Below are 226,955 nucleotides of genomic sequence, written 5' to 3'. Positions count from 1 at the left end.
ACCAGACATTTTGATGCTGGGAAACCGTTTTGATAAACTTTCTGAGTTGTCAACACGTTAGAACCACTGGGGAACAACAACACTTCCGTTGCCAAAATGCGTACGCAGGCTATTTGATCACGTGGGCTGTAAAAGGGTCTATAGCACCTATATAACAACTTAGCACCACTTATGGCTCTACATAGGTGCTATAGACGGTTTCATTGGAAACTTGCCTGTTGTCACAGTTCTGCACTTGGCTAGTGGCTAAATTGATCTCTGAAACAAAAACCTTAGCGGAAATAAAATGTTTGGCTTTCTAAAGACGATGTGAGATGACGAGCATGGATCACTGATGTGCAGAGAGGTGTGGCAGCCAGACAAGAGTTTAAGGATCTGTAGCTAACATTATATACATTCATTTTACTCAGTAATGTTAGCTCAGTGTAATAGTTAAAATGCGTTAGATACAGTGGCGGCTCGTGACTGCTCTTCTGAGGGGCGCGAATTTAAAATATGTGTAAAGAGTGTCATGTGTGTTGCTCGTGTTTTCAAAATATGTGTTTGTTGCGTCATGTGAACCGCGTGTTTTGTCTCTGATTACACATGAGATTATGCGAGTATCTGGTAAACGCAAGCATCTTTTTTTATCAGAAACCCTTTAGACGTGTCTGCAGCAGGCACTTATTTTGACAAGACACTAATGCACATAGTTCACTCGACGCGCAGAACATATATTTTGAAATTATGAACCACAAACATGACAGGCTACATACATGTTGTGACAAACTTCGCATCGAGCGCCCTCGAAAAAGAAGTCACCGGCCGCTGTCATGAGCAATTCATTCCCCCCTGGCAATTCGGTCTCCCCTAGGACCCCGATTGGTACCTAGCACTAATGCCTGGTCAAAAAGATTTCATTGCGATATCTCGGCTGCGTCCGAAAACTCAAGGCAGTAACTCGTTGCCTCGCTGCCTCATGAGGAAATGACTTCGGAGGCATGAAGGCAGCTCAGAGAAAGACTTTCGGACACACTTCAAAGGCAGCGTGTTTGAAATATAAACAGAGCGCCTTTGTGATAACTAATCACTTATTTGAAAACTACAATACTAATTTCTCACTAGAAATGCAATTAAAAGGTGTAAAAAGTGAAAATATACCTTTATTTATACTAAATTTGTGCTCCAGTCGCTTCCTTGGCCGCCATTTTATTTTTCAAACTCGACCAGGCTCAACCAATCACATTCTTATTGTACGCCCACGCATGGGTATCTCAGGAGACAGGAAGTAAACCTAACATTGAATTCGGACATGTCTTGATGCCTTCCTGCTTTGGAAAGCTGGCTTAGAAGGCAGCAATTTAGAGTTTTCGCACACAGCCCTCGTCTGCGTTAGCGGTCTAGCAAGCTAATTACGTTGTACAAAATAGAAGCATACAATTTAAAAAAATAAATAAATAAAAGTTAACAAAAAAATATAATAAAAACTAATATTCATGTTGCAGACACGTCAGTACTTTTGTGTCATCATCTGCTTTACAAAAACAATACTTTTATTTTCGTAAATTATTAACATACCTTACGGAATGTATTTTTTTATAGTAAAAGTGTAGTAATCATGGCTTATAAATTATGATTTTAATGTGTGATTCAACTATGTAGTAATCATGTTTTGTATAAGTAATTTATTAACTTTTAACACAGTAAAAAAGTGGAAAGGGTACAGTATATAATATCTAAATAATAAAATGACACAAGCAATGTGTAAATCTCCCACCTATAGCCTCATTTATGTACTACTATATGAAACATACCATTTAAAAGATATCAATTGTAATTTTAACAACGTTCTAACTACATAAATCAAAGAAATGGCAATAAGGTGCTAAGAAAACTACCCATGAGGAGTTTTTCAGCCAATGGAATTACGCGGGGGTCTTAAGGGGGCAAAATTGCCAGGGGGGACCGAATTGCTCATGACACCACCACTTGTTAGTTATGATATATGAACGAAAGTAATTTACTTGTCATTTATTTTCCTTGTTATCAGAAATAAACTTAAAAAAATTTAAGTACGTCATGTCGTCATCAGTTATGCCACACAAACACAAATTCACTCGAAATAAACAGTTCACATGATTAATTTTTTTTTTAATGCACGATAAAGCGGGATCTCTCAACACTCAACTGTCAAAATATGCGATTAAAATAAATACTGTTGATTTGTCACCTGTAGTGGTTTCACTTTGCTACGGGCAATAAAATTCTTATTTACAAAGATCACAAGGCATACAAAAGTCCAGAAAAATGTCTTCTGTTAGTCAATTTCACGTTGCTCCTGTCCCCGAAAGATTATTGTGGCAGGCATGAGACAGAATGTCTGAGAACAAATGTTTATTTATACTATATTTGAATATAGTATGACTACAGTACACAATAACACAGGACAAACATTCACATCCCTTCTGCAGATCTTCTTCAAACAGAAGCTTTGGAGCACATGAGCGTGAGTACAAGACAACATCTTCCTGTTTTTTGTCAACTGTTCCATGAATAAACCCCACTGAAGTGCTTCCGTGTCTGAAACCCAGCGTCTTATAGTTTGTAGTTTCCTAAAATTGAAATGGTAGTCGCGTCTGCGTGATCCCTGAGTCAGACGAGCATCATCTCCTCGCTCATCATCACTCCAGAGTCTTTCTCCATCTCGCCATCTTCAAGCTCCTGTTCGTCTGAGTTGATATGTGCCACTCCCAGCCTGTAGAGGGCGTCTCTGATCATCACCACCTCGCCCGGCTGACAGGCGGTCAGGACCTCTGCGATCTGCTGGTTTACAATGTCTCTGCTGCTCAGGAAGTCCACCAGCCTGTTGTAGAGGTAATAATACGCAGCGTTATCAAACACTAGCGCTTTACGGCGGATGGCAGACACGCCGTCGTTTTCGCTAGTTTCGTTGTCAGATTCGTGGCATATCTCGCTTGCTACGTCAACGTAAGGTTCGAGTTCTCTGCACAGCGTCATGGCGTGGTGAGCATCACCGTGCAGATGGTTCGACCTGTCAAGCCGCACAATCCAGCGGGAGGCGGATTTGGTGATGGGGTGCAGCTGTGGGTTTGACTCAGTAACGGACAGATCCAAAGTGTACTGCTGGTCCTGTAGTTCTGAGCATGAGACGTACTGAAAGAGGACAGAGAGGTTAGCAAAACCAGACCAAAGAGGACGTCAACACACAGCACAAGCAACTTACCTGTGGTGCTGTTGCAGGGTCAGAAAAACAGCCCTGGTTTTTCCCCCACATCTGAGAGGTCAGTTCAGGGTATAACAAATCAGCACACAGCGCCACCTTCTGAGCACAATCCGTCACATAGACAGGCGGCCAGAACCGCGTCGACAACAGCAGGTCCACGTGATCTCGAGCGCTTTCTCGACGAACAATGTACTTAGAGCTGCACACCACCTATCCGGAAACATCAACAAACAGTCTGAACGAACCACGTTCAATCCTTCATAATCCATAATGATGTGTGACGTACCTGATGTGGACACACTCGGCTGATTCTGCCCGCCGTCACGTGAGTTTTTGGTTCAGGGGCCGTCCAAAGGCCGTTTCTTATTTGTGAGTACAACAGGGAAACAGACGCCAGCAGCTGCTCCTGTCAGGACAAATGACAATCGAGTGATGAACTTTAACTTGAATTAAATACATTGAGGTGAGATCTCCAAAGAGTTTTGTGTACCTTTGAAGTGTCTGTTGCAGCTGGGCTTCCACATTTTTCCAGCACGTCCCTGAGCTCCTGCTCACTGTGTTGTTCAATCTGATCCGATCTAAGCAGACCCTCGTGGATTAGACGCACCAGGACTGCAGGGTCTCCTGAAATACAGACACATGCTGCAACTTCAGGGCTGCGACGCCACCGCGTTTCAACATTACATTTCATGCATCTTAAAGGGACACTCCACTTTTTTTTGAAAATATGCTCATTTTCCAGCTCCCCTAGAGTGAAACATTTGATTTTTACCGTTTTGGAATCTATTCAGCTGATCTTCAGGTCTGGGGGTACCACTTTTAGCATAGCTTAGCATAATCTATTGAATCTGATTAGACCGTTAGCATCATGCTCAAAATGACCAAAGAGTTTGGATATTTTACCTATTTAAAACTTTTGTAGTTATATTGGGTATTAAGACTTACAGAAAATTTAAAGTTGCGATTTTCTAGGCCGTTATGTCAAATTAAGTGCTGCGGGTGTGCATTTTTTCAAATAATTCAAAGTCATATTCCGCTTATACCACCGTTACCACAAACATTGCTCTGGTGCATATTTTTAAGACATTTGACAGTTTAGGTGTGCGTTTATTGAAAAATAATCAACCCCCATGGAACATTTCTCAGCCAATCAGAATACAGCATTCAACAGACCCGTGGTATAATAAAAACTAAGACCTAGTCCTGGATTTATGTAAACCCTGTCTGGGAAACCCTTCGAATTATGTGTCTGGTAGTGATGGCGAAGTGAAGCTTTCTTGAAAAGGTTCATTACTCAAAGCTTTTCAAATCAGAGCTCGATGAGGACCTCTGCTGGTGAAAGTGCTGTATCACTGAATGTTTCACAACCAAACAACGTATTAATTATAGAAGCAAGAATTAATGGTTTGACAAATTAAGGATAGAATAATAAATAAATGTAACAATATACAAAATACATGACCAAAGCATGTTCCATTTCATACGAATGGTAACTCCAAACAAAAACAACAAATTAAGGATAAAGCTTGGTCTTAAAAGTATAAAGTGTGAACCATTTAAAAAAAATCATGGTATTAAGTGGTGCAGAAAAGACTTTTTACTACTATCCAATATATATATTTTATATTATAAACTCACTATACAGCAATCGATTTCGTGTAACGCAATACTTCAATACAACCCATGAGGGCGCGCCATGTATCGCACAATTTAAAACCTTTTAATCAGATAACGAAGCAGTCACGTGGGTGTGAGTGAAACGAAAGGCTTGTTTGACTTCATGCGGCTCCACAAGAACCGACAGCCGGATGACGTCAAAGTACCGCGAGAAATTTGACTTTTTTTTTCTTTTCTTTTTTTTTTTATTGAGAAACAACAACAAGTACAAAGTACAAAAGTCACATTATAAACATTATACAAATTGTATAAATATAAATTTTGTATAAACTGTGACATAAACATTTATAACGAAATTTGACTTCTCTAATCGGTCTCGCGGTACTTTGACGTCATCCGGCTGTCGGTTCTTGCGGCGCCGCATAAAGTCGAACAAGCCTGAAGCTTCGGACGTCATTGGTCACGTGATTTTGCCAGAATGAATCAAGCTTCGATACAAAGCTTCGATACAAAGCTTCAATGAAAATCGGTTCATTTTTTTTTTGACACACACCTCGGAGCTTCGGTGTTACTGGTTACATCACTAGTGTCTGGCTTAGCTTTTTGAAGCCCATCCATCATCAGAAAAGGAATATACATGATGTCACATGGTGGCAATAAAACCTTTTCTATTCACTCTACAGCGAGGTAAATGTGATAAACAAGTCTTGAATCACTAGATTATAAAAAGATGTATAACAGAAGATGAGAGCTATACACGCACACAGACAGCAGGTGGCGGTATTTGGTTCATATTTCATTAAAAATACAGCATCAGGTCTTCTGTAACTTAAGTGAAGAATACAGAAAACATACTAATGAAAGAAGATCAAAATTAAGGTCATCTAAAAAAAAAAATGTGGGAGTGGGAAATAAAGAAATATCACATGAAATACTATAGAAGATACCATAGTATTTACTATAGTAAACTATAGTTATATTTCACAAGAACCATTACACATCATCAATTTCAGATCGCGAAACATAATGACGGCCTCCATAGGTTAAAAAGTAATGAAAAAAATTTATGTGTTTCTATCAATAAAGTTTAGTAGTTGAAGGCAAATATAAAGTATTAAAGTCGGGGTACCTTTTAATACTTTAAAGGGATAGTTCACCCAAAAATGAACATTCTGTCATCATTTACTCAATCTTATGTTGTTACAAGCCTGCATAAATTTCTTTGTTCTGATGAACACAAAGGAACATATTTTGAGAAATGTTTGTAAGCAAACCATTCGTGGACCCCATTCACTTCCATAGTGGGAAAAAGCATACTATGGAAGTAAATGGGGTCCACCAATGATTTGATTAGAAACATTTCTCAAAATATCCACCTTTGTTTTCATCAGAACAAAGAAATGTATACAGGTTTGTAACATGAGGGTGAGTAAATGACAGAATTTTCATTTTTCAGTGAACTACCCCTTTAAGGGGTGGTTTCCCGGACGGGGATTAGCTTAAACCAGGACTAGGCCTTAGTTAAACAGGATATTTAAGTCAATTTTAAAAGCATAATTTATAAATAAACACTACTGGTGTGCATCGTAAGACACAACACTCATACTGATATATTTTAAGATATGTCAGAGCAAGTTGTTTTCTATCAAGACAACGTTAACATTTAAGTTAGTCTAGGACTTACTAGGCTTAAACCCTGTCTGGGAAACCGCCCCTAAAATTTGACATACTGCCAGTTCAAATAATAATGTACAGAGGTGAATAAGTGGTGTGCATACCTGTGAGTGCTGTATCTGTGGTGATCTTATCCTTTTCTGTGTTAATGACACCTGCGCTCCTCATGAGAGGAGGAATAAACGGAGCGATGATGGACGCATCGAAGCGCGTGATGGGGATGCTGCAGGGAAACGCTGCCTGTTCTAATGCCTCATTCTCCATCGTCAGCCAAAACTCATCGACCTGCACCTCATCCGTCACTTGGACCTCAGGCCACGTGAACTATAGAAAGAGAAAGGTGAATGAGACCTATCTGTTTTTTAGTTGAAAATTATTTAAAAAAAAAAGAATAATATCTTTACATAACACTGTGTCACTCGACTCGAGAAGAATCTAATTGAAACATGACTAATGTGAATCTATACATCTCTTTACCTCCACATTCTTCAGCAGTAAAACATTGTTGGTGTTGCGTTGTGCGACCTCAAGTTTAGGAGCGATGCCACACACTCCACAGATCATATCGTTATAATCTCGGACCGTCAGACACTCAAACGCCCAATAACCACTGCAGAAGAGCTCCTGAACAAGAGATAAATCCTCAGAGCTCAACACGCAGTCTGAAAAAAAAGAGAAACTGGTTAGGTTTGATTCCCAGATCATTATTCCAGTAAATACAACACACATCCAGTATATGACAAACACCTGTTTGTATTTGTGTGTTTTTGATAATACTGAAAGCAGCGTGTGCAGGATCATCTCCTTGTCTGATCTGATGTCTCATCTTGAAGAATAAATCCAGCGTCACCAGCAGTTTATTTCCGATGTTAAACAAACCTGAGACAAAACAAACACAGCGTCAGAGTTTGCATACGTTGTCAAATCTATGTTTGATTTTTAGTGCTTTCATGGAGGACAGCACACATTAATGTAAATGTTTATTAGTCACAATGAAGCAAGGCCGGGCATGGAGACATCACAGTTTCCAATTAGATTTCAGCCTTGTTGGAAAAGGGGTATGTATCGCCCCCTTGAGTCCTGAACATGCGAGTAACACACTGTGCAGACATTTGTGTTTCTATACAGCGTGTGTTCTTCCACTTTTTGTGTTTACCTGGATGCAGGTCTGTGAAACTGTGAAGTGCCAGACACTGCAGATTCGAGCAGATTTTCACCTGTAGGGTGACCATTCGTATCGCAACGTCAGTCAATAACCAGCATTCCTCTAAACCTGCAGCCGAACTACACAACAAGACAACACACATTTAACGGAAGCACAAAACTCATTTAAAGGCGGGGTGCATGATTTTGAAAAACACTTTGGAAAAGGGAGTCGGACCAAGTAACAAAACACACTTGTAGCCAATCAGCAGTAACGGTACTTTCACACGGGGCGTAAGCGGTAACACTTCCCATTCACTTTCAATGGGTGACATCATGCGTTGCCGAACTAAATTGTGGACCCTTTGGCACCGTGTCACTTCTGCGGCACTCGCTTGAACATTTCTCAACTTCTCAAGCGGCAACGCGTGCGTCAGCCAGCCAATCAGATCACCTTATGTAAATAACCTAGGCAGAGTCAGCCAATTACCGGTATGTTTATGGAAGACCGGGGCATGTGTTGCAGCCATTGTGATTGGCTGTTGGCTACGTTAAGCGTTAACGCTTCTGTCCCGTGTGAATGTCCTGTATGGGGCATGTCTACTAACCGACACCATTGCCTGGGTTGCCTATGTGTGAGGCGGGTCTATCAAAAGAAGGTCCATATTCTATTGGGGTTGGGGCGTGTTTGTTTAGGTGATTTCAAATGTCGACATTGGCGTTCAGAGATCATGTACCCCGCCTTTAAACACAACATGATGCAGGAGGATTTAAGATGATTCGAATTATTGGGATTAACTGCATTGTGGACGCAAATTCGTGATGGTAAGCACACAGTTGACAGTGCATTGACTTCCATAGTATTTGTTTATCCTACTATGGAAGTCAATGGATAGTGTCAACTGTGTGTTTACCATCATTCATCAAAATATCTTCTTTTGTATTCAACAGAAGAAAGAAACTCATACAGGTTTTGTACAACATGACGCAAGTAAATGATCACATATTTTTTGGGATGAACTATGTCTTTAATTATTACAGGAATTTCTTTTTGTTTAGGATAAAGCCTATAACCTTTTGGTTCAAGTGCACATTAGTTGGGGTTAATGGGGTTTGAACCAATAATATTTTACCCTGTGGTAAGTGGTCCGTCTCACCTCAGCTCCCCTTTAATCAGCGGGCATTGACACAGACTGCAGTGTGTGGCCGCTGGTTCATAAAAAGACGGCCATCCGTTTCTCTCTTTCGTTGCGTTGTCCATCTCATCGCTTATTACAGAAGCATTGAGCTCACGTATGAGGCTGAAGACGTCCTGCAGTTCTGCTTCACTCTCTGGAAACTGCAGACAGCATCTGAGGACGCTCACTGTTGACTGACGCTGCACTTCCTTCTGAGCTGCGCTCAGGGGCTGAGACGGGTCCATCAGAACCGGTAAACCTGCCTCAACCTCAGCAGAGATCTGAAGATCATGAACGCATTCAGAAACTATACAACATGTGGTATGTGGTGGGTGGTGAGTGCTTGCACTAACCGTTAGTTTCGTTTTCTTGCCGAGTTCCCATCCGCAGGTCGGACAGTGTTGAGGTTTGTGTCTGTTCTTATACACATAATCACATGCAGGGTTCTTACAATGACCTCTTCCTCTCGCCGTAGACAAACCCAGAGCCTGATCAACGTACACAAAACAGTTAAAATATAGCAACACAAAAACTGAGATGCAACAGTAAAGGACAGCAGTGTTGGCACACTAACAAGGGATGATCCAGATGTTTTTTTAAAGGGCACCATGGAGAGAATCTTCACGCCATTGTCAGTAATGATGTATTGGTTACTGTTGACTGTCGTGGGTTTCTGAAATACAAAAAGATTTTGCAGTTTACAGATAAGAACCGTAAATTAGGGTTGCTGTCCCGTAAAATATGATATATAGAATTAAAGGATTAGTCTATTTTCTTAAAAGAAAAATCCAGATAATTTACTCACCACCATGTCATCCAGGATGTTGATGTCTTTCTTTGTTCAGTCGAGAAGAAGTTGTGTTTTTTGGGGAAAACATTGCAGGATTTTTCTAGTTTTGATGGACTTTGATGGAGCCCAACATTTAATACTTAACTCAACACTTGGCAGTTTTTTTCAACGGAGTTTAAAAGGACTATAAACAATCCCAAACGAGGCATAAGGGTCTTGTCTAGCGGAACGATTGTCATTTTTGACAAGAAAAGTAAAGAATGTGTACTTTTAAACCACAACTTTTTGTCTAGGTCCGGTCCAGCGCGACCTAACGTAAATGCGTAGTGATGTAGGGAGGTCACGTGTTACATATATAAAATGCACATTTGCGGACCATTGTAAACAATAAACTGACACAAAGACATTAATTAGTATCAGTTGACATACAACAACGTAGGAACGGTCCTCTTTCAACACACTTGTAAACACTGGGGCGGACTTTCGCGTTCGTCCTTTGTGACCTCTTGACGTATTGCGTGGGGTCAGCTGGCGCACACAACCGTTTCTAGACGAGAAGTTGTGCTTGAAAAATGTATATTTGTTATTTTTATTGTCAAAAATGACAATCGTTTCGCTAGATAAGACCCTTATGCCTCGTTTGGGATCGTTTGTGGTCCTTTGAAACTCTGTTCCTATTAAAGTCCATTAAAATTAGAAAAATCCTGCAATGTTTTCCTCAAAAAACATAATTTCTTCTCGACTGAACAAAGAAAGACATCAACATTTTGGATGACATGGTGGTGAGTAAATTATCTGGATTTTTCTTTTAAGAAAATGGACTAATTCTTTAAAGGGATAGTTCACCCAAAAATGAAAATTCTGTCATAATTTACTCATTCTCATGTTGTTACAAACCTCTATAAATTTCTTTGTACTTATGAACACAAAGGAAGATATTTTGAGAAATGTTTGTAACCAAACCGCTCGTGAGCCCCATTCACTTCCATAGTAGGAAAAAATAATACTATGGAAGTGAATGGGGCTCACAAACAGGCTGATTACGAAATAATGACAGAAGTTTCATTTTTGTGAACTATCACTTTAATAACTAATAAAAATTCATGTAATGAATTAATATATTGACATTGTTATTATTTATTAAATGTTAGCATGATAAATCTCCATAATCTTTCCAATGACATTTATAAAGTTTTAGAGAACAATTATGGTCCAATAAACAAATGCTTGATATTTTATAATGCTGTCATATGTTAAATAAATTGCCTTGGCGTGAATGTATAAGGGTGTGCCTTATTTTGCAACACTGCAAGTGGCAACCCTACCGGAGACAGCAATCTCACCTGTTCTGAGGCAGTGGGTGTGATTAAGTGGCCCAACTGTTTAAGGGTGCTGGGCTTCAGACCCACGATGTGCTCACTGGCTGATGGTTTCACTGAGAACAGCACAAGCTGGATGTTATCAGAGATGTAAGATACAGATTAGAAACACAGATCATCAGAATCTGAGCTCACTGTTCTGATAATACCAGCATCTGTGCCGACCTCATCAGGACGAACAGCGATCCACTGTACAAGTGCAGACTGGGCGGCTGTATCTGTGGAGAAAAACCTGGATTTCACATGTTTCATTTATTTCACTTTCTGCAATCAGTGTTTGAATTATTAAAAAAATTATGGGGTCCCCTAGCTAACCTGATCCTGAATTAGGGCTGTCACAATGATTAAATAATCGTCTCATCACGATTGTTTGACCTCATCACAATGATTTCAGATCACCGCAATGATTGCATATCTCTCTAAAAAACACAAGGGGGAGCTGCAGCACCTGTATAAATGAGACATTATCAAATGGCACTCCTTAACTGACAGTGTAACGCGATACATTGCAAATCCATTCAATACAGTGGGAAAAAAACGGCATTTAAAGAAATGCTGCAAAACTTGTATTAGTGTATTAGAATCAAAAGTTAAAGCCCTAAAACAGGCAATTAATCGCCATAATTTATTAGATAATTAACCGTCAGCCAAATGTCATAATCGTGACAGCCCTATCCTGAATCAAAATTTTTGTTGGTCATGGAACAACTTTTTAATAAAAAAAAATAAACAAATTACCCTTCACTCAAACCCTAACCATTTTTTACTTCTCATATTAGTGTGAAATAGTAGCTTGAGAATAATTTTTTAAAAGCCCTAACCCAATCTTAAAGGGGTCATATTGTGAAAATCTGACTTTTTCCATGTTTAAGTGCTACAATTGGGTCCCCAGAGCTTCTTTCAATCTAGAAAACGTGAAAAAGAACAACCCAGTAACTTTGTTTTGGTCAACCATTCTCTGCAAGCATATAAAATAATAGGTCATTGAAATCTGGCTCCCCTTGTGATGTCAGTAGGGGATAATACCGCCCCTTAATCTGGACTATACAACCACGGCACTGTCATTTAGTGTAGAGATCAGCTCATTTGTATATAAAAGGACACACCCAAAACGGCACAGTTTGCTCACACCTACAAAGTGGCAATTTTAACATGCTATAATAAATGATCTGTGGGGTATTTTGAGCTAAAACTTCACATACGTACTCTGGGGACACCAAATACTTATTTTACATCTTTAAAAACTTGATAATATGACCCCTTTAAATCTAACAACCTGTCAATTCCTCCAGAAAACAGCACGAGGCACACTTGAGAGTTTGAATTTATTTCAGACAGAAATCTTTTGAATACATTTATTGCAAAATTGGGACAAATAACAGACAATATTTCTTTTTGACAGCGCAGCATAAGAAATTATTAATTCATGAAGTATTTTAATAAAAAACAGGGGACCCCCCAATTTATATTGTTGTGCTTTATAAGGGGTCCCTCAATGCTTATAGGAGGTCCGGGACCACCCCAGTCGCCCCCTTCAATTCAAATAATTTTAGTAAAAAAAAATCTAAGACTCACTGGTCTGAGCAGGTGCTGGAAGAATCGCTCTTATACGACGTTTTTGTGCTCCACTGCTGTTTATTTCTCTCGAGACGACTTGAATTTGACCATTACTCAATGATCTGAAAGCACATACGACACACAGAATATTAGAGAATTAGAAAAGGTACACAATATTTACCAAAACAACCCTGAGAGAATCTACTTAACTTCTGCATAGTACAATTTCACTGCATATTAGGTGCTGGATGGATGCTACTGACCAAAATTCACATCTTTGTAATTTTGTATGTATGGCAGTATGTGATAAATGCCTCGGCATTTTATACAAAGTGGAATTAATGTTTACATGCAAAGTCAAAACCTCATGTGAAATGTTATGATCACTATTAATAAAACAGTGTGTGATTAAAAGACTTTGGAAATACACAGCTGCACTACACGAGAGCTGGTTGGAAAGCTTACGTCTGACCTCAGTGTACATTTCTGGCAGAGCTTTTGTTGGTTATATCAGATATAAAAATGATAAAGACAGTATTGGGAAGGATACCGATATATTACCAAAACTCAATATACCGCCCAGCTCTACTGCAAATATTTAATGTAAACAGAATGCATTGTGTGATGCATATCTTACAGCAAAGACTTTGATTCAGCATCAGACGTTGATGCTTGTTGAGCATTTTTTTTCTCTCTCTTCCTGCAGCCGGCCCTGCGAGAGGATGTAGAGCCTCGGTCCTGAGGTTTATCTTCAGAGGATTTCTGGGTAATTATGGAAGAGCCTATCTGGTCCGTGTTCTGCATCAGTTCTTTTTCCATGTTTATCGTCGCGTCATTCGGATCTGTCAGACCACCTGGATGAGCAACAGGAAGCTTAAAGTCGTCGCACTGTTGCCCTGGAGGCACTGCTTTTCTTGATGCTCTTTTTGCCTGTAATTGAGAAAAATTAATTATTCTGTGAGATATGATGAAAAGCATTTCTGCCCTTTCAGTCCAACACACGTCTGCCTCTGTCTGCACACAGATCACATATATAAATGACTGTAACCCAGATCAGGTTTTAGAACTTACAGTGGCAACCCACTTCCCCCCGAGATGCTGGCCACAGTCAGGACACTGGGGCGGTTTGTGACGGGTGACGTATGAAAACAGACAGCCAGGTGTGGTGCAGTAACCCCGCCCTCGCCGTGTATATCTGATGGGCTGAAAGCAAAATAGACTTCTGATGTTTGAAATATATTCTCATTTAATGCAGTGAATAGATGTGCAAACGTTACATAATTTTTAGGAAAAAATGGACAACTCACTTTTTACTTTGTGATTCAATTAATTCATTAAAGCTTTTTCAAACAGACACACACAAGTAAATGTACATGCATTACTGACTGTAAAACTATTTCACTGACCAGTTTAAATGAGGGTTTGGTTTCTGCTTTCGCAGTGTTCATAACTGGAAACATCATTACTGGACCTGCAGTGGTAATTATTTTATTTTCCACCACACCCTGAAAAACAAAATACATAACAATGATTCAAACAGAATAAAATCATTTATTAAACACCTTATTAATAAATTAAAAATTCATTATTTTCTTTCAAACTAAACAGATACTGCAGCCAATATAGTGAAGCCCACCTGATTAGGTATTATCGCGACAAGACGTGTGGCATCCGGTTTGATCTGAGGCATTAGAGCTCCGCCCTCCATTACGTTCTCTACCACCATGCCAGCATCACCATAGGCCCCGCCCACTACTTTACACTCCTCTCCCTTCACAAGAACAGCAGCAGGTTTAAGAGCATCCCGCCCGAGACCCAGTGATCCTTCATTGGCACAGGAATTCTGGGAGAGGACTGCCGTTCCACCTACAGACGCTGAGGTGTGTTCGCCGAGCGCCTCGATGGCAATGCACTGCTCCGACAGCTCCACCTCACTGCCCAGGGTCATGGGAGACACCAGAGTCTCCTGTGTGGGGGTCCGAGTGGCTCTATCCAGGGTCCCCTCTGCTTCTCCGTCCACACAAACCTCTACCTGTCCACTTTCCCCTTCCACTGAACTCTTGGAAAGCAGCAAATAATTCGCCCTTGGGAGGATCTTGCGGAACCCTGGGACATCCTGAGAAGACGCAGCTGATTGGTTGCTCTGGGAAAAAATTGGGAAATTTTAATATCCGATCACTGCGTTTCAATTAAATGTGGCTATGACATTTGTGTTTTAAGAAAATGATTCTCATAAGTCTGTGAGATGAATATTTACAGTATACATACAGTATGTGAATAATATACACAGGTTTTCTCGGAATAATTACATTTAGACTCACGGGGTCGACGCCATCTTTCTCCATGCGAGCTCTCTCCAGGTAATAACCTCGATCGGCCACATTCAGTCTCTTCCAACTGTCGCTGATGCATTTGTTGATCTCAGACTGAGGCAGCTCTGGGTTTTCCTGCTGCATGTTCTGACGCACGTCGAAGTAGTAGAGCAGATACGCTGACCTGCGCCGGAGGTCAAGGGTTAATGCAGCTGAAACCTTGTATTACTGCATTAGTGCACTCATACTCTGACCAATCAAGGCCGATTAGTATTACAGTTCAGATTGTGCAGTTTGCTAAAAATGAATCTGGCCTGAGAAGATTTATGTTTGAGTTTCTTTAGCTCTACCTGGGCTTCTTGGGTTTGTCTGAGTTCCCTGTGCCACCTTTGCTCCTCCGTTTCTTTTTGGGTGATGGAAGTTGCAGCAGTGTGTAGCAGCTCTCCACCTCCATCTCTCCATAGATGGCCTCCATCTCTGAGAGATAACATAGAAAGAAAAGTATTCACTCAAAATTATAAGTGGTTTAACACTGCTTTAGTGAAAGTGCTTTTGTAATAAGACACATCCATCAAGTAAAAAATGTATTACCCTAAAATATACACCCTACCGAAAAACCAGCTTAAGCTGGTTGGTTTGTTTATGCTGATGTAGAAGGCTGGTTTTAGAGGGGTTTTGGACACTTTTTTACTTGGTCAGGCTGGTCTTGTCTGGTCAAACTGGAAAACCACCTAAAACAAGGCTGGAAGCTTGGCTAAGCTGGTTGGCTGGTCTTAGCTGGTTTAAGATAGAAGTAGCTGGTTTCAGTTGGTCCTCAAAGCCTGGAAAAGCTGGTCTTCCAGACTGGTAGAGCTGGTCTAAGATGAAAGTAGCTAGCTTACTGGTGGGTTAGCAGGTCTTTCAGTCTGACCAGCTAAGACCAGCCTGCTTCACCACCTTAGACAGCTTAGCTTAGGCTGGTTTTAGCTGTTTTTTCTACAGGGTAAATAAGTAATTCCTCAGTAATTCATATTTACTATATTTTCCTGTAGTTCATATTAAAATGTAATCGATAGGGAATGAGATAAAACATATTTGGTGTGCTGTCCGAGGGAAGGGCTCCAAGTTCGGAATTTTAGCCCCAACCTAGAATACTCCCACTATTTAACTGGGATTGATGAAACTAGCTGCAGGGTTCCCACACCCTAGTTAACTTCAAATTCAAGGACCTTTCAAGGACTTTCCAGGTCCAGTACCCTCAAATTCAAGGACTAAATGTGGGGATACATTTCAAGTGAGAGCAAGGTTACATCGTGTTACCTTTTAAGATACATTGTTACAGTTCCCTTTCGAGGGAACTCGCGCTGCATCACTGCGGTGACACTTTGGGGACGCCTCCAGGTGCGTCTAAATGTTTATATCAAATTCAACCAATGGTGAGGTTTAACGACAAAGACAGGGTGACGCAGGAGCCAGGAAGTATATTGCTATCTGAAATATTGCCAAAGACGGCGTTACAGGGACGCAGGAAGTATGGCAAGGGAGACGCAGTGTCTCGTTCCCTTCTCAGGGAACAACAGTTACATACGTAACCCGAGACGTTTTCATGTGTCAAACACAACTATGCAAAAAAGCATTCTGGTAAGAATCAACATTCGCATACAGAAGATATAAGCATTTAAAGCGACCAGTTTAGCACGTGCTTGAAACGTCTAGAATTTTTATGATATTATCCTACAAAACACAGGGCATATGGATATTTTATCGAGAAAACTTCTTGCATAAAATAGATTCAAGCACTTTTAATGATCTGTATATATGTATATTTTCAAAAACTTCCCTGGGCCTTAAATTTCTCCCCCAGATTCACAAAAAGGGAACCCTGTAGCTGAGAGTGAGGTGATGGGGTGAAGGAGGGATGCTGCAAAACAATAGTTGGGACAACTATTAATAGGCACCTTTTTGGACTAATTGGTTGGATCACATGACCATGCTCCTCCCGAACTTAGTTAAATAAACTTCATATTGTAAAACTGGATTATTTAAATCCGCAACATGACAGCCAGTACCACACATATTTCAGGGATGCATATTTTACAATAGTAATAATGTGTTAATAAAGTGAACACTTTTACATTCTCCTGTATTGAGGATTCAAGGGCATGTACTTAATTTGCCCTTAAGATTAATTTCTAAATTATGTAAATTATCTATTTATTCCGATTTGCGGAAATATAACTTCACAGGTTTCGTTACATTTAAGCCTTTTACATGGTCTCTTTAGTAGGCTACATAACATATGAAACATGTTATTACTATGATACTTGACTTTCGGTAATATTAAATAACATTACTGACAGTGTTCTGCAGAAACCCAATTCCGCAGCTGTTGCAAAATATCAAATATGATTCAAAGTATCCAGTCTAACCATGTCACGTGACATGCTGATTCACACATAAAAACATACACAAATATATATACATACATACATAGCAGTACACACATAACACATACAGACAGATAGATGCACACGGGTGAAGTGTGTTTGAGTGTGTGTGTCTGTATGTGTGTCTGTATGTGTGTGTTTAATTTCCTCCAGTCTGTCAGTTATTGTTGAGTCCTGATACTGGCTGTGCGTGGCCAATGAGCGCGTGTCTTATTGAACCCTTACCTTAATCGGCGCGCGATCGGTCCAAATTCAGCCGAACCTCTCAGCCGGCGTCACTTGTCGGGACCGGGACACGGATCTTGTTTTTGTGTGGAGCGTGAGAGTGTGTGAGTGTGTGTTTCAGCGCGTGTGTTTCTGCAGTATGCTGCAATAAGATGGCGGATCAGATGAGCCGGTGGAGGCCCGATATGAGAGTCAAAATTCATCTGAATCTTTTTTATCCTCAGATTCCAAAGACAAACACACTAGTGTTTAAGCGGGACTATTTTATAGACTGTTGTACTGTTTTAGCAAACGCATCTAAACATCTGGCTTTCCTTAACATTTAAATAAAAAAAAAATACTTATTTGACACAAAGTGTTTTTACCCTCCAGGGGGCGCGCGGTGGCCCAAAGGAGATACATTCAGGTCTCACTACGGTGTTTGTAATGATAATAAGAAATATGTGCATTACAAGATCGTTTATTTATTTTAATTTCAAGGATTATAGTTACATTATATGCAAATGGAACATCACAGCAAACTATATAGAATACATTTTAAAAATATATAATCGGTGATTGTATTTGATTTAGCGCTGAGTAAAGTGACAGGTACCACGTGGCAGTCCGTTTCTAAGTCTTTAGACCCTTTTAAAACTTTCAGTACTTTTTGTTTTGCAAAGTAATTTATGCCACAGAATACACTGATGGTTATGAGACACTGAATATTTAAAATATGAAATTATTACACTCATAGTTTCTTATAAACACGACTTTTATTCTGTTTCTACGTGAGTGGTGCACTGTATTTATGTGTAAAATTATTACATTTCAAATTCGTCAGCCGTGCGTAACGTTAGTCGCTTATTAAAAGAGTTTTTGATTAAATATTTTTATTTTCTTTATTTATTCAATATTTCTCTATTTATATGTTAAAAATGGATACTGTCATGTTATTGGTGGTAATGTGACTGCATTAAAATAAACAAACAAAAAAAAAACAGTCAGACATGAGTAGTCGCATCATCGAGCGCAGAGCGATTCGATCGGGATTCCTGCAGCATGGCGGGGGACAAGGTGAGTCTGAAAACATAGCTGTTTTACACTGAATTAAAACACACACTGAGCTGTCATGTAGCATAAACGATAGTGCTTTACACAAATAATAACTATCGTGTTCATTTTAACTGCTTGGATTAAAATAAAGTCTCTGAACGCCGACATTTGATCTCACAGACCATTGAAAAACAGAGAAGAGTGAAACTTAAAGGTGACTCAGTCAGTAAAGCTCACTAATAATAATAATGCCTTCACAAGTGTTATGTAATTGTACATGTTGTGTTTTTATCATATTAAGTTACAGAGACTGCTCTTATCAGAAATACAAATAACTTGGTCCCATTGTGGCTATATTCCTCGAGATGTTAACGTTACTTGTTAACGTTACTTGACCTCAGTGCCACTTTCTATAGCATCGACCGAAGCATTCCCTTTAATATGCTTAAAAAATACTTTAGCATTAGTGGAAATGATCTGGTTTAAGTCGAATGTATCTGACTGATTTCAATTTGTAGCTGTAAATAAAGAGGTGTTAAACCCATCACAAGTAAGTTCAGTAACTGTGCGGAGTGACGCAGAGCTCGGGGCTCTGCCTTTGCACCTACCTCTGGAAGCTACTGCATTATTAAAAAAACATTGAGTATTCTTTATTATGTCGAGTGTAGCTGGTTTAAAACAATGTAACATTGCTATAAAAATACATTTAATTTGTGTGTGTGGTTCTGTTTCAGGATCCAGTAACCCGGCTGAAGGACCTGGCACAGCTCAAGGATCAGCTGGAGGAAATCCAGAAGAAGGTGGAGAGTGAAGTTCAGGCAGGAATCCCACAGGTACTGCATTCATCCAGTAATCACTTCAATCTACACTAACATATTGATATACTCATAATCCATAATTGATAAGATGTATCAAAATTATAAACTAGTACACTTAAGCTTGTTTAAACAAACAAAAGACCTGCTTAGTTTCACCCAAAAATGAAAATTCTGTCTCTCATGTTGATACAAACCTGTAAAAATGTCTGTTCGGATGAACACGAGTAAAGATATTTTGAGGAATGTTTGTAACCAAACCGTTCATGAGCCCCATTGACTTCCATGGTAGGAGAAAAGAATACTATTGAAGTGAATGGGGCTCATGAACGGTCAAACATTCCTTAAAATTATCTTCCTTTGTGTTCATCAGAACAAAAAAATGTATACAGGTTTCAAACAACATTTAAAGTGAGTAAATTATGTCAAAATTTTAATCTCCCAGGTATCAAAACAATATAATGTATGTACCATACAAAATGTTTGAAACGTGGCATAGAAAAGAAATACTTATGTTTAAGTTGTGAAATTGTTTAAATAGGAAAAATAATCATTTGCTGATAAATGCATATGTTGCCTCCCTGTACATGTGTAAAACGTGTTAATGTTGTATTTTGGAGCTTGTAAACTCATAATACAAGATGGTTAAATAGGTACAAATGTCTTCATCAATTCTGCACCTGGGACTGCATCTAGTTAAATTCTGTCCTATTTATCTTTTCAGGGTGGGTCATTATTAGCATCGCCATTTCTGAAAGGATTCCTTGCAGGGTATGTGGTTTCCAGAATGCGTTCTTCTGCCATCTTGGGAGTCGCTTTAGGAACCCTGACAGGAATCTATGCTGCCCAGAGCTATCAGGTGCCCAACATTGAGGAGAGCATACGAGACTTTCTGAGCTCTCTGAAGAAAGGACCCGGGAATTAGCAGAGGACTACATGAACAAAGTCAGAAGAAGAACAGATGCATCTGCTTGTCTGAGCTGCTCGTCTTAAATATGTGTTGAGTATGTGAGAGAACTTTTATGATGAAGATTACCGATCACAGACATTGAAATATTTCACATGCCTAGTTTGATTCAGATCAATGTTCTCACTGGTACTTTGGTTGTTTTGCTTTTGCATTTGGTGTTTTTGTTTTAGTCCTCTGTTCTCTTAAGTATAATATGTTGCAGACAGACCGGGTAAGAATTGTGATAGATAATGTGGATCCTATTCAGCCAGAACTCCACCGCACCAGGCGATGGTCTCGTGGGGCTCCCTGGGCAATACTACTAGTTCTTCTGGTTTTTATTTATGGTTCCCACGCTCCTCTCATCTCCCTCACTAAGGTTGATGGTCACGTTCCCTTCAGCTCATCTTCTTGCGTGGTTCTGATCGAATTTGCCAAGCTCATGGTCTCTTTTGCTACCCTGGTGGTGACCGGGAATCTGTCCAGCCTCAAAGCGTCCGTGTCTATTGTTGCCGTGTTGCCCTACGCCATTCCTGCTCTTCTGTACGCTTTTAACAACAACCTTGTGGTCATCATGCAGGTGTATATGGATCCCAGCTCCTTCCAGCTTTTTAGCAACCTGAAAATCGGCTCTACCGCGCTCCTCTACACCTTTTGTTTAGGAAAGAAGTTGAGGCGTGGCCAGTGGTTTGCCGTGGGGCTTCTCGTGGCTGCTGGCGTCTGCCATAGCTACACCAGCCTCGATTGGGAACAGCAGAACGAGGATATATCAAACCCGGGGCTTTACATCACATCCTGGGGGCTTTTGCTGGTGCTTGTGTATTGCTTTGTGTCTGGATTGGCTGCGGTCTACACCGAGCGCACGCTGAAATCTCAGCATCTACCTCTGAGCCTCCAAAATCTTTTCTTGTACGCTTTTGGGGTGGCGATCAATCTTATGTCTCATGTGACTGGCGGCAGTGGACAGCAGGGCTTTCTGTATGGATTCTCTGGGCTGGTTTGGGTTATTATTGCAGGACAGGTCACTAATGGTCTCCTCATGTCTGTCATCATGAAACACGGAACAGGAATCATGAGACTTTTTGTCATCTCTTCTGGAATGCTGGTCAATGGTGTCCTCTCCTGGTGGCTTCTGGGAATACAGCTTACTCATCACTTCCTGTTTCCTGTGGTTTTGATTGGGTGGGCAGTGTACCTGTATTACAGGTAGAGCTGATGGGACAGAGACTATCATGCAATTGCACATATTCTTATTTTTTTCAAGTCTGTTTTATATTTAAACCATTTTAAATCTCTGACTGAATTTCTTCTGTCTAGTGTGTTCTTCAGGTTGTGTCCACTATTATCCTTTCTGCCTTTATTATAAAAAGTGCATCTTACTGAATCAACATCATCTCGTACAAACTGAATGTCGTTGTTTGAAGATTTACTGTTGTTTTTCTTCTCCTATGCAGCTGGTTTTATTTTATTGAAATGTTGAAACATATGTAATGGTACAGTGCCTGTACAGTATTTAAGAGTGAATTATGCCAATAAATATTTTGAATGACTTTTATGTGTTTTGAAGTTTAGGCAGACATCAGTTTAATAGTTTTAATAAGTTCTTTATCTTATATTTAGTATTTATTACATACACGATCATATGGTTCTTACAGTATTTAGTAGTGTTTTCTTCAGGGTGATTGTGACTCCTCTGTTTTGCATAATGTAGATGTTATATACACACAGCAAGCATTCAGTTCTGCATCGGTGTCTGGTTTGAGAAAAATGCTCGCTGATCTGTCAAAGCCAAAGAGAGAGATAGAAAACAAAGCAAACACAACTCAAAAAGTGCTTGGTTTTGTTATGTGTAATACAAATCGTCATAGTAGTTTCATTTTCAAGTTAAATTAAAATCTTTTATCTGCTACTCAAAGTTGTATCTCATGTATGTCTTACTGTTTTTCAGCTGCTGAATTTCTTCTTGTAGTTGTAGGTTTTGAGTCGATAGGTGAACTGCATCCTGAATAGCGTCTATGAGCAGACGTCTGTACCGCCCTTCTGATGTTCTCTTCTGTTCCTCTAGAACCTCACGAAACACTCTGAAGACCTGCAAACACAAGGAGACGGAGCATTAGTTTAAAGAAACACTCCACTCCACAAAAAATGCTCTTTTCCAGCTTCCCTAGAGTTAAACATTTGATTTATACCATTTTGGAATCCATTCAGCCGATCTCTGCGTCTGGCAAGTACCTCTTTTAGGATAGCTTAGCATAATCAATTGAATCTGATTAGACCATTAGCATTGTGCTCCAACATATCCAAAGAATTCAAAACTTGACTCTTCTGTAGTTACATCGTGTACTGAGGCCGACGGAAAATTTAAAGTTGTTATGTTCTAGGCCGATATGGCCTGATAAATAGTCCACTGCTATTGAAAGTATTGAAAGGGAGTACATTTACCAGCCATATCGGCCTAGAAAATCGCAACTTTTAATTTTGCGTCGGTCCTTGTACACAATGTAACCACGAAAGAGTTTTAAATAGGAAAAATATTGAAACTCTTTGGTCATTTTTGAGCTTGATGCTAATGGACTAACCAGATTCAATACAATATGCTAAGCTATACTGAATGGATTCCAAAACGGTAAAAATCAAACTCAAGAGGAGCTGGAAAATGGGCCTATTTTAAAAAAAAAGGGGTGTCCCTTTAAAATAACATATCACTGGATATGTTCAAACTAGCATACTAACAAAATTTGTTTTTACACAGTATGCATGCTGCATACTACGGTAGAAGTTTAGTATGGAGAGTTTCTTTATGCATGGAATATCCAGGTGACCTGCTTACTACATTTGCCAAAATATTTAGTAGGCAACTACGAAACACTAATATTCCACTATATAAAAGGGATAGTTCACCCAAAAATTAAAATTCTTTCATCATTTACCCACACGTTGTTACAAATCCTAAAGTGTCGTTGGTTAAAAACGTGTTCATAAGAACAATATGATCAGAGGTCCCATTGACTTCAATAGTAGGAAAAACAGAATACAATACCTGTAAGCTTTCTTCTCTGAGTGTGTTTAGTTCTTGTTGGTGTTGTGTGTACTGCGTCTCCAGATCTGCGTGTGCCTGCTGATTCTCTCTGCGCAGCGCCTCGATCTGCAGAACCAGAATGTGTCTTTCTCTGCGCATGTACAACATCTCACCCTCCATACCGGCCACCTGCAGCCAGAATCAGTCATGTGATCAGATTAGCTTAAAGGTGCAGTGTGTAAATTTTAGCGGCATCTAGTGGTAAGGTTGTGTATTGCAACCAACGGCTCAGTCCACTGCTCACCCCTCGCTTTTAAAACGCATAGAGAAGCTACAGTAGCCGCCACCGGACAAACATCATCGTCGGGGACAACTTAGTAAAAAAAGTTTGTCCATTTAAGGGCTTCTGTAGAAACATGGCGGCCCAAAATGGCAACTTCCATGTAAGGGGACCCTGGGTGTATATAGATAAAAACGTCTCTTTCTAAGGTAATAAAAACATAACGGTTCATACAACCCTGATAATTTAGTTCTGTATATTATTTTGAATTTCTGTCAAGAGATCCTTCTAAAAATTACACACTGCACCTTTAAGCATACCTTCTTTTTGAGTTCTGCTTAAACGACCACTGTGTAGATTGTTGGCGCCATCTGGTGGTGAGATCGTGAATTGATGAATTGATAACAATGGCACAGTCCACAGCTATATAGGGATGTAAAATCTACACACAACACCTTTAAAGAGCACCTATGGTCCGATTCACGATTTTTCCTTTGGTGTGTAAGTATGTATTAGTATAGGTTAACGAAATGCAGAAGGTACAAACCCCAAAGTAAACGATGACGCAAGTTATTGTCACCAATTCAAATCTCTTTTCTTGGACTACAACAAACAAACAGATTGTAGGCAACAGTTTACTTCCTGGGATTGGGGTGTAATCAGGGACACAGCGCTTTACAGATTGATGAGTTTTGTACAAAATCAGTGCATTTAAAGAAGGCAGGATATCTAGAGCTACAAAAATGTACGGTATGTGGAAATAATGTGTTTTTAGCCATAAACCACACAAATACATTGTATTATACCAAATACACCAAATAACTTTGTTTTTAGCAATGAAATAGGTGCACTTTAAAGTCACAATGAAATGGAAGTAACGATTTTCTTATTTTCCCCATTGTGACGTATTTCGGAGTAATATGGCTTCTGAAATGAGAAAATTGGAAGGCGGGACTTGAATTTGTCCATTGAGAGTTGACTGGATTATTGGAAGTTGGGTCATGTATTTGCTAATCGCTGCAATCTTTTCCCGGGCCCCTGCCATTCCTCATGGCCGAAAGTAAAGCGAGATCGTTTCGAGGAGGAGATTATAAGGGCACATTAATTTTTTTTAATAATGAAGCTCACAGATAAGTAATTTGTAAAAAAGATCAGTTTAATTAAAAATTGTTGCATTTTTATTGTGACCACTTATGTAAATCTGGCCCCTGGTGTTGTTCTCACCTGCTGCTTCTCTAGCTCTCGCTCCATCTTTATTAATTCATCTTCAATCACTTTCTCATGAGTCTCTCTCATTCTCATCCTGCGCTCCAAGAGTTTCTCATGCTCTATCTGAGAGACATCCAAACACCATTACATCATCTCAGATCAACATTTTTTACAGTATGTCATTAACGTTTAATGTTACATATCAGTGGTTTAGATGTACTTTTTCAATATAATCAGTTGTTAAAAAATGAGCTGCTTTAAAAAACTACATGCTTATGTTTATAAACTTATCAGGAATTGTTCATCTGAATGCTGAAAAATATGTTGTTATTACTGAATACCTCTCTTCTGATTGGTCACTCACTGTGTTAGTGCCGTCACTGCCGTGTCCTGATTGGTCCGATTCCTCCTCCTTGTCTTTCTGAAGTTGTTCTTTCAGCTGTCTGATTCGATTCACCCGCTCCTGATTTTTCTGCACACTGACCCTGCCCTCTGATATCAGCAGCAGGTTAGATTAGATGGTTAGCAGGACTAGTACTATACAGCACAAATAACAGACTGATGTATCTCAGCTTTCATTCACACACACACAGACCAGTAATGTGCAGTTCTGTTTCCTGTCTGAGGAGATTTTGTATCTCTGATGACTCGTTCACCTCTTCATCTCTCTCTCCAACAGCTATCTACAGCAAACACACACACACACAGGTTTAGTTAGACACAAGCCTTGCTGGGTATTAGTGTTACACCAACTCATATTTTTGATAAATCATGTGAATATAATTTATATGTTTGTATGTTATACTCACAGATGTGTCCATTCTTTCTGTGTCGAGCAGGTCTGTGATCTGAACTGAAGACAGCAGTGTGTTTTGTGTGTGTTTGGCTCTGTTACACTCGTGAAATATTTATTGTGTACTGCTCACTTTCACCTGTCTGTCTGTGTGTATATGGTACGTGATCATGGGGTTGTTTCCCGGACAGGGATTAGACTAGTCCTAGACCAAATATAAGAGCTGTCCAAAATTTAGCCTTAAAATGCACACAAGTAATGTTTTTAACTAATGTGTTTAATAAACTAAGACCTAGTCCTGGTTTAACATAATCCCTGTCCGGGAACCACCCCCAAAGGCACAAAATGTTACACTTTTGTATCCAAAAACTACTAGCAAAGTGTTATATTTTGTGTAGGCTACTTACATTATCTCACATCTTTTAAACTATGTTTGAATCCAGAGAATTTATTGTTTTTTTATCCAGTCCTCTGCCACTTGTCAATGTCCAGGTATTTTCGATTTCAAATTTTGCTACAGAATAGAAACCATGTGTTTTTGACTTTGTGACACTGTGCACACTATATAACATCAAACGTATAGTGAAAGCAATTTGAAACCAGTACACACTGTGGGGCTTACAGTATAATGTGACGGTTGTTTTACTTTATTTCAATGCCATCATCCATTAAAGGGGACATTTCACAAGACTTTTTTTAAGATGTCAAGTACATACGTGACATTTTAGCTCAAAATACCATATATATAATTTATTATAGCATTCTAAAATTGCCACTTTGTAGGTGTGATCATAAATGTGTCCTTTAAAATGCAAAAATGGCAGTGCCATGGATGGATAGTGCAGATTAAGGGGCTGTAATATCCCCTTCTGACATCACAAGGGGAGCCTAATTTCAATTACCTATTTTAGTTTCCCAAAACTAAGTTACTGAGTTGCTTTTTTATATTTGATAAAAGCAGTGGGGAACCCAATTATAGCACTTAAACATGAAAAAAGTCATATTTTCATGATGTGTCCCTTTTAACATGAGTTCTGTAGCGATTCCTATCAACAGTGAAGTTGAAGACTACAACTCCCATCATTTTATGCTCTTCCAAGGTACATTGTGTAACTTTTAGAAGGAACTCTTAACAGAAATGCAATATAATATACAAAACTATATTATCAGTGGTGTATAAAGACCTTACATAATGAACTGTATGGTTTTTATTACTTTAGAATGAACCATTTTTATCCACATACACACTGGGTCCCCTTATACAGAAGTCACGCCATTTCACGCCACCATTTTTAACAATAAGCTTAAACTGGCACTACATTCTCTCAGATTACATGTTTGTCGTATGGTGGCTACCGTAGCTTTTCTATGCATTTCGAAAGGGAGAGGTAAGCTGTGGACTGAACTGTTGGTTGCAGTTCACAATCTCACCTCTAGATGCCGCTAAAAATCTACACAGTGGACCTTTAACGGTGTCACCAAACTGTGGCCGTGGTTGTTTAGTGATCTCTAGTGCCGGAAATTGCATATTATGACTCTAAGATGATAAAATATATCTTTGTTCATTTTAACACGTGTATAAACTGTATGAGAACTCCCAAATACATCCACTGAAATCACTTGACATCAGCTAATTACAATTTTTTTTCAAAGAAAACTTTTAGAAACTTTTTAGATGTTTTTACCCAAGGGGGTAATGTGGCATGATGCGAGGGGTGTGCATTATTTTCAAACAATTCATAGGACTGGAGTCAATTATTCCTCTTATACCAAGGTTACCACAAACATTGCTCTGGTGCCTATTTTTAAGACATTTAACATGTTAGGTGTGCGGTTTACAGAAAAAATAATTAACACGCATGGAACATTTCTCAGCCAATCAGAGTAAAGCATTCAACAGCCCGTGGTATAATGTATAATAATTCATGTTATTTATTGCAAAACTTAATTTACTGTTTTGTTCTTGTAAATCTTTAGTCAGTTATCTGTACACATTGTCTGAATATTTATTTAAACTCACACATTTACAGTTAAAGACAGCATGTTTTATTGCAATCATCATATTTACAGTCTCTCAGATATATAATCATTATATGATACTCATGCCCTACAAACATGTCTTGTGTTAAAACATACAGAATTACACCACAGAACTGATATTTTCAGAACATGGGGTTAGACATCTCTTAGAAATATTATATATATGTGTATTTATTTCAGATCCTAGAGATCTTGGGTAGAAAAGTTACATTCAGAGGTTCCTAATCTAATGATATCTATGAGAAGCAAGTAATCATTAGGACAGAGCTGTAAGTTATGAACTAATGAAAGTAAATGAAGAGAACTTTAACAGGAGGATGATCTTCACTTAATTGTTGAATACCTCACATAGATGTTGATGGAGAAGATGATGCTTATTTACTCTGTAGAGAGAAAGAGAGAGCGATTAACACAGATAATCCTCCTGGATATGTTTAATCTATCAGTTCATGAGTTTGTGTCGTGTGTGTGACTTTTACTACATGAGTGGAGTCTCACCAAGAATATCAGGGTGTACGATCAGATCATCTTTTAAATATAAAGCAAATAAATATATGTTTGTATTTACATTACAACTGATTGATTTATGATTTTCCGCAAATTAAACGTATCAAAACAAACCTGTGCTGCAGATGGGTTTTCCGCGGATGCGAGTGCCCTTGATCTCATTGCCGTTCTTGTCCACGCACCAGCAGTATCCGGTACTGTGCCAGCACTGCATGGGCAGGTAGTTGCCCTCTTCATCACACTGTGGCCGGAAGAACCCGGGTTTCACCTCCTTGACGGACTCCAGCTTACATTTGGTCTCCACCTCAATAGCTGCACAGATACACATAGATATCATATAGAGCTCTGAATGGTTATAGGATTAGGTGTATTTGTGTGTGTATCTCACCTGCAACAGGTGTGCTATTCACTTCAGTGTCTGGGTCCATCAGTAGTGGCATGGTCTTCATGGGTAGACGCATTCGCTTTGGCATCAGCCGGGAAGCCTCTGTGAGAACGTGCAGGTTTCGTCAGAAATCTATACGTTACTGTATCATTTATAAATCTGCCAAAAATGCTCATCAGTGTTAAATAAAGAAGAAATGAAAGGCCACGTACCATCCATTATTCCACTGCCCTCTTTCTGGCTCAGGAAACTTGGCTGCAGTTTCTATAACAAGAAGAAACAGACATTTAGCTGATCCAGCATTTTTTTCTCAAATGTGTTTGTGTCAACAGGATGGTGTCTGACCGTGAGTGGGACGGTCTGTTTCTGATCGGAGGTCTCATCGGAGAAGTCTTTCAGCAGGGGCATGCTGTTCATTGGCAGGCGCATCACCTTTGGTGCTCCAGCTATCAGACAAAGACAACATGCACTTAATATTAAAGCTATTTCAAAGGTTTTTCACTTCTGCTTTTCGTTTAATTTTGTTTCCTCTCACTTTCCCAGAAGCATAGCAAACATTGTAATAAACCAATATAAAAATTTGTTTAAGATTCTGATCCCCAGGGTGCGATTTGCTGGGGGTCTTTATAACTCTGCTTCTGATTAATTGTTTTTATACCGGTGGTAAGTAAAATCCCCGTAAGTAAAAACGCTGCCAAGCAATAGCGCAAACAACAGAAAAATCAAAAACTGACTATTACTGTCAGCTCTTCCGCTTCTGTGACAATAGGTGACACTGCGTCTAGGTTATGTCATGAAAAATTTAAGCAGCATATCATCGTATTTTACAGGACCGTCACAAAACAAATACAAGAAATATTACCATTAAGAATGAGAGAGCAGAAACTACCATCTGAGTCTGACGTCTTGTCTAGGCATTATAGCCTATTTATTGTTTTATTTATTGTTATTATTTATTTATTTATTTTCATTTTAGTAAGACACGTTTCTTAAATATATATATGTAATTAAACTAAGGCCAAGTCCTGGCTTAAGCTAATCCCTGTCCAGAAAACCACCCCATTATCATTAAAAACTTTTAATGCAAACTTTTTGCAAAAAAAAGGTGTTTTGCATGTCTTGAGCCAGGCATAATAATTTCTATACATGTTTTATTTAATCAGTTATAAGAAATACCTTAATACACTGAATAATCAATGCAAAATAAAAATAATTGAAACCCCCCCCCTAAGATTTTTTGACAAATCACACCCTGCTTATCACAATCCCCATCATTTAAAGGCTTAGAATTTCACAACCTATTTTTTCCAAAATAAAAGTTTAAACTTTAAATGAAAGTGAAGGTACGCTCATGTAAAATCAATTGTACCTGATGACTTGCGGGTCAGTTCATTCTTCAGTAGCTCCTGGCCTTGCGTCAGAGAGTCAATGTGCTGTTTCTGGCCCCAGACGAAGTAAGCGGTCAGAGCCTGACCTGCCAACAGCAGACAGGCAAGAACCGTGAACCCGGCCACCTTCAGTGCTTTGCCATTAGAGCTCCTGCTGGGGAAACAAACCTCTGTCACATATCTCAGGAAAAAATAGTCCCTATTCATATTAGTATTTCAGAGGTACATAATAGTACCAAATGCATACATATCTGTACCTAAACTGTACATATTAGGACCTTTATAAAGGGTACTGCCCCTGTGACAGCTTGGGAATATTTTTTGGACAGTGTAGGTGCCTGGGTTTGTAGGAGGGGCTGTTTTTTGTAATAATTATATGCTTGAAATACACACATGACTGTATTGGGGGGTTTCGTGACCAAACAGACAAACTGCTTTTGTCTTATATCTAAAGACACAATTATTCCAGATTTGGTTAAAATAACTGCACTGAATTGTTAAATCTGTTGAATTATAAAGGTTATTCTTGCTGGTTGGGTTTTGCAGATAGATGTCTGTCAGACTCGATCTAATCTATGACTGTTGTAAACCATATATTTATACATACATTATTAAACATGCATAACGTATGGCTTTTATATGAAATGGGAGATTTATTGTAACTCTAAAAACTGTTATTGTTGTTTGGTGTTATTGATATTTATAATGGGTAAAATAAATATAGATTTTATATAATTCTACCATATTTTCCCAAATTGTAATAAACGACGATGCCTTAATATAAGATGCTGCATTTTAGTTTCATTTTGAAAGGTATTTATAAACAACCAATCATTAACGGGAATGACAAATGACGTCACTTGTAAATAGGTAGGGTTTGATTTCTCTTTCAGATGTTCCAACTTTTTGAAATTTAGTTTATTCATTATTATTATTGGTCAATAGTAAAAGTAGTTAAGTTATTATAACATTTATTTAAGTTTGTATAAGTTGTTATATGTCCGATACTGAAGCCTCAAGTGTCTTCATGCAAAGTTTAAAAGAGCATAAACATGCAAAATAATTACCTTGACGAATAAAACATTATATTATAATGTCATTTTTTTTAAATATTATTTAGGCTATTAGATTCAACATAAACTACTCTTTGCAATAACAATGCAAAATAATAATATAAAAAACATGCTCTTTATACATTAATAATGATGATAATTTACCTTGTCTGTCTCGAGCCCAAGATGAGGTTCTCCTCGCTAGGCACGCGCTCAATAAGCGCATCGTTCTGTTGTTCTGCCATCGCAGGTGTGTATTTGTGTGTTTGTTTGTGCGCCTTGACTAAATGAAAACTAATCTGAACTTCAGCAGGGTTTTAAACAGCACCACAACTCACTTTTCAGGATCTTTGTAGTCCTGTGTGGAAAGTCCCTATGTCTAGAGGTATGAAGATGTAGATTCGGTTCTCTAATCTGGCACCTACAGATGTGAAATGTGATTGGCTGATGTGAAGAGCGTCATTAGTTGATGGAGAGACAGAAACTTCAATGAATCTGACCATGAGGGGAAAATCACAAAACATCAAAATAAAAACATTTTTGATCCTCGTGTGAAAATGTTGTAATAAATATGTTTACTAAATAGATAAATATAATCCGCAAAATGTGTTGAATACTAAGCTATATACTGTAAGGATGTAATGTGACATGGGTAAAAAGTTAACAACCTGCACAAACAGTACATAATGCAAATATAAATAATATATAAACATACATAACTCAAAGTATTATGACACATCTCTTTCTATATTATATTATTGTTTTAATGTTAAGGGGTACAATAGTCACAAAATGTTTTTTATGTTGTTTAAATTGCTTATGTTGAGAAAAAAAAACATAAAGGATGAGTAGGTAACTCAACTTTTGAAGGGAAGTAAATCTTTTATTTAAATAAATTTACATTAAAGATGTGTTAAACATTGTAGGCCTGTAATGCCATTTGTAATTTGTCTAATCATTAATTGCTTAAATGTGTTTCTTAAATCAACTACTTTGCAGTGTGGATTGCATAATGATAATATGTTGATGAAATGCAGTATTGTAAACTAATTTGAATGTATTATTTCACACTTTACCAAGATACACATGATTTACACCTTCAGTTCCTCTGATTGGACACCAAATAAACAACAGTTGACGTAGAATATTCCAGAGAAGAACAAGAATGTTTTGCTTTTCCTAAAACAAGGAACCGAGTAATAAATGACCCCATTAAACCCATAAAATTCCGATGTGACACACAATCTTTTACAGATATCATGTAAAGTGAAAAGTAGGTTGGAAATATGTGACCTTCAGAAAGTAAAAGTATGGTTGGTTAAAGCTAGTTGTTTATTAAAAAAATAAAACATAAATAAGGAAATAGCATGAGGTAGTGTTTTTGGGCCATTTGCAGACAGTCAAATTAAAAAAATCCCAAATTTTATCCAACGCTAAATAGTGTGTCTAGTATAACACTTTACTATTACTATTAAAAGGTTTTAAATATTGCAAGGGCTTTTTAAATGCAGGATTCTCATTCTAATTGTAAATCAGGTTTGTATTAATTTATGTTTACTAGATAAGTGCTTTAGTGACTCCCTCTTTGAATCTATTCAAAAGGGAATAGTCTTTATACTTTAGCTTTTATACAGAATAATTATAATAAATTTAGTAATATAGTAAATTTATACTATTATCAGTTTTGCAATCACATCTTTTCTTAATAGCTGAGTAACATAAAATCGCTTATTGAGGTGTCAAGGAATCAAGATGCAAATAAGGAGGAAGAGATCAAAAGACCAAAAATGTCATTTCAAATGTCTAGCCTGTAAAAAGGTTTTGCTTTCAGTAACGCTTCTATAAACAAACATTCATTTTATTAATTGCTACCATTTTATTCTTTGAAAAATACCAAAACAATGCCATTCACACTATATGCGTTATGTTGTCCGAAGTTACACACAAGATTTTGCAAAAATGCAAACAAAAACAAATTTGAAGAAATACTTAATAAAAAGATAATAAGCAGGAACTTGACATCAAAACAAATTGACCATATTTGATAACATCCCTGACAGCATATTGTAAAGCAAGGTAAAAATTCAAAGATCACTTTGATGATAACAGACCCAGTGTCCTGTATGTGTCTGGGGACAAAGGATATTTGTACAGCATGTGTGTCTACATTCTGCTTTATTACCTTATTAAAATAACCCAAAGTAAGTTGTGATCTGAAGCTCACACACAGGCCTGGTTTTTGCCAGCTAGGTGGGCAGTTGAGGTGTTTCCAGGGTATAGAGACAGATAGGCTTATATGATTATTAAATGCATTAAATGTATTTACACAACAACTGCATAATGCTTTAAACTTTTTAAAACCAGGTTTCCAGAGTCTGTGAGGTGCCCGCCAAAGCACATTCTATTAGTCTAAATTGTAATATTTATTTATTACATATTTTTTTATATAAGATTGGCTTCTTTTATGTATGTTAACATTTTATACATAAAACATATCAACAAGTAAAATAAAATAAGTAAAACAAAAATCTTTTGAGTAGACTACCAAAAAGTAACCCTCCAGATTGCTTTATCCATAGTGGTAGCCCTTGCTCACAAAAAGGTTGGAGACCCCTGGTCTACAGTATGTGCTGCTCCACTAGAGGGCACTCCCTTCCCTTCACTCCTGACATTTCTATACTAAATACATCCGTTTCTCAATCGGAAGGCTGGAGCCTCCGAAGGTCGCTTTTGCAGGCTTATTTCAAAATATTAACAATTATAAAGTTGATTATTATTCTTAGTTAATCGTAAATTGTTGTAATATGCTTATATCTTGTGAATGTAATGCTCAATTAACTTAAATACACCATGCTTGATGACATATGCAGCCTGCGTATGCGACCTCCGGAGGCTGCAGCCTTCCGATTGAGACACACTCTTAAGAAAAAAGGTTCTTCAAAGGTTCTGAAACGATGGTAAAGGTTCTATATAGAACCATAGCTTACTGAAGAACCATTTTTTGCTGAAATGGTTCTTTGTCTTGGCAAAAGGGTTCTTTATTTCCCTCCTTTTTTGATTTTAAATTTAGTCAGTTATTTTCAAGCTGCCTCTTGATTATTTTCACCTGTAAAAGCCCTGAATCATCAGTCCTGCTGAACCGCCAGCAGATTAACATCACAAGCAGGTAAGAGAGTAAAATAATCATCATTTACTGTTAAAAACATTTAGAAAATTGAAGTTTTGTGTGTTCTTATTGTAATTTATTTATTTTATAACAGGTAAACGTTATACTGTAAGCTTCATTCACTTTAAAGCAGGTAAGCTTCATACTGTTTTAAATGATAGGAGACTCTACTTTAACAATGACTTAGGATAATGATTTGTTAAAGTGTTATAAAGCATATATTGTACATATATATTGTACATTAAGTTTATTAAACTAATTATCGGAAGTATGTGGTACATCATGTGTTTCGTTTTTTTATTGATATTTCAGAGTTTTTGTATGTGAGGTAATCTTACTGGGAATGAAGGCAGTGCGTATGACCACTTGATATAGACACATTCTATTTTTAAAGGTGATGTATGCATGTTACTTTCAATCCTGGCATTAAAATAATAATATTTACTGTTTAAACATTTTGCAAAATTGAGGTTTTGCGTGTTTTTGATGTACTTTATTTATTTTATAACAGGTCAACATACTGTAAGCTTCATTCCCTTTAAAGCAGGTAATCTTCATATTGTTTTAAATGATATATTTCAGGGACTCTGCTTTAACAATGACTTAGGATAATGATTTGTTATAGTGTTTGTTATAAAGCATATACATGTATATTTTATATTATTATTAAACTAATTATGAAAAGAATGTGGTACAACATGTGTTTAGTTTTTTTTATTGATATTTCAGAGTTTTCGTGAGGTAATCTTTCTTATGCTGGGAGTGAAGGCAGTGCGTATGATGACCGCTTGATATGAAAGACACATCCTGTTTTTAAAGGTGATGTATGCATGTTACTTTCAATGCTGGCATTAAAATAATAGTTATTTACTGTTTAAACATTTTGGAGATTATGTGTGTGATCTTGTGGCACATTTACTTGTGATAACAGAATTATTTTTGTCTATCTGTTAGGTGGATCATGAGTGAAGCTCCATTGGCTTGATAACAGTGGTTTATGTGAATTGAGTGAATTCAATTTATAAATAAATCTTTCACCAAGCATTCACCTATTTACTGACAAAACAGGTATCTTGAGCAGAATCATATTAAAAATTCTGTCAAATCATGTTTTACATACAGTATGTAAGCAAACTCCAGTCTAATATTAACTTGTTTTGTCTCCATGTCTTATCCTTTCTCCCATCTCCAACAGATCCAAATCTTGTTCAGCCTGATGCTCAACCTTGTATGATGATGACAACAGCCAGGTGATGGAGACACCCTGCGTCTCAAGATCATGGGTTTTGTAGCACTGTTCATTATACACAAATGTATTTAGTTACATTAACACATACACATTTATTTTTAAGACAAAATACTGTAATGTGTTATGCTAAATCAATTGGTTATTCACTCTGGTTTACCTAACTACCTATCTTTAAACTAAAGTAATTGGTTTACTTTTGCGATTCAAATACCGGATGTGACGTCATTTAACGACTTCCACGCACGAAGACGGCGCGCAGGTGATGGTGTTTCGGGTAAGTAAACAAAATACGTTTTTTCTTCAATCTATCTTAAAACATTATTGTGGCTACTTTATTTTATGTTGAAGTCGATGGTGTTTGTGTTTGATGGTGACGATTTCACGTCATTTGTGCAGCGGTGAGGTAAAGTGTGAGATTTGTGCGTTTCAAATGTAATGGAGTGCTTCACGCGATCTGTCGTGTGACGTGTTTAAACCGTATTAAACATGATGTACTCGTGTTTAAACAGTATTAAACGTGTTGTTCAATTTCGGGACCTTTGTAGTGTTTTATGATAGCAGCAGTGTTGTAAACTGTGTGATTTGTGCGTTTCAAAATGAATGGATTGCTTCACGTGTTCGTGGTGAGTTGAACTTCGATTTTCCGTCGTGTTCCGGTGATAACTTTAGCCATTGAACTTGTTTTACTGGTGAAAATAGTGCTTTTGAAACGTATTTTCCTGTGTTTAGTTAGAGCATTTTCTCAAGGGTTTCTTAAAGTTTATTTTTTGTTGTTACTCTGAAATGAATATTTACTTAAAGTAAGTTATGTTGAAATGTAAACTTTGTGATCTAAATTACTAAAACATTAAAGACTGCTGCACGTGCGTTGTGGGGGTTATCATCATAGATATCATTGTACATATTCTAATTGATATATTCAAGACATGGTATGCTCTACTTGTTCATTTAAGTAGGAATTATGCTACAGATGCAGTGCACTGTCTATCAGAAAAATAATACTTTGCTCACATAAACAGTCCCTTAAAGAAGAGTAAAACGGTATTTTGCATGTTATCAGGTTGTGATTTCCAATCAAATGTCAATGGGACTTCTATATCACACAAAAACAGAAAACACAACCAGCCTTCACTGACTGATTTTAAGCCTGGTGTAGTTTCCATTGCTGAAATATTATGAGAGGTCAAAAGTTTTTATGGTGATGAGGCAAGTGATGCTTTTGTTCATGACTGAAGCCAGATGTGTTTTATTAAAACAGATTATTTAAACTAGAGCATATCACACTTTTTTTGGGTAAACTGCATTGTATGTTAAAGTCTGTCAGTGCCTATTTTAGTTAGCTGATGATTATCCATTGCTTGAGTTATATTGGTTGGTGCTTTGTTTGATGGTGACTTTGAAAAAACAAGTCCACGGATATGTTGTAAAATATGCTTTTATTTTGTTAAATGGACAATTATAAGTTAATTTTTCTTAACCATACTTACAAGTGATTTAAAAAAAAAAATTAACTAAATTTTACTTGTTTTCCACAGTCATACCACAATGACTTCTCCAGTCTGGCTAAAAGTTACAAAAGGTGATCCTTCAGTATGCCATTCCTTCTTCAGTGAGTGACCTGTCAAAGGAAATAGAAAAACAATGTAATCTACAAGGACATTTAAGGATGCAGTTCATGGATTCTGACTTGGGCAATTAGTTTTTAAGTGAAATTAAATTTACTCAAGCCCAAACCAGCTGGAATTTCCAGTGCTGCTTACCATATAAAAAAAAACATGCAACGCTGAGGTCAACTACTGCACTTACCATCCACAAACGGAGACATCCAAAACACTGGAAGTAGTCAGTGTAATACTTCTGTCTGAAATTAAAAAGAACAATGAGAAAACATTATGAATGCTGATGGACATTTTTTCTATCAGGAGACATGAGGTTGTCAAGGAATCGCCTTCAATAGCAGATTTCAAAACTAGATGGCCTGCTCTTTTCAGAAGGGAAGAGGTGAGTGAAAAGTTTTTGAGTCATTTATGTTTAACTTTGTTGGCTTTGTGGTAACAATAATTTATTGTGTTTTGTAGATTTATGCAGAGTTTAAAATAATCGCAACAGCCCCATTGGTGTCTACATACTTGGCGAAGATGGATCAATATTCTGCAAAGCTTATAATGATCTATGCAAAACGAGGAGTCATCAATTGACCGAGAATTAAAAACCTGCTGGTTTCCACAACACGGGTATGAAGAACTGCACTCATTAAAACCTTATAATAAAACTTCTTTTTGCACTGGTGAAATTGGAATTAGAAAGTTTCTGGAACTTGTAAAAAAGAAACAAAGGTACAGTTTAAGGCAGGGGTGGGCATCGAGGGCCACAGTCCTGCAGAGTTTAGCTTCAACCTTAATCAAACACACCTGAATGTAATTTCCAAACAGTTCTGAAGACTTCAATTAGATTTTTCAGCTGTGTTTGATTAGGGTTGGAGCGAAACTCTGCAGGGCTGTGGCCCTCGGGACCAGGAATTGCCCACCCCTGGTTTAAGGTGTCCCTTTTTGTTGTTGTTTTCCACTTACATGCTGTATTTTGCATAATAATCTAAAAATAAAGGTAAATGTTTACCTGATATTGTGAATGCTACAATTAATACAATTTTGATATTTACATATTTAGACTGACAACATTGATCAGGCTCTGATCTTTCTTTGTCTACCTGAATGAAGACCTGACCAGTCTAATTAAAGAGTATTTGGTAAGTATATGTGCATACATATACTTTGCTGTATTATCAAGGAATTGAAATGTTGTGGTATCCCAGGTGAAAAAGTAGTACACTTCCATAGTAGTGTACTTACAGTGCTCTATTTTTAAACTAATTTATACTTGATATACTAAAAATTATTCTTTAGTACTTTTTAAGATGTTCTTAAGATTATCTAAGTGTACTTATGTGTTCTGTTTTGAGACATGATTATTAACTAAAATGTGCTTTGAATATACTATCTCTGTTTTAAAAATGTATTAGTTAAAACTTGTAAACTTGAACCCAACTTTCAAAGATGGGTTCAAGTTTACTACGAGTGGTACCTAAATACATTTTTAAAATACATTTTTAGAACATTTTAATTCATATTCATGGTGTCTCAAAAATAGAACAGGGAAGTACAATTATACCTTGTTCACACTGTCAGTCTAAATCTGATTTTGGTGGATATTTGAATCCAGTCACATTTAGAAAGGCTGAACTGCCAAAAACCACATGAAATCAGTGTTTTTTCAAATCTGTTTTGGGCTACATCCATGGGTGGTTTAAAATCCTTTTCAAATCGCATTTCTGGAAATCCAAGTCAGTCTGACCGCTCTGATCGCATTTGTGTAGCTTTTCGGTTATGTCATGCTGTTGCGTCACGTAAAACATAAACACGTCAGATGTTGAGGCAGATTGTCGTGCCAGCGCAACGTCATTGCCATAGAAACATTGTAGATAATCCAGAAAACGGCAGAACGCTACAGGACGCACAGAACAATTGTGATCCACAATATGGACAATGAGTTTGTCAAATCGGATATGCCCTGAAATCTAATTTAGACTGACATTGTGAACAATGTACAAGATGTTCTTAAGGTTGTCCCAAGAAGTACAAAAGAAGAATTTTCTAGTATATCATGTACAAAATTAGTGCATGAAAATAGAGCACTTTAAGTACATTATGGACGCGTACTTTTTCACCTGGGATAACTTTTTATTTTATCTCATCTCCATGGTATTTCAAACCTTCTTTCTAATGCAGAAAACAAGGTATGTTGGTAAGCAAACAATACTTGCCCTCTTTGACTTTTTGGCTGTTGTACATTATGGAATGAGAACGTTCTTAAAATACTTCAGTTTTACAGAATCAAGTGATGTGGTTTTGAATAACATTAAATGGTAAATAAGAGATTTTTCTGAACTTATTAATAAACATAAAATAATTGTATCATTGTCATGCTCACCTGCAGGATACAGATGCACCCAGTACCCAGGAGGTGATCCAGAAGATGGTGATGTGAGTCCTTGTTGCAAAAATGTATGGTTCAGACATCGAAGACAGCCCAGCAGATGTTGGAGTGTTATTGAAGGGATTAAGAGTTCTTGGACCTCAACAACATTGTGTATGCGACAACCATGCTGATGGGACTGATATATGCACTGAACTTGAGCTACTTTCCTGAAGTCAGGTACACTTTTGAAGTATTGCAGTTGTTGTTTCTGGAGCTAGATGGGAAGTAACTATCTCATTAAGTTCAGACGCTGAAGACCAAGCCTTTTGCAGATGTTTTGAGAAAGGAATGTTTTAATATTTCATATGTAAATGCCATGTTTTTGAAATGGAGTTTTCGTGCATTTCATTTGTCATTAACTGTAAAAAAATTGTAATGTTGTTATAAGGTTACATTGTAATATCCAAAGTCCTTAAAAACTTTGCAAGCTTTTCAAGTTGATGAGTGCATCTCATTTGTTGGTATATCCTTTACGGTATCTGTAGTTTAAGTGCAATAAACATGGCTTGAAGAACTGGTGTATGAGATTTCTTTTTTGAATAAAATGAATGCTATATAGAGTTTATTACAAAAGGTATATTTTTGTGTGTGATGTACTTGAAATAGACATTGTTGTGTTAAAGTAACTAAAAGTAATTGGATGGAACCACTGTCCACAATGTAATTGAGTTGTATGAATAAACTACTCTTGAGTTGGACAAGCAAAAAATATTTGATTCGTTTGAACAAGTTAAACACATGTTCAGAAAACGTAACAATCTTAAGTTGTGGATAAGTAACTAAGATAATTTTGTTGAACATTACCACTTTACATTAGTTATTTATTATTCAATTGTGTTGCTGCAAATAAAGAATTTGGCATTGACTGAAAACAACCCTTAAATGTTAAAATAAATTAACTGGGTTGTGTGGAACCACTGTCCACAATAAAATTGTGTTCGTTTAAAGTATCATTTTTTTGAGTGCATTTCTTATCTTACTCTTATCTGACTAAATGTTCAGCATCATTGCAACAAAACAAAGAACATTGGATGGAGTATTGGATGATCCCGTAAAGAAAATAATATGGACTTTTTTGGTGAGATTCTACAAAGATTGACACAATCCTATTGAATTTTATTTTTACAGTTAATAATGCATTATAAACATCCCATTCATTTGTATTCTATGTCATCGAGCTGTTTGTGCTAAAGTGTTTACATCTGAATGTAATGTCAATAATATGTTAATATTCAGGATTTATTATAATTTGCATGTTTTGATGTTGATGTCATGATTTTATTGATTTCATGTAATTGTTGTCTATTTAAAATGATTTTAATTGCCAAATTTTATTGTTAATTTATTTAGTATTGATCTGTTATTTAACATCCATATCTTATTTGAGTAGTGATTTGTTATATTTGCATAATAATTAATATATTTATTCTGATTGTGATTTTAATGCACATATTTATTATTGTATGACACCTCATGTAATGAAAAAGTGAAAATAAAAGTATGTTCTGATGTCTTGCAATTCTGTTTTTAAACTTTTAAATCTTATAAAGTGCTATAAATAAGAAAAAACAAATAAAAAAATAATCCTCCTGACTGCTGATAAATGAAAGGGTTCTTTATAGCACCACTGAGGTTCTATTTAGCACTTTTTCAAGGCAAGGTTCTATATAGAACCATGTTAAAAAGGGTTCTATATAGTACCAGAAAGGGTGCTGCTATTGTTACAAGCTGAAGAACCCTTATTTGGTACTATATAGAACCATTTTTCTTAAGAGTGCACGACCTACACTTCTTAACCCATTGCTGGACTCATGCTTGATCAGATTCAGCTGTGTGTCAAAACTTTTTGCTTATATAGCTCCTGCTTGTTTGTTTGTTTATTCAGTCACTCATTGTGCAGTCTTGTCTTGCAGTTGTGAGAGTTCTTTTTTGGTCCTTGGTCTCATTGGCCGGTTATGGGGTGTGAGGTTGGTTTGGATTGTCTGATCCTGTATTTTGATTCTGTGTATTATGATATCTGGATAATGGATAATAAAGTGTTTGATGACTTTCAGCATGTTGTTTATGACAAATACACTTATATACACTCTAAGAAAGGATGTGTTCATTTTTAACACATTGTTTTGTGTTATCCTATTCAACACATTGTGTTATTTTAACACGTCATTTCATGTTGATTTTGTGTTCAAATAAATAGGATAACACAAGATGTGTTAACAATACAAAGTATGTTGTTCCAATAATAACACATTAAACAACATAAAATGTGTTGTCCTTAACTAGACACAATATGTGTTGTTTTAACACATTTGTTATAAGAGTGTATCCATTGTTTGCTGCATACTATTTCTTAAAATAGTAAGTGGAGCAAGCATTATCCCACAAACACTTATCTAATGTTATGGGTCTGTTTTCGTCTTAAGTTTTTAAATTCATGTTAATGTTTTATTTTTTGACAATCTGATCAAATAAACACCTACAAAAGGTATTATAACAAAACTGCAGAATAAAACTGTTTGCCGAAACCTAATAAAGAGGCCAGAATAGCAGCTGAATACGGTCATTGAAGGGCCAATATATGATATTGGAAATGGTTTGAGAAGGTTTTTTCCCATTATTAGCTAAGATTGAGAACTGATACAGACAGGGATCACATTTAAACCTTTTAGCCTCAGGATTACTACGTTAGTAGTTATCGACTGTCTGAATCTTTGGCGATTCTTGCTAAGAGGATTTGAGCTTTATAGTTTTATAATATAAATATAAAGTTACAAGCTCCTGACTATATCCTGCACCTACAGTATGAAACACAAATGACATGTAAAAAGAAAAACATTTGTTTTTTATGACATACACTTTCCTGAAGATGGAGTGAGCATTAATTTACATGTGTGCATCTGGCAGATGCTTACATCCAATGCAACTTAGTATATTACAAGCTTTACATTTTATCGTTATGTGTCTTTCCTGGGATAAAACCCATGACCCTTTGAGCTACTAATACTAATGTTTGACTAAAAAAATGAATAAAAAAATTTATGGGACTTAAAAAATGTAATGATAATATATGCAGCATTTTTGTGAGAATAAAAATTAATGCTTTATACTGTGTTTGTAACCTTTAAGGTAAACCAAACTAAATACAGGGATATTATTATTAAGGATATTAATAGGGATTTATAATAAAGCTGACACAATGTTATTTAGATAACTAGCCATTTAATGATCACAAAGCAACAGTAAGTGAGATTTTTTTCATGTCATGACATTTTTCAAATTCAACCCATTCTGTATTGGGGAAGTAATCTCTCCTTTTTAAGTTTCCTCAGTATGCACTGACAGTCTCTGCAGCAGAAGAGAAAAATTAAAGAATGTTAAGTAAAATAAAATAAAAATAAGATTATATAAAATAAATTAAGGAGATTTTTTAAAATATAAGACTGGACATTTTATAAAGAGCATTCCTGTCCTCTCATAGCGCTTCACTAACATTGCATTAGTCCACATTAATTGGAGATATACACCTTAAAACCTTTAAGTTGGATTAAAACAAATAGCTGTGAGTTTATATAAATGCTGAGAGTATACCTCTTGTTTATTTATCTCTGGGAACTGTTTATCATTGACCTCGCTGTATGTATCATTTGTGTTGTGGTTCCTTGGAAGCCTGTCGCAGGGCAGTTGCTTGTCCCAAAACCCGGGTGTAGTATGCCTGTGTGCAAGTGTTGAATTATTGATAGCAATTTTCTGCCAGAGAAATCCATCACCATCAAGAGTAATAGGGAGAGCTGGAGGTAATCCAACCCTATAGCTTCAGTGGTTACTCTTTTCTTTTTTTTAGCTTACCACTGGCTGTGAGTCACACCATCTGAATGAAATCTGCCTTGCTGAAAGATACAAAAAAAATAAAGAAATTGCAATTAATAGATTGTATACAATTGTGTTCCTGTAGCTCAACTGAGCATTGCATTTGTAGCATAAAGTTTGTGGGTTTGCATAGTGATAAAATGTATACTGTAGCTTAAATGCACTGTAAATTGCTTTGGATAAAACCATCTGCCAAATGTGTAAATTTAAGGTAATGTAAATGATTTATCCAAGACGCGTGTGACAACTTGCCCCAACCTGACGTGTAAAAAAGCTTATTTTGAAACACAATTCAACCTTATATATCTTCATTATATAGTTGACCCATGCCTTATTGTACCCCACTAAGTTTTTAGTGTTCATCAGATTACCAAAAAATCTATTACCAAAATATTATATGGAGTTTAGGTTTGTATTAAAAGATCCCAAAAAGAATACAAAACCACTGACTAATACTTATACAAATTTATAATATATGCCCAACCTCATTTTGTCTGGTACTGATAAGGGTCCGCCTGTTTAGTTCTCTGGAGTACTGAAGACCCCAGCCCACCTCCCCGGTGTAGCAGTTCTTAGGTACCGGAGGTCTAGACTGTGGAGCAGCCCGGAAAAGGTACTCGAGATCACTCGTGGCATCTGGAGGTAAAGGGCCAATTCCAATGCTGCGGGGGTAATAGTCCAACCTGGGACGAAAATCTCCAACGCCGTCTGGTCCTTGATTGGAACAAAACGGATCTTAGTGACTTTTTGTCATTCCTAATAGGCTATGTCAGTGAAAATAACAATAACATTAATTAGACTATATAAAAGATTAATTGTCCTTTACCTGTGAATAGTACTCTTTGTCCAGTGTCCTGTTGAGCCCGTTTCATTACGCTAACTTCACCTAACTGGTGCTAGATCAGTAAAATATTTAATAAGGGGGCATCCGTTATCCCTGTGGGACTGTGTAAAACAACCCCTGGACAGCAGGTTACCTGCTCGCTGTTGCCATGGTGAGGTTGTTTCCACAGAGCTCGCGCTGTAAATGGTATACATTCAGATTATAGGGATTATTTATTAAAAAGTTGTCCACTGCTAACGTAAGTCCACGGAAATTTCTATTGGTGCCTTTAGTAACAAACAAATTGTTACCAACATTAAATGTAAACATAAAAACGATTAAACAAATATTCTTCAATATGTACTAACTGTAGCATGTACTGTAGTAGGCTATATTTAATATGGTTCAAAAACACTCAAGTATATTAATTTACTGCAGTTTACTATAATATAGTATGTTTATGTACTACACTAAAATCTTAAAAAATAATAAAAATCCCTACTGAAAAAAATTGCTAAAACCAAAAGATGCTTGACTGGTTTTAGGATGTATTAGTCTGGTTTTAGATGTGTTTGGGACAAATTTTTGGCTGGTCAAGCTGGTCGTAAATAAAGTACACTAAAGTGGCTTGATAAATTTAAACTTAATGTGGTGGTAACCCAGGTGAAAAATAATTATATTAAAAATATACTTTAAAAAAGTGTAGGCTACTAAGTATATTTTCTACATTTTGTACTATTTTCGTCAAATCCAAGTATAGTTAAGTGTATTCAATTATGTAGGCTATTAAATTAAACTTAACATCTATTTGACTACACCTCAAGTGTAAACAGTAGGCTATACTTAAATGCAACAACTTTTTTTAAACTTCACGTGCACTAAAATACACTAGGCTACCTTTACTGTTCAATTGCATTATATCGCCATTCTAATGGAAATACACTTAAAAAGGCATTGCAGCGCAAATTATAGTTGTGTTTAAGTACATTTTGTTAATACACTAAAAGTATAGGCTACTTTTAAAAAGTACATATTAAATACTCTTTAAATAAAGCACAACAAGTAGAAGCATACTTGTTTTATACTTCATGTACTTCAATTATATTTCTAATACACTAAAGTATACTACTTTTTTACCTGGGAAGATAAAACACTAAGTAGATTATATATTTTAGTGCAGTTTACTACAGTAAATTATTTATTTTCACGTGGGCAAAATACATTTAAAATTTGCATAAAAAAAATGAAGGCCACTGTTATACGCATGACGTAAGGAGCCTCTGATTTACATTTTTGTTACGTTTGCGTTTACAGATGCGACGATCCCTGCATTCATTTATTCGGGGAATTCGTGTTCTTCAGATGTGATTATCTATTTTTTGTTCGTTTTGGTTTGTTGCATTGTACTGTATGCCTACTCTGGGAATATTTTTTTATTCACGCTGTTCTTTTGTTCCACCCAAACCGCTATGAAATACCGTGCCTCTCTGTGAACACGTGTAATTCAGGATTCGCGCAGTAGATGGCGACACGGCACCGTGTGTTATGTGTCACAGCTCAGTGGGCGCAACGTTGTGCTGAATAGACTCGCCCATGAATCCTCTTGAGGCTGTCGGTCACCATGGTGGTGGCACACAACAGCGAGTCCAGACAGTGCACCATCCGTCGCGTTTAGGAGCAAACGCACCGGTTATAAATGCCGCCTTTGACACTCCGTTGGTTTGCAAATGGATTAAAATGGACAATCGCCCGACGCGTGGATCGCATATTCCTTTAAACTGGGAATCTGAAGATGGAATAGCGAACAGCGGACACACGGAATGCTGAAAAATGCACTCGTCTGCATAAAATTTAAAGCAACGGCGTCTCTCGTAAAACATTTTGTCGATACAAAAATCGCCTGTCAACTCAAAGCGACGCTTCAGCGGCTGGGACTGCATCAGCAGACTCCCTGCTCTTGTAGGATTTGGACTAAGGACAACAAGAAAGCTCCGGGCTTGGGCTGTGGCCTGGGGACTGGATCTTCATTCTGAGGCTACTCTTATAATCAATTATAGCGTTTAAAACCACTTCTGAGGTTCGGGCTGGATTACTACACTCCATTTAGTGTTTTCAAAACCATGGCGTCCTATGTGGATAACAGTTTTCGGCAAGCGGTGATGGTGAACCCGTCTGAGAGGACGCAACAGGTCAGAAGATAGTCTTTTAAATCATTTATTATGTTTGCTGATGACTGTTAAACGTTTACGAGTCATGTGGTCGCATCTCTGCTGGTCTTGCATTATGTGCATGAAACACGTTTATCTTGGGTACATTGTTGCACAATGTTGACACTTTATGTCAGCATTGTGCTATGAGTAGTCATGCATTTAGTTTGTGCACAATTGCATGACGTATAATTGAATTCAGATATAATGTAAAGACGTTTTGTATCGCATTGCATTTTACTATGCTTTCCTTTAGTTTTTGCTTTGCATAAACATTAACCAAGCCAACTTAATCTTTCACAGTTAGACAAGTCGCAGCTTTGTATCGGAAACTATTTAACAGGACAGCTATATTTTCACGCGATTTACTTAGGATATAAAACAAAAGTCTATTGGACGTTTATCCGTAAAAGTGCTGCATAAGGACCCGCTGAAAGATGATGCGATGACATTTTATTGCTTGCATACAGTCTCCACCCATTTACGTGGCTATAGCCGGCGAAAAATTTATTTTTTGTTTATCATTCTTTTTTTGCAGGGCGATATATGCAAAAGTCACAATACATTCACAATGTAATTCATTTGTTTGTAGGCTATTGTCTGTAATCGTGGAAGCTAAGAGAGAAAAATCGATAGTAATGAAATAATGTGTCGTGCACTTGAGGTGACCGGCTGCTTTGTCAGACATAAAGGAAACGACACATTTCCACATCTCATGGTTTGTTTTTGTCCACATTTCTATTGTTTTAATAGGCTATGACGATTTTCACGTTGTGTGTGTTTTGACATTTTATTTATCATTGTTTTTTTTTTACCAAACAATCCCATTGAGAGATACATCTTTTCTACTCCTGGCCAATGTTAGTGTGTGGATCTGTATGGACACTTAAAATAATATAGGTTCCTAAAAGGTTCTTTGTCTGGCTGTAGGGTTCCTTAAAGAACCTTCAATGTCACAAGAACCTTTTGTTGAGGTTCTCTCAGTTTATGTCTTAGGACTCGATCTGATCTTCTGATGTAAAAACAGAAACACAGAATTCCTTAACATTATGATATGATGATCCATGATTACATGATTTACATCTACCTGGGTTGGACTCAGAGTTGGCCACTACTAGTATTCCGCAATCCCTAATCAAGTCAATAGCAAGTATTTTAGTTAAGGGGAACCTTCTGAAATCAAAATAAACCACACCTATGACATGCAATTGATAGTTGGAAATTTAAAACACTGCATGCCAAGCTAGTTTTACGACAGCGTTAATTATTTAACCTGCCTCTATAGAGAATGAAGCAGGCCGTTCTAATGAAGCTTGAAGCTCATTATGGCTAAACAGCAACAGCCCCTCCATTTAACATGCTGATGGAGGCTGACGAAATTAAATGAGCAAAACGTGCACCCGTTGGAATAGGTGATTTTTGGGAAATGGTGGAGGGTGTGCATTCTGCATCATTTGGGATATTATTTCTGTCAGAGGATGGGTCAAGAAGGTTATAAACAGGCTGATGGTACCTTGTGCTTTGACCTCTATCGGTCAGTAGATCAAAGAGCTGGAGGGCACTTATCTTATTGTTCTGAAAGGCTGGATCTTGTACATTCGGTAAATGAGAAAGCTAAATATATCTCGAGACAGTTATTTTCGATGCCCACAAACATGCTGTGAGAAGCTGGTCATCCCGGACCGATGGTTTCCTTCCGACAGCTTCCTTCCTTTCTTTCAAACAAAGAGGACGTGCATCACTAGACTGTCAGCGCTTGAGAAAGCTAAAAGCTTGATTGTAAACAAAAATCTTCCTGTACCCGGTTTCTTTGTTCTTCAGCTTTGTTTGGACACACATGCCAGTCAGTGAGCTGCAGGTGTCTTCTGATTTTTTTTAGGTGCACCCATCTGTCATATAACGAATGGGTGTCATATTGCAACCCAGAATCAAAAGACTCTGTAGGAAATCATATTTAGTACTTGGGTGATTCTCACGAAAACTTGGTTTTAAAAATGTCAAGCATGAAAATGTAAAAATTGCTTAAATTTACTTTTTTTCCCACTAGACATTGAAAAACAAAGTCTGGAGTAAATGGGAACATTAAAAACTTTTACTTATCATTTAACACTTTTTGTAACATAATTAAAAAAATTAGTCCTAAAAAATCTCATTACCGCAACAGTCAGAAAACATCAACACTGACATATTTTCAAAATGACATGACAAACCTGAAAGAACATAATTTGGAGATTCTGCACATGCATTTCAAATCAAAGTATTATGCTTCTATTAATTAAATTAACATTTAATAAGCATCTGTTGCGGCAATGATAATCAAAATGTCGTGTAAGCATTCTGACAAGACAATATTTCAAATTAACTGTAAAAAAATGATCTTACCTGGTAGCCATCTTGAAGTAACTGGTCCATGTGCTTGGTCACTCAAAATCAAACTTTATTAAAATTCTGTATGTGTGCTTAAACTGTTCTTAAAAAGTGTTGCGGAGGATGAGAACATCAGGCATGGACACATCATTTTCCTAATTTTTCTTCATTATTATTATACATGAATATTCAGTAAATATTTTTTCTGTCATCTAAAGTAGTCTAGCAAAACATCAATTTTTTGTGTTAATTTGATTAAATTACAACATAACGCATGTTCAAACACAGTCGGACACATTGCGGTAATGAGAATTTCAGCAGAAAATGAGATAAAATTTCCAATTATAAATTCTTATGTTGAAATCACACATTGTGCAAGGTAGACTAGAACACAGTATTGTGTTAATTCTGATGCTTTTTAATGTTACTATATTACACATTTTAAAGCTAAAATCATTAGTGCCGTGGTGTTTCAATGGTTTCGTGAGAATCACCCACTTATTGTACTGCTGATTAAAAAAAACACATTGTGTTTTTACTGTATGGCAGGTAATGAGGATCATTATTAAGAATACTCACAATGGCAGTGAACATTTGGGTGCATTTTGGTAAAAATAATTTGAAAGTAATTGTCATGAAAAAAAAGTCATAAAGCAGAACCAACTGATGCAGTTGATGGAGAAATGGCAAAAAAGCTCTTGTTGTGTATACAGGTTCGGCAGACATTAGAAAAGAGAGAACGGTATAACTTTTGGCATATTTTCTGGCAGCATTTTGAATAAATAGGCGGCCTGTACATGGTGATGTCACTGCGTGTGACGGACCTGTCAAATAAAAAAACTCCATGTAAACATGTTTATGGATTTGCATGTAAACAGGTTTCTATAATAAGATGATTTTTAATATCATTATTATTTTGTCCATAAACACACTCATTGCTGCATTTGTTGCAACCATGTCCTCAAAACACGCGTTTCCTATATTTCCCCATAGCAGTTTTCCTTTTCCAGCTGAGTGAAGTCACATGTTATCAATGGGAGTCATTGCCTTGACAGAAGCGGTTGGACACATACTGTACAAACACAGGCCTGAGCGAACAAAGACTGGTTTGAGTGACATTTCCCATCTCAGTTTACACAGAAAGAATAGACGGATTGACTAGAGTACATAAACAAATAATGACAACTGGCATGTTAATACCAGAACAAGTGTCAGAGCATTATTTTTGTTTGTCGTTGGCCTGAGAAATGTAAACTCGCTCTGCATGATAGCTGTAGAAATGTAAATTGTTGACTTAATTATAGTATGGCATTGGTATCTTGAGGTCTTTATCATTTGTAAACTTGTTAGTTTATTTTCATTGTAGCAAGGTCATTGAAGTTTATCGGGTGCCAAAGGTTTGTTAGCAGGCTACTGGGTTTATTTATTCAGACAAAAAAGATGAAGGATGCCTACTGGCTGAGGTTGGAATTTCACTAAGATTTGGAAGGCAAATTAAATGGTTTTTGGCCATTCCATTACAGTTATTGCTGGACCAACAGTTTATGACTGTGCATCCATTTGCCTTTTAGTCTGACAATCTAATACATGTCCAATAAAGTGGAGTGCAATATGGAAATGAACCAGTGGAAGTTTAGATGCACATCACACGCTTACAGTATTTTACTAACAACTTTCTCACAAGCTACAGTTAGTCGCATTGCTATGGTATGACTGTGTTTAGTCTTGGGGTAAAATAAGTGATTTAAATACAAAAGTAATGATTGCCTGCCCATGTCTCGTCAGTTTTTTTTATCTTGTGTCAGAGGAGAGCTCATCTTCATCCTCGTTTTCAACAGATCACTTTGATCTGCTGTTTCTGTTCTCTGAACCATTTGTTAGCATCTCTCCCTGTGATCTTCAATAGATGAAACCGCTCGCTCTGAAGCTACATCCGAAGTGCACAGGGATTTCTGAAGCATGATCTCTTTTTCGTAATTCATGATGCTGTTCACGCTTTAATTAGCGAGGCTTGCTAAGGGGCCGATCACACCAAACGCGTTTATGGCAGTTGCAGGCGCTTTTTTTGAATGATTTTCTATGGGCAGTGAGCATTATGCATTCCTTTTTTTGCCGCCTGCCGCAGCACGAACGGTAAGAGTGGAAAAGCTCCCGACGTCATTTGCGTCTTTTCATTGTCTAATCGAATGAGGGAATAGGCGGGCCTAATGTTGTGGTGACAGAAGTTTACAGTTGTTTGGAACAACCAGAATGCACTCACTTACTCTCTTACTGTGGGTTCACACCAGACGCGAGTTCATCGATTTGCACGAGTAAACTACATACAAAGTCAATGCAAAGACGCGATCAGACGCAATGCGAATGACGTGATATGGGCGGCGCGTTTCCTGCGAAAACATGCGCTATTCGCCCAAGTTGAAATCTTCACCTCGAGCGAAAAATTCACATGACACGAAGTTAATTCCTGTGAGTAATCTAGAGCGAGTAACGTGATGCGCCGCGTTTGGTGTGTACGTAGCATCATCATTCTGCATGTTTATGCACATCTAACCATTGAGCAAGCGCCCTTTTTAAAGTTTCTGCTAATATGAACGTTAACAGAAACAGCGCGCTAATGCTTCAATATTTGATTGACAGGACAGCTGCCTAGCAATATAAAAAGGCGCGCTGAACCTGCTTACGTCACAAGTTATTTTTTGGACCCAACATCCAATAGGAAAATTCAACTGCAGTAGCCATCGTTCAACCTGAAGAGGGCAGCACTCAGACGTTTTTACAACATATATTGTAGTATTGAAACACTTTTTATCCAAATGTCAAAAAACGTACTAAAATCGATGAACGGCACTAATAAATCATCATTCTTACAGATCATTAACTAAAAAAAGTTGGTTTAGGGTTTAGTTACTCTTTAATTGATAATCTTTATTATTTGAAGGTTGTTGGTTTTGTTGGGTAAAACAAAGCAGTAGGGCTGTCAATTGTGCTCTATTATCCCATTCGAATTTTATTCATTATTTTTTTTTTATATTCGATTTATAATCGATTATTTAATGCTCAAGTTTGACTTATTAATATTTACTATGTATCTATCTTCACACATTGTAAAAACGGGCTTATGCATTGCCAATGCCACTATGAGCTCGTATAGTTGACTTGTTTTAAATTATGTTCACTAGAAGACTTTGCAGTATTATTAATAAACATGTAATTATTTAATAACAGGTGATAGCTTTCTTGCTAATTAATGATTAAGCTTAGACACAAAATTAACAAAGTTGTCAACTTTAATGAACAATTTCATTGTCAACGCAGTTCTCTTTGTTCTCGTATGAGGGCTGCGTAGATCGCATCATTAGTTATACAATACACACAGCACACACATCCCCTTGCCTCCAATTTCACTATTCTTTTTTCATTAAAACACACCTTAGAAGTGCGATCTTGAACAAGTATTTTGTCACTGGTCGAAAAGACAAATTTATCCAAACAAATTAGCATTAAAGACATTCCTAGAACTCCGTTCTCGTCTTCCTCATAACCTTACTCCGCAATCGCTATCAGCTCCGCTTTCCCTTTCTCACGTACCTCCTGCTGCTGGTTTCGTTTCAAATGAATTAGCCGATGGAAACGCGGGTCGAGGTAGTTAGCGGTATTTTACAGCGCAAATGTGTTGGATAGTGAACACATAAAAAAATATATTTTTAAATAAAAAATTTTTTTAAATCCCATTCGAATAGCAGTTTAAACATTCGATTAGTATTCCTTTTTTTAATATTCGAATTATATTCGATTACTGAAATTCGTTTCAACAGCCCTACAAAGCAGTGTCATTTGAGAAGGGTCAGGACTGTCAGGTCAGTGTGTGCTACCTTTTACAGACATGTAAGAGCAATCTGTGGGCTCTGATGGTCATGCATGGCATTGTTTTATGGGTTGTACAATCTTATAAATAAAGGTGCTTCATGATGCCATAGAAGAATCATTTTTGAATGTATTGCTCCATAAAGGACATTCAACATCTGAAACACCTTTCTGTTTCACAAAGTAGTGAAAAAAGGTTATTCAGATTATAAAAAGTATGAAAGACAACCATAGCGGTCTGATGAACAAAGAGTTCAGACAGTGCAAAATTCAGAAGCAGTAGAGAAATGTCAAGGCTGAAATGTTAGCGCATGTGAATACCTTTCTCCAACAAAGAAGAACAAATATATGATTTCTAATAGTAAAAACGGTCAGATTTAAATGTTTGTTTTTATCCAAGGCAAGTAAATTGAAATCTAGTTTTATGATTTTGTTAAATTCATTTAGCTTTATTCTTAACAATTTAACCTGGCTCTCCCCATAAACATAGCCCAGGGTTTCCCACAGGTCCTTGAAATCCTTAAAAGTTTGTGAACCTGGGCGAAAAAATTCAAGGCCCTGAGAAGTTTTTGAAAATATACATACAAAGATACAGGTCATTGAAAGTGCTTTAATCTCTTTTATGCAAAAGTTTTCTGGAAAAAAAATCCATATTATTCCCTGTGTAGTGTAAGATAATACATACAATTCTAGACTTTTTAAGCACACGTGCTACTTTACACGTTTACTTTAAATGCTTATAGCTTCTGTATGCGAATGTTGATTCATACCAAAATGCTTTTTTGCATAGTTTTGTTTGACAGATTAAAACGTCTCTGGTTACGTATGTAACTGTTGTTCCCTGAAAAGGGAACGAGACGCTGCGTCTCCCTTGCCACACTTCCTGCGTCCCTGTTAAGTCGTCTTTGGCAATATTTCAGATAGCAATATACTTCCTGGCTCCTGCGTCATCCTGTCTTTGTCGTTAAGCCTCACCATTGGTTGAATTTGATATAAACATTCAGACACACTTACCCCTGAAGGCGTCCCCAAAGTGTCACTGCAGTGACGCAACATGAGTTCCCTCGAAAAGGGAACTGTAACAATGTATCTTAAAAGCTGAAATGATGTAACCTTGCTCTTTCTTGAAATGTGTCCCCATTTAGTCCTTGAATTGGAGGTATTGGACCTGAAAAGTTCTCGAAAAGTCCTTGAATTTGAAGTTAACTAAGGTGTGGGAACCCTGATAGCCATAAAAACCGGCTTGGCGTTTAAAAGAAAACGGAAAGCATAAAGATACATAATCTGTTTATTGAAACATAGGCTCTCTGTTGTGGGTAGAAGTGGCCTGAAAGCATGTGATTTTAGGCTTGCTCCTTTGAATTAAATCCTGATGTTAAGTATTAGGGTGGAAACTACAAAACTGGTCTGAGATCAGTGATTAGAGTTTCCACAGATACTGTAGTAATCCACTCTGCTCTTTACCATTTAGCATCTGTAAATGTAGAACAGAGCATTAACTGATTAATTACCTGCGGTGGGTTAAGGATTGTTTACAAAAGCTTCTTTCATTCAGTATGTAGGCCAGTGTCCACAAACACCGTATTCAGTCCGGGGAACTTTTCCAAGTTGTTGTTCATGTGATTGATTCTTTTTATACAACTATAAGATGTTGTTTAAGTGAGCCTATGGTGAGCCTTTATCCAGGCGGTATTTTGCCGAGTCTACTTGGCTATGAGAAGGAGCAGATCAGACACATGAGCCCAGTATTGTATTTCTCCTCTATCATGAACAATGGCACATCGCCAGTAAGAAAGCGCTACTGGTGAGGTCATATTCCCATAATTCTTTATGGCTCCATAGACTTGTTTATTGCTTCAGCAGTGATTTTACGATGGCACGGATTTAGGCTAGGTGATGCCCTGGCTGACTGCTCATAAATATGCAAAAATTTCAGTTTCTTTGCTCTTAACTGCTTTATAAAGGCATGTTCAGACTAAAAACGATAGTTAACAAGATTTTGAGCATTATATTAGCAATAGCTTTGCACAGTAGCTTTCTGTTTTAAAACATAAGGCATACAATTTCGAAGATTTTCATTGACTGTCAGTTTTTATTATATTGGGATTTTCCAATCATTTTTAAAAGCATATTGCAGATTGCTGTTTGTGGATGTAAAAACTGTAATGCAATTCAAATGCAAGTGCAAACCGTTTGTCTTTTTTTAAATGTACTAAGCAAAAATTCAAATGAAAAGCAAAGTCCATTTACAGTTGTATTTCCCATGTCTTACGGGTTATGACCCTTTTGAGAAACGCTTTGGGAAACGTCGGGCCGAGTACCAAAACATGCTTGTAGACAATGCGCACAACCGGCGCAACGTCATGGAATGTCTCTGAACGGGTTCACGCCCACTTTTGGGGGAAAACAAACTAGACCTTCCATTGACTTCCATTCAAAATAGCGGAACAAAGCAACGTTTCGTACACAGCTGACAGGCGTAAATAACTTAAGAAATCCCTCAGATTAAACATGTTGAGTAATTATCATGCCACCATGGCTGCCATAGAGCGCGAAAGAAACATCAACACATTCAACTTGATCAACATAAAAACATGTCCCCCTCATTCCCCCAGCGCCAAACCTGTATGACAACGCTGCCTATTGGCCAGAAGTGTCTTACCCGGACATTTACTCGTACCTCATCGAGTCAACAGGGAAGCAAGTGAATGATTTTACTTCGTATTTGAAAGTTACTTTGTATTTATATATTATGTCTTTATATTTAGAGTTCTGAGTGCACTTTTCCGTCCAGCCATACAACTAGCCTAAGTGATTTTCCAGCAATCACTGGATAGCGTTGTTACACAAATTTGAAGCCGGGAAAATGAAAGGGACACGCTTTTATATTGACCAATTTAAATGTGTCAATGTATCTTTCATGCTCTATGGCAGGCAGGGTGGACAGAATTACTCAACATGTCTAATCCGAGTGATTTCATAAGTTATTTACGCCTACCGGCTGTGTACAAACGTTGCTTTGTTCCGCTTTTTTTATGGAAGTCTATGAGAAGTCTAGTTTGTTTTCCCCCAAAAAGGGGCAGTGACAATTTACAGTCAAGTTCCCGGATGTGCCGGTAGTCCGTATCAGCAGTAAGGGGCGTGTCTACTAACTGACACCTTTGCCTGGGTTGCGTTTTTGTGGGGCGGGTCTATCAAAAGATGGTCCAGATTCTTTTGGGGTAGGGACGTGTTTGTTTAGGTGAATTCAAATGTCAACATTGTCTTTTAGAGATTGTGCTCGCCTTTTAATATTATTGTATGAATATATGCAATGATTCGTTTTCCTTCCGAACTGATATTAGTATTGAAGATGCTGGGGAACCCTTTTAATCTTTCTCAATTTTTTTTCTTTTGACTGAATTGATTTCCTTCACTATGAATTTGACTGATATCAGACTAGTCAACTTTCATGTGTTGAGAGTCCCAGCACAACAGTGGCAAAGCGGTGATGCTTACTAATCCAAACTAATGTAATTCCTGCTGAAATCCATTGACAGTTTGACTTTTGTTTCACACCGATGGATGAGCTTTGTTGTCCCTTGGGTGAGCGTTGACCCGGGTTGAACTTCTGCATGGATTCCCTTTGCCCGTCTGCCAGTATCAAGATTAAAACAGCCATTCTTCCCAAGTGATTTTTTTTAAATCAGTGAGATTACACCTCATTCCAGCTCAGTCTCTCTCAACCCCACTTTGTCTCTATCAGTTGAGGTAATGTTGACTTTAGTTCACCTTATGGATGCTGATAGCAGAATGTGATTTTTAACTTTTAAAAAGCCAGCAAAATGTTAACCTTAAAGCGATGAGGTGATTGTCAGCAAATGAGAGCATAGTTGTTTGCGTCATACGCTTGACATGAAGATCATGTATTATATGTGATTTTCTGTAATGCTCTTTGACCTCTGTTAAAAGCTTTGTCTCTAATGGGAATCAACCCACCCAATCATCTCATCCTAAGGGGTTAAGTGTTCGGCACCATATTATCATGACGCTATCATTACAGCTCATGCAATGAGATCCCGAGTAACGTTTTATCCGAAATAAAATGAAGATATGAAGCGGGCAAACGATTGGATTAAGTAGTCCAGTTCCGATTAGATTTCAGAATTTTATACATTATTTATTGAATGCATTGTAGTCCTATAATTAACACCAGACCAGTCTCATAGAGAATGACACGTGGTCTGGGAACCACATGCTCATTTTCTCGTATTTGAGGCGTGGTTACGAATGCCCAGAGCCATTTATGTCTATCAAATGCGTCTGTATGTAGCTCATAGCCAATCGTTTCAATTATACCAGATGACGTATGTAGAGCGACATAAATTCAAGTGTCAACAACTTTTATCGGTACGTGTGCACACAGCTGAGAGCTATGCAACTAAACCGGTAGCTGTATATTGTTTAATAAAAACCACTTCCCATTTATAAGTTAAATAAACTTTGTCGACGACGATGCCTAGCAGGTTGGTCTTATAAAACTCTGTGGCTATTATGTCTTGCCATATCCAAACATCCTTCTTCGATATGAAATTGTTTAACACGAAAGTTGCTCTTTTTTTAAATAAACTTGCGTTCAACACTACTTCGAAGAACACTATCTAAGGCTGCATCGAAAAATAACTTTGTGTCTGCTGCTGTGCTGTATAAATAAAACTGCTTCGGTGTGTCGCATAGACGTCGTCATCACCTTAACCGTCATGCCCCCTCCCCGTTCTGTGATTGATTACCTATTTCATGGGAAAAATGGTCCATACTTTTCATGCTAGACTTGCGGCGTGAATAAATTTGCGCGCAAGGCAGCATGGGGAAACCCAGGCTAGGAGTTGCAGACTTCGCCTAACAAATTATTCACAACACAGCAGGGCCATCGTACGTCATTGTGAACTTTTTGGCCAAATTGTGCAGCACAAATTTTACATAATTCTTTTTTGTGTGATGGGTTTTATTTTCGTCCTTTTATTACACAGCTGATTGGGACTGTTAAAGGATTAGTCCATTTTCTTAAAAGAAAAATCCAGATAATTTTCTCACCACCATGTCATCCAAAATGTTGATGTCTTTCTTTGTTCAGTCGAGAAGAAATTATTGTGTTTTTTGAGGAAAACATTGCAGAATTTTTCTAATTTTAATGGACTTTAATAGAACCCAACATTTAATACTTAACTCAACACTTAACAGTTTTTTTCAACGGAGTTTCAAAGGACTATAAACAATCCCAAACGAGGCATAAGGGTCTTATCTAGCGAAACGATTGTCATTTTTGACAATAAAAATAACAAATATACACTTTTAAAGCACAACTTCTCGTCGTGTAGATCCGGTCGTGATGCGCCAGCTGACCCCACTACGTCACCACAATACGTCATGACGTCAAGAGGTCACAGAGGACGAACGCGAAACTCCGCCCCAGTGTTTACAAGCGTCTTGAAAGAGGACCGTTCCTACGTTGTTGTATGTCAACTGATACTAATTAATGTCTTTGTGTCAGTTTATTGTTTAAAATGGTCCGCAAATGTGCGTTTTATAAATGTAACACGTGACCTCCCTACGTCACTACGCATTTACGTTAGGTCGTGCTGGACCGGACCTTGACGAAAAGTTGTGGTTTAAAAGTATATATTTTTTATTTTGACAATCGTTTCGCTAGATAAGACCCTTATGCCTCGTTTGGGATCGTTTATAGTCATTTGAAACTCCGTTGAAAAAAACTGTTAAGTGTTGAGTTAAGTATTAAATGTTGGGTTCTATTAAAGTCCATTAAAATTAGAAAAATTCTGCAATGTTTTCTTCAAAAAACATAATTTCTTCTGGACTGAACAAAGAAAGACATCAACATTTTGGATGACATGGTGGTGAGTAAATTATCTGGATTTTTCTTTTAAGAAAATGGAATATTCCTTTAAAAATGTATAGTCATGTCTTATCTTTTAATATGTTTATGATGCTGAAAGTGTTGTACACCAGATCAAACGGCTTATTTATTTCACTGCCAGCAATGCAGCTTATTAGAAAATGTGACTTTTTAAAATGAGACTTTCAAATCAGACTCACTTCAGTCTCTATTCCTGTGTTTTCCATCGTTCCAACAAATCCATCTTAATATGAGAACAGACAGTTGAGTGTCTCAGATGATGAATTAATCTCGTTTTTTGGCTTGCGGCAGCACCCTACTTGGACAGATTCATCTTTGCATCTTTATTTCTATGTACTAAATTTGTTCTCTCAGATCTTGTTTGTTCAGCTTTGCCCTGTCAAACTAAGCACTATTGTGTGACTATTCTGGTCCTAATCCCTTGTGTCTAATAAAACCAATTAGCTTAAGCTCGTCTTCACTGATCGGTAGAAAGCTTTGAACTATAAAAGAACAGGAAAGCACCTATGTTGCCCCCATTACAGACCTCCGCTGTGTAGAGGTAACCCAGATTGTCTTGACAATAGCAGCTCACAATTGGCCATAAAGTGGCAAGGTCCACTGCGAACAATTCAGACTCATTCTTTTTTATTTGCCTGCAAAGCTCTTTTAATCCCAAGTCCGTCTTTTTTATAGCAAGAGATATAAATCCCTAAATGGGTTTATGATGTGATTAGGTCATTTTATTTAAAGCAGTAGCATCAGCTGTTTAAAGTTGATGTTATTATGTCACTTTACTGTATCATGTAACACATTTGATTACCAGCTTCTGCACCTGGCCGTGATACGTGGGTGTCCAAACGCAGTTGTTAATTCGTACGCCTTTGTGTTGAGAGCATATTGTGTATTGGCATAATCACCAGTGATGTTTAATGGATTGCTGTTATAATGTGCATCAGTGTCAGTTTAGCATTATGCTGATGAGAGCGGCGTTTGATTGTAGTAGAAGGGAAAAATGACAGTCATTCATCAAGACACGGACCCCATACGGACCTTTGTGCGGTCTCAGTACAGTAGATCCCTGTTGAAATCTGCTCTAGTCTGTCACAAGCGATCAGCATTACTGTAATTATTTACTTCACTAGGGTTTGTTCAGTAGGAAGTATAAAATGAGGCTAGTTTAAGTAGTGTGACTTCATTCAAGGCAGTCACATTATTAATGAAGTCCCATTGATTCATGGCTCACTGCAGGGACTTGTCACAATCAGGCATGAATACTGAACTGAAAAGAAAGTATGGTTGAAGAAAACTTGATGGGGGGGGGGGGGGCGTGATGAAGCACCAGAATACTAAAAGTAAATTAAAGACAACTGTTCAGCCATATCAAATGTTCTCATCATTTGCTTATTAGCATGTTGTTGCAAACCCATATGACTGACTTTCTTTTACTGGAGTACAAAAGCTGAAGCACAATGTTTTTACTTTTCATTCCCATACAATAGATCCATTATGCTTTTTTAGTTCTTTCATCCTTTTGGAACTTGACAGCTCCTGTTCACACCATATGTGAAAAATAGGAGCTTGAGCATGCTTCACAATTCTTGTGTTTGTACTGAAGTCAGTCATATGAGCTTGGAATGATAATAAAGGGGCTGGCCCAAATGACAGAATTTTATAATTTATATTATACCACAAGCCTGTTGAATTCTTTATTCTGATTGGTTGACATCCATGGGTGTTGATTATTAATCTGTAAAACACACACCTGACCTGTCAAATGTCTTAAAATAACCACCAGAGCGATGTTTGTGGTAAACATGGTATAAGCGGAATAATTAGAATGGGATTGGAATGAATCCATTGGAATGAAATCATTCTGATTGATAAATCCTACCACATATACCACCTATTGATAAACCCCACCACAGGTTTATCAATGCCATTAAAGTATTATTTTGTTTTTGTTTGTTTGTTAATCACGAAATACAAAGTAGATGTCCTGAGTCCAAACACAGCGAGGCCAGTTCTAAGTCATTGCATATGCCCCACACTCCAGTCCAGTAGGTGGCAGTAATGCACCTTTAAGTGGGTTTGCCAACCACCATTATAAAAGAGAAGAAGATGCCCAGAGCGTCCCAGTTTTAGTTATCAACTCGATCACAATACATGTCCTTTTGAGCCGATTACAAAAGGTATAAACCACCTCTTTCAACCAATTCAATTTTTTATGGGTTTGGCTCTTTTTATTTCGTTTGAACATTTAAACCAATTACAATTGTCCATGTTAACGCAGCTATTGACTCCGGTCCTTTGAATTATGTAAGGAATAATTGACGACGGGCCGTTGAATTATAAGAAAAGAATGCACACCCAAGGTGGTTATTACACCTTGCAGTATAGGTGGTGCATTATTTTCGATTAATTCAAAAGACCAAAATCAATTATTCCGCAGTTTACAGAAAAATAATCAGCACCCACGGAACGTTTCTCAGCCAATCAGAATAAAGCATTCAACACCCCCAAGGTATAATTAAAAATAACGCACACCTGCCGTGTAACTCCATTTTGGGCCACATTACCACCTTGGGTGTGCATTATTTTCTAATAATTTAATGGCCCGTCTTCAATTATTCCTTGCATATAATATTATAATATTATTAATAGGTTGGTTTCACGTGACGTCACATTGCTGCTTCGCGAAAGCGCAAAACTCAGATGGAGGGCAGGAAGTGAAGTAGCTTCATCTGCCGTATGTTAAAATGCCTATGTTTTGTGTAATTTACGGCTGTTCCAATCGTTCTAACCGAGAAAAGGGAAAGGGGGTTTATAGAGTTCCAAAGATTGTCGTTCATAAAGGTGAAAAATGTAAAAATCTCACAAAACAACGACGGAAAAAGTGGATTTTAAGCGTACGTCTGCCGCCGGGAGGAGCAAACTCTGCTAATGCCCGCAGCGATCACTTGGTCGGAGGTATGTTGATATATAACTTGGTTTTTGTTGCTGTGTTTATATAACATTAGGTTGACGTTAAATGCTCATTTACGTAGTAATGATTATTAAGTAACCGGTAGTCTAATGGACCTCATTTCTACATTTTAAGCTGCCCTAGTGCTTTGTGTGACGCTAATGGGCTCCGACATTCAACCTCGTTTAACTTACCAAAAACTAAACTCAAATCATAGGCATGTCTGCCACGAGAGCAGATGAAGATGTTTAAGAAATACCAACAAACACGGTCGGAATGTACAGAGGCTATTGGATCTCCAATAGACAGCTGAGAGCCCGGATCTGACGCAGACAGCCGAGAGCTCCGAACCGAAGCAGCCAGCTGACAACTACTCACAATCAGAGGGCATCAGTGGGAATGGGACATTAAATGATCAAGGTAAATTATTGTACTAAGATGTGTAACTAGCATTATTATTCAATGTTACAAATGTGATTGTCAGAAAATCACCCTGTGTAATTGGACCAGAGAACTTGAATGTTTGTAAAAAGGTTGTCAACCAACTCCACAAAAATTCACATAATTCATTCATGAATTTCAGGTGATACTCGAAAAATTAAAATATTGTAAAAAGGTTTCACCTATAAGTTGAATTACTGAAATAAGTGAACTTTTGCACAATATTCTAATTTCTCAAGTTTCACCTGTAACTAATTATGCTCCCCACTGCTATATTGCAGGCTATGCAGATGCCGGATGCCAGACTGAGCTGATGATGGATGACATTGAGAAGATGAAGCATGTTCTGAGACATAACACAACAGAACTGAGAGATCTTTGGACCAAACCACTAAGATGACAAAGTTCTAGACAGGGCTCCCCAACTTCTTAGTTTTAATTCAGATTTTTTAGCTGTGCAAACCCTACATCACATGTGGTCCTATGTCTGTGCTGTCTAAATTTGAATAGTTCATTTTAGTTTGCTAAATAAATGTAAGAGCTGTCCAAATTGAAAACGACCTTCACTGACATCTTAAAACACATCAGTGCCCTTTGTTTTGCTTCAAAATGCACACAAGTAATGTTTTTAGTAAGGCATGTTTGTTAAAACTAGTTATATTTCATAATTAAACTAAGGCCTAGTCCTGGCTGAAAGATTTAGCTTGAAGATTTATAAATGCCTGTTATTTGCTGTGTCTTGTATAATCTTTTGGAGTCTGTCATCACACTATAGAGTAATGAGGAGGGAGGGTCATCAGTCACATCATGTGTTTTCAAATGTAATATTTTTATCCCCTAATCTAATTGTACTGGCAATATGTATTATATGAAATGAAATGGATGCCTATGTATTATTGCACACCATGTTCTTGTAGTTAGTATAACAATTGTTTAAAAAATTTGTAAATAAACCAATGGCATTTAATCACAACAATATTCAAAATGTCATCTTGTCTCATACGACACTATTGATATAACAGAAATATATTACACAGCCTACTTTAAAGAGTGCTTGGAGTTCATATCCTTTCATCACATTAGACATGTAAGTTTGTAACTTGCTGTCGCGGTATTTCTGGAAGTATACAGTTTCTAAAAAAACATTCAACATTAGGAACCACACACCATCCCAAAGTTTAATATCTGGCAAAAAAATACTTTCAACAAAAATTCCATTACAGTAGTAGTCAAGACTTGGTGACATTATCCCCATCGATAAGATTTAGTTGATAATCGGTGATGTCAACAGCCTTGACTGTCGGTAAATCTTTCAGTTCTACCGAAAACTCACTCATCTTCATGAGGTAAGGGTCACGTCTAACATATGTTAATAAACTCCTTGTATCTATGTCTTGAAACTGGATCTAATTCTGTACAATACGGACTCTCTGCAACGGTTCCCTCCATTAGACGTATTCAGATTTTTACTTCCTGCCCTCCATCTGCCCTTAGACCCGCCCTCGCGCGTCATCAAAATCACGTGACTGAAACCCTGCCATTGAATAATTTAATCACAAACTTAAAAAAAACTATACCATAGACTTCCTAGACGTCAAATTCTTAAAAAAAAGAGAAACTTTGACATCAGCTTTCCTTTTTAATTCAATTGTGAAAAAACATCCTGAGGATGCATCTTGAAATAGCTTGATCTAATCTTCCGATGCCTTCAAGAGCTTCCAGGTATCACACAAATTCTCTGTAAACAGGAAAGGAGTACTGAACTGACCAATCAGATGAACAATTGAATAAAGTTGCACTCAATCTAAACAGCACAAAATATAGACGAGCCAAAAATACTCTATTGTGTATTGATTTTGCTTAGTTCTTTGAAATTTTTTATTCATTCATTTTAGTGAAATTGCTATAAACATAAGGCAGTGAAATGATAGTTCTGGTCATAATAATTCAGAGAAATCTGAAGTTTCAGCGAATCTGTTTGTTTTAACAAACTAGGTAATACAGCTAATAGTCTGTTTACAGAAATCATGTGACAGTAAAGAGGCCAATTGTAAAATACTCCCTCATTTGTAAGTCGTTTTTAGTGAAAGCATCTGCCAAATGATCTAATCCAAATATCAAGTTTCTGTCTGTATTAAAACATGTAGCTATATAGTATAGCTCAAAGGTGTTTTTTGGGCAAAAGGAGTGCCCACAACCTCTTCAGCTCTCTCTTATTCATGATACAGCACTAGCCTCAAGTATCATATTGCTTTTGTAAAACAATTACCACACAATACAATATCAAAGCAAAAAATATGTATCAACACAACTTTCATGAATCACCCTGCTGGAAAAAAAGTCCCTGACCGACTGCAGCAACATTATGTTCACACATGTTTATAGCTGTTATTGTAAATAAAACACAGCTATTGACCAATCAGAATCAAGGATTGGAACTAACCGTTCCATAACTTGCATTAAACAATGTTATTCATGACAGAAAATCCACACCAGAGATACAGTCCATGGTCTATATGCAGTGTTTTTAATGATACATCGCCAGATAAGCATTCTAGTCAGCATGTTCAGAGTTTGCTTTTGAATGTTTTTTACTCCCAATTTATATTCTGTGCTTCGCATTGTTTTCAAAGCAGAAAGACTGTGTACCCCACAGGCCTAAAATATGCAGCCAAATACTCTGAATGCTCAAAAAAGGAGCTCTTTGTCCCAGAGTCTCCTAGCAACCGAGTGGACCAGAATGGTGGAAATAGAATCGCACTACAGAGAGACAGACTTCAATTGATCCGCTATTGTCACCCACCGAAACACCAGCCAATAGCGGTGCAGCTGGGTTTTTTATAGGGTTGGATGAGCAAAAAACTTTAGCTTGGTACTGGGCTTCGAACACAACACTGTACGAAGCATTCGGCTTTTAACTAAGACTCGACTCTCCCTTTGCAGAGTTTTGATGATGTAGCACATCCCGGGCCACAGAATAACGTTGTTTTGCCTACATCAGCATATGCGATTGTTCATATAATAGACACGGGAGAGAAAGAACAGCATGCCCTTCCATAGCTCAAGCTCTTTTTGAATCCAATTAGCTCGTCTGTTGTTTGTTGATGAAGTTATGAGTCGTAGAGCTGGACCTTACGCAGACCTTTCTCCCCAGATCAGTTTAAATTTTTTCTTTACTAGGATTATGTCAGTTTAAGTTTGCCGATATCACAGCGTGACCTATTTGCCAGTGAAAACTAGGACCTATAGTAGATTCCTGCAGGTATAGTTAAACCAAAATTGAAAGTTTTGTGAATTTATTTGTGCGCAGTTTGGTTTTAACCCTGCTTTGGTGACCCATCCTTGATACAAATAAGATGTTAGAAAAAACAGTGCTTTTGTTTTTACTTTTTTTCTCAAAACTTTGCCCACCATTCACTTTGGTTTAATGGAAATGGGAAGCTCTGATAACATCTTTATGTACATTTTTAAAGATGGAAGACGTCACAATACGAGGTTTGATGTTGAAGTTATTCAGTGATGACAAATTCCTTTAGTTGCCAAACTCTTAAGTAATTTCATTTGGCTCAAAACACAATACTGGTCAGCTGAGATGTATGCATGTTAAGATGTCGGGCCCTCATAACATAAGGAGAGGAACCAAGAAGATATTAACACCCATTTATGATGCCAATTACACCATGGTGAAAACAACACAACAGTATGCACCAAATTTAACCTTATATGCTACGTTTACACCAACCGCGTTTCAGGTGTCAAAATCGCGTCTACTGCGCCTAGTTTGCCGCTTGAACAGTTTGAATGCATTCGCTCGTGTCGAGCGAAGTAGACGTGCGGAAAAAGCAAGCATTTGACATGCGTCAGAGGTCAACTCTGCTTCTTGTGGGAGGGGCAAGTGCTATGCGGTTCTCTGTTTGCAAGATGGCTGATGCTGATTGTGCATTTGTCGAGAGAGTTACCAGTTTGTACTTAGTAATCTTACTATAGGGGGAAAATAAACGGTGTGGGTCGATAAACATCACGTGACTCAAAAGTGAAATGTGTATTACAACTTGAACTTACCAGGTTGCCCAATGTCCTCACTGACACTCTTCCAAGCGAGGTCCTTTTTATTCCTGTCTCTATAGAAATAAGAACTTGTGTCGTATAGCTCCAGGTGACTGCTCACAGACAATATCAAGCCAAGCGTTCCTTCATGTTGAATGAGTGACTCTGGGCGGGGCTACACAGCAGCAAGCAGGCTCCTGATTGGTTAACGAGGCTCGAAATTCCGCCAAAGTTAAAATTTTTCAACTCGGGCGTTAGCCGGCAAATCGCGTCAAACACAAAATGCACAAAAAGCACTATTTGCGTTGCGCCAAACCCCTCATCCGCGCAGCGAGACCTCCAGACCCGCTTCAAGGCGTCTTCACATTGACTTAACATTGAAATTACTCACGGCTCTACCCCGGCTGGTGTAAACGCAGCATAAGGGTGCTCTGTTCAGGATTTTAGACACCGATCACCGATCACTGGAAGCACTAGTGAAATTTTTTTTCTCACAAAAGTTAAATGCCTTCCAGAAAATGTTCTTCTTTAAATGTATAAACACATACAATATATCAAATGAAACAACAGACCCTCTGCTTTTACACAAACATTTTCATCCTACCGTCTCTTTTTATCCCCTCTCAAATATGGGTAGGTTTCTTTAAAAAAAAAAAAAAATTGAGCAAAAAGCTGAGATTAGCCTTAGCAGTTGCTTCTGGGTAAGAGCACCACCTGGTGGATAATAGCGGAAATACAGACTGCCAGAAAAACTCGTCATTGCAGGGAAGTGTTTCTCTTTATTGTCGAGTTGACTCGATGTAACTACAGAAGAGTCAAGTTTTAAATAGGAAAAATTTTGAAATGCTTTGGTTATTTTTGAGCATGATGCTAAATGGTCTAATCAGATTCAATGGATTGTGCTAAGCTATGCTAAAAGTGGTACCGCCAGACCCGGATATTAGCTGAATGGATTCAAAAATGGTAAAAATCAAATGTTTAACTCTAGAGGTGCTGGAAAATTAGCATATTTTAAGTGAAGTGTCTCGTTAACTAACAGTTAACAGGCGCAGACCAGAATGTTTTCAACCCATTAACATTTATGCATTTGGCAGATGCTTTTATCCAATTCAATCCATACAGATATAAACATATACATTTTGCCTACTGTGATGTGGTTGAGTGGTGTTGTTTAAAGTTATCATTAAAACAGTCTCAATTGACTATTATGTCAGTGTGGTTTTAAGATGATTAGTGGTATTAAACCGTAAGGAAACATTTTCTGTACTGTCACAATTAACAGTGTTCATTTCTTAACACAATTGTAGGGGTATTATAAAAACCAAATACCCAATTACACCTGCTATTCTGGTAATCTTATCGCATATAGAAAGCAAAGCAATCATTTTGATTCTATTAAATTGCACTAGATAGATGTTAATTGAAACATCTGTTTTTTTCGTTGGTATTATATTTTAAAGGATTTTTCTTGTAAAAACATATAACTTTTCACTTTCTATGCCTCAGTTTTGCTGGGTTAACTCAGTTCCTGCGCTATATAACATTTATTCAGATCTCGCCCTGAGAGTTATTCTATTCATCTTTTTCTTTTCTGTCAAAGTGAAGTAATAATGATGGGAATTATTGATGTAGTTCAAAAGAAAGCAGAAAGCAGAAGGTCTTGTTTTGGCAAGTTTTGTTTTAACTTCACATTTTTCTGCTCTTCTGGCAATGAAGGCTTCTGAGCGACATTCTCCCCGCTTGTTCTGCATTATTTAACGCGTATGTTCTGCTTTGCAATGACTGTGATGTTCACAGATGTCGTGTCAGTTGATGTGATGCTTTCTGCTATTTGGTTTTCAGAATTTTTACGTGGGATTTTGGGAACTTTTCATTTTTGGCCTATTGCTACTTTTGTAAAATTTGAGATGCATATTATAAAACGGATAGGAGGCGGACAGTAAATAAATGGGCAGTTTATATTCACCAAGGTACTTTGAGTTAAACTAATATATGACCCTGAGCACATTTAAATGGAGCTGCTTCAGGTCGGCTCTGACACGACAGCAGCAAAGTGGACCGTCGCTGTTAATTATTCACATTTATTTGCCGCATGAATAATGCAGGCGCTGGCAGGAGCGCCGGCTCCAGTCGCTAGCGCTGCACTAACTCGGCTCTCATGAAAGGTGTTGACTCGACAGCAGGAGGTGTCGGAGCAGAACCGAGACCCACAATCATCTGCCCTGTCATCACTTCCTGTTGTTGTCTTTCTAATGAGCCATTCGCAAGTGATGTCAATTTGTTTTAACTTTCTTTGCAATCATCAGGCCATGCTTTAAAAACATGCCCTTCATTCTTCCAAATAGCTCTGGTGTTTGTTGGGTACATAGATTAGCATTTTTGTGAAACAGGTAAATTTGTGGTTAGTGTGGTTTTACTACAAAAGCCATAGCTGATAGGGATACGGCTCATTTTCATAAAGGCTAGCAGTATGTGTCACTGTTTACACAGGATCTGCTCTCTGGAGTCTCATCTACGAGGACTCACGTCACCCGGCTCAGTTTCAGCATTTGAGGCGTCACATGCTTGCAGCTGCTCGAGTGTCAGAATGAAATCCTGCAGGCTGTTGCAGAAGCACCTGCAGTTTAATCACACATGCAGAACAGCACTGCAGGGAAATCTGCTCTGTCGTCGCCATCCCTGCTGGCTTACTTTTAAAGACTGATGAGATACTCTCGATCCCCTGAGAATTACATAGCGTTACAGACATATGGACTGTGATGTGTGCAGCCGAATACTAACACTGTGTAGGATTATGGGTAATCAACACTTATGAAGTGAATACAGTGCGAAGGAAATGTTCTGGGTTGTTTTTAGTCTGAAATGCTCCTGAGTGCAAATCTTGGTCAAAAAGCCTATTTGGTGAGGTTATACTTTGTTATATATATTTACAAAGTGAAATAAAAGCTCAAAATCAGGGGTTTTCAGACTTCATGATACAATATAATATTGTTCCTTTCAGCCAGTGATATATTTACCGATACCTTAAAAAATCTTGTGGTTCGATTCAGGGGTATATCGATTGATATTTAGATATGCATCATCGATATCAATATGTAAAGAGTGTCCAGCAGCAGACACAACATTTTCTGGGTTTGTCTTTTTTGGTGTTAACCCCACTTTGTTGTCGCATCTCAATCAGACACAAGACAGTACATGTGGAAAGTGTCAAAATAAAGGTACCATATATCAATATTTCCGTGTGGCATCGATGCATTATTGTTAGACATTTGGTCGATGTATTGATTCTTATCGATGTATTGTTATACCCCTAGCAGGGACCTTCACATATGATGAACATTAACAAGGGACCTCTTTCTAAAATATATATACATTCATATTTTGTATAAAGAAACATTTAGACCTGGTTTCATAAAGCCAGGACTAAGCGTTAAAGGATTAGTCCATTTTCTAAAAAAAATCCAGATTTTTTACCACCATGTCATCCAAAATGTGATTGATGTCTTTCTTTGTTCAGTCGAGAAGAAATTATGCTTTTTGAGGAAAACATTCCAGGATTTTTCTAATTTTAATGGACTTTAATGGACCCCAACACTTAACAGTTTTAATGCAGTTTAAAATTGCAGTTTCAAAAGGACTCTACTCAATCACAAACAAGGCATAAGGGTCTTATCTAGCGAAACGATTGTCATTTTTGGAAAGAAAAATAAAAAATAGGCACTTTTAAACCACAATTTCTTGTCTTCCTCCAGTCGTATGACGAGTCAGTGCGACCTCACGTAATTGCGTAATGGCGTCGAAAGGTCACGTGTTGCATATATGAAACGCACATTTGCGGACCATTTTAAACAATAAACTGAGACTAAAAGACATTAATAAGTATAATTCGACATACAACAATGTCAGAACGGCCCTCTTTCTCCACACTTGTGAACACTGGGGCGTAGTTTCGCATACGTCATCAGTGACCTCTTGACGTGATGATGTATTGCGTGAGGTCGCTCTGGCTCGTCACACAGCCGGAGGTAGAAGAGAAGTTGTGGTTTAAAAGTGCATATTTTTTCGTTTGCATAAAAGTGCATAATAGTTTTCGCTAGATAAGACCCTTATGCCTCATTTGGGATCGTTTAGAGTCCTTTGAAACTGCAATTTTAAACTGCATTAAAACTGTTAAGTGTTGGGGTCCATTAAAATGACAAAAACCCTGGAATGCTTTCCTCAAAAAGCATAATTTCTACTCGACTGAACAAAGAAAGACATCAACATTTTGGGTGACATGGTGGTGAGTAAATTATCTGGATTTTTTTTAAGAAAATGGACTAATCCTTTAAATAAATTTAAGATGTTTAATTTTTTTAAATGTGTTACTGCTGTATCTTAAAGTAGCATTTCACCCGTAGAAACATTAATCTTTATTGAAAGTGTGTCATATTTGTAGTCAAAATGTAACATACATTTAGAATTTGGTGCCTATTTGACAGAGAAAAGGGGTGTTTGTAGTCTCACCCCCTCAACAAAGACATTGCACTTCCTTCTTTCTATGATGCAAAATTATGATTTTTACATCATTGAAAGAAGGAAGTGCAACGCTGTGAAATCTGTATTTCTCCTGTCTCAGCGGCAACTGAGGAAATTATGCACGACCATTCAAAAACATGACTGGGGTTCTAACTATACAAAGCTTAATGCAAATGGGTGAAGTGTCCCTTTAAGACAAATCAATGGAACTGGCATATTTTAAGATATGTATGTGCAAGTTATTTTCAGTTGAGACAGCTGTTCGGAAAAACCTTAAGCCTTGTCTGTGAAACCGGGGGTTAAACTGTTAGATAAATAGTAATTGTGATGGACATAAAGCAATTTTTATTTCCAAACTTAAATAATTGACAACACAGTTAACAATTTTTGCTTTCTTTTGCTTCTTTTTTCTATTGACCCTCTTCTAGGGGACCATTGGGGGTCCCTAGACCCTAGCTTAAAAACACCTCTAAAAACAGATCTATGCATTGATACACTATATATAATATTAAGTGATGGCTTTCTCTGTTTTATAGACCTCCTCCTTTATATAGGCACCTCTGAAGTGAGACGTGCAACAGACTTTTGGCGTTACAGTTTTACTAAACACTATTAAAGTTCAGGTCATTCATTAAAACCTGCCTGTAGGACAACAATGGAGTCAGACCAGAGGCGCATAGAGCATCTGTTTGTTGCACATCTCGTGCGACTGTGCTTTTCTTCTTATAGGATTAAAGCTGCCAGTTAATGACACGCTAATCTCGTTCACGTGGGTTATTACAATAGCAGTCTAAGCTGTTTTGCATCGGTTACGCACGCTGGGGACTTCACTGAGGAAATATTAAATGTCATTGGATCAATAACAGCTTTAGATGTGTGCCGGCTCAAGCTATTGTGGATTTGTTGACGCTCGTAAATGTTGAAGGGCTAGACGTAATCGCTAAAAACAATTGTTTCAATATGTTACTGTTTTTCAAGCTTAGTCATTGTAATGCATTGTTGCTTCTTAATTTAAATCAGAGGCATTATTAAAATATCACTCCTGTTGTTTGAATACAAGTCTAGAGGTAAGGGAACTTAATAGCTATATAAAAGGCCCATTAAACTAAATATTCATTATTGCTTTATATGTGTTGTGAACATTTGATATATTGCCCAGCTCTAGTGATTAACTAAATCGTAGTCTTTACATTTTTAAATATATTACAATCCATATGACAGTGGGCTGAAACTGTATCCAGTACAGTTGGCGAATACATATTCAGTCACTAAGCCGGTGACCTTGTTTTGGTTTGCAAAGACTCCACCTGGTGCCATGTGCTATGGATAAAAATACCTTAAGGGCCGCACTGTCAATAGGGTCTCAAGGACAGTGCAGTGAGAATAAACACCCAAACCAGCACAGTTGGCGCAGGAAACACATAGACACACGCTCATAATGGCAATGCCACAGTGATCTGTAGGTTGGCATGTGCGCTTGTGGTGCACATGCTGCTGAGCCCGAAAACTTTACGTTAACATAACTGTCTGATTGTAAATCTCCAGACGTGCCCAAATATCCCTTTGTTCATTTTTTTCGTAGTTGTTCCCCATGCAAACAAATGATTTCAGTTTTGGACACGGTACAGGAAATGTTGCCATGTTTCTTTAGACGAAGCGATTGCGCTTACTAATAGCTGCAGCACCCGCTTTCGAGAGTCACGCTTGACCTCGTGGGTCACTTTGGCTGTCTCGTTGACAAATCACTTGGGGCTAATTAAAATGTGCAAGCAACTTTCTGTTGTTAGTCTGGATCTGTTTGCCTCCCTTGCTAATTGTTGGCAGGTTTTTCATACTGCGCTTGTACTATATGCATTCATTATTATTGATACTGTATTTTAATATATATATATATGAAGAGTTTGGTTCCAAAACGCGATAAACGCCATTTTTGAAAAAAATGAGTTACTGCCAAAATCAGTATTATATCAGGTCAGTAGTTAAAAGTAAATTCTTAATTTTACGCAAAATCCAATATCCGCCGTGTTATTCTGTCATCTTTTCTCCCTTTTTTCCTCATCTACTTTGTACTACGTGATCAACAAACAAAACAAAATAATACTTTAATTGCATCGCTAAACCTGTGATGGTTTTCTGTGATGGGAAAGAAACTTAAGCCATCAGCATCTAACAATTTCCCTGAGAGGCACTCGGGAGACGGGTGCTTGTTCTCCCGACAGCATCAAGCTTCTCATGCTAACACATTGACCCCAGAGGATCTTATGAAAAACTTTCCATAATTTTACTCAAAGTCAACGAAAATCGAGCAGGACCAAAAACATTTTACAGATGATCGCTGTGAAAGACGTTAAGCGAAGACGTCAAGTAACCGCAATGACAGTGATCTTAATATGACAAAGTAAGTGTTTTGATTAATGCCATTAATGTTTATATTTTTAATTAGTGTGTACAACTAGTCAACTAAATGAATATAACATGGCAAAGATGAATGAACATTTATATAGGCTATTGATTCAATAGATTTATAGCATTTTAAATAAAAACTTGTCATGGATTTATTGCATTTTGTGGAAAAAATAATCCGTTTTTATAGTAAATCTTTGAAAATCAACTTATGGATTTGAATTTTTTATGTTTTTATAACCTAAAGATGCTATGTGAAAGTTTGTAACAGAAAATTGTTGTTTTCATCTTGTCACTTTTTTGGTATAGAAAACACGTTTTTACCAAAATTTGTCAAAATGGATTTATTGCGTTTTGGAACCAAACTCTTCATATATATATATATATAATTTTGGAATATATATTTTAGGCTGTCATGATTATAAGATTTATTTGATGATGCACTATCCAATAAATAAGGGCATTTTCAGGGCGTTGGCATTTATGATGATGAATATGATAATGGTGCAGATATGCACGTTACAATAATGATGCTGAAACAATATTGTGCAGCCTTAAAGGGATAGTTTACATTTACTAACTCTCATGTTGTTTCAAACCCGCATAAATTTCTTTGTTCTGATGAACACGAAGGATGGTATTTTGAGGAATGTCTGTAACCAAACCATTCATGTTCCCCATTTACTCCCATAGTATTCTGTGAATGAGGATCATGATCGACATTTTTCAAAATATCTTCCTTCATGTTTATCAGAACAATGAAATTCATACAGGTTTATAATAACATGAGAGTGAAAAATGATGACAGAATTTTAATTTAATAACTTTAGTTATCTGAAATAATCACGGTTAGGTCAAATAACTCTGATCCGATTATAATTTAATAATCGTGACAGCCCTACTTTTAGTAATATAAATATGTGTGATTGGTTTGAATACAGAAAGGGTCTGTTGTTAGAGCCGTGTGCAGTGACCTCATAATACACAAGGAGGTATTGTGCTCACAAGCACGCAGGTTTGAATCCTGCTTGCGTCATGCCCTGATACTATTCCACCCACTAACTTCCAGTCTCCTCTTATCTTGTATGATCAAAGCCAAAAGCTGTTAGTTGAGCTCTTGTGTTTTTTTATGCATTAAAGATTTTTGGCTGGTGATGAAATGGGTGAGGGAAAAATCCCATAGACTTATATTGGAAGATATAGGCCTAAGGATATACCACTCAAATCACCATGGCAACTATGTTTCAACATCCTGGCAACCATCACAACACCATAGCAACATAGCATCTTGTGCAAGTCCAAGCACAGAAATACTTTTTGTTTTTTAACATTTTATAATTATATGTTAATGCACATTTACTAAATGAAAATAATAAATTATCCAAATATTTTATTTTTATTCGTAATATAAATGACAAACTTCGTTTTTGTCAGTCTGTGTGTCTTTCATGAAGCATTTTGGATGCTAAAAGGTATTTCTAGTCTACCCCTCACAGTGTCATCATGCACCCTCCATCCCAACATCACTTTCAAGCTGCACATCTGTGTCCTATGCAAATACATAGGTGCCTTTCAAGGCTTTGAACCGGTTCACGGAACGAAAACAAAAACTAGAAACTTTTGATGTTTTGCAAGGAACTGAAACGAAACCAGAAACTTTATAAAAAATAGCTGTTCCGGACAGAACCGTTTATTTAAAATAATGGTAACTGGTTAATACCTTTTTTTTCGTTCTTTGACAAAATTTCTGTGCAATATGACTCTGTGAAGTTTACTTCCGGTCATCGTTGACTCATTGGAGAAATGTGAAGCTTGCCACCAGCAAATAGCCTACTCAAGCCCAAGTCTCTAATGTTCAATCATAAGTGGTGAATATAGGCTACCAAGTATCTCAAGATGTTTGTTTTTTAATACTAATTAGTGGTGTAACGGATCGCAGTTGATCCGTGATCCGTACAGATCACGACCCACAGTTCGGCCCCCATACGATTCGTGGATTAATACGCAAATTTAAATAGGGTGAAAGTTGATCATTTGCACATGTTTCAAAGGCTTGCAAATGTTAACACTTAAAGGCGGAGTCCACGATGTTTGAAAAACGCGTTGGAAAAGGAGACGGGCCGACTACCAAAACACACTTATAGCCAATCAAATCAAATGCCGGTTTGCGTATGTGTGGGGCGGGTCTATCAACAGAAGGTCCAGATTCTATTGGGGGTAGGGGCGTGTTTGTTTAGGTGATTTCAAATATCAACATTGGCTTTCAAACATCATGGACTCCGCCTTTAAGTGATTTTAAACAATTTAACCACAGAAAAGGCGCTAAAGTGAGCCGTTGAATGTGTCCGGTCCAACTCCAATCAAACGTGATTATCCCTTTGCTCTTCAAAGATCAGAACTCTTGATGTATAAACTTGAAAGAAAGTTGCGCTACTGTGTCTCATACTGTAGTCCATTAAAATACATTTGGGTAATAAAGCACTGAAAAATAACATAATTTTCACTGCTGCCTCTTCTTCCCAAAGTGCCCTTTGGAATTTGTCCTCCGTCTCTGTGTGTGCGCGCGTGTTTAAGTGCACTCAACAAATGTAGGCATGTCAGAATTACAGTTATGCCGCTTGCATAATGTTCAATGACAAGATAGAGACTTAAGGAAAATGATGTACTAATAATTTAAGTTTAATGTCCTAATGATCAGCCTACTTATTTGTATGTCCCACAGCTGACATGGAACGTTATTAACCGGTTCGGGAACTTTATTTTTTTGTTCTAACCGGTTCAGGAACGTCAATTTTAGGGTTGAACTGAAAACCGGAAACGTTAAAATACTGTTTTTTGTTCGAAACGAACCAATTGGGAAAAATTTCTGGTTTAAAGCTCTGAAACAAAGACATGTATACAGGTTTGTAACAACATGAAAGTGAGTAAATGATGACATAATTTTCATTTTGGGTGAACTATCCCTTTAAATCTATTCAAAAATATCATCTGAGTTGTCACATTGTATATGGAGCATGTAACTTGGAAACCTACCATCAAACACTGGCATTCTGTTCATTCCTTTGAAATATGAAAGTTGCATTGTGTTGCTTTAACAGTCTGCCCAAAAAAGCTGCTGTGTCATTTAGTGCATTCTGTCTTCCTCATGCGCTTACATATTTTACATTTTTGAGGAAACAAACAAACATGTAGGCTGTGCGAATACCAGTGAGCATTTTAAGATATTGTAGGAGTGCTACTGACATGAAGGCTGTTACAAAAGGAATTCAGAAGTACTGCTACTTTTTGTTAAAACATAAGGCATGTGTTTTTTGTGGATGCATGCATTGTGATCCAAGGTTATGGATTCAAACTGTAGCAGTGCTTCTGTACAACGACAAGAGGATATGTTTTATAAGTGGCTCAATCGGGCACCTTTTAAAATCTTATTTGTTCACAGCAGTGCTCTAATGGACCATGATATCAAACAGCCGTCTGTTAAAGTGTCCATATTAATGCGGATTATGCAGCACATAAAAAACATTACATTAACAAGATGTCCGTCTAGAGTACTCAGACCTGGCATCTTGATTTTGATTAAACAGTGCAGATGCACACCAGACCCAATTTTATGCCAGCTATCCTGCCAGCATACCAATTCAAATGCAATGATTGGTCTCATCGGACTGTCAGTTCTAGACATTTTGCACGCCACCTGCTCAGACAACTGATTGCAGCGGTTTATTGTTATAGGGGGAAATTATAGTCAATGATGATGTAGATGCTCGGAGCGCAGGTTGCCATGGATACACTGATGCTTCGAGTGAAATGTGAAGAGGCTCTTGACCCACTCAAGATGCACCGTACTGAGCTGCATTCACAATGTTGGGATACACAGTAGTTTTAAGTAGTGAAAACGGCCAAACAGGGAATAATAACTTTTTTTGACAGAATGGCTAATGATACTTGCATTGTATGCATTGTGCAGACTAATGAAAACAGGCCATTCTAATTTTACATAAGCTGCTATTTGCCCACATGAAAAAACACTGTAGTGTACTTCAGCATTTATTTACTGTAGTAAACCATAGTAAAAATCCTAGATACTATAAGGTTTTTTAACCTTGCCATTGTAAGCATACTACAGTGTTTACTAGTTTATCAATTCCCTATATAATATTAGGGATGCACCGATATATTATGGCTTAAAGTCGGTATTAGGGATGCAGCAATTAACTGGCGCTTTAAAATGTCACGGTTAAGTAATCGTAAAGGTTCTGCTACACCGTGTGTTTTTGTATCACGCACGCACACCCAAACCAGATCCACGAACCACCAAGAGGCACGTGTTTTTTGCAGACTGGTTGGGACACTTTAAAAGAATATGCATGTGTGATGCATTTTTGGTTGTTCGTGGATCTGGTTTGTATGTGCGGCACACTCCAATCGGTCCGTGCAGCATTAAAAACCTCTTGCCTACGGCTCGCGGATAAAACCTGGGAATGGTGCTGGTGGTCTGACTGACTGCAATTAATTGTGTTTAATAATTTTAAGGGTTAATGATTAATGAATTAAAAGCATGAGTTTACACGTTAACACTGCCAACCCTAATATTTATATTTGATTTTTGTGTAATATTAAGCTACACCTGTCAAAATGACTCGCACTACCTGATCCAGGATGACCCTGTGTTATTATTCGTTTTGAGGTTCCTCTCATTTTTACAAATACTTTAAACAAACCAAAATAATATACTTTTTTTTTCAGTCTACGTGTAAAATTACATTTATTAAAACAAATCATTAAAATAAATAGAGGTTTCCAAAGGCATACTGTTTATGTCAGAAGCCAGCTAGGATATTTTTTAAAGGCTATAATCAGGTCCCCATTGCTTGTATCGACCTAGAAAATGTGAGCAAGAACAACCCAGTAACTTAGTTTTGGTAAACCATTTTCTGTAAGCATGTGAAAGAATAGCTCATTTGGCTCCCCTTGTGATGTCAGAAGGGAAAAATACTGTCCGTTAATCTGCACTATCCAACCACGGCATTGCCATTTAGTGCAGAGATCAGCTCATTTGCATTTTTTAAAGCAACACTAAAGAGTTTTAAAATAACGTTTCCAAAAAAGTTTTAGTCGTTCATCCACTCGAAACAGGGTGAACGGCACTTTCAGATTAGCTTTCAAACCGCACTAAAAAAGTTTCTAACTGTTGGGTCGCGGTCCTGTAGTTCGAATGAAAACTACAAAAACTTGCTTTACGGCAGACCTACAATCCAATCAGAGCTTTGCTGCAGTAGGCTAAATTATTTACGACAGTGGTAATGGACAATTCTGCTTCCAATCTGTAGGGGGAGCAAAGAGCAAAAACTCTTTAGTGTTGCTTTAAAGGACACACCCAAAAATGGCAAATTTTTGCTCACACCTACAAAGTGGCAAATAAAAGCACTTTTTCCCAGGAAAACATCGGGAAAACATACAACATACCGTATTTTCCGGACTATAATTTGCTCCGGAGTATAAGTCGCATCAATCAAAAATGCGTCATGAATACGAAAAAGCATTTATAAGTCCCAGTGGACTATACGTCGGATTTATTTAGAAAATAATTTTACAAAATCCAAGCCGAAGAAGAGACATTTAATCTGGAAAGGCAAGTTATTTAACTAAACAATAGCAGACAGAACAGCAGGCTGAATAGGTATCCGTACATCAACGTAATACAAACAGTTATTTACATGATACACAATAACATACCTGGAAGGCTGAATAGGCTCACAAAACAAGCCAACGCGCATCAAGTTTGCAGGTTCGTCATTCTATATCACTGAATTTATTGAATTACATAAATACAGAAGCAGCATATAGCGAACTCTCGCAGCTGTAAACGGTCTCTTGGTTCATATGTCAAAATTAATTCATACTGACTTACAAGACGCACCTGACTTTAAGTCTCAGGACCAGCCAAACTATGAAAAAAAGTGTGACTTTTTAGTCCGGAAAATACGGTACAAAAAATGTATTTGAAATATAATGTGCGTTCACTACAAATCGTATATAAGCCAGGTGACCAACAAAATCTCCAGTACCCTGGCTGATCCTTTTTTTATAAAAAACATGTGTGCGGCATGCCAGATTTTGCATTTGCTTATATTTGGGGCCATTATGGCTAAAGCTTTCTTCCTTAAAATTACATTTATGCATGATAGAAGCTTTCATGCAAAGTGACTTACGGTGCATTCAAGCAATTTTTTCAGCATTTCCTTGAATTCAAACCCACAACCATTGCACTGCTAACACATTGCTCTACCAGTTAAGCTACAGGAACATGATGTGTGCAGAACACATACAGATAGGCTTGATTCTGTACAGTATCATGGTTTGCTTATTGACTTTTACAAAGGCTTATCAAGGCCACAGTTAAACAACTACAGTACTATTGTTTGCATAACCCAGTGATTTCATCATTCCTACTGTACGCACTACCTGGTTTCAGTGGGGTTTCACCCGCAGCTTGTTACCACAATATCCACTGATTCCCATGAGAGTTGCATAACCACTGTGGGCTGAGTGCCATGGGTTTCAAATATTGTGTTTGACCAATCACAAAACACAGTAGTCCCTTTGTTAGAAAGCACTTTAGGAGGAAGCAGTCACTCACAATGGCGAGAGAAAGCGAGTGTTGCCTTTCGTAAAATGTAGGAAAAAGTGAACAGTGGTTTTCGTGGTGGTGATTCTTCACAGATTCGCCCTTTGTATTGTATGTAAACAATGCATTGTAAACTGTACCCACTACATAATGTGCAAATGATTCAGACCTGTCATGCAAGTTGCTGGCTGTGATGTGCCGAAACAGATGATCTTGCTTTCCTGAAATGCAGCATGTGGTTTCACGTCAGTGCTGCTTGTTATGGTTTGATATATGGCACTTGTGTGAAGTATGCTTTATAGTAGGAGTGCATTACAGTAGATTGCTTTATAATGCATGTGCTTTATAGACAAAGATGAATGTCAAATAGTGTTTACAAAAATTTGCCCTGTATGTTAAATAATAGAATACTTTTTTGTTAAATATTATTATTACAGTATATTTCTGTAGCCACATTTTTAAGGTTGCATGTTTACCTTTGTTTAAAATCTCGGTAACAGATGTAATCTTGTGGGTTATTTTCTTATTTATCCTCACTGTGAGATATTAAGACAACCCTGATAACTTTAAAACAATTTAGCTGTCGCACTTTTGAACTCTAGCGTAAAGAAAGGGAATGGAGTAAAATCTCATGGGAATGAAAAAATGGGGTTCTGCACATTCTTTCCATGTTGAAATTTGAAAATAATATTGAAGGGGGAATAAAGAAAGCCACAGTGTTTTGGTAAAGCTTCATTCCACCCAGTAGAGGTGCAGTTTCTGACTGTGTATAGAGCTGGATCTGAATCAATGAAATCCTGCACCGGTCTGACATCTAGTGGTGGATTTGGGCAGTGTCTAAACATGCAAGCCAGAAGATCTTTTCTCAGTTACAGCCAGTGGTGCTCGTAGTAGTAACCACCCAGAACATCCTAACAATTGCATAGCAATGTGCTAAAATCCACTCAAAACTCCCGAGTAACCATTACATGCCAGCATCACGATAGAGACAAACAAACACCACTTATGTTTTCTTTAATAAATGTTAAATCTTAATTTGGATTTTTGATATCTTCCATAAAGTGATGTTCACTTTCCTGGACGTCATATGTGAATGTAAACTAATGGAGTGTAACATAAACAAAATAAAATTAACAATGTTTAATAAACAACGTAAAATTCAAAGTGTCGTGAAATCTACATTTAAGTACCTCACTATATTTATGCAAGGAACTTAGTTGACACCGTTTTACAGATTTTTGATTTTCCAGGTAATCAATATTAACGTTTTAGTGTAAAATTACATATTTTACACTATGCACTATGTACTCATTTGTAGGGCTGTCACGATTATGAAATTTGGCTGACGGTTATTTGTCTAATAAATTGTGCCGGTTATGACGATTAATTGTCTGTTTTATTCCTTTGAAATTTAATTCTCATACATTTTTTTGTTTGTTCAAGAAATATTTTTTTACACAAATATGTCTTTCAAAAATGGAAAATTCTTCATAAGAAATAAACACAATAAAGTGTCTGAAAAGTAAAATGACTGAAAATAAAAATGCATTCAAAATAAACTGACTATAACAGAACAGGCTTTAAATAGTAGCCAATCTGATAGGAGACATCTGATACTGTTTCGTTTATACAGGCTCTGCAGCTCCCCCTTGTGTTTTTAAAGAGATGTGCAATCATTGCGGTGATCTGAAATCATCACAATGAGGTCAAACAATTGCGATGAGATCATTATTTCACCATTGTGACAGTCCTAGTCATCCGTCTAATGCAGCGTTTCTCAAAGTGTGGGGTGGCCCATAGACTGTAAAAAAAAGGACGACGCCCGTTCGCTCTCTTCCATTGGTAAAAAGTTAAGCCGTCAGTGTCTCGATACGGTGCTGACATCTTGGGTCTTGAGTCTGTGCAGTAGCGATTTCGGGACCAGTCCTGCGCAGTAGTGAGCAGGAAGTAAAGCCGCGAAAGCAAGGCCTCGCTCTCGCAGAATGCACGTGTCACATCTGTCAATCATGACGTGACACCACTGTTTTTATAACTAACTAAAAAACAAACACTTGAATTTACTTCAGCGTAATAAAAAATACAGTAATGATAGAAACCAGCTTCGGACAAAAGACAGTTGAAGTGTAATTAAATTGTTTAGTTGGTATCAAGTCCCATTGAATAACATGGGGAGGCGGGGTTTATGACCTATACTGGAACCAGTCACTAGGGGGCGATCGAGACAATTTGGCTTCACTTTTCAGGGCTTGTGCGGCACGCTTGGGTGGGCCCCACTGGTGGGGAATAGGAACATTACAAGTGGGGCGTGACAAACGGGAGGAAATTTGCAAAGAGACAAAATGCAAACACAGTTACATTATTATTATTTACTTTTGAACAGTCTTATTTCATGCAAAGTGATAATACATTTGCACGTATATTTTTTCTATTAAAAGTACTTAATGCTATTATGTTTTAAAATATGATGTGATTAAATACATTTCAACATGTAAACTTAAAGCCCAGTGTTGGGGCGATTGGGGACAGGTGGGGCTTGGAACCCTTCCCTACCTCCAAAGTGGGAAAAGGCAGAAAAAGTTACATTCATTACAGTGCATTTCAATTAAAACCAGTTTGTACATTGTTCTTGTTATTTAACCTCAGTCACCATTATACTGAAGTGTTATCGTCTTCACAGGTGAACTTTTTTTTCACTGCATCTTCTCTTTTCTGATACGTGGGCAAAACTGTCACTTTTAATGGCATGAAGTTTCTAGCCTTAAACACTTAATTTATTTGGTTGAATATGAGTGCATTATCCGGGTGCATACTCATAGTGCACTTAAAATAAGAATAGTGCAAAAGTATGCAATTTGGGATGCACCTATTCAAAACTCAGTGTCTCACTTTAACCAAATGGATCAGTGATTTTTATGACATCATTCTGCACATCCGCTTCTCTTCAGTTTCCAGACGGTGAGACTAAATGCTATCATAAAGGGAGAGATGCCACTAAATGTGTCTCACCATAGTTTCTAGTTTTTACTGGGACTTTAGATATCCTCAGTTGTGCAGAAGTGTACATAAAAAACATTGCTAGTTCTTCATCTTAACCCGCATCCCCTGCAGTGTGCTGTGAGTAACAGCAGGGGGGGACAAAGCATAAATAATTCTCAGTTCACACCCTCATTTGACACAGCAAAAGATGGAGGTCACCATTGGTTTCCAATACCATACATTCAGTATGACCTTGTCCTCTGTAACCTTTTGTAGGGGGCCAATAAAACTGCATGTATCTATGATATCTGAGAGTAAACGCTGGATCCCCAGCCCCTCATTGCTTAGCATGCCTTCAGACCAAATTTTTTAGAAATATCACATGATGTCCTATTTGGCTTCAGCCTGTCCTGATCTATATACTGTATAGTCAAGTCTGAGGTTTAACTCTTTGATTCCTGTTGTTGTTGTTAAGTAATCTGATAGTTTCAACAGAGGAGCCGGAGGTCATTTGTGCTTTATCAGAAGGCAAATGTTTAGTGAGCAGTATGTTTGCATTTGTGTTGTGCGTTCCCCGCCACACACAGAGTCTTTTGGTTCATAATCAAGTGAGCCTGTGTCCCAACATAGAACCCCTTTTGTTCTCTTTGCTATCCAAGCATGGCTTTGTGAGTACAAAGGCGGCCCAGTTCTGGCGTCAATGATCCTGTGCACACGGAAGGGGACAGGGTGGCGTTGTGTGCTCGGGTACATAGATCCACTGTAGTCTGTTTGTCTGGAGAACCACTTGTAGTTCAAGCGTTCTGTCTCTGATGATGAAAAGGCTTGTTTGGAGACGTCAGGCTGTGTGTTTAGTTCTATGTTGGAAAGCTTGTTTGAATTGTATAAATGAAACTAACCAGGGATTTGTTAAAAGCTTGTGTTTCAAGACATCCCAAGAATGCACAGATATTAGAAGATGCACATATTTTTTTTTTAAATACAGAGGAATTTTCCTTTTTTCTTTTAACCAGATTTGCTTCTTACCTTGACATAAATCTCTTCTCATCCTTCAATGATATTTTTCAGAGTGTGTTTGCTATTAAAGATGAATAGACCTTGACCTTTTCTTTTTTATTACTTGCAGGACTTGGAGATCGTATATTCCTACTTGCATGGCATGGAGGCGCTGTCCAATCTTCGGGAACATCAGCTGAGGTAAAACTAAGGAATGGATTTGATAAATGGCTGAATAAATGAATGCATGAGTTTTTTTTTGGCCTAAGATATGATAGCTGATATATCTTGTGTACATTTATGGCGCTTTTCCATTTGATAGTACTGTTCGGTACAGCTCACTTTTGGGGAATTTCTCTATTGTGTACACTGCCTAGTACCCAATAATTTTTACTCGGTTGAGGTTCCAAGCGAGCTGTACTTATGCTAAAACGTGATGTGTAACACTGTAGATCAATGATTGGTCAGAGAGAATCGACACTACCAGCGTCACTGCTAAATGCAAGATTAGCTTGCCATCGTGTGCCGTCAAACAAGTGATGCCGTCATCTGTGTTTTATTGTTCATGTTCCCAAATTCCCTTTAAGCGGTTAAAAACATTGACATGCCAAATATCAAGAACACCTTTCCATTAATATGCTCTTTTCTGAGTATTTGTTTTTATTGCGTTTTTACTAAGGATGGGCACAATTAATCGATTGTTCGAGTATTTGAATGTGGCATTGGCGATTAATCACGGAAACAATGAACCTGTCGGTTTATTTATTTATTTTTTGTGGTTATGCGGCATTTGGATATCTGGTAAGCATTACAAGAGCCTGTGGTAGTAAAGACTGGGTGCGTGTTTGACCTCGATGTGAGCTGCGCGTTCACACTGGATGCGTTGGCAAAAACACGCTATTTGCGTGTGGTTGGACGCTTAAAGATTTTGGGGTGGTTTCCCGGACAGGGATTAGACTAGTCCTAGACTAAAATAAATGTAAGAGCTGTCCAAACTGCAAACATCTTGTACTGAAATATCTTAAAATACACCAGTGCCATTTGTTTCGATTCAAAATGCACACAAGTAATGTTTTTAGTAAGGTATGTTTGTTAAAACGAGTTATATTTCCTAATTGAACTAAGGCCTAGTCCTGGTTTAAGCTAATCTCTGTCCAGGAAACCACCCCTTTGAGTGTAATCGCTTTAATACTAGTAATTCGAGACATTCACATGGAAATTCGCGTCATGGGAGGGGCTTATGTAGCTCAAATTGAGTAAACTTACCAGATTGTTCGACCACTCACTTTCTTACAAACAAGATCCTTTTAATTCCTGTAATAGTTTTAAGATGTCTCATATAGCGAAGATCATTTGTCCTTCATTGTTGTTTTGTTTTTCTGCCTCCGCTCGCTTCCTGTAATCACGTCACTGTTAAAGCAAGCTCCTGATTGGTTAACGCGGCGCGAAAATTCGCCAAAGATTTTTCAGCTCGCTTAATTAGCGCGGAACGCAGCATTTGCCTTTACCGCGCCTCAGGAGGCCTATTCGGGCTTTGCATTGACTTAACATGTAAATCACTCACGCTTGACGCCTCTTCCACGTCTGGTGTAAACGCACCATTATGCGCACTTGCGCCGCGGCAACCCCCCCGGTCCATGCAACGCTGTTAAGCCAAACACACCTCACATCACTGCGGCACTATGGATGCAGTAATTTTCGGATTCACTTTACTAAGACGAAAATACAGTCAGTCCAGTGCAAAATGTACAGAGCTGTCACAAGTTCCCTCATATAATCTCATATTTAAAAGTCAAAAGATACCAGAGAGCCATACAAGCATTACATCTTGACTGAGAACAGGTGAGAGGATGACACAACACAGCTAATCGCTAAAATGATAGCAAAAGACTTAAAGCTGCTTAATGTTATGAAGCTTGTACTTTGACTGGATGTGTTTAAAAGCGTGCAGTTATGGTGCACATACACAACGTGATTTAAACTTTCTCTCCAGTACATAACTTAGTTTAAGTCTTGCATTTTGTGCAGATACATGCACGTTGTATAGTACATTTATGTTGTATCAAGCCTTAAAGGGACACTCCACTTTTTAAAAATATTTTCATTTTCCAGCTCCCCTAGATTTAAACATATAACTTTTACCTTTTTGGAACCCATTCAGCCGATTTCCGGGTCTGGCGGTACCACTTTTAGCATAGCTTAGCATAATCCATCGAATCTGATTAGACCATTAGCATCACGCTAAAAATAACCAAAGAGTTTTGATATTTTTCCTATTTAAAACTTGACTCTTCTGTAGTTACATCGTGTACTGAGACCAAACGGAAAATTTAATGTTGCGATTTTTCTAGGCAGATATGGCTGGGAACTATACTCTCATTCTGGTGTAATAATCAAGGACTTTGCTGCCGTAACATGGCTGCAGCAGGCGCAATCATATTACACACTGCCCGAAAATAGTTCCCTTGGTAACTTTCAATAGCAGGGGACTATTTTATTTAGAGTGCGTCATTTAAAAACCGCTTCAGTTTGTGTTTATTAACCATTTAGTTTCACTTCATCACGCAGCTATTCCTGTTAGAGGTTTCTGTTAGAGAACATTTAATTAATTAATAATCTAGTTTGTGTTCATTTTTCTGTCATAGTTTTTTATGAAAAATATTTTATTACCATGACTCGTATGCCCCGCCCCTTTGATTGCTCTGCCCCCAGTTAATTGAGTACTCGTTTTTCAGATCTATGGACTATAAGCGCCACTAAACTCCAATGGAAAAGCAAACTGAGCCAAAGTAAAGTGAGCTGAGCCCAGCTACATGGTACTGTACCCGAAAAGCGCCATTATAATGTACATTGTCAATTACTATTGGTTTAAGCTTTTGATTTTTAATTTTCAGTATAATTCCCAAAACCATGACCATATTACAAAGCAAGGATTGTTTTTCTTTGCTTTGTTAGAAAAGATCTAAGTTATGAAGATTTATTATGTGTATTAGTATAAGTTTTGCCAAACCACTTTTGGCTCAAGGCGGTAAATCTCTTAAAATCTCTCTCAATCCTGTATATACATGTGGATGTGTGTAAATGGGGATAAAAAGTCTTTGCTTCCTGATATTGGGTTCTAGAACTTTTTAAACCTTTCCTGACCCCCTCCAATACGCCTTCCGTGGTCCATACACATCTTTAGGAATGCTGGTGTCGGATGGATTTGTTGACCTTCTGCACTCCTACAGAGATGAATGTTTTTGAGGAATGTCTTTTGAAGAATGTTTTTGTACCTCAAAATGTTTTGTTCTGTGGCGATACACCCAAGTTTGCTTAAAGGAAAACACCACAGTTTTTCGATATTTTAATATGTTCTTACCTCAACTTGGATGAATTAATACATACCTATCTTTTTTCAATGCTTGCACTTTTAATCTTTGTACAGCACCTCATGAATGTGTTAGCATTTAGCTTAGCCCCATTCATTCCTATGGCTCCAAACAGAGATGAATTTAGAAGCCACCAAACACTTCCATGTTTTCCCCATTTAAAGACTGTTACATGAGTAGTTACATGAGTAAGAATGGTGGCACAAAATAAAACTTTTGTTTGGAGCCATAGGAATGAATGGATCTAGGCTAAATGCTAACACATTCAAGAAGCGCTGCACAAAGATTAAAAGTGCATGCATTGAAAAAAGATAGGTATGTATTAATTCATCTAAGTTGAGGTAAGAACTTAGTAAAATATAAAAAAAATGGTGGTGTTTTCCTTTAAACCACAGTTGCTAGTGTAAAACAACATCAAACTAGGACAATTTATGTACAGAGCTTGTTTTTCAAGTTCTGTACCTGTATGCAATTTTCCCTGAAATCATTTTTCAATTTAGGTTTTTATATTTGTTTCACACAGTATTTCATACTGTGTAAATAAGATACGATTTTCATTTGTGGTTTTCCAGCCATTTACTGTATTACGTTTGGATATGTCACTGACATTTTGTCTTTCTATCTTTCTATGTCCTCATCTTTATGTTTTTGTTTTATAATATGTTTCAGGATAATGTGCGAAACAGTTCGCTACGAAAGACACGAGGCCAACGAAGTGCTCTATTAGTGAGTAGAAACAATACTTTCAATCAAATTTCCCTTTCTTGTATCTTTTTGAAGTCATTACCTTTGTGTTCCCCCTATCTGGGATTTTAAGCATAAATGCAAACACTTTAGAAGTAACTGTAAATATAGGATGCTTTGAGAGACTCTTATTTAATTATGGTGCTATGATATGAATTTTGCTTAAGCAAAGGCATTATGTGTAGCACCTGCTGTGTTATAATGAGAAATGTTGTAGCTTAAAATGGCAGTGAGATACACACAGCTATTGATCTACAGGATCTAACACCCACTTGACCCACTTTAGATTTCCTTTCATCTGGAAATCATGGTTGTGTTTTTAAAATCCCACCTTGTATCCCATCATCATTGTTTGAAGTCTGTGCTGACATAGGGCTACCCGGCATCCAACGGTTTACGCCTTTGCCAAATATACACTCACTCAAACTCGTATGTATTCCCTTGGGTTCACCCGGACACTCCCCTTCAATTTCACACTCCATTTTTCCTTTCTGCCGAAGGAAGACAAAGCCTGTTCGTCTGCCTCCATGGGTCACTAGCCCTGTCAATGAAGGAGAACGTCTCATTTGCTCATTGTCGCTGATAGCATCTATCTATGGGTGGAAATTTGGAGCTGTGAGCTGTTAAGTACTGCGGCTGAATTAGGTCACTTTCACTGTGTGTGGAATATTTACTAGTGTCCAGTGTTTGGATGCCCGGCACATCCTCAGCCTGTAGGCGCAGCAAATAGCCATCACTCATTTATGAGATAATGAAGGCATTTATGTTGAAGTCTGAAAGAATGCAAAATTTACATAGTGGATAATGTTAATGAAAATCTAAGTATGACAAACATTTATTAAAGGAAAAGTTCACCAGAAAATTAAAATAATTTCTTAATCTAATCACTTTCATGTAATATCAGATGTATATGACTTTATTTAGTTGAACACAAATGAATAATTTTATATAAAAATGCCATAATGTTATCTACTTATTGGGAGACAACATGTGCAAGCTCCAAGAAGCACATCCATCCATCATTAAAGCGATACTCCAGCCAAATATCAAAATTACCCCATGATTTGCTCACCCGTGAGCAATCTGAGATACATATGGGTGATTCTCGCGAAATTAGACTTATTAGGTGTCATGAAACATTTTGATAAAAAAGTAAATGCAAAGTAAGACTATCAAAATAAGACACATACAGTTACAAACATCTCTTCGTGTACTATTTTGCACATGATTTCAAATGACATCATACAAACCAATTTTGTTGATTTTTCCACATTTAAGGGTAAAATTTTCATTACCGCAATGTGTCCATGACTGGATTTGGGTTCTTTGACATGGAAATATTTATAATTAAAAATCTAAAAATTAAAAAGCTTCAGTGCATGCATGTTATACTATAAACATTTACACTAAAGAAACATGTGGTATTTGGTGATCATTGGTAAATGTAGAGACAATAATAAGGAATATAAATGTGTCCAAGGCCAGTTTTCTCATTCTCCGCAACAATTTTCAATCATTGTTTAAGCTCTCAAGGAACTAACATTTTCAAAAAAAAAAATGTTGGAAGGGACATAATTGACTGTGACACTCAAGATGGCTACCAGGTAAGCAGTTCTTATTTTTTCTCTCCAGATAAAACTTGAAATTTTGTTGGTCATAGTACCTAGACAACTTTTTAGTTCTCATTACCGACACATAAGTTTGTAAATGCATATATTTAATGTAATATCATGTTGCGGTAATGATAATTTTTGATAATGATAATCTAAGAAATGTAAATAATTCTATAGGAAATATTTTTTAAATCCTCTTAAAATAATGTAAGTTCAGACCTTAAAGGCGGAGTCCATGATGTTTGAAAAACGCTTTGGAAAAGGAGACGGGCCGACTACCAAAACACACTTATAGCCAATCAGCAGTAAGGAGCGTGTCTACTAACCGACATCCTTGCCGGGTTGAATATGTGTGGGGCAGGTCTATCAACAGAAGGTCCAGATTCTATTGGGGTAGGGGCGTGTTTGGTTAGGTGATTTCAAATATCAACATTGGCTTTCAAACATCGTGGACTCCGCCTTTAATCTTATATGTGCAAAAAAAATTGCCTTCAATGGCTTTTGAAAAAAATCTGATGCTGGACACCTTTTACACTCTAAAAATGGCTAGGTTAATTTTGATCCATAATGGGTAAATATTGGACAGAACACGTGTTGGGTTAAAAATGACCCAATGTTGGGTTGTTGTTATGCAACCGTGGGATACAATAACCCAGCAGTTGGGTTAAAATAACCCATCATAACCCAAAAGTCTGGTTTTCGTGAGAATCACCCATATGTCCATATTTGGAGTTATTTTAGTAAATAAAAATTAAGCTAAAATAATATTAAAATAATAATATTAATAATAATAAAAATAAAATAATATTTTAGTTTATTTTAGTATTTTAGTGAAGTTATTTAAGTAAATAACTCCAAATATGCTTCTCCAAGCTTATATTTGTCGAAAACAAGTAGGGATGCTCCGATCGATGCCGCTACATCCAAAAGCCAGGGGGCGCTCTCGTGCAGAAACTCAAAATGCGCTGTAAACGAAGAACAATACACACGCAGCTGTGATGACACGCAGCTCCATGAAATGGCTGAAGGATATATTTATATTGCTGTTCTTCAAACCTTTTCAGGTATTTTCATGATAATAAAGAATATGTTTAATAATTATGTTTGACGAGTGTTGCTTTTTTAAATGCATGTTATAAACGACTCAAACTAACAGTGATTTTAGATCAATAAGGACTTACTGATCAAAAGCCGTAGTGCATGAAATGGATGTAATAAGATCGGCTGTCCGATTCAGAATAGTGATCGGCCACGTATTATTAGTGGAGATCGGAATTGATCGGAGCATCCCTAAAAACAAGGATTTTGTAAGAAAAAATTCCAGATTTTAAACTTTATAAACTATAATAGGTATATATAAACTAGCTTCCGGTAATGACACGTTCTTGGACTTACTCAATTCACGAGAGTCACCATGCAATGGACCTATGGCAACCAACGCTCACTACACTAAAACTCCTTCGTGAGTCCAAGATTGCCCTGTGTGGATTACCTCTGTGAAGGATGGATGCACTTTTTGGGGTTTAAAGTTGTTGTTCCCTGATCCCTGTTTTCTACCATTGTAAAGCTTGGAAGAGTAAGGAAATTTAATAAAATAACTCTTAATGTGTTCGTCTAAAAGATAATGGACATATGTAGGCTCGGATTGCTTGATGTTGAGTAAATCATGGGGTAATTCTGATATTTTGCTGGAGTATCCCTTTAATGTAATCTAAATGACACAAGTGAGTTAATATATGTCTAATATATGATTCATTTGTAAAAAAAAAATTGAGCTTATTTAGTGATCGATACATCTCATATTATTGTAAACTTTTAAATTCGCATGATACGGTCAAATATGGCGGCACGTCGATAATGTCGAATCTCAACGTGGTTTCTTGCATGTCACACATATGACAACTAGTCATGATGAGACATTTATATACCTAAGGGAAAAAATGAAATGCTAACAATTGTACACGACCCTATTAATGTTCAAACCTGACAAAATCTTACGGAAATCGTACGTATTTTACGAGGTGGCCAATTCGTATGAATTTGTATGAGCTCATTCATATTTTTTAGTACATGAATGTTTTAGGCATAATTTCATTTTGCCCCTGTGACGTTTGGGTACGGGGTGGGGCTTTATCTTTGCTTTTACTGTATTCACATCGTACAACTTCATATGAATTGTCCACCTCATAAAATACATACGGATTCCTGTGAGATCTGGTAGTCAAACCTCTAAAATAAATATTTTAACTTTGCAACATCTTTCAAGTAAAAGACATTATTGTTTACATTCCATTATTCTTCTTTTTGTGTGATTGTTTTTGCCTTGGATTAGACAACAAATTGGCAAAACAAATGCAGCTTACCTTTTCATACACAAGGCCACGTCTGATTGGCTGTGGCAGGGGTATGCCCAATATTCACACACAGCTGAACTGATGGATGTGCCTGTGTGTTTGAAAACAGCAGGAATAGGACATCGTCTGGCACCCTGCTGTTTATTGGCTGCGGGGAAGAGATGACACCAGAAGTTTTTTTTAAATCCTCTATGCTAATGATGAAAGGTTGTCTGTTTTGTCTAGCAGGCAGACGCCTATAATAGACGTTTATATTTAGGTTCACATTACCATCTGCCTACAGGTAAGGATTTGTTTGTGTGAGTCAGTCGTTGGTTTTATGTGGTTGTTTTTATTCACACATTTTCAAAACTCCCCGTGGAAAACTTTTTAAGTTCTAGTGATGCTTCATCAGCCCTGACGCTGCTTCTCAGTGACTCCATCCACTGTTTTATTAGACAGCTCACTCCTTTAAAACTCGGCACTAATAATAATCTTTGGGCTCTTTTGTTCTTCTGCTGATTTCCCTCAGGAATAAACCCTCCCACCACAACAGCCTCCCAATCGCTGGTGTCACATAGACAAACATGATGCTGTCTAAAGCGCTACACTACAAAGACCCGCTTTCTCTGTTTTCTTTTTTCAGAAGTACAATAATATCTCGCAGGGGGATCTAAAATTATTGTTGGAGAAGTTTTTTTTGTTTTGTTGCTGTGATACTTTCCATTTCTGATTCCTGTTAATGTGCTCATTACAGTACAGGTGTATTTTTTAACAAGAATTAGACTTTCTTCTTTTTTGTTGAAGTAAATTTTACATAATAAGTATCTAGGTGGATGATATCATATACAATATACTGTTTGTCTAAAATCCATATACGGTGCTGGTTAAAAGTTCAAGACTAGTAAGGCCTCCGCATACCTTTTATGCGTATGCGAGGGTCAGCATACAGTTCATTTGACACAAATTTCAACATAAGATTAGTAGGGTTGCAACAACGAATCGATTAAATCGATAAAAATCGATTACTAAAAGAGTTGGCAACGAATTTCATAATCGTTTCGTTGTGTCGCGTGACGCAAAGACGTTTAATAAATAAAAAAAACTTCAGTTAAGCGTGGAGCGAACACACTCGCGATGTGTCCCAAACCGCCTATTTCCATACTATATAGAAATGGAAATCGTACCTTTTTGCAAATAAAAAAAATCATGAGCTAAAAATAGGCTACGGTTATGGCAAAAAGTATTTTTAAAGGGCACATATTTAATTCCTAAAAAAATGTTATTTTGTGCATTTGGTATAATACAATGTGTTTGCGTGGTTTATGGTTAAAAACACATTATTTTCCACATACCGTACATTTTTGTAGCCCCAGATTTCACTCTCTTCCTGAAACAAATTGATTCGTGTACAAAACTCATTGATTTGGATGTGTCCCTGATTGGCCAGCTAATCTGTACGTTGTGATTGGCCTGATTACCTCTGACATCAGCCGGAAATGTGAAGCTCCTTACCATGTTTGAAAGATACGCTCACAATGCAATGCTGGCAGGAGTTAACTTACAGGCTGAGTCCGAAGCAGGAGGAATTATAATAATGTCAGTCTTCTCTACATCATCAATCTCAGGAAGTAAACTGTTTCCCACAATCCGTGTGTTAATTGTAGTCCAAGAAAAGAGATTTACGTTGGAAACGATAACTTGCGTCAAATGTAAAATCAGGAATCGGATAATTGGTGCTCTTTAAATCTTAAACTTTAAGTTTATTTCCAGGTTAATTTTTAGAAATTTTACAGTAATCTGTTAATATTTCTTAAAACACCTTTAGTTAACGTCTCTGTCGGTTCCTGAATGTTGCACACCGTCTGTATTTTGTATGGTTGTACAGTTTTAGTGAAGCTTCTAGTAGAATGACTTTGATCATTTGTCTCATCTGTCACACTGCTATGGCTGCTGTCATCCCACATTTCTGCAGTGAAGGACACTGAAACGAAACCTCATAAAAGCTCTTCATGTGTGCAAGAATAACTGTCGACTACAGGCAGCATTCACACAAAAGTCTGTGTTGGTTTGTTTGTGTATGTGCATGAGCGAGTGATGCATGTTGGTGAGTGAGTGTATGGGTTCAGTAGCGCTCTATAGTGGTGAGGGCGATCCATCATTCTGTACCCTGGTCTGATGCACACACACAGCAGAAGGGTTTTATCCTGAAGTATCCCCTCTTCTGATCGCTCTATATGTATTCCTGCTGGGATTCCCATCAGCCCGAGTCGCTGCAGGGAGTGAAGCCAGATGAGAAATGTAGACACTTTAACACAAACATAAGCACACTGGTGCCTTCACTTGATTTGCTAAGCTAATATTGCAGTGCTCAAAGCATGAAACGATATAGCACATGCAGAAGTTCATTTTTATTTGAAAATAATTTTCATTATCGAGTTATGTCTGTAATTTGCATTTCTCCTTCTTTGCCCACCATCTTCAATATATTTTATGTCCTTGAATTTATATTGCGTTATGGGATTGCACAAAAATATGTGTAATAGCTCAGTGGTAGAGCATTGCGAAAGGTTGTTGATCCCAGACAATGCACATATTGAGTAAAGGTATAAAATGTACATTGTAAGTCACTTTGGATAAAAATGTCTGCTGAAATATGTAAATGTAATGCTTCATTAGAATGTGGCAGAATAAAGTATTTTAAAACTTTTGGAACAGCCTTTGCACCTGGAGCCTAAAATGCCTACGTAGGCAACTTACTCGGTTTTGGAAGAGAGCCATAGTTCATTAGTGCTGCTTAATAATTGCTTTTGTGAATACACAGTAACACCATGTTCTTGTACAAATTCTTGTAAATTAATGTCCTGGCATACATTCTAAGACACCTTCACAATCTTTCTGTCATTTTATTTATTTTATTTGGCAGGTGGCTAGAACCATTAAAATAGTTTTATTATATTAAAAATAGCTTTAGTACATTTACCATGGAATATACTGTAGATAAATTGGGACAGGATAGATGGGCAGACAAAATGGACATGGATGGATGGATGGATGGATGGATAGATGATAGATAGATAGATCGATAATGTATAAATAGATGAATGGATGGATGGATAGATAAATGGATAGATGGATGGATGGATAGATGGATAGATAAATGTATAAATGGATGGATAGATGGATGGATGGCTAGATAGATAGATAAATGGATAGATGGATGGATGGATGGATAGATGGTTAGATAAATGCATGTATGGATGGATGGATGATGGATAGATAGACAGGTAGATGAATGTATAAATGAATGTATAGATGGATAGATAAATGTATGTATGTATAGATTGATGGATAGATGGATGGATGAATAAATGTATAGATGGATAGATAAATATATAGATAGATAGACAGATGAATGTATAAATTGATGGATGGATGGATGGATGGATGGATGGATAAATGTAAGTACGTATGTATGCATGGATGGATGGATGGAAGGATGGATGGATGGATGGATGGATGGATGGATGGATAGATACATGTATAGATAAATGTATAGATGGATGGATAAATGTATAGATGACGGATGGATGGATGGATAGATGGATATATGGATGGATGGATAGATAAATATATGGATGTATAGATAAATTGATGTATAGATATATTGATGTATAGATTGATGGATTGGTGGATAGATGGATAGATATATGGATGTATAGATAGATTGATGTATAGATGGATGGATGGATGGATGGATAGTTGATGTATAGACAGATGTATAGCTGGATGGATGGATATATGGATAGATAGATGGATAAATGGATGTATAGATACAGTATATGGATAGATGGATGTATAGATATAGGGATAGATAAATGTGTAGATAGAGGGATAGATGAATGTGTAGATAGAGGGATAGATGAATGTGTAGATAGAGGGATGGACAGACAGACAGACAGACAGACAGACAGACGTATAGATAGATTGATGTATAGATGGATGTATAGATGGATGGATAGTTGATATATAGATGGATGGATGGTTGGATTGATGAATAGATGGATGTATTGATAGATAGAGGGATAGATGGATGCATAGATAGAGGGATGGACAGACAGATAGATAGATAGATAGATAGATTGATGTATAGATAGATTGATGTATATATAGATTGATGGATAGTTGATGTATAGATGAATGGATGGATGGATGGATGATGGATGGATGGATGAATAGATTGATAGATGGATGTATAGATAGATAGAGGGGATAGATGGATGGATGGATGGATGGATAGTTGATGTATAGACAGATGTATAGCTGGATGGATGGATAGTTGATATATAGATGGATGGATGGTTGGATTGATGAATAGATGGATGTATTGATAGATAGAGGGATAGATGGATGCATAGATAGAGGGATGGACAGACAGAAAGACAGACAGACAGACAGACAGACAGACAGACAGACAGACAGACAGACAGACAGACAGACAGACAGACAGACAGACAGACAGACAGACAGACAGACAGACAGACAGACAGACAGACAGACAGACAGACAGACAGATAGATAGATAGATTGATGTATAGATAGATTGATGTATATATAGATTGATGGATAGTTGATGTATAGATGAATGGATGGATGGATGGATGATGGATGGATGGATGAATAAATTGATAGATGGATGTATAGATAGATAGAGGGGATAGATGCATGTATAGATAGAGGGATAGATGGATGGATAGATGGATGGATAGACCGATAGACAGACAGATAGATAGACAGACAGACAGATGGATAAAGAAAGATAAATAATCAGATATCTAGAGAAAGATAGATATAAAGACATATAGATAAATATAGAGAAGATCAGATTATACAAAGGTTGTTTTAAATGGCCATATTCTTTCAATCTCACTTTCTGTTCTTATTCCCTGCTTTCAGTCATTCCTGAGGGGCTTGACGTTGCTGCTGAGGGCTTGATGAGCATTTGATGAGCAGTGGAGCAGTGCGTCTATGACCCATTTCAGTCAGAGTCGCTGCGTTGATGGTGCAGAACATCCTCACGCTCGCTGTCTCTCCTCTCTCTCCCTCTGCATTCTGCTGATTAATAATTGAGAGTTTCGTTTTTGTGTGGTCGCGGTCGGGAAAAACGATTAAAAGTCGTGCAGAAGCGGCGCTGATGAAGGGAACGAATAGAGAAAGAGTGAGGAAAAAAGCAGGCAGGGCTCGTGCTGGGTTTTAGAGAGCGCGGAAGCTGCCTCATTAGTCCTATAGAGACGATGTAACGGCAAGTTGTTTGCGTGTGGAGGGAGTTTTCTTTCTTTTCGAAAGGGCCAGCTTCTAAATGTTTGTAGAATTAAGGGTGAGGAAATTGTACAGTGTCTGCAGTGGCTGCCAAATGACAAGGCCTTTAAAAAGGGTATAGTTTATAATGAGCACGGTCACCCAATATAAAATCTCAATATATACAGTATGTAGGCTTTTTATTCATATATAGGTTTTTTTTATTCACAACTTAAAAGTCTTCTGATTTTATTTTTTATACATTTACATTTAATCATTTAGCAGATGCTTTTGTTCAAATTGACTCACAGATGAGGCAAACAATGGAAAAACAATCAAATCAACAAAATAGCAATAGTGGATGAGTGCTCTGAAACTTGTCTCAGTTGAACTAAGACAGTAGCCGAAGCAATAAACACTTTTTATACAAATATTGTATGGGACAGAATTATATGAAAATAATAGATTTTTAAATATTTGTGCACTATGGTCTTAAGGCCCATTCACACCAAGGATGAAAATGGTAACTATATTATATTTATAAAATATTTTCACACCATAACTATAATGATAGCAATATAGAGGACCTATATCATTTGGATCACTTTCAAGTAGTGCTGGGCGATAATTCAATAACGATAATATTAACGATAAAGTTTTTCCAGAGAAAACGATAATGACTATTCGATAAGTGATCGATAATGTTTACGCACTGTGCGTAACGTCGCGCAAGCACTTCCGGATGCCGCACGCGGTCTTGGTTTACAATTACAGTGTCAATTAGACTTGAAGGAGTGAAGTAAGATGAGGCAAGTTATTCATTATAGGGCCTTATGATTTCCGTGATGCGGATAATGCGGACGGAATCACGGAATCCAAATGCGCGGAAATATTTTCCTTTTGTGTAATGTTGGACGCGCAAACCAGGTTCCTCAAAGCCCGGAACACAAAATAGATAGACAAAATTGATACAGTATACTGTACTTTCTTTCAGCGTCCGCCTTGCGCGCACACACATCCGCACAGCTTTAAAAGTATATTTACAGGACATTCACAACTTCAGGAAAGCTGAGGAAAAAAAGGAGATCCACCACTGCAGTGAATATACTGTATGAGTGTGCACTCCCATGACATCCATTTATCAGCGTGTATAACTCGTATATGTATAACACACGCATGACCACCGAACTAAGTTTTCTTTCTTGTTTAAGGGCTCAGTCACACCAAAAGCGTTTATGGCAGTTGCAGGCACCTTTTTTGAATGATATTCTATGGGCAGGGCGCGTTTGCGCGCTGTTTATGCGCGCCGAGCGCCTTGCGGTTTTCTGCCGCCTGCCGCGCACGCGTTTTTGAAGGAGCGCTGAGAGCGGAGGAGCGCCCGACGTCATTCGCGTCTTCCATTGTCCAATCGAATGAGGGGAGAGGCGGGCCTTACGTTGTGGCGAGGGAAGTTTACAGTTACTTTGAAGAACCGGACTCCACTCGCTCACTCTCTCCTGCGTGTTTGTGCTCCTCTTATCCTCAAACAAGGTCAGAGCAAGCACCCTCTTTTTAAAGTTTCTGCTAATATGACAGTTAACAGCAAAAGAGCGCTCACGCTTCAATATTTGATTGACAAGACAGCTGACTCGGTGGTTGCTTAGCAATATGAAAAGCCGCGCTGCACTGCTCTTTTTTAAAAAAGGCAGTGCGTCGCGCCTTGCGTTTGCAAGCGTTTAAAGCGCTTTTGGTGTGACTGAGCCCTAAGTGAACATAAACAGCTGGATGTTTATCAGTATATTGAAACTTACAGCAGTTTGTTTCAGGTCTTAAAGTGACAGTAGCCTGATCCATGTCAGCGATTTACTACTTGTTAGGGTTGTCCTGCAGCTCATAAACCCCTGCTGCTTTGGTTCTGCCACCTCATTCAAGTGTGTATTGACTGTTTTGACTCCGTGGCCGACATGTCCGGCGCTCATTGGATTACTTCTCTTTTCATATTCTTAACTTTTAACGCTTACTAGAAATGCAAACATGGAGCGCCACTCGCCGGGGGGCTTGAAGACGTTTTTTGGCATCTACCCAGTGTGCCTCAGAGACGTCAAATGTTCCTGACTGCTCTGTGACCTGAATAAAAGGAGTGTTAAAGGGGGCTGTGTGTCAGTGTTATTTCCTACACACACACACACACAAAACCAAGCTGTCAAATTGAAACCAGCATCACTTGCAGAAGGTTGCAAGTGGAGCAGAGAGGAAATAAACTTTCGATTGTTCTGTCTAGTGTTTTCCTATTGGGAATCTTCTGAAGATACCCTTTGTCTGCACATTGTGTCACAGGATGAAAAGATGACAAAGTGTTTACATTAGACAACAAATGTTATATGTGTCTGCATCAGCTGTTTTTGACCGTACTGCTAACCAGACCACATGTTATGCATAAGCATGTTTTGTTTCCTGTTGGACTCTGTGTGATATTTCTCTTGATTTTCTCTTTCTCATACAGTCCGGATGACATTGGCACATGCTGGTACATTCTTCTCTCTGGATCAGTTTTCATCAAAGAGTCCATGTTCCTGCCGCGGTCGAGGTATGTGTCCAACATACACTACACATGTATCGCTTCATTAGAGAACGCACCCTAAATGCCCTTTTCTTTGTTGACCTGTTCAATATACTGTAAGCAACAATTTAACCTAAGACAGACACCTCACAACTAGTTTTCAAGCAAAACCGGGAAAGTTTTTTTATGTGGAACAGAGAGTTTACATGATGTGGCGTTTTGGGGTCCTGAATTTCAAAATGCAAGTTTTGGAAACCTACGCCTTTGTCATGTTTAAAGTACGAAACGTGAATCTGTGATAACAGTGATGTCATGCGCATGTGTTAATTTAGTCTTTGTACAGACTATAGTCTATAAGGTACAAGAAGGTACAGAAGTTGACACTGGGACACTTTTGTACCCAAAAGGTGTATATTTGTACCTCAAAGGTGTACACTTGTACATATCTGTACAAAAATGGTACATATTAGGACCGTTTAAAAAGGTACCGTCCAAGTGACAACTTTTGTACCTTTTTTTCATGCGTTCATGCGTGAGTAAAACCCAAAACAACAATGGTGACCTACATGACTTTGTTGGTACTGCTTAAAGGGAAGGTTCACCCAAAAATAAAAATAATGTCATCAGTGACTCACCCTCATGTCGATCCAAACTCATAAGACCTCCATTCATCTTCGGAACACAGTTTAAGATGTTTTATATTTAGTCCGAGAGCTTGTTGACCCTTCATTGAAAATCTATGTACGGTATATTGTCCATGTCCAGAAAGGTAATAAAAACATCATCAAAGTAGTCCATGTGACATCAGTGGGTCAGTTAGAATGTGTTGAAGCATCGAAAATACATTTTGGTCCAAAAATAACAAAAATTAGACAGACATGTTTGCAAAGGTGTTTTTTTTCCGAACTTAGAGTGCACGTCTCCCTCAGCCTGTAAACAAAGGCCGGACGCACAAAAAAAAAACAGCTGGGGCGCACCAGATAACACGTCAGCCGCGTCACTGCAGTCATGTGACTTTAGTCAATGCTGAATAAAGTTGTAATTTTTGTTATTTTTGAACCAAAATGTATTTTTGATGCTAAAACACATTCTAACTGACCCACTGATGTCACATGGACTACTTTGATTATGTTTTTATTACCTTTCTGGACATGGACAGTATACCATACATAGATTTTCAATGAAGGATCAACAAGCTCTCAGACTAAATATAAAACATCTTAAACTGTGTTTCCAAAGATGAACGGAGGTCTTACGAGTTTGGAACGACATTAGGGTGAGTCATTAATGACATTATTTTCATTTTTGGGTGAACTATCCCTTTAAGAGTTTATTAACGCTTCTCTGAACAAATGTTACAAAATATTTCCACTTTATAGTCCAGGGTCACTTGTAGTGATAAATCTACTTCATCAGCCATCTAAACAAAACAGCTCGATGCTTTTGTCTTCTTTATTGTTTGTATTTATCGCTTTGTAAAAGAATGCGTATGTGCGCAGACGTGTAGTGTTTTTTTACCAAACAACATCGCCATCTACTGGCCTGATACGCATAATGCCACATTTTTAGTCGCTTTCATGGATTCGTTGTAACTAGTAATTTTTCACTACATCGTTGTAATGTAAATGTAGCCTAAATCAGAATAAAGAATGATCAGTATTGGAAAGGCGGTCCTGTATTGATGTACATAATACAAGTGGTTAACTTCAAATTACAATTGGATTACATAAACATGCACACTTTTAGTGAGGCACCTTGAAAACACGGGAACAGTAGCAATAAAACGGAGAAACATTTTTGACTTGGTGGAATTTAAAAAGCCATGCAAAAAAAAAAAAAACATTTCACATTTGGTTTGCAGTGGGAAAATGTCATTTTATCACCATGGCAATAAATGCAGCAAGTCTCTTCTCTCTCCCTGTTTTATTTGGTTTCTTCATGACTGCTGTGATGTGTGTCTTCTGTATTGGACTATGACTTAAGCGTACACTGACTAAAAAACCAACAGGCCAGCGGTGCACTTCTTAAACCGAGGAGTGTCCTCTCACTCACATACAGTCATTTTTTTCCCAAGAGGCACCTTGGCAGCTCCCAGCTCTGCAATAACATCATATAAGCTTTCTGTTGCACGTGTTGACGTGCATGATTTTCAATGTTTCGTTCAAGTGAAACAGTTCGTAGAACAGCTCTCTCATTAGAAAGTAGCTTGTTGAAACTTATCTTTTTAATGGCACCTGAAACACTCTCACTCTCTGCTGAATGCAATGTGAAAGTAGCTAATTGCATAGTGATTAGCATCATTAAAACTGTAATGTTTTGTGAAGTGTTGGCAGAAGTCAGAGTTGAGGTGCCATTTGAAAATGGCAGCGCTGGAAGCACCTGGTACAGCGCTTTATCTGCCAATGCTTATGCAAGACGAGAGCCGCAGACTTAATAATCATCAACAATACTTTCTATTGTTACAAATTCAGTTTATTCTGAGTCTTTAATAGATGCTTTATTTTTAACTATTTCCGAACACAAGGCTTGGAAAACATCAACTTTAGTTCTTGAAAAAAGTGCTGTTGCAGTACCACAATACATTGATGGTAGAAGGTAAAAAAAAACTGTGATACTTTTAATATGGTGGTACAGGCTGATACAGAATGTACAGTGGTGTTTACATTCCACTTTATATAATTTTGTGGTATTACCAAGGTGCTTTTTGACACATCCATATTTTTTGAACAGTCTGAAAGTGGAGCATGTTATAAATTTCATGGTAACACTTTACTTCGATGGTCCCCTTTAGACATTGTATTAAAGGGGTGGTTTACCAAAAATTCAGTTCTGTCTTTATTTACAAACTGTCCTAAACCTGTATGAATTTCTTTGCTCTGATAAATAAAAAGGAAGATATTTTTAGCAAAGTTTATAGCCAAATCGTTTTTTGAGCACCTTTGACTTCCATAGTATTTTTCTTTCCTACTATGGAAGTCAATGGTGCTCCTGTTTCTTGCTTGATACCAAATACCAGTCATTAGATTATTAGTAGTCTGTCTGATTAATATCTGCTAACTAGTGTTGGGCGATACACCCCATTTTGAGATTGTCCTATCGTCAGCATGTGAGATCGCTGATACATGATAGTGGGGGCGTGGCATTAGTTTTTTTTTCCTTTCATTTTTTACTTATTTATGACAAGTCACTTGATTGATGGACAAAAAAGGAAGCAAGGGCAACACTGTCATGACCGCAACCTTCTTAAAACTGAAGCCATTAATCTGAGCGTGGAAAAGCCCAGGCGCTCTAAAATGTCCTACATGCCAGAGAGCAGGAACAAAACACTCACTATTTTTAACCCTCTGAGTGCTAACAACCTCTTTAGTACAAGGAAATGTCAGCGTTTTACAAGGTTGTGTGAGGAAGAGTCCGAATCATGCGCATTACAGAAGAGTCGTGCCGCGCACATTCGGGTCCGAGCAAGAGTCCAAGATGAGCGCATTAAGTCCAGGTGCATGCGAGAAGGAATCCAGGTGTGTTACAAGCTCTCTCACGCAAGGTAATACACACAAACCGTCAGGTCGCGAACGTGTGTGTCGCCAATGTTCCGGCACAAACTGCAAGTCTGGAAAAAATTTGCATGGTGTTCCTGCTTGCAAAAAGGGAGTTTGGGAACTTATAGCAGAGCACAGATGACCACATGTTTGCTCGAGACGAAGGTAAAGCTAATCTTTTACATTATAGTGATGACCAATCAGTTATCTACATTGTTTTTGCGTAACGTTTTGGTATCAGCTCGGGTCGCTTGGAACCCCAACTGAAGTGGTACTAAAAAAAGTATCGGGTACTATGTACTGCACCCAGTGGAAAAGCTCACAAAAGTAAGCTGAACCAAACCGTGGGGTACTATGTAATAGAAAAGCGACATAAGGGCGCACTCACACTATCCAAACCAAATCGCGCTCGTAGGGCCCTATAATTTCCGCGACCACGGAATCGCGGACGGAATCGCGGGATTGGCAGATTAACTCGGAATCTAGTGTTAACGCGGAATTTCGCGGAATTTTGCATATTTTGAATAAAATTCTGTTTTTGTGTGGTAGAAGAACGTATTTCTGGGGGAAATGCAGAATGGCGTAAGTAAATCTGGGCAACACACCCCCTCCCGTCGTTTCAGACCCCCTCCAAAACACTGAACCATGCGAAGCGACTCGAGCACTAAACAATGCATTGAATTGAGTAGTGTGTGTGTGCGTGCGTGTAAATGCATGTTTTACAGTCATTAAGTAATCGTGTTATCCCCCTTTTCCCAAAAATCATTTACATTTTAATCATTAACATTAAAGGCACAGTCTTTTTATGACTAAAATAACAGTAAAGGGTAAAAAAATAATTGCCAAAAATTAAAACAGATAAAACGGAATTAGCAAAAATTAAAATGGACAAAACGGAATTTGGGAAAAAATAAAACGGAATTTGGGAAAAAATAAAACGGATTTTATAGGGCCCTACGCTCGGGCACGTTTGACCCCCTCAAGCCTGGTTCATTTGACTAGTGTGATCGCTCTGTACCGCACCCGGGCACGGTTTGGTTAATTGTTCCCTGGGCGGCTTGCAGCGGTGGGATGGAGCGGTGGGCTAAGGCGTGGAAAGCTATGGTTTCAAATAGCGATTCAAAAGGAGAGACGTCAATTGCGCGACAACTCGCCTTCTTAAAATCCTTCTGACGCTCGCAGCAGGGTTACCTGAATGTTTTAGCTGCACATGTGACAGTCCAACTAAGCAATTCAATGGCATGTGAGAGGGCTGTGTGAGTACAGTGTGAGTGCAAGCTTATGCGGGAGTAGGGAGGGGGGACGATCGCGCTGGGGTATGGTTTGGATAATTTAAGTGCGCCCTAAAGTGCACTGTCGAAAAAAGTGTTGTAATGTTGGCATGTTGACCACATGCAAAGAAACTGTGTGGTTTTCCCATGGAAAAGCCTTGCGTTCTTCCCTTAAGTGATATGCGTTGCATGTACTTCATGAGAATTTAATCTGTTGCATTTGACAAGTGACTCTGCAAGTCACTTTCTCTTCATGTTTTAACATGCCTCCTATGTTTCTCAGCCACTATTTCTCGACTTTGCATGCAATCCACACAGCCAGAAAAAAAATTATTGTAACATTTGACAGCTTCATAAATTTTTGTACATAAATCGTTTTTATTTTTTGGCTTACTATGTACAATACAGATCCATAGTAAATGTAAGTAGTAAATTAAATCTCTTTATCTGTACTTTTGATAAGTTTATCTGTCTTTGGTTCTGCAAGGATCTCTTACTCTCTCTTCACTACTTTGTGTTGTGAGGTCACACTGTTTGTGTGTTGAGGTCAGACCCTCCCTCTTGGCTCAACAGGAAGAGGAATGATGGCAGGAATGTTGGCTTCAGTCGAACACCCCTAACTCTCAGTAGCAAGAACACATTTCCCAGCGCGCATACGCTCACGTAAGATGAAGACGGTAGACAGCAGAGCTTGTTATGGGGATTATCATGGGGTGTTTACAAAATCACGTTGGTGTTTAGTTTGTTAGCAAGGCGTGTGTGAATATTAAGTGAAGACCTTGGATAAAATTTTTGTGGATTTGATCTAACATCATTTTCTAATCTTCAGGTAAAGTCTTTTTTTACATTTTATAAACATGCCTTAAAACAGAGAGAGATTGGGGCAAGTTGTCACACTTTTTATACTGTTTCTTATGGTAGATCAAATTTTATTGACACAATTTTAGCTATACAAAAGCAAATACATTACATTTATTTAACATTTAAAATGTTTGAAAAATGTAAATAGTAAAACAATTATGCAGTTTATAAAACAGCAAAAATTAAAAAAATTAATTAGCAAAAATATCAAACAATTGTTTTAAGCAATATTTAAATGAATAAGTGCATTAATTTTAATAAATTAATCAAAATAGATTTTGCTCTGAAAGTCTCAGTTTGATTCACTTTTTAACCCAACATCTATGATTACTTGCAAAACATAAATATGTTAGAATTACTTAAGAATTAATGAAGCTCTTTTAAGAAATCCCACCTAATCTCTGTCTCCCCCTTATGTTAAAATGACATTTAAAGTAAGGAGTTTAATGATTGTGTCCTGTTTGTATATTTCATAAGAATAAGTAATCGTGCAAAGTGTCAAGCTCAACCACTGATGCCTAGCGTGATATCATGCGTCAGATCTAATAATAACTGGTCTGAATTGCATTGTTTTTGCAATGCCATTTGCATAGCATTCCATTGCTGCGTATCTGCGAGGCTTTTTAGCGTTCGCTGAAGCGTTGCATTGGAATCCTGTTATTGCATTACGCATTCCACTGTACTTCAGCATATCCCTAAACACTCCGGCGCACAGACTTTTCCCATTTGACTTTCCCACCGACGGCACTTGCGTAACAACAAGCCTTTAATCTGTACTGCCCTTATGATGGGAGGGGGTTGAATAAAGGGTGATTATTGTCTTTGGAGACCCATGCGTTCCATGCTACTGTTTTTCACGTAGACCAGGAATGTTGTGTAGTATGGAATGTAAGGTGTGTGTATGAGTGTCAGGAGGGGGGGTTGGCGCTTTTTTCAATTCTCTTATACTCCTTGCAGATAATATTTGAAACACAGAGAGAGATTAAAAAAATGGTATTGGTATAAACAGCAAGCCAGAGGTCTTAATCTTAGATTTGTATTTGGCTAACTGTAAAGCAGGATTAAAACACAAGGCTCATTGTGTGTGGTCCTAGAAGTAAAAGGCTGTCCCACCTGTTAGTTCAGATATCATTTTGTTACTATATCTGCCAGCTGCAACTCTACAGCAACCCATGAATATAAAAGTAGTGATTAAATGTCAACAGTAACAATTATTTAACAATTTGAAGAGCTCTGATGCAAAACCCTGTAAGTGTGTCTGACATGTTTTTTTTGTGTGTGTAAATGAGCATTTTGTTTTATTAGATTCATAATGGATTCTGCCAACAAAGCGATATTTCCTGAAGGCCTAAGGCTGGGATTAAGAAGATTTGAAGCAATATTATTTGATGAACCTCATTTTTAATCTTATGATCAATCTCATTATTGACAGAGGTTGCGGCGTTTAGGGTATTTGCATCTGAGCTCCTCATTTATTAACTATTTTGTGTTGGGGTGTTTGTTTATACTAATACCTTGGTACATATTTGTTCCTTTAAGTGTTTACTTTTACAAAGTCTTACCTTAAGGAACGTATTTCATGTTTTTTAGATGGGGGTTGGGGGAGAGGGCTATATTTAACAGTTTGAAATATATTTAGAGGTTTTGGTGACCTCTCCCCCAGTTAAACCTTGTACTCTTTCTGCGGATGTGTATATGTAAGTGTGTGTCACCTTTGGACCAAAATGTCCCTGGGCTTCTCAGTTGGCTTGTAAAAATGCCTTGCAAGCACCAGGGTTGGTAAATTAACAAACAATATTAAATGCATGTGTAATTTCTGCAGAGCTGAACAAAAATGGCCAATTTTTTTACCCACCATTAGGGGTCTGCCATATCATACCGTCCATGATAACACCGGGTCTAATACAGGATCTCCATATTGCCTCCATGGAAATCCACCCCATGCTTCCATGGCCCCCTCCTTATATATTTAATACAGAGTTTTTTGTGTAGTCCCCCTCTCATTGCACTGTGCTTCTTTCATTACGCTGTGATGTCATCTGGTGGAGTTTTCCAGCTTGGTTGTAGTTTCTTTCCTAGTGGAATCTTACTACTAGGCCAGGAACACTGGCACGAGTGTGTGGATATGTGGCTCGGTTTGTAAGCCCGCTTTCATTCCCACGGAATCTCAGAATTCCGTAATTAGCCGGGTGATTTATAACTTTACCCTCTCCTGTTCTCCTCTAGTTTCGGGAAGAGATCGGCTGGGAGCTTGCGTCGTGGATGCGAGTGCATCGTTCTGGAGCCGTCAGAGATGATTGTGGTGAGTACTTTTGGATTAGATGACCATTTTTGTTATATATCTGTTTGTTAAGCTAGCACAGGTATTGAAACCAAGCTTATGAAATTCTTATAAATGTTGTGTAAATGTTTCCATACTCTCTCTTTTGGGATTTGCCATGAAATTTTTTTTTAATGTGGATTCGTTCATATTAAATAATTCATCCCACTGCGATTCATTTTCAACATGGCCTCCATTTCCCACTATCCTTGCCAAAAATAAACAACATGTAGGAACCCGATCCATTTCATTTGCTCTATATTTCATAAAGCCAACTCATATGAATATACATGATATATACAGCCCTGAAAACATGTGACAACATCCGCAATGGTCCCTGTACATGTGACTGCGTTAAATCTCAGGTTTGGGCGATGTCCGCTATCTTCGGCGGTTCATTGTGCCCTCATTGGGTAAGTCATGTGTTATTACTGGCCAAGGCTGCCCTGTAATTACGGGCAGAGGGAGGATATAGATACCGTACTCTCACTCTCTCACACCGCCCAATATATTCCCACTGCTCCGTGCTCGCCGGCAGTTACCATAGCAGCGGTTGGTACGGTAGCAAGAGATTTGATGTGTAATCCCAAAGGCAGAGTGGGTGTGAAATCTGAGGCTGCAGCAAAATAAGAAGAGAGAGATAATCATGTCACTTTTTGTGGATGTCACATTGGCCGGCGCTTTATGCACCTTACACCTGTGATGTGCTTGATCGTGTGGCATTCCTGTTGTCTGTGGGTGCACACAGATCAGCTCGGCGGTCACATGGTTCTGGTTGTCAGCCTTTAAATGGCTGTGGGAGTGCATTATCTGTACATGATGCTACAGAAACACAATATTCAGCCCTGTGGTCTTGCTCTTCCCGTAGTCATCATTTTATCACTTAAAACTCATCTTTAAGCATCAAAATATCATGTATAAAAAGTTTTACCTGTTCAGTTAATTTTTCATGCTTTGAAACAGCTTGAATGTAACTACCCTTGCCTCATTTAGTATATGCAGATTTATGAATATGCAGATTAGTCTCCACCTCTATTCAATCGCACAGCACGCTCTATAGATATGAATATGCAAATTAGTCCCCGCCTCCACTCTTTCGCACCACCTCGGATGATAGAAAATATGTAAAGTATAGATGTCTATATGTCAACTATACATACATACTTTCTATGACTTGAACTACCAAGCCACGCATTCAAATGTGTTGATATGATTGGTTGCATTTTAGTGACACAAAGGAAACCAAAAATACTCAGCAATGATGTTGAATTATGAATCTGCACATGGTTTGTCTGAAAACATATTCCAAATTCCACATAGACATATATAAACAATAAAAAAAATCACCACAGGGGGACTTTAAGAAGGAACTGTGGAAGATAACTTTCTTTTTTGTGGCACAAAAGGGGAAATTTTAAATATGGTTCATGTTGCTGTTTTGCAAAAAGTGACTTGGCTGTCAGTCACTAAAATTCACCATAACATCTTATTTTGCATTCTACAGAAGTCAAACTGGTTTGCAAAAACAACAGGTTGAATAAATGATGATGACAGAAATGTCTTTTTTGGTATGAAGTTGCTATTCCTTTAAAGTGACACTCCACTTAAAAAAGGCTCATTTTGATTTTTGCTGTTTTGGAATCCATTCAGCCCATTTCCGGGTCTGGCTGTACCACTTTTAGCATAGCTTAGCATAATCCATTGAATCCGAGTAGACTATTAGCATCGCGCTTAAAAATATGATAGCATCGCACAATGACATTACGCAGTGCCCGAAAATAGTCCCCTTGGTTACTTTCAATCGCAGGGAACTATTTTCGCTGCGTTATATCATTGTGCCTGCTGCAGCCATGTTATGGCAGCAAAGACCTTGATTATTACGCCAGAATGAGAGTATAGTCTTAGCCATATCTGCCTAGAGGATTGCAGCTTTTGATTTTCTGTCGGTCTTGGTGCCTGATGTAACTACAGAGGAGTCAAGTTTTAAATAGGAAAAATATCGAAACTCTTTGGTCATTTTTGAGCGCGATGCTAATGGTCTAATCGGATTAAATGGATTATGCTAAGCTATGCTAAAAGTGGTACTGCCGGACCCGGAGATCATCTGAATGGATTCCAAAATGGTAAAAATCAAATGTTTAACTTTAGGGGAGCTGGAAAATGAGCATATTTACAAAAAAGTGGAGTGTTTCTTTAAGACGTTCAACAAAATAATAAAATATTTTAATCGATAAATGATGTCAGTAATTTTAATAGCCATATTTTATTTTAAATTTAAGTCAATTTAATTCACAATATTTACAAGTATACTCTGTAAACATTTTTAAGCATCCCTAAGGGAACCATTAATCTAAACTATACATTACATTTACATTAATGCATTTGGAAGGTGCCTTTATTCAAAGTATGTGTTTTCCTTAGGATTAAACCCATGAGATTTGTGTTACTAACGCAACTGATCTACAGACACACATAGTTTTAACTAATATCTCTTTTGGCAAATCAGTTTAAATATTCTTAGCGCCTGCAGAACATACACATTTTCATCCCAAAAGAGTCCTTGCGTGCCCACAGCTCTTCAGAAAATGCCCAGTTGTGTGTCTCTCTTTGACGTAGGCGTTTGAATCTCAGCCCACACACACATACAGAACCGACAGGCTTGCACACCCACTGCTATTTTTACACAGCGCCAGCGAGAGGGGTGGGGGGGTTGAGGAGAGAGAGGGCGTCTCACTCGGTTCCTCTCCTTCATGTGCAGGTGGACTATATGGATGAGAATGAGGAGTTTTTTCAGCGACAGGCATCGCACCGGCAGTCTCGCCGCAGGTTTCGCAAGATCAACCAGAAGGGCGAACGGCAGACCATCATCGACACGGTCGACCCCTACCCAGTCGGCAAGCCGCCCATAGGGCGGGGATACCACACGGTGAGTCACATACTTTCACTTTTACCTGTGCAGCTCCTCCCCCTGTTTGATTGACAGTGTTCTTCATGTATGTTATTCCCTGCTTGATGCATGTCATTCCCATACAGTATATAATGGCTCATACAGTATGGGCACACATACCACCCTTATGTAACCCTGTTTCTCAGAATGACACCGAAAGTTTCCCAACAGAAGCGTTATTTACAGCTTTAGGTTACAGTAAAATCTACCTGTAATTCTGTTGTTATTTTAACCACTTCTCTGTTCTCAAATTGTCAGTATGGAAAGAATAAGGTTTAATTCCCCTTTATATTCATCTATCCTTAATCGTGATATGCATGCGTTATTACTGCTGACACATAAATCGACATGCCCTCAGCTACTGTAGTGCAGCCGGATTCATTCTCACAGTTTTGTTTGAGTATTTTTTATATTTTCTGCATACAGTGTTAGCTCTTTACACAATTTATTTGGTATGCTGTTGATTCAATGCAAGCCTAGCAAGGGTGCATCTTTATTTCTTTTTAACCAACTAAGGGACATTTGAAAAATATTTTAGTTGTCATTGACATGCTGTCAGTGTGGTTTATTTATGATAGTTTCAGGCTGTGCGGTAGTCTTTGGTCAATGCTGAATATTGTGTGCAGGCTGTTTATCTTGTTTCATCACTTTGTTTAATCCCCTGGTGGTTATGTCTTCTAGCCTATTCAACATTGTTAGCTTTGTTCTGTTTTTTTTTTTTTTTTTTTGGCATGATCCTCCTCTCCCGAATGTGAATACTGTATGTTAATAAAACCATTTAAAGAGGAACTTTATAATGTCATATTATAGGGAATCGAATTGCTCTTACTGTAAATCATACTGTAACTTAAGAACCTAAAAAATTGTTTAAAAAGCACCTGTTAAACAAAACACAACTACGAAACAACTCGATTTGAGCATCTTAGATCTTTTCATAATTTTACTTGAAAAATTTTGGTTGCACATTTTAGTATGGATTGTATATAAATTGTTACAATGTAGTTCATGCTTTGCAAATAGACTTTACCTTTACATTTAGGCATTTAGCAGACACATTTATCCAAAGCGACTTACAAAGATTAGGAAACAATAAAGCGATTTGTCATAGGGAGGCAATAATACAAGAAGTGCTTATACCAAGTTTTCACTATTCTGAAACTGTACCTGTTGAGAGAGAAAGAGAGTTAGTACAATTTTTTAAAGGATGAGGTTATACTCATACTATACTACAGTTATACTCGTGTTATACTCATGAGGCTGTCACATTAATTTCACATTAAAGGTGGCATTCCAGATGTAATCTGCTTTTTATTATTATTTTTTAAAATCTTTTAAAAGGATATTACATCATTTAAGCTGTAAATATTAAAAATTGCATGTAAAATAATTACTTTTAACGGGTTACAATGATATATAATATATATTATTGTTCATGTAAGAAATAACTGACGACGGGCCATTGGATCATAACAAAATTATATTATATCATATATTATATTATATTATATTATATTATATTATATTATATTATATTATATTATATTATATTATATTATATTATATTATATTATATTATATTATATTATATTATATTATATTATAATAAAATATTGCTCTGGTGCCTATTTTAGGTGTGCGGTTATTGAAAAATAATCAACACCCATGGAACATTTCTCAGCCAATCAGAATAAAGCATTCAGCAGCCCCGTAGTATAAAGTGTTATATATTATATCAGAATAAAAAAGCATGTGTTAATACGTTCTCATTATGAATTTAGCATGTATCAAGATACATTCTTTATTTTTACAACGCTATGTAAACTTTATATTAAACATAACAAGAACATTTGTCTGTATGCTTTTTAATAATGGGCATTAAATCCGCAGATCTTTCTGCAGAAATCTGTGGGTGGAGATTCTGTTTTGGCCTGCTTAAAAGGCACATATTAGATCTAGTTTTACAAGATGTAATATAAGCCTCAGATGTGCCTAAAATGTTAAGTTTTAACTCAAATTACCCCACATTTGTTATAGCTTGTCCAAAATGCCCCTATTTGGGTAAGAGCTAAAAAGCGCTGTTTTCATTTGTGTATCTTTAAATACAAATGAGCCACTGTTCCTCACTAACTTACCAACAGACAGTAAGCACTTTTGTTTAAAAATAGATCTTATTTCTTAAATTTAACCAGTTAGTCATTGGCCATGGGCGGGGCTTTGTTTGTGTGACATCACATTAACCAGAATCAAATCAGCATGAAACTGCTTTGGTTAATGTGGATTTTTTTTATTATAGGGTTGTTGTGTTTTTTGTTTACCCAAATAATGGCGTGTGTTATTTTATCAAAGACAATAAAAATGGTCTTGAAGAACTACATATTTTATGACATATTTTAAAGACCTTTACCAAGTCGACCTCCACAAAAAAATTTAATGAAAATGAAAATTAATATGAGCCCTTTAAAGATCGAAATGGAAGAAAGAACTAGTTTTAGATCCAGTAAATCCAGTTCAGATTTAAAATGAATACCAGTTCTTAACATTTGTCAAGGATTCGCTTTCGCTTTTTACTCATGCTTTTGCACTAATAGGCAAAAATCAGCTTGGCATCTTTGTTTAAATTTAATTGCAAGCTGTTGCCCTTCTGCTTGTATTTCTTTCTTTTGCTTCCTTTGTCTCTTAAATGTTATTTGTGCCTACACAGCAGCAACATCTCCAACTGTTCATGCTTGTATGTGGAGGCTTTCATTGTCATATTCCATTATAGTTGTTTCTGTGCTGGCTGTTGTATGATCTCTGTAGGTGTTAGCCGGTGTTGTGAATATGCGCCCTTTGTCAGTATATTGCATTTGCTTAAGTTGTTCTGGCAGTTATGCTTTCAGTCCCATCTGAGCTGTTGGTTAGGAGAATTTGGTTGGCTCATGAAAAGTGGGCGTTTCATACCAAAGTGATGTGTCTTTACAGTTGTTTGTGAACCGCTTCTTTTGACGAATGAATTATGCACTGGTGAATCATGTTTGATGACAATAAAAACCTGTAATAAGAAAATACATAGTGAAGAATTTGAGTGCAAGTTGACTTTAAAGGAGAAATAATGATTATGCCAAGGGTGCACCAATTTATTGGCCTATCATCGATAGCGGCAAATAAAAGCAATTGAGGAGCTCAGATGCAAAAGCCACTACCAAAAATTAGATAACCGAATGCTCTCAACTTTCATCAAATACTTTCGCTTCAAATCTGCTTAATCCTGAAATACCGCTTTGTTGGCAGAATCCATTAAAAGTCTGATACAAATTACTCATTTACAAGAAAACATGTCAGATGCATTTTTTTGTAGGGTTTTGCACAATTTTTCCTACTATTGAACATCGTCTTGTTGTTTGAAAACAGCAGATGATCAGGACAGATTATATCCTGGCAGTCAAAATGGGCGAACAAACACATCTGCATTTTTTCGATTTCATAACATCATAATTTGAAACAAAAAAAGTATCAGTAAATGTCATTCTAAATAATCGAATATCGTTATAAGCAAACAAATTAGGTGGAAAACTGGGGCTTTTATATACTATTTCTTCTTTGTTTCATAGAGCGAAAACTAAAAACTGTAAAATTCCATTAAATCTTCTCCACGTGTGACAGCAAGACTTTGTTTCATAACTCCTTCAAGGGCGTTGGTCTTTTCTCCACAGATGTTTCATGGAGGTTCAAAGTTGGACCCTCACATTGACACTTGTTGATTTTCCCCCATCTGCTCTGGTTCATTCCCAACATTCCTCAGGTTCCCATGAGAGCAGGGCCAGTGGTCCCTGAAATGTTTGGGAATTCTTGCTTTGTTTTCATCAACAAAATACGCCATGCATCATTGCGCTGGATTGTTTGTCCCTCGAGATACACTACAAGGAGACGCCACAAAATTATTCCCACCACCCCATCCAGTCAGCTGCACAGTTTTCCCAAACTCTTTACTCTTGTTGTTGTCGTCCGTGGGAAGAGATCCTGGTTTTGTTCTCAGATCAGTGGCAGTGGGCTACGGAAGTTCAGAGTGTAGCGCGTTCGAGAAGAACCACAGCGAATGGGATGTTAAGCTGACGGGTTTTCAGGATAATCCTGCCGTTTTGTGAGCACCTCCACAGTGGGATTTTCATAAGCACTTAGATGTAGCCAAAGGTGAAAAGTCAGCTGAAGTAGGACAAGCGTGTGACACATTTCGATATAAAAGTCTTGTAGATTCAATTTTCAGATTGGCGTAAATTGGATGCAATTTCTGGAACCAGACTGAAGCAGTTTTGCTCTGTGCTGCCTGTCTTACTCAAGAAGAGCCCTTTATGTCCCAATTTAAATGAAAACTCCACCGTTTTTCAATGTTTTACTATGTTCATACCTCAACTTAAACAAATGAATACATACATATCTGTTTTTAATGTGTGCACTTTTAACCTTTGTACAGCGCTTCGTGAATGTGTTAGCATTTGGCCTGGCCCCAATAATTCCTATGGCTCCAAACAAAAGTTTTATTTAGTGCCACCATAATTAAAAGTGTAACTACTCATGTAACAGTTTTTAAATAGGGAAAACATGGTTTCTATATTCAGCCCTGTTTGGATCCTAATGAATGAATGTGGCTAGGCTAAATGCCAACACATTCACGAGGCGCCGCACAAAGATCAAGTGCACACATTATTAAAAGATAGGTATGTATTCATTCGTCTAAGTTGAGGTAAGAACACAGTAAAATTTTGAAAAACTGTGGTGTTTTCCTTTAAGAAGCATAATGTAAATGCACAATCCTTTATAATGCAGATGTTGATATGTTTTCGTTTGAATAGAAATAACATCACTACTGCAAAGAAGACCACCTGTCTGGATACTCAATGGGGACTTTAAATGTGTTTGTGACTTTCAGATAGACTTTAATACCATCTACACATGCAATAGTGAATATAGTGACTGATTTGTTTTCAGCAAACAATAGGCACCATTTTCTCTCTCTCTCTCAATCTTTTTTTCTCTTCTTCTCAGCTACTGTTGGGCAGCTGGTTTTTAATGATCACAAAGTTATCGCTTACTTAATACACACCCGCATGTTCTTTCCTTTGCATCTCTTTGCTGATCATTGCATTTAATGACCGACTGACCTCCATCGGCGGCAAAGCATTTTTGTTGTATCTGGTTGCAAATGCCAAATCTCTGTTCACCCAGAATGTTCCCCTTTTTCCGGTTTCAGCTTTTTGTTTAGCCTCCAGCTCATATTTCTTATCTCTGTGTTTGTCTGTGCACTGCCCTCTGTTGTTTGTTTTTTAATAGCTGCTGAACTTTAATAAGCGGCGTGTCCCTCTGTTCTTCCCGTAGTATGACTTGCAAAGTGCCTCCTAACCAGGTTTCAGCTTCTCAATAACTCAGTCTGATAATAACTCTCTCTCATCTCCTCTGCTTCTCTCTCTCTGCATACCGGCTGCTCTGCAGGAATGCGTTAAAGCACAGGTATCGTATTTATTCACTGTTTCTGTCTGCATGCGTTTACGTGAAGCATCCTGCTTAGCTGTGATTATATAAGTACAATGTGTTTGTGGGTTAGTATGTACAGTATGTGCGTGGGGTAAATATGAGCTTATAACCTTGTGACCATGCCAGTACGCCTTATTTGTGTGGATGCGTTTGTGTGTGTATGCTGGAAAATCAATGATTTGGTCCTACACTATTTTTAAGTGGTATTGCTGTATTGCAAACAGCAAAATGTCTGAAATAGTACTGTAATACAAACTATGTTTTATGACAGTAAGGGGCGGTTCACATTTCGTGTCTAAAACCATGCAGAAAATACATTCCCTACATCTTTTCCAACACGCTTTTGCATTGAAAAATAACTTCTGGAAAAAATAGCGCGTCGCACCACGTCACATGTGCATCTCGACTGGCCTGCCGCACATCTACATTCAAAATATCTTATAAAGACACAGAATGTGAACCCGCCCTTAAGTGATGCTTGCCTGTGAAAACTTGATGCTATTGGTGCTTTTCCATTTCATAGTACCCCACGGTTTGGTTTGGTTTGGTTTGGGTCAGGTCGGGTCACACTTTGGCTTGGTTAGCTTTCCATAGAGTTTAGTAACACTTCGGAGTGGGAGGGGGATTATAGGCGTGCGGTTATATTTGCGCTTCCAACGGCTGTGACATCATACAAGTGAGAGCGTTGTTGTACATTCCCATACATTCATTTATTTCTCAGTCCGCCACAAAATTAAAATTGACCGCCACAAAATTAAAATTGACCACCACAAAGATGTTTGCACATCGCGCTTATCACTACCCCTGTCTCACATGACAATTTCTATACAAACACTCGTAGCGTCAGTCGACGCGCTCCGCTGAGCTTCATTTAAGTTGCATTTATGCATATATGCATATATTGCGAATGTGCCGCCACGAACTGCAAGTCTGGAAAAAATTTTATGGTGTTCCTGATTCACAACCTGTGGATGTTTTTCATCGCCAAAAGGGAGTTTGGGAACTTATAGCAGAGCTCAGATGACAACATGTTTGCTCGAGGTAAAGCTAACCCTACAGTCACATTAGCTACAAAAGTGAACGACACCGAGCGGCATGCACTCGCTTGATGGGCGTTCCTTGGCTCGTTTCTCAAAGCAGTATCAAAAGTCACTTTAGAGGTATTGTTAAGTTACAAGAACTGTGTTTTTGGATTTAAAAGTATTTGTTTCTCGATAAAAGTAACAAAATATATGAGATAAAATGCCAAACTTATGAGATATATACATAAATATGCATTTTCCGCCATCTTGAATTGTTTTCTCAGACTCGACCACAGACCTACGTCACGTCACGCTGCTCCTTCACTCCGATTGGCAGTCGCTTTGTCGCATCGCTCAGCATTTGCATAAAATAGCCTACTTGTCTATTTTGGCCCCGCCTTGCTCGCGCAGTGGCGAGCTCGTCGCTTGTCGCTGCCAAACGGCCACTTCCATTGAAAATGAATGGTAGCCTATCGCTCTGTCTCTGTCGCTTGTAGCTAATGTGACTGGGGGGGTAATCTTTTACATTATACCAATGACACTGGTAGTGATGATTCTGTCAGACCAATCAGTGATCTGCAGTGTTTTCGCTCCGCTTTTGGTATCAGCTCGTGTCGCTTGGAACCCCAACCGAGGTGGTACTAAAAAAAAAAAAAGGATTGGGTACTACGCACTGCACCCAGTTGAAAAGACCCCAAAAGTAAGCTGACCCGACCCAAACCGTGGGTTACTATGCAATGGAAAAGCGCCATATGATGCTAGGATGTTTTGAGTGGTTGCCATGGCGTTGCTAGGCAGATGCTAAAATTTAGCACAGCACTGTGTTATCCCTAGATGTTTTTGGGATTGCCAGACAATTGCTACACTGTTATTTTTTTTCTAAATATGTACCCCAGCTGGCACAGGGCAGTACATTTTAAAAAGGTCCTCTTAGGTACAGATTCATTTAATACCATTATGTAACCCTAATGCTAGGATGCTAATATGGGGTTAAAGGGTTTGGCTCCAGTGACATGTTTTAACCATTTGGTGACAGTGTAAAATGTTCTGGGATATATTTATTTATTTATTTTTCACAAATTTGTCTTACAGGTGTGGTATAATTGAGAAAAGCAATAGCACACCACTTCTTAACAAGCCACACAAAGTAAACCATCATGATGCTTGCATGAACACAATAACAAATGATTACAAATGGCTGACAATTTAGATTGGCTCTTACCTGAAATCGTGCCATACTAGCAAGACTGTAGGGAAAACAGAGGGACAAATAAGATGTTGATGTGTTAATGTTCAGTGTGTGTGTGTGTGTTATTTGACACCCCAGGCCTGATGCGAACCGTTGATGGGTAGCTGCTGCTGAGCCGATACCAGATTTGCGGTAATTAGATTCGGCGAGGAGCGAAGCGAAGCGATTGGGATATGGAGGGTGTGATGGTGTGTGTTAGAGAATGGAAAGGAGTGAGAGTCTTGTCAGGTGTTCTTGCGAAGAGTCTGCTGCTCTATTTTTAGATCCGTTCTCAGTTATTGCAGCTACAGCATCCGCCTGCACCGAGACACAGAAACCTAGCTTACACTTTTAGACAATCACAAGCTTGCATGCATGCATGCTGTCTGATGCACAAGTCTTCCTTAAAGACAGATGGGAAGGCATGTGTGTGCATTTTAGCAGGTATGATTTTTTTGCTCACAAAATCCTCCTCGTGTTGAATCAATCCCATATGACTTGCTAAAATTTTGAAGCTGAAGTATACAATGTAAATAGACTTTGGGCTATGTGTGCTATCTTATCTCATGTACTCTTGTTGCTTTGGAGAATGAAAACATTTTTGCATTTTACTCATTATTCTAGCATTGCACATAGAAATGCAAAGGATTTGTGCTTCTCTGCTATGTTTCTATGTTTGTGCATAAATGACAGATGACTGTAAAGGCATCAGCTCACACAGAGCATTCTTGACAAGTATAATAGAGTTGATGGTTTGAGTCGCATAGATAACGGTTGGGCCCTGATGGACAGCTGTCAGTCAGGAGATTCACCTTGCAAGGTCTTGCTATTTTGTACCAGATGAATTGCTCCTCACCTTCCTAATTTTCTCCTCTTCAGCATTTGTTATTTATTACAATATGTGCATGACAGGAGTTGACAGTTAAACCAGTAGGTTATAAAGATCCATCCAGTGAGGATTACACTTTAACTTTATCATCTTAACTTTGTCTGGAGCAAAGAACTTCAAAACTGTGCTGATGTTTGATTATGTAAAGGTTACTTAAAGGGACAGTTCACCCAAAAGGGTGATTCTCACGAAATCCAGATTTAGAAGGTGTCCAGCATCAGAACTTTTAAAAAGCCATTGAAGCCCATTTTTTTGCAAATATTAGGTTAAGGTCTGAACTTACATTATTTTTAGAGCATTTAAAAAATATTTCCTATAGAATTATTTACATTTTTTAGATTATCATTATCAAAAATTATCGTTACCGCAACATAATATAACATTAAATATATGCATTTACAAACTCATGTTTCGGTAATGAGAACTAAAAAGTTGTCTAGGTACTATGACAAACAAAATTTTAACTTTTATCTGGAGAGAAAAAATAAGAACTGCTTACCTGGTAGCCATCTCAATGTCACAGTCAATTCCAATTCCAATTTTTTTAATTTTAGTTCCTTGAGAGCTTAAACAATAATTGAAAATTGTTGCGGAGGATGAGAAAATTGGTCTTGGACACATTTATATTCCTTATTATTGTCTCTACGTTTACCAATGATCACCAAATACCACATGTTTCTTTACTGTAAATGTTTATAGTATAACATGCACTGAAGTTTTTTTGTCGATTTTTTTAATTATAAATATTTCCATGTCAAAGAACCCAAATCCAGTCATGGACACGTTGCGGTAATGAAAATGTTCCCCTTAAATCTGGAAAAATCAACAAAATTGGTTTGTATGATGTAATTTGAAATCATATGCAAAATAGTACATGAAGAGATGTTTGTAACTGTATGCTTCTTATTTTGATAGCATTTACTTTTTTATCAAAATGTTTCATGACACCTCATTTTGCGAGAATCACCCAAAAATGAAAATACAAGTTATTCACCCTCATGTTATTATAAACCTGTATGAGTTTCTTTATTAAAGATAAAGATATTTTAATAAATGATGATAAGCATGGCACACAGTTGACGGTACCCATTTACTGTACTTGGAGTATTTGTTTCCTACTATGGAAGTCAATGGGTATCGCAACAGGTTTAGAACAACATGAGGGTGAATAAATGGTGGCATAATTTAAAATTTTGAGCAAACTTTTAAAGGCATCTACCTATGGTACATTTTATAGTTTAGGATGTGTATTGTGGATTAAATAGGTTTTTGTTAAATTTCCATTTTTTTCCTGTAATATAAATATTTATGTTGGTGCATGCTTATTTAAATGAGCCATTTAATGAGCCCATAAACGGCTTTTGAATTCTCTAAAATGGACACATTATGTATACAGAAGGCATGAATAATTCAGATGTGTGCCTTAGTTTTGATGTGTGCATGCTGTATTAATCACACATTGAAATTCTGCTGGCCTACTTCTGCAAAATGGGAAAAACTTGCTTTCCCCCTCGTGCATTTCTTATCGCTGACCTCTCAGACCCTCTTCATTTAACAGACCGGCATATTTTACTTCACCATTGTTTTAACACCACCATCCCTTCCTCCATTTCCTTACACCTTTCTTTCCTTAAGAAAGTCACTTAGGTTCTCATTCAACGAGGAAATCCTCTTCCTGCGTCTGCGCTTTGACAGGAAACCAGTAGAATTGGAAGAACGCGAGTGAAACACGGATGCTTTGAACCCAGTCAGGTGGTGTGAGAAATGAGCGGCTGAGCTGAGACTCTCTATCTTTCTCTGTAGGATGCTCACCTATGTTGTCTGTAGCATTGATCTTTAATTAGTCACACGCTAAACATTTCCCCCAAGACATATCTGTACTGCTTAGCCTGATGAAAAGCACAGCATTTCACACAGCGGGGAAACACTTGGGCATGTTTGGTCAATAAGCTACACCTGAATATCAATAGGACACAGACATGCACAGTTGAGTTTATGCAGTATGTGTTCAAAGCACATCAGTAACCGTAGTTAAATGCTTGGTTCATGCTAACTATAAGCATTAAACCCACTAAAGGGATCTTAAAGGACAAGTTCAGTATTTTACACTTAAAGCCCTGTTTTCAGATTGTTTATGATAAAATAGAACAGCTGGCCCGAGAATTTTCGGTTTCCGTAGTATCACCCACTCACCCCCACAATTGCTGCATAGGTGCACTGGAACAATCCTTCCTAAAATGATTTCAGATCACCACAATGATTGCACATCTCTCTAAAAACCACAAGGGGGAGCTGCAGCGCCTGTATAAATGAGACATTATCAGATTACTTTTAAATATGTGTTATGCCTATTCATATTTTCTGCCAGGTAAACCTTGCAAAATATTTAATTTAAATAATCACAAATATTTCATCAACCAAAAAAAGTATGAGAATTAAATGTCAATGCAATAAAACAAGCAATTAAAGCTGTAGTCTACGATGTTGAAAATCGGTCTAGAAAGCCTGAGACGGCTAGTAAGTTTTAAAAAACTCATCCCGCCCCTCTGTGCTACCTGATCCCTCCCACCGGGAAACCACCTGAACAACGTCACTCATTCAAGCTGTGATCACTGGTAGTAAACATCAGAACAGAGATTTACCGAGCAGTAAACACATAAAGGCTTGAAGGAATGAACAATTACAATTATGATTGTAATTGACGTTATTTACTTTCACAACAACGTTTGGCATACATTTCCCCTCATGAGCTTCAAGAAATGACTTTATAAATATAATTACTTTGACCCGTGATACGCGATGCTAAACGGCTAACATTCCAATGCCGACCGGCAGCATGGGCATGTTGTCAGACTGATAATATCATATTTATGTAACACCTCACACAATCTTTGTAAATATAATTATTTTGACCCGTGATACGCGATGCTAAACGGCTAACATTCCGATGCCGACCGGCAGCATGGGCATGTTGTCAGACTGATAATATCTTATTTATGTAACACACCTCACACAATCTTTGTAAATATAATTATTTTGACCCGTGATACGCGATGCTAAACGGCTAACATTCCAATGCCGACCGGCAGCATGGGCATGTTGTCAGACTGATAATATCTTATTTATGTAACACACCTCACACAATCTTTGTAAATATAATTATTTTGACCCGTGATACGCGATGCTTAACACTCCGATGCCGACATGCAGCATCAGCATGTAGTCAGATTATAATACTATTTATGTAACACCTCACACAATCTTTGTAAATATAATTACTTTGACCCGTGATACGCGATGCTAAACGGCTAACATTCCGATGCCGAACGACAGCATGTACTCATAAAAAGATATTTATGTAACACCTCACACAATAAAAGTATAAATAAGTGCGTACCTGTTCAACAAAAAGTCTGCCGTGTCGGCGTCGGTTTTCAGCCCCAAATCTCCCTGAAGCTTCCTCCAACGGTCAATGGCGGACCATATATTGATTCTACTTGGAGTCCGGCATTTTTCAAATTTTTTTAACCTCTGCTCTTTCTTCAACAGACTTCCTTTTTCTTCCAACCTTTACTGTAGGGACAAGCAGGGGCTGCTTGCTGCTGTCGTTTAGTTTTTTTTTCCATTAGTGAGATGTTGCTGCTTCGCTATAGCTACCATACACTGACACAAATTTCATGTCGCAGGCAGGAGAGGGGCGGGGTGGTGTGCGATGGGGTGGAGACGCGAGCACGAGGTGGATTTTCAAATGTAGCAGGGATTGGATGAGAGCAGTTAACCAATGTAAGCTGTTCGGCCGGACAGTTTACATTGGTCAACTTATCTGCTACCATACACCCAATAGACTGAATGGATTTTTTTAAATTCTTTTTTCTCTTCATATTGTTAGGATGTTACTGTAGAACCATAACCAGCATCTAAACGAGGTTATTAATAATGAACAATCTTTGAAATCGTAGACCATAGCTTTAATCGTCATAATCGTCACAATTTATTAGACAATTAACCGTCAGCCAAATTGCATAACCGTGACAGCCCTACACACTACCTTCATTTGTCATGCCTAAAAAATGGGTAGGTTGCTTAAAAAATGCCAAGTTTTGAGCAAAAAGCTGAGGTAATTACGTTGTTGTGAAAGACTTTTGATAGAAATCCGATTCAGAGCGATGATCAAAACACATGCTGCGTTTGAACTGTTTGACGTGAGCGGTTGCTTTCGAGTTGTATAAGTTGGGTAAGAGTGCCATATGGTGGATAACAGCGGTATTACGGATTGCTGGAAAAACTCGTCATTGGCAGGGAAACGTTTTCTTGTAATTGACGAGATAACTCATCAATGGTGGGGAATGAAAGTTTAATGCATTTTAGGAAGGATTGTTCCAGTGCACCTATCAATCCATTGTAGAGGTGGGAGGTGAAACACAAACACCCGAAAATTCTCAGGGCAGCCGCATATGTCGAAATTTCAATCAAAACTGTTCTATTTCATCATAAACAATCTGAAAACAGGGCTTTAAGTGTAAAATACCGAACTTGTCCTTTAATTGACAAGTTAACTCATCAATGACGAGGAAAGAGTTAATGTGATACCCGAAAAAAATTGTTTCAGTTTCTTTATTCTGTTGAACACCAATATATTTTGATAAATGATTGCAAGTACACAGTTAACTGTACCCATTGACTTCCATAGTATTTGTTTTTCCTACTAATGAAGCTACAGGGACATTTATTGAATATGCGATAAAAATGTTTTGCATCCTATTACTCATTGTTTTATATCACCTCAACCTCTAACACATCTATCAACACCTATACCCTGTAGTAAAATCAATGTAAAGCATAACCACCCTTGCCTTGTTTTGCTATAATAACGTATAGGTGATTTTTTTTCTGTAGTTTAAAGGAAATGCTTCGTTTTGGTATGCATGAATTGTCCCCTGTCAATAATCTTAAGTAGCTCTTACATTGCATGTTAATAACCGTGCAAGTCATTTACAAGTTTACTCCATAAATCCACCATTACTATAGACATTTTAATGTAGTGAACCAGGTTAAATGGACTTATCAGTGTATTTAATTTGCGAAGTCGGTCAGATTTATAGATTCATGAATCTGTCTCATGGTTCCCGATTCTTGGATAGCACAACAGCAAGAACCCTTCCTTGATGTTGTTTCTAGCTGTAGGCCTATTTTTTTTAAAGAGTGTAACTCTACTGTATTCCCATTATGAAATGGTTACGTGATGAAAGGAATGATCAGGAAGAGCTTCAGTCGATGTTAATCCTATCTGTCTGTCTCTGTCTCGCTCTCTCATTTCCTCTGCGTCCCGACTCCCTCGTGTATATGTTTGAGAGGGATCTTTGACAGTTGTGCTGTTTTCAGCAGGAGAGGGATAACAGTAGCTTTTCCAGGGGAACTAATATCTCAATTTGTATTCTGAAAAGCTGCCCAGAGCTTTGCAAGAAGCACGATATGTTTTGCCGGCATCATCACTTCTCTAAACTGCTATATTTTTGCATTTTTTATTGATTCATCGATCAAAGGTTTTATCGATAGCGTTAATACACGACAGTTTCATATTATTGCACGTCTTGCCGTATTGAGCTTTCATTGCCCTTGTGCTTCATCGATTAAGTTTGATCTACAACTGCTAATGTTTAAAAGAACTTCAAAGGGTGATGACCTAGTTCCAGTTGTAATAAATGCACCCCTAAAAGCTATTTGATCACATTGAAACTAGACGTCTACATGGACATCCTCTATCAGAGACTGCATGACCTAAACTCAACCTTCCCATAATGAAGATCTATTGTTCGTGCTCTGGGTGATAGCGAGCCGTCCCTTGGTGTGACCCTGTTACCGCGGTGACGAAACGATGCTCGGTTTTCCTCTGATGATTGGTGGTTACTCTAACGACGGGACATGGCAGCACCTGAGCTTGTTTTTGTCGGGCATTACATCATCGGAGGTGATGTCATCAGGGGGTTGTTTTGGTCCCTGCGCGTTGCTGGAAGCCGTCCAGACTTTCACTCACTAACTGCTATCTGTATCTGCACGCCCACTTCACTTCTGGAAGCACAGACCATCAACATGCAAGCTGGCTCTTTCTGTTCGACACCGTGGCGAAATGCGAATGCCCAAGCGTAAATGTTAAAAGCCTATCACATATGATTATCATTTCATTATTTTAAATCGGTACGCATCTGCACACTGCAAAAAATGTTATTATTTTAAGGGGGGGAGCAGGTGCATCACTTTCGTCTGCCATGATAAATTTATGTTGCCATAAAAAAGAAACACAATAACATATAATGAGAACCGTAATATAAAATTATGGGAAAGGGTCAGAAATAATCAGCCGTGGTGGTTCGGATGTAACGTTACATTATAAATGCCTAAAAGCCAATAATGCATTCTTTGTCTATTGCCTCAAGCTTATCATATATTTGTGATATAAAATGTCTATAATGTGACAATCAAGCTTTACAAAAATCATCTGTCATCATTTATTAATTGCATATTTTTTTTGTTATTCAAATCAACACCTAGATATCACATATATACACGCCTCCCCAATTTTCCATGTTGAAACAAAGGGGTGATGATGTAATGATAACATTTACTGTACGTCTTCGTTTTGAATGACAGATGGAGAGAAAGAGCTTTAGGCGAGCGTGTGCGCGTGTTGTGAAAGGGTGAGCTCACTTCCGACGCCATAAAGCTTAAGGGTCACATGTGGGCGGGACCGTTGGTTGCCCTGAGGGGGTAACAGGAGCGTGTGTGTTTAGTGGGGGGTAGGGGAGTGAATTGGCAGTGTTGTCATAGCAACAAAGAGCATGTCAGAGAGCCATGTGCTCCATGCGTCTGTCGTCTGCTACCGCCTTCCATCTCTCTCCATCTCTCCGTCTCTCTTTCATCCTCTCGCTCTCTCCAGCCCAATCCGACCAGGAAATGGCTCTCCTCTGCGGTTGCCATGCCAACTGCCTGCAGCTCCGGTGGTGAGCGGAGGGGAGCGCGATAATGACGTTACTCTCACTGGGCTAACAGTGCACATCCTTCATTTCTCTTGTCTTTCCATCCCCTTCTTCCTTTCTAAGCCTCTCCATCCGTTACTGTCGTTCTCCTCTTTCATTTTATCTCCTCCCTCTTTACGTTTTCATATCCGTGCATGCTAATTTTATCTTCTCGCCATCGCAATATTGCTTTGCAAATCTCACCATTTTCATGCATTGAGTATGCTTACTGTATATTGGTAGTTGACAAAATATTTTACGGTCCTGTAAACTTAAATTGAATTAGTTTTGCTTTTATTTCATAATTTTTTGTTATACATGCAGCATGAGCTCATATTTATTAAGAGAATGCATATATTATTTATACTTTTGCTAAAGTATGAATAGAGATGGACAGTAATGCATAAGGATGACAGATAGGATGTAACCTTAAGTCACCCCAAGTGAAGTTCAAAATCTAGATATTCTTTAAAAATTCATATTTTTTAACTTCATTCTTAATTTTGATGTGAAAAGATTCACATTACGTGTTAACTACCCGTATACATGTATGAGTGCATGTGTGTGTTATAGCATGTACCGGTGGCTGTTTTTTTTAAACATCAGCGAGGGAGGGAGGTTCTTACGAGCCCATCTTATCCTCCGCACACACATACACGCTCTCACACTTTCACACACCCCCCTGCTTTGGACACAAATGAACCGGGAGTGTTTAACAAAGACAGACTGGATGCGTGAGGTTGGTCACAGCCTCGACTAATGGTGCATAAAGCGGCGTGAAGACGGAGAGAGGATAGTGGAGCGAGTGCTGTCAGCCATTTTTGCCTTTTCCCCCTCCCTTACTTCATTTTTTTACAACAGCGTTGGTCGCCATTGGCCACCGTTGGTGGGAGAGTCTTACCTAATTACCTGAAACGCAGAAGAGTCGACTCGGATTTCTGCTTGGATTTCTCATCCGTTTGCACATCATTCCATTTCTCCTTTTTATTTCCATTTTTTCTTCTTTTTTCATCTTTTCTGTGGATCTAGTGGTTGCGTGTGCACCTGTCAAGGAAATGCGTTGATTTTTTTGGGAAAGGGGGACCGTGTTATCCGAGACAGCGCATTTAAACCAGCGCATCACCTCCGAGGATTGTACTCTCTCTCCCTTTCCCGGGAAAAGATTCTCCTCTTAAGTGAGGGGGGTGAACGGGTGGGATACAGGGAAAGACTCGCTGGAGGGACATTGGGAAGAGAGCGAGTAAGAGAGGGGGGAGAAGATTAGAGAGAAACGAGCAGGATGCTTAAATTTCGCCGTGGCTCTGCACCTCCATTATGAAGCCATTAGTTAGCGGTGGCGGCCATGGAGTCTCCAGCCAAGCTGATAAAAGCCCAGTGAGTATCGACCTTTCATTTCCAGCTCTTTCCTCAGAATAAAACCGGCACTCGCTCATCCGATTAGCCTCGAGGAGCAGAAAGGGTGGAAACTGCATCAAATGGATGGATTATTGCATTTCTGGGAGTTGCTTGCGATGCCAACTCTGGGAATTGCATGATTGTGCATGTCTTGCAGCATAGTTGTGGTATTTAAAGGGTTAATTGCATGCATCCAGATCTGTAGTAATTGACATTTCACGCAGGTGCTGATTAGCACTGTGTTTTATCGCTCAACCTTGCCAAACCTTATGTTACGAGTTGCTGTCGAGTGCCACAGCCTCATTCGTCGGCTGGTAGTGTAATGTGTGTCAGTGTGTGAAGGCGGCCATGTGCACGCCACCCCCCCAACACACACACACAAACGCTTACTCGGTGTGTACTGAATGATGACGATTGTATCATGTCAGGTTGTAAAAATGGGTTAAATGGCTTAACTGCTTTAATGACCGTGTGTACAAGCGCATGTTAGTGCACAAATGTGCCCGTGTGTATGTGTGGGAGGAGCTGAGCAACACAGTCAGCTTGATACATTGCATTTCCTAAAGCCATTTTTGCAGAACATGACAGCATCTTTGAACGACTGCATATTATTTTTTGTCTTGCACGGATTCACCGAGCGTTTGAGTGATCGCACTCAGCGGTGTTTGCACACGAGCGGCATCGGAAAGCGATCGGAGATGGACTGCTGAGTGAAATGATGAGCACTTTTAGCTGTAAATGAATTGATCTTCTGTCAGCCGTAATGTGTTTGCGTTTGGTTGGCCTTGCGCTCACCCTGAAGCATTTGCAGGTGTACGAATGCTTTCACACCAGCATCACTCAAAACGTACGTCGGTTTTAAAGCTCATTTATTACACTGGTGCCTGCACGCTTTGGCATTTAGTATTTTTAGGTATATCACAGAAATCAGTCATTTGTGACCTGTATAAATGGGGAATATGTAAATAACAGGTACATTTAATTAATGCATTTCTTATATTTCCTGTTGCGTGCTTTGCATAGTTTAGTTTCAGAAACTGACAATATAGATTTGATGTCTATAGGGTTCATAAAAAGTTGACATGTAGTTAGGTGAGGGTTCAGTGGTTGGGTATGCAAAATGCAAAAAAAAAAAATGTGAGAACAATCTGCTTATTCAGATTTCAAATTTTGAATGACTACAGTGTAAATGAATAATGAGGTTTTGCGTTGTCCTTCTTACTTGGCTTGTGGGACTTAAACTTGTTCTGTTGTACTATTGTTTGCAATGTTGTGTCTAGAACACTATGACCTTAATAATGCAACAATGAAAATCACCCTACTTTAAAATCAGCTTAAACCCAAAGCTCATTCATGGGTTGATGGTTATGTGACTGGCTATTGAAAAATCAAATTTTTATATTAACAATATTTTATAAACTAAGTGTTATGCCCCTTGGCTTAAAAGGAACGCCACAAGAATAGGGACCCAATGAAAAGCCGAACATTCAATGAAAAATATTTATTAACAAAAGAAAATGCATTAAAATGTAGCAGTCAGACATCAGTAGTGTATTGCGGGGGGTGGTTGGATGTTTATGTAATGTAATGTAATGTAGTGGTGTTGGATGCATAAAAGAAATAGAAACTAAAAACAACAAACAGGACTCATTTTTAAAAGGTCCATAATCGGAGGGGCAACAGGTGTCTGACATTATGAGTTTCTAAAGCAGTAACCGGGAGGCGGAGTCAGCAACCAAAAGCCAAACCTAGATCAAAACCCCACCACAGACCTAGGCGGTCACACCAAGTCACATTTAGGTCTCAGCAAAGTAGCCTACTATTAAAATGTATGCATTTGGCAGATGCTTTCATCCAAACCGGCTTACAGTGCATTACAAGGTATACATGTTATGCATGTTCACTGGTTTTGAACTCATGACTTTTTCCGCTGCTAACGCAATGCTCTACCACTGAGCTATACAGAAGCACAAGCTTTTAACGTACAGGCGTACAAGTACTGTAATGCATCACAAGCATTATTTACAATTAGGGGTGTAAGAAAACATGGTTACACACGAGAATTGTGATTTTTCTTTTTAATTTTTAGAATATGGCATCAATATCAATAACTACATTGTTTCGTACTTGCCGATAACCGAATAAACAACCCTTTTTCTGGATGCTGGATAAAAAACAAACATAACACAAGCATTATTTACAATTAGGGGTGTAAGAAAATAAGGTTACAGGCGAATATCGTGATATTTTGTTTGAGGATACGGTATCGATAAAAACAAAAAACACTAGAGGTCTGCCGATAGTAGATTTTACAGATATCGACAACTAAAGTGGTCTGTAATTGCCGATAACGGATTAATCGACCAATAGTTTTTAAAATGGATACTGGATAAAAACAAACATAGCATGCAACCTGAAATGTATTACAAAAGTAATAAAACAATAGTACTGAACCATAAAAATGTGATAAATTAAATAAATGTATAAATAAAAATATATTAATATATATTAAAGTAAATAATTATCTGAAATACTCCCACTGGTAATATTGAAATTACATAAATGTATATGTGTAGTCTTGTACTTGATTTGCTTCTGTTTTAACACTAAAAGGTGGAAAAGAGGATGTTTGTTTAATACATTTTTGCAATATTACTTGAAACTGTCTTTACTAAATGATAAAATACTATTTATTAGGTGCACTGAAAGTAATAATATTAATATATGTCATGTGTGCATAAGGTAGGGCCTTAAAAACATCAGCCAATCGTTTACACAATCATCGCATCAACGATTGGCCCTCTGGCTTGTCAATCACTGCCATTACATTCCTTGTGAGTGACGTGCACGCTCCACTTTACACGAGTGAGGCATGTGCATAGCGCAAGAAACTCAGCTTTTGTTTCGGTTTGTTTTCATTGTCGCTCCTGCCTTTCTCCTCGAATTTGCACCATGGAAGAGAAGAAACCCGAAGGAGGACGTAAAAGAAAGACTTTTTAAGTCACTGAGAAGAGGAGAAAATTGTCAGAAGAACGTAATCTAACCAGAGTCGTTATTGGAGAAACATTTAAACGCTGGAGAGCAATGAAGGAACAGAGAGGTGTCAAGACAGACGCGCAGTTTGCAAAAATTATCCTCGACAGGTAACAGTGAGGAGGCTGTTCTTACGCATGCGCTTATTTAAAAAACTCAGTAACGGTCTTTGGATTCTCAGTCTGCGTAAACATCCTCTTTTGCGCCTTTAATGATTATCTAATCAAAATAACAAGCAATCTATTGCAGTGATGATAAAAAGAAATCAGATTTTGATTTCACTAGTATTAATATTAGCGTCCTGTCAGACTTGATGACAAACTTCCTGCTGTTGTTTCTCTGCTAACGGAGCATTTCGTCAACAAATACATTTCTTCAAAATGATATGAAGCAACGGACGCAACTCGGAACAACTATCGACATGGATTTTTGCAGATAGCCGACTGCTCCACCAACTATTGGTGCTTATTAATCGGCAAAACCGATTAATTTGTCTACCTCTAACAAACATAATATCGATATTCTTAAAAATAAAATTCATACAAGATTCGTTGGGAGTTTCCATCCCGACCACTAGGTGGCATTCTTCTTGTCTCTGAACTTAACCAGTGACAGGAAGTACTAGCATAGGGCACGCCACAAATTTTTTGTTAAGGTTTGCATATGGTGGTGTATTCTCGATATCAGCTTTCCTAAAATCATATCATTTTATATTCCTAAAATAGGAAATATGTGAATATAGCTCCTCACTTTACACTATTGCAGTGTTTTGGAACATATCGCATTGCAACCCGTTTTGTGATGCTTATAGTATCACAAAATTCTTGCCGATACACAGCCTTATTTACACAAAATACTGTAGTAATTGTCAACAAGTGCTTGTTGTATTTTTATCCTGTTGATTATTTTCAGATTAGTTTTTTTTCTCCTTAGAGAAAACGTTTTCAGTGACATGAAAATATGAATGCATTTGGGAAACTAATTTTACATTTCCTGACTCCAATGGAAAATGTGTGTGTAGAGTTCTTGTTGTAGACCTGTGGGACACATGCTGTTTGTGTTTTGTGTATTTCGCTTGCATTCCCAGTGGACCACCAATATATAGATAGATAGATAGATACATAATGGAGATTACTGCTGTTTAATAAATTAACAGGAAGGGGTCATTTGTATTTGATTTATTTATTCCCTACACTAGCGTGTGTTTGTTAGAATATCTGACCTGTTTAATCTGATGCCCAGCCGAAGCGCTTTAATCTTTTGATCCTCTCGGCTCAGGAAAGCGAGACGCCCCTTGAGCAATGCTGAGGCTTATGGGATAGCTTTGCAGCTTTGAGTCCTCCAGCATCAGCTTTTCTTATAAAGTCACACCCCTCGCGTTGATAGACACGTACTTGCAGACCACACATTTACACATCCACAGCTCAAAGATCGCTATCAGGTAGGCTAACATTAGCACATAGTACAAACCAGGAGAGAAGATCATTCACAATAGTACTGTTGTAAAATTTTTGTATGCTCACACAACACGTAAAATACACAGAAAACAAACATATTTTCATATTTGCATGAAGCATTTTTGGGCACGCCATAGTGGGACTTTTTGTCTGGTTATGTAGGTCATTAGGACTGCAGTGTAATCCTTGGACTGTGCAAAGCATCCAACTACAGACATGAAGCAAGGATGTTATTAAATCTTGGGGTACACATAGAGGCTTCTTCGAAGCAAGAACCATTTTTTTGGTTCCCCAGAGATTTTTTTCGGTCAAAGGTTCTTTGTACCTTTTTCACTTAGGTGCAACAGAAAGATTTTGTGGATGTTAAAATTTCTATATGCATTTACTTGTAGGAATCTTTATGAGTTACCCAAACATTTACAGTCCCCAAGCCCCAGTGCTTAGAAAGCAATGGTTCTATAACATTTATTAAACTCGCATTTATACTGCAAGGTTGCATAAACACGTTCATTTATTTATAAAGGCCCCTAGAGGCATCGTGTGAGTGATACAGCATTTGGGACCCAAGTGTAACATGCTGTCTGTGACCTGCGCATCGTTTGACTAAAAGCTTAATTGATTGAGGCCTAGTCTAAATTGTAAGACAAGTGAGTTTAGTCTTTATTCTGTGCTGTAGTGACATAAAAAGGGCACTTAAAGGACAGGAACGGGCCCTTGGGTGTGTGAACGGACAGCCAGGATATTGTTATTGACGCATGCATATTGACTGCTGCCACTATTAACATATTGTCCAAATGATGCTTCTGCATACCAAGATTGGTGCAAAGTGTAAAGGAGGGCTACCTTTCTGAGCTTTTATTTGAGCCTATTCATCTTACCCTATCCATAATGCTTTGCGGCACTAGATAATGTTTTGGTTTTTATCTGCTAATGAAGAATTCAGAATGCTTTTTGCTTTAACTTTGTGAGGAAAAAATAGTCAAAAGATGTCTTTATCTGTCACTGATATATTGGCCTATGATGCTTGCTATGCTTCTCAATGAATTACGGTGAAATGCTGCTACATCCAAAAGCCAGAGGGCGCTCTCATGCATATCGGCATTTATCGGTACACCCCATGTATAAACTTTGTTGTTCTGATGAACCCGAAGGAAGATATTTTAAGGAATGAACCGATCGTGAGTCCAATTCACTTCCATAGTAGAAAAAGAGAATACTAAGGGGCGGTGCACATATCACATCTTTTGCGTGCTCAAGTCCCGGATTTCCACCAACTGCGCAGCGGCTGCAGATCTGCTCCGCTGTGTTACGGCTCCGCACTCCGCCGTCCGCCAATACCCAGCAGTTCCGTATTTGTTGCAGAGCGGCTGCGTGCTAAAGTGACGAGGACACATGAGGTCTCACAAATTCACTTGATGATAGCGCAATATCTAGTTCTGTCTCCGCCCATTATGACATGAAATTATGACGTTTTGCTGGACCAGCCCAGATCACAACACGAGATCTCAGGAATTCAGGTATGATTATGCGATATAGTCATGGCTCTGCCCTGCGAAGCTGTCCGGCCTCCGTCAAAAGTAGAAGCTCTGTGTATTTGTTCCAGAGGGCTGCGGATGGCCGGAGCTGTGACGGATTGGGAACGCCGTCAGTGGAAAGACACACATTGACTTGAATGGAAACCGATCGACTCCGCAGCTGTTCCGCAGTCGGTGGAATCCGGGGTCATAACGGAAGCGATGCGGACGCGCTAGTTTTTTTCAGATGCGTCCACACCGCATCGAGTTAAAAAAATTTCAACTTTTCAGAATGTTGCAAGCACATAGCAGGTCATGTGACAAGAACCAACCATGGTCGCGTTTTCCACACGGTTTTAGAAGCGAAATGTGAACCGCCTCTTAGAAAGTGAATGGGGCTCACGAATGGTTTGGTTACAAACATTCTTCAAAATGTCTTCTTATGTGTTCATCAGAACAAAAAAAAATATATACAGGTTTGTAACAAATTGAGAGTGAGTAACTGATGACAACATTTACATTTTTGGGTGAACTATCTCTTTAAAATTATAAAAGTAAATCAATTCTATAAGAAGATCAAGTAAAAGTTTAAGATGAGAAATGGAACGTCACAGTCAGTTTATGGAGTATTTGGGTGTTTTCTTAGGACGCATTAGCTGGTTTTCCATTTGCAAGGTGTCTGCGCTGGAGCCAGTACCCAATCTGTATTTCCATCCACGGAAAAGGTGATACTTGGCCAGAATGACTGGCTCTGCACCAGCCTCCTAAACCTACAGTGCTGGTCTCAAACCAGGAAGCAGTAATACAGCAGATTCCTTCGGGGTGTAGTCATAAGTTACAAGGTTTCATCTCTTCATCTCAGTCTATCACCTCCTTCAAGTTTAATTAAAGAAGATTTTTAAAATTCAGCGTGATTTCACTTCTCCCCCGTCGCTTCTGCAGAAAGCTGTTTTCTTCGTAATTAAGACACTTTCACACTTTACTCTGTGAAGTTGAAACTCCAGTGAGAAAAGTAAACTGCACATGTAAATCATCATCGTCTACAAATAAAAAGATTTGGTAAAAGGTGTCAGTCGGGTACCTCCTGTCCTGTCACATCCACTCCATTGTTCCCTGCTGATTTTTTCTGACTGTTGGGAGGAGAGCTCATGTAGACTCAGGAGAACTGAATTTATTGCGTGCAGGTTTGGGTGATGGTTGGGTTTTGGAGTAGAGGTGATGTGTGTATCACAGCTGACAGCTCTGTGGTCCAGCCGTGACTGTTGAGGGAACGCCCTCGAGGAACAGGAGAGGACCGATGTGGAAAGAGGATTGAAAAGCTTTGCAGTTATCACTGTGTCGTTTTTTAAGAGTACTGTCTGCACTCACTGACCTAATCTGTGTGTGTGTGTGTGTGTGTGTGTGTGTGTGTGTGTGTGTGTGTGTGTGTGTGTGTGCGCACGTACGTGTGTGTGTGGGGGGGTGCGTGCGTGTGTGATGTAACACATCACTGTTGGTAGAACACCGATTAAACTGCTCTCTTTCTTTCTTTCTTTTTTCTTTCTTCAAGTATCTTTCTCTCTTTCTTTACTCGGGTATCTTTCTTTTTTCTTTCTTTTTTCAATTATTTTTCTTTCTTTCTTCAAGTACCTCTTTGTTTCTTTTTTCAAGTATCTTTCTTTCATCTTTATTTTTTCTTTCTTTCTTCAGGTTTCCTTTTTTCTTCATTTTTTCTTTCCTTCTTCAAGTATCTTTATTTATTTATTTATTTATTTATTCAAGTATCTTTCTTCAAGTATCTTTCTTTTTCTTTACTCGGGTATCTTTCTTCTTTCTTTCTTTGATTATCTTTCTATTTTTCTTTCTTTCTTCAAGTATCTTTCTTTCTTCAAGTATCTTTCTTTCTTTCTTTCTTTACTCTGGTATCTTTCTTTCTTTCTTTCTTCGATTATCTTTCTTTCTTTCTTTCTTTAAGTATCTTTCTTTTTTCTTTACTTGAGTATCTTTTTTTTGTTTCTTCAAGTTTCTTTCTTTTTTTTGTTTCTTCGAGTATCTTTCTTTTTTCAAGTATCTTTCTATTTTTCAAGTATCTTTCTATTTTTCAAGTATCTTTCTTTTTTCTTTCTTTCTTCAGGTATCTTTCTTTTTTCTTCTATCTTTCAACTATCTGTCCGTCTTTCTTTCTTTCATCTTCAGGTATCTTTCTTTCTTTCTGTCTTTTTTTCCTTTCTTTATTTCTGCAGGTATCTTTCTTTTTTCTTTACTCAGGTATCTTTCTTTTTTCTTTCTTCAAGTATCTTTCTTTTTTCTTTCTTTCTTTAAGTATCTGTCTTTATTTTTTCTTTCTTTCTTTAAGTATCTTTCTTTCTTCAGGTATCTTTCTCTTTTCTTTTTTTCTACAGCTATCTTTATTTTTTTTCTTTAGGTATCTTTCTTTCTTTTTTCTTTCTTTCTTTTTTCTTTCTTTATTTCTTCAGGTATCATTCTTTTTTCTTTCTTTCTTCAAGTATCTTTCTATCTGTCTTTACTCGGGTATCTTTCTTTTTTCTTTTTTTCTTCAAGTATCTTTCTTTTTTCTTTCTTTCTTTCAAGTATCTGTCTTTCTTTCTTCAACTATTTTTTTCTTTCTTTCATCTTCAGGTATCTTTCTTTCTTTCTTTCTGTCTTTTTTTTCAGGTATCTTTCTTTCTTTCTTCAAGTATCTTTCTTTTTGCTTTCTTTCTTTCAATTATCTGTCTTTCTTTCTTTCCTTCTTTCTTTCTTCAAGTATCTTTTTTCTTTCTTTCTTTTTTCAAGTATCTTTCTTTCTTCAGGTATCTTTCTCTTTTCTTTTTTTCTACAGCTATCTTTCTTTTTTTTCTTTAGGTATCTTTCTTTCTTTTTTCTTCCTTTCTTTCTTTCTTTTTTCTTTCTTTATTTCTTCAGGTATCATTCTTTTTTCTTTCTTTCTTCAAGTATCTTTCTTTTTGCTTTCTTTCGTTCAATTATCTTTCTTTCTTTCTTTCTTTCCTTTCTTTCTTCAAGTCTTTTTTCTTTCTTTCTTTTTTCAAGTATATTTCTTTCTTTCTTTCTTTCTTTCTTCAAGTATCATATTTTCTTTCTTCAAGTATCTTTCTTTCTTTTTTGTTCGTTCTTTCTTCAAGTATATTTCTTTTTTTTCTTTCTTTCTTCAAGTGTTTTTGTTTCTTTCTTATAGTGCTCTCTTTCTCTCTCTCTCGCCTGTCTAATATCCTGTCTATCCCTTTTTTTGTTTCTTTCCGTTCATCCATCCCTTATATTTATTCTCTCTTTAGTTGATTTGTGGGTAGGGTTAGATGAATTTATCTTCTTCTCTTTCTCTCATTAACTCTCTTTCTCATTTACTCCCCCTCCCTCTTACTCTCTCTCTCTTTTCTTTCATTATCACATTAATTCTGTCCTCTTATGTTACCTGTCTTCTTTTCAGGTGTAAATAGCTCTGATTATTATGCATTAAATCCCATGGCTGTATTGAAAGACTAAATCAGTGCATATGATGAGGAATATTAATGCTGTCATGTGTGAAGCTTTTTAGCTGTTTTTTCGCCTTCTTCATGCTAACCGTATCCGTATTGTTCTAGATATATTACTCAGGCAAATATATTTGTAACTGTACATTTGTAATTTATTTGTAACTGGTTCTACCCCAGTCTGTGAGATAGTTTTCATTCTGTTCAAGCTCTCCACCTCCTGGGAAAATTGACTGCATTTCCGGCATGTATACGATTATGGGAGTGGAAATTAGGTCAGATGCATTTTGTATGAAAGCTATACTCTGCCACAGCTGCCAGGAGTGATCCAATAGTCCCCTAAAAAAAGCAATTTCACTCGTGAACACACATACGAACACGGACACAATCGGAACCGGATTGAATGGGCTTTATCTGTATGTGGACTCGTGTGTGCTATGCGCTCTCTAATATTAGCTGAAATTGGTTCTTAGCTTCTTATCTGTGAGCTGTTGTCAGAGTCGTTCCTCTTACACAAGCCCACACACACACTTTATTCGTTCAGCCGCACCCCTTCAAATACAAAGCATCACTGCAAAACAGACCTGCATACTTGCACTAAACCAGAGGATATAAACATTATAAATGTAAAACACTTTTAGTATCGGGCTATACCGTGTCTTTTATCAATAATATGCATGTATTTCTATGCTTATGAATTGGTCGCGTGCTGTAAGCTGAAGAAATAATCAAATTCCAGGACTCACTATAGATTACATTATCAGAAATATAATTTCCTCCGGTTTTTCGGTCCACATTTAGCTTCTGGGAAGGGTGTAGGACATATGATATGCTTTACCGTCTGAGATCATTTATATTTTATCGGTACTGAAGTCATACTTGAGATATTGAATCTGAATTGGTGAATAGTAGCATAATGTCAACATTCACTGCTCCTTATTTTATTTTAACATTTGCACTTTTATTTTCCAGACACTTTTGCATTACTAGTTTAATACTAATTGAGCTGCAGTACCAGTTGTCTTCAGTGGGACACAATAAGAAATTAGATATTAGACAATGTTTTTTTACAGGCTAAAGTAAAAAGAAAATGAACTATTTTTTTGTAAATTCTCCAAAATTACAAAAAAGTCAAACTGGAATTGGATTTCTGTGTGATTTCAGTTGTCAAACCTGGTATATCTTAAAAAAAGTTTTAACAACTAGATTATGAGCCTTTGGCAGCAGGGGCTCATGTGCTACAAACAACATGTCAACAGCAGTTAGCATTAGCAGATGAGTTGTTTGGTTCTGTTGGAAATAAAAAGAGAAGACCAACAAACAATGTGTTGGTCTGCCTGGAATTTGGTTGTAGTTGGGTTGGATGTCTGATTTAGGTCTTAAGCAAAGAGACTGTACTTTTTGTTATAATTATTACAGTAGCTGCATATTATAACTATACTCTGTCCTAATGCTCTGCATGCTTGTCTCCATACGCAGCTTCCGGCAGACTTCAGCAGATTACACCTGGCAGACGGGATTCACCCCCAGGTGACGCACGTTTCCTCCAGTCACTCAGGATGTAGCATCACCAGTGACTCTGGGAGCAGCAGCCTGTCGGACATCTACCAGGTAAAAACACAATGTCTTAATTGACATCTGGTTTTCCAGATATCAGTTACAGTTAGGGCCATCAAACGATTAATTGTGATTAATCGCATACAAAATAAAAGTTTGTGTTTTCATAATATATGTGTGTGTCCTGTCTGTAAATATTATGTACATATAAATACACATTCATGTATGTACTTAACTCTTTCACCGCCAGTTTTTTAAAAAAGTTGCCAGCCAGCCCCAGCATTTTCATGATTTTCACAAAAGTTTAATGCCTTCCAGAAAATGTTCTTCTTCAAATATATAAACATACAATATACCAAATGAAAGAACAGACCCTCTGCTTTCAAACAAAAAAAAATGTTTCATCCTATCTTCAGTAGTTCTTTTGTAATCAGCTTTTGAATATGGGTAGGTTTATGCAAAAACACCAAATTTTGAGCAAAAAGAAGAGATAATTCCATGTTTGTGACGGACTTTTCATAGAGAGCCCATTCAGAGCGATCTTTAAAACAGACACGGACATGCAGCAGCTTGCCATAGGGCAATACTTCTGGTTTTAAAAAGTTGCGGAACCTAGTGGATAATAGCGGTATTGCGGAAAGACGGAAATACTCGTCATTGGCAGGGAAGCGTTTTCTCTTGATTGACGAGATATCTCGTCAATGGCGGGGAAAGAGTTAAGAAACAATTACATGTGTGTATTTTTTATTTATATATTTTATATTATATATACATTTTAGAAATGTATGTATACATTTAAGAAAAAAATATTAATTTATGTAATTGTGTGTATTTATATATACATAATAATTACACACATGACACACACGTATATTATGCAAACAAAAACTTTTATTTTGTATGCGATTAATCGCGATTAATCATTTTACAGCACTAGTTACAGTACTATCAAAGTAAAGGACATATGCCTGGACCGCAAAATCAGTCACAAGGGTCAATTTATTTGAAATGGGAATAAATAAGGTTTCCATTTTGGTTTGTTAGGATAGGACAATATTTGGTCGAGTTACAACAATATTTGAAAATCTGAAATCTGCACTGCAAAAAATAATTTTTAAGAAAAAAATTATCCGTATTTTTGTCTTGTTTTCAGTAAAAATATCTAAAAATTCTTAAATTAAGCTTTTTCTTGATGAGCCAAACGACCCAAGAAATAAGTCTGGCTTTTGGACCAAAAATGTTGAATTTGGGTGATTTTGTGCATTAAACAAGCAAAAACATCTGCCAAATGGGGTAAGCAAATTTTTCTTGAATTTTTCTTGAGTTTAGTTTTTTAAGAAAAATGTTCAAGATTTTTTTTGCTTGTTTAATGCACAAAATCACTTGAATTGAGTATTTTGGTCTGGAGGCTGGACTTGTTTCTTGGGTCGTTTTGCTCATCAGGAAGAAGCTTGATTTGAGAATTTTTGGATGTTTTTGCTAAAAACAAGACAAAAAATACTAAGATTTTTTTTCTTGAAAATAATTTTTGCAGTGTGAGGATTTTTATATATTTACGGTAGGAAATTTAATCTTCATGGAGCACGATCTTTACCTACTATCCTACTGATTTTGGCATTACTATAATTTTGACCCATGCAATGTATAGTTGGCTATTGCAACAGAGTTGCTACTTATCACTGGTTTTGTGGTCCAGGGTCACAAATTACAAGTTCAGAATTTGCATGGGTAAATGTGCTGATATTTTATACACTTGTTTGGACTAATACAGTAATAGTTCACCAAAAGATGAATCTTCTATCAACTTTTATTCTCTCTGTGAAATTATAAACCTTTAGGCTATGCTAGAATTTTACTGTTGACTTGAGACATGCTTTTTAAAATCTTTTATAGACCTTTCATACAACAACAATTCGTGATTAGATGTGCCAAAATACACAAAAATGACAAATTTCAATTACTTTTCCAGTTGAGCTACAGGAGCTTTTCAAAGATCAGGCGAGTTCATATCTTCTAATACAGTTCCTATCAACTGAAGCCTAGCTAATGACTTGTGAAATTGAACCAGTGAGTTTCAGACAACGAAACCTCATTTCACCTTTTACATATCTATGTCAGGCTGTAAAAATATGTGTGTTTGCTTCTGAGCGTGTGCGAGTCTCCATAAATCTGATTAATTGTGTTCGGGTTGATGTTTGCCGGGCTGTTTAATTGATTTTCTTTGTGATGTGTTTGCGGATTAAAGAGTGTTGATATCGGGTCGTATGCAGAAGTGTATGGCAGATGATTTAGTGTATGCAGCATCTCTGATCCTGACCTGATAGCCATGTGTTAAAGCCTCATTAACAGCTGGACTGTGACCTCATGAAAAGAGGTTGTGATCTCTTTCCAATGTTTCTTGCTGCTCAACAACATTCTTCACCTCTCATATAAAACAAGAGGAGACTAAAAGGTCAATTACACTATTGACGATAGCTATTTAAAAATGGCTCTAAATTAAAGAGAATTATACAGTTTACAACTATAACAATAAAGATACGATATCGTTGGGATTACTTGCGGAGCAATTTTTTCACACTAATAAACGATAAACCAATGAGAGCCAATCAAATCTATTCAAATTTAAAGTAATTGCGTATTTGAAATGGCAGATGACACTGTGGAGAAGCTTGTCAATTGCAAAAGTTTTTATCAAAGGAAACTCTTTCCCCCCCATTGACAAGTTATCTCGTCAATTAAGAGAAATCGATTCCCTGCTAATGATGAGTTTTTACTGCAATCCATATTTCTGCTATTATCCACTAGATGGCGCTCTTACCCAACTTATAAAACACTGAAGCATCCACTGATGCAAAAACTGTAAAAACTGTTTATGTTTTGATCATCGCTCTGAATCTGATCTCTAACAAAAGTCCTTTACAAAAATGCAATTATCTCAGCTATTGTTCAAAATTTAGTATTTTTGAAGAAACTTAAACATATCTGAGACGGGATAAAAAGCGGATGCTAATATAGTTCAAAAATTCAATTCTGATTGGATGAGCCACGTTTGAAGTGTAAATGATGAACGCACATGTTTACATGCCAAGATGCTTGAAAAGCATTATCATTCAACAGTTGAATGACATCTATTACTTTATTATTAGGGCCCGAGCACCGAGGAGCAGGCCAGAATGGCCTGCACCGTGGGTGCAAAGCCCTATTGTTTTTGCTTCGTTTATTATTATTATTATTATTATTATTATTATTATTATTATTTTCCGAAATGAATCGCATTTTTGAAGGCCTAAACATACCCGAAAACTCATGAAAATTTGCACACGCGTCAGAAGTGGCAAAAATTTACATGTAGTATAGGCATCAGAAGTGGGCGTGTAGAAATGGCTCGATAGCGCCACCTGCAAAATTTCAAGAGAACAGCCCCCCCACTACGAAAAACGTACAGATACGAAATTTGGTAGGGTCATCTAGCACCCCAAGACCTACAAAAAAGTCTCTTGGAGCGAAGCTCTAAACGCCACAGGAAGTCGGCCATTTTGAATTTTTTCTGTCATTTTTTGACATTTCCAAGCATCGTACTTTAACGAACTCCTCCTAGCGATTTAATCCGATCATTATCATATTTGGTCAGTATCATCTAAAGGCCTTTGCGATGCTAAATTGCGGAGATCTTGACTTTTCGTTGGAGGGTGTGTCCGTGGTGGCCTGACAAAGTTCGGCATTTTCGTCATGAAACAGGAAGTTGTTATAACTCAGGCATACAATGTCCAATCTGCCCCACACTTCACATGTTTTATAAGGGTCTTGACCTGAACACATTTTAATGCCAATATTCAGCTTCAGTCATAGCGCCACCTAGAGGTAGCAGGAAATGCCATGTTTTACGCTGTGATTTACTGCTCTTAGAGATTTAATCAAATCATCATCATATTTGGTCAGACTGATGTTAAGCCCTTTGCCGTGATAAATTGCGAAGATCTTGACTTTTCGTTGAAGGGCGTGTCAGTGGCAGCCTGGCAAAGTGTGATATTTCGCCATGAAACAGGAAGCTTTTGTAATTCAGGCATACATTATCTGATCTGCCCCCGAATTCACAAGTTTGATAAGGGTCCCGGCCTGAACACGTCAATATAACAATAATCAGGTACAGTCATAGCGCCACCTGCTGCACACAGGCGGTGTGGCACATAAATTTTCCTTTACATATCCACCTATATTTACCCACTTTAATTCATATCCCCCTGGTTCACTGCTTTACTAATGCCATAGGGTAGCGGTGCACATGCGTGCGAGGGCCCTTCCATCGCTGCTTGCAGCTTTAATTAATTATTATTATTATTAAATCTTTCACCGCCATTGATATCTCGTCAATTAAGAGAAAACGCTTCCCCGCCAATGACGAGATTTTCCGTCTTTCCGCAATACCGCTATTATCCACCAGGTGGATACTTCCGCAACTTTTTAAACCCGGAAGTATTGCCCTATGGCAAGTGGCTGCATGTCTGTGTCTGTTTTAAAGATCGCTCTGAATGGGATCTCTATGAAAAGTCCGTCACAAAAATTGAGTTATCTCTGCTTTTTGCTCAAAATGTGGTGTTTTTGCAGAAACCTACCCATATTCAAAAGCTGATTACAAAAGAACCACTGAAGGTAGGATGAAACGTTTTTTTTTGTTTGAAAGCAGAGGGTCTGTTCTTTCATTTGGTATATTGTATGTTTATAAAGAAGAACATTTTCTGGAAGGCATTAAACTTTGGTGAAAATCATGAAAAACGCTGGCGCTGGCTGGCAACTTTTTTAAAAAACGCTGGCGGGGAAAGATTTTATAATAATAATAATAATAATAATAATAACTACTATTAATATTATTATCATTGTCATTAGTAGTTGTTAGTAGTAGTGCATCATCAGAAAAAAGAAAATCTTAAATTACCAGTTACAAAATGTTTACAAATCTCATAAAGCTAACAATAACAAGGCTTTTTAACCCCTGACCTCTGCAGTGACAGTTTACAGTACATCTATAATGTCTAACATACATAAATATAGTAGCGTGACAGCGTGTTTCAGAGCCTGCACTGATATGTTGATGATAGCATGACATAGGCATGCTAGGGTGTCTGATGTAGCTATATAGGTATCTTACAATTAAGGCTTCTGTTGTCAAGAGTAATGGCCCACATCCTCCATGTGGATGCCAGCACCGTCACATTTTTTGAATAAATCATGACACAGGTTCTTCTGGGAGACTTGAAAGCATTGATCCAAGAATAGCCCCGCTGAAATATTAATGTTCCCCTCACGCTCATCTCAGCCGCCAAAACACTGCTATGGATCGCGCCCGACATGACAGTTTGAAAGATCAGTCCCATCATCATCAGCAACGTATTTACCACCGGTATGTTTGTTGTCCCTGATTAGCTCTTAACAGTTTTCGTGCAGAAGCAGATCTACTTCCTGTCTAGCCTCAACATCGATGCAGTATCTGATTTGCATCTCGGCGGTTGAGGAAACTTGATTAAACGACCCCAAAGTGATGCGATCGGTTTGTCAACATGTACAATATGTTGGGTTTAATGATGTGAGGCTGGTTATCATCGTAACCGTGTCAGGATAAAGATGTGATGTAATGTACATCTTAAAAGGTTCAGCTAATAGGTGGCTGTTTAGTCTATTGATTTTAAGATCTTGAAACCCCATTAATCGTCAGCTATTGATACCTTTACTCAACATTATTGCTGTTGTTTAAACTCATGGAGATTCAGGATGATTTGAAAACTGTAGTTTATGTGTAATCCCCATTAGCTCTAAAATGTGTTATTTAGCATCTTTGATATCACGGAGGCTTTCAGCTGGTCTTTAATCTTCGCTTAACAAAGATAGTATGTTATAGTTTTGTTATATATGTTTAATATCAGTGTATTCTGCCACCTAGCTTCAACATCCTTCCCCATTACCATATAATAGCTCCGCCTTACAGTGCCCCGCCTAGTTCGCCCTCTGAGTGGCTGCTTTCAGCAGCGTCTGAATATTTGATGAGTAACGCAGGTCATTCGAGTTGAAATGACAAGCATTTGTGTGAGCTCAGATCAAGGGGCTTAAACAATTAAAAGTGACTGGAAGCACAAGCTTTAAAGATGCGGCTGGGATCCGACGTCTGTAGGCAGCTGGTCAGGGCGACGTTGCGGGCGGTTGCAGGGAGAAAAAGAGTTTCATTGGGGCTTCACAAGCAGGTGACAGAGACTCGATGTTGGATGGGGAATAAGGTTGTGGGGGACATTTTGTCTACCTACTGTTAACCAACTGGTCTAGTTGTGTTTCTTGATTGACTTGTTTACATAAGATAAAGCTATTGTCAAATTGGAGCATGTAAGGTCATTGTGTACTGATGTCTTGTGCAAGTGTGAATTTCGATTTTGTATTTACATTTATGCATTTGGCAGGTCTTTTAGTCCAAAAGTGACTTACAGTTCATTCAAGAAGACATATAGTTTAGTTTGTATACATCCTGGGAATCGAACCCATGATTCTGTTTATTTCAATGATTGTGGTATATTGGTTCAGTGAATGACAGTTTAAGATTGATTGATCATTGTTTTCAATACACAGGCCACCGAGAGTGAGCCCGGCGACATGGACCTCAGTGGCCTGCCCGAGACAGCCGTCGACTCCGAGGAGGATGACGATGAGGAAGATATCGAACGTGCCTCAGATCCCCTCATGAGCCGAGACATTGTCCGAGACTGCCTGGAGAAAGACCCCATGGACAGAACGGACGATGATATTGGTAAGATATACCTTATTAACATCAAGCAACATTGACCAAATTTTTCAAAGACAATGAAGTTATTCAGGCTAGAACTTTAGAGTTTACTTGAGGAAGGAAGGCGCAGACAATGAAAGGTCGCGCAGAATACAAAAGCAAAGAGGGGGAGAGCTGTGTTGGTTTATTTCTAGGTCACTCTCTCAGCCAAAACCTCTCGAAGCACATTAAAATTTGATCGGCTGGGACGCTTCCACAGTTCCGCTTCAGTGCAGCCGTGCCAAGCACAGGTCATCGAGTACCCAGACGGGCCACAGGCGCAGAGCAAAACCCCAAATCTTGTGTCTACACACTTGCCCTCAACTAAGCGTCTCTAGGCTTTGTGTAGCCCTGTCACAGCAGTTAAGGCAGGAGACGTTTTTTCAATTCAAGCTTATTTCGATTGCACGTTTCACAATTTTAGCAAAGCAGCTTAACAGGGAATATATGTAGACCATAAAGACAGTACAAATATTAGGAAAAACAATATAATAAAAATATAAAAAAATCTAAAGACGGTTTCAGTCGCAACAACATAAACAAACTGGTTTTGTGGACTAAACGCAACTTCCGGTAGACTTTCACATAGAATCAATAACAACAGAGTTATTTTACATTCTTTTTTTCAGATAAGAAGGGAAATAAATGACAAGTAAATTACCTTCAGTCATATTTTATCTAACGCGTATCAGCTATAACACTGAACTAATATGTAAAATTAATGTATACAATGTTAGGTACAGGTCCTTGAATTCTTGCCTGGCTGCCAAACCTCTCCGTAGAGTTGTGATACATGCTAGTATATTAGCGATAATAACTACAAATTGTGGCATTTTTCATTGTGTTTATGGTAGTTAATGCATTTAGTAATGTTTACTATTACAACCTTATTATATACAACAAAAAACGACTTTCTTACTGTACATTCACACCGCCATCGGTAAGAGCGTCAAAAAAACAAACAGCGCTTATAGAAAAAGCGTAGTGGACGCTCTGATGCTCCAAAGCATTCTCTGGAATTCTTTTCCAGCTTTTGATTTGTTGCTGCCAAACTTTCCGCCTTCTGATTGGTTGTCGCTGAACACCGTCATAGCTCTTTGACGCTTTCGTCGGTGGAGGTGTGAACGCACAGTAACTTACTATTTTGTCTTGTTTTCAGTAGAAATATATATAAATTCTTAAATCAAGATGCATTTTCTTGATGAGCAAAATGACCTAAGAAAAAAAAATCTAGTTAGACAAAAAATATACAATTTTAGTAAATTTGTGCTTAAAACAAGCAAAAATATCTGCCAATGTAGTCTTGAAATACTTAACTCTTTCCCCACCAGCGTTTTAAAAAAAAGTTGCCAGTCAGCGCCAGCATTTTTCAAGATTTTCACAAAAGTTTAATGCCTTTCAGAAAAAGTTCTTCTTAAAATACATATACATACAATATATAAGAACAAACCCTCTGCTTTCAAACAAACAAACAAAAGTTTCATCCTACTTTCATTAGTTTTCTTTTTATCACCTCTCAAATATGGGTAGGTTTCTTAAAAAACACAAAATTTTGGGCAAAAATCTGAAATAATTCAGTTTATGTGAAGGAATTTTAATAGAAATCAGATGCAGAGCGATCCTCAAAACTTACACGGATATACAGCTGTTTGCCCTAGGGCGATACTTCCGGGTTTTATAAGTTGCACCTGGTGGATAATAGTGGTATTGCAGAAAGCCAAAAATACTCGTGATTGGCAGTGAAGCATTTTCTCTTAATTGACAAGTTAACTCGTTAATGACGGGGGAAGAGTTAAACATTTTCTCACCCCATTGGCATATATTTTAGCTTGTTTTAAGCACAAATTGACTTATTTTTTGTCTAAAAACTTGATTTGATGGAATAGTCAATTTTCTTAAAAGAAAAAACCAGATAATTTACTCACCACCATGTTATCCAAAATGTTGATGTCTTTCTTTGTTCAGTCGAGAAGAAATTATGTTTTTTGAGGAAAACATTGCTGCAGGATTTTTCTCATTTTAATGGACTTTAATAGACACCAACAATTAATACTTAACTCAACACATAACAGTTTTTTTCAACAGAGTTTCAAAGGCCCCCAAAGACGAGAAATTGTGGTTTAAAAGTGTATATTTGTTATTTTTCTTGCTAGATAAGACCCTTATGCCTCGTTTGGGATCGTTTATAGACCTTTGAAACTCCGTTGAAAAAAACTGTTAAGTGTTGAGTTAAGTATTAATTGTTGGTGTCTATTAAAGTCCATTAAAATGAGAAAAATCCTGCAATGTTTTCCTCAAAAAACATAATTTCTTCTCGACTGAACAAAGAAAGACATTTTGGATGACATGGTGGTGAGTAAATTATCTGGATTTTTCTTTTAAGAAAATTGACTATTCCTTTAAGAATTTTTAGATATTTCTACTGAAAACAAGACAAAAATACTTAGTTAAAAAGTTCTTTTTGCAGTGTAAAGTGTTAACCAAATTGTCTTTGTGATTGTAATTTTGAACGTTTTATTTGTAGTGCTGTTAAGCATGTCAAGGTCATTTACAGTTTCACACTGATTTGTATAATAATTATAAGATGCTATCAAACGCACAAAAGAGCCTCAGTCAACTGTATTCTTGGAAAAATACGGCAAGCAAACTGTACATAGACCATTCAAGGCTGTCAGATACACCCAGAGACAATCTTAACAGAAATCTAGAGCCGTATCCAAAGCGTTTTAGGATTTAAAATATAAGATTAAAGATATTTCTGTCATTGGATGAGTGACCACATGCTGTTATTATTGCATAAAGGGGGCAAACAAAAAAAACTTTGATTTAAATTACACATACATACAAAATACACTTGCTGTAAGTCCAAATACTTATTTGTTGGGTTTCACCAGAAGAGCTTTTGTCGTGTATAAAATGTCTTGTATATTATATAGAAGGTTTAGTCAGTTCTCAAAAATAGCTTTGTATTAATAATGCATTCATTGCTGTTATTTTTATAGTCATGGAAAGAAGGTTTTTCCATTCTACTTCTGGGAAGCACAAACTGCAACTGGTAGAGGGAAAAAAACATAATTTCAAGACCCTCAGTGTATCTCTCTCTCTCAAAAATGTCTCGTCTCTCACTGTTTCTTAGAGCAACTGTTGGAGTTCATGCACCAGCTACCAGCCTTTGCCAACATGACCATGTCAGTCAGACGGGAGCTCTGTGCTGTCATGGTGTTTGCTGTAGTGGAACGGGCCGGCACCATCGTACTTAATGATGGTGAAGAGGTCAGTCAGTCTTGCCGTCACATGAGCACGTACCATTAGCCCCTATTCCTCTCACTTGAACCTTTACCTCTAACTTTCAACCTGTACATACTGTATGACCTTGTACCCTAAATACAGTTCATACCATGCACTTTTTCCTACATCAGTAGCATGTATCATAGCTTTTCGACAGTCGTTTTTTATTTAACTCTAAACCCAGGCTTTACTTTTGATTTTAATAAATGATATCATGTTCCCTTTAAGTGAATAGTTCACTCCAAAATAAGATGAAAAACTTGATTCCATACGACTTACCACGAGCATAATTTCTAAGTGAACTGTTTCTTTCATTTCTTCGATTTTTGGATTTACTTGCATGTACTGTAGCGTCATTCTGTGCTTCCCCTTCATCAGCCAATCAGCCATTCAGCTTCTGCTCTGTTAAACCTGAATGAATGGCAGCGTTCAGCATCTTGAGATTACAAGATGCCCGCGGTACAGCGGGGATCACTTATCTTCTTATCTCAATATTGACATGCCAAAAAGAGCCATTTTCTCCCCTAATGCATTCATATAATTGAAAGCAGGACAGGCTTCAGGCTTGTGCGATTCACAGCGACTGCGTATAACGCTGTTATCAAAAGGCAAAACGACTAAATACATGCAGTATGTAATTACGTGTTTGTGCGTGTCAAACCAATTTGCCCCTGAATCATGATTCACCACAAAAGTATACATGTATAAAACGACCTGGTTGTAAGTTATTAATATCAGTATAACTATCCCTTTAACATAGATGTAACATTTAAAATGACATTTTAAATGTAATCATTTATTAACTTGCTGTCATTTTTTTTGCAGCTGGACTCATGGTCCGTGATTCTCAATGGCTCTGTGGAGGTGACACACCCAGATGGCCGGACAGAAATCCTGTGCATGGGCAACAGCTTCGGTGTATCCCCTACCATGGAGAAAGAGTACATGAAGGGTGTGATGAAGACCAAGGTGGATGACTGCCAGGTGGGTCAACAATCCATTGGGATAAATCTCACAATACAATGCCTATTTGAAGGACCAGTAGATTTGTTTTACTTCATGGTTGATTGTTTTGGCATTGTCATACTGGTGAATGATATATGTGACCCTGGACCACAAAAGCAGTCTTAAGTAGCACGAATATAAAATGCATATCGATTTTTCTTTTATGCCAAAAATCATTAGGATATTAAGTAAAGATCATTTTCCATGAAGATATTTCCTACCGTAAATATATCATTCATTTAGACAACTTTTAAAGGCGATTATCTCAATATTTGAATTTTTTGCACCCTGAAATTCCAAATTTCGAATAGTTATATCTCGGCCAAATATTGCCCTAAACCAACAATCCATATATGAATGGAAAGCTTTTATTATTCAGCTTTCAGATCATGTATAAATCTCAATTTAAAATACATTTACCGTTGTGACCCTTTTGGGGTCCTGGGTAACATATGCGATTCATTTTGGCCAAAGAGAAGGCAGCATAATGATGTAAAACGAATGTCTCAAGCTAAAAATTGGCTTTATTTAATTCATGCAGATTTTGGCTTAATATATGAGTGTGTTTTATTTATATTTTTTATTTATTATATATATAAATATATAAAAAATATAAATAAAATACACTCATCTATTATGCCAAAATCTGCATGAATTAAATAAAGCCTATATATATATATATATATACAGTACACACACATATATTATGCAAAAAAAATCACTTTTATTTTGTACTTTTACTTTATAATTTTTTTATTATAAAGTAACATATGCTCTTGATATTTCTTAACAGTTCCCATGAGATTATTTTAATATTCCTTGTTCTTTCCAAATTATAATTAAGGATGCAATGTGAATGGCAGTTATTCCCCGCCTAACCTATTTCAGTGGTTTGTGGCGACTCGTTTACTGCAAAAGTGATGTAGCCCTGCCCATTTGTTAAGCCTGAGAATAATGCAGTGATTAAAGAAAATTTAGCTGTAATAAAATCTTGCCTCGGTTTCAATGCACTGCCTTAATTATCACTGGGAATCATTTGAATGTACCGCAGCATATTGAAAGTGATTTGCTTCCTTTCTTGCTCTCTCTCTCCATTCTTTCTCCTTCTGTTAGTTTGTGTGCATAGCACAGCAGGATTACTGCTGCATTTTAAACCAAGTAGAGAAAAACATGCAGAAGGTGGAAGAGGAGGGTGAGATTGTGATGGTGAAGGAGCACCGTGAACTGGATCGCACGGGTACCAGAAAGGGACACATTGTTATCAAGGTGAGAAACCTGTGCGGAATGAGATACTATGGCACTATGGTTCACTGCTCATGTTTCTTAGACTGTCTCAGCCTTGTAACCATAGTAAAATCTTTGGTAACACTTTACGTGAATATAACACGTGTCATGAACATGAAGGAGATTCTATGCACGTTTATGACAACTGTCAGTAAGAGTCATTTGTTCAATTATGTCATTTTTAATGCAAAGATGAGATTGTTTGATATGTTTTTGTTGTGACATAAACCAATACATCCCAGATTATCATAAAACTGTCATAAACATGACATAGCAGAATAATTATCAAACTTAAATAACCTAGCTACATTACATTAAACTGTCATTTAAATATCATTATGTCAACTTATGTTAAATACCTTAACAAAATGCAACAGACACATCAAAAGATTATATTTAACGTGTTCTTATACTTTATGTATGTATATAATACACAAAAAACTAACATTTAACAGAACTTGTTCTTCCTCACACAAGGTTCTGAATTTTTCTGACATAGATGAAAAATTAATAATAATAATAATAATAATAATAATAATTAATTAATTAATTTAATGTAATTAGCTATTTTTTGCAGCGATATGGACCCAGCGCTGCATGGCTTAAACCATTTTTGTAACATTTTCATTTAATTTTAGGTGAATCGGTCTCCAAATGCAATAAAATATAATTTTATCAATATTAATTGTTATTATTATTAAATTATTGATTTTATTTCTTAAACACCTAAAGGAAACATAAAAAACATTATAAACTGAAGAAAATTAATGATGCTGTTATAAAAATATTTGACTGAGTATTAACACTTAATGACATTTTAATGACACATTTTATTTGTACTGTAGTTGAGGTCAAGAAAAATATTCATGACGTTGTTATAAAACTACATTACAGAGTTTTAACACTTAATGACATTTTAATGACAAATTAAATTTGTATCACTGGTAAAAAGTGGTCAGTTTTGGTTATGTCAAGTTGTCATGACAAGTTATGATGTATTGGTTTGTGTCAAGTTGTCTTAACAACGACAACAATGTCACCTTTGCATTAAAAATGGCATATTGAACGAATGACACTTAATGACAGTTGTCATAAACGTATCTATACATTTTATTTTATGCATTAAATATAGAGTAGTGCATGTGTAAATGATGTCTGTGTCCGAGGTTAGGGGAGTTTTGTACAATATTTGCTTTTATTGCCACCTCAGGTTAGATTAAACCATCAAAATATGAGGTGTATGGTACAAAATGCACAAACATTAAACCTTTAGGGTGTTTATTGGAAAAAAATAATTGCCAAAAAAGACAAGCCACAGCATATTAGAAACTCTGGGTTTTATTTGCATATACAAAATGGATAGAAAAATATTATATTTTAAAAATGTATATAAATTATATTTATTGATCCTCTTTTGTGGTAATATTTTGTAGTCATTGTATATTAAGAGTGTTATTGTATATAAACTTTGCACATATGTGTCATTTTGTTTGTCAGTCCTTCTTAAATTCTTCTCAAAGCTGAGCCTCAAGCATGCAGATTTTTAATGCAACTTTAATAAAATATTTGAATAAAGAGCCAATACGTGTTTAGAGTTGGACATCACGTTTGGCTACTAGTGTGTATATAATAAAAATCATAGTGTACTGTATGTAATATATAGTATTCTCAATAGACAAGCTGTTTCCACTGGTTCAAACTGATGCACTGAACATATCCCAGAATTGATTCCTAAACGCAGAGATCTGCTAAGAACAGCACAGTGAAAGCATATATGGGGTTGAATAACAAATAGTTTTTATGAATTAAACACCTTGATATTTGGACCTGATGGAAACAGTGAAATGGAGCCACGGTTGGCCAAGTGATCTAGCTACACTGCATTTTCTAATCCCAACCCACAACTTTGACTTTCCATAGGGCACATCGGAGAGACTCACAATGCACCTAGTAGAAGAGCACTCGGTGGTGGACCCCACCTACATCGAGGACTTCCTTCTTACCTACCGCACCTTCCTGCCAGGCCCCATGGTGGTGGGCAAGAAACTGCTGGAATGGTTTCATGACCCCAGCCTCAGGGACAAGGTTACATATACAAGAACAAGTTTAAAGAGATGAAGAAGAAAGAGGTTTTATGGAAACAGATAAATATGGGTTATTCAAAATATCTTTTTGTGAGTTTGGGAGAGAGCAAACCTTTATATTTTGTGGTGAACCCTTGATTTAAGAAGCTGCTCTTTAGAACGAAACCTATTGTAATCTATGACCTCATGTTTTATCAGGTTACACGGGTAGTCTTGCTGTGGGTGAACAATCACTTCAACGACTTTGAGGGTGACCCCTCAATGACACATTTTCTAGAGGAGTTCGAGTACAATCTGGAGAGAGAGGTCAGCTATCCAACCTCTCTATTTTTTCCTGCTTTCATTCAGAGCTTCAGCTTGATGGTGGGGTTGACGACAAAACCATCCAAACATGTAATTCTTCTCTTTATCTGTTTAACCAGAAAATGTGTGGGCACCTGAGACTGTTAAACATAGCATGCGCTGCCAAAGCAAAGTTGCGGGTGGTGACCCTGACCAAACCCTCTAGGGAAGCCCCGCTGGCCTTCACCCTGCTGGGGGGTTCAGAGAAGGGCTTTCGTATCTTCATCGACAGCGTGGAGCCGGGCAGCAAAGCTGCAGAGGCTGGCCTTAAGCGAGGAGACCAGGTGAATTTTATAGCAGGATTACAGAAATACTTGCACTTGACACAGTAATAGCAGCTTGTTAAAACAATAGCTTTGGGGTTATCCGACTGGAAGTGGGAATCTTTGGGTGAAAGCATTTGAAATTGCTGTTGTCAACAAGTTAAAACTGAGTTGGTTACAGCATTGAGAAAATAAAAGAAAAGCAGGAGCTGTTTTTGAAATCCAAAAGTAGTCATCATTTTGTTCCATTTAGTCTGTCAGACGGATTAATCGTGATTAATCGCATACAAAATAAAAAAAATTGTTTACATAATATACAGTATGTGTGTCCTGTGTGTAATTATAATGTATATACAGATACACACAATTACATATTAATATTTTTTTCTTAAACTTATACATAAAATTTTAAAATGTGTGTGTATATATATATATATATATATATATATATATATATATATATATATATATATATATATATATATATATATATATATATAATATAATATAGAATAAATAAAATTATAAATAAATATATTTACACATTTAAATGTTTCTTTAATATATACATGAATGTGTGTGTGTGTGTGTGTGTGTGTGCGTGTGTGTAATTATACATACATAATAATTACACACAGCACACACTTGTATATTATGCTAAAAATCACTTTTATTTTGTATGCGATTAATCGCGATTAATCTTTGCCCAGCACTAGTTTTTTTTTCAGTGAGGACATACAGTAGTAGTTTAAAAAAAACATATTACATATTATATTTTTGTTATATTATTTATTTGCGATTTATTAATCTACATGATTTTCATCTTTCTTTCAGATATTGGAGGTAAACGGGCAAAATTTTGAGAATGTGCCGCTATCCAAAGTCAACGAGATCCTTAAAAACAACACGCATCTGTCTATTACTGTGAAAACAAATCTTTTAGGTAAGATCAAGAAAAACTGCTATTCAGACCCAACAACCAGATTGATCTGAAATCTGAAGCCAGGGCTAAATGTTCACTATGGCTCGTACAACTGTAGTTATTTCCAAAAATCTGATTGTTGTTTCTTGTTGTCAGTGTTCAAGGAACTGCTGGCCAGACCTGACCAGGACCAAGATCAGGACCAGGATGATGAACCAGATAGAAAAAACGGGGCCCCTCACATCCCCAAAATCGGGGACATCAAGAAAGCAACCCGCTACTCTATCCCTGACCTGGCTGTTGATGTGGAGCAAGTCATGGGTCTTGAAAAAGCCAGCAAGAAAGCCAAAGCCAACACCGTTGGTGGCAGAAACAAACTGAAGAAGATTTTTGATAAGACACTGACCAGTATTCTACCACCCAAACCGTACAAGTAAGCCGGGTTTAACATTTGAAAGACCCCATTGGTCAATTTTGTTCATTGTTTCGTTCATTGTAACTCTTCTTGTTGGTTCGCAGTGATGTTGGGGTGGGTCAATCCCAGGATGACAGTATTGTAGGGCTAAAGCAGTCAAAACAAATCCCTCCTGCTCTTCCTGTCAGTGGAAACCTTTCATCCAGCAACCCTGACCTGCTGCAGTCACATCATCGCATACTTGACTTCAACAACCAGCCTGGTAAGAAACGTAAACTAATTTGGCTACTGCAACAACAATTTTATTGGTGGTGAAACCACATTCTCATCGTACAGTCAGGTTTTAGCAGTAGGAAACCCTCTATTAACCCTCTCATTTGCCTCTAATTTAAGGGGTAGTTTAGATTGAGGTTTTGATGCATATTTAGATGCATATTTAATAAAATGTTATTTTATGATGTCTTTTTTCAGAAGGTGGGCCTATAAGTAAGTATTTCATGCAGTCCTTCTAATCGCAGTGTTCTTCAAATAACATGGCTGGCATTGCTTTGGCTTTATAATATTCTTTGTGGCACAGATTTGGTGGGAAATCTTTTGGTCTTAATCTTAATGTTTCACTGGGTGTAACTGGTTAAGATGTTTGGTTATTTTAGTCTTGGTTTATGATTTATGTCGCTTTCACACTAGAGATTTAATTTCAAACCTGTAACGACTGACCATGAAGTTTGGTTTATTTTGGTTGGCCTGTGTGAACGTAAAAAGCAGAAAAGTTTTGCTTTTGCATTTTTGGAAAATTTCACATACACTAGACAAAGATGTCAAAAAGATCTGCATTAAAGGGGCAGTTTACATTTCGCGACTAAAGCCTTGCCGAAAACGCCTTACATTCTTTCCAACTCGCTTTCCGACCCAGCATTCTGAAAAGCTGGAAGTATTTTCAACTCGCTGCGATGCCGATAACGCCTGGATCAAGCGTGCCGCACAAGCCCTGAAAAGTGAAGCCAAAACGCCTTGATCGCCATCCAGTGACTGATCCCAGTATAGGTCATAAACCCCGCCTCCCCCATGTTATTCAATGGGACTTGAGACCAAATAAACAATTTAATTGCACTTCAATTATCTTTTTTCCGAAGCTTGTTTCTGTCATTTACTGTACTTTTTATCACACTGATATAAATTCACATGTTTGTTTTTGAAATAAGTTTGTTTTTAGTTAGTTATTTAATGCTATAAAAACGGTGGTGTGACGTCATGATTGAAAGCTGTGATATGCCCATTCTGTGAGGGCGGGGCCTTAATTTTGCGGCTTTACTTCCTGCTCACTACTGTGCAAGACTGGTCCTGAAAACGCTACTGCTAAGACTCAAGATCCAAGATGTCAGTGCCGTATCGGGACACTGGCGGCTTCACTGTTCACCAATGGAAGAGAGCGAGCGAGCGTCGTCCATCTTTTTTTACAGTCTATGGCCTGGATAAAAGAGTGCGTCGCACCGTGTGCGCATGGATGTTTATATGAACGATGAGGGAGTTTTTTTGAGTGACCCTGGACTATAAAACAGTAAAAATTTTGTCTATCGAATGCACACTTCAGAATGTAGCCGGATTTGAGTACTGTGGATTCGGATATACTATCTTTGTCACATACTGTTTCTCGCCTACTATGTAGTAGGAACGTATACGGTTTTGGACACCGCCAGTATCTTGAGCAGCACAAACAAAGTCGTGTAAGGCCGCCATTGTTGTTTTGGTTATGTAGATTACACATCTTCATAGTTCACACAGCGAGGCTTTGTTTTAAAAAACTTTTCATGACTTCTGAATGCTGTTGTCATTTAAACAAACTGCCAAAAAGCAGAAAAACTTTCCCATTTACGGTGGAAAATGTGTTTTGTAAATGGCCCCTAAGCCAAGAAAATGGTTCTCACAGCCATTAAAAAGCTGTGTCTGGGGTTCAGTAAATTATAATTCTTCAGGGTTTAATGTTCTTGTGTTGTTAAAGAAACTGGAGACAGAATTTGGGTTTGAACTTGCATAAATCTATCAACTGTGAAAGCGACATGAATGCATGGACATAGACAATCTTACTGTTTCTCTAGTTCACTATTAAGTGCCTTATGCTTTAAAAATATTGTGGATTTCAATAATTAAATGGCAATCAAAAGAAAACGAATCATTTGATGTACACAATCCTGAAGGGAACCCTGATTTAAAGGTGTTGGTTAATGGAATGGTTTAACGTATGAGTCCTAAGTCTCTCTTTCCTTTTGTCTATAAACATGTCCGATCAGGTATTGCGAGTGTTCAAGGCTGATCAGCAGAGTCGGTACATCATGATCGGAAAGGACACGACAGCTAAAGAAGTCGTAGCTCAGGCCATCCGAGAGTTTGCCTTGACCGCCGCCGCCGAGGCCTATTCGCTTTGTGAGGTGTCAGTCACACCTGAGGGTGTGATCAAACAGCGCCGCCTCCCCGAGCAACTCTCCAAACTGGCCGACAGGATCCAACTGAGCGGCAGGTGGTGCCTCACATCCAACCATATTTAAATTTTTTGTAGAGCTGTTGTGTTTATTATAGCATGTTGGTAGTGGATAAAATGTGACATTAGGTAACCAGACTCAAATAACTCTTTGTTTAACACGCAGATACTACCTGAAAAGCAACATGGAGACAGAAACGCTGTGCTCGGACGAAGATGCCCAAGAGCTGCTGCGTGAGAGTCAGATCAGCCTGCTGCAGCTCAGCACCGTTGAAGTTGCGACGCAGCTGTCCATGCGTGCCTTTGAGCTGTTCTGCGCCATCGAGCCCACCGAATACATCGATGACCTGTTCAAGCTGAAGAGCCGTTTATCCGGGCCGCCCAGCCTCAAGCTCTTCGAAGAGGCCATCAATCGGGAGACTTTCTGGGTTGCCACGGAGGTCGTGCGTGAACCCAACCAGCTCAAGCGCATGAAGATCGTCAAGCACTTCATAAAGATTGCGTTGCACTGTCGCGAATGCAAGAACTTCAACTCTATGTTTGCCATCATCAGGTAACGAAAACTATAATCATTTCAAGAATTAGATGATAGACTAGGTATTTAAAGGAACAGTATGTAGGATTGTGGTCAAAATTGGTACTGCAATCACAGAACTTGTGGCTAAAACTGGTACTGCAATCTCACAACTGGTGGCCAATACACAACATGACAACATAAACGTCAGTTGAGGGCTGCAACTTCACTTTTTTAATGACAATATCCTGGCCGGACCACTGTTGTCAGTGATATAAGTATTTGAAATAAAAATGATTTCTTAATGTCTAGTGACATATCAGGGCCATTTTATGATTAATTGATAAAAATTTCTTACATACTGTTCCTTTAAGTTTAATCATTAATTATTATGTATTTATTGGAAGAAACTTACATTCAAGGCTTTAGTAGGAAAACTAATTTTATGAAAGTATTTGTGATAAATGATTAAGATATTTAGATGAATGATAGTAATGACACAGTTGACGGTACCTAAAAGTTACTTCTCTATTTTTTGCAGTGGTTTGAATTTGGCACCAGTGTCCAGGCTGAGAGGCACGTGGGAGAAGTTGCCCAGTAAATATGAGAAGCTCTTCAGTGATCTCCAGGACCTGTTTGATCCATCCAGGAATATGGCCAAATACAGAAACCTTCTCAACAGCCAGAACCTTCAGCCACCCATAATCCCACTGTTTCCTGTCATCAAAAAAGATCTCACCTTTCTGCATGAAGGTAAGTTCCAGTGATGTAAAAGCTTCATACTTTCATTATTTAATACGTGCTGTGAGATACATATTTTAAAGGGCCAATATTACGCCCATTTTTACAAGATGTAATATGTCTCAGGTGTGCCTGGAGTGTCTGTAAAGTTTCAGCTCAAAATACCCCACAGATCATTTATTACAGCATGTCCAAAATGCCTATTTGGACGAGGGCATAAAAGTGCTGTTCTCATGTACGTACCTTTTAAAGAGCACCTATTGTCCGATTCATGATTTTACATTTCCTTAAAGGAACAGTATGTAGGAGTGTGGCCAAAACTGGTATTGCAATCACAAAACTTGTGGCTAAAACTGGTACTGCAATCACACAACTGGTGGCCAATACACAAAATGACAACATAAACATCAGTTGAGTGCTGCAACTCCACTTTTTAAATGACAATATCCTGGCCAGACCACCGTTGTCAGTGATATAAGTATTTGAAATGAAAATGATTTCTTAATGTCTAATGACATATCAGGCCATTTTACGATTAATTGATATAAATTTCTTACATACTGTTCTTTTAAGTGTGTATTAGTACGTTGACGATATGCAAAAGGTACATTCCCCAAACTAAACCATGACGCGAGTTATCGTCTCCATCACAAATCTCTTTTACAAACACACGGATTGTAGGCAAGAGTTTACTGCCTGGGATTGCTAATGTAGACAAGACCGGCATTATTATAATTCCTCCCGTGTCGGACTCACAGCCTGTAAGTTACCTCCTGTTAGCATAGCAGTGTGCAGGAATCTTTCAAACATGGTAAGGAGCGTCATGTTTCCGGCTGACATTAGAGGTATTAAGACCAATCACAACGTACAGATTAGCTGGCCAATCAGTGACACAGAGCTGTGCATTTCAGGAAGAGAGTGAAATCTGGAGCTACAAAAATGTACGATATGTGGAAAATAATGAGTTTTTTTAATGAAATACGTGCTCTTTAAATGCGTATGAGCTACTGCTTTTGGTTAAAAACAGATCTGGGACAATATTATTGTTAGCCGCATTAGTGCTACAACATGCTAACAAACACATTTAGAAAAGCTTTTGGGTAAAATTAACCAGTGAGTTGGTGGCTGTGGGCAGGGTGTTGTTAGTGTGACATCACATTAACAAGAGAATAAAAGAGACTGCTCTGGTTTAATGGGGATTATAAAAAGAGCAGTAAGTGGATTTTTTTTATTGTAGGGTGGTTCTGTTCACACACTGGCAACACACATTTATGTCCAAACACCTTGTAAAAGTGGATTTTGCATAATATGGGCCGTTTAATATTAAACATTGCTAGATTATTTGTACTTCTTTGAATAAAGGGTTTATATCATGACTAACCAAATTTCCTTGACATTTTGGGGAAAATAGCTTAACTCATTCCCCGCCAGCCTTTTTTTTAAAAAAAGTTTTGAAAAGCCCGCCAGCATCTTTGGGATTTTCAAAAAAGTTTCACAAAATGCCTTCCAGAAAAATTTTCTTCTAAAAACATACAAATATATTAAATGAAAGTAAGAACAAACCCTCTGCTTTCGAACAAACAATCAAAATGGGGAAAAAAAAAACGTTTCATCTATATTTTTTTCTCTGCTTATACTCTTAAATATGGGTATTTTTCTTAAAAAAAAAAAATTTTTTAAGCAAAAAGCTGAAATAATTGCATTTTTGTGAAGGAATTGTGTTAGAGATCAGATTCAGAACATACACAGAGTTTAAAATTAGTAAGTAACGTTTTGGCTTCAGTTTTTTCATAAATTGGATAAGTGGATAATCTAGTGGATAATCGCGGTATTGCAGATTAACATAAAAATTCATCAGGAACACTTTTTTAATTCAAATGTTTTCTCTTAATTGATGAGTTAACTCGTTAATGGCGTGCAAAGAGTTAATGGACTACAAAAGCACATTATAACAAAACATCCTGCGCAGCTGTAACATACAGTAGTATTCACCACGTTTACACATTAATAATGCCTGCTGGGTGATCGAAAACTTGGCCTGCTCAGTCAGAAGCAGAATAGATAGCATCTGACGTTTATTTTGAAGCAGGGCCATGATCATCAGTCAGATCTTAACAGTTTGTTTTAGCAAAGGCTGTGATCCTGTCACTCGCAGTGTAATTTAGGTTTTGCAAAGCTGCTGTTATTGAGGGATGGGACCTTTAATGACTATATTTGACATGACAGCAAATCTGCAAGCCGGCATGTGAGGAGAGCTGCAGAAATCACTTGGATCTTTTGCTTATTCGACACGTCGGATAAAAATAAATCGGATGCAGAGCTAAAAACTATCATACCTCCCTAGGGAACGACTCCAAGGTGGACGGTTTGGTGAACTTTGAGAAGCTGCGGATGATCGCTAAGGAGATCAGACACGTGGGCCGGATGGCAGCTGTAAACATGGACCCGGCTCTGATGTTCAGAACCAGGTGAGCTTGTGATCTGACCGCGCCGCTGACTCTTTACACCACTGAAAAGCTTTTAGTGGCCGCTCACTGCAGCGGCCCGTTCAGCCCTCACCTTACATGGCAAAGTTTTGATGTAAATGTTTTTGTGATGTAACGTACAGTATGAAATACTTCAACCGTTTTGTATGTCTATGTCTGTATTTATTGTCTGAAGAGTTATGTTCTCTCTTGATCTTTGGTGCACCTCACCTTGGTACCCTCGATCTGTTTCTTCATCTAAGTACGTCTTCCTCTCTTTTTCTCATGGGCTTTCTCCCCCCCATTTCTCTCATCCACCCTCTCCTCCCCTCTCGTCACTGTTCATGGCTCTCCCTTACAGGAAGAAGAAATGGAGGAGTTTAGGGTGAGTATGGCGAACTGTGAACTCTGACCCCATGCCTCACGTATGACTCTCTTTAATTTGGGCTGCCTGCTGATTGTCCTTCATTATTTCTTCATTTGAGAATGCTTCTGACGAAACCCATCTTGAGCGTTTGACTGTCATCACTTTTGCTATGTCGGGTCGTTTATTAATAAAGGAAAAAAACACAGTTTTTTATATTTTACTATGTTTTTTACCTCAACTAAGACAAATGAATACATCCCTATCTTTGTTCAATGTGTGCACTTAATCTTTGTATAGCGCGTCTTACATGTTTTCCCTATTTAAAGACTGTTGCATGAGTAGTTACACGAGTTAGTAACAAAACATGGCGATTTTTTGAGCGGATAAAAAATGGGAACTGTGTTGTATGGAGGAAGAGCACTTAGTTTGCATCACTTTGACCTCAGCACAGTAATATTGACGGAAGTTTGAGCGAGAGGGGGAGTAGTCACGAGTGATGATGTTACTGCAGGCCGAGGTTGTGCTAAGTGCTTTTTCGCCATGAAATGTGGTTCTAGTTTTTGTCCGCTTAAAAATCTCCACATTTTATTTAGTGCCACCATGCTTACTCGTGTAACTACTCATGTAACAGTCTTTAAATAGAAAAACATGAAAGTGTTTGGTGGCTTCTAAATTCATTCCTGTTTGGATCATAATGAATGGATGGGGCTAGGCTGGATGCTGGCACATTCATGACGCGCTGTACGGGGATTGAGTGTACGCATTGAAATAGGATGGATATCTATTGATTTGTCTGGGTTGAAGTAAGAACATAGTAGAAATTGAAAAACGGTGGTGTTTTCCTTTAAACTCATCTTCATAAAATGTGTCCTAATTCTGAGTTCATTTAATAACACCATTAAAATATCACACTGCATGAATGCATTTACAATTATTTGGTAGTTCATTTATTAACTTGATTTCCCATGATCCATATTTAGCAAAAGTGATTTGTTTAATGTGCTCCCCCAAACTAAACTACTTGCCATAGTTGCACGCCTTTTACTAAGCATTTGCAGTTTTGTGTAAGATTTACCTTTTTTTGTGTAAATTCTTTTTAAGTTGAGTTGTATGTGGATGACAAACCAAGCGTTTTATATCAGATATCTTTATTTAAGCTAAAAAGAAAATGACCAAAAAGTCATAAATATTATTAATACATTTGGCAGATCCTTTCATCCAAAATGACTTTCAGTGATTTAAGCAGTACATATTTTCAGAATGTGTTTCCTAGGAATCAAACCCATGACCTTTGGGCTGCTAACGCAATGCTCTTCCCTTTGAACTCTGGGAACACTTTATTGTTGTTTCTGTTGTTTTAAATATAGAAAAAAACAAGTTAAATTATTGGTCCGTTTTCTAAAAAAAATCCAGATAGTTTACTCACCACCGTGTCATCCAAAATGTTGATGTCTTTCTTTGTTCAGTCGAGAAGAAATTATGTTTTTTGAGAAAAACATTCCAGGATTTTGCTCATTTTAATGGACTTTAATGGACCCCAACATTTAAGGGCGGAGGGCACAATGTTTGAAAGCCAATGTTGATATTTGAAATCACCTAAACAAACACGCCCCTACCCCAATAGAATCTACATACGCAACCCGGCAAGGATGTCGGTTAGTAGACACGCTCCTTACTGCTGATTGGCGATAAGTGTGTTTTGGTAGTCGGCCCGTCTCCTGTTCCAAAGCGTTTTTCAAACATTGTGCACTCCGCCTTTAACAGTTTTAATGCAGTTTAAAATTGCAGTTTCTAAACGATCTCAAATAAGGCATAAGGGTCTTATCTAGCAAAACGATTGTCATTTTTGACAAGAAAAATTTAAACATGCACTTTTAATCCACAACTTCTCTTCTTCCTCCGGCTATGTGATGAGCCAGCACGACCTCACGTAATTGTGTAATGACGCAGAAAGGTCACGTGTTACATATATAAAAACACACATTTGTGGACCATTTTAAACAATAAACAAACACAAAGACATTAAATAGTATCATTCCACATACAAACAACGTCGGAACGGTCCTCTTTCACCACACTTGTAAACACTAGGGCGTAGTTTCACATACGTCATCCGTGACCTCTTGACGTGATGACATATTATGTGAGGTCGCGCTGGCACGTCACAGGACTGGAGAAAGATGAGAAGTTGTGGCTTAAAAGTGCATATTTTTTATTTTTCTTGCCAAAAATTACAATCGTTTCGCTAGATAAGACACTTATGCCTCATTTGAGATCATTTAGAGTCCTTTGAAACTGCAATTTTAAACTGCATTAAAACTGTTAAGTATTGAGGTCCATTAAAGTCCAATAAAATGAGAAAAATCCTGGAGTGTTTTCCTCAAGAAGCGTAGTTTCTTCTCGACTGAACAAAGAAAGACATCAACATTTGGTGTTGATGACACCAAGTGACGTGGTGATGAGTGGGTGATCTGGATGTTTTTTTTAAGAAAACGGACTAATCCTTTAACTAATAGACTATTTCCCAATTAAGTTTCAAAATATGCTTAGTTACGTATAGGAAAAAATTACACCTGGAAATAATATCAGTGCGTTTTTTTCTCCCACAAGTGCACTACTTTTGTTTATTAACATCCCGTTTAAATTAAGCTGCCTGACTTGGCTGAGATGTGAAACGCATGGAATGTTGGGAATGTTCTAAAGCTGCAAGGAATGCGACTTACTGCATGTCTGTGAGATACTTAGAGCGCTCTGTGATCCCGGATCGGCGGTATTACCCACTGCTAAACTCTCTTTATCTTTGACTCTGCGTGTGTTCAGGTCACTCAGCCAGGGCAGTGCCAATGCGGCCGTTTTGGATGTGACCCAGACGGGCGGCCACAAGAAGCGCGTCAGACGGAGTTCCTTCCTCAATGCCAAGAAGTTATACGAGGACGCGCAGATGGCACGCAAGGTCAAACAATACCTGTCCAATCTTACCCTGGAAACCAATGAAGAGAGCCTGCAGACGCTTTCAATGCAGTGCGAGCCCTCGATCAACACATGTGAGTGTGAACATTTGCGTGCCAACTTTTTTATTCTCTAATTTAGCCAGGTGAAAAGGGAAAGTGACTATAGATGGGTAAATAGATGTGACACCCACAATTCAGTATGGAAATATTACAGTGGCTTAATTTGGAATGGGAAATGTTTTAACTATTTGATTCAAGTTTGCACACTGAATTAATAAAAAAATTTGACATATTTGGATTTGTCTCCTTGAAATATTTCTTTGTCATTATATCGCAGTGCCAAAGACCGCTGGAGACAGGAAGAGACCCGACACGTCTCCTGTGGTGGCACGGGCTGTCCTCCACCAGCGCCAGCAGCTTCAAAAAGCCAACCAGGCGCTTCAAGTGCCTGCCGTCGCCCTTTACCCATCTCGAAAGAAAGTGCCGGTCAAAGACCTACCACCATTTGGTAAGATCGTAACTATGTAATGTGATTGGTTAGTTTTCCATAACTGCTTGTTTTGTATTAGTCTAATTAATCAATGGTGCTCACGAGACCCGCTTTATTGTGTCTGCGTAGGTACAAGCTCACCAGGGTCTCTGAAGAAGATATTGTCCCTTTCGGAGGAGTCCGGACACAGAAAACAGGCAGAGGACAGTGTGTCCAACAACTCTTCACAACTGTCCTCTCCTCCCACGTCTCCTCACAGCTCACCGAAGAAAGGTAGCGAACACATACTGTATCTAAACATACTACGACACATTTTACATCAAGACATCCATCCGATGTGGCATTGGTGCCCTGTGATGGATGTGCAGTTAAATTTTTATTGTGATCCCTAATTTTTCACTCATTTTCAGTTGGCGCCCTCTAGTGCCAACATGGTTTAATGCATAAGCTTATTTAACATTCAATCTTACTGTATGTATCATATTGATAGTGCCATCTAGAGGTAAAGCGATTAGATAAGAGGTATGAAATAACTTGCATGTAAGGTTTGGTTTTGTTTCATTGTGATCACTGTAAATAAGCAGCACAATGGCAGGTTTGATATTGCCTTTGAAAATGGTTCCAGTTAAAGCCAAAGGAGGATCAAGCATTGTAAACACAGACAAACAGTTTGATACAAACAGCACATTGTTGTTTGCTTACATAATTCTTACTCATTTTAGCCTGCATTCAGCCGTGGAATCTATAAGACGTCACAGTATAAGGAGTTTTGCTTCTTTCTGTAGGAAAGCACCAGGAGGTAACATAGCCTGGTACAGGTTTAGTCTGAGAGAGTTCACACGAGCAAAATAATAAATTGTCTACTAACGCAGCCACAGTAATATTTCTATTTCAAATTAATATTTAGCCAAAGGGATGTTTGCGTGTATGTTAAATAATAACAAAATTAACTTTTAGCAGATATATACTAGGGATGCACCGAAATGAAAATTCTAGGCCAAAACCGAAAACCAAGGCCGAAAACCGAAATAAATTATTATGCCAATTATTAGTAGCATTGCATTTATGGCTATCAATGTGTACTAACTTTACCAGGGGTGTGACGGATCACAAAACTCACGGTTCACATTACAGTTTTTGCGGCACGGATCTGATTATTTTTCGGATCAGCAAAAAAGGGGTGGGAAAAATTTAACAACAAATAAAGAAATTACAAACATTTATAAAAAATAACAAAGTTGCACATTAAATAAGGTCTGAAATTAGCATTAGGTACAGAAATCGAATTAAATGAATCATAACACTGTCTTTATTGTATAAATTAAATATTATTATTATTATTTTTAGAGCTACAGAAGTGATATTCTCTTTGTTTTGGGTTGTCTGATTAACATTAATGACACAAACTTAAGTAGGTTAATTGAGGTTACTGTCTCTTTAAGACCAAATAAGCACGGACTGGTTTCTGACTGTAATCTATACATACACTAAAGACATAAACAAATGTTTTTATTAAAAAAAAAAAAACATTTTGTTTGTATGTGCCCTGGCAAGAACAGAATGATTTTATGTTCGCTTGCTTTTTGAAACGCGTCTCTCCGTGAATGCACTACTGAGTGCACTTAAACGCACGAGGCCGAACAGCGCAGCATAAACAGTCGCTCCACATAAAAACATTAAGTTGTTTTTCATTGCTTTATTCACCAAATGTATGTTAGTGGACTACAGTTTGAGACACAGTAGCGCAACTTTCTCTAAAGTTTACACATCAAGAGTTCTGATCTTTGAAGGACATAGTGATGATTACGTCTGACTGAAGCTGGACCGGACACATTCAATCGAATGTGTGTACAGAAAGCTGTTCACTTTAGCACCTTTTTTGCGGTTAAATACGTCCACATCGCAGACATGTTGCTTCAGGCAAGCACGTGCAGGTCGCGGTTTCTGTTTGCATCATCACAACATTTTGGCCGTATTGTTTCGGTGATAAAAGTCTTTTGGCCTAAAACCAAAAATGGCCGAAATGTTCAGTGCATCCCTAATATACAAATCTCAGTTCAGTCTTTTCCTTCTGATAAAACAGAACTGAGTATTTTGATGACTCATACTGGACAACGCAGGTCGTTGTCCAATCAGATGCTCTGTTGGATGAGAATGCCCTCCCATAATACCAACAGCATTCTGCATAGCCTTCACTAATGTTTCTTTATTTATTTAGGATTACTGAAAATCTCTCAAATTTGAGTGAACTCTCTCATGCGGTATAGACATTGTTTTTGCTTCTGTTGTTGATGGCAGAGGCAAAGTCTTGTGCTGTAGATGAATCCCTGTCAGATTGTGTGTGTGTTTTTGTGTGTAGAGTTAAAGCTCTTCTTCTTCAAAAGTCACTGTCTGGTTTTAATTTAGCGAGGCTGAGGAGGGGAAGGTTTTGGCTCATGACAATGCTTTGTTCTAACTGCCAGTAGCAGTAGTAGTGTTTTGCTCCTTCGGTATGGTAAGATGATGTAGTCTTAGTGCAGTTATTGCAAAAGACCGAACCATCTGCTCGTGTTGTGTAGAGCTGAACCTTCTGTAAACCTTTGACATGTTTATTTTAAATTTAAGCCTAGAAAAGTTGTCAAACATAGCTACAGATTATGCAGAATTTATGTCACAATGACAATTTGGCAACCACAAGATGCAGGGATGAACCGAATTAATAAATTATTGGGCCGAAAATAGAATTCTGCTTTCGGTGCATCCCTACTTCTTTGAGATGTGATATTGTGAGTTGCAACCTTTGTTAATCAGATCTCGCTCTAAGTAATTATCTAAGGATAAGAAATCATTTTTAGGTCCTCAGGATTCAGCATTATTCAGTTTTTGATCATGTTGTTTTGCGTTATTAGCAGGGTATGGACGAGCAGCTGATTATCTGTCAGACTCCGGTCACAGTGAGATCTCCTCACGCTCCAGTCTGGTCAGCACCTCCTCTCTGGACATGGGACAGGAGGAGCGCAGGCAGAGGTACGGAGGGCTGGCTGGGGACGGTCATTGCAGCAGCCACCGCCTGGAGCGCAGGGCGACTACCGACCCTGACCAATACAGTTTAGGGTAAGAACCATTCACAAGGTTTATTTTCACTGTAATGACAATGTCTCTTGTCATTGAAGACCTTTATCTCATTTAAAGGGTACCTCGACTATTTGCCGCCTTATGCTAATATCCATTATCCAAATATTTTATTACTTAAAAAAATCCCAACATGTAATACTCATTTTCAGCTGTGGAGGCCGCCATTGTGTTTTGCTCACAGTGCATTCTGTCTCAATGATGTGAAATATTTTCTAGTTTTTACTATAGTCAATTATGGCATCGACTAATTTGTTTTATTTCGCACTTTTACTTTCTTACCTCTCAGATGTTTTCTGTATTGTTCTGCATTTATGTTCCTCTCTGGTTCATAATGAAAGGGCTGAACAGAAGATGTTGATGTATTTTTAATGCCATGCAGGTGTCAAGACCATATAGTGCCACCTACTGTCTGTGTGTGTTTATAACGCTCATCTACTGTTTCACATCATTTAACAATCTACTGATTGAAGATTTGTTTACCTGGCTGTAGCTCTATTAGAAAAGGTTTTGATTGCAACCTTTCAATGTCATCTATAGTAATGTAACAAAATGGCAGCCAAAAGATTTAGTAAAAGTTTCCAAAGAAAACCCTCTACTTTAAGTAGGGTCACCTTTATAGTACTTTATATAATGCAGATAGTTTCAAAGCAGCTTTACAGTAAAGCTTATTCATTATTTAAAATTAATATGGTATCACATAGCATTTATAGCTTGATTATAGACAATAATGTTGGTATTTACAGCTTGAATCTTTTACAATTTTAAATAAATTCGGTGCAATAAAATACAGGGTTCCCATGGGTCCTTGAAATCCTTGAAAGTTTGTGAATCTGGGGAAAATAATTCAAGGCCCCCAAAAGTTTGTGAAAATATACATACATAGATACAGGTCATTGAAAGTGCTTGAATCTATTTTATGCAAGAATGTGCTAAAATGTTCGCTTTAAATGCTTATATTTAAATGTTTTTTTGCATAGTTGTGTTTGACACATGAAAACGTCTCTGGTTACGTATGTAACTGTTGTTCCCTGAGAAGGGAACGAGACACTGCGTCTCCCTTGCCATACTTCATGGGTCTCTGTAACGCCGTCTATGGCAATATTTCAGATAGCAATATACTTCCTAGCTCCAGCGTCACCCATGTTTTTGTCATTAAGCCTCACCATTGGTTGAATTTGATATACACATTCAGATGCACTTACCCGCGGAAGCGTCCCCAAAGTGTCACCGCAGTGACACAGCGCGAGTTCCCTCGAAAGGGAACTGTAACAATGTATCTTAAAAGGTAACACGATGTAACCTTGCTCTCACTTGAAATGTGCCCCCACGTTAAGTCCTTGAACTTAAGGGCATTGGACCTGCAAAGTCCTTGAAAGGTCCTTGAATTTGAAGTAAACTAAGGTGTGAGAACCCTGAACATAGTCGATGTTGAAAAATGTTCAAACTTAACCTATCAAGCAGCTCTGCAAAGAAGTATCATTGAGAATGACTAATGTATTTATATTCAATTACTGAATTTTAATTGCAGCCTCCATAATTGCATAGAGCTTCAAAGAAACTCTTATTTCAAGCTGGAAAAGAAGTCATGCTTTACGTGTCGACTTCAGAATGCCTTTAGACAACCTTAATTCATTTTTCTGGTTCCTTTATCATTTTTCAGGTCCTATTCATCCATGCAGGACTGCCGGGGTCTGTACGCTGGCGCCACGGTTCTGTCCTCCCCCAGCTCCGAGGAGCTCACCCAGGACCAAGGCGACCGGGTCTCTCTCGACGCCGCCGATTCTGGTCGTGGCAGCTGGACTTCTTGTTCCAGTGGTTCCCATGACAACATTCAGAACATGCAGCAGGGACGTAGTTGGGAGGCACTAGCCGAGGGGGCGGGGCTCTGGGGAAGCCGAGGGAGCTGGGCGTCAGCTTGCTCCTCTTCGTCCTCGGTGGCCTGTTGGGGCGAGGAATCCGAGGGCGACACGGGCACGATCAAGCGGCGAGGAGGGAGAGACGTGACCACAGATCCAGAAACCAGCAGCATCACCTCCACTGGTTCTGAAGAGTCCAGACAGCAAAGTCGCCGGCCGTCGCCCATCACCGCGGGCAACACCAAAGCCGTGCACAGTAAGTCAACAGCACACATATTATGTTTATAACTGCATCCAATGTATAATAATTACATAATGCATTGAAACTGTATGCAATAGAGGTATGAAGCCAGGATTCTAATCTAAAATAATCTGTCAGCTAAAATGGGATAATTATAGTGGGATGCTAAGTCACATGACTCACTATCGGTGTATAATGAAAACGCATGTATGTCAGTACGCATGAACTAGTGCATGATGCATGCTGTCCGCCCGTTTGTGTGAGGAGCATCAATGGTAGCATTGGTGTCTGTCTCCTCCCCCTCCCAGCACGAAAGGACGGGCGTTACCGGGACCCCCCGCCCACACCGCCGGGCTACACGGCACTGACCATCTCGGACGTGACGGAGAGCTCCGCCCACTCGGGCAGGAAACCCCCGGACTACACGACCGCCCTGCAGCGTTCCCGTCTCGTCACACAGTCCCCCGACTCCCAACAGCCCCCCGCCGCAGGGAAGCCCGTCCGGGGCCGAGAGGAGGAGGAGGCTGAGGAGGTGGAAGAGGAGGGTGAGTGCTTGTCTCCCAAACTCAGATCTCAGAGGAGGAGAGGTCCACACACAGCAGTTCCCCCCAGGCCATGAGTTACATACACCACCCCAACAGGAAGGTAAAACATCCCAAACTCCAGTTACTTACTCACAAGTGCACATTCACTCACGCACCCACCCACCAACCCAGTCAAGCACTCGACCCACACACAGATACACAAGTGCTGCATGCCAGGAGGTCAGCTCCTTCACCTGCCCACCATCACCAGCGCATCTCACACAGTGCATGCGTCGCCACGGAGACGGCCTGCACCTCGTCACCGTGGCAACATCCCAGTCCATTGCTCCCTGCTCTCCCTGTATTGCCTCTCACTCATCAGTGCTCACAGGAACATCACTAGATTTGCCATCATAAATGCTTGAATTTGAAATGAAATATTTTTACCATAAAATGAATGAATAATTCGGCAAAATGATGCTGCTGAGATTATATTTGTTTAAACTTTTGTTTTTTATATTTGTATCTTTTGTTTATCTTTGGTATAGTAAGTGTGCTTTATTTATATATTGATTTTTTTTCATTTGGCTATATTAATTTGTTTGTAACATAACTTAACTCTTTCCCAGCCAGCGTTTTTTTTTTAAAGATGGCAGCCAGCCCCAGCATTTTTCATAGTTTTCAGAAAAGTTTGATGCCTTCCAGAAATGTTCTTGTTCAAATATATAAACATACAATATATCACATAAAAAAGAACAAACCCTCCGCTTTCAAACAAAAAAGTTTCATCCTACCATTATTTGTTTTCTTTTATCACCTCTCAAATATGGGTAGGTTTCTTAAAAAAAAAAAGCTGAGATAATTGCATTTTTGTGAAATACTTTTGATAGAGATCAGATTCAGAACGATCCTCAAAACAACTGTTTGCCCTACAGCTATATTTCTGTATTTACCGGGATTTATAAGTTGCATAAGAGCGATGGATAATAGCGGTATTACGGATTGCAGATAATGGCGGGGAAAGAGTTAATTTTGAATATTTTTTTGCAAAAAAAAACAATCATTTTGCTTCTCAAGTAAATGCATCTTTAATGTAAGAATTTTTAGATTTTGTATTGGAAAACACGACAAAAACTAAAGGTGTGTGCACACCAAAAGCAAAGCGAATATGCGCATCAAGTTACTCGCTCTAGATCACTCACGTAGAAGAAAAAAATCCTCCATTTTCTGATACAACCGGATGTGTCAATAAGCTGTTCACTGATTGGCTTGTAAAAAAATATGACAGACAGATTTCACGCTGAAGTTGAAGCTCAAACTTTTCAACTTGAGCGGAAGTCGACACGAATTCAACTTGACGTGAATTTCGCGCCGAGGCCTGTTCAGACCGCCATCGACTATTTCTTTGTGTGTCGCCTGTCTCTTTCAAAAGAGCGCTACAGGAATGCCGTATTTTTATAGGCTATCCCGGAAGTTAGCGGGACATTGGTTTCCCCTCAAAAATGCCCATTAATTTTTCCAATAGACTTTATCGCAAAAAATAAGCTCTGTGTTAGGGCTGGGCGGTATGAGCAAAAATTCATATCCCAGTATTTTTTTTAGGCATGCCGGTATCCGATATATATCCGGTATTTCTTACCAAAAGGATAAAAATGTTACTTGAAAGTCAAAGCCTTTATAATCTTTATGGCTGAAGTTGTTTTACCATAAAGTTGTAAACACTCCCTAATAAACTATCTATTCCACTTCAAATCAAAACAAAAATTATATACCATGCAGTACCATATAAAAAATCATCTTTGTTAGAGCCTTTATCTTACCCGAAATGACTGTATGCTCATGTCCTTGATGGGTGGTAAATGTTTGTCATACCAAAGTTGTTTAACTGGGTTTAGTTAACTTTATATACAAACCAGTAGGGCTGCACGATTACAGGAAAAATGATGATCACGATTGTTTTGCTCAAACTTATGATCACGATTAAAAATACGATCCTTCTTTTATTGAAGAACTTTTATTTTTTTATTTTATTACACTTTACAGCCATGTATAAAATATTATATACATTTTATAGGCCTATATTATAAAATATTTTATTGTTTTGTAATATCCACAGCTCCCATTCTCTTAGATCTTTTTAAAACATTTAAAATAATTCTGCAATATTCCGCATAGATTTTGCAAAAGAAATCCGCATAAATAACTAAAATAACTCCTTACACACACAGATTCCTTACAGCTGTACTACTATTGCAGCAATTAAAGCAGTTCAGTTTTAACTGTCAAAATTATAAAATCTTATATTATATATTATCTTTTATTTATTTTAGAGCCTTTTTTGTTTGTTAAATTAAGGTTTTTGATAATGACCAAGCGGTGTCCGACAGCTAACGTCATGTTGACGTCTTGTTTGATCAAATGGGCCTCTCAAATCAACACTTCACTTGCCTACAATAACATCTATATAAAATATATATTTTCAGCATATAACAATGTTAGTTTAAATGTTTATTATCAACACACTATTTTTAAAAAAGCGGAGCTCTGTTGCTCGCAGGCGCGACAAGCTGCAGAAAAATAATGAATCAAAGCAAAACGAAATAAACATGAAACGAAATTAACATGCAGGTTGCCTTACCTTACACATTCGCTATGCATCAGTCTTTTATATAGATTATGCGCAGTATTTAAGGTTTTAATTCAGTTCTCCATATTCCCCGATGCGCTGAATGTCCTGCTGCTGGCGGAGACGCTAAACACTGTTGCAACAGGTGCATGTTAATGTGCGTAGTGGACTCGTGCAGGTTAAATGTCTTTCTTTTACAATTTATTAATGTCTCAACGTTTCTTTTAATTAATTATATTAAAATATAAAAAGGAGGAAAAGCCTAAAAAATCAAGAGGCCTGTAATGTTAAAATTGATCCGAAACGCGACCCGAGGGGCGTAAAAAGGCTGAAATGCAGGGCTCTAATATATATTTATATCAAATTAGAATTAAACTGAAATAAAAACAAAACATTTTGGAATAAAAAATGCCTATGATATATATGTGGCAATAATTTTTTTAAACCCCTTGCTGCTCACGGTGCTTATTGGAAACATATCCTTGGCTAACTTACATTATACGCGATCCGTTATTGTTGTTTGTGTCGTGGATGTCGGGATTTTTTTATTGTTTGCGGCTTGTGTCTTCAGCTATTGAAACTCTTGATATTTCACGTTTGGACGGAACAGGAGCACAGTTTGCACAAGATTCGTAACTTACCTGATCAACATCACTTTCCTCAAATCCGAAATATCCAAACAATGGAGTAGGCCAATATGACCCTTTTTGGGCATTAAACATACATATTTCTGCACTTTCTTCTTGTTGCTTTGCCATTATGTTTGTTCAAAAATGACTGTAAATCTTGTGATGCTAACGTATTTCTACCATAACACAGACTGCGCTTGCAAAGAAACACTCCGTTTACTCTGACTCTGCCCATAACAAACACATTGCTTGATTCTAGACCGTCTGCTTTGTGCTTGGTCTTTGCACATTAATCGCGACGATTGTCATTAATTAATCGTGGGGCACGCATATCGTTATCATGATAAACATACGATTAATCGTGCAGCCCTACAAACCAGTGAAGTTCTTAATCATTTCTTTTTTTTTTACTTTGTTTTGTGCACATGGGCATTATCATGTAATATGATCTTTAATCTATAATATAATTAAAGAAAAGTGTCCTGCCCATACTATTGAAATTATTATTCATAAAATTAGAAACACACAATTCTCATTAATATACTTAACTGTCTGTAGCATTAAGATTTGTGTTCACAGAATTTACTAAAGTAGTCAATCCTCTTCATTAGAAGGGGGTGTCACAGTCCTTTTGTCCTTACAGTGTATTCCAGTCACAAAAATGGACAAAACTTAAAAACATATGATCCAAAATAATTAAGTTTATAGAACAGATGTGGTTCTGGAATCTGATTGGCTACGTGCAAACTGAAACTATAACGCGCACACATTCAGCACATTTAAAGTGTCTGTGTTTCATTCACACACATCCTCCCTTATTATTTCTTAATAATAATCTCATTAATTCACACTAATAGCTTCACTGAAGCAGCACAATCATTCGTTACTAATTCCAAAGTGACGTTTTAAAATAAAATAACGGAGACTTGTATGTGGCTGTTATACTGGGCTTTGAATCTGAGGAAAAAGATCACCACAAAATAAAACTCCTTCGGAGTTTCTGTTTTATCTACGCACTTGTCCCGTCAAACTAAAGTATAAACGCAGTATCACTCACCTGATATTGCTATAATAGTGATGAAAAATAACTGCAATAGCGTATTAGATAAAAAGGTGTTGTGATGGAGTGTCAGACATGTTGTTGGAATGAAAGCACATATGCAGCGGTAACTTTATTCCAATGATCTCTCTGTAAAAGCAGGTTGAGGAGACATTTTATTTTAGTCTTGAACTCAATTATTAGAATCCTCCGAGTGCATGCAGCCGCAGTTTTTGAATGTCCACATTCATGAGGCGCATCCAAGCGTCACAGAGTTTCTGCGTGCTTCTCCATGTAGCGTACTTGCTGTGACGGGCGGGCTCGCGCAGAGCGCATGTATGCGCCCTTGGGTTGCATTAAACCATATCGATATGAACGGTATTGGCTAATTCCGCATCGCGTCGGGAACCCATATCGATATATCCCCTAAATCCGATATACCGCCCAGCCCTACTCTGTGTTCAACAAAAGTTAAAGACACTTACACATTTACACAAATCCACAAATTAATACAAATTTTCAGGGGTTTTGAAGTGTAAATGTGTTTACTAAAAATCTAAAATTCGACAAAATTCATAAAAGTTAGCGGGACACTGGTTCCCCCTCAAAAAAGCCCATTCATTTTTCCCATAGACTTTTGAATTATTATAGACTATTATAGACTATTTTGAAAAATAAGCTCTGTGATTAACAAAAGTTTATGACACTTAACGTTTTGTCCCTATTCTTCACACATGCATTCAACTTTTATGAATTTTGTTGAAATTTGGCTTTTTATATTCTTAGTAAACACATTTACACTTCAAAATTTCTAAAATTTGAATTAATTTGTGGAGGCTCAACTTGTTAAAATTTTTTTTTAAATGTCTTTAACTTTTGTTAAACACAGAGCTTAGTTTTTGTGTTAATCCAGATGTCTATCGGAAATATGAATGGGCTTTTTTGCAAGGAATCCACTGTCCCGCTGACTTCCGGGTTGGCCTACAGAAAAACATCATCCCTGAGGCACTCTATAAGGAGGCGTTCCTAAAACAAATGAGTACCGTCCACTGCAGTAACTCACGAGAGACGGATGATGTGAGATCCACTGCTTCACTTTCATTGGTAGCTGCTCCCGAAAGTTGCTCATCATTTGCATAATCTTAAAGGGGACATTTTATGAGACTTTGTTAAGATGTAAAATAAGTCTTCGGTGTCTCCAAAGTGTGTATGTCATTTATTACAGCATGTTAAAATTGCCACTTTAGGGGCGGTTCACATTTCGCATCTAAATCCGCGCGGGAAACGCGACTGTCTGTTGGTTCTTGTCACATGAACTGCGGTGCGCTTGCGGCATTCTAGAAAGTTAAAATGTTTTTAATTCGGATGCGCCTGGAAAAAAACGAGCACGTCGCACGGGGCTCGTTAATTCTGCGTCGCTTCCATTATTATCCGCATACATTTGAAACAACGAACTTGAGCGCGCAAAAGACACGAAATGTGAATCGCCCCTTAGATGTGAGCAAAACTGAGCTGAGTGTGTCCCTTTAAATGCAAATGAGCTGATGAAATGCAAACACAATAATGGTGGGTCACCATAATGTTGGTTTGTTGAAATAGAAAATAATTGACAGCACAGTTAAGTTTCAGTCTCTTTCTCTCTCTCTCTGCATAAAATAACAGTGCTGTGGTTGGATAGTGTAGATTAAGGGGCGGTATTATTATAATAAGATCCCCTTTCTATGTCACATAGGGAGTGAAATCTGAATAACCTATTTTTTTTTCACATGCTAGCAGAGAATGATAGAAAACTAAGTTACTGGGTTGATCTGTTTTTTTTTTCACGTTTTCTAGGTTAAAGGAAACACTAGGACCCAATTATAGCACTTAAACATGGAAAAGTCAGATTTTCATGATAAGGCCCACTTTCAACTCAACATTTTTGCGTTACTGGACACGGTCACTCCTGTCCCTGAAATCGCTAAGCTTCCATTGAAATGAATGAGATCATGTCATTTTAAGCCGCCGGCTGCCTAAACAGGCCTTCATTTGCATTGCACGGCACAAATTTGTGCATCTTTGCATTGTACGTTATCTGCTCTAGCAAATATTTAAATTCACTTTTAGTGTGCACACACCGCAAAAAAAATAAATTTTCTGCATAAAAAATCAGATGTCTGACGGGCAAAAGATAGACGGCGGTTAACAACGTGTAGCATGATTGTCTATTAGAAGATCCACTACGTGACTGACAGAAATTCTCTCTTTCTCCTGCAGAGGATGAACAGGTGTCCGCTGTTTAAAAGGGGACGACACTGGCTTTTATACGCTTGCTGAAGAGACTGAAGCAGGTCAAGCCAGATCATCCAGTCTACATCTTGCTGGCACTGCCTCTCTCCCTCCTCAATGATGGATTCATCTCCCTGCCCTGCCTTAAAGCATCACGAGGGGTTTGTTACCCTGCATGCTAAAAATACTGTGAAGAGAGGAGGCGAGCGAAAAAAAAAACTTAATAATTTGGCACTTTGGAGAACAGAAAAATAAACTGAACTGACAACCGAACAGCGTTTTGACATTCACACACACACAAAAACCAACTACTGTTACTGTTTATCTACAGACAATACTCCCTTCATTCTCTTCAGAGGTGACACAAACTCATTTAGACGTTTCTCTCAGCACTTGTTTTTAAGGCGTAAACTGATGCACACAATCGATATTTCAGTTGCACTCCTACAGGGTGTTTGTAGCCTGAAGGGCAAGAAAAGACTGCGACTTCTCAACATTGTGCACCGACGACAAAACTCATATCTTGTGGTATTACAGTATTATATTTGCGGTCGGGCTGAGGAGCTCGGCTTTCAACTGGAAAACTATCTGGAGATCCAGACATGCGTAGCACACTGCTTTATTATGGAAGGAGACATGTGGATCCTGTGTCTTGGTTTGGAGAGGCCTCATAACAGGCATATGAAAAAGGCCGAACATATTTACATCTGTTGATGGTAGTGGAGGTACAAAACAACGTCGGTCCAGAGCCAAAGACTGTAGATCGGAAAATCAGCTCCAGCAAGCTTTTTTGTAAGTAAAGAGATTGTGTTTTCCATGCACACGCTCTTTTCCGAAAGTTTTTTTTGTTTGCTGAACACCTGTGTGGTTCAGAACAGTGCTCTTTGGCTGTGGTGCCCCCTGCTGGTCAACATGAGAACAAACGGCTACTCAGGCAAAGGGGGCGTCATCTAATCTGGGTGCTACTTCTTACCTGACATTAAGTGATAAATATCTTTAGGAAGGTATGTTTCGTGCCTGAAATGTGGTGGTTTTTGGGTAAGGTTTAGTTTACAGAGTCGGGCCTCCAGATCAGACCACCAGTACTGCGCACAGCTTCCAGAATCACCCAACAGTGCTTTCAAGACTCCGGTGGGCTGGAACATACAAACCAACCAGAAGGCTGCCAATGAGAGCAGAGCGAGTCACTTTCATTCTTTCGTTTTAATCACTGAGTTTAAGCTGATCACATTGATCAGTAGTTAGAAGTATAATAGATGAAAGAGAAAAAGACGTTTGCAGTGTTTTCCACTGTACTCTGTAACATCACCACTTTAATCTTTCTTTCTCTAATTGCCTGTTTGTTTGTTTGTTTGCATTTAATTTTCAGCTCCGTGCATTTTTGTAACGGTTGCGGATACAAACATTTGTAACAGTAAATATCAACCATCTGCTTCCACATCATTTTTTACTAAATATTCACGTTTCGGCAAGCCAAGATGAGTCGCTTGTTTTGCAAAGTACGTTGCACAAATTGTACAAGCATAAATACAAGGTAAATAGTAGTAGGTAGCCGTTCTGCTACTTTGTTCGATATGTGATGTCAAGTGAGAAATGTACATTTAGCTGGTAAAGATTCTCTTTTTGTTTTCGTTTTGTTTTTTTGACTACTTTTACCTGTACGTCTTTTACAAAGACAATTGGTGGAGTATGTATTTGTATTTTCTTTTTGTCTTTTTTTTGTTTCGTATTTTTAATACAATAATTGTAAATATTGGTTATATTTTTGTTGAATTGTAGAAATGTATGATGTTTATGCCTCAACATCTAGCTTATATGAAGCTGGGAATCAATAAATTTGACGAAATGAATCAACTTAGAGTTTTTAAATGCACTTATTGTTGTTGTTGTTGATATTATTCTTTTGTTTTGTTTGTCTTGCATTAATGTTTTTTGTTTTTTTCCAAACATTGTTATTTTAAATGACCTCTGGCACCATCTAGTGTTTGCACAAGATAAGACATGGACGTAACTTGAAATGTGTATCTCATACTTTTCTAACTGACAAATGTATGTTGGGGTTAATAAAAAGACATCCATATCTGTATGCTGTCGCTTTTGAACACTGTGTGCATGTCCACAGATTATTCATTCAGTTTTACAATTTCTGGAGTTACATGTATAGGCATGATTACAATACAGATTGTTATTTCTACAGTAAAGGCAGAACAGGAAACGTTATAAACATATTGTTGGGTGTATTAAACAATCATTAGCGTTATAATCATATGCCACAATGACCACAATGGCTTTGGTTAAACATTTGGTTTATTATAAAGACAGAGCGCAGTTATGCTAATTTGAAAACCACGCCCACCAGTGGAAAACAATCCAACCATCTCCATTGACGTTGTATTGCGAGAGGCCGCCTCCTTGTCATTTCTGGCTTATAACAAAAACAGAATAACCCCTAAAAGCAGCTGTGTGACAAGGTGTACTGCTTACAAGCCAAAAAAAAAAAAAAAACAAGAAATACGTTTTTATAAGCTGTCGAGCCGTAAAACTCAGCCTTTAAGGAGAATAAAGTGGATCGCCGACTACGTTTCCCTCTAGTGGGCGCAGTTCTACTAACTAATTAGGAGTACTATGAAAAGTTGCCCGTTTCCACTGTTGTGTCTTTGAATGCTCGTTTTTGGGGGTCGACAGCTTATTATAACTTATTTCTGAGTTTTTTGGCTTGTTAGCTGTACATCCTGTCACACAGCAGTTTTTGGGCATTGTTCTGCTTTTTGTTGTAAGCCTGAAATGACAAGGAGGCAGCCTCTCGAGACGGATGGATTTTTTCCACCTGATGGGCGTGGTTTTCAGGTTATGACGCGTTGCGCTCTATCAAACTTTTTATATTTAAACTTTTTATGGACGTACATGTCTACCTTTTAAAAAGATAAAATAAATCTGCACATCTCCTATTTGAACAAAATAAGGAAGTTATTTGTCTAGATTTGGCAAGAATAAACCAAACTGTCCTTACTCTTGATAATGGAAGAGCAAAAAGTGCAGGGCCATTTACAGATATCCAAGGTAGCCTATTACCATACTGCAGATTTTACCTCTTTTTTCTTTTCTTTTTTTTACTTTGTAGCCTCTCTGGCATATTCACAGGTGAGATCTGCTTTTCCATGGTTTTGTTCCCAAAACCGTGGATAAGCAAATGTCCACAGTAATTAAATCATATCGGTATTACAGCCCTAGTTAGGGGTACAAGCCATAAACAACAACAAAAAAAACATCTCCAATGGGCTGGAAGTGAAAATGAGTCCATATAGGCTACTCGTATACGTCCGCGGTTTCCTGGGAAAGTCCCGTTTTTTGGTGTTCTGTCTCGGGCTGGTGCTGTCCCCTTAAATGTACCTGATAAACAGCACGTCCTAAACAACCAGCAAATACACTCAAACAGCCTAATCAACATATTAGCCTGCGGAGTACCAGACCGGAGCAATTATGTGATGATTATTTTCACCAGCAGATGGGGCTGCAAGCTACACTAATTATTTGGTCGCTCGCTACTGATTTAGCGATGAAGAATTTTACGAGACACATGAGAAAGCGTCATCAAGTTATTATCCATCAAGTTATCAAAGGAGTCAAAGTTATCGGGTTCAAGGTACTAACTAACTACCCATGTTAAATTAAACTAATAAACCAACAAAGTGAACTGATCACAGGTACAGAGCATTTTGATTTGTGTACATTTTGCATTATTCCTTCTGTTCCGTGTTTACAGTGCTGAAGTAGTAACTTGATGACACTTAAATGTCATATCTGTGCATTGTAAAAAAATAAAGGAAAACAAAGTAGATTTACAGAAATTAACTGAATTAGAAACCCCCTACAATAAAAAGACGAAAACATTCAAACATGGTTTATTTGTTAATTCATAGATAATTACAAATGAATTTTCAATGATATTTTAACCATTAGGAAATGTCCTCGGTTTTCATTTAAAAATCTGGTCACCTTATTTTAGGAACTTTTATAAAATAAAGGCATAAATAGAAAATCACAACATATATGATGGATGTGATCCTTATGTTATGACTGTCTTTTGACATGCTGGCATCGAGGCAGCAGATAAGCAAGCCCTCGACATCCTTCTGCTCAAGAAACATTGAAAGCTAACTAAAGTTCACCAAAACGCTACTAAAGGCGTGGATCCTCCCAAAACAAGGTCATTGCATCTCACTGCAATTGCATAACATTCGCCTGTATTTTGTGTAACAAAGTGGTTATTGCACACACACGCATTATTCAACTCCCCCGACTGAAGACGGGTTGGTTTTACCACGTAGGAACAATAACAACAACGTTTGACGATAAAGCGTGTTTTTTTTCGGTTTGATTGATTTGAACTAAAATTATGCAAAACATAGACATTTTGCGTTTGTGCTAGCTAGTGCTAAAATGCCCCCATGCTCTCTATCTGCATTTCACGCCACAGTGACGTCATGTGCAAACAAGCCATCAAAAAGTTTGTTAAATGGATATTTCAACCTGCAAAATGACGCGTGTCTTCAATTTTCTCAATATACTGTTAGAAACTAACAAAAGGTAATGCATAAAATAATGTAAAAAATCTGTTTTGCTCATATACCAAATGTGCCAATATTAGCGGAGTGCATTACTGTATGTAAGATGTCTCCCTCACCTGAACTGTTGTACTGTGTTATCTGCCCACATGGTGGCGCATTTGCTCCATTGACAAGAACTGTAGCTGACGTTTGCTGTGTAAGCCAGTAATTTAGAAGTCAGGGGTGATTAATTGTTTCCAAATAAATGCAAGGCTATAGAGAAAAAAAGAGGAGAAAAGTCAAAAGCAAGGACTTTTTTTGCTCTCTTGATGACTTGCAGCTATGTGTTTGTGTGCAAAGCGTTTTGCACTTTTAAAGGTTATCTGCAGTAATTTTAAAGGTTATTTGCTCTATTTACAGCAGTAGCTAAGTAAATACCAAGTCAAGTGTAACTATCCATCCAGTAGTTTTAAAAAACTTAACACATTTCCGATACACAAATAGGCTACTCTAGAAGATTGTAAGGTTTAAAGTTTACTTTCTAGGGCATTTTTGTTTCTGTCCTTGTTACCATCTCCCCACTGGGACAAATGCCAATGTGCTTGCACTGCAGTACGATGAAAAATACTGGAACGTTAACCTAAAAGGAAATGATTTTAATCACAGATCCAGGTCACCAACAAACAGGTAAAATCTATAAAGGTGACTTGGCTGTAGCCCTCCATTTATTCCTGGTTAATGTGCGCGACTGCATCTTTCCTCCAGCCGAGTACAGTAAATGGACCTGTCGACTCCAAGACAATATCCAGCGGGGCGTAACTGTCCTGCTTGTCCTGTTAGATTCTACGCACTGTAAATTTCATTTACCCTGAGATATTCCTAGCCTGAACTTTAAACAAAGATCAACACGAAGAACCAGAGAGCAAATGAGAGAGATTCCAGACATCTAAAATTAGGCATCATGCTTTATTTCTTACAGAGTCACTTTCGGAGCAGTCTTTCCAAAATTAAACCTGTGATTCATCTTGTCAAGCGTTTAAGGAGCGCAGGAGAGCATGAAAGAGGTGCATTAGTCAGCTCTTCCTGCCCAAAACTGCAGAACCTTGGAAAAATTTGGACTGGAAGCAGCAAGGAATGAAGGTAACGGTATAAATACAAGCAAAAGTATTGCGAGATCTGTAAGGCCTGCTAACACAGCCATCCATCAATCTCTTTTGTACATGGGACGGTTGCAGAGATGTTGAAACGTCAAAGACTTTTACTTATCTTCTACAGCAGACATTAATGTACAATCAATATCAGCCACCGTGGATATTGACGTACGCTCCTGTTAAACTATTTAAAAGCTGTGTTCTGGGTTTTGACCCATAAGGAAACGGTATTTACTAAAAGTTCAGAAGGTAATATTATGATTCACCTGCCTGAGGTTTAGTGATGTGCTGAGATATAATAGGAGATCTCACTACCATGAGCAACATGCTTAAAAAGGTAACAATGTATTCCAGTTAAATAAACTTAAATCAATACATTTTCAGATATTTGAACTTGTTTTAACCAAAGACCCGATATAGTTTGGCTATGAGTAACCCACCACTAGCCAAAATAACCTTGAATTTGATTACATGTTGTTTTTGCCAAATAACTCGTGAGATGTATTATATTCCATCATGTAAGCAAAGTCAACGAAGATTACAATGTGTTTTTTTTCCATTATTTTTGTGCAATGGTTAGACTTCTATAAAATTTTCACTAACAGCCCAAATTTTGCCTTGTTTTAGCCAAGATGTCTGTCGTGTGTTTTGGACGGCTATTAGACATCTTTAAAACGCAAAATTGTGTCGCTTTAAGGCAGACCAAGCGGTATATGACATCAATTATCACTTGTAGGTTGTCTCATATTTTATATGCAGCATTTAAAATATAATATACTGCTATTTGCACAGATGTTCTTGTTTTTCACACTTCACAGACACACAGTATGAATTTAAGCCATTTACACAATTCATATAATTTAAGTGCGAGAGAAAGTAATTAAGAAGTTCGATGTCAAATTATTTATATCACTCCATGACTTCTCAGTGGGTTTATACATGACAGCTACTGCCTTAAAAAATGTTATCTATACACGATAACTGAAACATATTGTGACAAATTGTCCAAATAGGAATCCAATCTGTGTAAAATCATTTCATTTAAAACTAATAATAACTTACAGTAAGTCTCTGTAATATGGCCTTCACATCAAATCTTTTGAAATAAGAAGCATCATGTTTTACATGCTATCAGTGTTGTTTTAGCTGAGGACTACAAATCTTGTAATGACGCAAACATGCCGACATAATAAGTGTGGAATTGCCATAGCATAATTTTGCATCTTTTAGCTGGATCTAAAGGATGCAGCAGATTAACAATCTTCATACTTGGCTGGAAGTGTATACGACATCCCTCCTCCACAGCGATCCAAGCACTTAAATCAACTCTTTTAAATGCTAACAGTGCGTGAGTACATCTGGATAAATGCCCAGTTATAACACTCTTCTCTATGATTTCATAATTATTTGATATATTACTGCTGCTGTTATTGCTGGAATCTAAGCAGACTAGCATCTTTCTTTAAAATAAAACTGCATTTTAGGCAGCTTTTCACATCTGCTTTTTTCGTTGTTTTGAAGAGCTTGACATATTCTATAACAAGCCTCTTTAAACTAAATTACAGTTATTTAATATAAATGCTTACAGTAGTAGTACAATACTTTGCTGTTTTAGATCATCTCGTGCCTTGTTCAGTGCCATAGTGGAAAGCATGCAACACTGCATACAAATGTTGTTCAAGTGTGTTGTGAATTTGTTGAGGTATTTACTGTATGATGCACTAAAAAACTAGTTTGGCATTGCCTGCACTAGTTTAACTATTACTAAGTCCACATATTGCAACATTGTTTTGGTGATGTACTATAGAACTATTGGCATGACTAACCAGCACTTGTTTAACTCCTACTAAGTCCACGTAACACAACATCGTGTTTGTGATGTACTATAGAACTAGTTTGGCATGATCAACCAGCACTAGTTCAACTACTATAATAACACAACATCGTGTTTGTGATGTACCATAGAACTAATTTGACATGATCAACCATTAGTAGTTTAACTACTACTAAGTCCACATTACACAACATAGTGTTTGTGATGTACCATAGAACTAGTTTTGCATGACCAATCCAGCACTAGTTTAACTACTACTAAGTCAACGGAAAACTTCTAAGTGTTTTTGAGGTACTATATAACTAGTTTGGCATGACCAACCAGCACTAGTTTAACTACTACTAAGTCCACGAAACACTACTTAGTATTTGTGATGTACCATAGAACTAGTTTGGCATGACCAACCAGCACTAGTTTAACTACTACTAAGTCCAAATAACACAACATAGTATTTGTGATGTACTATAGAACTAGTTTGGCATGACCAACCAGCACTAGTTTAACTACTACTAAGTCCACATAACACAACATAGTGTTTGTGATGTACTATAGAACTAGTTTTGCTTGATCAACCAGCACTAGTTTAACTACTACTAAGTCCACATAACACAACATAGTGTTTGAGATGTACCATAGAACTAGTTTGGCATGGCCAACCAGCACTAGTATAACTACTACTAAGTCCACATAACACAACATAGTGTTTGTGATGTACTATAGAACTAGTTTGGCATGACCAACCAGCCCTAGTTTAACTACTACTACCAGCACTAGTTTTACTACTACCAAGTCCACGAAACATTACTTATTATTTGTGATGTACCATAGAACTAGTTTGGCATGACCAACCAGCACTAGTTTAACTACTACTAAGTCCACGTAACACAACATAGTGTTTGTGATGTACCATAGAACTAGTTTGGCCTGACCAACTAGCACTAATTTAACTACTACTAAGTCCAAATAACACAACATAGTATTTGTGATGTACTATAGAACTACCCTGCCGAAAAAACCAGCATACCAGCAATACCAGCATAAACCAGCATCAAACCAGCATTAGGACCAGCTAAACCAGCATTAGCACCAGCTAAACCAGCATTAGCACCAGCATCCCATGCTAGTCATACCAGCATATGTTGTGTTTTGGTGCTGGTATGCTGGTGACCACCAGCTAAACCAGCATAGACCAGCATGATTCCCATGCTGGTCCATGCTGGTTTGATGCTGTTTTTTTTCAACAGGGTAGTTTGGCATGACCAACCAGCACTAGTTTAACTACTACTAAGTCCACATAACACAACATAGTGTTTGTGATGTACTATATAACTAGTTTTGCTTGATCAACCAGCACTAGTTTAACTACTACTAAGTCCACATAACACAACATAGAGTTTGAGATGTACCATAGAACTAGTTTGGCATGGCCAACCAGCACTAGTATAACTACTACTAAGTCCACATAACACAACATACAGTAGTGTTTGTGATGTACTATAGAACTAGTTTGGCATGACCAACCAGCCCTAGTTTAACTACTACTAAGTCCACATAACACAACATAGTGTTTGTGATGTACTATAGAACTAGGTTGGCATGACCAACCAGCACTACTGTAGTTTAACTACTACTAAGTCCACTTAACACAACATAGTGTTTGTGATGTACCATAGAACTAGTTTGGCATGACCAACCAGCACTAGTTTAACTACTACTAAGTCCACAGAACATTACTTGTGTTTGGGAGTTACTATATAACTAGTTTGGCATGACCAACCAGCACTAGTTTAACTACTAATAAGTCCACATAACACAACATAGTGTTTGTGATGTACCATATAACTAGTTTGGCATGACCAACCAGCACTAGTTTAACTACTACTAAGTCCACATAACACAACATAGTGTTTGATATGTACCATAGAACTAGTTTGGCATGACCAGCACTTATTTAACCAGCCTGATCTCAAACATTACATATTTTATTTTTAATTCATATCAAAGTCAAGTATTGAATTTGTACAAGGTAAATTGTGCAAAACCTTACGGTTGTCATAGAAAAATAAATAAATAAAGGAACGCCACCGCTAACCCCAACATCACAAATTGTACAAACATGTACGAATGTCGTCGTACAAATGAATACGAATTAGCCACCTCATAAAACATGTACGAAGTGCCATAAAATAGTGTTGAGTTTAACTATTACGAAGTTCACTAAACACTACTAAGCACGCTCTCTGTCATTTGTTTTTTTCAACGTGTTTGATATTAATCTTTTGCTGCCAGTTTCATTGGACACACATTTTGCCACGGTTATGTGCATTGCCTGAAGTTAGCTTCCAGTCTTTGGTTATCGTCTGGCTAGTGGCTAAACTGACCTCCGGAATAAATACCTTGTCTGAAAATAATCTGTTTCCTAAAGAAGAGGGGAGACGGCTGGATCACAACTGTGCTGAGAGGTTCTGAAGAAATCAAGGATCTGTAGTTCACATTGTATATATTAATTTACCACAGTAACGTTAGCTCAGTGTAGTAGTTGATAAGCTTTAGTTAAGATTTGAACTAAGATGATTTAATTATTATTTATTTTGCTCATTTTTAGAAATAATCTACTTTAGAGGGACTCTGTTGTTTTTGATTCTTTGTGGAAGTCTACCAGATGTAAGGTTTGGTCCACAAAAGTTGTTTATGTTGTTGCCGCTAAACCTGTCTATGATGAGAAAATAATAGAACATAACAAAATACTAACAAACAAAGCAGTCAACTTTTATAAACATATACTGTATATCACAATGTATTAAGTTATCGTTGACAAGTCCTTTTAAGATATTAAAAATGCCCACTGTGCACGATCTAAATTTGTCTTTAATTATTGAAAAAGTCTAGTTAACATCATGTAGTAGAGCTATAAATGTAAATTACTTTAGAATCACTTAAAAGTTTTTGCAAGAAATTACAGGCTACCTACGTAATTTCATAGCAATTAAGACTGCTATTTTGAGCAAGCCACACTAATAGAGGAATAATTGTATTTTGTGATGTTTAGACCTCATTTTGTATCTGCGTTTGTAAGCTCTGAAAACTGTTGGAGCTTTCGGATGGTTGTTTAACCTTATTAGAACAGAGTTTGATTTAGGAAAATTAAAGCAGGGATTGTAGCAAAAAAGAATCAAACCTCACATCAAATCTCATTTTGCAAAAGTTAACCGGTTACATGGTTGATTTATATTCTATGCAATTCATCTGCTTAGCATTTCTGTGATACATCAGATAAATTGTTGTGCCTTACGCAGCTCTATTGCATAATATGAGCGTGAAATTACCGCTACAATTCTGAGATCATTATGATTACGCTACATTAGCATACATATACAATAAACAACAAACATGGTCATTAACAGTGATGTCAATCAAAGTTCCTGAGGTGGAATTTGTAATTGGGTATCTGCGGGCTCCATTTATCATATTTAAGTCAGATGCCTGTAGTCAGCTGTAACTTGTTTGAGATAAGCTCTCATTAATTTTTTCACAGCCCTAAGTGCTTCATATTAATTGTGAGGGCATGGCTATCTGCATTTTAATATCTCAGACTGCATCAATAAACATGTCGAAAGAAAACGTGGGGTTTTAATTGTACTTTTCTTCTAAAGGATTCCAGCAGACATTGTGGTGTTAGTTAAGATATTTATGTACAGTAGTTTATGTTGGCTGTATTTACACTTGCCATGGCATCTGTCCAGGATGAACTGAACATATATGGTAATAAGATTGCTGTAGTAGATTGGTGTTTACATCCACCTGTACATCATGTTAATTTGAGCTCCTTTAACTGCATGTGTTTCAGTACATACAGCAGGCAAAATAAGTATTTGACACATCAGCATTTTTATCAGTAAGGGGATTTCTAAGTGGGCTATTGACACAAAAAAATCAGAAAAAATAGAAATCAGAACATTTAAGTATACAAGTTGAGTCATAATAAATAAAGTGAAATGACACAGGGAATAAGTATTGAACACACTTTATTTAATACTTTGTAGAAAAGCCTTTGTTGGTGATTGCTGCTCGATGCCTCTTGTATGAAGAGACCAGTCATCTGCATTGCTCAGGAGTGATTCTGGCCCATTCTTCCACACAAATGGTCTTTCCCCGCTGTATATTATAACTTACTATCACCATCGGGCGCATCTGAAAACATCTGTTTACAATGCAATCCTCATTCAGTTAACAACACATTTCAAACCCTGTTTACACCAATCACTCACAACAGCCTTGAAGGTCAAATATCAAATATCACCTAAGATCTTTTAGGGATATGAACTATGCCACGCATAACTACTATATGCTGGCCGCTATATTTTACGCACAGAATTAAAATCCCATGTTTTATTCTCGCCACCTATTCCTCAAAATGAAACCTGAATGTAGGAGCCATATCAGATTTGGCCTCATTCATCTTTACTGACTGAAAGTAAAGGAGGTGCTTATTAGATGGATGGTGTGAATTATAATATAGCACCTCATCATGTGCTGTGTGCATGAAAATGTGAAGGGTGAGTCGTAATAGCACGTCACCTGGAGGCAGCGAGCCAGAAAGAAGGCATAAACAACCAAATTCAATTACCAGACAAAACCTCCAGTGAAGAATCTGACAGAGAATACAGAGTGAGGCAGGTAAATTGTAAAGCATAGAGCTAAAATGGACAAATCGCACTGTGTTTAGGCTTGCCATGTAAATTATTCAATTTTATCCCTGTATCCAATGAAGACGTGTGGGGTGCTGTAAGGAAGAGCATTGTGTTGATCAATAGCAGGACAGAAAAACTACTTTGAGGAAGCATTATAACTGATACTTATTTTAATACAGAATTTTATGCACACACTTAAAAAAAATGGGTTGTTTTTACCCCACTGTACTAATGCCTACGGTAATCACTAAATTGACTTCACTTTAAGGGAAAAAATGTAAGTTGAAAATGTTTAAATATTTTAGGTACCAGTTGAAGTAATTTAAAAATGTTTCACTTTATATTTTCACTTAGGGGTGTCCACACCAAAGCTTTTACGCCCGGGGACAGCGTATGTTAAAAAGCCACATTCTGCATTTTTTTTTGCCGAATGCCGAAATATTCAACTTTGGGTGAAAAGCTCAGCTCGTCAATGTCATTTCTTACCCGGAAATCCAATCACAGTGGAGGAGAGGCAGGCCACATATCACAACAACCAACAGGCGCATCGTACAATGTCTGATAAACAAAGCAGAAGTATCACAGTAACCAAAGCGCTCAACTGAAGAAATCTTTCCGCCAGGCATTTTCAGCTGCGTAAAAAAGCTTTTGGTGTGCACGCCCCCTTAAAGTAAGAAAATGTAAGTAAAAAATAAAGCAATAAGCCCTGCGAAGCAGTGGGTTACCAGTGCATTTTATAACAGCTAAGGGGCGTTAACCCCCTTAACTAATAAAATGCACTGTAAAACCACTGCTTCGCGGGGCTTATTGCTTTTATAAAACGGTTACTTCATATACATAGCAGGGTTTCATAAAATAAAACACAAATAAGTTGTAATTATATTAGTACAAATATTACTCTTCCACCAAAAAAGTAGTTCCTCAGAATCAAGTGTGGCTGCAACAGAGCGCGGTACTCAAGCAACACAGATGCTGCAAAGACACAATGAGAATATGATTATAGACTGTAGTGTTTATTTTCATAAATCAACATTCATCTAAAATATACATTAACATTTATATTGTGCAACTGTTGATCAAATTTGCTTGGAAGCCTGCTTAACTCTTTCAACGTCAGCGTTTTTAAAAAAGAGTTGCCACCCAGTTTTAGTTTAATGCCTTTCAGAAAAATGATCCTCTTTAAATATAAAATATATCAAATTAAAGAACAGACCCTCCACTTTCAAACAAACAAATAAACAAAAAAAAGTTTCATCCTACCTTCATTTGTCCTCTTATCACCTCTAAAATTTTTAGCTAAAGGCTGAGATAATTCCATTTTTGTGAATAACTTTGTAAGAGATCAGATTCAGAGCCTGATCAAAACTTAAACGGTGTTTTAGTGTTGAGTGAATGTGTCAGTGTTTAAGTTGGGTATGATCACCATCTAGTGGCTAATAGCGGAAATATGTATTTCATGTTACAATAAAGAGAAGCGTTTTCTCTTTATTGACGAGATGACTCAACAGCAACAGTGGTGCAGTGATACTTATGTAATGTGGTCTGAATCGTGGGGTTACCAGGGTATTTTATCACGACTTAGAACGCTGAAGCAGCTAAGTCTATACTTAAAGCAGCTGAGGGTTGCTGGATGGTGTATTTGTACGCGCTCACTTGGCTTAAGTTAAATGTCATTAAATCAATGTCCACTCACCATTTGAATGCTCAGAGTATTCATTTTATTTAATGTGTTGCATTGTTGTAACAGCATGGCCTTGTGATACGGTCAAAAAACTGTGTGTTCACCTTCCTCCAGCAACACCTATCACCTGAAGGAAGGTTCCTACCTATATTCACTGAATATAGAACAGTGACACCTAGTGGACTCCTTAACAAGACAAATGGCTCTTACATACCGGCCCCTAATTGGGACACATACCAATTTTCAAAACATACAAAAGAGCCATAAAACAAATACAAACTGTGAGCACAATAAACATGCATAATGATTGTAACAATCTCTTAGCCCATAGATTCATGCAAGAAACAAAGCTTTGCTATTGGCCTATCAATAACACTGGTCTTAGTTTGTAAACGCACAGAGCGCACCAGGCCTTTCTTATCAGGAAATGTTTCTAAAACTCTTCCAAGAGGCCAGGAGCCCCTAGGTGCCGTTGGATCCATAATGACCACAATGTCCCCAGGCTTGAGGTTATTCCTAGTTTGGTTCCATTTCTGCCTCTCTTGCAGCAAAGGTAGGTATTCTCTCACCCATCTCTTCCAAAATAGGTCTGAAATGTATTGAACCTGTTTCCACCTTCTTTTTATGTACATGTCATGCACATCGAATAATCCAGAAGATAAGGAAGGTTTTCCTTTCAGCAACAATATATGATTGGGAGTCAGAGCTTCAAGATCCATTGGGTCATCAGACAACTTGGTGATTGGTCTATCATTCAAGATGGCTTCAGTTTCACACAAGACTGTATGTAAACCATCATCATCAAGCGTCTGCTGTTGAAGAACTGAAGTGAGGATTTTTTTCAGCATCCGGATGACTCGCTCCCAAACTCCACCAAAATGGGATCCAGCCGGAGGATTGAAACTCCATTTTATGCCCTTCTGACATAAAGCTCCTTGAATCTTAACTTGATTCAGTGATGAAAGTGCCTCCTTAAGCTCTCTCTCAGCCCCTATGAAATTTGTGCCATTATCTGACAAAAGACGTTCCACCTGCCCTCTTCTACTGATAAATCGGCGCAGAGCATTAATACAAGCATCTGTGTCAAGGGAATTGGCCATTTCAAGGTGGACTGCTCTGCTGGCTAAGCAGGTAAAGATGACACCATACCGTTTTACTGTGCTTCGTCCTCTCTTCACCTCTATTGGACCAAAATAGTCAACACCTGTATTAGTGAATGGCGGCTGGTCTGGCAGGATCCTCTCCTTAGGCAAGTCAGCCATTTTCTGCCCCATCAGTCTTGCATTGTACTTTTTACAGAAGCAGCACTCTGCTATGATCTTTCTTACGGCTGTGGTAGCACCTGTAATCCAATATTTCCTCCTTAATGTAGACAACATATGGTTACGCCCACTATGGCGAAGCCGTTGATGTAAATCTCTCAATATCAGGGTAGCCACATGCTGATCTTTAGTGAGAAGTAGTGGATACTTTGTGTCTTCTGGCAATGAGCCTCTTGTCAACCTCCCTCCAACTCTCAGAAACCCATTATCCAACCATGGGTCCAGCTTATAGATGGTACTGTGTTTGCTTACTGTATTCTTTCCAGAAGACAAAGCAGCAATCTCCTCAGGAAATCTTTGCAGCTGGCAGTAGCAGATTATAGCCAACTCTGCTTCCAAAAGATCCTCTGCCGACAAGATTTGTCCTCCTGTTGTACCTTTAGCCATCAGTTTTTCTTGTGCCAAGGCATTCTGCTTATTGACATCAATGGCATCAGACTCCCTCCTCATGCGAGTCCTTGTCAATAATATTCCTTTCAACCTTAGGAACCAGGCAACTGCCACTCGAAGTCTCCTCCAATCTGAAAAGTAAGCTATCAGCAGATTTGTACCCTCCAGTGCATCTTGGGTATTTACCACATTCACAAAGGCTTCTTTCTTGACCTCGATGTCATCAACAGCTACTGAAGTATGCACAATGTTTTCGGGCCAATCCTCTTCTGGTTTATACAGGAACTTGGGGCCTTCTATCCATCTGTTGTCATTAATGAAATCTCCAGCCCTCCTTCCTCTGGATGCATCGTCAGCTGGATTCTCCTTTGTGCCAACATATCGCCATTGTGCTGTCTTTGTGGCCTCTCTGATGATGGAGACTCTGTTTGCAACAAAAGTATGAAAACGCTTGTCTTCATTCATGACATACTTGAGCACAGATGTGCTGTCTGTCCAGAAAACAGATTCTTGCAGCTGGAGCCTCAGCTCCTTCTTTAACATCAGGTCTACACGAACAGCAAGCACAGCAGCAGTTAGCTCTAAACGGGGAACAGTGATGGCCTTTAGAGGTGTTACCCTAGCTTTTCCCAAAAGAAAGGCAACATGGATGTCACCGTTGTTATTCTTTATTCTAAGATAAGTGACTGCGCCATATCCTTGTTCACTTGCATCAGAGAAGTTATGAAGCTGAGCATACATGTAGGACCCAAAGCTTGTGGGCTTTATGCATCTCTCAACTTTGAATTCAGAGAGTGCATTCAGCTCCTTTAACCACCTCATCCAATCATGCAGAATGTCACGGGGCACAGTATCATCCCATCCAAACTTCCTCCTGCATAGCTCCTGTAACATAATCTTAGCAGGTAACACTACTGGTGCCAAAAATCCAATTGGGTCGTATACTGAACTTGAAACTGACAACATCCCACGCCTTGTGTAGGACCTTTCCTGAACCTCCATTTTGAATTTAAATGAGTCAGTTTCTGCACACCACAGCAAACCAAGAGCTCTTTCAACAGGCAGGCTGTCTCTGTCCAGATCCAGTTTCTTCCACTCCTTGGCTCGGGACTCCTCGGGAAGAGTTTGAAGAACAGTGCGCTTGTTGCTACTCCATTTCGTCAAAGTGAAACCTCCTCGCTGACAAAGAGTAGAAAGATCTTTAACTAAACAAGTTGCTGCTTCTTCAGATGCCACACTCTTAAGGCAGTCATCCACATAGAAGTTTTCTTTGAGAGTTTGTACAACCTCCTCTCGAAACTCAGACTGATGATCATCTGCTGTTTTTCTCAAAGCAAAAGCAGCACAACTTGGAGAAGAGACAGCACCAAAAAGATGGACAGTCATACGAAACACTGACACTTCTCTTTCAAAGTCTCCATTTTGCCACCACAAGAAGCGAAGAAAGTCACGATCTTCTTCTGCCACCTTAACCTGATGAAACATTGCTTGTATGTCACCCATGACTGCAACCACATCTTGCCTAAACCTCAGTAGGACTCCAAGCAATGTACTTGTAAAATTGGGACCTTGCAAAAGGACTTGATTCAAGGATGTTCCTTTAAATGTTACACCACAATCAAAAACCACCCGCAGGTTCTTCTTCCTGGGATGACGTACACCATGGTGAGGAATGTACCACACCTTGCCACTTTCACCTTTCAGCTGTTGAGTGGGAACTTGCTCTGCATATCCTTTGTTGAGCATCTCATTGACAAATGTTACATACTCCTGATAAAATTGCTCATCTCTCTGGAATCTCCTCTTCAACCCAAGTATACGTTGTTTTGCCACAGAAAAGTTGTTAGGAAGATGCACATTTTCCCTTTTAAATGGCAACTTCAAGGTGTAATGATTATCCCTAAGCTTGGCAGAACTCTCTGCATCTCCAAGAATCTAATATCCTCTCTTGATAATCCTTGCTCTTCTGTAACTTGCTCATTGAAATCATGGTTATATTGTTGAGACAACATCTCCTCCAACCTACACACAGAAATCCTGTTGACCACTGCAGAACAGTCTTCATCCTCAAAGTTGCTTGCATGCAAAGGACCATTAATGACCCAACCCAAAGCCGTTCTTATGGCATAAGGGCCATCTCCATGGCTGTTTATGACTTCCCAAGGCTCCAACATCTTGGGTGCGTTGTTTCCAATCAACAAGTCAACGTTGGCCATTATGCGAGGAGCTTTAACCTTTGCCAGGTAAGGCCACTTTGACAACTCTTCCTTAGACACAATGTTGTCAGAACTTACCGGCATTTGTTTCTGTGTAAGCGTTTGTGGAAGCTGATAGAAGATGTTACCATCAATAGCAGAGACTTCTAAACTTGAGAGTACGTAGGCTGGTACAACCTTTTCCTGTCCCATAGTTTGTAGTAAAAACTGAGTTTTTCTTCCAGGAAGATTAAGTCGCTGCATAAGGCTTTCAGTGCAAAAGGTTGCTGAACTGCCAGGATCTAGAAATGCATACGTCTGTATTATCTGATCTCCCTTACTGGTTTTAACTTGAACTGGTAAGATAGAAAGTAGACAGCGATCTTTTCCGGCCCCTGTATGGCCACATGTTTCAGTAGTTCCTAAGAACTTACATGCGTCTGATTCCTTGGAGATTATGTCTGCATTGGCTGTATTTCTGTCAATGTGAAGCACAGTGGGATGGGGCTGATTACATATCTTACAAGTCAACCGCTTGCCACAGTTACGACTCATGTGCCCAGCACTTAAGCAACCAAAGCAAAGCTCTTTCTCCTTTAGAAAGTCCATTCTTTCCCTATGCTTCTTACTCTTAAATTGCATACAATTCTCCAATACATGATGTTTAGCACAGTACACACATAATGAAATCACCTTGGGATTGTTTGTTGGCAATTCTGTTCTTATATTAGAGGTTTCTAGAGACTTCACAGGTGCAACATTAGTGGCAAAGATGTTTCCTTTAGCTTTGCCTTCTAGACGCAGTTTTGGTCGATTGACAGGTCTTGTGCTAACTGGCAAGTCCCTGATATCACCAAACAAGGGATCCATCAAGATGCTTACTTGTCTTTCAATAAATCCTACAAGATCTTTGAATGAAGCTCTACAATCAGTAGTTTCCAGAATGTTATGTGCAACAGTTCTCCACCGCTCTCTGAGCTTGTAAGGCAATTTAGATATAAGAGCCCTCATATTGCTTGGCATATCCAACTCCTGAAGATACTGCAATTCCTCAGCGACATTACAGCAGCCACGTAAAAATAGAGCATAAGACTGTAAAGCATTGACATCCTCACCCTTTATTATGTGCCAAGACAAGGCTCTTTCCAAGTAAGCAGTGGCGATCTTGTACTTATTCACAAAATGTTCCTGTAATAGCTGTTTTGCCTTAGTGTAGCCAAAATCAGGGTTCAAATGTAGACAACTACGTACAAGCTCCCTTGGCTGCCCCCTAGTGAACTGTTCCAAGTAGTATAAGCAATCACTATTGCTTGCCTTTTCCTCAACTCCCTTTTCAAACATCCTGATAAATGAAACATACTGAAGAGGATCTCCATCAAATAAAGGAATCTCTCTTGATGGTAAAGATGCAGAACATTGCTGTTGAACAAGAGCTGCTGTTATTTCATTTTGTTTTTGCATTATAGTGACAATGTCACCATACTGACTTTCAATGTTTGGCCGAGAAATCCTATCCGATGTAAGAGGTCCATGAGGTTGAACTGATGTGTGTCCTAATGTGTGCTGAGAATTCCGATCCGATGTAAGAGGTCCATGAGGTTGCACTGATGTATTTCCTGGTATATGCTGGGAACTCCAATCAGATGCAAAAGCTCCATGAGGTTGAACTGATGTATGTACAAATATTTGTTGGGAATTCTGCCTTCCTGAGTTTGTACATTCCTGCCAAGGCTGCTGCCGAATTTCCTGATATGACTCAGAAGATGCCAAAGGCGGATTCACTGCTAATGCTTGATATATGTATAGTCCATGATTATGTCTTACAGTCATGCACCACTGCTATTGCACTTTTTGGTTTGATCTTAATTGCATTTCGTTACCCTGTACCTGTACTGAGTAATGACAATAAAATTGAACCTTGAACCTTGATATGCAGTTTTGCCATGGACATTAAGTTCAAACTCTTCTGCCATTGGATTCAAGATAGTTGTGGATGCCTTTCCTTGCTCCTTTTCCAGTTGAGAATTCACAATACGAGAGACGTGTGAAACACTGCGATTGTCAGAAGCCTGTAAAACTGCAAGTTTGGCAGTGGACTCTGCTAGCATAGCATTTAGCTCCAGTTGCTCCTTTTTCCTCTTAATCATCTGCTCTTGCTCCTCCAAGGCATGCCTTTCCTTTAATGTTGCCATACGAGCAAGCAGTGCAGCCTTATTTGCCTCAGCTATGACTCTGGCAGAAGAAACACTCTTGCATGTACTTGCTTTACTTGAATGTTTACTCCCAACATTTGAAATACTATCTTCTGGATTAACACCATCAACCTTATCATTCATTACCTCATTCATAGTAATTTCATCATTTTCATTACATGATACCCACATTTTGACCTCAGAAATAAAATCATTGTTTACAATCATTTTGGCTTTAAACCATATGTCATGTTTTTCTTTCTCACTTTCAGGTAACATACCCAACAAAGAATCATGAATACATCTTGCTTCATCACACAAATTTAAGAAGTCATCAAAAACACTTTGCACCCCCTTTATATGTCTTTGTTGCATCAGGCCTTGTACCTTTTTTCTTAAATTTGCAGCTTTAGTTAGTACAGATTTTCTATTACACTGCAACCTTTCAACCTTTTCAGCAAATGCTTTAGGAGTTAACTTTACAACACGTTTTTGTTTGTCCATTGGAACATCAACATCAATGCAAACACTATCGTTCAATTGAAGCGCTTCCATTTGGCTATGCACAGCTTCAGCTGTCTCCATAATCCACAGAATGTTCAAAACACGATGTAAACAATTAACAACGATAGTTCGTAAAGTTAATTATTTTCTTTGATAACCAATGCATTGGATTTTTGTCCCACAATGTGTGCACACATAGTTAAATGGCCATTCAACAATAAGTAGCGCTACTAGACATACCTTTTCACGTTGGGCGCCATTATGGAACAAAAGGACCTCTGCTGGTGTTTGTAAAACAGCTCCAATGTATTTCCTTGTGCTGATGATGGTCCTTATCCCAGTAGAAAAGATGTGCATGTATACTCCACAGATTTGCGTTGTCCTCATATCATAGTTGCAGCATTTCAGATGTAAATCCACTTATGATTACTCCAAATAGCGTAGGCAAAACAAAGTTTTTTGACTAAATGAAGCAGCTAAGTCTATACTTAAAGCAGCTGAGGGTTGCTGGATGGTGTATTTGTACGCGCTCACTTGGCTTAAGTTAAATGTCATTAAATCAATGTCCACTCACCATTTGAATGCTCAGAGTATTCATTTTATTTAATGTGTTGCATTGTTGTAACAGCATGGCCTTGTGATACGAGCCGTTTCTCAATGTCAAGGAAGGATCCTCGGAAGCTAGAATCTCGAGGATGCTACGTCATCGACGTCCGTCGAAGGACTGTTCCAATGTCGAGGATCCTTGAAATTTCAGCCAAGGACTGAGTCCTTCGTTCGAGAAATATCCCATATACAGGAAAGGATACAAATTTGTATTCTTCACGCGCTGAAATCACCCACAATCCTATGCGAGCAGCACCGAAAGCACACCTTTCAATCACGCAATGACGTAATGACGTGCACTTGCTAGCCTGTTCCATTTAACGTGTTCTCCGAATGCTTAAAAGGAGCCTCGCTTAGCCTCTAAAGGAAGTGACTTGAAAGGACTAGTCCTGCCAAGGAAGTATCCTTGACATTGAGAAACGGCTACGGTCAAAAAACTGTGTGTTCACCTTCCTCCAGCAACACCTATCACCTGAAGGAAGGTTCCTACCTATATTCACTGAATATAGAACAGTGACACCTAGTGGACTCCTTAACAAGACAAATGGCTCTTACAAACGCGTTTCAGCCAATCAGAATGAAGGACAAGAACTGGCCGTTTTATTGATGCAGATTTTAGGCGTGATTTATTAAAGTATTTTTTATTTGATCCAACTTTTACTTTTTACAGTGTAGACCACTGACTCCAGGAAAATGCAACCATTGGCAAGTAGGGCACTTACATAAGTCATGAAAATGGAGCACCCAAGAGCTCCAGGTTTTATGTTCTAGCTTAGGCAGGTTATAAATATATTTAAATGGTATTATAAGTGCTCTTAGAGGACTGACCATAGCCTTCCAAGCAGCTATCAAGACGTGCTAATATTAAAAACTTTCTCCATGGCAACTGCTATTAGAAAGAATATTAAAAGCAATTTTATAGGACGTTATAATTATGACGAATAACAAGTAGCTTTGTGGGAGATCATTTTTATGGAGATTTTCAAGCTTTAAGACTTCAAATAACCTTCCTGTGCTGTTTTTAATGTAATCCTGCTAAATAACAGTTTAATTGCAATACTGTTTTCAGTCAGCCTTCTGTGGCATCATAAGACAAATAAAACCATTCTGCGAACCCAGCAGGTCACACAAATGAATTCAATTTACATATTCACAACTTTAATCTCCTTACCGTGTTTGAAAGATTCGAGCACAATGCAATGCTAACAGTAGTTAACTTACAGGCTGTGAGTCCGAAGCGGGTGGAATTATGATAATGTCCGTATTGTCCACATCACCAATCCCAGGAAGTAAACTGTTGCGTACAATCCTTGTGTTTGTTGTAGTCATCGTTTACTTTGGGGTATGGACCTTTTGCATATCGTTAACATGTGCTAATACACACTTACACACCAATGGAAAAGTAAAAACGTGAATCAGACAATAGGTGCTCTTTAAACGAAACAGAAAATTTATTAAAACTGACTCAGTCAATCTAAAGTCTTTTTTTGTGATTTGCTGTTTTCTACATAAAATCATTGTGAAAATATAACCTTTGATATCTGTAATATTGACTGAGCAAGGTCGTGTCAAAGATTGAAATCAATGTGAAATACGCTAAGACTTGGATTTTACAGGCAGGATCACATTTATTTTAAAGGTTGTGGGATGTATGTTTATGTGTCAACAGCTTTGGTATTGAATTTGGTATGGTTCAAATCCCCCTGCCCCAGAAGTTTAAGGTCGCGTCAATATTAGGATGCTGTATGTATTGTACACTTTGACTGTGTGTTGGTCACAAACCTGTTGGTGAAGTATTTAACATCCAACCCATAATCACAGCAGGATCTTTGTTATGACCTTTGCTTAACTGTGTGACACTGTATAGATTTAACTGTTGTGTAGTATTTAATGACTAATTTGTTTTCCCAATAAGTTTATCTCGGTGACACTTTTTAATGTTGAGAGATAAATGAATAGGACCATTTCCTTCACTGTGCTCCCCTATTCATCTTGAAATGTTTTAGCCGGTGCACTATAAACAGTCTTAATGGAGAACACTCTGCTGACAAATGAGAGCTGTAAATTAAGTCAATTGCCCTTTGTCTGTGACAGAAAGAAGAAGTGAAAGGAAGAGAGAAGAACTGTCTGGCCTAATTTAATAGCGCTAAACACATTACACCAAAGGTCAGGTATCTCATATTTAGGTTTTTATAGAGCTGCAAAGGTCTCACTCTTGTCGTGGATATTTTTGCCCTAAATGGCCCTGGGAGGCATTCAGGACTTCATTAGTGTAATTCAAACCCCTTATTGTTTCATCTAACAGTGTAATAAACTGACTTCTGTTTTCTTCTTAATAACAACGTCTCTGGTCAATATGGTAAGCAGTTAAACAAGGCACATAATCCTGAGTGCTCTAATTCACAACTCTATGACCTACATCGTTTCTGTAAAAACATGCAAATTACTTCTACTCAGTTTCCAAGGTCATTAGCATAGAAAAGAAAACATTATAGAAAGGTTGGCCATCTTTAGCATGCTTCAGTATCCACAGGAGAACGTACAGTACAAAAGGCTTTACCCGGACTGCAAAGACTTGTTTTCTCAGCCAGCAAAAGTAAGTGTTGTAAAAAGACAAATATCTCCCTTAAATATTTGTTAAAACACTTATGCTGCGCGCACACCAAATGCGAAGAACGGCATTTCTTGCTCTAGATTACTCGCAGGATTTAACTTCGTGTCAATTAAATTTTTGCCTTGAGTTGAATATTTTCGACAAGCATGTAGCACCTATTGAATCTGAGGATTCGACGGCTGCGTCACACATTAGACCAACGTCATCAGCATGCATTAATCAGTCCCTCCAGAAAAACGCGATTGTGCGATCACGCGATATATTGCATAATCAGCCAAAGTCCGCATATTTATGCGGGGCTGCATTTTTTCCAAATATGACGCACTTTCGCCGCATTAATTACATATTTTCGCGCACAAAATATGCGGGGCTTGCATGATTTCATAATCTCCGCATTTTTGTAGCAAAAAGTCACATATATATTAGCAGAAAGTTTAAAAATGTTGCATTTACATTCCAAAAGCGCAGCCGTGTCCTCTATTGCCATGGGAACGTTATGAAGTGACGTGATTATGTGACGTGAACATCATTGCAGTTTTTGCAAGTTCCGCAATTTTCGCAAATTCCCGCAATTCCATCGCATAAATTGCGTAAATATCCCGCATATTCCATCGCATTTTTTAAGAAAACGTGCCGCAAAATCGAGGATTTTTGGCCGCAACAATCACAAAAAACTCCGCGTTTTTCTGGAAGGACTGATTAATAGTAAACAAATGCCTGTATGCAGATTGTAGCAGCAAACACACAGTGCGTTGATCATGCTGAATTTCTGACACTGTCAGAAAACTATCGTAGGCTATCTTTGGTCACAAGGCCGGGTCTTTGAACCTCACTCACTGTAAAACATAGTAGTGGTGTGTCGTTCATGAAAGATTCATTCATTTTGAACCGAGTTGTCTCAGAGAGTGATTCGTTCATTTTGTGTTGACCGCGCATTGCGCAACATATGGGTTCTGAATCTGAAACAGAAATTATTAGTTCATCATTCTCTTGAGTCTATGAGGATACATTCAGACGCAATCAATCATACGAATCTAATGTTGTATTTAATGCGATATACCAGCGATTACGTGACATACTGTAAGGACTCGGACCCGGCCGAACCCGAACTCAAGACTCGAAAGATGAACTAATCATTTATCTTTCCGGTACTGACAGCATAGCCTCTATGAGGCTGACAGGAAGAACGAAAGACTCGAACCCGTCCAGAACTCGAGAGAATGATGAACTAATCATTTCTCTTTCCGGTCCTTTGCTGTATATCACACGGCACAGCCTGGCCGAACACAGAGAGTCAGTAAGACAGTGACGAGTTGACAACTAACATCTGTAGACATGAGAGGAGGCGTACAAATGTGATAAATATGAAGTTCAGTTTCTTATAATTTGGCTTTGGCTGCATTACCCTGACTTGTACACGAGGACTGACTCAGAAGGTAAGCTAATCATTTCTATCTCTTGTGCAGGTTTCAGAGCTTGTGTCAAGAAATAATGAAATAAGGATTTTTATGTCTCATAACTTGTGTCATAATTGTTTGCATAAGTGGTTATTTTGGGGTAATTTGTGAAATTATAAGTAATCATATTTTAAATGAACGAAAAGAACAAAATGACTCAAAAAAAGATTTGTTCATTTTAATGAACGAGATTCAAAGATCCGAATCAGAAAATGATCCGAACTTCCCATCACTACAACATAGGACCACAGATAAAGAGCCACGATCACAGAAATCGCGACGATTGTTTCACAATGGCAATCTTTCATCTGGGACAGCCAAAAATCGTGCAGTGTATCCTAGGCTTTATTCACATCACCCTGTGTGAGTTCACGTCTATATGTGTCTTTGCATTGACTTTGCACATAATCTACTCTCGCAAATCGTTGAATTCGCACTTGGTGTGTACGCCAAATTATGCTACGTACACACAAAATCAGAAGCATTGTGTTTCTCGCTCTAGATTACTCGCAGAATTTAACTTAATTTTTAGCTTGAAATTTTTAGCTTGAGTTGAATATTTTCAACTTACGCGACGACGCGTTTGAGTCAAATGAGTTTTTTTGTGGCAATCGCCCCTCCTGACTTTACGTCTATTCTTTGCATTGACTTTGCATATTATATACCCCTGCAAATCATTGAATTCGCGCTTTGGTGTGTACACCCCATTATGCTGTGTACACACCACATCCAAAGCATCACGTTCCTCGCTCTAGAGTACTCATGCTTTTACTTCGTGTCATGCAAATTGTTCACTTGATTTTAATATTTTCAACCTGCGCAAAGACGCGTTTGAGGCAAATTACGTTTTTTTTTTTCAATTACGGCACCCAATTTGCATCAATTGCATCACCCCGTGCGAGTTCGTGTTTATTCTCCTCTTTGCATTGACTTTGCATATAATGTACTCCTGCAAATCATTGAATTCGCGTTTGGTGTGTACACCCCCTTATGCTGCATATACACACCAAATCTGAAGCATCTCGTTCCTCGCTCTAGATTACTCGCAGGATTTAAGTTGTCGTTGCATATAATCTACTCCTGCAAGTCGCTGAATTCGCGCTTGATGTGTACGCCCATGTGTACACACCAAATCCGAAGCATCCCGTTCCACGCTCTAGATTGCTCGTGCCTTAACTTCGTGTCATGCAAATTGTTCGCTTGAGTTGAATATTTTCAACGATATCTGCTCTGTTCTTGTAAATCCCGTGTTTTTTTTTTTGTGGAAATTACACTGCCCACGCGAGTTTGCATCTATTCTTGTCTTTGCATTGACTTTGCATATAATCTCCTGCAAATCGTTGAATTCACGCTTGGCGTGTACGCCCCATTATGCTGCGTACACACCAAATCCAAAGCATTGCGTTCCTTGCTCTAGATTACTCGCGGGATTTAACTTCGTGTCATGCAAATTTTTCGCTTGAGTTAAATATTTTCAATTTGCACAAAGACGCATTTGAGGCAAATCCCGCGTTTTTTTGTGGCAATCACGGCGCCCAATTTGCGTCATTCACATCGCCCCGAGCAAGTTCGCGTCTATTCTCATCTTTGCATTGACTTGCATATAATCTACTCCCGCAAATTGTTGAATTCGCTTTGGTTTGTATGCCCCAACTAAGAGCATGGATCACCACTGTGTGAAGAGAGGTTTTGTAGCCAGGCAAGAATTTACGGATCTGTAGTTAATATTGTATGCAATATTTTATACAGGAACGTTAGCTCAGTGTAGTAGTTGATACCGGGTGTGCCTCATTAGTCTTGAAAAGTGAAGCTGCTGGCTCTTTAATCGCCCCCTGGTGGCTGGCTGCAGTACAAGTCATAACACCGCCCTCTCCATTCAAACGAATGGGACTCTGCTCTAAATAAAAAAAATATTTACACTTCCAATAAAAGTTTCCGAAAGATGTTTTTGGTCCTTTCAAATAGTTGTTATCACGCTGATATATGTTCAAGTGTTCATTTTTGTGATAAATTTAATTTTAGCTAATAATTTGATGCTATAGAAAAGGGGCGTGACGTTAAGATTGCCGTGGTTGAATTGGTCGCGCAAGCATTTGGGCGAAAGTTTGATACCGCGACTCCACCTCTGGCTCCACAGACGATTCCTTCTGGGCATTCCTTGGCTCCAAACCGATGTTTTTACATAACATGGCGGCGACCATAGTCAAACATTTTTGGCTTCAATTCATTACAATGGAGGGAGGCGACGTCGCGTCGTCCATCTTTTTTTATGGTCTATGGTTGATACGCTTTAGCTATGATTTGATAGATATAGATATCATTTAGCTCTTGATTAATAATCCTCCACTCTGGGCTTATTAAACTTTGTCTTTTAGTGGATATTCTGGCTGGTCTGAGTTCATTTCAGAACAATGAGACAGAGGCTGGTGTCTATTCTGGTTGGTTTTATTACAAAAGTAATATCTCTACAGTCTATCTCATAGAAGTGTACATATTTATAAACATATTTTAAGACTTTACTCTTATAATTAAAGGTTAACATTTGATTTAAAAGATTCTTTGGAGAACAATTTTTTTTCTATGCCATTGTCGCAAAAAACTCACTCAAGCATTTATATTTTTAGACTGTAGAAAAAGCTGACTTAAATTTCAAATTCGCTGAGTTTAGATTTGTTGAACTAAAATACAGGTAAAAACAGCCAAGTAAAACCTTTTTCTACTTTTGTATAAACATCAGTTGTGAACATTATCAGATGTGTTAACAACTCGGTCCACTGCAGAGCAACTGTGGCGTTTCACTGTTAGTCTACAAACAAGTTTCAAACCCTGATCCAGCAAAAGAGCCTCTGGCAAAGCCCACATCTCAACACAGACTGGTGAGTGAGATGAATTTGGGAGGCAATTACGTATGACATTCTGAAAAGACGCTTGGTTGGCATCAAAGTCTAAATCCCCAGAAGGCAGCGGTTAGTTAGAGAAAGGTTAAGAACCGGCTCGATCTTTCTCCAACCTTACTGTCACTGATGAAATCTAATCCAGACAAAGAAAAGACCACCACTTCTACTCCTGGCACTGTAAAATTACATTTTTAAGTTTAATCAACTTGGATTTAAAAGTCATTTCAACTTACATTTTTTTTTATCTTGACTAGTGAGGAGTTGCTGTAACTGTAAATACTTTAGGCTAATGCAAGATAAAAAAATCTAAGTTATTTTCACTTTTAAATTCAAGTTGATTATATTTAAAAATGTAAGGGCCTTTATACAGCAAACATGTACATTCAATTGTATGAAAAGTGCATGCATGCACCAGCAAGAAACCACATAAGAAAAATTGAATCAATGAAAAATATATATAAAAGTTATTTAATCTGTAAAAAGCAGAGTAAGAAATATGTGTTAGTTAACCAGTATATGTTAATTTTGTGTGATTTTGTAAATACATGTTTATCAGTCCTCCCAAAACGCGGAGTTTTTTTGTGATTGTTGCGGGCAAAAATCCTCGACTTTGCGGCACGTTTTCTTAAAAAATGCGATGGAATATGTGGGATATTTATGCAATTTATGCGATGGAATTGCGGGAATTTGCAAAAATTGCGGAACTTGCAAAAACTGCGGAAACTTGCAAAAGCTGCAATGATGTTCACGTCACATAATCACGTCACTTAATAACGTTCCCATGGCAATAGAGGACACGGCTGCGCTTTTGGGAAGTAAATGCATCATTTTTTAACTTTCTGCTAATATATATGTGACTTTTTGCTACGAAAATGCGGAGATTATGAAATCATGCAAGCCCCGCATATTTTGTGCGCGGAAATATGTAATTAATGTGGCGAAAGTGCGTCGTATTTGGAAAAAATGCAGCCCCGCATAAATATGCAGACTTTGGCTGGTTATGCAATATATCGCGCGATCGCACAATCGCGTTTTTCTGGAGGGACTGGTATATAAATGAAAATAAACACATTTACCATTTAATCACAGAATAGTAACTGCAATTTTCTTGCATTATACTTTATAATATCTTTAAAAAAAAAAAATGCGTGGCATAGGCCTACTTAGCCAGTACTTTTTTGTGCATGCAGTATCCAAATACATACCTAAAATCTTGATGAAATGGTTAACTTGGTTAAGGGATAGTTCGCCCAAAAATGAAAATAATGTAATTAATGACTCACCCTCATGTCATTTCAAACTCGTAAGACCTCCGTTCATCTTCAGAACACAGTTTAAGATGTTTTAGATTTAGTCCGAGAGCCTTCCTGTCCCTCCATTGAAAATCTACATACGGTATACTGTCCATGTCCAGAAAGGTAATAAAACATCATCAAAGTAGTCTATGTGACATCAGCGGGTCATTTAGAATATGTTGAAGCATTGAAAATAGATTTTGGTCCAAAAATAAAAAAAATTACAACTTTATTTAGCATTGTCTTCTCTTCCGCGTCTGTTGTGAAGCGCATGTGCAAGACTAAAGTCACGTGACTGCAGTGACATGGATGACGTACAACGCGGCTGACGTGTTATCTGGTGTTTGTTTTTTGTGCGCCTGGGCTTCATTTACAGTCTGAGGGAGATGCACGCTGTAAGTTAAAAAAAAAACTTCGCAAACATGTCTGAGGATAACACATTATCCACGTCACTGCCAGTGGTGTCAAAAGTACTCATATTCATTACTCAAGTAAAAGTATAGATACTAGAGTTTAAAAAGACTTTTGTAGAAGTTGAAGTATCAACTCAAGCTTTTTACTCAAGTAAAAGTGAAAAAGTACTGGTTTCAAAACTACTTAAAGTATAAAAGTAAAAGTAATGTAAGGAAAAAAATGTCATTACGGAAAAAAGCCTAGGCCGCACCACAGGGGCCTTTTGTGCACTACCCTATCTCCTCTAAAACATGTTTCTAAAGGCCATAATAACTATAGTGTTATATTAAAATGTTAATGTTAAAAAATGTGGGATGCACTAGGGCCAGGGGTATGCAATGTCAGTCCTGGAGTGCCGATGTCCTGCAAATTTTAGCTCCAACCCTTACAAAACCTTGGCTACCTGTAGTTTCAGGTGACTTTTTCAGGGGCTTTTGATTAGACCTGGAGCTAAACTCTGCAGGACATCGGAACTCCATGTTGCCCACCCCTGCACTAGGCTATATCTGTTTCAACTGCATACGGTATATGCCCATTAAAAATGAACGCATTTTAGTACAATGCAAACAAGTACATTAAAGCAGTGGTTCTCAAACTGGGGGCCGCGAGATGGTGCCAGGGGCCCCAGTTTTATAATATTTCATGAAATACATTACTTTATTATAAATTCTGTGTAATTAAACCTCAGAACAATAAGGCTACTAAACAAAATCAATACATTTGTATAATTTAACATGTTTTGTTTAACTCAAAATTTATGTTTTAGAATGATTTATGCCATACATTTTTTTTGGGGGGGGGGGGCTGTGAAGGAATCCACTGTACACAAGGGAGGCCGCAAAAAAAAAAATGGTTTCATAACCACTGCATTAAAGAACCTTATATGTGTACTACTGAGCATTATATATTCAAATATTATAATGGTGCAAAAAGTTAAATTCAGAGCAGGGCCGCTGCTGGCCAAACTTTTACAGTGGTGCCCTCTCTAGTTAAAAAACAACAAACTATAGTATGTGTGAGCATAGAAATATGCTATTGTTATCATTTATAATTGTATTTTGACAGCAATACAATCTACAATTACACACATATGCAATTATATATTAAAGCCTATATTTCTGCATCTGTACCAGTGTAGCTAATGGACTTCAGCTTAATCTAATGTGACAAAGCTGATCTTACATGTCAGTATAAATCCAAGTAATTTTGAAGACTGTCTTTCTTGTAAGTAAATTAAAAGTCAGGTTTAAGGAAACAGCTGATGTCTATTAACAAAAGCAAAAGTTGGTATGTATGGGTATGTGTTTGATTGATTTAACACTCAAGCATTTAGCTAAGTAGGTTTTGTTAATGCAAATAAAACTTAGGGCAGTTATTACAAAACAACAGATGTCTTTAGCATAGATATCTTTGCCATGCTTCAAAACGCAACGCAGCACAATGTCATTTAAGTTGAACAACTGAAGTTACATGATATAAATTGGTACATTGTTATACTATTTAAATCACACAGATGCGTTGGTGTCAGCAGCCAGCTATACATTTACACAGGTTTGTGAATGTGAACTGACCTGAAAGTGATCCGCGAAGTTTTAATTTCGTCCTTTTCCATTTGAAGGCAGAATGCCGCGTTCTGTTACTGTACAAACGGATGGCGGATGATATCAAAGCATCGCGAGAGCAAACTGCTCCAACTGCTTCGCATGCTTTCTAATCGCTCTCGCGGTTCTTTTAAGTTTATCTTTGCAGCGCTATCGAACAAACTTTTGATCATCTGCAGTCAGCTGGGGGGCGGGGATTGCGTACGGCGGGGATTGCGTACAAACCAATAGAGTGTCGGAATGGTGTATGTTTATACTTCTCATCCAACCACATTCGCATTCATCCGGATGATGCAATTTATCAAGATAGGTTTTGGTTTTTTTTTAACGATGACAAGCCGGAATGTAAAAAAAGAAAACAAGCCGAAATGAAAAGAAGTAACGAGGCGATTTTTAAAATGTAAGGAGTAGAAAGTACAGATAATTGCGTGAAAATGTAAGGAGTAGAAGTAAAAAGTCGTCTGAAAAATAATTACTCAAGTAAAGTATAGATACCCAAAATATCTACTTAAGTATTGTAACGAAGTATTTGTACTTCGTTACTTGACACCTCTGGTCACTGCAGTCATTTGACTTTAGTCTCGCGCATGCACTTCACAACAGACGCGGAAGAGAAGACAATGCTGAATAAAGTCGTAATTTTTGTTATTTTGGGACCAAAATGTATTTTTGAGGCTTTAACACATTCTAACTGACCCACTGATGTCACATGGACTACTTTGATTATGTTTTTATTACCTTTCTGGACATGGACAGTATACCATACGTAGATTTTCAATGAAAGGTAAACAAGCTCTCGGACTAAATATAAAACATCTTTAACTGTGTTCCGAAGTTGAACTGAGGTCTTAAGAGTTTGGAATGACATGAGGGTGAGTCATTAATGACATAATTTTTTATTTTTGGGTGAACTATCCCTTTAAAGTCCAGAGGCCATCTTTGGGAAACCTTTTCCTTTCATTTTCGGCTAATAAAAACAGAAGACATTTGATTGTGGTTAAACAGAATCTTGTTAAAAATGTTGCGTTTTCCATTATCTTTGGACTGTTTTCCCTCTGTCAGTTCAAAACAGAAAGTCATTTCTATAATGAAGGAATTAGGTTTGCATTGAACACAGTTTAGGAAAGCTACAAAATAAAGGGGAAGAATCATATTTGTTGCTGCGGTTCTACAATTACCAAGCGTAATTCAGCAATGTGTGATTCACCTACGATTCACTTTATTACAGAAACAATGAGATGAATGTGAGGTCTGAATATTAGGAAGTGGAATACATTAGGAGTTTTTTTATTCGAGTTAATAGGCATGACAACAGGAAATCTCTGAAAGCAGTTATTAATTTCACAGTTTTATAAAATAGTAAGTCTTCACATCTAGTCTTAATAATTCAAATTAAAACAAAAACCCATAACCAAATGTTAATTATAAGCACAGTACTGAATGTGCATAAATCAGACAAATGAGATACTCAGACTACCATAGACCAAAGATATTGAATTTAAAAAGATTGAGCACTCCTATATGGGACAATGCAATGCTCAATATGTCCGCTCTGGCGACAGAAGTCCCACCTTTCAATAAATCATCAATCAAAAAAGACTGATGATTCTCAGGGGGAGGGGCTTTGTACTGAGTCGCATGAGGCACTTGACAACCTGTGCGCATGGTGAGTAGCTGAAACTACATTTTTGACTGCAATTTGAGCTTAAGAAACAAAATGTATGGTACAGTTGATAAATTTAAACAGTCAGGTTTAATTGTTGCTCAGAAATATGTTCTTTAATTGTGAGATTAGCACATAGTTTAAGAGATATCTGTCTGTCCCTATTCCAGCAGATAGGACTTTAGTCTTGCATACTGAAATAACTGCCCGGAGGCGTTGCAAACATGGCCGCCTAGTGGCGCGACTTCTGTATAGGGACATTGCGTAAATCTCATAAATCCCCAGGAAAAACACACTGTGCTGGATTGTACACTAAAGTGTTTAAACACATCTGAAAACGCCAGGCAGATGCCAACTAGGGGCGCATGCCATCGTTTCTTCAGCTGGGCACTTTAGTTGCTACAGTATAAAACTGTTTTGTACGATGCACCGGTTGTTTTTTGGGGTATTTGTCCCACCTCTTTTCCACTGTGATTGGACAGCTGAGTGAAAAGTAACTTTGAGTGTTTCACCCAAAGTTGAACTTTTTTCAACTCTGGGCACTCAGTGCTCAATGTGTAAAAAGGCTGCTTTTTAAAAGCACAATGCTTACTTTGGAAACAACTGAAAACGTACGCCGGCCACAGGAAAAACGCCTTGGTGTACATGCCCCCTAACTGCTATCATTGTGCTGACATAGAATAATAACATTAGAATATCTTCAATAATCTTTTTGTGACAAAAATCCATGGGCATACATGATATACTCACCCTATCGTTCAAAACCGATATGACTTTCTTCTGTGGACATTAAAGGAGCTATTTATAGATAAAATCATTGGAGGAAGGTGCCCCACTTAGCGCCTGTCAAGTGGAAAAGACCCAAACCCTGACCTTACTGAGCTGGTGAGGCTGATCAACATATCAAAACAGGTCACCTTTTTGCCATCTGCAAATATTTTTAAACCTGTAATTTCACCGTAACTCTTAACCATAACCTTTCCCGCCTCTAAACTGGAGAGCCTGCAGGCACAAAGCAGGTCACCTTTCTAAAGGTGCAGACGGGCTTAGTTACAGAGCTGTATGAATTACATAAGATTTAATGCTGCGTTTACAACAACCGCGGTAGAGGTGTTAAGTCAATGTGAAGACGCGTTAACGTGCGTCTGGAGGTCCCGCGTCACGGAAAAGGCGTTTGGCGGGGTGCGGAAAACGCGTTTCCGCCTCATTCGCGCGTCTAACTGAATGGTGCTTTTTGTGCATTTTGCGGTTCATGCGAATTTGCGTCTGACGCCCGAGTTGAAAAATTTGCCCCTCCCACAAGAAGCGTCTACTTCGCTTTACATGCGCGAATGCATTCAAACTGATCAAGCTGCAAACTAGGCGCGGTAGACGCAATTTTGACGCCTGAAACGCGGTTGGTGTAAACTCAGCATAAGACATTTAAGCAATATCGCTCGAGTAGGAGTGTGGTGTAGCTCTATATCATCACGGCTGTGATTAGGCCAGAGGCACGAGGCCGTAGGCCGAGTGCCGGAGGCAATCACAGCCATGATGATATAGAGCTATATCACACGACTCCGAGAGCGATATTGCTTTATACAACAGTTCGACGGCACACGTTTGAAAAACGAAAACTAGAAAACAACAACGGAGTTACTTTAAAAGCCTCTTTGTTTGAGAACTACTTCTTCCGCCACGGATTTGAGAGCGGCCAGAATGACAGGTAAAACTTTCGGCTGCTTTGAAGCTCATAACAACTCAATGGACGGAAAAGCCGTTACTTTATATTACCGTTTCTTGGTCACAAAGTGTAGTTTTAAGATTAGTTCAGTCGAGAATGTATATGTATTATATTTAAATCTGCAGTCGATTAGTAAAGATAGCGCCTGTTTGAACGTTTGCTTAGTGAGATTCGGTACGAATGAGAACCAAAGCAAGAGCGGACGTCAGTGTTCACTCGCCCCGCTGACCACCGCCCTCTCTGGGCTACATCTCTGACAGAGATACCCTGGCTCAAATGTTGGCCTTGTTTGTTTATGATCGTCAAAATGAGATCAAATCAGCAGTATTTGGTGTCATGATCAAACTATTACTTGTTTTTTAATTCATATTTAGTGTCTTTTGTGGTGTTATTGTTTTGGCGCGAGGTAAAAGTTAATAAAACTACTTGTATAACTTTACTATTGCTTTCTCATTTATTCTTAACGTGATACGAGCACTCGATTATTATTATTAAACTTTGTTCTTGTCAGTACTATATAAAACGTTTTTTTATAAGTGTCAGAGAGATGTTTTTGCATGCTGCTTATAAATAACGTTATACCAGTGGCGATATCTCATAACAATGTTTTAATAGTCACGTCACGATAAAGTAAATGATCAATGTCCACATTTAAAAGCTGCGGTGCTTACCTGCAGTTCCACGGTGTTTTCGCGTTCTGATAAGAGATATAGCTCCAGAAAAAAAAACAAGTGTTTATATTCCTTTTTTCAAGTGTTAATCGTCCACACTATGTGACAAGACATTTCTCCCATTAACTTTAACGTAACATCCAAGAGCGCTGATCTTTGAAGGAATATTAACTTCCGATTGGGGATTCACAGACTGATTTATGAGCTAGTAAACTAATGAGACACACGGAGAGTGATTCACACAGCGCGTCTGTGTTTTTCCATTCAGAGATGAGCCTGCTTAGGACCTCCATTCACTAGGTGGCGGAATGATACGAAAGGTGAAGCGGTTACAGTGCCGTTATCAGCACAATATCGCATAGCTCTTAGCCAATCAGATTCGAGAACCAGAAAGAACTGTTGTATAATACAACATAGCACACCATCAGCATAAATGATGCAACACGCACACAAAGACGTGAGTAAATGATGACTTTTTTATGTGTAACTTTAAGTAACCACCATTGACGAATTAACTCGTCAATTAAGAGAAAACGCTTCCCTGCCAATGATAAGTATTTCCGGCTTTGTGAAAATCTTGAAAAATGCTGGCGCTAGCTGGCAACTTTTTGCAATTCAAAATTGAGGTTGGTTGCAATTCACAATCTCACCACTAGATACCGCTAAAACACATTTCACCTTTAAAGTTACCCTTGGGTGATGGTCCTATCCACCAGCATAAAAGAAAGAAGTGTTTATGAAGTTTTTCTGATTTATGTTTGTTGTTCTCCTGAATGCTCAATGAAACTTATCATCATTTACTCAAACAGATTCCACATGCCAATGACAGTCACGAAAACAATAAACCTGAGGAAAACTCAAACATAATCAAATCAGGAATACTGGCAAACTCAAAAGGCTTTGAATTAAAAAGAAACTATGACATTTCCCAAGAGTTTGGTGTATTGATAGTACACTTATTTTATTTCACTGAACTTGCTGCTGGGTAATAGAATCGAATCAGTCGAGAAACTGTGATATCTTACTTTACGTAAGTATTTTAGACTGTTTTATTGACTTGTCTGCTTTGTTGCTTCGGTTCTTTTGTTTATTTGTTGTATATTGTGCATCGGGAACATTTGGCTCATATCCAACGCAGACCTCAGAGGAGACGCTGCTTTTTTTCCGTATGCAATGTGAGTCATTACACTTCAGAAGAAGATGCTTGTTATTTCAAAACTCAATTTTATACAGAAAATGTTCAATATTGAATATCCTGAAATCACTGTTTTTACTTACACAAGACACAAAAGAAGAAATAAATATTCTGTCAAATGCCGGTTTACTGCAGGGGCACAATCCGCTTTGACAAATTAATGTTTCTGTTGAAGGGCCATCACATTTAATGATAATAATAAGAAAGAGGTGACAAACTAACAACAAGCTTCTGTTTTTGATCACACACTATTACCATGCAATTCATGGAGTAGTTTAGCAGTTTTAGCCTGGTGAATGATGTGAATAAATGTATTTCTTTTAGGGTTTGCTATAGAAATAATATACTACCCATGCACCGATTTAAACTTAATACGGATGTTATGCTATGGTTTTCTTATTACTCATTCAGGTTTAAGTCACGAAAAGTCGGCTATGTCTATCCCCAGGCATTGTAGATCTCTTTGGTCAAAATAATGGAGGTGTTTTGTAAGCTAGAAGCATTTCCAGTAATTTTATTTTAAATGCAAAAGGGGTGACAGAGTCTCTATCATTTAATAGGTCTATAGCATGTTATTGTGGTTGCTGTTTTCTCCGTTGTCACCTTTTGTCGTACCTCTCGTTGTCTTTTAAAGAACATATTATGCCATTTGTTTACAAGACTGTGTTTCCAATAATGTTTTAGATACTGCAGGGTAAAATTACTTTGTCATCTGCCAAAAGATATCTGATTGGGACTATCACAAATACTTTTTGTGTCTACTGTTTACATTATATTTTTGGCAATTTCTGTATAAAATAACAGGTTTGCATTATATCATAAAGTATCTTATTTGCCCAAGCCAAGACTAAATATGCAATTTTTTATAAACTAAAAACTGTAATGCCTACATTAAATTAACTTATACTATTGATAGAGTCTACCCACAATCTTTTATTTGCTGACATGTCTTTATTCATTTTCTTTGGACTGTTTGCATTATAATACAATTTAATTGGTTGATTGATTTCAGTTGTTGTGCAAATACTGTGCTGAAGTGGAGATTTAACTGTGCCAAAGCTTTACAACAAACAGCTCTACAAGTAAGCTGTTTGCATATGCTTATACGTATTAAAAACTTTAATAAGTGTCTGTAAGTCTCACATCTTGTTGTTTGTTTTTTAGGAAATTAATTAATGATTTGAAAGACCATGCATTTATTATTAATCTAGTGTAAGACAGTGTTTTCTTACTGTACTGTAAGTGCTTTGCCGCGTTTGAAGAGATGAAAGTCTGACAATGAATCAATCAACACTAAAGAAGCCCACTCGAAACAGTGTTTGAAATCTAATGCAGTGGTATATCGATTGCACTTAAGTCATCTGATTTAATCAGCAATGCAAGAGTATAAGATGTCTCTGATTTTCAATTATTCCCCTTAATTGTCAAGGGTCCACAGGTGGGCCCAAATTATTTGTGTAACTATTAAACCCATAATAGCAGAGGCAGAGGCATCATGCCCATTAAAACTGAGGGGGCACGTGCCCCCTCGGTTTTTTGAGCCAAATGGATTTTGCATGTAACCTCAAAATCAAAAAAGCGTCCATTAATCTGTTACTTTCTTTTAATCTGTTTATTATGCACAGTATTATCAATTATGTGCTGCATCCTTGTCACTTTTCAGAGATTTTTGATCATGTTTTGATCATATTTTGATCATGTTTTGATCATATTACATTACTTTATTCTGGCGGCAGGCGCTGCAGTCAGCACAGTCACAGCGCTCACAAGCTTTGCTGTTGCTGCTGCATTGGCCATCTTAGGAATTAAAACGTGTAAGAAACGTTCACAACATTTCCAAACCCCAGTACGGGTATGTGCAGTTATCCTTCTCTGTGTAGAAAATGTATGGTTTAAAATGTGACCGTCTTGACGTTATATTAGTAGAGATTTCTAGATTCTTGGTACAACGCCAAAGTTTGCCATAGTTCACGGGGGTGCGGAATCACACATGCTTAAAGGAACAGTATGTAGGATTGTGGCCAAAACTGGTATTGCAATCACAAAGCTTGTGGCTAAAACTGGTACTGCAATCACACAACTGGTGGCCAATACACAAAATGACAACATAAACATCAGTTGAGGGCTGCAACTCCACTTTTTAAATGACAATATCCTGGCCATACCACTGTTGTCAATGATAAAAGTATTTGAAATGAAAATAATTTCTTAATGTCTAGTGACATATCAGGGCCATTTTATAATTAATTGATATAAATTTCTTATATACTGTTCCTTTAAATATGAGGTACAATTTAATGCAAAAAGCCGTTTTTCAAATAATTTTATCTAATCATATTTTTTTACAATTATTATTGAACATTAAAGTCAATCACGTGGCTATAGCTTATGTCATTTTCGTTGTTTATATACATTATGGATTTAAAATTACATTAATTGTATAGGATAATGCAGTTGTTGTGCAAAATGCAATAATGACACAATTAAACAAGTCATTAAACAAAACGTAAATAAACAAAACATGCCATGTAAATATGATGCCAATATGTCATTATTCCGATTAAATAGTATTTGATACAAAAGTTAGTCAACACTTTCATTTTGGAGGTTTTTGCATGAAGGCAGGGGCGATCAGATTCTTAGAAATGTACGTGCCATGGAAAAGACTGAAAGCTCTATATTTCGTTTGTGTATGCACAAATTTCTGTGAACTGTGCACACTGCCCCTTTAAAAAAATGGTGCATGACGCCCCTGCATAATAGCCTATGTTAAACTAAAATAATCTTGACAAACTATATATAGTTAGAAAGCTCTAAGACTGTAGTTTTCACATTTTATTACCATTGTGCCAGAAGAATGATGTATTGAGAGTCATTTTGTAAAATGTCACAGGCCCACAGGTGGGCGCAAGTTGTTAACAGGGATGCACCAAATTTTCTTCAACCGAAATTATTTAGCTGAAAAAACTCATTTTCGGTGTTCGGCCGAACAAGTGAAAAGGCTGAATAAATGTTACAGAATAATGAGGTCTTTGATGACGTGATCAAATAGCAACCAGTGCATAGTAAAAGCATTTTGCAGTGTCTTAGTATCTTTCGATAGCAGGGGACTATTTTCAGGCACTGCATAATATCATTGCGCCAACTGCAGCCATGTTACGGCAGTAAAGTCCTTGATTATTACGCTGGAATGAGAGTATAGTTCCTAGCCACATCTGCCTAGAAAATCTCAACTTTTAATTTGTTCGGTCTTAGTACACAATGTAACTACAGAAAAGTCAAATTTTAAATAGGAAACATATCGAAACTCTTTGTTTATTTTTGAGCACAATGCTAATGGTCTAATCAAATTCAATGGATTATGCTAAGCTATGCTAAAAGTGGTACCACCAGGGGAGCTGGAAAATGAGCATATTTTCAAAAAAGTGTCCCTTTAAGCAAATCAGCTTCTATTCATCCAATAACATCTGAACAAAAAGCCACTATCTTCTAAAAAACACTACTTTGTAATGTCCCCTTAGTTCTCTCATCACAAGCGTCTTCCTAATTTGATTTCAAGTGCTTTAAAGTTCTCCCGTTACATTTTTAAAGTGTTATTTTGGGCACATTCGGTGGAACAATATCTTTAGGGATATAGATGATGGATCTGTATAACTTAAGGGGATCTTAACCACATAAACATGACAGCCAACACTTTGTCAAGGGTTCAATAGAGATGGGCAAGTTTTAACAGAAGATGTGGTTTCAGCACGCCACAGTAAATGACAGATTAGATTTGTGCATCATAATAAATCAACACTGAGACTGAACGTGGATCATATAATCAGGCATAACAGGGGCACATGCTTGACAAATGAGATATGAGAACAATCACTTTGAAAAATGGCATCCTCCCCCACGAGACTCGAGGCTGTAATCGGCTTGTTTACTAAACTAAGGAAACATTGTAAACTATTATTTCAGAACCAGATATAACCAATTTACACCATTTAATACTGTTGTACTATGCTCTAATATGTTTATGGGTGTACAATTATGCATTTGTTAGATGCGTTTATTCAAAGTAACTTTCAGTGCCTTAAGGATATTCATTTTATCAATCCATGCATTACCTGGGAAATGAACCAATATCCTTGGGGTTGCTACAGTAGCTGCTTAACCAAATGAGCTACAAGAATACTATTTTTCTTTGGTCTTTTTCTTTTAAAAAATGGTACCCATATAAAACATATGAATCAGAAAAAAAGCATTCAACAGCCCTGCGGTATAAATTAGTATATAAAACCCCTCGTCTTTCAAACCCTAAAATATCATATCATGACCAGCTCTGGGATGTTAAAATCAAATATATTTTTCAGCTACCCAGCTTAATATGCAGAAAGAACTACAACTTTGTCATTGCAAATTGCTGTAAATGTGAACATATGAAAGCATATCCAGCGCTAAACCCTGAACCAGTCGACAGACTTTCATGTTTTGATGTTTAAGTGCATGTCTTCCAGTTTTCACAATATCTTATCGACAGCCCGTCTGAAACGCATTCCCATACGTACTTACTTTCCTTTTAAGTAGTTCCTTTTCCCTTTTACGGACCTCTTTGATGTTTTTTATTCAACAAAGTGCAATCCCACAAGACAGCGTTCCCTTGACCTGTCAGAACTAGTAATGCTTTGTGATATTTTTTAAAATCATGTCTCGTTTTTATACAGCCAATATTTTCCCTTTGTTGCGATTTCTTTCCTCAGCAGCGTTAAAACAGGCTCTTTATCATTTTGTATCTATTGTTTTTACCAACATAATCTAATAGCAGGTCTCGGCACAGTTGGTCATCATGTCACAAGTGCATTCAGATGTGGTCGCTTTTCCCTTGAGAGACCTGATGGGGATTTAAAGTAATAGTGAAGTGGAAAAGGTCAACAGGAAGGATGAAGAGACCTTTGCGCGTTAACTCCTGCTGCGAGTGAGAAGATGTTTCAGGGAATTGAAGTCCAGATCTTGTTTTTCTCCACTGCAGTGATAAATCGAAGCACACACAGAGGCCATAGTTGGTCATAATTGAGAAACACTTCGTTCGGTTTTTATCTGTGGGATCCTGCAACCTGCTGAGAGCTTTAAACCTGATATCAACACGCATACATTCATGTACTGTAACGTGCATTTACTGCTAAATCGCAAATTTGCATTTACTGACCAAAGCGATCAGAAACCCCATTGTATGCTTTTTCCTATGAATGTCAATGGGGCCTCTGATCAGTTTAGTTATAAACATTCCTCAAAATATCTTCTTTTGTGTTCATCAGAACAAAGACATTTATACAGGTTTGGTGAGTAAATGATGACATAATTTCATTTTTGGGTGAACTATCCCTTTAAATGCATTGTAAGTCACTTTAAATAAGTGTCTGTTCATGCATAAACGTTAAGGCGCTTAAAATCATCCGTTAAACGAATCAATGAAAATGTTAAAAGCAAAAAATATGCTATAAAGTGCTGAGGGTTTAATCGTGCTAAAGCAAAGCACCATGTCAGCGTTTTGCTTAATTCATCGCTATTAAAAACATCCACATAAAAACTAATACATACACAAATCTAGATAAACTATTACATATGATCACAGCTCCGAAATGAAACCCTATTTTGCCGGGTAGTTCATTCCCACGTATTCCGAATGAATCGATGAGAGCCATAAAACTTTCTGTTCTTACAAAACTACGTGCCAGATCCATCTAAGCTCAAACTTCACCCCAATAGGAAATTCCACTCCGTGAAGATCAATAGCACTAAATTATGAATGTTGTGTAGAAAAACTGTACAGGATAGTGCTACAAATCTTTACAGTACCAAGCGGTGTGACTTCATTGATTCCATTACTTTGTTTCCCCGTAGAAGAAACGTCCATTCATCTCCTGGTTGCTTTTTGCCACGGGCTGCAGGCTTGCACCTGCTGGGATGTACTTTATTCAACTTTAGAGGCCTTGACTCTTGAGGGGACAGTTGCTTTATGAGCAGGATGTGGATGCTTTAGCGCCTGGCTTTGATTTCGACCAAAGTCTATACTCATTTTACATCTGAACGTCTCAGTGGACCAGACGTCAGCATCCACTGAACCAATTGTCCTTCTGTCTAAGTACAACAAGTACTTACATTATGAGCACATTTGAACAGAAACAACTAGATATATCATATTGAAAATTGTACAACTGTAGAAGCTATTACTTGTTTAAAACCTCAAAAAAAAAAAAAAAAGAATTACTGTAATTATTAAGAGTTTTATGAGTTTTTGTCTATTACACTGGACATCTGTCCGTTAACTATTAAACATCCATTTGAAACACTGTGTACTAAAGCACCTAAATGTTATTATGCAATTTTAGACTTTAAACATTTCCTGTGGGCTGTGGCACAGCTAACAGTGTCAGATCTCACATTTCGGTTATAGTTAAAGTTAAAGCTTGCGGCGTGTTCGTGTGTGGAGAAGATGTGATGGTGTTGAACATGACAGCCATCTGAAGGAAATACAACTTCCCCCATCTTCTTATTCTCATTTATGTGGTGGCACATTCAATTTAAAAGGGGAATTAGTCTGTCGATAAGGAGCCATTACAGCTAATAATGTGAGATTGCACCTTGCATTCAATTGTCTTGTTTGCCATTTATTTTAAGATACATCTTTGTATGGCTTTTCTAAATTAGAGGGAGAGAGAGAGAGAGAGAGAGAGAGAGAGAGAGAGAGAGAGAGAGAGAGAGAGAGAGAGAGAGAGAGAGAGAGAGAGAGAGAGAGAGAGAGAGAGAGGTGGAATTCAATATTATTTATTTGTAATCTGTTTCAAGGGTACAACATTTAATTTAATAAGTAATAACTAAAAAATATTTTATCTTGCATTAGTTACACAAAAAATAAGGGTGAGTAATGATGACAGAATAAAAATTGTGAGTAAAATATTCCCATTAATGACCAACTATTAACTATTTTACACAGTAATTTCTGTAAATTACCATGAATTTACCAGAATGAATTTACCAGTAAATACAAAAATGTGCTGTTCACACACACACACTGCAAAAAATATTTTCAAGAAAGAATTTTCTTAGAATTTTTGTCTTGATTTCGGTAAAAAATATCTAAAATTTCTTAAATTAAGATGTTTTTTCTTGATGAGCAAAACAACTAGTTTATTAGACCAAAAATATCACATTTAAGTGATTTTGTGAATAAAACAAGCAAAAAAACTGCCAATGGGGTAAGCAAAAAATCTTGAAAATTTTTCTTAAACACTAAATTTTAAGAAAAATTCAAGACAAATTTGCTTACCCCATTGCCAGATTTTTTTTTTGTTTTATGCGCAAAATCACTTGAATTTTATATTTTTGGTCTAAAAACTAGACTTATTTTCTTGGGTCGTTTTGCTCATCAAAAAAGCATCTTAATTATAGATATTTTTACTGAAAACAAGACAAAAATACTAAGAATTTTTTTTTGAAAATAATTTTTTTGCAATGCAGTGACATTTCGTCTTTTTACCAGCAAGACATCACTCACACATTAGTATCAAAATACCGGTAAACTTGGAGAGAAAACAGAAGTTATCTGTGGCGCGCGGCCGGCAAGCTCAGTGTTGTATTTGTAAACAACGGCGGGTTATGACTTCATATCCATGGTCCGTATTTAGTTGTTTTCACATATGTGGCAAACGCTGACAGTTGCGAAGTTGCTCGTGACCAAACAACAATGCGTTAGGCGACATCAAACGGTACCTGCATTTGCACATTATTTGTCACAGAGGGCGTGCTAAGGACGTCGGCAATTCAGAAACAGATGGTAAGCTGTTTCAAACAATTTTAGTGAAGAAATGATGATGTTAACTTCAGGTGTGCTTGACTTTTAAGCAGCGTGTGTATGAAAATGTCCGTAAACAGTGCGGCGGTAAACGCGTCATCTTTATCAAAACGTTGTGATTGGCCCCTAGCTGTCAGCGCGCTCTGATGTCATCCGTTCTAAATGCTGGTAATCTATATTTTTGTTCACACATAGCGCTTACCGGCAAACTAACCTCTCTTACTGGTAAATTGGCAGCACTGATTTACCAGAAAAGTTCTGTTCACACATGACCTGTTAACTGCAATTTACCAGTAAATTACCAGTAAAGACTGTATGTGTGAAAGGGACTAATGACAGCACACTCACTGCATTAAACATCCATGCAAATGTCTTGACTTCTTTACTGTACTACATGTATGGGCCTACTTTCAGACTAAATACTGTATTTTACCAGTTTCACAGAATTATGGCAGGCAGATACCTTTTAAATCAAGAGCGGGACCAACATGCTTTGTAGCAGAAAATTAGGTGATTATTTGACAATGGCCAAACAATTAGAGCAAATGCTGCAGCTCTCCAAACACAGACAGCCATAGTCGTTCATCTCCTCAATGTCTGCCGATGAGCGCAGTAAAGCTTCATTACAAGGTCAGTGAAGACCTTCATTACAGAGAAAGCACATCAACCCTTCGCTGTTCACCAGTAGGAGAGGCTTTAAATTGGCCATTCTAAGAACTCTGAGTGATGAATGGTGATTTGTTATTTTGACAAAAATATTCATTATCCCACCCACCCGTCCACATCTTTCGACAGCACAATTTTTCATTGAACATGTTGCTACCAAAGAAAAATAGATGAGGTGCAGGTCAAGTCTAAATGTTTCATCCGATGTCACGGATTTGAGAAGTTTTTTTGGCGTGAATTACAAAACTAATCCCTGTTTACTAATGCAGTTACAATCGATTGAAAAAGATTGTAGAGTTTTAAGATTGTAGAGTTACACAAAATCAATATACTGTACATGACAGACATGCCAACTTGAATGGGGGTTGGCAAAATATCTTATTAAAGGGACACTCCACTTTTTTTTTTTAAATAATCTCATTTTCCAGCTTCCCTTAAATATTTTATTTTTATCGTTTTGGAATCCATTCAGCTGATCTTCGGGTCTGGCACCAGCATTTTTAGCATAGCTTAGCATAATCAATTGAATCTGATTAGACCATTTAGCTTCGCGCTCAAAAATAACCAAAGAGTTTTGATATTTTTCCTATTTAAAAATAGACTCTTCTGTAGTTACATCGTGTACTAAGACAGACGAAAAATTAAAAGTTGCGATTTTCTAGGCCGATATGGCTATTAACATTCTGGCGTAATAATCAAGGACTTTGCTGCCATAACATGGCTGCAGGAGGCGCAATGATATTACGCAGCAGCCGAAAATAGTCCCCTTATCTTTCAATAGCAAGGGACTATTTTCGGGCACTGCGTAATATCATTGCGCCTACTTCAGCCATGTTACAGTAGGCGCAATGTAAATATTAAGCATTGGTTTGCCCCCATTCATAGTATTATCACTTACTTGTTAATATCAAGTCTTTGCTCTAATACAGAATCAAACAGCAAAAATTCACAAATCACAACCCCAGCCACGAGCCTACTCTTCCTTCCTCTGCATGTCTTATTCATTGCAACACTTCACTCTTGATCATGAAATATTTCCAGCTGAGAGGCGTCTATATCAAAACACTGAGGTTATGAAGCAGGTTAGCTGTCCGTGAGCCCCATGAAAACATCCCACGCGGATTAATTAATGATTCACGTCCAGACGTGTAAAAACTACAAGGAAACCACCAGAGGATCTGGAGCGGACCGTAACATGGCGACGTGGAGATAAAATATACTCATGAAAGATTAAAGAATTCACAGGTTCAAAGGCAGGTGTAGAGTTATGTTGGTGAAGTTTAACTCTGCTCAGGGGGGAAGAAGACCATTGAACATATCTTTAGCAAATGCATTCTAATGTTGCTGTGATTCATCGTATATTTCTATATTATAATTATTTGCTTTTTTTTAAATGCAATAATGTGTTGACTAGACCAGGGGTTTTCAAACTTTTTGTGTGTGTGGACCACTATTTGTAATAGTACTTATTATACTTATTATAAAATATGTCTACAGAAAGTCCTGAATTAATCTGCACATCTAAATAGTCTTACTAGCACTAAAACTGGTCATCACATCAGTACAAAAGATTTCTTAAAAGAAAGTTTACTGCACAAAACGACTACCACATATTCATACACCAATCCATTTTGTACGGCACTGAACTTGAATGTCACGGCCAAGCGCCACTGGCCTATTTTAGTAATCACACAATAACTTGACAATTTAATTTAAAATTTATATCAATATTCTTATATCAGTATTATTTATATACATATTCTTAAAATATACATATTCTTATTTTTCCTTTACACGGACCACCTGCAGTACCCTCATAATGAGCTTAATCGCATTATTTGTATCGAATTATTGCGTGAGGTAAGGTATAATCGCAGTATTGCCAAAATCCCATTATAATCGCATTATTAGTGTGCATGTAAACGTGGTCATTGTGAATAGGATAATTGGTACTCTTTAATTAAAATTTGTTGCATATTTACAATAAAATAAGTACACAAAATGCAGTTTAAAATAGTAAAAGGATTATAGCTTGTTGAAAAAAAAATTTAACGGTCCAGAAGTGTGATATACAGTTAGCTCTGTCCGTGGGTTTGTCATCTGATAAGTATTGTCCTTTTGTTTGATCTCCAGACTGATCAAATGAATGCATCAATTCAGTTCCCTTAAATTGCACAATTATTTTCACACTTGGATGCACACAAAGCACCATGTATTAGGAAAAGTCGACCTTTGAGATGCAAGGATACTTCTAAAGACATACAGCTATACTGTATCCTTACAATTTGCATGGTTTTATAAGCGTGACACATTCGATATATGAAACCAAAGCTCTAGCAGAATATCTATCTTGCTGCCATGTCCTTAGAAAATGGGACAACAGAAGTACAAATCAAATAAAAGAAAAACAGGCCAGTCAAATGGACCGAGACCATGCCGTACGTCATAATATCTTAAGAACCTGAGGACTCTGAGGATAAACAACTTGAAGGTCAGCTCATATGGTTAAGTATTCTCCCAAAACAAAAGGTTGCAGGTTGATTTTCATGTAGAGAACACTCTCGGCCAAACACTTGACTCCAGTTGACCTTGAGAAGCTCAAACCTAAACAAAGGTGAATGCTGTACCATACCAAACCATAAACCATACCAAACCATACTAGCCACTTAAAGTACATTTATCTGCAAGTTTATAAACACAGATTCCTGTTCTTTATTTACAACCCTTAAAATTCAGAGATAGTAGTTGTTACCCTTTGTGCTTGTGTCAGACTCTCTTTCATCTACTCTTGTTTGGCAACAGTCTGTGTAGTTCTGGGAGAGAAGAAGTGTTGTATGAGACAGATGTTTTGAAATGTTCAGTGGAAGTGCTTTGAAATCACTCGTATCAAAGGTAAACTGACTGAGATCATTCAAGCTGTAAATTGTCCTGGCAGTTACTTGAGTCCTGTCACCAGAGACTTTAGCAATAACACTACTGCATATAAAGTGTTGTTTTTTGTTTTTAATATAGTGTTCAGTAGCAGTATCAACAGTATCAATATTTAACACAAACATTATGCAATGTTTATTTAACTAAAGGTCATTTTATAACATTCATGCAGTAAGATATTATATCATATGAGTCAGGATGAAAAAAGTAAATGCGATATAAATAAAACCACGCCTTAGGCTCAACATATTGAAAGTTAAGGTGCTGATTAAAGTTAGGGATAGATGTCACTTTTCTTGGGAAGCTTTATTCCTTATATTTACAGTTTTTTACGTTTTAAAAGACTGAACTACAAAAATCTCACGGAAAATCATGTTATATAGTCACAAAAAATGTGATTAATTTATTTGTGTCCATGGCACGAAATTCAGCTTTTTTCGTGCCTTGAACACGAATGTCTTTTTCGTGTCACTCCCACAAATTTCTATAAATAGTTTTTCGTTTCCGTGGCACGACTTTCTTTTTCATGCCATTTTATGTATTCTTTTCCCTCTGTTTTTAAATCATTGTCCCTTGGGGTTGGGGTTAGATTTGGGGTTTGGATGTACTTTTATATATGGGTTTCTACATGCTTTTCTTCTGCTTTTAAAACTATTCTTATCTGGAGTTGGGGTTTGGGTTAGGATGTCTAAAAATGTAGAAGAACTGATACAAACCCCAAGCCCAATGACAATGGGTAAGAAAATAGGAAAAAAACTACGAGAAAACAATAAATAAAATGACACAAAAAAGAAAGTCGTGCCACGGACACGAAAAACTATAGAAATTTGTGCAAGTGACACGAAAACGGCATTCGTGCTTAAGGCAAGAAAAAAGTGAAATTTTGTGCCATGGACACAAATAAATTAATCACATTTTTCGTGACTTTAACACGACTTTCTGTGTGATCAATCTGAGTTTATTATACACAAAAACCCCATTCACACAGACCTTTGGTCCCAGAAAATACCCGTAAAATTGCCGGACAAGCATCTGTGTGAACACAAACACATCCCGTAAATCTTCTGGTATCGTTGCTGGAAAGAGGACCTAGTAAGATACACGGAAAACCCTCTGTGTGAACAAGAAGCCGGAAGAATGCCGTAATGGGCATGTCGTACTGAGGACGCTCATGTCATCACAACAAAAGTTATGGTTCAGTTCCTTAAAACGAGAAATTTACATGTATATCAACATTCACAAGGAGAAATGTTAGAAACTGGACTGAAGCAGATATCAGCTAAGTTAGCTCGTCACTTTCTGCGCTGATCATTCAGCAGCATAAAAGAATATCGCGGCACATGCTCATTTGTGCTTATAATAAACAAAAATGCCCATGCGTCATCCTAACAAGATATATCATTCAGCTACTCAAAACTGGAGTTTTAAATGCATATAAACAATCACAATGAAAAAATGTCTGAAAACTGTATTAAAGCAGAGATCAGGGAGCTCGTCATATATCCACTCTGAAGCTGAGATCATTCACCAACATAGAACGGCGCGTCACACACTCCTTTATAGTCTTATTATAAACAAAAATGCACGCGAGTGGTTTCTGGAGAGAGAAATAATAAATAATATGCAAACTTCAGAGGCTGCGTAGAAGATAGGGCAGGACTTTAAACAGGTCACGTGTCTTTCCGGGACCATGCATGCCGGCAAATCATTGGCAGTGTGAATGAACAAAAAATTTAATGATCCCGGAAAAATCCAGGATGCGTTTTCCGTGTATTT

General features: G+C 37.8%; 7 protein-coding genes and 3 long non-coding RNA genes across 20 annotated transcripts; 6 read left to right on the top strand and 4 right to left on the bottom strand.

Moving 5' to 3' along the window:
* Positions 1–1,995: 1,995 nt before the first annotated feature.
* On the bottom strand, positions 1,996–17,878 carry hmgxb3 (HMG box domain containing 3). Of its 2 annotated transcripts, none has more exons than XM_073854403.1 (21): positions 17,525–17,878; positions 15,224–15,350; positions 14,871–15,057; positions 14,198–14,704; positions 13,968–14,066; positions 13,633–13,764; positions 13,199–13,491; positions 12,580–12,683; positions 11,142–11,222; positions 10,969–11,063; positions 9,410–9,508; positions 9,189–9,323; positions 8,815–9,116; positions 7,671–7,798; positions 7,262–7,393; positions 6,992–7,176; positions 6,619–6,838; positions 3,714–3,847; positions 3,510–3,629; positions 3,224–3,433; positions 1,996–3,153 (listed from the first exon to the last, which is right to left on the bottom strand). In XM_073854403.1, exons 2-21 carry the CDS (start codon positions 15,346–15,348, stop codon positions 2,632–2,634), a joined length of 3,810 nt encoding a protein of 1,269 aa, XP_073710504.1. In that variant the 5' UTR covers positions 15,349–15,350; positions 17,525–17,878; the 3' UTR covers positions 1,996–2,631. The 2 variants fall into 2 exon arrangements, with proteins under 2 accessions (XP_073710504.1, XP_073710505.1); XM_073854404.1 differs by having other exon boundaries at positions 14,883–15,057; positions 17,525–17,877.
* Positions 17,879–18,431: 553 nt separating this feature from the next.
* On the top strand, positions 18,432–20,305 carry LOC129422600 (SLC35A4 upstream open reading frame protein). The gene is made up of 3 exons (XM_055178632.2): positions 18,432–18,580; positions 19,294–19,392; positions 20,099–20,305. The coding sequence occupies exons 1-3, from the start codon at positions 18,566–18,568 to the stop codon at positions 20,297–20,299; spliced, it is 315 nt and encodes a 104-aa protein (XP_055034607.1). The 5' UTR covers positions 18,432–18,565; the 3' UTR covers positions 20,300–20,305.
* A 232-nt stretch (positions 20,306–20,537) lies between these two features.
* Positions 20,538–21,873, top strand: LOC129422596 (probable UDP-sugar transporter protein SLC35A4). The gene has a single exon (XM_055178624.2). It carries the CDS (start codon positions 20,538–20,540, stop codon positions 21,531–21,533), a length of 996 nt encoding a protein of 331 aa, XP_055034599.2. The 3' UTR covers positions 21,534–21,873.
* Positions 21,874–21,963: 90 nt separating this feature from the next.
* Positions 21,964–25,036, bottom strand: golga6l9 (golgin A6 family like 9). Its single transcript, XM_073854405.1, has 4 exons — positions 24,847–25,036; positions 23,364–23,531; positions 22,262–22,412; positions 21,964–22,102 (listed from the first exon to the last, which is right to left on the bottom strand). The coding sequence occupies exons 1-4, from the start codon at positions 24,922–24,924 to the stop codon at positions 22,059–22,061; spliced, it is 441 nt and encodes a 146-aa protein (XP_073710506.1). The 5' UTR covers positions 24,925–25,036; the 3' UTR covers positions 21,964–22,058.
* A 2,611-nt stretch (positions 25,037–27,647) lies between these two features.
* On the bottom strand, positions 27,648–31,379 carry cd74a (CD74 molecule, major histocompatibility complex, class II invariant chain a). 3 transcript variants are annotated; one of them, XM_055178625.2, is made up of 8 exons: positions 31,162–31,379; positions 29,926–30,098; positions 28,902–29,002; positions 28,769–28,820; positions 28,560–28,658; positions 28,286–28,483; positions 28,163–28,192; positions 27,648–28,047 (listed from the first exon to the last, which is right to left on the bottom strand). In XM_055178625.2, the coding sequence occupies exons 1-8, from the start codon at positions 31,239–31,241 to the stop codon at positions 28,043–28,045; spliced, it is 738 nt and encodes a 245-aa protein (XP_055034600.1). In that variant the 5' UTR covers positions 31,242–31,379; the 3' UTR covers positions 27,648–28,042. The 3 variants fall into 3 exon arrangements, with proteins under 3 accessions (XP_055034600.1, XP_055034602.1, XP_055034603.1); XM_055178627.2 differs by having other exon boundaries at positions 29,926–30,095; positions 31,162–31,378; XM_055178628.2 differs by lacking the exon at positions 28,163–28,192 and having other exon boundaries at positions 31,162–31,378.
* A 2,538-nt stretch (positions 31,380–33,917) lies between these two features.
* LOC141350128 (uncharacterized) lies at positions 33,918–34,975 on the top strand. Its single transcript, XR_012358124.1, has 4 exons — positions 33,918–34,295; positions 34,475–34,556; positions 34,674–34,709; positions 34,892–34,975. It is a non-coding gene; the product is annotated as an uncharacterized lncRNA (long non-coding RNA).
* Positions 34,976–35,537: 562 nt separating this feature from the next.
* Positions 35,538–39,960, top strand: LOC141350063 (uncharacterized). The gene is made up of 5 exons (XR_012358004.1): positions 35,538–35,685; positions 36,947–37,412; positions 37,490–37,645; positions 38,079–38,157; positions 39,405–39,960. It is a non-coding gene; the product is annotated as an uncharacterized lncRNA (long non-coding RNA).
* Positions 39,961–42,645: 2,685 nt separating this feature from the next.
* Positions 42,646–44,334, bottom strand: LOC129422598 (protein SPMIP2). Its single transcript, XM_073854606.1, has 5 exons — positions 44,140–44,334; positions 43,798–44,027; positions 43,293–43,333; positions 43,035–43,158; positions 42,646–42,791 (listed from the first exon to the last, which is right to left on the bottom strand). Exons 1-5 carry the CDS (start codon positions 44,183–44,185, stop codon positions 42,762–42,764), a joined length of 471 nt encoding a protein of 156 aa, XP_073710707.1. The 5' UTR covers positions 44,186–44,334; the 3' UTR covers positions 42,646–42,761.
* Positions 44,335–45,720: 1,386 nt separating this feature from the next.
* rapgef2b (Rap guanine nucleotide exchange factor 2b) lies at positions 45,721–179,149 on the top strand. 8 transcript variants are annotated; one of them, XM_055178610.2, is made up of 31 exons: positions 45,722–46,325; positions 83,572–83,642; positions 87,482–87,538; positions 99,283–99,366; positions 107,234–107,309; positions 110,086–110,253; positions 115,741–115,758; positions 138,280–138,411; positions 144,967–145,144; positions 148,296–148,432; positions 149,273–149,431; positions 150,566–150,718; positions 152,657–152,821; positions 153,019–153,126; positions 153,243–153,446; positions 154,260–154,368; positions 154,504–154,780; positions 154,867–155,024; positions 155,234–155,248; positions 157,037–157,277; positions 157,405–157,791; positions 158,294–158,505; positions 160,838–160,961; positions 161,320–161,343; positions 164,146–164,369; positions 164,614–164,784; positions 164,896–165,039; positions 167,658–167,859; positions 169,541–169,992; positions 170,286–170,622; positions 177,052–179,149. In XM_055178610.2, the coding sequence occupies exons 1-30, from the start codon at positions 46,257–46,259 to the stop codon at positions 170,594–170,596; spliced, it is 4,830 nt and encodes a 1,609-aa protein (XP_055034585.1). In that variant the 5' UTR covers positions 45,722–46,256; the 3' UTR covers positions 170,597–170,622; positions 177,052–179,149. The 8 variants fall into 8 exon arrangements, with proteins under 8 accessions (XP_055034596.1, XP_055034585.1, XP_055034584.1 ...); XM_055178609.2 differs by having other exon boundaries at positions 167,655–167,859; XM_055178620.2 differs by having other exon boundaries at positions 45,723–46,325; positions 167,655–167,859; positions 170,286–170,522.
* On the top strand, positions 61,130–62,629 carry LOC129430522 (uncharacterized). Its single transcript, XR_008639548.2, has 3 exons — positions 61,130–61,437; positions 61,650–61,852; positions 62,155–62,629. It is a non-coding gene; the product is annotated as an uncharacterized lncRNA (long non-coding RNA).
* Positions 179,150–226,955: the final 47,806 nt, after the last annotated feature.

This window comes from Misgurnus anguillicaudatus, chromosome 16, assembly GCF_027580225.2.
Source record: "Misgurnus anguillicaudatus chromosome 16, ASM2758022v2, whole genome shotgun sequence".
Classification (NCBI taxonomy): Eukaryota; Metazoa; Chordata; class Actinopteri; order Cypriniformes; family Cobitidae; genus Misgurnus; species Misgurnus anguillicaudatus.
Note: the sequence above shows the minus strand (reverse complement) of the source record. Positions and strands in the feature narration are given on the sequence as shown.

Excerpts from the sequence above, each read along its gene's own strand:
- LOC129422600 (XM_055178632.2), top strand. Across the intron at positions 19,393-20,098 it reads TTCAGGCAGGAATCCCACAG|GGTGGGTCATTATTAGCATC; the intron begins GTACTGCATTCA and ends TTATCTTTTCAG.
- LOC129422598 (XM_073854606.1), bottom strand. The coding sequence starts at position 44,185 with ATGAAACGGGCTCAACAGGACACTGGACAAAGAGTACTATTCACAG. Across the intron at positions 44,028-44,139 it reads ACAAAGAGTACTATTCACAG|GACCAGACGGCGTTGGAGAT; the intron begins GTAAAGGACAAT and ends GTTCCAATCAAG. Across the intron at positions 43,334-43,797 it reads TCAGTACCAGACAAAATGAG|CAAGGCAGATTTCATTCAGA; the intron begins GTTGGGCATATA and ends TGTATCTTTCAG.
- golga6l9 (XM_073854405.1), bottom strand. The coding sequence starts at position 24,924 with ATGAGAATGAGAGAGACTCATGAGAAAGTGATTGAAGATGAATTAATA. Across the intron at positions 23,532-24,846 it reads GAGAGCTAGAGAAGCAGCAG|GTGGCCGGTATGGAGGGTGA; the intron begins GTGAGAACAACA and ends TTCTGGCTGCAG. Across the intron at positions 22,103-22,261 it reads AATTCAGCAGCTGAAAAACA|ATCAGCGAGCATTTTTCTCA; the intron begins GTAAGACATACA and ends TGGCTTTGACAG.
- cd74a (XM_055178625.2), bottom strand. The coding sequence starts at position 31,241 with ATGGCAGAACAACAGAACGATGCGCTTATTGAGCGCGTGCCTAGCGAG. Across the intron at positions 29,003-29,925 it reads ACTGACCCGCAAGTCATCAG|CTGGAGCACCAAAGGTGATG; the intron begins GTACAATTGATT and ends TTTGTCTGATAG. Across the intron at positions 28,821-28,901 it reads AACAGACCGTCCCACTCACG|AAACTGCAGCCAAGTTTCCT; the intron begins GTCAGACACCAT and ends TTCTTGTTATAG.
- LOC129422596 (XM_055178624.2), top strand. The coding sequence starts at position 20,538 with ATGTTGCAGACAGACCGGGTAAGAATTGTGATAGATAATGTGGATCCT.
- hmgxb3 (XM_073854403.1), bottom strand. The coding sequence starts at position 15,348 with ATGGAGGCCATCTATGGAGAGATGGAGGTGGAGAGCTGCTACACACTG. Across the intron at positions 14,067-14,197 it reads TCGCGATAATACCTAATCAG|GGTGTGGTGGAAAATAAAAT; the intron begins GTGGGCTTCACT and ends TTTGTTTTTCAG. Across the intron at positions 3,434-3,509 it reads GCCGAGTGTGTCCACATCAG|GTGGTGTGCAGCTCTAAGTA; the intron begins GTACGTCACACA and ends GTTTCCGGATAG.
- rapgef2b (XM_055178609.2), top strand. The coding sequence starts at position 46,257 with ATGGCGTCCTATGTGGATAACAGTTTTCGGCAAGCGGTGATGGTGAAC. Across the intron at positions 157,278-157,404 it reads AGGATCCAACTGAGCGGCAG|ATACTACCTGAAAAGCAACA; the intron begins GTGGTGCCTCAC and ends TTTAACACGCAG. Across the intron at positions 160,962-161,319 it reads GCTCTGATGTTCAGAACCAG|GAAGAAGAAATGGAGGAGTT; the intron begins GTGAGCTTGTGA and ends TCTCCCTTACAG.